Below are 288,358 nucleotides of genomic sequence, written 5' to 3'. Positions count from 1 at the left end.
CGGTGGCTCCATCTCTTGGATTGCCTTGATCTTTTGAGGATCTACCTCGATCCCTCTTTTGCTGACCATGAATCCCAACAACTTCCCTGAAGTGACCCCGAATACACACTTGCTCGGGTTCAAGCGAAGCTTATACTTCCGGATCCTTTCAAAAAACTTCCCCACGACTATGGCGTGCTCTGGTCGAGTCTTGGATTTAACGATCATGTCATCGACGTAAACTTCGACCTCTTTATGAATCATGTCATGCAATAAGGTGGTAGCCGCCCTTTGATAGGTTGCCCCTGCATTCTTCAGCCCAAACGGCATCACTTTGTAGCAATATGTTCTCCATGGAGTGGTGAACGTAGTTTTTATCATGTCTTCAGGGGCCATCTTGATCTGATTATATCCGGAAAACCCATCCATAAAGGATAGCAAAGCATGACCAGCTGTATTATCCACCAGGAGATCGATGCTCGACAAAGGAAAGTCATCTTTGGGACTCGCCTTGTTCAAATCTCTGAAATCCACGCACATTCTGACTTTTCCGTCCTTCTTGGGCACCGGTACTATGTTAGCCAGCCATTCCGGATATTCGACCACTTGAATGAAGCCCGCGTCTAACAGCTTCTTGAATTCATCATGGACTTTCAATTCCCATTCTGGTTTTAATTTTCGAAGCTTTTGCTTTTTCGGCTTGGCACCTGGGATTAGGGGAAGACGATGCTGGACAATGTCTTCGCTTAATCCCGGCATGTCATCATAGGACCAAGCAAAAACTTCTTTATATTCCTTAAGCAAAGTGATTAATTCTTCACGCTCCTCCGGGGATAACGTTTTGCCAATCCGTATTTCCCGGATTAAGGTTTCATCACCAATGTTGACGGTTTCAATTTCTTCTTCAAGTGGTTTAGTCCGACGCTCCTCCTCCTGAGTGATCATGTGTTTGATCTCAGGGGGAGTTTCGTCGGCGTCCTCATAAGAGGGGGAGTCTTGATCATTGTTATTAGTTTTATCAATTTGAGAAGCAGAAACAGAGACAGGAAGATACTGAAACGAGTCTTTCATTTCATTCATAGAATCAAAATTTACATCATTGATCAATTGGCCCACAACAGGCTTTACAGTATGCTCAAAAGAAAAGTTTGAATCGTCAACTGAAATGTTGACACCTGACTCAACTGGACTATGTATGAACTTTGTGGTATATTCTATAACAGACTCATCTTCATAGACAGCATCTATACCGGAGGACTCGCCACCCACACTAGGAATGTCTAAGCTTCCTAAGGTACCTGCATCCAAAGAATTGTTAGAAATAACAGACTTTATATTTGACTCGGAAACAGACACATACTTAGAAACTTTAGACTCTTTTGGAGGAACGTGACTATGCTGAAGGACTAATTGAGGAATGACCTGAGAGGTCCAGTTATCAAGGGGTACCTCAGCTGGGGTAATTCGGCCCTTAGGGTTCAGGATGTGCGCATCTTCTCCGATCATGGCAATGACCGGTGCCTCAACCTCGAAGAGGGAGTCTAGAAGGCGCGGTTCTAAGTTCTCCGCCCAATCAAATTCCTGTTTTTCGACAGCTGTAATCTGCCCATGGAAGTACTCATCTGGCAATTCATCAGCGAAAAAGATTTCAAAACCTGGCAGCTCTTTCCCAGACTCATCCAACCACAGCTCGGGGAAACCACAGAACGGGCGATCAGCTCCTTCTTTCCTGTAGCTACCATTCATCAACAGACTGAACGGTCCCATAGGCAGCTCTAGGCCCCGACGACGCAGCTCTGCCCACTTCAGCATGTACTGCTTTCTTTCCCTGATCTCTTTCTTGGTGGGTTCATACCCTAACCCAAACAAATTGTTCGCGACCTTCAGCTCCGGCCACTCAGTTAAACCCTGCAGATTTCTCCCTAGACCAGTTCCAGGAATATACCCATATTTGCGCATTATTCGGGCTACCTGCGCATTTGCACTGGACATAAACAGAATTTCTTCGCTCATAGCTTCTTCCATAGTAATGGTCGAAACTTCGAAGGAAAACCCAGTCAGACTGACATCTATGGTGCTTGAACCAATCTGCTCTTCGGATATCTGTCCAACCTCTGGTTCTGGGTCCCCTCTAACTGTGATAATTCTGCTATTCTTGATGAACTTGAGCTTCTGATGGACAGTGGAAGGAACCACTCCGACTTTGTGAAGCCAAGGTCGGCCGAGAAGGAGAAAGAAGGAGGTCTTGATATCCAGAACTTGGAATTCTATGTCAAACATTTCACCTCCAATCTCGATTTCGGTGACCAAAGTTCCAATGACATCCCTTCTGGTCCCATCGTAAGCCAATATCCCCTGCTCTGACGGAATGTAGTCATTCGGCCCAAACCCCAAGGCAGTAGCGGTGCTCAAAGGACACACATTCAGAGCTGATCCGTTGTCAACCAAAACCTCTGGCACTTTCTTCTTATTGCAAATGACGGTAATTCTGAGAGATTTTGTATGATTCTTACCCTCCGGAGTCAAATCTTCATCCGAAAAGGACACGGTCATAGCTGCTCTGGCCATAGATACGAGCCCAACCAGCTCGTCAGGGGTTATATTCACAGACACCTGTGCTGTATTTAACTCACGAAGTATAACCTGACGGTGCTTAGGCGATGACATCAGCAAACCCCAGATAGAAACATTAGCTTGAGTCTTCCTAAGCTGCTTCAACAAAACGTCTTCATCTTCTTCAGGACGCAACCTCTGATTCTGATTCTCAACAGCTCTGGCAATCTCAGCGGGATTCTCTGCTCTCAGCTCGGGAGGCTTAAAGACGCGTCCACCACGAGTAACATGGCGAACCTCATCACAGGGATCGTTCAACAGAAGCAAATCATCATCCTCAAGCTTAAGGACATACGGGACTTCGCCTTTCTCTTCCTCCCCCTCGAATCTGAGGACATAAGGGCATCCAGAGGATTCCCCAACTTCTTGCGCAGAGGACAAGACATAAGGATCTTCACGTTTAACTTCCTCATCATCGGATTCCCATCTCAGGATATACGGCTCATCAGAAATAACGGCACATATACGGGAATGATCCAGGACAACCTCTTCAGTGAGAATAGCATAGACATTTGGAGGAGGCATAGTATGCGTTGGCAATGGATTCCTGGTGACATTAGGGAGAGCTTCCACCGCAATTTCTTTTGCCTCGATCTTATCCTGGATCCTATGCCTTAGTGCCATACATCTGTCAGTCAAATGCCCAACACCCTGGTGATATTCACAGTACTGATCTCTTCTCCAATATTTCGGGAGAGGATTTGGGGCTTCCCGGGGTTCTAGTAGAGTGATCTTCTTGTCCCTCAACAGCTTTTTGAGAGCCACAGATAGAGAATAGGGTAAAGGGGTGAATTGTCTGGGCTCGGTTCTTTCCTGACGAACTCCTCCGGGACCTTCTCTCCTAACTGGACGAGCAGTATTCACATTGTTAACTTCCTTCGGAGGCGCCATAGGCCTTTTCCCCTCTCTGACATCTGATGAGGAGGCCCTAGTTCTCAGGCCGCCCTTAGCCAATATGTCTTCGATTCTAGTCCCGGTCTTGATCAGGTGATGAAGTACTGGATTGACATATGAGGAAAGTAAAAGGGGGAAAGATTCTTGACGGCAATCTTGATAAGATCGTCATCCGGTAACTTGTGGGTCATTTGGGCTGCCTTTCTCCTCCATCGCCGAATGAAGGAAGTAAAGGTCTCATTGGGTCCCTGCTTCAGCGATTTCAGGTCCCTTTTTGTCACGTCAATCCCCTCTTCCATGGAGAATTGCTGGACAAATTTGTTAGCCACACCTTCAAGGGTCCTGCTTTCTTCTGGTTTCAGATGCAAAAACCACTTCTTGGCTGTCCCAGTCAAAGTCCTAGGGAACACTAAAGCAATCTGCTCTGGGGATAAACCGTGCTGCTGCAACAGAAGAATGACTGACTTGAGATGGCTACGAGGGCACCCCATTCCGTCGTATTTGTCAAAGTCTGGCATTTTGAACTTGGGCGGAAGTACGACCCCTGGAGCTATCATGAATTCAGACATATCCAAATTTTTGGGACCTTAGCACTTCATGGTTTCCATATCCCGGGTCAGCTTCTCAATTTGGTCAGCCAATTCCTGTGCTTTATCAGGATTTCCCAGGTTAGGAAGACAGTTCTCTGCTGCGTATTGGCACTCATCAAAGTCTTCGATTTCAGGCAATACAGCTGGCCTGGGAGACACAAGAGGAACAGAAGGTATAACTGGGGACTGCTGATTGGCCGGGTCTTTGGAGGTAGAAAGACGATCATTCTTCAGGAGGGCTATATCATCCTTCATGGCACTCAACTGAAGGAGAATGGCCTTCATCATTTCATTCGTATCAGGACTGTTGTTTCCGGTCCCTTCCATTGATTCAGATGCAAGTGGAGAGGATGAAAGAATTTCTGGACGACCAAGGAGAAGCGGCGCAGGAGAGGTGAAGGATTCTGGGGAAAAAGAAAGTCTATTCAGCCTGGAATCTGAAGACTGACGGGACCAGGCCGATTTCGAATTGACTTTCTTGGGAGCGATGATGTCCCCGCTAAGACTCCTGAATGGAAGTTAATAAGTTAGATTGCACATTTGATAATTGAGATGGAACACTTCACACAAATTCAAGACGAGAGAAATAGAAGAGAACACATTTTCATTGATCACAAATCAAACTGCAGTTACGACTGATAAAACATGTCACTTTTAATTACAAGTAAATGGAACCAAGTGAGCATAATGAAACTTGAAATTAAAATGACAATTGCATGAAAAGGGGCTTCAATGCTCCATGATCCGAGCTCTCTTTCCCGCAGGCTCTTCTGGTAACTCCTTCCGATGAACTTTAGATGATAGAGCAAACCTCTTAGCGGTAACCTTGTTTCCCCAAGCAGCTACAATAGACTTTATGAGACCAGGAGTAAGCTTTTCGCAAGGAGGAGGGGTTACAAATCCGGGAGGACATGGATTTCCCGTGATCTGGTAAAGCAGACGAGTGGGAGCATAAAAGGTTGACTTTTCCAAACCCATAAGATACACAAATGGATGCGGGCAGGTGCTAGTGATGACATGTAAGCATGAATGACTCACCCAGTGAAATTGATCCTTCTCCACGTGTTGCAACCAATTATGCCACTCATCAATGGATTGGGGTTTATTGGCCATTGGTTGCCACGAAAGATGATCCTTGAGGGTGTATTGAAGGGAACTCTGTGGCCGAAGGATGGTGAGTTTTTCACCGAGCCATAAATAAAGTAGCTTGACGCACCCATGGAAATTATCCTTCACCTCTTGCCGAGCAATTAGATCCAGCCCAGAGAAGGTTTCTGCTAGCATGATTGGGACAGGATTCCTTCCTTCGCTAATTTGATCAACTACACTCAGTAAGGTCACAGGGGCAATACTGGAGTCTTCACGGACAACGTGACGTGCAAGGACACCAAAGATTAAGGCACTGCGTCGACAATTTTGAAAACGGGAATCGATAGGGTCAACGTTTTTAGAAAAACGCCCAATGAGGTCATCGAATTGCACATACGTGTCCTTGAAATAAGGCATAGCATCAACAGTTTTGTTCTCGAAAAGCTTACAGAAAAGGGAACGAGGAGACGCTATACTCGATGGTTGGATCCAGAGCCCCTCGGGTGGGAGTTCTAATAGGGCTCACCAATCCTCGAATATAGGACAGATTTCAAAGGGACCAAATTGGAAAACATGCAGAATAGGATCCCAGAGTCTTGCAGCTGCTTGAAGAAATTGCCAATTCACACCGGATGCGCTCAAATTATTAAACGTGCTGATGAACCTGTCGGCCATACTCCACGCTGCACGCTCGCGCGGGAGAGCTCGAATTGACTCACTTATCCAAACCCTCATCACTTTGTTCGACATGATTTAACCTAATCACAGATAGGATAAGATCAGAAGAGAGTGAAGATAACCTCGAATATCGAAATAATAAGGATAAATTTGACCGATCATATGGGAAGGATACAACTGGTGACACTAATTTTGTTCATCAATAATCATAGACTTTCGAATAGATCAGAAAGGTAGACCATGGCCACAAAATGACAGAAGTAGGTCATAGACTGGATCTCAAATCTGATGATGGACATTGACAACTGTATGATCAAGAGGATCGATAATGATAGATCATGGTCATAGAGACAGCGGACAAGCCATCAACCACATCTAAGACAGAGCATGCAAGTAGCGAAAATCTAACCCAATGAGTAATATCCACACACAACACGGACTTATGACACATGAATAGACCATGGCCATGAGAGTGACGAGTATAGACCACTAACCAGGTGACTCTGAAAGAATGTACATATGATTGATTGAACCAGGAATCCCTCACTGGAAAAGAGGGTTCTGATCTAATCAACCGACAAAACAGAACATTCCAAAGAGATTTGTACAATCTGAGGACAAAATGACAGATATAGTCTCAACAAAGGTAAAAGAAATACTATCGACTGCATCGAAGTAGTGCAAATAGGATGGATCAGACTTGGAACACCTACTGCAAAAGGGAGCCTGATCCGAACGACCGACTCGACAAATAGGGTATGTACAAGAAGATGGCGAAACTGTACATCGACTCAGCGAGTAATACATGTACAAAAGAACAACACCACCGTACACTCAGGAGACAAAACATAGACCATGATCAGGATAAAGACCAGGGAAAATGATTAACCATTTCGAAGACTGGGGAATGAAACTATGTAGCTGATAGGTAGACCAGAAAATTCTATTGATAGGCAGACCCTGGTCTAACAAGTTAGCACAAAGACCGATCAGGAAAATAAGGAATCAAGGAATGGACCATGACCATGAAAGGTGGTGAACAAAACCGTCGGCCAGACCCAAACTGAAAGAAGGAATAGACTCTACCTGATGATAATGGATCAGAACAACTCAAACACATGAACCCAACACACCGGGGTGACCATATGATAAGAGATCACAGGGTAAATCATGATCTAGCTGATAACCAAGCAAGAGTGAGGGTCATCGATCAGATTTGAAGGAATGCACGACTGCGACAGACGCAAAAACCTAATCTAGGAGACAGGTCCTAATATGAGAATAAATACAACACATACACGTACATATATACATACATATCCTAACCAGGGGCACCGGCCCTAACCTGATCTAGCGGAGCCAAGAAAATCTTGACTCAAAAGTGCTTGTGAGTGTACTAGATAACGCGACGGGTAACCACGGTGTGGCTTACCCTTCTACACTACATGGGTAGGCTGACTTCTATCCTAGGCTCACATATGCTGGTCGCACATGTTCGTCCTATATGAGTACATATATATATATATATATATATATATATATATATATATATATATATATATATATATATATATATATATATATAGTGTCCTAGCAAGGGTTCCCTAATTTTGGTTCTAAAGGGAGTAACTAATATATACATACATAATATAATGAAGTAAAAGTAGGGCCCAGGCATCTCTGCAGGGTACTATGCTTATGACCATACCCTTGATGTATAATGCCAGCACACCCAGCATTATACAAAGTATGTTCATTGCTCATCGGTTGCTGTAGAACACCAGCACACCCAGTGTCTACGGCTGCAGCTCCGGCGCATAGCTCGGAAATAGATACAACGGTTCCCTCAAGGTCATAATTACGCATCTGGTACGCGTCATATCTATTCCCTGAGGCCAATAATGAAAATAATGAAAGAAATAAAGAATATGATAATGCATGATGTGCAGTGTGTGAATCCCTTGTTTTATTTACGCACCTACTTGGTGCCCCTGGATTTCTAACGATAAAGTTCCCATTTAACTTGGTTTTGACCCAAATTTCCTCAAAATTAATTAAAAATGGCATTTTTACAGAGTTAGGCAATGTTTCAAAAAAAATCCCCAGCAGAGTCGCCAATCTGTGGACCTCGATCCGGGAGAGGCGGGGGGACGTGCCCCCACGCGAGTCTCGGGATCATCCACGTGAAGGAGAGCTCCGCCAAGGAACTCTCGAAAGAGTGCCCCTCACAGCATGAGCGGCGATGTGAAGTGAGATACCTCTCGATTCGGGGACTAGCCCGGATTCCAGACGCACCTTAAACAAAGAAAGAGTCGCCATCCAAGGAAGTGGGCCCTGGATCCCATGCTATGCTCTGTCGCAACAGATAACCAGAGATACAAAGGGTCCGTGCCTGATGACGAATGGGGAAGGGGTTAGGCGCCCCCAATTCGCCCAAGTGCAAGCACCTGGTCTCTTATGCCATTTATTATTAACTTTGAAGAGTTTTGGGCAAAAATCATGTGAAATGGGAACCATCATCCCCGAGATAACGTCTATCTAAGCATGCATGACCCGGGGATGGGCAAAGAAAGTGAACGTCCAAATCCTAACTCATCGCATCTAATCCTAACTCATCACATCTAAGAAAGCAATAAACAATCGCATGCATAGCTACAGCTAAACAGATAATGACAGATATAATGAGATAAGGAAAGCAAATATCTAAGTTTAGACAGATAATCAAGCTAAGACGAATGGATAAACGCTATAGCTAAGCAATCAAAGCAGTAAGGTAAACACACTAGCATGCGAGCCTATGCAAGAGATAAGACTAAGAAAATGGCAATCGATCGCACGCTAGAAGAACAAACAAACTAGAATGCATAAGAAATATAAGATAAGCGCACAGCAAGCTAAAAGGTGTAAGCAAAGAAAGAAATCGGAAAATCAACGGCACGTGAGAACCAAAATGCCAGGGGAAAGAAGATTGAACACACGATAGGCTCAGAGGGCGATTCAAAAGGAATCAAGCCCAGCGATCCTAATCTGATGAAGATCGGACAAGTCTCGCGATCGTCATAACCTATCGTTGGGCTCAGCGAGGGCAATCCCTGTAAAGGGGCCACGCTACGTCATCGCCCGTCCCAAAACCCGATAAAACATCAGAAAACCGATGGAAACCGAAAATCACGATGAAAACCGAAAATGGAATGAAAAGAGGGCTCCGAGTGACCGGGCAGTCACCATCCTTGCCCATTTTTGCTTTTGTTTTGAAATGTTTGAAAATATTTATTAAAAAGGTTTGACTGAACTCGGGTGGACGAAAAGGTGAGAAATGTTTGTAAAATGGTGATTTAAAAAAATGGTGTGTAAAACTTGTGTAAAAAAGGTGTAAAAAGAAAGGGTGACTGGACTCAGGATGCCAGCAGCACGCCTGAGCTGCCTACGTACCCCTCAGCTAGGGATCAAGCCATCCGTAGTTCGGACTTGACTACTCCTAATGACTAGAGATTTTGAGATCTTTGATTTTTTTAGATGTTTTTTTTGAATTTTCAAGTGTTTTTGAAATGTTTTAGTGTTTTTTGGAATTTTTGACATAAGAGGAACAAAATCCTATCATCATAAAGGGAGGACAGACTCCCGAATATCCCGCAAAGGTCGGACAACATCCTATGCTTTGCGGGGGAAAAAAAAGAAACACGACTCTGCAAGGGTTGGACAGCATCCTATACCTTGCAGGAGCGGACAAAATCACATGACTTGATGAGGGGATGGACAGAATCCTAACCCCAACGATGATAGGACAGACTCCTGAAAGACTGAAGGACTGACTCCTATGCTGAAGACTGACTCTGAAAGATGGAAGGACGGAATCCTAAATTTTATGAAGGGGTAGGACAGAATCCTAAACTCTACAGGGGTAGGACAGATACCTAAACCCTAGGGTGGTAAGACTGACTCCTAAACTCTCTAGGACTGACTCTAAAGAGGAAGAAATCCCTTAACCTGCGAAAACTCTAAGGCAGGAAGGGAAGGGGGGTGGCTCAAGAAGCATTCCGTCATAGCCCTAGCCCGAGAAGGAGTTTCTGAAAAGGCGACGGAAATCCTGAAGAACCGAAGAAGACCCTGAACACAGATAATAACTTCCAATACTACTAGACATAGAACCGAAGGACATGCATATGATGGCAAAAGTTAGCAAATTAGGGTAGGCATGAGAACACACATCCCAAAAGAGACAGGTACATGGTAGTATAGATGATTTTCTCATCCTAACAATTTAAAGGCAAAATATTATGACTTCAAATAATAGAGCCTCAAATCACAATCGGCACATCTAAGATGGCCCAAGAAAACTCAAATAAATGTTCGACACTTAGAGGCTTTTAATCAAACAGATTATGGAAATACATAATGCACACACCAATCATTTGTTGTTTTTCAAGACCAAAACAAAATAACGCGGAATTAAGACCATCAGAAATGAAAGAAACAGAAAGAGAAATAGAGAGTACCAAGAATGAAATGAAGGAAGAGATTGGGAGAATTACTTGAAATTGGAGCCTTGTAGGTTCAAGCTTTTGCTCCTCCTTTCTTCTTCTTCTTCTTCTGAATTGGGCAGAGACGGCGGATCGGGGCGAAATTGCCAGAGATGATGACGGATCGAATTTGGGGCGTAGATCAACGGAGAGTAGGATCGTGGCTGCAAATGGAGGAAGACCCAAGTGGGTTTGATGGGTAAAAGAACATGGTGGTAGGGTCGGTGGCCGGAGCAAATGGTTGGCAAGACCGGGGCCGAAGAAGACAACCCCCAATCTCTCTCTCTGTATATATATATATATATATATATATATATATATATATATATATCTCCCTCTCTCTCTCTCTCTCTTTTCTTTTTTCTTTTTTTTTTGGTTTGGAAAATGGCAGATGGAGGTTTTTTTAAAGGGAGGTAATGGTGAAGATAATGGGTTTTGGGGGGGAGGAGTTGCAGAGGTATGAGGGGTGGGAGAAAATGGATTTGAGTGGAGGCGGTGGTCGATCGGAGATGGCCGAGGATGGGTTTTGCCGGCGACCGACGAGGAGGGTCGGAGAAATGGTGGCCGGAGATGAGGTTTCTTGGAATCAATGGAGGAAATGAAGTGGGTTTCGAGGGGAGTAAGAGTAGAGAGGATGAAGTGGGAGATGAACAGACGAGGTGGCGTTGGGTGGATTTCGGTTTTTTTTTTAATTTTTCGAAGTGGGTTTGGAGATGGGTTTTGGGTAGAGATGGGGGTGGAGAGGGGTTTGAAGGTGGAAAATGGAGGGGATAGAATGAGGGAGATGGTGGCTTGGATTTCGGTGGGTTGGTGGCCGGAGATGGGTTTGGGTGGCGTGCGGTTGCGGTTTGGAGGTGGGCGGCGGCGAAGTGGGTTTGGGATGGGGTGCGGTTGTGGCTGGCGGTGGGTGGCTGTGAAGTGGGTTCTAATGGGGTGCGGTTGTGGCTGGGTGGCTGTGGAGGAGGTGGTGGAAAAATGGGTTTCGGTTTTGTATTTGGGGTGGAGATGGTGGCTGTCGGTGGGGGTTGCAGAAAGAGGGAAAGATGGAGGAGGAGGTGCGGTGGTGGGTGGCTGATGGTGGTGGAGATGAAGGTAGAGGACGGTGGTGGTGGCGCCGAATATTTGAAATGTAGAAATGGGTTTCGGTTTTGGGTTTGGGGTGGAGATGGTGGCTGTCGGTGGGGGTTACAGAAAGAGTGAAAGATGGAGGAGGAGGTGGCGGCTGTGGGTGGCGGTTTGGGAAGTAGCGGCCGTGGGTTTGGGTGATCGGATTCCGGGGGTGCTGGCCGGAGAAGATAAGGAGTTGGGATGAAGGAATGGATTTTTTTTTAATGGGGTTTTGAAGGTTGGAAACGATGGTGATATGGACGGGAGAGCTTGCCGGCGGTGGAGGTTGCAGAGAAAGGGGAAGATGGAGGAGGAAGGTGGTGGGTTTTGGTTCTCTTCGAAATGGGTTTTGATGGTTTGATGGTGGTGGTAGAAAGGAATGGAGGAGGAAGATGGGGAGGTTGCTTGGCGGAGAAGATGGTGTTTTTTTTTTTTTTTCTTTTTTTCTTCTTTTTTTTGAAATGGGCTTTGTGTTGGCTGATAGTGGTGGTAGGCTTGGTGGAGGTGGAGAGAGTGGTGGTTGGCTTGGGCTTTGCCGGATTTCGGCCGGAGGGGGAGGAAGGTGGTGGTGGCAGCAGCTCCTCCTCTCTTTTTTTTTCTTTGTTTTTCCTTTGAAAATGGATGAGTTCTCCTCCTCTCATGCAAGAACTCCCCCTTGTTTTATACTTAGGGTTAAAACCCTAAGTCTAATCCTAGCCATCTATGTGGCATCCTTTTTTTCTTGGTTGCTCTCCACCCTTGATCTACTTCCTCCACAAAAATTCCATTTTAGAAACCCTAAAACCCTAAAGTGTTCTAACTAATCTAAACCCTACACCTCATCTCTTTAATCCAATGGCCCATGCATGTTGCTTGCAAAGAAAGTAATGCCCATTTTACTAAATACCCCAAGGAGAAGGCAATTTTACCCTCTTGCCACTATACCCTATTTGGCTTTTCTTCTCTTAAAGGTATATTGTTCCCTCTCTCTTCTCCAAGCAACCCCAAGCTGGCTAATTCACTCCCCCCTGCTTAACATGGGAAAGCGATTTAACACACGTACGCTTTGATAAATGCACTCCTAGGGATATTAGCAGCCTCTTAGGAATTTCGCACTGCAGTGGGTGGGTACCATTTCTTCAGGAATTTCGGGATCGGGATTTATTCGATTTTGGGGATTTTAGGGCCTTGTCAAAATGGGGTGTCTACAGATGCCCCTCTTTGGCCGAGTGTGCTTGTCGCACGGAAGCCAAAGCCGAGCAGACAACACATTTTGACTGGCCCAAGATTTCGAACGGAAGGGATGCAAGGGGGTGACGAGATGGATCGACGAGACAGATTCTCATCGAGAGGGAATGATAAGATGAATTGACGAGACAGATTCTCGAAAAGACTACTGAGATGGACTCTCAAGGGGTAGTGAGACAGACTCTCACAAATTGCAGAATGGAATAATTAGACAGTCTCTAATTAAGTCACTCAGGGATTTGGAGATTATAAATCAGAATGATTAGACATCATCATGACCAAACCTGAATTAGGATCTGAGAAGACAGCATCTTGATAGATCAACAAAGCGGAATGATTAGACAGCATCATGATCAAACCTAAATTTAGAATCTGAGAAGACAGCATCTTGACAGATGAACAGAGCGGAATGATTAGACAGCATCATGATCACTCCTAAATTGGGATCTGAGAAGACAGCATCTTGACAGATGAACACGGCGGAATGATTAGACAGCATCATGATCAAACCTGAATGGGATCTGAGAAGACAGCATCTTGACAGATGAACACAGCGGAATGATTAGACAGCATCATGATCAAACCTGAATGGGATCTGAGAAGACAGCATCTTGACAGATGAACACAGCGGAATGATTAGACAGCATCATGATCAAACCTGAATGGGATCTGAGAAGACAGCATCTTGACAGATGAACAGAGCGGAATGATTAGACAGCATCATGATCACTCCTAAATTGGGATCTGAGAAGACAGCATCTTGACAGATGAACACGGCGGAATGATTAGACAGCATCATGATCAAACCTGAATGGGATCTGAGAAGACAGCATCTTGACAGATGAACACAGCGGAATGATTAGACAGCATCATGATCAAACCTGAATGGGATCTGAGAAGACAGCATCTTGACAGATGAACACAGCGGAATGATTAGACAGCATCATGATCAAACCTGAATTGGGATCTGAGAAGACAGCATCTTGACAGATTAACACAGCGGAATGATTAGACAGCATCATGATCAAACCTGAATGGGGATCTGAGAAGACAGCATCTTGACAGATGAACACAGCGGAATGATTAGACAGCATCATGATCAAACCTGAATTTAGGATCCGAGAAGACAGCATCTTGACAGATCAACAGGGCGGAATGGTCAGGATCATTCCCAATTTGAAAATTTGATTTGAAAGACGTGTTCAAGTTTCTCAAATCTTGATTTGTTAAAGCTGATATCTCAAACATCAATGCATGCTAGGTATCTTTTATGGTCTGACTGTCGTCAGGACATAAAAGATGCCCTTAGTATAATTTCACTTCCAGTTCAGGAGTCTTAACAAAACTCAAACAGATTCAAGCTTTCTTTTATGAAACTTGGGTTACAAAGATTTTGAAGGTACAAGAGACTGACTCTTGCTGAAAGGTCTACCACATTTATGCCAATTGCAGGGGCTCCGGGCCTCAAAGGCTTTCAAAATGCACAAGAGACTGATTCAGCCTGAAACACTTTCAATTTTCTACCAGCTGTCAGAATTTCTGGTTGCACTGGTTTTCAACCTCCAAGCAGACTGATTCTGCTTGACATATCTTCAACCTCCTGCCTGCTGCGGGAATTTCGAATGGGCCCGAGAGCTTGCCGCGCTTCTAGACCATGTATAAGTCATTTCGCCTTCTGGATATGCGACTTCATTTTCTGGTACCTGTTACCCCAGCTTTTGAAAGGATACTGGACCCAAACAGGTCATTCTGGGACACACCTGACTCGACTGAGTACATGACTTTAACTTGACAAAGAATGACCTTGACAACTGCTTGACAAAGGACTTTTGGTGAGTAGACAACCGATTTACAAGACTGACTTTCAGGAAAGACTGAATCTGCTTCTTAATTTAATAATTGTTTTAAGATGGTACAGCTTACCACTCTTGGAATTCTTTGAATACCGCATTTTAAGGTGATTTCGCCTCTTTCTGGTATTTAGTCATGGTTATTATACCCTTTAGATTGCTCGGTTTTAACCCTTAGCTTAGAAGAATATCAAAGGAAGCCTTGCTGGCACTATTCAGACCTTGGAAGAGATGCCGATACAGGTATGGAGGTCTTGCTAGCTTTTGACATTTAGTCCTTTACGAGAAGTCACTGCCATGACCAGATTGCCCTTTAGGGTTTTCAATCTGGCGGACCGCTTGCCTTAATTTTTGCCTGGACTGCCTGCCCTTGCAGGTTTTCCGTCCAGCAGGCTCCGCACCCTGATTTTTGCCTAAGCCGCCCTTTCGGGTTTTCAACTTAGCGGGCGAATGACCCTAACTTTTGCCTAGACCGCCCTTTCGGGTTTTCAGTCTAACAGGTCTAAGACTCCATTATTATTTTTTCTTTTTCTGTTTCTCCACAAAACTTTGCCTTATCACACCAGGAGGACTTCTAGGTGGGTTAGGGTTTGAAAGAACTGGATCAGGGTGTTTGCATTGACTGGACCGAATCTGGACCCTTCCAGATAGCCTACGTACCTCCAAAGAGTGAGGATCAGGTCCGCGTAGTTCGCCCATTGGGGACTTTGGGTTGAGATTGTTTTGATTTGACTTCTTTTTTTTTTTTTTCTTTTTGAAAGTTCTCTCCTTTTTTTTTTCTTTTCAACCGTTTTGAAAGATTTGCTTTCTTCTTTTCTTTTCTTTCCTTTCAGCAATTTTGAAAGATTTGACCGAACCCGACGTTGTCAAGTTGCCTACGTACCCTGTGGAAAGGGATCAGGTCATGGCGTAGTTCAGGCTTTGCGTCTTTTATGGCGTAAGTCATAAAAGATGCCCCTGGTTTGAGGGTGACAAAGAAATTTTGATTTTGCTTATTGGCTCAAAGGGTTTGCAAGCGGTCTTTGACTTTTCTCTTTTGTTTTTCAATTGGATTTTTGGATTTGAAGCTCAAATCGACCAAGGACGGCCTCCTGGTGTCTTAGGCATAATACTTTTTAAGTTGATCAAGGTTTGTGGGTTCTGTTAGTTTTTCACCATTTTGATCAAGGAGTCTGACAGCTTTTCCAGGCAGGACTTCATCGACAATGTAAGGACCCGACCAGTTTGGTCTGAACTTCCCTCGGGGATCATGAACCGGTGCCCTGTAGGATTTCAAAACGAGGTCACCTTTCTGGAGATCTCTGATCTTCACCTTTTTGTTAAAGGCCTTTTCAATTCGACGCTGATACCCCTGGACATGATACAGAGCTCTGAGCCTCTTCTCATCAATCATCTGCAACTCCTGATACCGGGCCCTTGCCCATTCTGATTCTGGCAAACCAGCTTCCATCACTACCCTTAACGAAGGAATTCTCAGCTCAACTGGTAGGACCGCCTCCATCCCATACACTAGTGAATATGGAGTAGCTCCCGTAGAGGCCCTGATCGACGTTCTGTAAGCCCACAAAGCATATGGTAGCTTATTTGACCAGTCCCTGTACGTCTCTGTCATCTTGCTGATGATGGTTTTGATGTTCTTGTTTGCAGCTTCGACGGCTCCATTTGTCTGGGGTCTGTATGGTGAGGACTTGTGATGCTTAATCTTGAACTCCTCACATAGGCGTACCACTTCTTTCTTGAAGTGCGATCCATTGTCTGAGATCAGCTCATGCGGTACCCCATATCTGCAGATGATGTTTGTTCGGATGAATTTGGCAACTGAGGCTGAAGTCAGTGATGCGAACGATGCGGCTTCGATCCACTTAGTGAAGTAATCGATGGCTACCAGGATGTACTCATGCCCACTTGAAGATTTCGGAAACACCTTTCCGATAATATCGATTCCCCAGACTGAAAACGACCACGGCGAAGTCAGAGAATGTAACTCAGAAGGCGGCACATGAATGAGGTTGGCGTAAACCTGACATTTATGACACTTCTTCACGAATGCGAAGCAGTCAGCTTCCATGGTTGGCCAGTAGTACCCAAGTCTCAGGATCTTTCTCGACAGCATCTTCCCGTTCATGTGAGGCCCACAGACTCCTTCATGCGTCTGTTCTACGAGATTAGCTGCTCGATCTTCATCTACGCAAAGAAGCTGGATTCCATCAAATGACCTCCTGAAGAGCTCATTGCCGCAGATAATGAAGTTAGCCGCCAACTTCTGGAGAGACCTCCGCTCTTTTCCTGATGCTTCAGGGGGGTGCCCTTGGCCTAGAATGAGATTCTTTATATCAGTGTACCATGGCTTTCCATCTGGACATCGAGCTGCTATCTTTATAGCGTTCACATGCGCTGGAGCCCATTGTAACCGCACTGCTAGAGGCTGAACTTCCATTGATGCAGAGATATCTAACATTGAGGCCAGTGTAGCCAAAGCGTCCGCGAAATGATTTCTTGTCCTCGACAGATGAGTGAATGTAACATTCTTGAATCTCTTGACCAGAGAGTCCAGATGTGTGTGATACGGGATCAATCTATCCTCCTTTGTTTTCCATTGACCATTGATCTGACAAATGATCAAGATTGAGTCTCCGAAAACATCTATCTCTTGAATATGCAAAGCCAAAGCTGCTTCGAGACCAGCAATGCACGCTTCATATTCGGCCTCATTGTTGGTACACTTGAACTGCAATTTGATGGATACAGGGATGTACTCTTTCTTCGGAGATATCAACACTGCCCCAACCCCTTGACCTCGGTTGTTCACAGCACCATCGAAATACATCAACCACCTGGTGCTTGGGGCCTCATCTTCTATAGTCATGATCTCTTCATCAGGGAAATCTGCCGTCAGAACTGCATTCTCATCCACAGGCGCATCAGCCAACTGCTCAGCTATCACACGCCCTTTAACTGATTTCTGGGTTACATAGGCAATATCAAATTCAGACAATAGCAGCAACCATCTGGATGTTCTCCCGGTGAGGGCGGGCTTCTCGAACAAGTACTTCAACGGATCCATCCGTGAGAGTAAGAGAACCTTGTTTGATAGCAGGTAGTGCCTGAGCCTCTGAGTTGCCCAAACCAGTGCCAGACAAGTCTTTTCCAAGATAGAATATTTGATTTCGTACTCCAGCATCTTCTTGCTGATGTAGTAGATAGGCTTTTCTTTCTTCGACTCAGGGTCTTGCTGGGCTAACATGCAACCCATAGCTGTGTCGGTGACAGATAGGTACAGCAACAGTGGCTGATCTGGAATAACTGGTGACAGGACAGGAGGCAAAGTTAGACACCGCTTGACTTTCTCGAATGTTTCCTGACACTCATCATTCCACTTCTTTGGAGAATTTTTCTTCAATAGTTTGAAGATGGGTTCGCACGTCATTGTCAACTGATTTATGAACCTTCTGAGGTACTGAACCTTTCCCAGGAAACCACGGATCTGCCTCTCGGTCCTCGGTGGCTCCATCTCTTGGATTGCCTTGATCTTTTGAGGATCTACCTCGATCCCTCTTTTGCTGACCATGAATCCCAACAACTTCCCTGAAGTGACCCCGAATACACACTTGCTCAAGTTCAAGCGAAGCTTATACTTCCGGATCCTTTCAAAAAACTTCCCCAGGACTATGGCGTGCTCTGGTCGAGTCTTGGATTTAACGATCATGTCATCGACGTAAACTTCGACCTCTTTATGAATCATGTCATGCAATAAGGTGGTAGCCACCCTTTGATAGGTTGCCCCTGCATTCTTCAGCCCAAACGGCATCACTTTGTAGCAATATGTTCCCCATGGAGTGGTGAACGCAGTTTTTATCATGTCCTCAGGGGCCATCTTGATCTGATTATATCCGGAAAACCCATCCATAAAGGATAGCAAAGCATGACCAGCTGTATTATCCACCAGGAGATCGATGCTCGACAAAGGAAAGTCATCTTTGGGACTCGCCTTGTTCAAATCTCTGAAATCCACGCACATTCTGACTTTTCCATCCTTCTTGGGCACCGGTACTATGTTAGCCAGCCATTCCGGATATTCGACCACTTGAATGAAGCCCGCGTCTAACAGCTTCTTGACTTCATCATGGACTTTCAATTCCCATTCTGGTTTTAATTTTCGAAGCTTTTGCTTTTTCGGCTTGGCACCTGGGATTAGGGGAAGACGATGCTGGACAATGTCTTCGCTTAATCCCGGCATGTCATCATAGGACCAAGCAAAAACTTCTTTATATTCCTTAAGCAAAGTGATTAATTCTTCACGCTCCTCCGGGGATAACGTTTTGCCAATCCGTATTTCCCGGATTAAGGTTTCATCACCAATGTTGACGGTTTCAATTTCTTCTTCAAGTGGTTTAGTCCGACGCTGCTCCTCCTGAGTGATCATGTGTTTGATCTCAGGGGGAGTTTCGTCGGCATCCTCATAAGAGGGGGAGTCTTGATCATTGTTATTAGTTTTATCAATTTGAGAAGCAGAAACAGAGACAGGAAGATACTGAAACGAGTCTTTCATTTCATTCATAGAATCAAAATTTACATCATTGATCAATTGGCCCACAGCAGGCTTTACAGTATGCTCAAAAGAAAAGTTTGTATCGTCAACTGAAATGTTGACACCTGACTCAACTGGACTATGTATGAACTTTGTGGTATATTCTATAACAGACTCATCTTCATAGACAGCATCTATACCGGAGGACTCGCCACCCACACCAGGAATGTCTAAGCTTCCTAAGGTACCTGCATCCAAAGAATTGTTAGAAATAACAGACTTTATATTTGACTCGGAAACAGACACATACTTAGAAACTTTAGACTCTTTTGGAGGAACGTGACTATGCTGAAGGACTAATTGAGGAATGACCTGAGAGGTCCAGTTATCAAGGGGTACCTCAGTTGGGGTAATTCGGCCCTTAGGGTTCAGGATGTGCGCATCTTCTCCGATCATGGCAATGACCGGTGCCTCAACCTCGAAGAGGGAGTCTAGAAGGCGCGGTTCTAAGTTCTCCGCCCAATCAAATTCCTGTTTTTCGACAGCTGTAATCTGCCCATGGAAGTACTCATCTGGCAATTCATCAGTGAAAAAGATCTCAAAACCTGGCAGCTCTTTCCCAGACTCATCCAACCACGGCTCGGGGAAACCACAGAACGGGCGATCAGCTCCTTCTTTCCTGTACCTACCATTCATCAACAGACTGAACGGTCCCATAGGCAGCTCTAGGCCCCGACGACGCAGCTCTGCCCACTTCAGCATGTACTGCTTTCTTTCCCTGATCTCTTTCTTGGTGGGTTCATACCCTAACCCAAACAAATTGTTCGCGACCTTCAGCTCCGGCCACTCAGTTAAACCCTGCAGATTTCTCCCTAGACCAGTTCCAGGAATATACCCATATTTGCGCATTATTCGGGCTACCTGCGCATTTGCACTGGACATAAACAGAATTTCTTCGCTCATAGCTTCTTCCATAGTAATGGTCGAAACTTCGAAGGAAAACCCAGTCAGACTGACATCTATGGTGCTTGAACCAATCTGCTCTTCGGATATCTGTCCAACCTCTGGTTCTGGGTCCCCTCTAACTGTGATAATTCTGCTATTCTTGATGAACTTGAGCTTCTGATGGACAGTGGAAGGAACCACTCCGACTTTGTGAAGCCAAGGTCGGCCGAGAAGGAGAAAGAAGGAGGTCTTGATATCCAGAACTTGGAATTCTATGTCAAACATTTCACCTCCAATCTCGATTTCGGTGACCAAAGTTCCAATGACATCCCTTCTGGTCCCATCGTAAGCCAATATCCCCTGCTCTGACGGAATGTAGTCATTCGGCCCAAACCCCAAGGCAGTAGCGGTGCTCAAAGGACACACATTCAGAGCTGATCCGTTGTCAACCAAAACCTCTGGCACTTTCTTCTTATTGCAAATGACGGTAATTCTGAGAGATTTTGTATGATTCTTACCCTCCGGAGTCAAATCTTCATCCGAAAAGGACACGGTCATAGCTGCTCTGGCCATAGATACGAGCCCAACCAGCTCGTCAGGGGTTATATTCACAGACACCTGTGCTGTATTTAACTCACGAAGTATAACCTGACGGTGCTTAGGCGATGACATCAGCAAACCCCAGATAGAAACATTAGCTTGAGTCTTCCTAAGCTGCTTCAACAAAACGTCTTCATCTTCTTCAGGACGCAACCTCTGATTCTGATTCTCAACAACTCTGGCAATCTCAGCGGGATTCTCTGCTCTCAGCTCGGGAGGCTTAAAGACGCGTCCACCACGAGTAACATGGCGAACCTCATCACAGGGATCGTTCAACAGAAGCAAATCATCATCCTCAAGCTTAAGGACATACGGGACTTCGCCTTTCTCTTCCTCCCCCTCGAATCTGAGGACATAAGGGCATCCAGAGGATTCCCCAACTTCTTGCGCAGAGGACAAGACATAAGGCTCTTCACATTTAACTTCCTCATCATCGGATTCCCATCTCAGGATATACGGCTCATCAGAAATAACGGCACATATACGGGAATGATCCAGGACAACCTCTTCAGTGAGAATAGCATAGACATTTGGAAGAGGCATAGTATGCGTTGGCAATTGATTCCTGGTGACATTAGGGAGAGCTTCCACCGCAATTTCTTTTGCCTCGATCTTATCCTGGATCCTATGCCTTAGTGCCATACATCTGTCAGTCAAATGCCCAACACCCTGGTGATATTCACAGTACTGATCTCTTCTCCAATATTTCGGGAGAGGATTTGGGGCTTCCCGGGGTTCTAGTAGAGTGATCTTCTTGTCCCTCAACAGCTTTTTGAGAGCCACAGATAGAGAATAGGGTAAAGGGGTGAATTGTCTGGGCTCGGTTCTTTCCTGACGAACTCCTCCGGGACCTTCTCTCCTAACTGGACGAGCAGTATTCACATTGTTAACTTCCTTCGGAGGCGCCATAGGCCTTTTCCCCTCTCTGACATCTGATGAGGAGGCCCTAGTTCTCAGGCCGCCCTTAGCCAATATGTCTTCGATTCTAGTCCCGGTCTTGATCAGGTGATCAAAGTCATTGAAGTACTGGATTGACATATGAGGAAAGTAAAAGGGGGAAAGATTCTTGACGGCAATCTTGATAAGATCGTCATCCGGTAACTTGTGGGTCATTTGGGCTGCCTTTCTCCTCCATCGCCGAATGAAGGAAGTAAAGGTCTCATTGGGTCCCTGCTTCAGCGATTTCAGGTCCCTTTTTGTCACATCAATCCCCTCTTCCATGGAGAATTGCTGGACAAATTTGTTAGCCACACCTTCAAGGGTCCTGCTTTCTTCTGGTTTCAGATGCAAAAACCACTTCTTGGCTGTCCCAGTCAAAGTCCTAGGGAACACTAAAGCAATCTGCTCGATCTGGGGATAAACCGTGCTGCTGCAACAGAAGAATGACTGACTTGAGATGGCTACGAGGGCACCCCATTCCGTCGTATTTGTCAAAGTCTGGCATTTTGAACTTGGGCGGAAGTACGACCCCTGGAGCTATCATGAATTCAGACATATCCAAATTTTTGGGACCTTGGCACTTCATGGTTTCCATATCCCGGGTCAGCTTCTCAATTTGGTCAGCCAATTCCTGTGCTTTATCAGGATTTCCCAGGTTAGGAAGACAGTTCTCTGCTGCGTATTGGCACTCATCAAAGTCTTCGATTTCAGGCAATACAGCTGGCCTGGGAGACACAAGAGGAACAAAAGGTATAACTGGGGACTGCTGATTGGCCGGGTCTTTGGAGGTAGAAAGACGATCATTCTTCAGGAGGGCTATATCATCCTTCATGGCACTCAACTGAAGGAGAATGGCCTTCATCATTTCATTCGTATCAGGACTGTTGTTTCCGGTCCCTTCCATTGATTCAGATGCAAGTGGAGAGGATGAAAGAATTTCTGGACGACCAAGGAGAAGCGGCGCAGGAGAGGTGAAGGATTCTGGGGAAAAAGAAAGTCTATTCAGCCTGGAATCTGAAGACTGACGGGACCAGGCCGATTTCGAATTGACTTTCTTGGGAGCGATGATGTCCCGCTAAGACTCCTGAATGGAAGTTAATAAGTTAGATTGCACATTTGATAATTGAGATGGAACACTTCACACAAATTCAAGACGAGAGAAATAGAAGAGAACACATTTTCATTGATCACAAATCAAACTGCAGTTACGACTGATAAAACATGTCACTTTTAATTACAAGTAAATGGAACCAAGTGAGCATAATGAAACTTGAAATTAAAATGACAATTGCATGAAAAGGGGCTTCAATGCTCCATGATCCGAGCTCTCTTTCCCGCAGGCTCTTCTGGTAACTCCTTCCGATGAACTTTAGATGATAGAGCAAACCTCTTAGCGGTAACCTTGTTTCCCCAAGCAGCTACAATAGACTTTATGAGACCAGGAGTAAGCTTTTCGCAAGGAGGAGGGGTTACAAATCCGGGAGGACATGGATTTCCCGTGATCTGGTAAAGCAGACGAGTGGGAGCATAAAAGGTTGACTTTTCCAAACCCATAAGATACACAAATGGATGCGGGCAGGTGCTAGTGATGACATGTAAGCATGAATGACTCACCCAGTTAAATTGATCCTTCTCCACGTGTTGCAACCAATTATGCCACTCATCAATGGATTGGGGTTTATTGGCCATTGGTTGCCACGAAAGATGATCCTTGAGGGTGTATTGAAGGGAACTCTGTGGCCGAAGGATGGTGAGTTTTTCACCGAGCCATAAATAAAGTAGCTTGACGCACCCATGGAAATTATCCTTCACTTCTTGCCGAGCAATTAGATCCAGCCCAGAGAAGGTTTCTGCTAGCATGATTGGGACAGGATTCCTTCCTTCGCTAATTTGATCGACTACACTCAGTAAGGTCACAGGGGCAATACTGGAGTCTTCACGGACAACGTGACGTGCAAGGCAACCAAAGATTAAGGCACTGCGTCGACAATTTTGAAAACGGGAATCGATAGGGTCAACGTTTTTAGAAAAACGCCCAATGAGGTCATCGAATTGCACATACGTGTCCTTGAAATAAGGCATAGCATCAACAGTTTTGTTCTCGAAAAGCTTACAGAAAAGGGAACGAGGAGACGCTATACTCGATGGTTGGATCCAGAGCCCCTCGGGTGGGAGTTCTAATAGGGCGCACCAATCCTCGAATATAGGACAGATTTCAAAGGGACCAAATTGGAAAACATGCAGAATAGGATCCCAGAGTCCTGCAGCTGCTTGAAGAAATTGCCAATTCACACCGGATGCGCTCAAATTATTAAACGTGCTGATGAACCTGTCGGCCATACTCCATGCTGCACGCTCGCGTGGGAGAGCTCGAATTGACTCACTTATCCAAACCCTCATCACTTTGTTCGACATGATTTAACCTAATCACAGATAGGATAAGATCAGAAGAGAGTGAAGATAACCTCGAATATCGAAATAATAAGGATAAATTTGACCGATCATATGGGAAGGATACAACTGGTGACACTAATTTTGTTCATCAATAATCATAGACTTTCGAATAGATCAGAAAGGTAGACCATGGCCACAAAATGACAGAAGTAGGTCATAGACTGGATCTCAAATCTGATGATGGACATTGACAACTGTATGACCAAGAGGATCGATAATGATAGATCATGGTCATAGAGACAGCGGACAAGCCATCAACCACATCTAAGACAGAGCATGCAAGTAGCGAAAATCTAACCCAATGAGTAATATCCACACACAACACGGACTTATGACACATGAATAGACCATGGCCATGAGAGTGACGAGTATAGACCACTAACCAGGTGACTCTGAAAGAATGTACATATGATTGATTGAACCAGGAATCCCTCACTGGAAAAGAGGGTTCTGATCTAATCAACCGACAAAACAGAACATTCCAAAGAGATTTGTACAATCTGAGGACAAAATGACAGATATAGTCTCAACAAAGGTAAAAGAAATACTATCGACTGCATCGAAGTAGTGCAAATAGGATGGATCAGACTTGGAACACCTACTGCAAAAGGGAGCCTGATCCGAATGACCGACTCGACAAATAGGGTATGTACAAGAAGATGGCGAAACTGTACATCGACTCAGCGAGTAATACATGTACAAAAGAACAACACCACCGTACACTCAGGAGACAAAACATAGACCATGATCAGGATAAAGACCAGGGAAAATGATTAACCATTTCGAAGACTGGGGAATGAAACTATGTAGCTGATAGGTAGACCAGAAAATTCTATTGATAGGCAGACCCTGGTCTAACAAGTTAGCACAAAGACCGATCAGGAAAATAAGGAATCAAGGACTGGACCATGACCATGAAAGGTGGTGAACAAAACCGTCGGCCAGACCCAAACTGAAAGAAGGAATAGACTCTACCTGATGATAATGGATCAGAACAACTCAAACACATGAACCCAACACACCGGGGTGACCATATGATAAGAGATCACAGGGTAAATCATGATCTAGCTGATAACCAAGCAAGAGTGAGGGTCATCGATCAGATTTGAAGGAATGCACGACTGCGACAGACGCAAAAACCTAATCTAGGAGACAGGTCCTAATCTGAGAATAAATACAACACATACACGTACATATATACATACATATCCTAACCAGGGGCACCGGCCCTAACCTGATCTAGCGGAGCCAAGAAAATCTTGACTCAAAAGTGCTTGTGAGTGTACTAGATAACGCGACGGGTAACCACGGTGTGGCTTACCCTTCTACACTACATGGGTAGGCTGACTTCTATCCTAGGCTCACATATGCTGGTCGCACATGTTCGTCCTATATGAGTACATTTATATATATATATATATATATATATATATATATATATAGTGTCCTAGCAAGGGTTCCCTAATTTTGGTTCTAAAGGGAGTAACTAATATATACATACATAATATAATGAAGTAAAAGTAGGGCCCAGGCATCTCTGCAGGGTACTATGCTTATGACCATACCCTTGATGTATAATGCCAGCACACCCAGCATTATACAAAGTATGTTCATTGCTCATCGGCTGCTGTAGAACACCAGCACACCCAGTGTCTACGGCTGCAGCTCCGGCGCATAGCTCGGAAATAGATACAACGGTTCCCTCAAGGTCATAATTACCCATCTGGTACGCGTCATATCTATTCCCTGAGGCCAATAATGAAAATAATGAAAGAAATAAAGAATATGATAATGCATGATGTGCAGTGTGTGAATCCCTTGTTTTATTTACGCACCTACTTGGTGCCCCTGGATTTCTAACGATAAAGTTCCCATTTAACTTGGTTTTGACCCAAATTTCCTCAAAATTAATTAAAAATGGCATTTTTACAGAGTTAGGCAATGTTTCAAAAAAAATCCTCAGCAGAGTCGCCAATCTGTGGACCCCGATCCGGGAGAGGCGGGGGGATGTGCCCCCACGCGAGTCTCGGGATCATCCACGTGAAGGAGAGCTCCGCCAAGGAACTCTCGAAAGAGTGCCCCTCACAGCATGAGCGGCGATGTGAAGTGAGATACCTCTCGATTCGGGGACTAGCCCGGATTCGAGACGCACCTTAAACAAAGAAAGAGTCGCCATCCAAGGAAGTGGGCCCTGGATCCCATGCTGTGCTCTGTCGCAACAGATAACCAGAGATACAAAGGGTCCGTGCCTGATGACGAATGGGGAAGGGGTTAGGCGCCCCCAATTCGCCCAAGTGCAAGCACCTGGTCTCTTATGCCATTTATTATTAACTTTGAAGAGTTTTGGGCAAAAATCATGTGAAATGGGAACCATCATCCCCGAGATAACGTCTATCTAAGCATGCATGACCCGGGGATGGGCAAAGAAAGTGAACGTCCAAATCCTAACTCATCGCATCTAATCCTAACTCATCACATCTAAGAAAGCAATAAACAATCGCATGCATAGCTACAGCTAAACAGATAATGACAGATATAATGAGATAAGGAAAGCAAATATCTAAGTTTAGACAGATAATCAAGCTAAGACGAATGGATAAACGCTATAGCTAAGCAATCAAAGCAGTAAGGTAAACACACTAGCATGCGAGCCTATGCAAGAGATAAGACTAAGAAAATGGCAATCGATCGCACGCTAGAAGAACAAACAAACTAGAATGCATAAGAAATATAAGATAAGCGCACAGCAAGCTAAAAGGTGTAAGAAAAGAAAGAAATCGGAAAATCAACGGCACGTGAGAACCAAAATGCCAGGGGAAAGAAGATGGAACACACGATAGGCTCAGAGGGCGATTCAAAAGGAATCAAGCCCAGCGATCCTAATCTGATGAAGATCGGACAAGTCTCGCGATCGTCATAACCTATCGTTGGGCTCAGCGAGGGCAATCCCTGTAAAGGGGCCACGCTACGTCATCGCCCGTCCCAAAACCCGATAAAACATCAGAAAACCGATGGAAACCGAAAATCACGATGAAAACCGAAAATGGAATGAAAAGAGGGCTCCGAGTGACCGGGCAGTCACCATCCTTGCCCATTTTTGCTTTTGTTTTGAAATGTTTGAAAATATTTATTAAAAAGGTTTGACTGAACTCGGGTGGACGAAAAGGTGAGAAATGTTTGTAAAATGGTGATTTAAAAAAATGGTGTGTAAAACTTGTGTAAAAAAGGTGTAAAAAGAAAGGGTGACTGGACTCAGGATGCCAGCAGCACGCCTGAGCTGCCTACGTACCCCTCAGCTAGGGATCAAGCCATCCGTAGTTCGGACTTGACTACTCCTAATGACTCGAGATTTTGAGATCTTTGATTTTTTTAGATGTTTTTTTGAATTTTCAAGTGTTTTTGAAATGTTTTAGTGTTTTTTGGAATTTTTGACATAAGAGGAACAAAATCCTATCATCATAAAGGGAGGACAGACTCCCGAATATCCCGCAAAGGTCGGACAGCGTCCTATGCTTTGCGGGGGAAAAAGACAGAAACACGACTCTGCAAGGGTTGGACAGCATCCTATACCTTGCAGGAGCGGACAAAATCACATGACTTGATGAGGGGATGGACAGAATCCTAACCCCAACGATGATAGGACAGAATCCTGAAAGACTGAAGGACTGACTCCTATGCTGAAGACTGACTCTGAAAGATGGAAGGACGGAATCCTAAATTTTATGAAGGGGTAGGACAGAATCCTAAACTCTACAGGGGTAGGACAGATACCTAAACCCTAGGGTGGTAAGACTGACTCCTAAACTCTCTAGGACTGACTCTAAAGAGGAAGAAATCCCTTAACCTGTGAAAACTCTAAGGCAGGAAGGGAAGGGGGGTGGCTCAAGAAGCATTCCGTCATAGCCTTAGCCCGAGAAGGAGTTTCTGAAAAGGCGACGGAAATCCTGAAGAACCGAAGAAGACCCTGAACACAGATAATAACTTCCAATACTACTAGACATAGAACCGAAGGACATGCATATGATGGCAAAAGTTAGCAAATTAGGGTAGGCATGAGAACACACATCCCAAAAGAGACAGGTACATGGTAGTATAGATGGTTTTCTCATCCTAACAATTTAAAGGCAAAATATTATGACTTCAAATAATAGAGCCTCAAATCACAATCGGCACATCTAAGATGGCCCAAGAAAACTCAAATAAATGTTCGACACTTAGAGGCTTTTAATCAAACAGATTATGGACATACATAAAGCACACACCAATCATTTGTTGTTTTTCAAGACGAAAACAAAATAACGCGGAATTAAGACCATCAGAAATGAAAGAAACAGAAAGAGAAATAGAGAGTACCAAGAATGAAATGAAGGAAGAGATTGGGAGAATTACTTGAAATTGGAGCCTTGTAGGTTCAAGCTTTTGCTCCTCCTTTCTTCTTCTTCTTCTTCTGAATTGGGCAGAGACGGCGGATCGGGGCGAAATTGCCAGAGATGATGACGGATCGAATTTGGGGCGTAGATCAACGGAGAGTAGGATCGTGGCTGCAAATGGAGGAAGACCCAAGTGGGTTTGATGGGTAAAAGAACATGGTGGTAGGGTCGGTGGCCGGAGCAAATGGTTGGCAAGACCGGGGCCGAAGAAGACAACCCCCAATCTCTCTCTCTGTATATATATATATATATATATATATATATATATATGTATATATATATATATATATATATATATATCTCCCTCTCTCTCTCTCTCACTCTCTCTCTCTCTCTTTTCTTTTTCTTTTTTTTTTGGTTTGGAAAATGGCAGATGGAGGTTTTTTTAAAGGGAGGTAATGGTGAAGATAATGGGTTTTGGGGGGGAGGAGTTGCAGAGGTATGAGGGGTGGGAGAAAATGGATTTGAGTGGAGGCGGTGGTCGATCGGAGATGGCCGAGGATGGGTTTTGCCGGCGACCGACGAGGAGGGTCGGAGAAATGGTGGCCGGAGATGAGGTTTCTTGGAATCAATGGAGGAAATGAAGTGGGTTTCGAGGGGAGTAAGAGTAGAGAGGATGAAGTGGGAGATGAACAGATGAGGTGGCGTTGGGTGGATTTCGGTTTTTTTTTTAATTTTTCGAAGTGGGTTTGGAGATGGGTTTTGGGTAGAGATGGGGGTGGAGAGGGGTTTGAAGGTGGAAAATGGAGGGGATAGAATGAGGGAGATGGTGGCTTGGATTTCGGTGGGTTGGTGGCCGGAGATGGGTTTGGGTGGCGTGCGGTTGCGGTTTGGAGGTGGGCGGCGGCGAAGTGGGTTTGGGATGGGGTGCGGTTGTGGCTGGCGGTGGGTGGCTGTGAAGTGGGTTCTAATGGGGTGCGGTTGTGGCTGGGTGGCTGTGGAGGAGGTGGTGGAAAAATGGGTTTCGGTTTTGTATTTGGGGTGGAGATGGTGGCTGTCGGTGGGGGTTGCAGAAAGAGGGAAAGATGGAGGAGGAGGTGCGGTGGTGGGTGGCTGATGGTGGTGGAGATGAAGGTAGAGGACGGTGGTGGTGGCGCCGAATTTTTGAAATGTAGAAATGGGTTTCGGTTTTGGGTTTGGGGTGGAGATGGTGGCTGTCGGTGGGGGTTACAGAAAGAGTGAAAGATGGAGGAGGAGGTGGCGGCTGTGGGTGGCGGTTTGGGAAGTAGCGGCCGTGGGTTTGGGTGATCGGATTCCGGGGTACTGGCCGGAGAAGATAAGGAGTTGGGATGAAGGAATGGATTTTTTTTTTAATGGGGATTTGATGGTTGGAAACGATGGTGATATGGACGGGAGAGCTTGCCGGCGGTGGAGGTTGCAGAGAAAGGGGAAGATGGAGGAGGAAGGTGGTGGGTTTTGGTTCTCTTCGAAATGGGTTTTGATGGTTTGATGGTGGTGGTAGAAAGGAATGGAGGAGGAAGATGGGGAGGTTGCTTGCCGGAGAAGATGGTGTTTTTTTTTTTTTTTTCTTTTTTTCTTTTTTTTTTTGAAATGGGCTTTGTGCTGGCTGATAGTGGTGGTAGGCTTGGTGGAGGTGGAGAGAGTGGTGGTTGGCTTGGGCTTTGCCGGATTTCGGCCGGAGGGGGAGGAAGGTGGTGGTGGCAGCAGCTCCTCCTCTCTTTTTTTTTCTTTGTTTTTCCTTTGAAAATGGATGAGTTCTCCTCCTCTCATGCAAGAACTCCCCCTTGTTTTATACTTAGGGTTAAAACCCTAAGTCTAATCCTAGCCATCTATGTGGCATCCTTTTTTTCTTGGTTGCTCTCCACCCTTGATCTACTTCCTCCACAAAAATTCCATTTTAGAAACCCTAAAACCCTAAAGTGTTCTAACTAATCTAAACCCTACACCTCATCTCTTTAATCCAATGGCCCATGCATGTTGCTTGCAAAGAAAGTAATGCCCATTTTACTAAATACCCCAAGGAGAAGGCAACTTTACCCTCTTGCCACTATACCCTATTTGGGTTTTCTTCTCTTAAAGGTATATTGTTCCCTCTCTCTTCTCCAAGCAACCCCAAGCTGGCTAATTCACTCCCCCCCTGCTTAACATGGGAAAGCGATTTAACACACGTACGCTTTGATAAATGCACTCCTAGGGATATTAGCAGCCTCTTAGGAATTTCGCACTGCAGTGGGTGGGTACCATTTCTTCAGGAATTTCGGGATCGGGATTTTATTCGATTTTGGGGATTTTAGGGCCTTGTCAAAATGGGGTGTCTACAGGTTGTTAGTATTCTCGAGAATCCCTCTGCAAAATTTTAGGGCAATCGGGCGAAAAATGAAGAATAAGACAGGCGAAGTATGTGCGATAATCAAAGCTGGGTTGTGGTAGGGTGAATTATCAAAGCATGGTTGTGTGGATATCCCCCCCTTTTTTCAAAAAATACAAGATATTTTGTTTGGCAAAATGGTGATTTGCCATCCTTGGAGGGGCAATTTTGGAATTCCAACAATACTTAGGGTATAAGCAATCCTTAGGGACCCTTGGATCAAATCAAAGGGTGGGGATCATTTGAGGAGAAAAGAAGTTTGTTTGCCTTTTTTTTTTACCTGGACCACCCCTTTATGCATTATAAGAGTAGTCGTAAATCACTGTGGGGGGGGGTGTCCAGGAAGTAAAGGGGGCGGAAAATTTCATCACTCCCTCTATATATTGATCTAGGGTTTTCTCAAGAAGGGAGAGATTCTTTGCAAAGAAAAAAAAAATCAAGAGCAGAAGAGAGCAAGGAGAAGCAGAGGGAGCCCAGCCGCCGGCCACCACCCTCCCCTTCTTCCTCTTTTTCTTCATCCACCCCATCCATTTCTTCTCCACCAAACCAGCCGCCATCGCCGGCCTAAACCCATTCCAGAAACCCTCCACCACCGTCGGCACCACCACCAGTTTTTATTTTTATTTTTTATTATTAGAACCTCAAACCCATCACCACCTTCTTTTCCGGCAAGCTAGCCGGAATCCGGCAAGCCTATTCCACCCCCATCTACCATCCTCTCCTTCCTTCGCCACCATTTTTCGCCACCCAATCAAACCCAGCTTCATCTTCTCTGCCCAAAACCTATTCTACCCAAACCCACCATCAACCAGCAACACCCATTTAAAAAAAAACAACAAAAAAACAAAAAAAGACAACCAACACCATCTCCATCCTCCGCCTTCTTCTTCTTCCCCTCCTCCATTGCTAGCCGCCTCCTCTTTCCCCTTCATCTCGGCAACTTCCGACCACCACATCCATCAAACCCACATCCTCTGTTTCTGCCGTTTTTTTTTTCTATTTAAAAAAAAAAACCCATTTCAAAACCCAAGCCATTTTCTCGGCCATCCACCTCCAAATCCACCGATTCTCCCCCATCTAGCTCCTTCATTTTTATTTATTTTTATTTTTGTACTTTCTCTAACATACAGAGAGAGAGAGAGAGAGAGGAGCAGAGAGAAGAAAATCCTTCTTCTCCGGTGAGTTGTGCCGGAATCTGGCACCCATTCCATCCTCTCCGATCCAACCTCCGGCCGGCCTCTACCCGCCATCACCGCCACCTCTACCTTGGCTCCACGAGCCACCACCCTCTTCAAACCCCAAACCAGCCGCCTCTTCATCCTCTTCCCCGACCAGCTGTGCCGGAATCCGGCCTCATCTCCGGCCAGCCATCATCTTGCCCAAGCCCATTTCATTTTCCCATTGCCCATTGCCCACTATTACACCCATTTGATTTCCTATAAACTCCACCTCCCCCATCAAACCCACATCATTTTTCCCTGAGCTTGTTCCTAAAAGAACCCATCCCCAATAACCCATTTCATTCCCAACAGTGCAATAATCAAACCCATCATCTGCAATTTTGAAGCTCCTCACATCATCCTCGCATCATCACGATCTCTGGTCATCACTAGCATCCGAAAAAAGAAGAAGAAGAGAAGGATCTCTCGGAGCTGATTTCGTGCAAAGGATCCTATCTCTGAAAATTCAGGTAATTCATTCCCTTAGCTCCTTTACTGTTGTTCATTTCTGTGTGGAGTTGCATCTAAAATGCTGATTCGATAAGAAATTGGTTATTCGACCCAATTCTTCGTCTGGCCCTGATGTATTTTGTTGGAATGGTTCGGTCATATAGGTCTGGGATTGCTTGAATAAAAAAATAATAATAATAATAAATCACTAGATCTATCAGGTGAATTGTATCAGAGCACTTGCTGTTTTTATCTGGGCATGCTACCTCAACCCTTTTTATTTGTTTATTTATATATATCTCTTGTGGGAAGGATAGCAGCCCAACCAAATTTGGATGGTTGCTGACCCCAACACCCTGTTCCCAATTCCTGATTTCAACATTTGATTCTTGAGGTGTCTTTGTATGGTATTGTGATAGGGTTTGATCTTTTTTTTTTAATTCTGATCTTGATCCTCCGATTGCTAATGATGAGTATTGAGTATGATTTTGTTGTAGTTCAGTTTCTGTCATGATCTTTAGCCTCGATAATTTTTATTCTTCTTTGATTGTGATCCTGGTATTTGGAGTTGTTGACGGAAGATGTAGACATAGGTCTCATTTCAGTGCATAATGTATTCTTGTCTTTATGAGTATGTTTGGAGCAAGAGGCAGCAGGGCCTAATTGATTGATTTCCTCCATTGAAGATAAATCTTGCGCTTTCAACGACATTCCTCTTATTCCTTCTTTAGACCATTTTATGAGTGAAAACTTGAACCATCAATGAGCATAAGTCCTTTGGGATTGTCAACACCATTTGATCTTGCCATCGATCTCAGGAACTTTCCTCCGCGCCAGGCTATGACGGAATGTAACTTGAGCCAACCCCTTCCCTTCCTGCCTTAGAGTCTTCGCAGGTTAAGGGATTTCTTCTTCTTTAGAGTCTGTCATAGAGGGTTTAGGAGTCTGTTCTTTCATATATGAGTCAGTCTTCAGCATAGGAGTCAGTCATTCAGTCTGTCAGGAGTCTGTCCTATCATCATAGGGGTTAGGATTCTGTCCATCATCTCATCAAGTCATGTGATTTTTTATCCGCTCTTGCAGGGTATAGGATGCTGTCCAACCCTCGCAGAGTCGTGATTCTGTCCAATCCACCCGCAAAGCATAGGATGCTGTTGTAGACACCCCATTTTGACCGTACCCTAAACCCTTCCAATTTTATGCAAAACCCCATCAAACCGATGCTTTAGGACCTCAAATTACACCCCAAGGTAGGTTAGGGTCCCAGCTAGGTCCCCGCAAAATTTCGTCGAAATCCGAGTACGTTTGCCTAGCGAACGGGTCGAGCAAAGTCGTAGTGCAAGTTCGCAGAAGGGGGGTGAATTATCCTGGAACGGTGCCAAACCTGGGCCGAATAGGACACGATTGAAATGTGCGCCTATCATGTTTTCGCGCGCCTTATCAAAAATCCGTGCGCCCATCAATTAGTGTTGCCGATATCAATTTTATCATTTTTGTATAAATACCGAATTCAAGTGTCATTTAAAAAAAATCCCTTCGTTTTCCCCTTTTAGAGAGAGAGAAGAAAGAGAGAGAAAGTAAATCTGCCGTCATCTCCGGCCATTCTCCGGCCAATTTGCGGTCAGATTCCGATCATTCTCCGGTCAGAATAATTCTCTAGTTCAGCTAGTGTTTCCTCAACATCAAATGTTCATTTGAAGCTTCGAAAACCTTAATTTCATCCTTTAAAACCCTAATTCCCCTCTGTACTCCTTCTCCAGTCAAAGCTCGTCTTCTCCGCTCCGATCTTGACATTTCTTCGTCACATCAGGCAAATCACTATATTTTCTGGCGAGATTTGTCAGATTCTAGTCTCCTTCTCTTCAAATCCTCAGATCTGTAAAAAAAATAAAAATATATAGATCTCTGTGTTTTCCGATCATCTTCTCCGGTAGATCCGGCAAGGTTCCAGTCATTTTTCGATCGGAATTCCATTTTCTCCGGCCTAGCTCCGATCTGCTCATCCAGAAGCTCAGATTTATAAAGGAGGAAGACAAATCTCACTTCAGATCCAGGCTTTTAGTCTCAACGAAGATCAAAGCATTTGTAGATCAGGTGTTGATGCTTTTCAGCAGATAAGAAAAACTTCGTTCTACTTTTATAGGTATTTTATTTTTATTTTTTTTATATAATTAATTTGCTCTAATTCAATCTGATCTGTTGAGTTCAAATGCAAATATCGGTGTATAAATCTATAAGTCTGTAGTTTTCTCTTATAGAAATTTTTTTAAAGTTAATTATACAGGTATTATATGTAATTATTTTCGAGAGAATTTTATTTAGTTATAATGAGTTGGCGTTGAGTAAAGAATTTGTTGATTGGATCATGTTTCTGTTTTTTTTTTTTTAATTTATGCTATTTTTTTATAACCAATATCTTGTGAAAAATCTGTTAATGGCTTTGGACATTTGTTCGTAGTGTTTGTTGATGAATATGAGATTCATATGTCTTCCTTGTACTCTGTAACCTGATTTGTAATTTTTCTTGTTCTACTCGTTAATGTTCTTCTAAAAAAAATCAATCATGAGATTCGCTCAGTTGTGAGATAAGATGTGGTTCAGTATAATATTTTGTTATGATTTTCATCCTGTTACTCCCACCTTTTCTCATTTTGCATTAATATCTAGGATATAGTTATGGACAAATAGATTTTTTTTAGGCAATAACTCATCTATCTTTTGGCCTCTTTCATTAAGAATGTTTCACCTTCATAATTAAGGACCTTGATTTGTCAAAAGTATTTTCCAAGGTCTTTAACCTTCCGAAGTGGCGTAAAATCATTTTGTTTATAACATTGCTATTGGGCTTCTTGTACCATTAAAGATTGTCGTCTGGAATCGATAGCCTGACATGGATGCATTCATTAGAAAAAGTAAACGTGTTTCACATCATTTTAAAGAATAATGAGATTTATGTTAATGTTCCTTAATGCCTAGTTGAATATCTTTGTACTATTTCAAATGGGAGTTCGAGCTACCATGCTTCTTGACTTGCACTTACATATTCCTGTTTCCAATAAAAAAAAAAAAACTCTCATTAATCTTCAACAATTCTGTAGAATATAATCACTGATTATTTGGATTCTCTCACATTTTTGGATTTTCTGATCAATTTATGGTAGTTTAAGGAATAGGTTACGCTCCAATTCATGTTCCTGATGGTTCCTTATGTACTCTGTTTTGATTTTTTATTTTTATTTTTATTTATTTATTTTGGAAATTAATAATAGTACGAGTTTACTTTGGGTTATTGCATTGATAGAGTAATAAGAGAAAGCTAGAAGTTAAAAAATGTGATTTCCATGTTTTATCATGATCATGTTTGGATAGGGAATTACTTCAGCATAAAAAAAATTTATTTTTCAAGAGGCTACGTAGCTATGTTTGGGATAATAACACAGAATTGGTTTGGTATCATTATGGAAAATAACATTAGTTCAATCACGTTTTGAGAATTTAACAATTCACTTTTGTCTTTTCTTTTCAACTAGTTCTGAAATCTGTTGATAATAAAAAATATAATAAGATGTCTTAGTGTATGAATCAAAAACTGATGATGCTCATTTATATATATATATATATATATATATATATATATATATATATATATATATATATATATATATATGTCCATGTATTAATCAGGTAATATATCCTTTGTAAATAGATATTTCCCTTCTCTGAAATGGTTTTGTCAAAAGATGATCACACACAGTTGCTGTCTCATAGTTTCATCGCTTTGAAATTGTGATTTTGGATCAATTAAAGAAGCACAATATTACTGTCTCATTTTGCACAGTTGCTGTCTCATAGTTTCATCGCTTTGAAATTGTGATTTTGGATCAATTAAAGAAGCACAATGTTATTGTCTCACTTTGCATAGCTGCTGTCATATAGGTTTGTACACTTGTACTTGTATAAAAATTCAGTCATAAGCACATAACTGTTTGCTGCCCATTATTTTCTATAAATTGCTGCCCATTGTTTATATCCACAAACACATATCCGCTGCCCCTGTTCAATAATCCATTGTAATGATTGGTCAATTTTTTTAAGCATGTATAGCTTTGGTTTTATTAATTTGATACTAAGAGATAATAATCCCCACCTTGGTGTAACGAACCAACCTTGTTTTGCGCACAGTTCAATCCGTTTCAGCCTAGTTTTTGACACAAAATCTATACAGCAGCCCCCACACATCCTGTAATGATAGCAGCCTCCATACCCTTAATGATAACAGCCCCATGCCTTTGACAAATTTTTTTTTAAGTGGATTATTGGAGTATGTTGTGAAATATATTTATAAAAAAACACACAAGTCATGTATAGGAGTCAGTCATTAACTTCTAAATCTGTCCCTTACTTGTTTTAAAATAGATATGCCTAATCTTGTGATCACTGATGATAGTTCATTAATCTATTATTTTGTTCCCTAGTTAGCCATGTGTATTTTAGGACATTAATGGTGTTATCGTGTTTTCATATTTGTTGGGTCTTCTTTCATGAATCTACAAATGTCTCACGTTCCACAAGAAGGTTTCTCAAATATCATGTCTGTGAATAGATGCACGGACTTATTTTGCCCTCATACTAACCTTGTATAAAAATAGTTGTTTTTTATCAGTGTTTTTTTTTTTTTTTTTTGTGTTGATAAATTACACTTGTGAGTTGGTACTCTATGTACAGATTCAACCCCTATTTTATTCTCTGTGGAAAATGGAACTAGCATACCCATGTTAAAAGCTTTTATATCCTTATAGTTTCTTTTTTTTTTAGTTAATTAGTTTATGAAGATTTTTTATGGAAAGGTAATGATGTTTTGATGATCTGTTAGTTAGGAAAAATATAATCAATTGGTGAAAAAGATGTTATAGCTTCATTTTTGTCATAATTCTAATTTTAGATGTTTGCATGAAAAGAGGAAGAAGTGAACAGGTTCATAGCCTTTTGATCATCTTATACATTACATTGTCAGCTGTCCTTTGAATACTTTTTTTTTTTTTTAAATCGAAAAAGAAGGTTTGGTGATTTTATTCCGTTATGACCTGAGTTTGGAAGATTTGTAAGACAAAATTTTAATTATTTATACATGCATTTGATTACTTCTAAGACAAATTATCGTTAATAGAGGGAGAGGGATATTTTTAAGATTTAATTCTTGTGTGTATAATAAATACTGTGGCAGAGCAGGGTATTTGTTCTTTTAATTTTTATTTTTAGGCGTTATGCATGTCTAAGTAGTAGCTAGGAATTTAGTTCAATCACATTTTTTTTGAATAAACTAGTGATATGGATTTCTTTTACTCGGTTAGTGTAAGAAATGATGTTAGTAATAATAGTGGTGTAGTTTGAGTTGTCTTCTTGAACTTCGTTTTGAACATAGAAACAGTAGGATATGGTTCAATACATGCGACTAATTCATTATGCTTTAGTTCCCATATGATGATAGGTGTTGAAAGAGGAATAAGGAGTTTCTGTTTCCTTTAAAATTTCAAGCTTGCAATGTATATGTATCGTACAAAAGATTGGGTCTATAATGGGTTTCATAAACTCTGACTGACCGAAGCTAAAAGGCCATGTCTCCATGACTGTAATCGATAGTTAATGTGCCAAATGAAGTGGTCCTAGTAAAGATAGGCCATGATATAAGCATAATTATGTTTATCTTTATTATATGATTTTCCCTCATATTAACTTGTATTATTTGTTCAACATGTTGAATGGTGTCAATCTAACCATGTTGCAGAAGTTGTATATTTTTGGATTGATCTATGCAAACCTCTCATGAATCAGGACATATGTGTAGTTTATAAAAATACTGAAATGAGAATGCTTGAGTTATTTCCTTATGATTCTTATGAGAATTATTAGATTCACTTGACAATATTTTTAACCGACTTTGTGGTATGGATTATCACTTCCCATCATATATAACAGATATTTTGGTGTTCATAAGATTCAATTACCATTTTAGTGTAGGAGTCTTCTGTCCTTTAGTTTAAGATTTTGTCTATAAGCCTAAGATTTTGCTCTTTAGTTTAGGGTTTGGTTTATTAGTTTAGAAAGTCATCTTGTCCCTTTGATTAGGCGTTCATTCATATCTCATAATTGCAGGGGCGATGAAGGCTCCCAAGCCCATCCTTAGGGGCCTCGCTTAGTCCAATTAGCACTCCCCTTGTTTGTTTTTAAGACTTGCCTAGTCTTTTTGAAACCCTTAAACATTGTCACCTAAAGTCCCAATTTAGGGAGACAAGTTATGTCTCACGTAAGCAAAGTCACATTCTCTTTAAGAGACAGGCTTTGTCTCATTATTGAGTCGCACGTAGAAGGCTTGCTTAGCCTCATTATTAGAAATTCCCTTTTTAGTTGAAGACCAACTTGGTCTGATAATTGTCCTAATCCTTTCATCATTACAGAGGCAATGATAAGGATCTTTGGAGTCCCGCTTATCTTTTAGGAGACTTACCCAGTCTCACTAACACCCTCTTTTATCTCCTTTTCTTTTAGGAGACTAGCCTAGTCTCATTTGCATTCCCTTATTAGGGTTGTGCACTAGGAGTCAATCTTTCAGGAGTCTGTCTTATCATCATAAGGGTTAGATTTCTTTCCGACCTCTCATCATATTATGTTTTTTCTATCCGCTCCTGCAAGGTATAGGATGCTGTCCAACCCTTGCAGAGTTGTGTTTCTATCATTTTTCCCCCGCAAAGCATAGGATGCTGTCCAACCTTTGCGAGATATTTAGGAGTCTATCCTCCCCTTATGATGATAGGATTCTGTCCTCTTGTGTCAAAAACAACAAAAAGCATTTCAAAAATACTTAAAAACATCAAAAACATTTGAAAAGCCAAAAATCTCAAAATTTTTGAGTCATTTAGGAGTAGTTAGGAAATCTTTTCCGAACTACGTTGGCTTGATCCCTTTCCATAGGGTACGTAGTGCAGCTTGGGATCTTTATCCCAAGTCCAGCCAAACTTTTAAAAACAAACATTTCAAATATTCAAAAAATATAAAATTCTTCAAACCCTTTTCAAAAAGATCTTCCCCTAGAGTTAGGAGTCTGCCCTAGCTATTTAGGTTGTTTTAGAGTTAGGAGTCTGTCCTGATTTGTTGATATGATGTGTCCCGTCGCGTGAGTGTCCCTAGAGTTAGGAGGCCTCGATTTGATCGGTTAGACACTTAGTTGAACCGATGGCTAGACTAGGAAGCATATAGTCAGCCCATGGTTTTTATTAGGTTGCACAGCCTAGATACACATAGGATGTAGGGCCCACCTGCATTAGTTTAAGGCTAACAAACTTGCATTAGTTAGGGCATATAGAAAGTCCTAAAAATTACAATTCACATGAACTTAAGTGATCGTACAAAAAAGCTTTAAAAATCAGTCGAGTCTAGTGGATCGAGTCTAGGATAGTGGTTCTAGAGGGTTAGGCATAGTAGTTTAGAATAGGACATCGAACTGCGTTGACTCCGATTCTTCCCGAGGCCGGGATACGTAGAGCAGCTGGGATGGACGGCCATCTTGGCCCGAGTCAATGCATTAGAGTTTTAGGATTCATTTTATCCAGTTATGTTTAGAATTGATTTATGTTGTATGTTTTTGCTGTGTTTTCTTACTTTCATATACAGATCCTATACATGCATGTGTTTGCACACTAGAACTTAGACACCCATTAGGCATGTCACTTATAACCTAGTTTTGCTTAGGTGACACATCTTTCATTTATTTTGTGTATGTGTTTAATTTTCATCTCTGAGACATGCATGATTAGGTAGACGTCTTCTCAGAGATATATGTTCCCATTTCATATGACTTTCACTCAAAACTCTTCAAAATCAATAACAAATGGCATAAGAGACCAGGTGCTTGCACTTGGGCGGATGAGGTGCTCTTCAGACCTTCCGAATTCGTAACCAGGCACGAACCCTCTTTTATATCTCTGGTTATCCGTTGCAACAGAGCATAGTATGGGATCCTTGGCCCACTTCCTTGGATGGCGACTCTTCTTTGTTTAAGGTACGCCTCGAATCTGGGCTAGTCCCCGAATCGAGAGGTATCTCCCTTTGTATCGCCACTCATGCTGTGAGGGGCACTTCTTTCGAGAGTTCCTTGGTAGAGCTCTCCATTCACGTGGATGATCCTGAGACTGTTAGCGCGTGGGGGCACGTCCCCCGCCGCCTCTCTCGGATCGGGGTCCACAGGCTGGCGACTCTGCTGGGGAGTTCTTGGAACATTGCCTAACTCTGTTAAAATGCCATTTGTTACTAACTTTGAAGAATTTTGGGCTAAAATCATTATAAATGGGAATTTAATCGATTAGAATCCAGGGGCACCAAATATGTGTTTAAAACAAGGGATTCACACACTGCACAGCATACATCATTTTGTTTTTTTTAATTTTCTATTATTGATTTTATTATTATTGGCTCCACGGGATAGATATAATGCGTGCCTCATGGGATATCACTATCCAGATGGTGCTGTTGTATCTATTACCAAGCTATGCGCCAGTGCTGCAGTCGTAAATACTCGGTGTACTTGTGTTTACAGCAGCCAGTGAGCAATGAAGCATACTGTATATAACACTCGGTGTACTTGTGTTATATACTTAAAGTATGGATCATATGCATAGTACCCGATATATTGAGTCCGGAGCTCTACTTTCATTTTACATATATTATGTACTTGGATATATTTGTTGATTTAGTAAAACCCAATTAGGATCTGCATGTGCTTATATATATATTGTATTCATATAAGGACGAACATGTGTTGCTTACACATGTTGGAGCCTAGATTTAGGAGCTATGTCTTATCCTTAGATTATTGTAGCTCACCTTATGTGACTACATCGCAGTCCTAGTACACTCACATGTCTATCTTGAGTCAAGTGTCTTGACTCTACGGGATTATATTTAGGGCTGGTGCCCCTGGTTAGGATATATATGTATATATCTATATTTTGATTATTAGATTAGAGCCTACTCATTAGTGAGGCTTCCTTATCTAATCAAATTAGTCATATCAGTCCGTTCTTCGGATCTAGACCCGACCAGTGGCTTTTACTTGCCCTCTCATGGTCGTGGCCTATCTTTTGCTCTATTCATTGAGATTTTTGTCCATATATCTTTTGATTATAAGATCAGGACCTACTTTCTAGTAGAGATTCTTGGCTTGAATCAATCAGTCGTGTATATTCATCTCTCAGATCTAAACCTAACTAGTGGCTTCTACTTGTCACACTCATAGCTATGGTTTATTCCTTGACCCAATGATGATAAATATTACCTGTTTTCATCATTCAAATTCAAACCTCATTTATCCATTCTTTTGTTGTATTACTCAAATTATTGTTCGTCCTGTCTTAGATATGGTCGATAGCTTGTCTGCTGTCTCTATGACCATAGTCTATCATTATTGATCTTCTTGATCGTACATTTTTTGTCGTCCACCTTTCATTTTTAGATCCGGTCTATGATCTACTTTTGTCATTTTATAACTGTGGTCTCTTCCCTGAGTTTCTGATCATCTTTGATCATCAATGGAACATTTGATGTCGCCAATTATATCCTTCTTGTGATTAATGGTTAAGTTCATCCTTATTCTTTGTTTATTCCAAGTTATTCTCCATTCCCTAATTATCCCATTCTATTCTTTGTGTTTAGGTTAAAATTATGGCGAATAATGTGTTGAAAGGCTGGATAAGCGAGACTATTAGGGCTCTTCCGCTAGAATCTTCGGACAGGAGAATGGCTGATCGGTTCATCTGTACCTTCAATTATTTGAGTGTATCCGATATAAATTGGAAGTTTCTCCAAGCAGCCGCTGGATTATGGGATCCTAATCTTCATGTTTTTCGATTTGGATCCTTCGAGCTTTGTCCTATATTCGAAGATTGGTGTGCTTTATTAGAGCTCCCAACAGACGGACTTTGGATACAATCTTCGAACATAGATTCCTCTCATTCCATTTTTTGCAAGCTATTCAAAAATCAAACCGTTGATGCACTTTCATGCTTAACAGATACGTGTGTGCAAGTTCAAAACCTCATCACCCTTTTTTCTGAAAACGTTGATCCTACTAACTCTCGTTTTCAAAGTTGTCGACGCAATGCTTTGATTTTTAGTGTCTTTGCGCGATATGTCATTCGGAAAAACCCTCGTGTTGCTCCGTTAACCTTGTTAACTGTGGTAGACCAAATTAACAAAGGGAGGAATCCCATTCCTACCATGTTAGCAGAGACCTTTTTGGGACTAGATCTTATTGCTTCCCAAAATATTAAAGACAATTTCTGTGGGTGTGTGAAGTTGTTGTATGTCTGGCTTGGTGAAAAATTTCAAATTCTTCAGCGACAGTCAAAATCCGTATATCCTGAAGAATTTCCGTACATGGAAACCAATAGCCAATCAACCTCAGTCTATCGATGAATGGCACAATTGGTTACAACATGTAGAGGAGAGCCAGTTTCGCTGGGTAAGTCATTCATGTTTCCACGTTTTTACTAGCACTTACCCGCATTCATTTGTTTACCTCATGGGTATCGAGAAATCTTCTTTTTATGCACCCATGCGAATTCTCCATCAGATTAAGGGAATTCCATGTCCTCCCGGAATCATAGTCCCTCCTCTTTGTGAAGATCTCACTCCTGATCTCGTCCGATCCATTGTGGCTGCTTGGGGAAACAAAAATATAGAAAGGAGGTTAGGTTTATCTCGCAAATTCCGACGTGGAGAAATATCGGAAGAGCCCGCAAGCAAAAGAGCTCGAATTGAGGAGCCTTGAAGATCCATATCATGTTTTGTTATTCCAATTTCTGCATTTCCCATTATTGTCAGTCTGTTTATCCAGTTGTGATTAGAGATTAATATTTTTCATCCGTTGTAATCACAATTTGAATATTATTAATGAAAGTGTGTTTTTGTTTCTTTTGTCATTGTTTGATCAAAATAGATTATCTCGATTATCAAAATTTTAATCTAGTGTTTATATTTCCATAACAGGATTCTTGATTGAGCAACCATTGCTCCTAAGAAAATCCTCGTTTCAAAATCAACCTGGTCCCGTCAGTCCGCTGATTCCAGGCTGAGTCATTTTTCTTCCTCACCAATTTCTTTTACCTCCCCTGCATTACCTTTTTCTAATCTCCAAGAAATCCCTTTGCCCGTCCAATTTACTCCTGAACAGATGGCTGAATCTGGAGTTGCTTTGGCAGAGATGAGTGAGATGATGAAGACTATGCTACAGCAAATGAATAATATGAGTGAGGAGATAGCCCGTCTGAAAAATGACAGAGAGTCTACCTCCAAAGAGCATGTGGCTCAGCACCCTTCTGTTTTACCTCCTCCCCCTCCTGCAATGGCCCGGCCTGCTGTTTTAAATGTCGAAGACGATATTGATGATGAGCAGTATGCAAAAGAGAATTGTCATCCTAATCTGGATAGAGCCAATGAGGGCAGAGCGATGGCGGACAGAATGGATATGTTGGCCCGAGAGATGGAAAACATAAAATTTCAAGGCCCGAAAAAGTTGAACATGGCCGATTTTATGTTGTATCCAGGAGTCACATTGCCTCCTAGATTCAAAGTTCCGGACATGGATAAATACGATGGGACCGGGTGTCCTAGAAGCCATCTAATGTCGGTTCTTCCGCTTTTACAGCAGCATGGTCTATCTCCGGAGCAGGTTGCTCTCTTATTTCCCCGATCTTTGGTCAGAGTGGCTAAAAAATGGTTCCTGAGCCTAAAGTCTGAAGAGATCAGAACTCTAGAAAATATTGCAAATAGGTTTGTCGAGCAATTCTCCATGGAGGAGGGGATAGATGTAACCAAAAGAGATCTGAAGGCTTTGAAGCAGGGCCATAATGAAACCTTTACTTCCTTCATCCGCAGATGGAGAAGGAAAGCCGCACAAATGACTCATCGTCTGTCAGATGAGGAGCAAATCAAAATTGTGGTGAAAAATCTGTCGCCGCAATATTATCATCATATGGCTTATTCAGTATTTCCTCGATTTCAATCATCTTATTAAGACTGGGACCCAGATAGAAGATGCATTGGCTAAAGGCCTGAGATCAAGAATTCCATCTGATGTTCGAGAGGGGAAGCGACCTGTGATGGCGCCGAAAGAAGTACATAATGTCAATTATGTCAGACCTCCACCCAGGGCGATCACTGAAGTAAGAAGGCCGTCGATGGAGCAGAAGCCTCCCCGCCACTTTGATCCCCTTCCCTATTCTTTGTCTGTGGCTTTGAAGAAGTTGTTAAAAGACAGAAAGATTAAGCTACCTGATATTAAGCCTCCTCCCAACCCGTTGCCGAGATCCTGGAGAGAGGATCAGTTCTGTGATTATCATCGTAACACAGGCCATATTACTGATAGGTGTTTAGCTTTGAAACACCAAATTCAAAATATGATTGATAGGAAGGAGCTGTCAATCGAGTTACCAAATGTAACCAGAAACCCCCTTCCAACACATGCAATGCCGCCTCCACCTTCAGTCAATGTCATTTGCGCTGAAGAGTCTGTTATTGATCCTGCTTCCTTTATATGCGCAATTGAATCTGAGGGAAATTATGTTTGGAAATTTGAAGAGGAGGATCAGTGGGCAGAAACAGAAGAGCCATATGTCTTTTCCTGGAATGACCCTGATGTGGCTGGACCATCAAACCAGTCATACATTCTCCAGTGTGAGGATGAAAAGAAAGAAAGCGAAGCTCTATATGTCTTGAGGATGAGTGATGATGAAGAAGAAGAGATGCAAACCCCATACATCCTTAAGATAGATGATGAAGATCTGTTGCTCTTGAATGATCAATGTGATGAGCTCCGCCACGTCACGCGTGGTGGACGAGTCTTCAAACCAGCTGAACTCAGAGTTGATAATCCAGTTGAGGTTGCAAGAGGGGTTGACAATCAGAAGCAGAAGCAGAAACTTGAGGAAGAAGAAGATAACCTGTTGAATCAGCTTAAGAAAACCCAAGCTAATGTTTCTATTTGGGGTTTACTGATGGCGTCACCGAAGCACAGACAGGTTGTACTTCGTGAGCTGAACTCGTCCCAGGTATCAGTTGAAATCACTCCAGACGAGTTGGTCGGTCTAGTAGCCATGACCAAGGCTTCAAAAGCCTTATCTTTCTCAAATGAAGACTTGCCTTCAGAAGGAAAAGATCATACTCGTCCTTTAAAAATTACCCTTCTGTGCAACAGGAAGAAAGTTTCTGAAGTATTGGTAGACAATGGATCAGCTTTGAACGTATGTCCTTTGAGCACTGCCACTACTTTGGGGTTTGGGCCTGAAGATTTCATACCATCTGAGCAAGGCATACTGGCATATGATGGTACTCAAAGGGATGTTATTGGAACATTGGCTACTGAGATTGTCATCGGAGGAGAAACCTTTGACATTGAATTTCAGGTATTGGATATCAAGACTTCTTTTTGTCTGTTGCTTGGTCGACCTTGGCTGCACAAGGTTGGAGTTATCCCTTCTACGCTTCATCAAAAACTGAAATTCATTAGAAACAACCGGGTGATCACAGTCAAGGGAGATCCCGAGCCAGAAGTCGGACAAATATCTCAAGAGCTTGTTACTGAAAACACAAGAGATATCAGTCTGACAGGATTTTCAGTGGAAGTTTCGGCTATCACCATGAAAGAGGCTATGAGTGAAGAAATTATGTTTCTCTCTAGCACCAATACTCGGGTAGTCAAGATGATGTGCCGATTTGGATATCTCCCAGGGGCAGGTTTGGGAAAGAATATGCAGGGTCCGACTGAGCGGCCAGAGTTGAAAGCATCAGATGGATTGTTTGGGTTGGGATACAAGCCAACTCGCAAGGAGATGCAAGAAATGAGAGCTTACATGCTGAAGTGGGCTGAATGCCGCCGCAAGGGTTTAGAGTTTCCAATGGGACCGTTCAGTATGATCATGAATGGCAGATTCCGGAAAGAGGGAGTTGATTGCCCTTATTACGGTTTTTCAGAGCCATGGTATGATGAGAATGGGGTAAAGCTGCCAGGTCTTGAGATCTTCTTCGCAGATGAACTACCAGCAGACTTTTTCAGTAAGCAGATTGCAGAGGCAGTTATGACAGAGGAATCAGACTCAGACTGGGTTGAGAATTTTGAACCAGAATTCCTAGATTCTTTGTTTCCGGTCGAGGCACCAGTCATAGCTATGATTGGAAGAGATGCACCTTTTCTGAACCCAGAGGACTATATCACCCCAGCCGAGGGACCTCTGGATAACTGGACCTCACAGGTTATACCCCAAGTAATCCCTCAGTACATTCCAGTCCCTTCAAAAGAGTCAGTTGTTTCAAAGTATGTGTCAGTTTCTGAGTCCGTCCCAGAGTCTGTCATTTCTAACTTTTCTTTTGATGCAGGTACTGTAGAGGTCAGTTCTACCTCTGGAGTGGGTGACGAGTCTGTCCTTGGTGGCGTCGAGTCAGAGTTTGAGGACGTATTCATTGATTCTTCGTCTGTGCATATTTCTGGTTGTGTCGATACTGATGTCGACTTATTTTTTCATTCTGTTTCAAAGTCTGTAACGCCTGATGTGGGCAAATCATCTAATGTAATCATTGATTCCGATGAAATAAAAGACTCTTTTGCTTATATTCCTGTACTTGTCTCTTCTGCTGATTCTGCTTCTAAACCTGATCAAGTAACTAATAATAACAATCAAGACTCCCCCTCTAATGAGGAAGCCGACGAAACTCCCTTTGAAATCAAACATATGATTCAACAAGAGGAGAGTCGCCGAGCTAAACCACTTGAAGAGGAAATTGAAACCGTAAATATAGGTGATGAAACCTTAATTCGGGAAATACGAATTGGCAAAATTTTATCTCCTGAGGAGCGCGAAGAATTAATCACCTTGCTAAAAGAGTTTAAGGAGGTTTTTGCTTGGTCTTACGATGACATGCCGGGATTGAGTGAGGACATTGTCCAACACAAATTACCTCTAATCCCGGGCATCAAGCCGAAGAAGCAAAAACTCCGGAAACTTAAAACAGAATGGGAGTTGAAAGTTCATGATGAGGTTAAGAAACTACTCGAAGTGAAATTCATCGAAGTAGTTGAGTACCCTGAATGGCTTGCAAATATTGTACCGGTGCCCAAGAAAGACGGAAAAGTCAAGATGTGTGTCGATTTCAGAGATTTGAACAAGGCAAGTCCGAAAGATGATTTTCCGCTTCCGAACATTGATCTCCTGGTTGATAATACGGCTGGTCATGCACTCTTATCCTTTATGGATGGATTCTCAGGGTACAACCAAATTAAAATGGCGCCCGAGGATATGATGAAGACGGCGTTTATTACTCAGTGGGGGACGTATTGCTACAGAGTGATGCCGTTTGGTCTCAAGAATGCTGGTGCCACCTATCAGAGAGCTGCAACTACTCTTCTTCATGACATGATTCATAAGGAGGTTGAAGTCTATGTAGATGACATGATTGTCAAAGGCAGGACTCGGCCAGAGCATACAGTCGCTTTGAGAAAGTTCTTTGAGCGAATCCGAAAGTTTCAGCTTCGCTTGAACCCTAATAAATGTGTATTTGGGGTCACATCAGGAAAGTTGCTCGGATTTATGGTCAGTGAGAGAGGAATCGAAGTGGACCCTCAGAAGATCAAGGCTATCCAAGAAATGCAACCACCAAAGACAGAAAAGCAGATTCGTGGATTCCTTGGCAAAGTGCAATACTTGAGAAGATTCATATCTCATTTAACTATGACATGTGAACCCATCTTCAAGTTATTGAAAAAGAATTCTCCCAAGAAATGGAATGAAGAATGTCAGGAAGCATTTGAAAAAGTCAAGCAGTGCTTGTCCTTGCCTCCTGTCCTATCCCCAGTCATTTCTGGTCAACCATTGTTGATGTATTTGTCCATCACAAATACAGCAATGGGTTGTATGTTTGCTCAGCAAGATGCAGGGTCTAAGAAAGAAAAACCCATATACTACATCAGCAAGAAAATGTTGGAGTATGAAATCAAGTACACTGTTTTAGAAAAGACTTGTTTAGCATTGGTTTGGGCAACTCAAAGGCTTAGACATTACCTGTTGTCGAATAAAATATTTCTGCTCTCACGAATGGATCCGCTGAAATATTTATTCGAGAAACCCGCTCTTACTGGGAGAACAGCCAGATGGCTGTTATTGTTGTCTGAATTTGACATCACTTATGTCACTCAGAAATCAATTAAGGGGCGGGTTATCGCTGAGCAGCTGGCTGATGCTCCTGTTGAAGAGAATGCTTTTCTGAAAGCTGATTTTCCTGATGAAGAGATCATAGACATTGAAGAGGAGACTCCGAGTTCCAAGTGGCATATGTACTTTGACGGAGCTGTCAATAATCATGGTCAAGGAATAGGGGCAGTTTTGGTATCTCCAAAGATGGAGTACATTCCGATATCCATCAAGTTACAGTTTGAATGCACCAATAATATGGCAGAATATGAAGCATGCATCGCAGGACTTGAGGCAGCTTTAGCTTTGCGAATTCAAGACATCGATGTGTTCGGAGATTCAATTCTGATCATTTGTCAAATAAATGGGGATTGGAAAACAAAAGAGGCGAGATTGATCTCGTATCACACTTATCTTGCATCTCTGGTCGGGAAGTTTAGGAATGTCACCTTTACTCATCTGTCGAAAACAAGGAATCATTTTACTGATGCTTTAGCCACTTTGGCGTCAATGTTAGATATTTCCGCGACAATGGAGGTTCAGCCTTTAGCTGTAAGGTTGCAATGGGCTCCCGCTCATGTGAATGTGATAGAGATATCAGCAAGATGTCCGGACGGAAAGCCGTGGTATACAGACATTAGAAATTTCATTTCAGGCAAGGGGCATCCACCTGAGGCCTCCAGCAAAGAGAGGAAAACTCTTCAGAAGTTCGCTGCCAACTTCATCATTTGTGGTGAAGAGTTGTACAGAAGGTCATTTGACGGTATTCAGCTTCTGTGTGTTGATGAAGATCAGGCTGCAGAGCTCATAGAGCAAACACATGAAGGTGTTTGTGGTCCTCACATGAATGGTAAGATGCTGTCAAGGAAAATCCTAAGACTTGGATTCTATTGGCCCACAATGGAAACGGATTGTTTCGCATTCGTGAAGAAATGTCATAAATGCCAAGTCTATGCGAATCTTATCCATGTGCCTCCGTCACAGCTACACTCTATGACCTCGCCATGGCCATTCTCAGTATGGGGAATTGATATCATCGGAAAAGTCTATCCTAAATCGTCAAGTGGACACGAATACATCTTGGTGGCCATTGACTATTTCACAAAATGGATAGAAGCTGCTTCATATGCTTCCATAACTTCCAATACAGTTGCGAAGTTCATTCGTGCGAATATCATTTGCAAATTTGGAGTACCTAATGAGCTGATTTCTGATAATGGATCTCACTTCAAGAAAGAGGTAGTCCACCTGTGCGAAGAGATCAAAATCAAGCATCACAAGTCATCTCCTTACAGACCGCAGACCAACGGGGCTGTAGAGGCAGCGAATAAGAATATCAAGGTCATAATCAGTAAGATGACCGAGACTTATAAGGACTGGTCGAACAAGCTTCCTTTTGCTTTATGGGCTTACAGGACATCGATCAGATCCTCTACAGGTGTAACTCCATACTCTCTAGGGTATGGAATGGAAGCAGTCCTCCCTATTGAAGTGAGAATCCCGTCCCTAAGAGTTATGATGGAAGCGAATCTGCCAGAGTCTGAGTGGGCCAAAGCCAGACATCAGGAATTGCAGATGATTGATGAAAAGAGGTTGAGAGCCTTGTATCACATCCAAGGGTATCAGAGAAGAATCGAAAGAGCCTTCAACAAGAAAGTCAAGGTCCGAGAGTTGAAGCCAGGAAATCTCGTCTTGAAGTCTTACCGGGCACCGGTGTTTGATCCCAGAGGGAAGTTCAGGCCAAATTGGTCTGGTCCTTACATTGTTGATGAAGTCCTGCCTGGAAAAGCCGTAAGACTCCTCAATGAAAATGGAGAAAAATTAACAGAACCTACAAACCTGGACCAACTAAAGAAGTATTATGCTTAGATACACCAGGAGACCGTCTTTGATCGATCAGAGCTTAAAAGCCAACTACCTCAAAGTCAAAAATCCTTTGCAAACACTTTTGAGCCTATAAACGAAAACAGTCTTTCTTTGATAAACTCAAACCAGGGGCATCTTTTATGACTTGCGTCATAAAAGATATTGAGCCTGAACTACGTCATGACCTGATCCCCAGCTCTTCGAGGGTACGTAGGTAGCCTGATCAATTCAGGTTCGGTCAAATCCTTCAAACCTTTCAAATCCTTAAAAAAAAAGAGGAAAGAAAGAAAACAAACAATTTTTGAAACCCAAATGGGCGAACTACACAGACCTGATTCCCATTTCTTTGGGGATACGTAGGCAGTCTGGAGGGCCAGATTCGGTCAAATACGAAAATTAACCAAAGTCAAAACCTATTTGAACCCAAACCTACCTAAAGTCCTTCTGGTATACTTAAGCCCAGGTTTGTAGAGAAACAGAAAGAAAAAAAAAATGAATGATGGAGTCTTAGACCCACTAGACTGAAAACCCGCAAGGGCGGTTTAGGCAAAAGTTAGGGTCATTTCACCCGCTAAGCTGAATTAGGGTGCTGAGCCTGCTGGATGGAAAATCTGCAAGGGCAGACAGTCCAGGCAAAAATTAAGGCATGCGGTCCGCTAAATCGAAAATCTGAAAAGGCGATTTGGTCATGGCAGTAACTTCATAAAGGACAAACCCTCTAAAAGCCAACAAGACTTTTGTTTCTTCTGAGGCATTACTCCAAAGTCTGAGTAAGCACCAGTAGAGATTCTTCTGACACTCTCTAAGCTAGAAGGTTAAGACTAAGCAATCCAAAGGGATAATAATCATGACGAAAATACCGGAAAGAGGGATGAAACGCCTTTAAGTATGGTTTTCAAAAGAATCTAAGAGTGGTAGACTATACCATTTTAAAACACTTATCAGACTAAGAAGTAGATTCAATCTCTCTTAGAGTTCAAGTCATGTCATCATCGAAGTTCTTGATATTACTGTCAAAGTCATTTCTTTGTCGAGTCAAGGTCAAGCTTCAAAAGCCACTGTGAGTAATCCTGTGTAATTCGTATCCCTCCCAAAGCTGGGGTGATAAGAGAAAAATTATGCAGTTATACTTCCTCGAAGGTGATCCAAACTCAAGCAAGAGTTCAGAAGAGCGGTAAATTCTCAGACTCATTCGAAGCGCCAGCAGTTGGCAAAAGAGAAAGAAAGATGTTAATCAGATTCAGTCTGTTGTATACGAGAAAAATTTTGTAACATCAAATATTCAATGAAATGAAAACTTTGACCATTTCCCTGTGTGTTGCTCTCTTATGAATATGTCATGGAAGTAAAAACATACTAGTGGCATCTTTTATAACCTGAGCAATCAGGTCATAAAAGATATCAATTTAACATTGGCTTTTGAGATGGCTATTCTTGACAAATGAAGACGAGAAGAGCTTGAACATTCTCCAGTCAATTGCTTTTCAGCAAAGTCAATACTTGTGAAAATTAGTTTTCTTCAAAACAGTTTTCAAAATAATCTTTAATTTGAAGTTCTATTTTGAAAACGGAAAAGGGCTTAACCAAAATTCTTTTAAGTCTTTCAAGTTTTGTTCTCAACAGAGAACGCGAACTCTTTATTTTCTCTCGGCAAGAGATGGTCAATCATTTCCCCGTTTAAATCAGTCAAAATCATTTCTGATCCAATTCGGTTTCTTTCATCATTCAACTTTTGCTTTCTACAGCATCCGCCCTCACTTCGCCTTTCAAGGTATTCAAGTCCATTTTCACATGGCATTCTAAGTCCGTTTTCACACGGCATTCAAAGGTATTCAAGTCCATTTTCACATGGCATTCAAGCCCATTTTCACATGGCATTCAAGTCCATTTTCACATGGCATTCTAAGTCCGTTTTCACACGGCATTCAAAACTCCCACCCGAGGGACTCTGGATCCAACCATCGAGTATAGCGTCTCCTCGTTCCCTTTTCTGTAAGCTTTTCGAGAACAAAACTGTTGATGCTATGCCTTATTTCAAGGACACGTACGTGCAATTCGATGACCTCATTGGGCGTTTTTCTAAAAATGTTGACCCTATCGATTCCCGTTTTCAAAATTTTCGACGCAGTGCCTTAATCTTTGGTGTCCTTGCACGTCACGTTGTCCGTGAAGACTCCAGTATTGCCCCTGTGACCTTACTGAGTGTAGTCGATCAAATTAGCGAAGGAAGGAATCCTGTCCCAATCATGCTAGCAGAAACCTTCTCTGGGCTGGATCTAATTGCTCGGCAAGAGGTGAAGGATAATTTCCATGGGTGCGTCAAGCTACTTTATTTATGGCTCAGTGAAAAACTCACCATCCTTCGGCCATAGAGCTCCCTTCAATACACCCTCAAGGATCATCTTTCGTGGCAACCAATGGCCAATAAACCCCAATCCATTGATGAGTGGCATAATTGGTTGCAACACGTGGAGAAGGATCAATTTCACTGGGTGAGTCATTCATGCTTACATGTCATCACTAGCACCTGCCCGCATCCATTTGTGTATCTTATGGGTTTGGAAAGGTCAACCTTTTATGCACCCACTCGTTTGCTTTATCAGATCACGAGAAATCCATGTCCTCCCGGATTTGTAACCCCTCCTCCTTGCGAAAAGCTTACTCCCGGTCTCATAAAGTCTATTGTAGCTGCTTGGGGAAACAAGGTTACAGTTAAGAGATTCGCTCTATCATCTAAAGTCAAGCGGAAGGAGTTACCAGAAGAGCCTGCGGGAAAGAGAGCTCGTATCAAGGAGCATTGAAGACCCTTTTCATACAATTGTCATTCTAATTTCAAGTTTCATTATGCTCACTTGGTTCCATTTACTTGTAATTAAAAGTGACATGTTTTATCAATCGTAACTGCAGTTTGATTTGTGATCAATGAAAATGTGTTCTCTTCTATTTCTCTCGTCTTGAATTTATGTGAAGTGTTCCATCTCAATTATCAAATGTGCAATCTAACTTATTAACTTCCATTCAGGAGTCTTAGCGGGACATCATCGCTCCCAAGAAAGTCAATTCGAAATCGGCCTGGTCCCGTCAGTCTTCAGATCCCAGGCTGAATAGACTTTCTTTTTCCCCAGAATCCTTCACCTCTCCTGCGCCGCTTCTCCTTGGTCGTCCAGAAATTCTTTCATCCTCTCCACTTGCATCTGAATCAATGGAAGGGACCGGAAACAACAGTCCTGATACGAATGAAATGATGAAGGCTATTCTCCTTCAGTTGAGTGCCATGAAGGATGATATAGCCCTTCTGAAGAATGATCGTCTTTCTACCTCTAAAGACCCGGCCAATTAGCAGTCCCCAGTTATACCTTCCGTTCCTCTTGTTTCTCCTAGGCCAGCTGTATTGCCTGAAATTGAAGACTTTGATGAGTGCCAATACGCAGCAAAGAACTGTCTTCCTAACCTGGGAAATCCTGATAAAGCACAGGAATTGGCTGACCAAATTGAGAAGCTGACCCGGGATATGAAAACCATGAAGTGCCAAGGTCCCAAAAATTTGGATATGTCTGAATTCATGATAGCTCCAGGGGTCGTACTTCCGCCCAAGTTCAAAATGCCAGACTTTGACAAATATGACGGAATGGGGTGCCCTCGTAGCCATCTCAAGTCAGTCATTCATCTGTTGCAGCAGCACGGTTTATCCCCAGAGCAGATTGCTTTAGTGTTCCCTAGGACTTTGACTGGGACAGCCAAGAAGTGGTTTTTGCATCTGAAGCCAGAAGAAAGCAGGACCCTTGAAGGTGTGGCTAACAAATTTGTCCAGCAATTCCCCATGGAAGAGGGGATTGACGTGACAAAAAGGGACCTGAAATCGCTGAAGCAGAGACCCAATGAGACCTTTACTTCCTTCATTCGGCGATGGAGGAGAAAGGCAGCCCAAATGACCCACAAGTTAGCGGATGACGATCTTATCAGGATTGCCGTCAAGAATCTTTCCCCCTTTTACTTTCCTCACATGTCAATCCAGTACTTCAATGACTTTGATCACCTGATCAAGACCGGGACTAGAATCGAAGACATATTGGCTAAGGGCGGCCTGAGAACTAGGGCCTCCACATCAGATGTCAGAGAGGGGAAAAGGCCTATGGCGCCTCCGAAGGAAGTTAACAATGTGAATACTGCTCGTCCAGTTAGGAGAGAAGGTCCCGGAGGCGTTCGGCCGGAAAGAAATGAGCCCAGACAATTCACTCCTCTACCCTATTCCTTATCTGTGGCTCTCAAAAAGCTGTTGAGGGACAAGAAGATCACTCTACTAGAACCCCGGGAAGCCCCAAATCCCCTCACGAAATATTGGAGAAAAGATCAGTACTGCGAATATCACCAGAGTGTTGGGCATTTGACCGACAGATGAATGGCACTAAGGCATAGGATCCAGGATAAGATCGAGGCAAAAGAAATTGCGGTGGAGGCTCTTCCTAATGTCACCAGGAATCCATTGCCAACGCATACTATGCCTCCTCCAAATGTCTATGCTATTCACACTGAAGAGGTTGTCCTGGACTATTCTCGTATATGTGCCATTATTTCTGATGAGCCGTATATCCTGAGATGGGAATCCGATGATGAGGAAGTTAAACGCGAAGAGCCTTATGTCTTGCCCTCTGCGCAAGAAGTTGGGGAATCCTCTGGATGCCCTTATGTCCTCAGATTCGAGGGGGAGGAAGAGAAAGGCGAAGTCCCGTATGTCCTTAAGCTTGAGGATGAGGATTTGCTTCTGTTGAACGATCCGTGTGATGAGGTTCGCCATGTTACCCGAGGTGGACGTGTCTTTAAACCTCCTGAGCTGAGAGCAGATAATCCTGCTGAGATTGCCAGAGCAGTTGAAAACCAGAATCAGAGGTTGAGTCCTGGAGAAGATGAAGACATTCTGTTGAAGCAGCTTAGGAAGACCCAAGCTAATGTTTCCATCTGGGGTCTGTTGATGTCATCTCCTAAGCACCGTCAGGTTATACTTCGTGAATTGAATACAGTGCAGGTGTCCGTTGATATAACCCCTGATGAACTGGTTGGACTCGTATCTATGTCCATAGCAGCTATGACCGTGTCTTTTTCTAATGAAGATCTGACTCCAGAGGGTAAGAATCATACGAAATCTCTCAGAATTACCGTCGTGTGCAATAAAAAGAAAGTGTCGAAGGTTTTGGTTGACAACGGGTCAGCTTTGAATGTGTGTCCTTTGAGCACCGCTACAGCCTTGGGGTTTGGGCCAAATGACTATATTCCGTCAGAGCAGGGGATACTGGCTTACGATGGGACCAGAAGGGACGTCATTGGAACTTTGGTCACCGAAATTGAGATTGGAGGTGAAATGTTTGACGTAGAATTCCAAGTTCTAGATATCAAGACCTCCTTCTTTCTCCTTCTCGGCCGACCTTGGCTTCACAAAGTCGGAGTGGTTCCTTCCACTGTCCATTAGAAGCTCAAGTTCATCAAGAATAACAGAATTATCACTGTTAGAGGGGATCCGGAACCAGAGGTTGGGCAGATATCCCAGGAGCAGATCGGTTCAAGTACCATAGATGTCAGTCTAACTGGATTTTCACTCGAAGTTTCGACCATTACTATGGAAGAAGCTATGAGTGAAGAAATTCTATTTATGTCCAGTGCAAATGCGCAGGTAGCCCGAATAATGCGCCGATATGGGTATATTCCTAGAACTGGTCTGGGGAGAAGTCTGCAAGGTTTAACTAAGTGGCCGGAGCTTAAGGTCGCAAACAACCTGTTTGGGTTAGGATATGAACCCACCAAGAAAGAGATCAGGGAAAGAAAGCAGTACATGCTGAAGTGGGCAGAGCTGCGTCGTCGGGGCCTAGAGCTGCCTATGGGACCGTTCAGTCTGTTGATGAATGGTAGGTACAGGAAAGAAGGAGCTGATCGCCCGTTCTGTGGTTTCCCCGAGCCGTGGTTGGATGAGTCTGGGAAAGAGCTGCCAGGTTTTGAAATCTTTTTTGCTGATGAATTGCCGGATGAGTACTTCCATGGGCGGATTACAGCTGTCGAAAAACAGGAATTTGATTGGGCGGAGAACTTAGAACCGCGCCTTCTAGACTCCCTCTTCGAGGTTGAGGCACCGGTCATTGCCATGATCGGAGAAGATGCGCACATCCTGAACCCTAAGGCCGAATTACCCCAGCTGAGGTACCCCTTGATAACTGGACCTCTCAAGTCATTCCTTATTTAGTTCTTCAGTATGGTCATAGTCCTCCAAAAGAGTCTAAAGTTTCTGAATATGTGTCTGTTTCCGGGTCGAATATAAAGTTTGTTATTTCTAACAATTCTTTGGATGCGGGTACCTTAGGAAGCTTAGACATTCCTGATGTAGATGGCGAGTCCCCGAGTATAGATGCTGTCTACAAAGATGAGTCCGTTATAGAATATACCACATATACCACAAAGTCTATACACAGTCCAGTTGAGTCAGGTGTCAACATTTCAGTTGACGATACAAACTTTTCTTTTGAGCATACTGTAAAGCCTGCTGTGGGCCAATTGATCAATGATGTAAATTTTGATTCTATGAATGAAATGAAAGACTCGTTTCAGTATCTTCCTGTCTCTATTTCTGCTTCTCAAATTGATAAAACTAATAACAATGATCAAAACTCCCCCTCTTATGAGGATGCCGACGAAACTCCCCCTGAGATCAAACACATGATTACTCAGGAGGAGCAGTGTCGAGCTAAACCACTTGAAGAAGAAATTGAAACCGTCAACATAGGTGATGAAACCTTAATCCGGGAAATACGGATTGGCAAAACGTTATCCCCGGAGGAGCGTGAAGAATAAATCACTTTGCTTAAGGAATACAAAGAAGTTTTTGCTTGGTCCTATGATGACATGCCGGGATTAAGCGAAGACATTGTCCAGCATCGTCTTCCCCTAATCCCAGGTGCCAAGCTGAAAAAGCAAAAACTTCGAAAATTAAAACCAGAATGGGAATTGAAAGTCCATGATGAAGTCAAGAAGCTGTTAGATGCGGGCTTCATTCAAGTGGTTGAATATCCGGAATGGTTGGCTAACATAGTACCGGTGCCCAAGAAGGACGGAAAAGTCAGAATGTGCGTGGATTTCAGAGATTTGAACAAGGCGAGTCCCAAGGATGACTTTCCTTTGCCGAGCATCGATCTCCTGGTGGATAATACAGCTGGTCATGCTTTACTATCCTTTATGGATGGGTTTTCCGGATATAATCAGATCAAGATGGCCCCTGAGGACATGATAAAAACTGCGTTCACCACTCCATGGGGAACATATTGCTACAAAGTGATGCCGTTTGGGCTGAAGAATGCAGGGGCAACCTATCAGAGGGCGGCTACCACCTTATTGCATGACATGATTCACAAAGAGGTCGAAGTTTACGTCGATGACATGATTGTTAAATCCAAGACTCGACCAGAGCACGCCATAGTCCTGGGGAAGTTTTTTGAAAGGATCCGGAAGTATAAGCTTCGCTTGAACCCGAGCAAGTGTGTATTCGGGGTCACCTCAGGGAAGTTGTTGGGATTCATGGTCAGCGAAAGAGGGATCGAGGTAGATCCTCAAAAGATCAAAGCAATCCAAGAGATGGAGCTGCCGAGGACCGAAAAGCAGATCCGTGGTTTCCTGGGAAAGGTTCAGTACCTAAGAAGGTTCATAAATCAGTTGACAATGACGTGCGAACCCATCTTCAAGCTGCTGAAGAAAAATTCTCCAAAGAAGTGGAATAATGAGTGTCAGGAAGCATTTGAGAAAGTCAAGCAGTGTCTAACTTTGCCTCCTGTCCTGTCACCAGTTATTCCAGATCAGCCACTGTTGCTGTACCTATCTGTCACCGACACAGCTATGGGTTGCATGTTAGCCCAGCAAGACCCTGAGTCGAAGAAAGAAAAGCCTATCTACTACATCAGCAAGAAGATGCTGGAGTACGAAATCAAATATTCTATCTTGGAAAAGACTTGTCTGGCACTGGTTTGGGCAACTCAGAGGCTTAGGCATTACCTGCTATCAAACAAGGTTCTCTTACTCTCACGGATGGATCCGTTGAAGTACTTGTTCGAGAAGCCCGCCCTCACCGGGAGAACATCCAGATGGTTGCTACTACTGTCTGAATTTGATATTGCCTATGTAACCCAGAAATCAGTTAAAGGGCGTGTGATAGCTGAGCAGTTGGCTGATGCGCCTGTGGATGAGAATGCAGTTCTGACGGCAGATTTCCCTGATGAAGAGATCATGACTATAGAAGATGAGGTCCTAAGCACCAGGTGGTTGATGTATTTCGATGGTGCTGTGAACAACCGAGGTCAAGGGGTTGGGGCAGTGTTGATATCTCCGAAGAAAGAGTACATCCCCGTATCCATCAAATTGCAGTTCAAGTGTACCAACAATGAGGCCGAATATGAGGCGTGCATTGCTGGTCTCGAAGCAGCTTTGGCTTTGCATATTCAAGAGATAGATGTTTTCGGGGACTCAATCTTGATCATTTGTCAGATCAATGGTCAATGGAAAACAAAGGGGGATAGATTGATCCTGTATCACACGCATCTGGATTCCCTGGTCAAGAGATTCAGGAATGTTACATTCACCCATCTGTCGAGGACAAGAAATCATTTCGCGGATGCTTTGGCTACACTAGCCTCAATGTTAGATATCTCTGCATCAATGGAAGTTCAGCCTCTAGTGGTGCGGTTACAATGGGCTCCAGCGCATGTGAACGCTGTAGAGATAGCAGCCCGATGTCCAGATGGAAAGCCATGGTACACTGATATAAAGAATCTCATTCTAGGCCAAGGGCACCCCCCTGAAGCATCAGGAAAAGAGCGGAGGTCTCTCCAGAAGTTGGCGGCTAACTTCATTATCTGCGGCAATGAGCTCTTCAGGAGGTCATTTGATGGAATCCAGCTTCTTTGCGTGGATGAAGATCGAGCAGCTAATCTCGTAGAACAGAAGCATGAAGGAGTCTGTGGGCCTCACATGAACGGGAAGATGCTGTCGAGAAAGATCCTGAGACTTGGGTACTACTGGCCAACCATGGAAGCTGACTGCTTCGCATTCGTGAAGAAGTGTCATAAATGTCAGGTTTATGCGAACCACATTCATGTGCCGCCTTCTGAGTTACATTCTCTGACTTCGCCGTGGCCGTTTTCAGTCTGGGTAATCGATATTATCGGAAAGGTGTTTCCGAAATCTTCAAGTGGGCATGAGTACATCCTGGTAGCCATCGATTACTTCACTAAGTGGATCGAAGCCGCATCGTTCGCATCGCTGACTTCAGCCTCAGTTGCCAAATTCATTCGAACGAACATCATCTGCAGATATGGGGTACCGCATGAGCTGATCTCAGACAATGGATCGCACTTCAAGAAAGAAGTGATACGCCTATGTGAGGAGTTCAAGATTAAGCATCACAAGTCCTCACCATACAGGCCCCAGACAAACGGAGCCGTCGAGGCTGCAAACAAGAACATCAAAACCATCATCAGCAAGATGACAGAGACGTACAGGGACTGGTCAAATAAGCTACCATATGCTTTGTGGGCTTACAGAACGTCGATCAGGGCCTCTATGGGAGCTACGCCATATTCACTAGTGTATGGGATGGAAGCGGTCCTACCAGTTGAGCTGAGAATTCCTTCGTTAAGGGTAATGATCGAAGCTGGTCTGCCAGAATCAGAGTGGGCAAGGGCCCGATATCAGGAGTTACAGATGATTGATGAGAAGAGGCTCAGAGCTCTGTATCATGTCCAGGGATATCAACGTCGAATTGAAAAAGCCTTTAACAAGAAGGTGAAGATCAGAGATCTCCAGAAAGGTGACCTCGTTTTGAAATCCTACAGGGCACCGGTCCATGATCCCCGAGGGAAGTTCAGACCAAACTGGTCGGGTCCTTACATTGTTGATGAAGTCCTGCCTGGAAAAGCCGTCAGACTCCTTGATCAAAATGGTGAAAAACTAACAGAACCCACAAACCTTGATCAACTTAAAAAGTATTATGCCTAAGACACCAGAGGCCGTCCTTGGTCGATCTGAGCTTCAAATCCAAAAATCCAATTGAAAAACAAAAGAGAAAAGTCAAAGACCGTTTGCAAACCCCTTGAGCCAATAAGCAAAATCAAAATTTCTTTGTCACTTTCAAACAAGGGGCATCTTTTATGACTTGCGTCATAAAAGATGCAAAGCCTGAACTACGCCATGACCTGATCCCTTTCCACAGGGTACGTAGGCAACCTGACAAAGTCGGGTTCGGTCAAATCTTTCAAATCTTTCAAATCTTTCAAATCATTCAAAAAAAAGGAAAAAAAAAGAAAGAAAAGCAAACCCTTCAAATCTATGGAGGAGAGAAAGAAGTCAAATCAAAACAATCTCAACCCAAAGTCCCCAATGAGCGAACTACGCGGACCTGATCCGCACTCTTTGGAGGTACGTAGGCTATCTGGAAGGGTCCAGATTCGGTCCAGTCAATGCAAACACCCTGATCCAGTTCTTTCAAACCCTAACCCACCTAGAAGTCCTCCTGGTGTGATAAGGCAAAGGTTTGTGGAGAAACAGAAAAAGAAAAAAATAATAATGGAGTCTTAGACCCGCTAGACTGAAAACCCGAAAGGGCGGTCTAGGCAAAAGTTAGGGTCATTCGCCCGCTAAGCTGAAAACCCGAAAGGGCGGCTTAGGCAAAAATCAGGGTGCGGAGCCTGCTGGATGGAAAACCTGCAAGGGCAGGCAGTCCAGGCAAAAATTAAGACAAGCGGTCCTCTAGATTGAAAACCCAAAAGGGCAGTCTGGTCATGGCAGTGACTTCTCGTAAAGGACTAAATTTCAGAAGCTAACAAGACTTTCATACTTGTATCGGCATCACTTCAAGGTTTGAATAGTGCCGGCAAGGCTTCCTTTGATATTCCTCTAAGCTAGGGGTTAAAACCAAGCAATCCAAAGGGTATAATAACCATGACTAAATACCAGAAAGAGGCGAAATCACCTTAAAATGCGGTATTCAAAGAGTTCCAAGAGTGGTAAGCTGTACCCTCTTAAAACAATTATCAAATTAAGAAGTAGATTCGGTCTTTCCTGAAAGTCAGTCTTGTAACTCGGTTGTGTACTCACCAAAAGTCCTTCGTCAAGCAGTTGTCAAGGTCATTCTTTGTCAAGTCAAAGTCATGTACTCAGTCGAGTCAGGTGTGTCCCAAAACGACCTGTTTGGTCCAAATGCTGGGGTAACAGGTACCAGAAAACGAAGTCGCATCTCCAGAAGGCGAAATGACTTATACATGGTCTAGAAGCGCGGCAAGCTCGCAGGCCCATTTGAAATTCCTGCAGCAGGCAGGAGGTTGAAGATGTGTCAAGCAGAATCAGTCTGCTTGGAAGTTGAAAACCATTGTAACCTGAAATTCTGACAGCTGGTAGAAAATTGAAAGTGTTTCAGGCAGAATCAGTCTCTTGTGCATTTTGAAAGCCTTTGAGGCCCGGAGCCCATATACTACATCAGCAAGAAAATGTTGGAGTATGAAATCAAGTACACTGTTTTAGAAAAGACTTGTTTAGCATTGGTTTGGGCAACTCAAAGGCTTAGACATTACCTGTTGTCGAATAAAATATTTCTGCTCTCACGAATGGATCCGCTGAAATATTTATTCGAGAAACCCGCTCTTACTGGGAGAACAGCCAGATGGCTGTTATTGTTGTCTGAATTTGACATCACTTATGTCACTCAGAAATCAATTAAGGGGCGGGTTATCGCTGAGCAGCTGGCTGATGCTCCTGTTGAAGAGAATGCTTTTCTGAAAGCTGATTTTCCTGATGAAGAGATCATAGACATTGAAGAGGAGACTCCGAGTTCCAAGTGGCATATGTACTTTGACGGAGCTGTCAATAATCATGGTCAAGGAATAGGGGCAGTTTTGGTATCTCCAAAGAAGGAGTACATTCCGATATCCATCAAGTTACAGTTTGAATGCACCAATAATATGGCAGAATATGAAGCATGCATCGCAGGACTTGAGGCAGCTTTAGCTTTGCGAATTCAAGACATCGATGTGCTCGGAGATTCAATTCTGATCATTTGTCAAATAAATGGGGATTGGAAAACAAAAGAGGCGAGATTGATCTCGTATCACACTTATCTTGCATCTCTGGTCGGGAAGTTTAGGAATGTCACCTTTACTCATCTGTCGAAAATAATGAATCATTTTGCTGATGCTTTAGCCACTTTGGCGTCAATGTTAGATATTTCCGCGACAATGGAGGTTCAGCCTTTAGCTGTAAGGTTGCAATGGGCTCCCGCTCATGTGAATGTGATAGAGATATCAGTGTGGACCCCGATCCGAGATAGGCGGCGAGGGAACGGGTCCCTAACACCATCCGGATCATCCACGTGTGAAGGAGAGCTCTACCAAGGAACTCTCAAAACGGATGCCACCCTCATAGCATAGCACGAGTGGCGATATAAAAGAAAGAGATATGTCTCGATCCGGAACCGAGGTTCGAAACCGAGACATACTTGAAATAAACTCAGAGTCGCCATCCATGGATATGCCATGGAACCCTAAAATCAAATCCTCTGTACAATGGATAACCAGAAATATATATGGGTTCGTGCCTGGTTACGAATGGGGAAGGTCTGAGAGCACCCCCGATTCGTCCGAGTGCAAGCACTTGGTCTCTTATGCCATTTATTATTAACTCCAAAGAAGTTTGGGTAAAAATCATCTGAAATGGGAACAATCCTCAGGAATCGTCTACCTAAGCATGCATTTCCTGAGGATAAAGATAATAAACACATATAAAATAAAATGAAAGATGTACCACCTAAGCATAGCTAGGTTATGAGTGACAAACCTAATGGGTGTCTAAGTTCTGATGTGCAAACACATGCAAGCTACAGCAAAAGGTATAGGATCAGTACGAGAAAGTAAGAAAACACATCAAAACATATAATAACAATATAATAAATCCTAAGACTCTAAATTATTAGCCCGAGTCCTCGGATGGTCTGATATTCATCCAAAGAAGCCTACGTATCCCCGCCTCCACGAGAATCAAGGCAACGTAGTTCTTCGCGCCTATTCTAAACTATGATGCCTAATACACCTAGACATCTATCTTAGACTCGATCTAAAAGACCGGACTAATTATTAAAGCTTCTTGAACGATTATTTAAATTCCAGTGAATTGTAGATTTTAGGACACCCTATATGCCCTAACTAAATGCAAGTTAGCCCTAAGCTAATGCAGGTGGTTCCTACAACCTATGTGTAACTAGGCTGTATTTCCTAAGGAAAACAAAGGGTTGACTAACGCATCCTATTCTAGTCATCAGTCGGCGATGTGAATCGCCCACTGACCGGACGGAGGCGCTCCTATAACTCTAGGACAAACTCCTAACTCTAACACAAACACACAACAAGCACACAACAAAAGACAAACTCCTAACTCTAAAACTCTCTATCTAGGACAAAGTCCTAACTCTAGAGGAAGATCTTTTCGAAAAACAATATTTTGGAAGATTTTTATATTTTTTAAAAGGGTTAAAAGATTTATTTACAAAGTTTGGCTGGACTTGGGATATGTATCCCAAGCTGCACTACGTACCTCGTGAGAGATGATCAAGCCAACGTAGTTCGAAACGAACTCTCAAACTACGCTTCTAAAAGAAACACTCACACTTCAGATTTTTTAAGGTTTTTTTATATTTTCAAATGTTTTTGATATTTTTTAAAGTTTTCAAATGTTTTTGAGTTTTAAATTTCTAATGTTTTTTTGGATTTTTAAAGCTTTTCCAATGCTCTGGACCTTTAAATGTTTTCAATCTTAAAGGGAACACGCAAGTAGTACCACAAACTAGGGCAAAGCTCTAAATCTAAAGGGGAAACCCCTAACAAGCAAATAACGTCTCAAAGAGACGAACCACAACACGTAAAGAAGTGCCCCAAGAACAGAGAAAACGATCCAAGATCCCAAGCAAGCAAAGCTCTAACAAGACTGAGTTAGTCTCTAATCAAAGTGAAGAAAAAAAGTTATCAAGTAAACTCAGATTTCCATTCAATTATTATAAAAATAAATCAAGTGTTAAGCAAAGAAGAATTTTCAATTAAAAAATACACAACCTAATAGCAATCATAAAATGATAAACAACATAAATTAGTCCAGACCAGCCGCTGGATAGCCTAATAAAGCAAAAACAATATCAAACACTTCTATGCCCAACCACAAACACCACCCCAATATGGGGATGAAATCAGATGATGTTAAAGTAATCATCTGATATCATAATACACAAGATAATATTTCTAATCCCGCCTTGAAATCAGACAGTACTCATGTCGATAATATCGACTAGAGTAGTCATCTGATCTCCTTCTTTCCTAAAACAATTTATTTAAATAAAATTAAACAAATATGATAAGCTTCAAGATAATCTCACCTGAACAGTCCATTCATTATTGTCTTCACAACCTAACTCAATGCTTAAGATAAGAAGAGTATTAGAAATATCAAAAGATTATGATAATCCTAATTAGTAAAAATTTCAGTGCATGCAGGGGACATCAACTTGTGCAGATCCAAGTGCAAAAACGGTGAGCCACAAAACATAAAGACGGGCTCCAAGTAACCTTATCATTGCCCAGAGAAGGGTTCTTTTTTTAAAAAAAAAAATGGTTAAAAGAAATCCAAAAGGTTGGGTAGGCCTACTAAACAAAAGAGGGGAGTGCTACTTGGATTGAGCGAGTCCCCTAAAGATGGGCTTGAGCTATCGCCTTCATTGCCCTCGCAATTTCTCCGTCGACCATGGCGAAGATATCGCCACTGCACTGCTAGTCCTGAATGTTAAAACCATTTTCTAAAAGCCTTCGAATACCTTTCTTAAGCAGCACTGGAAACCTCAACAGTCATATGAACTTCACTTGGATATTCAGAACACTATGGAGTTAAAATTGAACTTGCCGAAGGATAGCTCTCATTAAACCCATTCTAGAAATCATGCCCACTATCCCTTTCAAATCTCACTGATTCTTTCCCATCAAACACTGCCTCCCAATGCAATAGCTTAGTATTCTACTTTAACCATATCAGCTCAATGGAAATTGACACTAAAATCATTTCTAATAACTGGGCTTGGCTCCAATGATGCTATAAACTCCAAATTTCACAATCTGAGATGCCCCGGAGTATAGAATACTCAAAGAAAATGAAATTCACTCAAATTATGGTGGAGATGAATATGCAACAATCATTCCCTTCTATCAGAAATTCTTTGAGATTACACTTCATAGGCCAACATGGGGCCTACCATTTACAATTAATCAACATGCAATCTGACGAAACAACTCATGTAGCTATCATGTACAAATAAGAATCAATTTACAGAGTTCATGTTGATACTATCACCATGCAAATCACAGGTAAAAGGGAGGGAGTAAGAAAATTACTTGAGTTGCCGGATTTTGGTGGAAACTATCGAAGAAGATGAAGAAAAATCCTCTCTTCTCTTCCTGTTAGAATTTGTTACCAAAATTACAGACGAAAAGGTTTGTTGGAGGTGATCGCAGGAGGAGAAATACACGGGAGATCTGCTTAATCAGATTCAAGATCACCAGATCTGGTGAAATCTGTTGCATGTGCTAATGATAAGGTTTGATCACATTCAATGGCAAATGATCGGAAAATTGCAGAGAAGGGTGAAAACGATGGTATGAGTAGAAATCTAAAATTCCTGAGGTTAAACACAAGGTTTCTAGGGTTTATAACTATAGAAATAACAAAAAATGAGCTAAATCAACAATAGCAAGCTTTAGAGGTTGGATCTCTGGCAAGATGACCAGATTCCGACCGGATTCCATCAGAATCTTGCCGGAGAAGATAACAAGGATTTGGGGATTTTCGACTCTGCTCTCTCTCTCTCTCTCTCTCTCTCTCTCTCTCTCTCTCTCTCTCTCTCTCTCTCCCTCTCTCAGATCTTGTTCAAAGCTTCTCTGCAAATCCCCTTTCTCCTCTCACTTCTCTGATCTGAGATCTCAGATTTCTCCTTCACGGACCGATTTGCAGAGGGAAATCGGATCCAAAGTAGCGATGATGGCGGAAGTGCTCAGATTCCCGGTCGGATCTCACCGGAGATGATGATCGGGAAAAAAGAAAAAAAATACAGAGGATTAGGATTTTACGATTAAACAAAAAAGATTTTGAAACAAAATTTTGAGATTAAAAATAAAAATAGAGAAAAGGAACAACAGAGAAATCGATCGAAGAAAAGACCTTTATGCCGGATTCCGGCATAAATTGCCGGAGAAAGTGAAGTCCGACGAGCTCTCTCTCTTTCTCTTTTCTTAGATTTTGGAACGAAAATGATTCTCCCCCTCTCTTTCGTTTTCTCCTTTCTGCTGATTTATACTAAAAAAAAAGTTGCCGATATTGGCACTACTACAATCAATGGGCGCACGAATTTAGCTGGGCGCACGAATCAGCCGCGGCCCAGACGGGATTATGCACCCCCTTGCTTCGGACACCCCCTATTGCAGATAATTCACCCCTCTTCCGGATTCGCGCTACGCTCACTGCCCTGGCTCGTTCACTAAGCGAACAGGCTCAGATTTTGAAAAAATTTTATGAGGATCTGGACGAGACCCTAATCTATGCTGGGGTTAAATTTGGGGTACCCACTCACTCATTGGACGGGTTTGCAGAAAATCAACACGAACTTGGGTCCGGTCAAAATGGGGTGTCTACAATCAGCAAGATGTCCGGACGGAAAGCCGTGGTATACAGACATTAGAAATTTCATTTCAGGCAAGGGGCATCCACCTAAGGCCTCCAGCAAAGAGAGGAAAACTCTTCAGAAGTTCGCTGCCAACTTCATCATTTGTGGTGAAGAGTTGTACAGAAGGTCATTTGACGGTATTCAGCTTCTGTGTGTTGATGAAGATCAGGCTGCAGAGCTCATAGAGCAAACACATGAAGGTGTTTGTGGTCCTCACATGAATGGTAAGATGCTGTCAAGGAAAATCCTAAGACTTGGATTCTATTGGCCCACAATGGAAACGGATTGTTTCACATTCGTGAAGAAATGTCATAAATGCCAAGTCTATGCAAATCTTATCCATGTGCCTCCGTCACAGCTACACTCTATGACCTCGCCATGGCCATTCTTAGTATGGGGAATTGATATCATCGGAAAAGTCTATCCTAAATCGTCAAGTGGACACGAATACATCTTGGTGGCCATTGACTATTTCACAAAATGGATAGAAGCTGCTTCATATGCTTCCATAACTTCCAATACAGTTGCGAAGTTCATTCGTGCGAATATCATTTGCAAATTTAGAGTACCTAATGAGCTGATTTCTGATAATGGATCTCACTTCAAGAAAGAGGTAGTCCACCTGTGCGAAGAGATCAAAATCAAGCATCACAAGTCATCTCCTTACAGACCGCAGACCAACGGGGCTGTAGAGGCAGCGAATAAGAATATCAAGGTCATAATCAGTAAGATGACCGAGACTTATAAGGACTGGTCGAACAAGCTTCCTTTTGCTTTATGGGCTTACAGGACATCGATCAGATCCTCTACAGGTGTAACTCCATACTCTCTAGGGTATGGAATGGAAGCAGTCCTCCCTATTGAAGTGAGAATCCCGTCTCTAAGAGTTATGATGGAAGCGAATCTGCCAGAGTCTGAGTGGGCCAAAGCCAGACATCAGGAATTGCAGATGATTGATGAAAAGAGGTTGAGAGCCTTGTATCACATCCAAGGGTATCAGAGAAGAATCGAAAGAGCCTTCAACAAGAAAGTCAAGGTCCGAGAGTTGAAGCCAGGAAATCTCGTCTTGAAGTCTTACCGGGCACCGGTGTTTGATCCCAGAGGGAAGTTCAGGCCAAATTGGTCTGGTCCTTACATTGTTGATGAAGTCCAGCCTGGAAAAGCCGTAAGACTCCTCAATGAAAATGGAGAAAAATTAACAGAACCTACAAACCTGGACCAACTAAAGAAGTATTATGCTTAGATACACCAGGAGACGTCTTTGATCGATCAGAGCTTAAAAGCCAACTACCTCAAAGTCAAAAATCCTTTGCAAACACTTTTGAGCCTATAAACGAAAACAGTCTTTCTTTGATAAACTCAAACCAGGGGCATCTTTTATGACTTGCGTCATAAAAGATATTGAGCCTGAACTACGTCATGACCTGATCCCCAGCTCTTCGAGGGTACGTAGGTAGCCTGATCAATTCAGGTTCGGTCAAATCCTTCAAACCTTTCAAATCCTTAAAAAAAAGAGGAAAGAAAGAAAACAAACAATTTTTGAAACCCAAATGGGCGAACTACGCAGACCTGATTCCCATTTCTTTGGGGATACGTAGGCAGTCTGGAGGGCCAGATTCGGTCAAATACGAAAATTAACCAAAGTCAAAACCTATTTGAACCCAAACCTACCTAAAGTCCTTCTGGTATACTAAAGCCCAGGTTTGTAGAGAAACAGAAAGAAAAAAAAATGAATGATGGAGTCTTAGACCCACTAGACTGAAAACCCGCAAGGGCGGTCTAGGCAAAAGTTAGGGTCATTTCACCCGCTAAGCTGAATTAGGGTGCTGAGCCTGCTGGATGGAAAATCTGCAAGGGTAGACAGTCCAGGCAAAAATTAAGGCATGCGGTCCGCTAAATCAAAAATCTGAAAAGGCGATTTGGTCATGGCAGTAACTTCATAAAGGACAAACCCTCTAAAAGCCAACAAGACTTTTGTTTCTTCTGAGGCATTACTCCAAAGTCTGAGTAAGCACCAGTAGAGATTCTTCTGACACTCTCTAAGCTAGAAGGTTAAGACTAAGCAATCCAAAGGGATAATAATCATGACGAAAATACCGGAAAGAGGGATGAAACGCCTTTAAGTATGGTTTTCAAAAGAATCTAAGAGTGGTAGACTATACCATTTTAAAACACTTATCAGACTAAGAAGTAGATTCAATCTTTCTTAGAGTTCAAGTCATGTCATCATCGAAGTTCTTGATATTACTGTCAAAGTCATTTCTTTGTCGAGTCAAGGTCAAGCTTCAAAAGCCACTGTGAGTAATCCTGTGTAATTCGTATCCCTCCCAAAGCTGGGGTGATAAGAGAAAAATTATGCAGTTATACTTCCTCGAAGGTGATCCAAACTCAAGCAAGAGTTCAGAAGAGCGGTAAATTCTCAGACTCATTCGAAGCGCCAGCAGTTGGCAAAAGAGAAAGAAAGATGTTAATCAGATTCAGTCTGTTGTATATGAGAAAAATTTTGTAACATCAAATATTCAATGAAATGAAAACTTTTGACCATTTCCCTGTGTGTTGCTCTCTTATGAATCTGTCATGGAAGTAAAAACATACTAGTGGCATCTTTTATAACCTGAGCAATCAGGTCATAAAAGATATCAATTTAACATTGGCTTTTGAGATGGCTATTCTTGACAAATGAAGACGAGAAGAGCTTGAACATTCTCCAGTCAATTGCTTTTCAGCAAAGTCAATACTTGTGAAAATTAGTTTTCTTCAAAACAGTTTTCAAAATAATCTTTAATTTGAAGTTCTATTTTGAAAACGGAAAAGGGCTTACCCAAAATTCTTTTAAGTCTTTCAAGTTTTGTTCTCAACAGAGAACGCGAACTCTTTATTTTCTCTCGGCAAGAGATGGTCAATCATTTCCCCGTTTAAATCAGTCAAAATCATTTCTGATCCAATTCGGTTTCTTTCATCATTCAACTTTTGCTTTCTACAGCATCCGTCCTCACTTCGCCTTTCAAGGTATTCAAGTCCATTTTCACATGGCATTCTAAGTCCGTTTTCACACGGCATTCAAAGGTATTCAAGTCCATTTTCACATGGCATTCAAGCCCATTTTCACATGGCATTCAAGTCCATTTTCACATGGCATTCTAAGTCCGTTTTCACACGGCATTCAAAGGTATTCAAGTCCATTTTCACAAGGCATTCAAGTCCATTTTCACATGGCATTCTAAGTCCGTTTTCACACGGCATTCAAAGGTATTCAAGTCCATTTTCACATGGCATTCTAAGTCCGTTTTCACACGGCATTCAAAGGTATTCAAGTCCATTTTCACATGGCATTCTAAGTCCGTTTTCACATGGCATTCAAAGGTATTCAAGTCCATTTTCACATGGCATTCAAGTCCATTTTCACATGGCATTCAAGTCCATTTTCACATGGCATTCTAAGTCCGTTTTCACACGGCATTCAAAGGTATTCAAGTCCATTTTTATATGGCATTCAAGTCCATTTTCATATGGCATTCAAGTCCATTTTCACATGGCATTTTAAGTCCGTTTTCACACGGCATTCAAGTCCATTTTCACATGGCATTCTAAGTCCATTTTTACATGGCATTCTAAGTCCGTTTTCACACGGCATTCAAGTCATTCAAGTCCGTTTCCACGTGGCATTCAAGTCCGTTTCTACACGGCATTCAAATCCATTGTTTCTCCAAATTTCAAGATCATTTACAATCAAATCTATCATTTAATGTTTTGCAAGAGAGGCTATCTCGCCCATATATCAATTGTTGAGTTACGAGTTGGAGAGAGGCTATCTCACCAGCGTTTGCAGAGTCAAAGTCCGGTGAAAGGCTATTTCACCGTGTTATCTTTGTGAATATCATTTTCAAAAACCAAAAATCAAAATTTAATTTGCTTCTTTTTCGGGTCGGCCAAAATGGTTTGTCTGTTCAGCTTTGACATTCGCGCGACAAGCACGCTCTGCCAAAGAGGGGCATCTGTAGACACCCCATTTTGACCGTACCCTAAACCCTTCCAATTTTATGCAAAACCCCATCAAACCGATGCTTTAGGACCCCAAATTACACCCCAAGGTAGGTTAGGGTCCCAGCTAGGTCCCCGCAAAATTTCGTCGAAATCCGAGTACGTTTGCCTAGCGAACGGGTCGAGCAAAGTCGTAGTGCAAGTTCGCAGAGGGGGGTGAATTATCCTGGAACGGTGCCAAACCTGGGCCGAATAGGACACGATTGAAATGTGCGCCTATCATGTTTTCGCACGCCTTATCAAAAATCCGTGCGCCCATCAATTAGTGTTGCCGATATCAATTTTATCATTTTTGTATAAATACCGAATTCAAGTGTCATTTAAAAAAAAATCCCTTCGTTTTCCCCTTTTAGAGAGAGAGAAGAAAGAGAGAGAAAGTAAATCTGCCGTCATCTCCGGCCATTCTCCGGCCAATCTGCGGTCAAATTCCGATCATTCTCCGGTCAGAATAATTCTCTAGTTCAGCTAGTGTTTCCTCAACATCAAATGTTCATTTGAAGCTTCGAAAACCTTAATTTCATCCTTTAAAACCCTAATTCCCCTCTGTACTCCTTCTCCGGTCAAAGCTCGTCTTCTCCGCTCCGATCTTGACATTTCTTCGTCACATCCGGCAAATCACTATATTTTCTGGCGAGATTTGTTAGATTCTAGTCTCCTTCTCTTCAAATCCTCAGATCTGTAAAAAAAATATATATATATATATATATATATATAGATCTCTGTGTTTTCCGATCATCTTCTCCGGTAGATCCGGCAAGGTTCCGGTCATTTTCTGATTGGAATTCCATTTTCTCCGGCCTAGCTCCGATCTGCTCATCCAGAAGCTCAGATTTATAAAGGAGGAAGACAAATCTCACTTCAGATCCAGGCTTTTAGTCTCAACGAAGATCAAAGCATTTGTAGATCAGGTGTTGATGCTTTTCAGCAGATAAGAAAAAATTCGTTCTACTTTTACAGGTTTTTTATTTTTATTTTTTTTATATAATTAATTTGCTCTAATTCAATCTGATCTATTGAGTTCAAATGCAAATATCGGTGTATAAATCTATAAGTCTGTAGTTTTCTCTTATAGAAATTTTTTTAAAGTTAATTATACAGGTATTATATGTAATTATTTTCGAGAGAATTTTATTTAGTTATAATGAGTTGGGGTTGAGTAAAGAATTTGTTGATTGGATCATGTTTCTGTTTTTTTTTTTTTTAATTTATGCTATTTTTTATAACCAATATCTTGTGAAAAATCTGTTAACATTTGTTCGTAGTGTTTGTTGATGAATATGAGATTCATATGTCTTCCTTGTACTCTGTAACCTGATTTGTAATTTTTCTTGTTCTACTCGTTAATGTTCTTCTAAAAAAAAATCAATCATGAGATTCGCTCAGTTGTGAGATAAGATGTGGTTCAGTATAATATTTTGTTATGATTTTCATCCTGTTACTCCCACCTTTTCTCATTTTGCATTAATATCTAGGATATAGTTATGGACAAATAGATTTTTTTTAGGCAATAACTCATCTGTCTTTTGGCCTCTTTCATTAAGAATGTTTCACCTTCATAATTAAGGACCTTGATTTGTCAAAAGTATTTTCCAAGGTCTTTAACCTTCCGAAGTGGCGTAAAATCATTTTGTTTATAACATTGCTATTGGGCTTCTTGTACCATTAAAGATTGTCGTCTGGAATCGATAGCCTAACATGGATGCATTCATTAGAAAAAGTAAACGTGTTTCACATCATTTTAAAGAATAATGAGATTTATGTTAATGTTCCTTAATGCCTAGTTGAATATCTTTGTACTATTTCAAATGGGAGTTCGAGCTACCATGCTTCTTGACTTGCACTTACATATTCCTGTTTCCAATATAAAAAAAAAAAACTCTCATTAATCTTCAACAATTCTGTAGAATATAATCACTGATTATTTGGATTCTCTCACATTTTTGGATTTTCTGATCAATTTATGGTAGTTTAAGGAATAGGTTACGCTCCAATTCATGTTCCTGATGGTTCCTTATGTACTCTGTTTTGATTTTTTTTATTTTATTTTTATTTATTTATTTTGGAAATTAATAATAGTACGAGTTTACTTTGGGTTATTGCATTGATAGAGTAATAAGAGAAAGCTAGAAGTTAAAAAATGTGATTTCCATGTTTTATCATGATCGTGTTTGGATAGGGAATTACTTCAGCATAAAAAAAAATTATTTTTCAAGAGGCTACGTAGCTATGTTTGGGATAATAACACATAATTGGTTTGGTATCATTATGGAAAATAACATTAGTTCAATCACGTTTTGAGAATTTAACAATTCACTTTTGCCTTTTCTTTTCAACTAGTTCTGAAATCTGTTGATAATAAAAAATATAATAAGATGTCTTAGTGTATGAATCAAAAACTGATGATGCTCATTTTTTTTTTTTATATATATGTCCATGTATTAATCAGGTAATATATCCTTTGTAAATAGATATTTCCCTTCTCTGAAATGGTTTTGTCAAAAGATGATCACACACAGTTGCTGTCTCATAGTTTCATCGCTTTGAAATTGTGATTTTGGATCAATTAAAGAAGCACAATATTACTGTCTCATTTTGCACAGTTGCTGTCTCATAGTTTCATCGCTTTGAAATTGTGATTTTGGATCAATTAAAGAAGCACAATGTTATTGTCTCACTTTGCATAGCTGCTGTCATATAGGTTTGTACACTTGTACTTGTATAAAAATTCAGTCATAAGCACATAACTGTTTGCTGCCCATTATTTTCTATAAATTGCTGCCCATTGTTTATATCCACAAACACATATCCGCTGCCCCTGTTCAATAATCCATTGTAATGATTGATCAATTTTTTTAAGCATGTATAGCTTTGGTTTTATTAATTTGATACTAAGAGATAATAATCCCCACCTTGGTGTAACGAACCAACCTTGTTTTGCGCACAGTTCAATCCGTTTCAGCCTAGTTTTTGACACAAAATCTATACAGCAGCCCCCACACATCCTGTAATGATAGCAGCCTCCATACCCTTGATGATAACAGCCCCATGCCTTTGACAAAAAAAAATTTAAGTGGATTATTGGAGTATGTTGTGAAATATATTTAGAAAAAAACACACAAGTCATGTATAGGAGTCAGTCATTAACTTCTAAATATGTCCCTTACTTGTTTTAAAATAGATATGCCTAATCTTGTGATCACTGATGATAGTTCATTAATCTATTATTTTGTTCCCTAGTTAGCCATGTGTATTTTAGGACATTAATGGTGTTATCGTGTTTTCATATTTGTTGGGTCTTCTTTCATGAATCTACAAATGTCTCACGTTCCACAAGAAGGTTTCTCAAATATCATGTCTGTGAATAGATGCACGGACTTATTTTGCCCTCATACTAACCTTGTATAAAAATAGTTGTTTTTTTTTTGTTTTTTTTTTGTTGTGTTGATAAATTACACTTGTGAGTTGGTACTCTATGTACAGATTCAACCCCTATTTTATTCTCTGTGGAAAATGGAACTAGCATACCCATGTTAAAAGCTTTTATATCCTTATAGTTTTTTTTTTTTTTTTTTAGTTAATTAGTTTATGAAGATTTTTTATGGAAAGGTAATGATGTTTTGATGATCTGTTAGTTAGGAAAAATATAATCAATTGGTGAAAAAGATGTTATAGCTTCATTTTTGTCATAATTCTAATTTTAGATGTTTGCATGAAAAGAGGAAGAAGTGAACAGGTTCATAGCCTTTTGATCATCTTATACATTACATTGTCAGCTGTCCTTTGAATACTTTTTTTTTTTTTTAAATCGAAAAAGAAGGTTTGGTGATTTTATTCCGTTATGACCTGAGTTTGGAAGATTTGTAAGACAAAATTTTAATTATTTATACATGCATTTGATTACTTCTAAGACAAATTATCGTTAATAGAGGGAGAGGGATATTTTTAAGATTTAATTCTTGTGTGTATAATACTGTGGCAGAGCAGGGTATTTGTTCTTTTAATTTTTATTTTTTGGCGTTATGCATGTCTAAGTAGTAGCTAGGAATTTAGTTCAATCACATTTTTTTTGAATAAACTAGTGATATGGATTTCTTTTACTCGGTTAGTGTAAGAAATGATGTTAGTAATAATAGTGGTGTAGTTTGAGTTGTCTTCTTGAACTTCGTTTTGAACATAGAAACAGTAGGATATGGTTCAATACATGCGACTAATTCATTATGCTTTAGTTCCCATATGATGATAGGTGTTGAAAGAGGAATAAGGAGTTTCTGTTTCCTTTAAAATTTCAAGCTTGCAATGTATATGTATCGTACAAAAGATTGGGTCTATAATGGGTTTCATAAACTCTGACTGACCGAAGCTAAAAGGCCATGTCTCCATGACTGTAATCGATAGTTAATGTGCCAAATGAAGTGGTCCTAGTAAAGATAGGCCATGATATAAGCATAATTATGTTTATCTTTATTATATGATTTTTCCTCATATTAACTTGTATTATTTGTTTAACATGTTGAATGGTGTCAATCTAACCATGTTGCAGAAGTTGTATATTTTTGGATTGATCTATGCAAACCTCTCATGAATCAGGACATATGTGTAGTTTATAAAAATACTGAAATGAGAATGCTTGAGTTATTTCCTTATGATTCTTATGAGAATTATTAGATTCACTTGACAATATTTTTAACCGACTTTGTGGTATGGATTATCACTTCCCATCATATATAACAGATATTTTGGTGTTTATAAGATTCAATTACCATTTTAGTGTAGGAGTCTTCTGTCCTTTAGTTTAAGATTTTGTCTATAAGCCTAAGATTTTGCTCTTTAGTTTAGGGTTTGGTTTATTAGTTTAGAAAGTCATCTTGTCCCTTTGATTAGGTTTTCATTCATATCTCATCATTGCAGGGGCGATGAAGGCGATAGCCCAAGCCCATCCTTAGGGGACTCGCTTAGTCCAATTAGCACTCCCCTTGTTTGTTTTTAAGACTTGCCCAGTCTTTTTGAAACCCTTAAACATTGTCACCTAAAGTCCCAATTTAGGGAGACAAGTTATGTCTCACGTAAGCAAAGTCACATTCTCTTTAAGAGACAGGCTTTGTCTCATTATTGAGTTGCACGTAGAAGGCTTGCTTAGCCTCATTATTAGAAATTCCCTTTTTAGTTGAAGACCAACTTGGTCTGATAATTGTCCTAATCCTTTCATCATTGCAGAGGCAATGATAAGGATCTTTGGAGTCCCGCTTATCTTTTAGGAGACTTACCCAGTCTCACTAACACCCTCTTTTATCTCCTTTTCTTTTAGGAGACTAGCCTAGTCTCATTTGCATTCCCTTATTAGGGTTGTGCACTAGGAGTCAATCTTTCAGGAGTCTGTCTTATCATCATAAGGGTTAGATTTCTTTCCAACCTCTCATCATATTATGTTTTTTCTATCCGCTCCTGCAAGGTATAGGATGCTGTCCAACCCTTGCAGAGTTGTGTTTCTGTCATTTTTCCCCCGCAAAGCATAGGATGCTGTCCAACCTTTGCGAGATATTCAGGAGTCTATCCTCCCCTTATGATGATAGGATTCTGTCCTCTTGTGTCAAAAACAACAAAAAGCATTTCAAAAACACTTAAAAACATCAAAAACATTTGAAAAGCCAAAAATCTCATTTGAGTCATTTAGGAGTAGTTAGGAAATCTTTTCTGAACTACGTTGGCTTGATCCCTTTCCATAGGGTACGTAGTGCAGCTTGTGATCTTTATCCCAAGTCCAGCCAAACTTTTAAAAATAAACATTTCAAATATTCAAAAAATATAAAATTCTTCAAACCCTTTTCAAAAAGATCTTCCCCTAGAGTTAGGAGTCTGCCCTAGCTATTTAGGTTGTTTTAGAGTTAGGAGTCTGTCCTGATTTGTTGATATGATGTGTCCCGTCGCGTGAGTGTCCCTAGAGTTAGGAGGCCTCGAGTTGATCGGTTAGACACTTAGTTGAACCGATGGCTAGACTAGGAAGCATATAGTCAGCCCATGGTTTTTATTAGGTTGCACAGCCTAGATACACATAGGATGTAGGGCCCACCTGCATTAGTTTAAGGCTAACCAACTTGCATTAGTTAGGGCATATAGAAAGTCCTAAAAATTACAATTCACATGAACTTAAGTGATCGTACAAAAAAGCTTTAAAAATCAGTCGAGTCTAGTGGATCGAGTCTAGGATAGTGGTTCTAGATGGTTAGGCATAGTAGTTTAGAATGGGACATCGAACTACGTTGACTCCGATTCTTCTCGAGGCCAGGATACGTAGAGCAGCTGGGATGGACGGCCATCTTGGTCCGAGTCAATGCATTAGAGTTTTAGGATTCATTTTATCCAGTTATGTTTAGAATTGATTTATGTTGTATGTTTTTGCTGTGTTTTCTTACTTTCATGTACAGATCCTATACATTTAGCTGTAACATGCATGTGTTTGCACACCAGAACTTAGACACCCATTAGGCATGTCACTTATAACCTAGTTTTGCTTAGGTGACACACCTTTCATTTATTTTGTGTATGTGTTTAATTTTCATCTCTGAGACATGCATGATTAGGTAGACGTCTTCTCAGAGATATATGATCCCATTTCATATGACTTTCGCTCAAAACTCTTCAAAATCAATAACAAATGGCATAAGAGACCAGGTGCTTGCACTTGGGCGGATGAGGTGCTCTTCAGACCTTCCGAATTCGTAACCAGGCACGAACCCTCTTTTATATCTCTGGTTATCCGTTGCAACAGAGCATAGTATGGGATCCTTGGCCCACTTCCTTGGATGGCGACTCTTCTTTGTTTAAGGTACGCCTCGAATCTGGGCTAGTCCCCGAATCGAGAGGTATCTCCCTTTGTATCGCCACTCATGCTGTGAGGGGCACTTCTTTCGAGAGTTCCTTGGTAGAGCTCTCCATTCACGTGGATGATCCTAAACTGTTAGCGCGTGGGGGCACGTCCCCCGCCGCCTCTCTCGGATCGGGGTCCACAGCTGTCCAACCTTTGCAGAATATCAGGAGTCTGTCCTATCCTTATGATGATAGTATTCTGTCATCTTGTGTTAAAAATATCAAAAACATATGAAAAACCAAAAATCTCAAAAATCTTGAGTCATTAAGAGTGTAGTTAGGAAAATCTGGTCCGAACTACGGATGGCTTGATCCCTAGCTGAGGGGTACGTAGGCAGCTCAGGCGTGCAGCTGGCATCCTGAGTTCAGTCACAATTTCCACAATTTCCACAATTTCCACAATTTCTACAATTTCTTAACTTTCACAAATTTCAAAAACTTCCATAAGCTTCAAGACCTTTCAAGTCTTCTCAAAGTACAAAAATCCTTCAAAATAACCTTGCAAACAATTTTCAAAAGATCTTCCCATAGAGTTAGGAGGCTGTCCTAGGCGTTTGGGGTGTCATAGAGTGAGGAGTCTGTCCTGACTGTGTTGCTTTGTGTGTCCGGTCGTGTGAGTGTCCCTAGAGTTAGGAGGCCTCGAGTCGTGGTCGGTTAGACACTTAGTCGAGCCGATGACTAGACTAGAATGCGCTTAGATAGCCCATGGTTTTCCTTAGGACACGCAGCCTAGTCACACTTAGGGTGTAGGTCCACCTGCATTAGTTAGGGCATATAGGGAGTCCTAAACATTACCATTCACTTGAACTTAAGCAATGGCGCAAGAAGCTTTAAAAACTAGTCAGGTCTAGTTGATCGAGTCTAGGATAGCGGTCCTAGAGGGTTAGGCATTGTAGTTTAGCATAGGTCGCCGAACTACGTTGGCTCTGATTCTTCCCGAGGCCGGGATACGTAGTGCAGCTAAGATGGATGGCCATCTTGGTCCGAGTCAATTATCGCATTAGAGTTTAGGGTTTGTCGTGTGGAGTCGTGTTGTGTTGTGTGTTTTGCTGTGTTTTCTTACTTTCATGTACAGATCCTATACTCTTAGCTGTAGCATGCATGTGTTTGTCCACCAAAACTTAGACACCAATCAGGCATGACACTCATAACCTAGCTATTCTTAGGTGGCATGTCATTCATCTTTTTTGTGTGTGCTTCTTATTCATCTCCGAGACATGCATGATTAGCTAGACGTTATCTCGGGGATCTTCGTTCCCATTTCACATGATTTTCGCCCAAAATTCTTCAAAGTTAATAATAAATGGCATAAGAGACCAGGTGCTCGCACTTGGGCGAATTGGGAGCGCCTAACCCCTTCCCCATTCGTCATCAGGCACGGACCTTTTATATCTCTGGTTATCTATTGCGACAGAGCACAGCATGGGATCCAAGGCCTACTTCCTTGGATGGCGACTCTTTCTTTGTTTAAGGTGCGTCTCGAATCCGGGCTGGTCCCCGAATCGAGAGGTATCTCACTTCACATCGCCGCTCATGCTGTGAGGGGCACTCTTTCGAGAGTTCCTTGGCGGAGCTCTCCTTCACGTGGATGATCCCGATACTCGCGTGGGGGCACGTCCCCCCGCCTCTCTCAGATCAGGGTCCACAGGACATAATCGAAACCGTTAATCTTGCTAGGCACTCCAGTTCTCTCCCATTACCATCGATTTAAACTTGATCAGATGATTCTAGTGCATTGATCCACCAAGCCTCCTATTAGAGTGATCAAGAAATGATAAAACTATTGATTTTTGTAGTCATGCAATTAACTTGGCTGTTTTTACTGATTTGGCTGATGGTACAAGTTATGGCATGATTCTAGAATTGCTACAGAATGGTATGGCCAAAGGCATTGGGTGAGTTGAGAGCATTTACATGGGAGATACTTGCATTTCACGTCCATTAGTATCAAAACATCCAAACTACAAGTGACGTAGTAGTGATGTTGCAACCACTGGTGGTTCATTTTGTCGCATCCCTTTTCTTTCCCACTTCAAACATTCACAACGACAACAACCTCCATGTAGGTCTCTGTTCTTTTGTTTCTCCCAAGCAAGATCACCCCAAAAATGGACATCTTAGTGTGGAATATATATAGCACAACATGTAAAATGAGTAGCAATCCTTAAGTAATTAGACAAAGAGAAAAAGGGAAGAAAGCGGAATCATATTATTATACCCAACAGTTTAATATATGTTAAAGATCTTTTGTTTTAGTAAGTAAGTTAGGGTGAAAACTATAACTTGGGATTGAGTCACAAAACTTTAACCAATTGAGCTATCGGCCCGATCATCTAAAAGTAAGGGGTGCAATACGAAGAAGACTTCTCATGAAGTCGCCCGTCCTGTTACTACTCTTCTCTAAGCATGATTAACTACGGAGTTCTAATGGGGTTCAATGCATTTATGCTATTTTAAATTGCCTTTTCCCAATTTCTCAGTGCTTTTTGTGCTCCCTTGGTTACTAAATATACCCTATATGTTGTTAAATCTGTGGAGAGAAAAAGAGAGTAGAATGCTTGAAGCATTTCGTACAAGGCATCGAAGTGGAATGCCAAGATCGCTGATCCCAGCTCCTATTTATGTTTGTAAATATTGAAGGGTTTGAGTCGGTGATTTAGTCGGTTAAGTTAATGGGCTTAAGCCCATAAGGCCCACTACACTTAGGTCCATTATCTATGGGCTTATATGAGAACATATATCCAACAATCTCCTCCTTATGTTCTACGTATAACATGATCCATAGATAGATAGTGTGATGTTCAAACAAAATATTGAACTATCCACATCACATTGCCATAAAAAATCGGTAATCCAACTGAAAAAACACTAATACTTTTATGAACAACCAAGAGTTTCATATACAATAAACTCAACCCAAAAAGTAGTTTCATATATATATGAACCCCACTGCTCTAAGAAGAATTCATTCATGGGGTATGATTCTCATCAAGATCTAAAATAAAGTTTCACATATAAGTGAACTCTATACACATACTGAAAGAAGGCACTCAGTCTTTACAACTTTAGAAGATTTACTCATCAAGTAAGTCATCTTCATCAAAGTCAAAATCAAGATGCGCTCCTCCTTTTTCGCCAATTCCTGTGAATTACCAAAATGGATTTCATGAAAATGAATCCAAACAACAGTGTAAAGATGAAAGTATCTAGTTCTTCCTGAAAAAGAACTCAGTACAAATCCATAATTCACGAAAGTATCTAGTTCTACCTGAAGAAGAACTTAGTACATTCCAAAAATGGTTGAAAAATGTATTAGTCTCACTCTCACCATAAGCATCATTATCAAGTTTCAATAAAGAACTAGACCAAAATAGATTGTTTTGCAAAGAACCATTACACCATAATTGTCAAGTTTCAATAAAGAACAAGATCAAAAAACTAGTTTTTTTTGCAAACAACCATTTCATGTTTTCATAAAATGTTAAGTCATCTTATCCATATTTGAGTCAAGTTGAATCATCAAGTGTGGAATGTTCAACCCTTCCCAAACAGGCTAACCAAGTTTGAGTTAAATTGTATCATCAAATGGGGAATGTACAACCTATCTCAAAAGAGGGTATATCATCAAGTGTGGAATAATATACAACAACTTTAAACATAAAGAAAACATATCAAGTGCTTATCTAGGGCCATACAAGGAATATCCAAAAATTCAAATTAACATGGAGAATGTAGATTAAGTCCATAACCTGGATAATATAAGTTAAGTCTTTTGTATAAAGGCTTTAACTTAATTTTCCTCTATCTTTACAGATTTTAATCCCATTTCCTTTACAATTTTGAATGTTCGAGCTTTATTCAATCCTTTTGTGAGAGCATCGGCCATATTATCCTTCGATCTCACATCAATCAAAGTGATAATCCCGTGTTCAATGAGATAATTCAGCATGGCATGTTTCAGCCTAAGATGTCTCCTCTTACCATTAAAGAGTGAGTTCTTCACAATCGTAATTGTAGCTTGATTATTACAGAAGACACTTAAGGAATGAATCCTTAATCTAGTAAGTGGAATGTCCATAATCAGATTTTTTATCCACTCTGCTTCATCTGCAGCTGAAGCTAGAGCATATAGTTCTGATTCCATAGACGACAAGGCAATGCAAGTCTGTCTCTTTGACTTCCACGCAACAGCAGCTCCACCCAGGGTAAATACATAACCACTGGTAGACTTACTGTCTCTTAATTCTGAGCCTCATGATGCATCAGAATATCCTTTCAAAACAGGAGGATGGCCACCATAACAAAGAACATAATTTTGAGTACCCTTAAGGTATCTCATCGGCCTCATAAGGGCATCCCAATGCTCATGGCCAGGATTACTAGTATAACGACTCAGCATGCCAACTGTAAAGGCTATGTCTGGCCTAGTGCAACTCATAGCATACATGAGACTACCAATCAGTCTAGAATAATCTAACTGATTCACACTGTCTCCTTCATTAGAGATCAGCTTCTTGGTATAATCAAATGGTGTCTCAATCGGTTTGCACTCACTGCATCCCCATATAGAAAGTAGTTTTTCAATATAATGGGCTTGGCTAAGGGAAATTCCTTGCCTCTCAAAACTTACTTTCATACCAAGAATGGTGTCAACAACACCTAGGTCTTTCATGTCGAATTCTTTACCCAAGGTTAGTTTCACGTCACTCACTACAGAGAGATCGGAACCAAGAATCAACATGTCATCTACATACAAGTAAATAATTACGACCTTATTCGACACAGAACGATAATAAAGGCATTTATATGAGTAACTTAACAGAAACCCAAGGCTCTTTACTACTTTGTCAAATTTCTGATGCCACAATTTAGGTGCTTGTTTAAGACCATATAAAGATTTGTTTAATTTACAAACTTTATTCTCAAAACCTTTCATGACAAACCCTTCAGGTTGATTCATGTAGATTTCCTCTGACAGTTCTTCATTGAGAAAAGCTGTCTTTACATCCATTTGATGCACAACAAAATGCTCAATAGATGCCAAAGCAAGAAGAATTCTTATCGTAGCCAAATGACAAACCGGTGAGTAGACATCAAAGTAGGCTATCCCACTCACTTGAGTATAGCCCTTAGCTACTAAACGTGCTTTATATCGAGCTATAGATCCATCAGGATTAAGTTTCTTCTTCAATATCCATCTACAGCCCACAGTCTTGGCCCCTTTTGGCAAATCGACTAGCTGCCAAGTTAGATTTTGTAACAGAGAGCTCATTTCATCATCAAAGGCTTCTGCCCACAACAAAGAGTCCCTAGATCTCATCGCTTCCTTATAAGATGATGGATCATTCTCTAAATGGTAGGTCACAAAGTCCTCTCCAAAATTTTTGGGTACTCTATCTCTTGTAGAAACTCTTACAGGAACTGACTCAGATATCAATTTGGGACTAGTGTCAGAAGTAACTGGTTCAGGCTCAACCGGCAATTCTGTAACCACCTCTATATCGCCTGGTATGGTCAAACCCTGATCTCTGAGAAATTTATTCTCAAAGAAAACTGCATCTCGAGATTCTATAACCATACTGGTTGATAGATCCAAAAACCGATCAGCAGCACTATCTTCTGCACCTCCTAGATAAACACAAGTGTTTGTTTTAGGTCCCACTTTAGGTCTCCTAGGATCTGGTATCCTTACATAAGCAATACAGCCCCAAGTCTTAAGAGTATCATATCTACAAGGATGACCATGCCATAACTCATAAGGAGTGGAGGAACATTTTGAGTGTGGCAATCTATTCAGGATGTGATTTGCAGTCAAAGCTGCTTCTCCCCAATAGCAATTAGGCATGCCGGCTGTCAATAACATGGAGTTTAACATTTCTGTTAACGTCCTGTTCTTACGCTCAGCAACACCATTAGATTGAGGCGAGTAAGGAGCAGTAGTTTCAAGTATTATGCCCTGAGAGGCACAGAATTTCTTGAACTCTGTCGAAGTGTATTTTCCTCCTCTATCACTCCTAACTCTCTTAATTTTCAGGTTCAGTTGCAATTCAACTCGATTCTTGAAAACTTTAAACTTAACAAAAGCTTCATTCTTTGATTTTAACAAATAAATATGACAATATCTTGACATATCGTCTATAAATGTGATCAAATACTTCCGACCACCTCTAGTAGTAAAACTTTTAAAGTCACAGAGGTCAGAATGTATCAACTCAAGAAGTTGTGTGCTCCTAGAAACTTGACGAAAAGGTTTTCTAGTGATCTTAGTTTGAGCACAAACCTCACACTTGTCAAAATCATTTGACATATCTAGAGGTATACCATAAGTTTTAGCAAGTTGGACCATTTTCTTATAGTTTACATGTCCCAGTCTGTTATGTAACAACTTAGGATCAATTAAAGGTGAACGAACCTGACTAAGAGTCTCATTTGCTAAACTCAATCTATACATACCATCTATCAAGAAAGCACATCCAAAATAATAAGAGTTAACTGTTAAAGTTACTCTACCACCCAAGAAGGATGTACACATGCCAGCATTGTCAAGCAAACCAATAGAAATCAAATTCTTTTGACTAGTAGGAACTACTTTAACAACTTTTAAAGTTAATATTTTACCTGAAGAAAGGGCCAGGTTTGCAGTACCAGTGTGAGTGACCTCTACATCTGCTCCACTAGCCACTGTAACAGTCTCCTTTACTTGGGTAATATCAGTGAGAAGTTTCTTTGAGTTGCAAACATGACAAGTGGCACCTGTATCTAACCACCACTCAGAAGAAGTATTGGCCTTCCCTTTGTCCAACATGACAACAAAACTTTTAGGCTCAGACTTATCTACCATCATAGTAGCTTGCTTCTGTGGTGTGTCAGATTTAACCTTTTTAGGTTGCCTACAATCTGCAGCAAAGTGACCCAACTTCCCACAATTGTGGCACTTGCCCTTCTTCTTCTTAAAGATAGGCTTTTTGGCCTCCAACTTAAGGGTATCACTTCTGGTTGACTTGGATGACTTAGGAAATTTCATGGGATATATCACAGTGTTAGCAGCTGACTGCTGCTGTCTAACCATCTCCAAGTTATTCCTAGCTTTGTTCTCATCTTCAATTCGAATGAATCGTTTGAGATCATCCAGTCCCACTTGCACTTTCTTTCTGTACATTTCTGTTTTGGAAGAGTGCCATGCAGATGGTAACTTGTATATAATTGCACCCACCAGAAAAGCATCAGGTAAATGAATGTTCTCATTGGCCAATTTAGATCTCAAATTTTCTAAATCAGATACTTGAGGAGTGATTTCCGGGTTCTTTTGGAACTTGAAATCCATGAATTTGTCCACAAGGTGAGTCTTGGACAATTCCTCCTCTTTCTTGAATTGAGCATCTAAATGATCCCAGATTTCTTTAGCAGTGCCAAATTTGCTGTAGGTTTCTGCAAGACGATCTGATAAACAATTCAATAAGAAGTCTTTGCAGAAATCCTCATCCCTTTTCCATTGAGATTCATCAACATCTTCCGTATCAGCAAAGGTACTCAGAACCGTATAGAAGACATTCACATATTTCAAACCGAACTGAGTCTTTCGCTTCCAGGAACTGAACTCAGATCCTCCAAAGGATTGAAGTTTGACCATCTCAAAGGGAATAACAGTCTTTTCCATTTTATAATCACAAAATAAAAAATAAATTGGAAAGAATGCACCTGATTGGTGAATCGCGAGAACCCAATCCAAGCGCGGAATCTGCGCAAGAAACAAATTCTAGGCCGAGTTCCAAGAACCGACTTTCTTTTTCAAAAGGGTTTCAACAAGAAGTTCAACCCAAAGCCACGGATGAAATTTAACAAAACCCCCAACGTTCCGCCTAGCTTCACCTAATTTGGGTAGAATAGAACACGCCAAAACGAGTTTGAAGTGAAACAAACCCACGGCCAAAAAACAAATTCTAGTGGAGTAAAACCACAAGAATCAGCCACAAGAATTTCTACTCAATACAAGTTCCAATCAAGGCTTTGAAAAACAAAACCCACTTCAACAGATAAAAGAACAGGATCTCGCAAATTAAGAGGCAGACGTTCCTCTTTCTCTTGTATTCCAACGAGGGTTCCCAACAAGGGTTTCAACGAGAGTTCCTAACGATCCTCTCAACAGAGAAGAGGCACACCAACAAGTCATAACTAACTCTGTGGGAGAGGAAACCCACTTCCAACTACGAATTTTGAGGCTTTTCAAAGCCAAGAGAGATTTCAGAAATTATATGTCTGAAATTGCAGAGAAGAAAGTCTGTAGTTGGAAGAAAACTCAACGCTCTTTTTCAATAAAAAAAAAACTCAGGCTTACAATGCTTCAAGAATGTTAAATCTGTGGAGAGAAAAAGAGAGTAGAATGCTTGAAGCATTTCGTACAAGGCATCGAAGTGGAATGCCAAGATCGTTGCTCCCAGCCCCTATTTACGTTTGTAAATATTGAAGGGTTTGAGTCGGTGATTTAGTCGGTTAAGTTAATGGGCTTAAGCCCATAAGGCCCACTACAATTAGGTCCATTATCTATGGGCTTATATGAGAACATATATCCAACATATGTTTAGTCCAATTAGGGCACTAACTCTAACAGTTTGCACTCCGCATGTATTGGCAATGTTGTTAGCGTTTTGCGCGCATCAACATTTTGATCAATCACTAGTTGCTCATGTTCTGTGCGTGTCGACATCCCAACATTTGGCGTCGCATTTGTACTCTAAAAAGTCCTTTTCCATATGTGTAAATGTAGAGCAGTCCAAGGAAGAAGTGTCGGTCCCCTCCTATTCTCAAGGGCTTGAAATCCAATCCCAGGTGGTGGAAAAGTTTCGGTCGTCGACCCGTTGGCTTGAGTTTCAATTTCTTGCCTCCCAGGAGGCTAGCACGCCCACGCATCTCTCTCTCTCTCTCTCTCTCTCTCTCTCTCTCTCTCTCTCTCTCTCTCTCTCTCACACACACACACACACACACACACACACACACGCACGCAAACAAACACACGCACATACACAGACACACTCCACCATCAGTGCAATGACCGACCGCGCCAAAGCATTTTAGACCGGACAATAGTATAATAGTAAGGGCGTGTAGGTCAAGCATTTTTTACGGGATTTTCCTCCTTTTTAGGTGAGGAGAATGAGTAAAGCATAAACTCAAAATTTTAGTTCGGCTATCTTATCCGCTATAGCCCTCTTGCAGAATTTTCTCCTTCTTTTTAGACTAAAAATTAGGATTCTTCAGAGTAACTAGTAGTCACTTGAAGGTTCTCATTCATCCGTTCTGCCTGTTTAATTGGGCGAGAATGAGAAGCCTTGTCGAACACGTCCTAAAGTTCTTAAACTTCTCTACCTAGAATAAAAACGTCCTCAAACGTTTGTACAAATTATAAAACGTTATGATTTATTGAGATCCCACATTGGAAAGGAGAAAAAGTTGTTGGGCTATATATGTGGATTTCCCTCTCCCTATGTAGACGCGTTTTCAGCATCTCCAAGGGGCAGGCCCCGCGGAGTGGGTCGGGCACGGCTAGTGCTACTGGAAAAAAAAAACTGGGGAGGGTGGGGAAACCCATAACCAGACAGTATTTGCACAGTGGGGTCGTGGTGTGACATAATGGTATCAGAGCAAGACCTCCTTCCAGTACCGTGTGCTAGCGAGGACGTTGGGCCATAATGGGTAGATTGTGAGATCCCACATCGGAAAGGTAGGAAAAGTTGTTGGGCTATGTATTTGGATTTCCCTCTCCCTGTGTAGACACATTTTGCAGCATCTCTATGGGGCGGGCCCCACGGAGTGAGTCGGGCATAGTTAGTGCTGTTGGAAAACAAAACCAGAGAGGGTGGAAAAACCCAGAACTGGGATTTTCAACATCTCCACGGGGCGGGCCCCGCGGAGTGGATTGGACACGGTTAGTGCTGCTGGAAAACAAAATCGGGGAGTGTGAAAAAACTCAGAACCAGACAATATTTGCACAGTGGGGTGGGGGTGTGACATAGAATTTCATACAAAGTGTGGCCATATAAACCCATATTTTTCAAAAGGTATGGTATGACCCACTCCATAAGATGATCCAAGCTATCCATTTGTTGGGCCACAGCGTAAATATGTTGTGCCCCAAAAATCATTTCCATAGGATGATCCCGACCTTCCGATCTATAGTGGAACTGCACATTATGGGAACTTCTATAGATCAGAGGGTGAAGATCATCCCGTGGAAATGATTTTTGGTCCACAAAATAATTACGTCGTGGCCCAACAAATGGACGGTTTGGATCATCCTATGGTGTGGGCCGTAGCGTATATTTTAAAAAATACGGGTTTACATGGCCGCAGGTCATATAAAATCTCATGATTTAATAAGCTTCCATAATTGGAGGAAGGAGTGTTGGCCCCTTTCTCCTCTCGTTCAAATTCAAATCGACAAATTTTGAAAAAAGTTCATACAACAGTTAATAAAAACATTAGAAAAACGGACATTAGGTTCAACACGTGGGCCCACACTATGAAAAAGGATTAAAAGCCTTTTCCCGTTAAGCTTCACAAACCCATGAAAGTCTCTGTTTTCTGCACTTCTTAGCTTTCTTTCTGGTCTACCACACAGCCAAAAGGCCCAAAGCATGGACCCAAATAATGCTTGTGTTTCAAATTTCAAATGATTCTTCTACAGAGTTTTGAAAGGAGAGAAAGAGTGGAGGAGTGAGTCCGAGAAGAATATCCTATAGAGGCTTTTAGGGGTTTCAATGGGAGAATCAGCTTGTCTTATGCAAAGCTTCTCTCATGCTTCTGACACTGCCCATGAGCACCTAGAGGTAAAAATGAGGAACAACAATAACCCATTTTCCCTTCTTGCACATATCAGTTTCCTGTTAATAGGTTTTGGATTCATGGATTTTCTGTGTTTATTTGCTTGTTCTTTTTGTTTTTAAGCATGTCTTCAATGGGTTTTTCAAGTCAGTTTGTTCTGTATTTGGTTTGCATGTTTTTTTTTCTCATTGCTACATTTTTCTTCATTGATGGATCTATTCCAGTGTTTACAAATCATGGGTGTCTGTGTTTGCTCATTTATTCATCTGTATTTGTGAAGCTTTTGATGGGTTTATCTTATCATGGTTGTCATTTTTTCCTTTTTCTATTTCCTGTCTATTGCTGTAGTCTAGGGTTTTCTTTTTAGTTTTTTTACTTGCTGACGTTGTTGATTGTATTCAATGTCATGGGCTTTCTGCTTCATCCTCTTCTTTGTGAAAAAACCAATCACTCCAAAAGCTTAAGCTGTTAGAGTTGGTGTTATTTATCCATTTATACTTCATCAACCGCCCCCTCTCCCACCTCACGTGTGTCCCCTCTTTTTTGGGTTGGCCGTACACCTCAAGGATTTAAATTTTGGTTTGGCCACCAGCAAAATCGAAATATTTCGATTTCGGTGGAAATTTTGGCCGAAATTATGTAAAATTAGGTAAAAATTTCTGTATTTTTTACAATTTCTTCGGTGAAATTTCAAAATTTCGCCAAAATCGCTTTTCAAAATCTTGTAAAAAACCGATTCAATGCACTATTGGTTTCGGTCCAAACCGACACTGAAATATTTCAGCCGAAATTTAAAACTATGGTACACGTGGCACATGTAACCCTTCTGTTTGGGGCTGGCCCCTCACGTGCAGCCCATTTTTTGGCCGCAGTACATGTGGATTTTTAATATCAATGAGTTGTTGGGTTTTGAACCCAGGACCTGCCGCGAGGTAATAGCTCTGATACAATGTGAAACGACCAATCACTCCAAAAGCCTAAGCTGTTAGAGTTGGTGTTAGTTAATCATTTAGAAAAACATATATAAATATTTAAGCTTTTAAAAAAAAAAACCATTTATACTTCAGCATTCTTTCCGTTCCTTCTTTTTTTATTGGTGTTAGGGTAAAAAAAAATGTATTTTATTGATGACGTATTGCTGACTTGAGCACTATGAACAGTAAATTTCGGGATTCTCCCCCCACCTTGGGATTCTCGTTGGCTATTTATAGTAGAGGCATGGGTGCCAGTTTACCGTTTTATCCCTAATAAACAGGTCTTGGCCTCTGATAGGCTTAGACTTAGGGCTGCAAATGAACCGAGCCGGCTCGCGAAGATGTTTGGGTTCGGCTCGTTAAAAGCTGGGCTCGGGCTCATTCGTTTACTAAACGAGCCGAACTCGAGCCCAAAAATTAGGCTTGCCAAATAAACGAGCCGAACTTGAGCTTTGTATAGTTCGGCTCGGAAAAGCTCGCGAGCTTTTTAGGCTTGGTTCATAAACGAGCCGAGCCGAGCCGAGCTTTAAAGCTTGGATTATGTTTGCTTTTTATATATAAAATAAAAGAATGTGGGTTGTTTATCACAAATGAAAGTTTGGCCGAGTGGTTAAGGCGCTGGATTTAGAGGGGGCTTGGGTTCAAATCCCACAGATGTATGTTTTTATCATTCTTGAGACGAGCCGAGCCGAGCCGAGCCCGAGCCGAGCTTTCTCAAATATTTCATGAGCCGAGCCGAGCCGAGCTTTTTCGAAAACTAAACAAGCCGAGCCGAACACGAGCCTTCATAAAAACTAAACGAGCCGAGACCGAACACCCCAAAGCTTGGCTCCGCTCGGCTCATTTGCAGCCCTACTTAGACTTTTATCTCTCCCCTGTCTCCTTGGACAGGTGTTGGCTTGCGATTGGGTAGGGCTCATACTTGGGCCCTTCCCCTTTTGGGCTGAGATTACCTTATTGCCCCTTAGATGATAACCCTCTTGATGCCACGTGTTGGCTTGTGGTTGGGAGGCCCTTTTTTGGTCCCCATCAGTTGGCATTATTCTTGGTTGCTGTGTCATTTTATAGTGGTTTTGATGTCATTGCATGCCTCTTCCTTCCCTTTATTCCTATCAAAACACTGCTTTTAGGTTTTTGTTTCTACAAATTGTGTGATATAGATTGCATTAAGAATTGAGCTTCAATCGTATTGCTCTGAAAACTAGAGAAAATTGTTTTTATAGGGACATCCTGTTCCTGTATTGGAAGGATCAATATCTTTCGGAAGGTTCATGTCGGAGTCTTTAGCTTGGGAGAAATGGTCATCCTTCTCTCATAATAGGTACTTAGAGGAAGTCGAGAAGTACTCAAAACCAGGCTCCGTGGCTCAGAAGAAAGCTTACTTTGAAGCTCATTATAAGAAAATCGCTGCTGAGAAGGCAGAAGCATTGCTTGAGCAAGAAAATTCTTCAGCTCACAATGTTTCCAAGCCAGAAACCATCGAAAAGGCTGTACTCGACATAGAGAATGGGGAGCACTTCAATAATCAGTTCAATAGTTTTGATACGAATAACAAGTTGGCTGAAGTACACAGCTATGCACCTGTTGATAAACAAGATGGAGTTGGTAAAACCACTATCAAAACGGGTTTATTTGTTGAAGCAGATGGGTCTAGTTATGTGAAAATTGATGATTTTGAAACCACAAAGGTGAAATTAGCAGTTCCTTCAATGGAAGATAAGGAACTCATTGAGACCCCAGTACAGACTGAGTCTCTGTTGCAACATGGAGATTTTGAGAGCCGCAAAATGGTTACTGACATAGAGCTTAGTAAAAATAACCATCTGGAGAAGCTGCCATTACAGGTAAAGGTTTTTTCCAGCAATTGAAGGGATACTTTTTGAGTTGAAATTGTAGTGTTATTACTCTTATTGGTATTGACAATTTCATTAATGTTCTTCCATGAATTAGGAGAATTCGGCGATGCTGAAAAGGATTTCAGCTGTTTCTGTTTCAAATTCAGCCGTTCCACGTAGGATCACCAAGCCCATTCCTTCCCCTGCAAAGCAGACAACTCCTATTCATCCTAGAAAAGAAAATAATGCCACCCCAAATAGTAAGAACTCTACAAGGGACTTGGTGGAGAAAAAGAGATCGACGCCAAAATCAATGCATATGTCTATCAATTTTGCGCCATATCATGCTGGTGAAACCACTTCTTCAGTAAATATGAAAAGAGCTTCTCCCATTCTCGACAAGATACAGGGCTCAAAAACTGCTCCCAATTCCTCGAAAACATTTCAAGAAAGTTCCAATACTCAGCAGAAAACACCAACTAGGGTACTTCTCTGACTCCAAATGCTTTTATGTTTTTTTTTTACAATGCACAAAATGGTTATTTTTTAAGCTAACTGTTGCATGCTTCATTTAAAAATTGCAGACATCTGTGAATCGTGCACTAAAGATTCCCTCAAAGACCCCTCAGTCTGAAAATAGAAGGTATTAAATTCGTAAAATTCTATGGAAAGTAGGAAAGTTAGAAAGCCTGTACAAATTCAGCAATCTGAAACTTTTCTTATTTGTGTGTTGTGACTTCTCAGGAATGCATTCTGAAGCAGTAATTCCATTTGTAATTTGTTCTTGTTGTTTCATATTATTTAAATACTTGTTACTTGTTTGTAGGACTAAAATGTCATGGGAAAGCACGACTCCTGTAAGCAGAATAGAGGATAGGAAATGGCAGTCGCTCTCTGTAGAGTAAGTAGCTTTTTATTTATATGAAATTTCATACTTACACTTTTTTTCTTTTTCTTTTTGAAACAATAACTGAAACTTTATTGAAAATAAAAAAGGAAATTTACAGCAAGGGAATAGATTGTGCAATATATACAACATCCCTATGGACACCTTTTTTGGCTAGTGTCTGCTATCATAATTTGCACTACCTGAATATAAGAAAAAGAAACATCCCTCTACACAAGTCTGAAAACCTATTAATGATATGAGCCATCTGCCATGATCCCAAGCTTACCCACTTTATAGATTGCTCTTGAAGAGAGTAGCCCCACATATCTAACTTTTAAACAAAACAATTCAAGATTGAGGTCGTAACAACCAAATAACTTTTGCAACAGATAATTCTTTACCTTTAAACTTCCTTATCTCCCCGTCAAAACAATCCATTCCACCTCCAACGGGGCCATATTCTAAAGGAGGTTCCCTTCATTACCTAGTGGCGGCAACACCGCTCCTCCAAGAGGCGGGAGGAGTATGGGTAAACACACATCATACCAAAGTACCAAACCCAAACTTTCCTAACAACCGGGTAACATATGAAGAAGTGTGTGCAAGATTCCTATGTGGAACCTATGTGGAAGATCTCTATACCAAGTTACGAGAGAAGACAATCTCTCTTCCATAACCAGGCTGTGGTGGAAAGATTGCATGCAAAATGTCCCGTTAGAATCCAACATCCAATTCCTACACTCAATTTTGGAAGAATTATACTCCTTGACAATCGAACATTTCTCAAATTCAGTGTCTTTAAGATTTCAAAATAAAACCAATCTCCACACCACCCTGTCCCCCACTCGCACAAAAATCAAATTTATCCACTCCTCACTATACTAAATCTTGGAGACTCGGATAGGTTTTGGGTTATAGGACAAAACTCAACCACCAATCTTCCCAAAACTTCATCTCACTCCGCTCCACGCCTTATGCATCACCAAGGAGAAGCTCTTATCTAGCACTTCTAGTAGACTGCCATGGCCTTGAACTCGTACTTTTACCTCTCTCCCTTCCCACATTTCCAATCCTTCCCATATAATGTGTTTCCCCTAATGATATTCCTTTTCCCCACACTTCCATAACCACCTCCCAAGAAGTTACAAAGAGACCTCTCAAACTCCCTCATCTTACACAGTCTCCCACTTGACAATATGCTTCACCCACTTACGTTCTTTACCTTACCACAAAAAATCCACTGATCTCCTTAAGCACTGACACTTGAATTCTTAATGAAGGACGCATGGTATGTGGGTAGGTTAGAACGGACAGACTTTAAAGAGCTCTGCTGATTTTTTTGTGTGGCAGCCGTTCAAAATCTCCAAGCAGGTTTGGAAACAATTCACGTTCCCCTATTGTATCATGTTCTTTTATCTTCAGGAGTGATGAAAGAGCAGCGAAACGGAAGGAGGTAATGCACTAATGCCTGATGCAATAATTCATTTCATTTATTATTTTAGCCCATGTAGATAACTTCCATTTCTTGTATCAATGCGAGTGCCAATTTTTTCTCAGTACTTAATGAAGTTGGAAGAGAAATTCAACGCTAAGGAGGCACATAGAGAACAGATTCAAGCAAGATCAAAGGTTGCTCGTCTTATGGTAGGGATTGCCTCCTTTTTTGCTGGTAGAAGCAAAGGGGTCGAGCTTTATTGCTGCTACTTTCGTATTATAATAAACTACAATACAAGATTTGTACCTCTAGAATTATCTGGCCACATTCATTTGATGCAGGAAAAAGCTGAAATTGAACTTAAAAAGCTACGCCAAAACCTTGGGTTCAAAGCCAAGCCCATGCCAGACTTTTATCGCGAAAAAGAACCACCAAAGAATCAGATCAAGAAGGTATATCATGTTACTCCTCCAATGTAGCCTTTTTGTGTTTGTTGATGATGCTGTAACCATAATAGGTGACTTAAAACTTAAAATGGTTTTGAATGTCATGATATATACTAGACTTTGGATTTTTGCTCAACGTCTATTCGAATTGTCTACATTGTATGTCAATCATGTGCTGCAGATTCCATTAACAAGGCCTAGATCACCCAAGCTTGGAAGGAAGGCCAATCTTAGCGCGTTCCAGCATACAAGCCCGTTACCACCTCCGAGACCTCCGGTCAAGGGTGATGCCTCCAAGCATGTCAAGGGAAAGAATATCAGAACACCAACGTGTTCTCTAACTCCATTGCCAAACAAGAATACCCATGAGAATACTTCCCCAAACATCCGGTGTTGAGTAGACAAGCATTTTCATTTAAAAGTTTATCCTGGTCAAAGTTTAGTGATGCACTTTAAACCGCATTATGTAGTCTCTCCTTCCAGTAACTTGCCATGGAGTTTTCAGAGGATTTGCTTTCTATATTCCAAGTACCAGTGAAGTTTTGTAATCTTGTCTTCATCAGTGCTGTCTAGAATATTTCTCCTGTTCCTTAATGATGGTACCATGTTATGTATTATTGAGGCGTTTCAGAGTAGATAACAAACTACTGTCACTGCAATCACTTGTATGTTCCCCTGTTTGTTTGTTTTTTTTTTTTTTTTTTTTTTTTTTGAAAATTGACATATTTCATTAATATTAAGGTAGCATTAGGGACCAGGAGTCCCATCCTGCAATACAAAATATTAAAGAGCACTGGCACGGCATTCCCGAAACCAATATGATAGTACAACGCATCCTGTCATAATACAGTCACCCATCACCTCCTCTTTTCTTCCTTACATCAACAAGCTTTCTATACAAAATTGTTAGGATTCCTTGCATACCCTTACGTGGGCCTTTCTAACCGAGACCAATCTAAAATTCTGAAAAACTAAAAAGACTAGAACCTCCAAGAGAGAATATAGGAAGGCAAGAGTATCCATAAAGGTAGTCTAAGCGAAAGACAAAGTCTCTCAAGCCAAGACTATTGGGAATTGTGTACTTCTGGATATAGACAAGTATTCCCCTTCGCTATTGAAACATAAAAAGTATCTTGGATAATCATCAAGAGAATCACCAGCTTAAATAATGATCCTCTTAGGAATTCCCCCAACCATCAAACCATAGCATTGTTCCCCCTGTTTATAGACAAGTATGTTCTGGATATAGACAAGTATGTTCCCTCTGTTTAATTTACTAATAATTATTGTTTGTGAGGGTCATTAAGTAGCTCTTGGGATGGTTATGATATACCGCCTGCTGACGATTGCTGGAATAGGAAAAGAAGATTTAACATCATTTTTCCCTAGCAGAAAATCAGTTCTTTTGAGGATTATTTAAATCGTATGCCATGTTTAAGATGGTTACGGTATACTGCTTCAAGACAATTTCTGGAAAAAAAAGGGCAGTGATAAATCGACCCCCAAATATCTTAAATTGACCCCTATGTGTCTTTCTTTCTCCTTTGGGTTAGAGAGAGAAAGAAGAGAGAAAGACACAGAGGGGGTCGAATTAAGATATATGGGGTCGATTTATCACTCCGCCCCAAAAAAAAAAAAAAAAAAACCCAAACAAGACATGCGGTCAGAAAACATTGGTCGTCCCAAGGTTGCAAGCCCCTAACATTTTCCTATCTTAAAACAGGTAAATTATCTCAACACTCCTTTGTTTAGTGATCACGTGTCTTCCAAGCCCCACCAAGTGCACAAATCCAACTCATGTATTTTCTTTTATCTTGCTTGGTTTGAGTTTGTATTCAAGGGTATGATGACCCTAGGGTCAATAAAAAAAACCAGCAGGATGGCTGTTTGTGACAATATAAAACAACTGGGTCTTCTTGAGATACTGTTACACAAGTACTTCAGAAAAATGAAGTGAGGTCCATATTGTTGGACCATCCAAGCCATTCATTTGTTGGGCCCGGCTTAAATAGACCAAAGGATGGTCATAACCCTCCGATTTTTAGAGGTTCCCATAATGTATCTTCCATTTTAAACCTCTACAGATCCGAGGGATGGGATCATCGTATGTGTAAGATTTTTTGGGCATGACGCATTTAAGTCTGAGCAAAATAAATGAATGGTTCATATTAGGGTTGCAACTCGAGCTGGATTTTACCCGACCCGCATCGACCCGACCCGACCCGACCCGAAAATAGCCTGGGTTGGGTTCAGGTTTCATGGGTTTCGGGTCGAGCCGGGTTGAGAATTCAAAAGCCCGCATGAATCTCGGGTCGAGCCGGGTTTGAAGGGGCCCGACCCGACCCGACCTGAGTTGCATAAGTTATAGTATGTACATTTTTTTCTATTGTTAGTTAAAAGTTAAAAGTGAAAACCCACGCACCCACTGTTATTGTATGTAAGTGTAATTTCTGCTTTTATGAGTTGAGTTGATTCAAGTGTTTGATTCAGCATTGTTTGATTGTAATTACAACATTGTTTGATTACAGCAATGTTTGATTCAAGTGTCATGTGAGTGTAATTACATCATTGTTTGATTCAAGTGTAATGTGAGTGTAATTTCTGCTTCTATGAGTTGAGTTGCCTTGCCAAACAAGAATTTTCCTTAAAAAATTGCGTCAACGTGAAAAAACCCGACCCGAGATTTATCATGGGTAGGGCTGGGTTTGGGAATCGTGGGTTTTCCAAAAAAAAACCTGACCCGACCCGACCCGAGATATTTCTCGGGTAGGTTTGGGTTCTCCAAAACCCGACCCGCCCGACCCGAGTTGCAGCCCTAGTTCATATCAAGTAACAAGTAATGTGGGCCGTATTATATATTTTTACTAGACAGGGTTTCATAGCAATCATGATGAAGTGGCTAAAAATCAGCCTTTCACTTTTACGTCAATGGCCAAGATCAATTCCATAGAAAAAATGATTTTTAATCTCAACCCATCATGTAAAAGCGAAAGGCTGATTTTTAGGTGTCGCGAGCTAGGAGATCATTTTCTATGTAATAGGATGTTTTGGTCATTTTCTATCGAATACCCCCAACTTGTATGATTTGCTAGGGACCATCGTAGAAGGCATTTCTCGGAAAGGCTTTTGCATGAGAGAGCACCCACACAGGCTCACTTTTCGTCTTATTCATTTAATTCATCTGAGATGGCTGCTCTCTCATGCAACAGCCCTTCCGAGAAATGCCTTCTGCGATGGTCCCTAGCAAATCCCATATAGAAATACCAAATTAAAACCTTATAAAATTAAAAAGACGAAAAAAGATGAGGTGGAAATATCATTTTACACTATAAATTTAAGTAAACATAAAATCATCCCGAATTTCAGTGCTTCCATATATGGGTGGTTTTGGTATTTTTAACTAGATAGGAGTACTTACGTAATTTTCTATGCAATATGAGTGATGGAGGTATTTTGGTAATTTTCTATAAGATAAACGTGTTCTGGTTATTTTCTATAAGTTGGAGAGATTAAGGGTGTGTTGGATCGCCGGAATTTTCTATGCATTCGGCATTCCTGTCTTGTGGAAATTACCAAAGTATCCCTGCCTAATGAAAAGGACCAAAATACCCATATATCATATTATAGGAGCGTCTTTACCATTTTCTAGGAGATAGGGACGTTGTGGTGATGTTTTGTTCATTTTTTAGGAGGTAGGGACATTTGGATTATTTTTCATGAGATAAAGGAATACTTATTATTTTTCAACAAGATTGGAATATTCTGATTGTTTTTTATGAAATAGGGGTGTTTTGGTCATTTCCGATCAGGGAGTTCTTATCATTTTCAATAAGTATGGTCATTTTACTGATTTTTTTAGGGATAATTACATTTACACCCTCTCTAGTTTCTGACACATCCACTTCAACCCCTATAGTTTAAAAAGTGACAAAGACATCCCCTCTAGTTTCGTTTTGTTTAAGGTTTGCCCCATCAGCTGAAGGTTCGTCCATAGATTGAAGGGTTAGGATCATCCGATGGAGCTGATTTTTTGGGCACACCCTATCTATGTCAGGACCCATCAAATGAACGCTTTGGATCATCCAAATAATGTGGGCCCATACCCGAATCCAAAGTGTTTGGTAGTGTTTGGATTCGGGTATGGGCCCACATTATTTGGATGATCCAAAGCGTTCATTTGATGGGTCCTGACATAGATAGGGTGTGCCCAAAAAATCAGATCCATCGGATCATCCTAACCCTTCAATCTATTGACGAACCTTCAGCTGAGGGGGCAAACCTTAAAAAAACGAAACTAGAGGGGATGTCTTTTTCACTTTTTAAACTATAGGGGTTGAAGTGGAAGTGTCAGAAACTAGAGGGGGTGTAAATGTAATTATCCCCTTTTTTATGTAAGGGCTTTCTAGCAGTTTTATGAGATATGAATATTTTTTGGGCAGTGATAAATCGACTCCCCAAATGGATAAATTGACTCCCCATGTGTCCATCTCTCTCCTCTTTCTCTCTCTAACCTAGAGGAGAGAGAAAGACACATGGGGAGTCTATTTATCAATTTGAGGAGTCGATTTATCACTCCCCTATTTTTTTCATCTTTATATTAGTTCATTTTTTTATAAAAAGGTGAAAAAGAAAGGAAAGAGTAAGGAGGAGGTAGATGTTTTTTTTTTTTTTATTTTATTTTTTTTTTTTTTTTATAAGGAGCGAGATATAAGCATGTACAATCACTATTATTTTTTATTTCTTGTTGTAGCAGAAATATCAAGCTAAGTAAAATAAATCTTTGAACAAGTGCTAAGAATGATTGAAGAAGTTGAGTTTTTGTTTTTTCAATGTTTGTATAAGAAAAAAAAGAATCACGGCTAAAATGGTTAAAGAATGCAAAGAGATTCCAACAAAATAAGAAAATTATGGGCTGTGAAAGCGATATCCAGCACTGGACGAGCCAAACGCAAAATCTCTTATCTCATAGTTTGGAGGAAGATCTTAGCCGTTCGTTTAGCCATTCGTTAGATCAACTTTTGCTTGAGCTGCTAGGAAGACACTGTTAGGGGCAGCCATCCATGTTGTGCAATGTGTTCAAGCGATTAGATTACTTCTTCAAACCCACATCAAACTTGATCCGAGCTGTTACTTCCCTTTTATGTGATTAGATTCCGTTGACGTACCATCTATAAATTCTGAATCTTCCTTACTAATGGAATCAAAATGATCCCTGGATTGATTAGAAAATCATTTTAATTCACTAGTGAAATACCCAAAACGAATTTTTGTTTTTGTAATCCTACTCGAATTTTTATTAATAGGAAAATTTCTCCTGATTAAAAACCTAGTTAAATAAGTTTCCTAGTTAAGTTAAAGTAGGGCTCTTCAATACCTACTAAATAAGGACTCTTGATTAGAGTCTATAAATACTCATTAGACCCAAACTTCTCAAGAAAATCAACCCTAGAGGAAAAACGTTTTGGAGAAAATAAGAAGCAAGGGAGAATTTTAGAGGAGAAAATTATCTTATAAAGGTATGTGATAGATTGAGTTCTAATTTTCATTGTTTTAATCTTTAAATTTCCCATAAAGAATCATCTTGTCCGTGGGAATAAGGTTTTACAAGATTCGAACTAGGGTTTGTGATTGAGAGATCTCCATCCAATGAGTTTTATTAAAAATTGGGTGGGAGATTTATGATTAAAATCACAGAAAGGGATCAAATCTTGAGTTTCCCATTATAAATATTGATTCTTGGGAGAAAAACTGTCAATCTTGAACTGATCAAAGATTAGGGTTCTTTGGAAGGGTTTTTCCAAAGATTCCTGATAGGAATTCTTGAATTCCTAAGTTCTTTTGATGGAAGAACTCTAAACCCCAAATCTCTTTTTAATTGGAAAGAGAAGAAAAACCCCAAATGTTGCTGAAAAATTTATATCCCCTATTCTCATTCCAATTGCCCTTTTAATAGAGCTGATTACAACAGAAATGCATAACAACCAAAAACAGAGAATTACAACAACTAACTGAAAGCCAGCTAATGCTAACCTATACTTAAGTGACACTTGTCACCACTGCTGACCGTACAATACAATTGATAGTTTCCCTCCTTCTCTCATCTCCTAACATTCCCATCCCCTTATCGAACCCTTGTCCTCAAGGGTGGAAGTCCGAAAACTTCTCGTTCAGAGCAGCCCATTCTTCCCAAGTAGCATCTTCAGGTACTGCATTAGCCCATTGAACTAACACTTGTGTGACTGCTACATTGCCCTTACGTACTATTCGACGATCTAGTATTGCCACAGGTTCAATCAAAAGTTGGCCTTCAGAACCAACCTCTGGTAAGTTCACAATTGGTACCACCGAATCTCCAATTTTCCGCTTGAGCAATGAAACATGAAAAACGGAATGAATCTTCGAATGAGAAGGTAGTTGGAGTTTGTAAGCTACTACTCCAATCCGCTGTAAAATTTGAAAAGGACCATAGAAACGTGGAGCCAACTTAAAGTCCCTCCTCAGAGCAAGGGAGGTCTGTTTGTAAGGTTGCAAGCGCAAGTAAACCCAATCTCCTACTTGAAACTCCCTTTCTGTCCTTTTCTTGTCTGCGAAATGCTTCATTCTCTCCCTAGCAGTAGCCAAATTATCCTTCAACAATTGTAAAATCACAGCCTGGTGGTGTAAATGATCTTCTACAGCAGCGATAGAAGTTGTAGGAATAGACCCCATGGCTAATTGTTGAGGTTTCTCCCCATACAAGGCTTCGTAGGGAGTCATCTGTATTGCAGAGTGAAATGTTGTATTATACCACCATTCAGCCAAGGTTAACCATTGTTTCCATCTTCTAGGACGATCACCACTCATGCATCTCAAATAATTCTCCAAACAGCGATTCAAAACTTCAGTTTGGCCATCACTTTGGGGATGATAAGCTGAGCTAAGACACAATTGTACTCCTTGAAGCTTGAACAAACTCTCCCAAAATTGACTTGTGAATACCTTATCCCTGTCACTCACAATAGAAGAAGGTAGCCCGTGTAATTTGAAGATGTTATCAAAGAAAAGTCGAGCTACAGTGGAAGCCGTATAAGGATGAGTTAAAGCTACAAAGTGTGCATACTTAGTTAAGCGATCTACAACCACCATTATGACATCCTTTCCTTCTGACATAGGTAGGCCAGTAATAAAATCCATAGATATATCTGCCCATCTTCTTTGTGGAATTGGAAGAGGTTGCAGCAACCCCGGATAAGCTACTGTTTCACCCTTATTCCGTTGACAAATGTCACATTCCTTGACCCACTCACGAATATTTGTGCTCAAAGTTGGCCAATAAAAGAACTGAGCCACCTTTTTTATAGTTCCTCTAATCCCTGAGTGTCCTGCTATGCCGGAGCTATGCAATGACAGGAAAATTTTACTCCGCAATCCCATATTAGACCCAACTACCAACCGTCCTTCATACCTCAACACACCCTCACTCCACTGGTAATGTGGCACAGCTTGTGGATCGACAAGGAGCTGTGAAATAATTTCCTATAGATGAACATCAGTCAGATAGCTTTCTTGGACCTCCTTAACCCAAGCTGGAGTGACTGTAGTAATAGCATGGCAGGAAACTTGAGGCAACCTGGAAAGGGCATCTGCAACCTTGTTTTCAGTACCTGTCTTGTACCCAATTGTGTAATCAAAACCCAAAAGTTTTGTAATCCACTTCTGCTGTAACAATGTAGTAACCCTTTGTTCCAAAAAATATTTGAGACTCTGGTGATCAGTTTTGATAATGAAATGGTGTCCCATCAAATAAGCTCTCCATTTCTTAACTGCCAATAATATTGCTAACATCTCCTTCTCATAGGTTGACAATCCCAGATTTTTTCCTGTCAAAGCTTTACTTAAGAAAGCTATTGGTCTCCCCTCCTGCATTAAGACAGCACCTATTCCAGCCCCACTTGCATCACACTCTAGTACAAAGGGTTTAGAGAAATCAGGTAGTGCTAAAACTGGGGTAGTGGTCATTGCTTCCTTGAGAGCGACAAAAGATTGTTCAGCACTCTCAGACCATTTGAACTGATTCTTTTGCAACATGGATGTTAAAGGTTTGCTAATTTTACCGTAATCTTTGACAAATTTCCTATAGTACCCAGTGAGGCCAAGAAACCCTCTTAATTGCTTGATTGTAGCTGGTTTAGGCCAAGATATCATGGCAGCAACCTTACCTGGATCAGCTGCCACTCCTCTTCCGGACACAATATGCCCCAAGTACCCCATCTCTAATTTTCCAAATTCACATTTAGACAACTTAGCAAACAAGGTGTTGTCTTGTAAAATTTGTAATGTTATTCGCAAATGTTCCACATGCTCTTCCACTGATCTGCTATACACCAATATATCATCAAAAAATACGAGGATGAATTTCCTTAAGTGTTCCTGAAAAATGGAATTCATTAAGGATTGGAAGGTTGATGGGGCATTGGTGAGCCCAAAGGGCATAACCAAAAATTCATAATGTCCCTGATGTGTACGAAAGGCAGTTTTATGAACATCTTCCGCAACCACTCTAATTTGATGGTACCCTGCTCTTAAGTCTAGTTTTGAAAAAATGGTAGCCCCATATAACTCATCCAGAAGCTCATCAATCAAAGGAATAGGGAACTTGTCCTTGACTGTAACTTGATTTAATGCCCTGTAATCTACACAAAAGCGCCAACTTCCATCTTTCTTTTTAACCAACAATACAGGAGATGAAAAAGGACTTACACTTGGTCTTAATACTCCAGTTTCTAGCATTTCTCTCACCAATTTCTCGATTTCATTCTTTTGAACATAGGGATAACGATAAGGCCTTACACTAACCGCATTAGTTCCATCTTTCAATGGAATTTTGTGATCATGGGATCTAAGTGGAGGTAATTCCTTAGGAGTATCAAAAACTTCACGGAATTCCGAAAGCAAAGTTTGTATTTCAGGAAGTACCTGGCTTGTCGAAGGACTTTCTTCAATGGAATACAGTTGAGCCATCAATCCTCTGGTAGATTTTTTAATCATTTTTTCCCATGCGCCACCCATCATTTGCTGTAAACTAACCTCTTCCTTATCTGGCTGTAAGATGACCTTCTTGCCCAATAAAGAGAACTCCATTTGGAGCTTCTTGAAATCCCATAAAATTGGCCCTAAATTAGATAGCCATTGAATACCCAACACTGCATCACAACCTCCCAAGGGAAGCAGTCTCATCTCAGAATAGAATTTTGTACCTTGCATCTCCCAACTGAACTTGGAACAAACTGCATTGCTAGCCACTCTTCCTCCATCCGCGACTGCAACCCACAATTTTCCAGTAGACTGAATCTTGCAGCCCATTTTCTTTGCAAAATTCTCATCCAAGAAGTTATGCGTGCTTCCTGAATCAATTAAAATAACAATAGGCTCCTTCTTGACCAAGCCTTTAATCTTCATAGTGTTGTAGTTAGTAGCACCTGCAAGAGCATAGACTGATATGTGCATATCAACCTCTTCTACTTCATCTACTTCCTCTGATATCTCCATCTTCCCACTATTTTTTCTTTGTTCTGAGTTGTCATCCGAATCACTTCCTTCATCAGCTCCTAACATCAAATAAACTTGTTTTTTCCTGCATCTATGTCCAGGGATATATTTCTCATCACAATTATAGCAAAGGCCCTTGGACCTTCTTCGACTCCATCTCAGCTTGTGAGAGTCTCTTAATTGGTATTCCAGAGCCACTAGCGATCTTGCTAGACTCTGCTGAATGCTGCCCAATATTTTTGGGCTGAATCTTGGACTTCCTGAACAAGGCCTCCACGTTCGTCTCCTGCAATTTAGCCATGGCTATAGCATCTATTATTGTGGACGGTTTACACATTTGTACCCCACTCTTTATTTCATCCTTTAATCCACTGATAAAACAGCTGATAAAGAATTGTTCATTCAATCCTCTAGTCCTGTTAGCCAACTCCTCGAACTTCTTTTGATAAACCCTTACTGTAGTACTTTGCTGCAACTTCGTTAATTCCCCAAGCGCATCCGTGCTGGGATCATCTCCGAATCTTGCACACAAATCATTAACAAATTCCTCCCAACTAGGATCTGGTCTCATGGATTGATACCACTGAAACCACTGAATCACTTCCTCTTCTAAATGAATTCCTGCTATCTGAACCTTCTTATCTTCCTCAATTTCATGAAATTGGAAATAATGTTGGCATCTATAGATCCAACCTTTAGCCTCCCCCCCTTTGAATTTTGGGAAATCGATCCGATTATACTTCGGCAAGAACGTATTCTTTGCAGCATTCTCGTTACTCCTGGACGATTCTCCTGTCTTGTTCTTGGATCTTTCTTGTAGTAGTTGTTGAATCATGCTAGCTATGTTCTGAATCTCATGCTTCATTTCACCAATCTGCGTCTGGTTATTCTTGATATGTTCCTCCAATTTCTTCAACTCTTGTGAACGAGTATTTTCCGCCATTGATGTCTGTTACAAGCTTCTCCAGGGAAAAAATTGCTCTGATACCAGATGATAGGAATTCTTGAATTCCTAAGTTCTTTTGATGGAAGAACTCTAAACCCCAAATCTCTTTTTAATTGGAAAGAGAAGAAAAACCCCAAATGTTGCTGAAAAATTTATATCCCCTATTCTCATTCCAATTGCCCTTTTAATAGAGCTGATTACAACAGAAATGCATAACAACCAAAAACAGAGAATTACAACAACTAACTGAAAGCCAGCTAATGCTAACCTATACTTAAGTGACACTTGTCACCACTGCTGACCGTACAATGCAATTGATAGTTTCCCTCCTTCTCTCATCTCCTAACAATTCCAAAGATCTTTTCATGTTCAAATAATCCTAATCAAGTAAGAAAATTAAAGCGAGATTAAGCAAGTGATTTCATGTATTTTTGGGGGTAGAAACATAGTTTTCCGGGTGAAAATCACACAAAATAGAGGTTTTCGCACTGTTCTAGAAAAATCCAGAATAACGGGTTCGGACGCCCGAACATTTGGGGTCGGACGCTTGAACCCCTTGAACCAGACAGAGTGGAAGTTCATAAAAAGAGGGGGGGGGGGGGGGGGGGGGCTGTCTTCGAACGCCTGAACATCAGGGGTCGGACATCCGCACTAACTGTATTTGGTCATTTTCGGAAATATTTTCCCATCGGCAACTCAATCTTCGGAAAATCATAACTTGTTTCTCATCCGATTTCGATGCTCTTGTACTCTACGGATATGCCTGAAATGTCTACTTGCTATTAAAAATGGTTTAAAAAAATGTTTGAGGACTGTTTAACGACATAAATTTCAAAATACTAAGAAGACCTTAGAACGGCCTAACGTCTTCTTCCTTATTAGGCTTAGGAAGGCTGTTTGAGGCTTCTAACCACCCAATAATGCTTGATAGAACCCTAAGATGGAATATTGTAAATCTTTAGGTAACTTTCTTTAGAAGTTGGGAAACTTTGGTGGAGGCTTTGTACGTGACGAAACTTCAGGAACTTCAGGATTACTGTACTGTGAGTAGACTTGTTCTTTTATCAATTATTTCATCTGACATGTGATATCTATGCAAGTTGTGTATGTGTTAAGGTCACCTTAATGATTAGTAATGCGTTGGATTACACTTATCAGTTATTTTTAACTCTGATTGATGATGTTATGCAAGGATGTGCATGAGATAAAGAGTAATTGATGGAACGATAACGTGTTAGGCTTACATACATAGATTTATTATATACAAATAGTTAACCATGACACGTAGCTTAGTCTACTAGTTGTGGACCCCGATCCGAGAGAGGCGGGGGACGAGCCCCCAGAAAGTCTCAGGATCATCCACGTGAATGGAGAGCTCTACCAAGGAACTCTCGAAAGAAGTGCCTCTCACAGCATGAGTGGCGATAAAAGATGAGATACCTCTCGATTCAGGGACTAGCTCGGATTCGAGACGTACCTTAAACAAAGAAGAGTCACCATCAAAGGAAGTAGGTCCTAGATCCCATACTATGCTCTGTTGCAATGGATAACCAGAGATATAAAAGAAGGTTCGTGCCTGGTTACGAATTTGGAAGGTCCGAAGAGCACCTCATCCGCCCAAGTGCAAGCACCTGGTCTCTTATGCCATTTATTTATTGATTTTGAAGAGTTTTGAGCGAAAATCATGTGAAATGAGAACATATATCTCCGAGAAGACGTCTATCTAATCATGCATGTCTCGAAGATGAATAATAAGCACACACAAAAGAAATGAAAGAAATGTCACCTAAGAATAGCTAGGTTATGAGTGTCATGCCTAATTGGTGTCTAAGTTCTGATAGAAAAACACATGCATGCTACAGCTAAAGGTATAAGGTCTGTACATGAAAGTAAGAAAATACAACAAAACACACAGCACAACTCGACTCCACACACGACTCGACATGACAAATCCTAGACTCTAATGTGATACTTGACTCAGACCAGGATGACCATTCATCCCGGCTGCTCTACGTATCCCACCCTCGGGAAGAATCAGAGTCGACGTAGTTCGGTAATCTATTCTAAACTACAATGCCTAACCATCTAAAACCGCTATCCTAGACTCGATCAACTAGACCTGACTAGTTTTTAAAGCTTCTTGTACGATTGCTTAAGTTGAAGAGAATTGTATTTTTTTTAGGACAACCTATATACCCTAACTAATGCAAGTTGGTTAGCCTTAAGCTAACGTAGGTGGTTCCTATATCCTATGTATAACTAGGCTGTGTGTCCTAAGGAAAATCATGAGCAAAATAAGTGTTTCCTAGTCTAGCCATCGGCTCGACTAAGTGTCTAATCGACCACGACTCGAGGCCTCCTAACTCTAGGGACACTCACGCGACATGACACACAAATCATCAACCTAACAGGACGGACTCTTAACTCTAAGACACTCAACACAACTAGGACAAAATCCTAACCCTAGAGGAAGATCTTTTTAAAAAGATTTTAAACAATTTTTGAATTTTTGGAACGTTGGAAATGTTTATTTTTTAAGGTTTGGCTGGACTTGGGATATAGATCCCAAGCTGCACTACGTACCTCGTGGAAGAGGATCAAGCCAACGTAGTTCGGAAATAGAAATTCCTAACTATTCTCCTAATGACTCGAGATTTTTGAGATGATTTGGATTTTTCAGATATTTTGATATTTTTGAAATTTCTGAATGTTTTTGAATTTTTGACACAAGAGGACAGAATCCTATCATCATAAGGGTAGGATAGACTCTTGATATCCCGTAAAGGTTGGACAGTATCCTATGCTTTGCGGGGAGGACTGGATAGAATCACATCTCTGCAAGGGTTGGACAGCATCCTATACCTTGTAGGAATAGATAAAAATCACATGACTTGATGAGAGGTTGGATGGAATCCTAACCCCTATGATGATAGGACAGACTCTTGAAAGACTGATTCTCTAACTAGAGACAGACTCATCTACGAAAGGACTGACTCCTAGTGCACAACCCTAAGAGGGGGTGTTAATGAGACTAAGCTAGTCTCCTAAAATAAGAAGAGATAAAGAAGGGTGTTAGTGAGACTGGGCAAGTTTCCTAAACACCGAGATTGGCTCCAAATAACCTTATCATTGCAAGGGATTAGGAGTGTCTAAAAGACTAAGAAACTTCTATCTAAAGAAGGAGAAAGAAGACAGAAGGTACTACCATAACAAGGTAAGTCCCTCTAAAGATGGGCTTGGGCTAACGCCGTCATCGCCCTTGCCATAAAGAAGAAGCTAGGGTTCAAAGGATGTCTAAACATGTTTAAAAGACCTGACAAGTCTTCTAAATGAGAGGGGGATTACTACTAAGACTGGGTAAGTCCCCTATAGGATGGGCTTGGGCTAACACCTTCATCGCCCTCGCAATGAATAGCGAAACCTATGTTCGAGGATACCTAAAAGGCTAAGAAATCCCTACTAAGACTGGGTAAGTCCTCTATAGGATGGGCTTGGGCTAACACCTTCATCGCCCTCGCAATGAATAGGGAAACCTATGTTCGAGGATACCTAAAAGGCTAAGAAATCCCTACTTAAGGAAGGGGAAGGAAGAGAGAGGGTACCACCATGATCAAGTAAGTCCCTCTAAAGATGGGCTTGGGCTAACGCCTTCATCGCCCTTGCAATGATTGAGAAATTCTAGTATAAAAGAAACACATGTACTTATCAAGACATAATAATAAATGAAAGAAGCAAGCATAAGTTCTTTCTTCAAAATACTCTCATAAAAAAAAAAACTTTAGAAAAGATATGTTATTTCACTATATTCTAGAAACCCTGAAATATGAGCATATACACTACAACATAAAACCAAAATATTTTATTCATTACCACATGTGCCAAAAATAAATGAACAACACAATCAAGATGGGAAAAATAATCAAATGTTCTAAGTAAAGCACTTTTCAATAGAAGAAAGATAAACAATGGCATGTGTTTATACTTGAACCATATGCAGTCATTCCTAGCATAAGTCTGAGTTAAACATGAATTAGGAGTAGAATAAATGTTAAGAAAAACATATCCGCATCTTTGTATTTGTAATAGACTTAGCTTGCCTTTAGTTCTTATAAGATTACTCCAGAAATATTAATGTAGTACTGAACAAGACAGGGACCAAAGATGAGATTATACCAATCCTTGCAAATCACAAAGACATGAAGGGAAATAACTATATTCATAAAAGGAATCAAGAAACCAAAATATCCACGTGCCGAGAGGAAGACTCTCAGGTCTACAAGTTAGCCTCCATGCCGATATACTCATTCAAATGAAGGAACAAACTCAGGTCTTGTAGTTCACAAGACATGGTAGTATCAGTTTTCAATGACCGAAAAGAAATTAGCATAATAATCTGATTCGCTCAACTTTACATTATTCCATGCTTTAAACGCTGCCCAAGTTGATAAAATCTCATAAAAGCTTGAAAGGAAAATTGAGTTAAATGAAGACAAATGACCTAAATTTATATTAACACAGGGACTAGGTAGTAACACAGTTCCTTTTAAATATAAAAAAACTCGACATAAGTGTCACAGTTTCTGTCTAGCTCATCTCTTTTGCGCAAAGTTAATGATTTTGAAATCGACATTGTAACTTTGGTATTAACAATGATATAAAATCAAGTATGAAAGAAGAGACAGAATAAATCGGAACCGACCCTGTGGCACTCAGATTTGATTCCTCAAACAAAGAACTACAATGTTGATTTCTTAGTTTCATTCAGGAAGCAAAATTACTTTCAGATGGATAAGATCATAATCTTTACGAAAGGTAATTAAATTTCACAAGGCATATTTTGGGCAACAAAAGACATTCTCAAGGTGTATCCTACAAACATGTCATTGTGCATGGTGAGAATAATGTTAGAGAAATAATTCTGTATCTGTTGGAAAGAAAAAGCAGTAACCAGTTTGCTTCAAGGCGCGAAATCGCTTTCCTTAAGACAGATTTCGCCCCCACTAGAAGTGTGCAAAGGGGATCCGCGAACTGCCTCCAAGATACAATGAAGCCAGTAGGAATGTCCTACTAATTTGACGACGCTATGCACAAGCGGAGTCAAATCCGAAATGCCCTTAGAATCTTACAAGCCTGAGAGAATCAGTCTAATTTCTGTTACTGCAGTATAACAGTAATTAGATAAACAATAAGAAAATAGTTTAGTAAAACGAATTTTGGTGGGAGCAAGAAAGAGAGTATAATGCACTAGAAGTCTTAAGAATTTATCCAGAAATGGGTAAATTCGATTGTACTTTGAAATGGTTGGGTTCTGCAACTTTTATAGAGCCTCTGGTGTCTTTTCAGTGTGAAAAGCACCCCTGTATAGAGTCTTTCCAGATCGGTTTGAATTCTGGCCGTTAGATCGCGCTCATACGCGATTCAACGAACCAGATCAATCCTAGAGAGTCTGTTGGGATATTTAAATTCCCGTCCTCCCATCTAACCGTTAGATGATCCATCTATGGTACAGATCGCACCCCTTAGATCCTTGACCGTTGGGAAGGGACACAACCCAATGGATCGCACCCACTGATCGTTGGAGCACTGGGCCCGCTGGGCCGACCGTTGTGCTCGAATCAAAGCCCAACCCAATCGAACTATTCGACACTGGGCTTGGGCTTGATGGGCCTTTGAACTATTCGGCCCACCCACTAGACCGATCCACAATCGTCTAGATCCAACGGTCCAGATCAGATCTGGAAAAATTAAAGGCTCCAATCGCTCCTCGCTACGATGCGCCCTATAGCCCATTGCCACGCCGCGCGTGCGTGTGTGCGTGCGCGAACGGTGCGTTGCACCGTCCCGCGGGTCCAACCATGGGTTCAACCCAATGTGCAATCAAACAAGTAATAAAAAAGTGTAGTGCTTTATAAGCCCTTCTCTTTCTTTTCTCTCATCCGATTTGGGACTATCTTTTCAACTACATTACACTATTCTCTTTCTCTTGCAAAAAGCAACTATTTCCAAAGAAAAGTTTTTCTTTTTCCAAAACACACTTAAAGAAAATATTTTCGAAAAATTGTTTTGACCAAAAACACTTGATTTTGAAAAATCTTTAACAAATAATAGCATTAGCACCTTTGCTCTTGTAAGTAAACTGAAGAATATATTATTTCAAACGCATGTCAACTTTTATTCTAATTGATTGGAAACGAGACCATAAAAAACTAAGATCACCTTTCTTTTCTTTTATTTTTCAATTTAAATTGTCAACAAGTGTTCTCAAAGGATAGAAGCATCGAGAAGAATAAAAAACTACAAGGAGATAACCAACATATGTGAAATCAAGATCAAAGCAAAATCCAGTGAGATCCAAATGATGGAAAACAAAGATAAAAAAAACAAGAGTCCTACTAGCAATCCAAACATGTGAAGGAATTGAGACAAAATTGCAGAAAAGGGAGGATAATCTCTTAGCGCGTTCGTTTAAGATTAATTTTACCGGAATTCCTCGCGATGTCGCGCAAGGTGACTGATCCAGAAATGAACTTTGTCTTCGTATTGGCGAGCCGGATCTTTTCCTCTCTCTGATTTTTTCTTTGCATCTCAAGATTGGATGTCCGATTGGGAGCCGGATCAAGTGGTTGGAATAGTCAGATTCCGGCGAAATTTGCCGGAATCAATGGAGCGGAATTTGCAGAAATTGCCGAAATTCGCGATTCTTGCCTCAGATCTAAGATTTGGAAAGGAACTAAGAGAGATAAAAAAATGCAAAGAGATGAGAATGATAGAATTAATGATGAAGATAGGGGATGGATCTCCGGCGAAACCGTCGGAGAAGATGACCGGAGTTAGGGTTCCAAAAGTAGATCTATAATGAAGCAGGGTTTCAGACAAGGTAAATGAAGAGGAGTTCAATGATGCTGGTATAGGGGAGAGGACTAATGAAAAATTAGGAGAATGCGGAAGCGCCGGCCGGAATCCGGCGAGAGATTGTCGGAGAAGATGCTTTGGGCTGAGATCCCTTTTTTCCTCTCTCTCTCTCTCTCTCTCTCTCTCTCTCTCTCTGTGTGTGTGTAAATGAAAAAAATGAGATCCCCCATTTACGAGCGCTTGCTGGGCTTTTATTTATAAAGGGTATACTCTTCTTACTTGCCTTCCATAATGGACAGCCCCCTCTTGGATAATTAGCTCCCCTGTTAGTGTATTGTATTACACTTTATGTTACAAAGAACCCCACCTATAAATGATATATTCACACACTTTCTTCTCAGAACAGACCCTTCAATATATCCAAATTACCTTTTTATCCTCAAAGGGGTGAATTTATCATTTCTTTAACTTCAGCCCACTTGGTTAAAAAAAATCAACCGTTCATTTGTTTGAACCTGCCCAGAAAATCTTCTCCATCGGGTGAAAGGCACTATGTGTAACCCCTTAGAAATGTTTCATACCTCACATGGTTGTCCACACCCTTCATCCATCTTAACCGTCCATCTAATAGGTAGTAGGAAAAAACTATTTATATTGCATGATAATGTTATCCACTCTCTTTATCACTCTTTTCTAACAAAGATAAAAGAAGACCCCATAAAAGATACAACCGATGGGTTTTTATATAAAAAAAAATTCATGTTGATATCAACACCTCTTCAATTTGGTCATCACACACATAACACACCCACCAACTGTCTCTCTTCCTTTAGTTAGCGTAAAGGCACTCCTACTTTGCTAATTCACACCCCTTAAAATCATTTGACATTAACATGACTATGATTTTGATAATCACACTCTTGGTAATTGTACACCCATAACTTACAAATTATATACCCCCCCCCCCCCCGCGGGGCCTTTTTATGCTTTTGATTCAATGATATATATATATGATATTTTTTACCCTTCCATCTCAACTAGACAGCCCCTTGAAGATATTCAGCCTTCTTTTCATCTATTAGAAGTGTAACTCGAGTAAAAAATTGGCCTCTAGAGAAAATGCCCTCCATTCCTCCCATAGACAGCCCTTATAGCATGCTCATTATGAATTTTCTATTCATAAAGGGTGGCTTGGATAAAACTTGTTAGCAAGGAAAAACATAACATTCAACCCCCTTCTATTTCCTTAACGGCCCCTACTTTGGCAATTACACCCCATTTTTCCATATTTGCACTACGACATTGCTTCGCTCGTTCGCTAGGCAAACGTTCTCGGAATTCGACGAAATTTTGCAGGGACTTTGATGGGACCCTAACTTAGCTTAGGGTGAAATTTGGGAGGGTTTTGATTAAACAAGATATAAAAGTGGTTCAGTCGAAATGGGGTGTCTACACTAGTACTTTGTGAACTGATTCCAATAGTGGAAGCAATAGATATAAATGGGTATGTTAGTATTGACTGGGTTATTCACAGATACACAATGGGACGGGGAGTGTAAAGACCCGGATTTTCATATGTAACTCTATACCTGGATCGTTAACAAAAGGAAGCAAAAATTCAATTAAAAGTTTACTTTTATTAAAGAGTCTAATAAGAGGATTTGACATAATAACCAAAAATAGAAACAAAATAAGAATAAGACGAATAGCCGCCAAGGCCACATGGCCACACCAATTACTCTATCCTTGCTCTTGCACACCCTTTTTTTATTCTCGATTTCCTCATTAGCATTTGTCTCAATGTCATCATTTGTAGCAAAACCTGTGGGGCATTTTGGTGTTAGTACAAAGAACTATATAGACTCATTCGGTACTAAACAAATACAACTAAACAACTCTTGAATTTAAAAACATACAAATTAATTCAATAGTGAACATGTGATAACAATTATTTCAAATTGAAACATGAAATATTAATAAAAGAACACGCCATAATATCCATTAAATGTGAATCTACTGATCTCATAAAACATACAACATTTTACCTTTAAGAGGATTATATTTATTATTAATTTAATGCATGAGACAACTCCCCAAGGCAATCCAGCTCCTCATAGCTTGTTACCTTTCCTCCAATACGTTCCACTACCCTCGTCTACAGGTAGTGGGCATGAAGGACCTTTTACGACGTGCTTAATAGCCACTCCGCCTCTTGACATCATGGTCTAAGATGATGCATTTACCGCCAAGGGGGTGCGCTAAAATCCAAGGCTGGCTTGGAATTTCATTATTCCTAGACGACTCATACCTCTGCCCAATCCACCAAATTAATTTCCTAATGCCTTTGTTTTTATCAGTTTTATTGGCATATCATCCATATCCTTTTTTTTCTAAAGATATTTTTAGCAATTTTCTTGCTTCCCACATTTTTTGTTTTTCCTTTAATAAGGAATCATAACAGTCATCTTTGTAAGCTACTGGCACATCATCATTTTTCAATATTTGCATGCTATTAATGTAACCAAACACGAAAGCGAGATGCATATTAATAAGAAACAATCATCTTAACTACATCATTAGCATGACCAATTCTATGTCTACTAAGAATTTTCATTGCATGCATATAAATCAATCATTGCTTAAGAGTACAAGTTTAGGGTACCGTCACCTACCTTAGTTATTTGTGATGTGAAAGAGTAAGAAATCCTCTATGTCTGAGTAGAGATTGCTACCGAATCTAAAACACAATGATATACCAAATTCTAAGTTTCCTCAATCCATATTTCAAGTGACACACACACACACACACACACCTAAGGCTTATGTGAGACCATACATTTTATTATTCTTAATTATCTATTGTTTACCTTTTGGTGATATCAATAGTTTAGGGGTTGTTTTCTAAAAAAAAAAATCCAACAATTACTCTTTAATTATTTTCTTTGAGGGCTGATTTTTGAAGGACATGGTTTTTTTACATCAAATAAATCACACTGTTTGGAAGAAAAATAGTTGCTATTTCATATTCAAATCACACATGCTTTGGTATCTAGGAAACAATTCTTTAGTATATATATATATGCATAGCATGCACATGATGGAATTTGTGGAAAACCAAAGCTTCTATTATATTTATATCATATATATAAATTTGATTTTAAAAGAACATCTTTTCTACATGATACTAATTATAAGCATGCTGATTTTATGGAAAAACAGCCATAGGGCTTAATATAGGACTCAGTTGATCTGATCTTTATAAAAAAAAATCATATATATATATATATATATACTACAGATCATGCACATGAATTGTCTTCCAAGAAAATCATCTTTTACATATAAAGATCAAAAGAAAATCTTGATTCGAAGGAAAAACAACTTTGAACCCTAATTTAAAAGAGATTTAAGGAAATAAAAATTCAAACACCATGAATCACAAGCAAAAACACATATAAAAAGATTTTAGGCACTTACTCGAAACAAGAATAGAGTTCGAAGATATTCCCTCTTCTCCTTTTCCTTTTCTTCTTTTACCTCTCTTCTCTTCCCTCTCTCTCTCTCTCTCTCTCTCTCTCTCTCTCTCTCTCTTTCTCTCTCTCTGCTTTTGGACGTGCATAAGTAGGGTTACAAAAGCCTATGTTTTGGGTTTTTAATAGCTAATGAGTTTTGTGCTTAATGTGGGTTTTCCAATTAGATTTAATATTAAAGGTTAGTTTTTTAATCCAAGTTTTCCACAATTAGCAAGAGTCCATCTTTATTAAACTCTCTATGGGTGTACTTATCAAATTTAACAACTAAACTAAAGTTTTTAAATAAAAATAAAAATCCAAAAGTTGCCTAATAAGACAAAACTGGTGACTATGCCTAACCTTAACAGAAAAAGGGTCATAACTTGCTCAAATCACATCTGAATCGCTAAATCTTGGATCCATTAGATAGGTATTCGAAATACACATCTATCGGGACCAAAATCATGTCGAACAGACAAGATCTGATGCCCCAAAAATTGGTTATACTAAAAAAATAAAAATACACTGTGATTTTTAGTCTAGGGATCTATGGTCCAGATCTAATTAAGGCTATTAACTTTCTAGGCCCGTGTGGGCCGGGTCTTTACATTCTACCTCCTTAAAGGACTTTCGTCCCCGAAATTTGACTCCCTAAATTCCCTTAGTCCACATAAGCCTATCTTACTTCCTCACACAATTAACTCACTACAAGATTATCCCAGTCTATGTGAGAGAACAACATAATAATTTTTTTTTCTAGACAACCAAGCACTGTCATCACGATTGAGTCCACTATACCGTCTCATACCAGCATAGTCAACCCTCACGCAACCAAGCTCTCAATATGTTTGAGTTCACTATATTGTCCCATACGAGCATAGCTAACCATCACTTACTAAGTGTTTCTGGTTCGCCTAAATTTCCCATGGAGCTCTCACCTAAGCTTTTTATCTTCCACCACACAACTCGCTCACACGTCAACCAGGCATCCCCAATGCACGTGAGTCCGTTAAGTGGTTTCTTACAACCATGGTTTTAAATTCGACTGAAATCCGAAATTTCGGTGGAGACCGACATCGAAATGCATCAAAATCGAAACGGTCATTTATTTCGGCCGAAATTTCAGAATTTCGGTCGAAATTTCGGTTTTTCCTAAATTTGACCCAAAAAATATGTTTTTTTAATATTAATTTAATATTTCACCGAAATTTCGACCGAAATTTAATATTGAATAAAATATTAGTTTCGGGTCAAGTACCAGATTTCAGATTTCGGTCGAAATTTTGAAATTTCACGGTTCGAAACTGAAATTTTAAACCTTGCTTACAACACAATTAACTCATGTGCTAGGTACACACAAATATGTTGTGTCATTTCCTAATTGCTCCTTGTTTGCATTTACCCTTCCTCTGATGTGCCCAAACTCACAGGCGCACCTAAGATCACTAAACCTATGCTTTGATACTAACTGTAACGACCGGATTTTCAAATGTAACTCTATACCCGAACCGTTAACAAAAGGCAACAAAAATTCATTTAAAAGTTTACTTTTATTAAAGAGTCTAATAAGAGGATTTGACATAATAACCAAAAACAGAAACAAAATAAGAATAAGACGAATAGCCACCAAGGCCACATGGCCACACCAATTACTCTATCCTTGCTCTTGCACACCCCTTTTTTATTTTCGATTTTCTCATTAGCATTTGTCTCAATGTCATCATTTGTAGCAAAACCTGTGGGGCATCTTTGGTGTTAGTTCATAGAACTATGTAGACTCATTCGGTACTAAACAACTCTTGAATTTAAAAACATACAAATTAATTCAATAGTGAACATGTGATAACAATTATTTCAAATTGAAACATGAAATATTAATAAAAGAACACGCCATAATATCAATTAAATGTGAATCTACTGATCTCATAAAACATACAACATTTTACCTTTAAGAGGTTTATATTTATTATTAATTTAATGCATGAGACGACTCCCCAAGGCAATCCAGCTCCTCATAGCTTGTTACCTTGCCTCCAATACGTTCCACTACCTTCGTCTACAGGTAGTGGGCATGAAGGACTTTTTACGACGTGCTTAATAGCCACTCCGCCTCTTGACATCATGGTCTAAGATGATGCATTTACCGCCAAGGGGGTGCGCTAAAACCCAAGACCGGCTTAGAATTTCATTATTCCTAGACGACTCATCCTCCGTCCAATCCACCAAACAATTCTATGTCTACTAAGAATTTTCATTGCATGCATATAAATCAATCATTGCTTAAGAGTACAAGTTTAGGGCACCGCCACCTACCTTAGTTATTTGTGATGTAAAAGAGTAAGAAATCCTCTATGTCTGAGTAGGGATTGCTACCGAATCTGAAACACAATGATATACCAAATTCTAAGTTTCCTCAATCCATATTTCCAAGTGACACACACACACACGCATACACACACACACACCTAAGGCGTATGTGAGACGATATCCTTATATTATTCTTAATTATTGTGGACCCCGATCCGAGAGAGGCGGGGGGGGCGTGCCCCCCAGACGAGTCTCTAGATCGTCCACGTGAAGGAGAGCCCCACCAAGGAACTCTCGAAAGAGTGCCCCTCACAGCATGAGCGGCGATGTAAAGTGAGATACCTCTCGATTCGGGGACTAGCCCGGATTCGAGACGCACCTCGAACAAAGAAAGAGTCGCCATCCAAGGAAGTGGGCACTGGATCCCATGCTGTGCTCTGTCGCAACAGATAACCAGAGATATATAAAAGGTCCGTGCCTGATGACGAATGGGGAAGGGGTTAGGCGCCCCCAATTCGCCCAAGTGCGAGCACCTGGTCTCTTATGCCATTCATTATTAATTTTGAAGAATTTTGGGCGAAAATCACGCGAAATGGGAACGAAGATCTCCGAGATAACGTCTATCTAATCATGCATGTCTCGGAGATGAATAAGAAGCACAAAAAGGAAATGAAAGATGTCACCTAAGAATAGCTAGATTATGAGTGCCATGCCTAATTGGTGTCTAAGTTCTGGTGGGCACACACATGCATGCTACATCTAAAGGTATAGGATCTGTACATGAAAGTAAGAAAACACAGCAAAACATACAATATGACAAACCCTAGACTCTAATGCGATAATTGACTCGGACCAGGATGGCCATCCATCCTAGCTGCACTACGTATCCCGGCCTCGGGAAGAATCAGAGCCAACGTAGTTCGGCGACCTATGCTAAACTACAATGCCTAACCCTCTAGGACCGCTATCCTAGACTCGATCAACTAGACCTGACTAGTTTTTAAAGCTTCTTGCGCCATTGCTTAAGTTCAAGTGAATGGTAATTTTTAGGACTCTCTATATGCCCTAAGTAATGCAGGTGGACCTACACCCTAAGTGTGACTATGCTGTGTGTCCTAAGGAAAACCATGGGCTATCTAAGCGCGTTCTAGTCTAGCCATCGGCTCGACTAAGTGTCTAACCGACCACGATCTGAGGCCTCCTAACTCTAGGGACACTTACACGACCAGACATGACAAATCCACAAGATCAGGACAGACTCCTAACTCTAAGACACCCCAAAAGCCTAGGACTGACTCCTAACTCTATGGGAAGGTCTTTTGAAACCGATTTGCAAGGTCATTTTGAAGAATTTTTGTAGTTTTGGAAGGTTTTGAAGTTGTGAAAGATATTTGCCAAAAAAATTGTGTGTGAAAATAGTGTAAAAAGAAAGGGTGACTGGACTCAGGGTGCCAGCAGCACGCCTGAGCTGCCTACGTACCCCTCAGCTAGGGATCAAGCCATCCGTAGTTCGGACTTGACTACTCCTAATGACTCGAGTTTTTTTTGAGATTTTTTGATTTTTAGATGTTTTTGAATTTTTAAGTATTTTTGAAATGTTTTTGTTGTTTTTGACACCAGAGAATAGAATCCTATCATCATAAAGGTAGGGTAGACTTCTGGAATCCCGCAAAGGTCGGACAGCATCCTATGCTTTGCGGGGGAAAAAGACAGAAACACGACTCTGCAAGGGTTAGACAGCATCCTATACCTTGCAAGAGCGGATAGAAGAACATGATCTGATGAAAGGTTGGATGGAATCCTAACCCCTATGATGATAGAATTTGATTCCTGAACAAGAAGACTGACTCTCTAGACTAAGGATGGATTCCTATGCTAGTGGACTATCAAATCAAGATGAAGCTCAAAAGTACTAAGGAAAAGAAAGACTCTGCGCATATTTGGCAAAGGTAAAACACCCAGCCGGGCCGGACAGCTACCTAGCCCTAGGGTGCAACAAATGTGCAACCCAATACCCATAAGGGTAGGGGTATGCTATCAAGCCGAGTAGGGTGTTCTCCCAAAACCAAACGATGCACAAAAAGAAAGTTTAGCAAGAGAATGAGATTGGGTAAGTCTCTTAGGCACAGAGGTAGGATAGAGAAAATGCTAGCAAGAGTAATGTGTAAACCTTGAACGGATGAGCAACTAAGCTCCTAGGGAGGAATAAAGAGGCAATCAATGGACATTACCGCTCAATACATCCAAACTGATAGATAATCAAGGTGGGTTCATAGCCAATGAATCATGATAACACGGGTACTTAGGGTACTGTACGAAAGATAGAGAAGAAATGGGCACCAGGTTCAACACATCTGAAAATGAATATATGATGGAATGAGATGGGCCCCAAGGGTACTGTACGAAAATATCCAGAATCCAATAAATTTAAACATTGAGCTTCGCATAGTTTGTAAAATCCAACATACAGACATTGTTAGTACCTTGAAGATAAGATCATTTTCCCAAATTTACTCATCCTACTACAGTGAAATGGTACACACCTCTTGCAGAAATGATATTTGATATAAGAAGGCAGCCACTTCGAGAGCTCACAGAAATTGATTGCAATAGAAAACAAAACGAGTTTTGTGCATTCGTGATGAACTCTCAATGCAAATGGTTGATAATTCTAAAAAAAGTTCAGAGAAGTAACGGCTAGCTGAATTTATGCGATCAAAAGAAATGAAGAGAATACTTCATTACTTGGGATTAGGACCTAAGAGATTAGAGCAATAGCATTATCTTACTTCCCAAATCTGCAAGACCATATGATGGTAAAAATAAATGCAGGAGAAACGAATATCGCATTGATCCAAAGGAAGAACAAAGATGTTACCTGACAGTGCTCTGAGTCTCTCGTCTTCTTTTTTTCTTTTTATCCAAATCAGCTCCACAGCCCTGGGACCTGAGGCTCCCGAGATGAAATCTCTTACCACAAAGACAACTCTGTGAAGAAGGCGGCAGTGGAAGTGAATGTCCACCGAATTTTGCGGGTTTGCCGAGGTGGACCCGGATGATGGGGACGATGGGTCACAAAAATTGGAATAAGAAGAGGCTTTTTTTTAGAAACGAAATGGGTTTTGACCCAACGAGAAGGTGGCTGGAAGTTGAGGGGTGGGAGAGATGTGATCGAAGGAAGCAGAAGAAGGAGAAGACACTGGTGATGAGAGTTTGAAGGGGTTTTGGGTAGAAAATGGGTTTAGGTGGTGTGGTAGAAGAAAAGAAAAAAGAAAAAAATAAAAAAATGGGGGTGGTCGGAGGTTGCAGAGAGGATGGGCGGCGGTTCCTTCTCTTCCCCCTCTCTGTTCTCTCTCTCTCTCTGGGTATGTGTATTTATGAAACAAAAATGGGGTTTTCAAACAGATGTGGGTTGGATCGGAGATGGGGTGGGAGTGAAGAAGAGGGTGGTTGGGGTGCGGTTGCGGCTGAGGGTGGAGGATGGTGGAGGTGGGTGGTTTGGGTGGCAGAGGAGGTGGAAGAAGGTGGGTGGATGGGCGGCGGTGTTGGGTTTGAAGAGGGTAATGGTCCGGTGGTGGCTTTTTGGGTTTTTTTTTTATTTGAAATGGGTTTCGGTTTTTTTTGGGGTGTAGAGGAAGGGGATTTCGGTTTTGGGTTTGGAGGGAGGTGAGGATGGAGATGGAGATGGAGGGGGTTTTCGAAGGGTTTGGAGGTGGTGGTGCTGGAGGTGGAGGATGGTGGAGGTGGGTGGAGGATGGTGGAGGTGGGTTCGGTTTTTTTGTTTTGAAATGGGTTTCGATTTTTTTGGGGTGTAGAGGAAGGGGTTTTGGTTTTGGGTTTAGAGGGAGGTGAGGGTGGAGATGGGGGGGATTTTCGAAGGGTTGGGTGGTGGTGGCTGGAGGTGGACGATGGTGGAGGTGGGTGGAGGATGGGGGAGCTTGCTGGTGGTGGAGGTTGCAGAGAATGGAGAGGATGGAGGAGGAGGTGGCGGCTGTGGGTGGATGGTGGTGGTGGCTGGCAATGGAAGAAGGGAAGAAGAAGAAGGTGGGGGGTAGGCTTGCCGGATTCCGGCAAGCTCGCCGGAGAAGAAGGTGCTCGTTTTTTTTTTTGTTTTTTTTTTAGAATGGGTTTTGCTGGCCGATGAGGGTGGGTTTAGTTGATGATGGGTTTTGGTAGCGGTGGTGGCTCGGTGGAGGAGACGGTTTGAGAAGATGGGTAGCTTGCTGGATATGGGTTTGGTGGTGGTGGTGGAGGAAATGGTGATGGGTTTGGGTGGGTTGTGGCGGAGTTCACGGCCGATGGAGGTGGTGGCTCGGTGGAGTGGGTTGTGGTGGAGGATGGCCGGAGTTGGGAGAGGTGGTGGTGGAGATTGGGTTTTGGCAGTGGTGGTGGCTCGGTGGAGTAGGAAGATGGAGAGTGGCTGTAGGCTTGCCGGATTCCGGCAAGCTTGCCGGAGAAGAAAGTGGTGGCTGTGGGGATGTGGAGATGGAGGTGATGCTCTCTCTTTCTTTCCCTCTCTGTTTTTTTCAAACGACCCTCCTCCTTTTCTTCTCTCTCTCTAGTTGCTTCTTATAACCTAGATATTTTCATGGGATGATCCTAGCCATTCATTGCAAAACCCATGTGCCTTGCAATTTCAACCCTTAATTTCCTCCATTGCCTTTACAAACCCTAAAAAAAAAAAATCTCTTTCTCACCTCACCCTAGAATACCCTTAAAGATGGGTTGATTTCCTCTTTGCCCAAACCCCTATTTTGAAGAATGATATGGTTGACCCCCCCCCTTCTTGCTCTAGACAGCCCCATCTAGTGTATTTTAACTACTCTTATCTTTACAGGGGGGGCCCGGGTAGAAAAAAAGGGGGCGGAATAAAATAATAATAAAATTTTATTTTATTTTTTATATTTCTTTAAACTACGCCCGGCCTGAGCTCGAGACACGGGTTGGGATGCGACTCGGGCTGATTAATGAAATTCGGGTTGAGATTTTCAACTGCCAAACGGGTTAGGCTCGGATTAATTCCATTTATTTTCCGCCTGACCCCGGGATTTCATTCAGATACGCGGGTTTAGGGCCCTGTCAAAATGGGGTGTCTACAGATGCCCCTCTTTGGCCGAGTGTGCTTGTCGCACGAAAGCCAAAGCCGAACAGACAACACATTTTGACTGGCCCAAGATTTCAAACAGAAAGGATGCAAGGGGGTGACGAGATGGATCGACTAGACAGATTCTAATCGAGAGGGAATGATAAGATGGATTGACGAGACAGAATCTCGAAAGGAAAACTGAGATGGACTCTTAAGGGGGAGTGAGACAGATTCGCATAAATTGCAGAATGGAATGATTAGACAGCATCTAATTAAGCCACTCAGGGATTTGGAGATTGTAAAGCGGAATGATTAGACAGCATCATGATCATTCCTGAATTGGGATCTGGGACAAGCGAAATGATTAGACAGCATCTTGATCATTCCTGAATTGGGATCTGAGAAGACAGCATCTTAACAGATGAACACAGCGGAATGATTAGACAGCATCATGATCAAACCTGAATTGGGATCTGAGAAGACAGCATCTTGACAGATGAACAAGGCGGAATGATTAGACAGCATCATGATCAAACCTGAATTGGGATCTGAGAAGACAGCATCTTGACAGATGAACACAGCGGAATGATTAGACAGCATCATGATCAAACCTGAATTGGGATCTGAGAAGACAGCATCTTGACAGATGAACGAAGCGGGATGATTAGACAGCATCATGATCAAACCTGAATTTGGATCTGAGAAGACAGCATCTTGACAGATGAACACAGCGGAATGATTAGACAGCATCATGATCAAACCTGAATTTGGATCTGAGAAGACAGCATCTTGACAGATGAACACAGCGGAATGATTAGACAGCATCATGATCAAACCTGAATTGGGATCTGAGAAGACAGCATCTTGACAGATGAACACAACGGAGTGATTAGACAGCATCATGATCATTCCTGAATTAGGATCTGAGAAGACAGCATCTTGACAGATGAACACAGCGGAATGATTAGACAGCATCATGATCAAACCTGAATTTGGATCTGAGAGGACAGCATCTTGACAGATCAACAGGGCGGAATGATCAGGATCATTCCCAATTTGAAAATTTGATTTGAAAGACGTTTTCAAGTTTCTCAAATCTTGATTTGTTAAAGCTGATATCTCAAACCTCAATGCATGCTGGGTATCTTTTATGGTCTGACTTTCATCAGGACATAAAAGATGCCCCTAGTATAATTTCGCTTCCAGTTCAGGAGTCTTAACAAAACTCAAACAGATTCAAGCTTTCTTTTATGAAACCTGGATTACAAAGATTTTGAAGGTACAAGAGACTGATTTTGCCTGAAACACTTTCAATTTTCCACCAACTGTCAGAACTTCAGGTTGCAATGGTTTTCAACTTCCAAGCAGAGTGATTCTGCCTGACACATCTTCAACCTCCTGCCTGCTGCAGAAATTTCAAATGGGCCTAAGAGCTTGCCGCGCTTCTAGACCATGTATATGTCATTTCGCCTTCTGGAGATGCGACCACCTGTTACCCCAGCTTTTGAAAGGATACTGGACCCAAACAGGTCATTATGGGACACACCTGACCCGACTGAGTACATGACTTTGACTTGACAAGAATGACCTTGACAACTGCTTGACGAAGGACTTTTGGTGAGTACACAACCGAATTATAAGACTGACTTTCAGGAAAGACTGAATCTGCTCCTTAATTTGATTATTGTTTTGAAATGGTACAGCTTACCACTTTGGGAATTCTTTGAATACCGTATTTTCAGGTGATTCCGCCTCTTTCTGGTATTTAGTCATGGTTTTTATACCCTTTGGATTGCTCAGTTTTAACCCCTAGCTTAGAGGAATATCAAAGGAAGCCTTGCCGGCACTATTCAGACCTTGGAGTGATGCCGGTACAGGTATGAAAGTCTTGCTAGCCTCCGAAACTTAGTCCTTTATGAGAAGTCACTGCCATGACCAGACTGCCCCTTTTGGGTTTTCAATCTGGCGGACCGCCTGCCTTAATTTTTGCCTGGACTGCCTGCCCTTGCAGGTTTTCCATCCAGCAGGCTCTGCACCCTGATTTTTGCCTAAGCCGCCCTTTCGGGTTTTCAGCTTAGCGGGCGAATGACCCTAACTTTTGCCTAGACCGCCCTTTCGGGTTTTCAGTCCAGCGGGCCTAAGACTCCATTATTATATTTTTTCTTTTCCTGTTTCTCCACAACCTTTGCCTTATCACACCAGGAGGACTTCTAGGTGGGTTAGGGTTTGAAAGAACTGGATCAGGGTGTTTGCATTGACTGGACCGAATCTGGACCCTTCCAGATAGCCTACGTACCTCCAAAGAGTGAGGATCAGGTCCGCGTAGTTCGCCCATTGGGGACTTTGGGTTGAGATTGTTTTGATTTGACTTCTATTTTTTTTCTTTTTGAAAGTTCTCTCTTTTGTTTTTTTTTTTTTTTTCAACCGTTTTGAAAGATTTGACCGAACCCGACGTTGTCAAGTTGCCTACGTACCCTGTGGAAAGGGATCAGGTCATGGCGTAGTTCAGGCTTTGCATCTTTTATGGCGTAAGTCATAAAAGATGCCCCTGGTTTGAGGGTGACAAAGAAATTTTAATTTTGCTTATTGGCTCAAAGGGTTTGCAAGCGGTCTTTGACTTTTCTCTTTTGTTTTTCAATTGGATTTTTGGATTTGAAGCTCAGATCGACCAAGGACGGCCTCCTGGTGTCTTAGGCATAATACTTTTTAAGTTGATCAAGGTTTGTGGGTTCTGTTAGTTTTTCACCATTTTGATCAAGGAGTCTGACGGCTTTTCCAGGCAGGACTTCATCGACAATGTAAGGACCCGACCAGTTTGGTCTGAACTTCCCTCGGGGATCATGGACCGGTGCCCTGTAGGATTTCAAAACGAGGTCACCTTTCTGGAGATCTCTGATCTTCACCTTCTTGTTAAAGGCTTTCTCAACTCGACGCTGATATCCCTGGACATGATACAGAGCTCTGAGCCTCTTCTCATCAATCATCTGCAACTCCTGATACCGGGCCCTTGCCCATTCTGATTCTGGCAAACCAGCTTCCATCATTACCCTTAACGAAGGAATTCTCAGCTCAACTGGTAGGACCGCTTCCATCCCATACACTAGTGAATATGGCGTAGCTCCCGTAGAGGCCCTGATCGACGTTCTGTAAGCCCACAAAGCATATGGTAGCTTATTTGACCAGTCCCTGTACGTCTCTGTCATCTTGCTGATGATGGTTTTGATGTTCTTGTTTGCAGCTTCGACGGCTCCATTTGTCTGGGGTCTGTATGGTGAGGACTTGTGATGCTTAATCTTGAACTCCTCACATAGGCGTACCACTTCTTTCTTGAAGTGCGATCCATTGTCTGAGATCAGCTCATGCGGTACCCCATATCTGCAGATGATGTTCGTTCGAATGAATTTGGCAACTGAGGCTGAAGTCAGCGATGCGAAGGATGCGGCTTCGATCCACTTTGTGAAGTAATCGATGGCTACCAGGATGTACTCATGCCCACTTGAAGATTTCGGAAACACCTTTCCGATAATATCGATTCCCCAGACTGAAAACGGCCACGGCGAAGTCAGAGAATGTAACTCAGAAGGAGGCACATGAATGAGGTTGGCGTAAACCTGACATTTATGACACTTCTTCACGAATGCGAAGCAGTCAGCTTCCATGGTTGGCCAGTAGTACCCAAGTCTCAGGATCTTTCTCGACAGCATCTTCCCGTTCATGTGAGGCCCACAGACTCCTTCATGCGTCTGTTCTACGAGATTAGCTGCTCGATCTTCATCTACGCAAAGAAGCTGGATTCCATCAAATGACCTCCTGAAGAGCTCATTGGCGCAGATAATGAAGTTAGCCGCCAACTTCTGGAGAGACCTCCGCTCTTTTCCTGATGCTTCAGGGGGGTGCCCTTGGCCTAGAATGAGATTCTTTATATCAGTGTACCATGGCTTTCCATCTGGACATCGAGCTGCTATCTCTATAGCGTTCACATGCGCTGGAGCCCATTGTAACCGCACTGCTAGAGGCTGAACTTCCATTGATGCAGAGATATCTAACATTGAGGCCAGTGTAGCCAAAGCGTCCGCGAAATGATTTCTTGTCCTCGACAGATGAGTGAATGTAACATTCTTGAATCTCTTGACCAGGGAATCCAGATGCGTGTGATACGGGATCAATCTATCCTCCTTTGTTTTCCACTGACCATTGATCTGACAAATGATCAAGATTGATTCTCCGAATACATCTATCTCTTGAATATGCAAAGCTAAGGCTGCTTCGAGACCAGCAATGCACGCCTCGTATTCGGCCTCATTGTTGGTACACTTGAACTGCAATTTGATGGATACGGGGATGTATTCTTTCTTCGGAGATATCAACACTGCCCCAACCCCTTGACCTCGGTTGTTCACAGCACCATCAAAATACATCAACCACCTGGTGCTTGGGACCTCATCTTCTATAGCCATGATCTCTTCATCAGGAAAATCTGCCGTCAGAACTGCATTCTCATCCACAGGCGCATCAGCCAACTGCTCAGCTATCACACGCCCTTTAACTGATTTCTGGGTTACATAGGTAATATCAAATTCAGACAATAGCAGCAACCATCTGGATGTTCTCCCGGTGAGGGCGGGCTTCTCGAACAAGTACTTCAACGGATCCATCCGTGAGAGTAAGAGAACCTTGTTCGATAATAGGTAATGCCTAAGCCTCTGAGTTGCCCAAACCAGTGCCAGACAAGTCTTTTCCAAGATAGAATATTTGATTTCGTACTCCAGCATCTTCTTGCTGATGTAGTAGATAGGCTTTTCTTTCTTCGACTCAGGGTCTTGCTCATGCAACCCATAGCTGTGTCGGTGACAGATAGGTACAGCAACAGTGGCTGGTCCGGAATAACTGGTGACAGGACAGGAGGCAAAGTTAGACACTGCTTGACTTTCTCAAATGCTTCCTGACACTCATCATTCCACTTCTTTGGAGAATTTTTCTTCAGCAGCTTGAAGATGGGTTCGCACGTCATTGTCAACTGATTTATGAACCTTCTGAGGTACTGAACCTTTCCCAGGAAACCACGGATCTGCCTCTCGGTCCTCGGTGGCTCCATCTCTTGGATTGCTTTGATCTTTTGAGGATCTACCTCGATCCCTCTTTCGGTGACCATGAATCCCAACAACTTTCCTGAAGTAACCCCGAAAACACACTTGCTCGGGTTCAAGCGAAGCTTATACTTCCGGATCCTTTCAAAGAACTTCCTCAGGACTACGGCATGCTCTGGTCGAGTCTTAGATTTAACAATCATGTCATCGACGTAAACTTCGACCTCTTTATGAATCATGTCATGCAATAAGGTGGTAGCCGCCCTTTGATAGGTTGCCCCTGCATTCTTCAACCCAAACGGCATCACTTTGTAGCAATATGTTCCCCATGGAGTGGTGAACGCAGTTTTTATCATGTCCTCAGGGGCCATCTTGATCTGATTATATCCGGAAAACCCATCCATAAAGGATAGCAAAGCATGACCAGCTGTATTATCCACCAGGAGATCGATGCTCGGCAAAGGAAAGTCATCCTTGGGACTCGCCTTGTTCAAATCTCTGAAATCCACGCACATTCTGACTTTTCCGTCCTTCTTGGGCACCGGTACTATGTTAGCCAGCCATTCCGGATACTCAACCACTTGAATGAAGCCCGCATCTAACAGCTTCTTGACTTCATCATGGACTTTCAATTCCCATTCTGGTTTTAATTTTCGAAGTTTTTGCTTTTTCGGCTTGGCACCTGGGATTAGGGGAAGACGATGCTGGACAATGTCTTCGCTTAATCCCGGCATGTCATCATAGGACCAAGCAAAAACTTCTTTGTATTCCTTAAGCAAAGTGATTAATTCTTCACGCTCCTCCGGGGATAACGTTTTGCCAATCCGTATTTCCCGGATTAAGGTTTCATCACCAATGTTGACGGTTTCAATTTCTTCTTCAAGTGGTTTAGCCCGACGCTGCTCCTCCTGAGTGATCATGTGTTTGATCTCAGGGGGAGTTTCGTCGGCGTCCTCATAAGAGGGGGAGTCTTGATCATTGTTATTAGTTTTATCAATTTGAGAAGCAGAAACAGAGACAGGAAGATACTGAAACGAGTCTTTCATTTCATTCATAGAATCAAAATTTACATCATTGATCAATTGGCCCACAGCAGGCTTTACAGTATGCTCAAAAAGAAAGTTTGTATCGTCAACTGAAATGTTGACACCTGACTCAACTGGACTATGTATGGACTTTGCAGTATATTCTATGACGGACTCATCTTCATAGACAGCATCTATACCGGAGGACTCGCCACCCACACCAGGAATGTCTAAGCTTCCTAAGGTACCTGCATCCAAAGAATTGTTAGAAATAACAGACTTTATATTTGACTCGGGAACAGACACATACTCAGAAACTTTAGACTCTTTTGGAGAAACATGACCACACTGAAGAACTAATTGAGGAATGACCTGAGAAGTCCAGTTATCAAGGGGTACCTCAGCTGGGGTAATTCGGCCCTTAGGGTTCAGGAAGCGCGCCTCTTCTCCGATCATAGCAATGACCGACGCCTCAACCTCGAAGAGGGAGTCTAGAAGCTGCGGCTCTAAGTTCTCAGCCCAATCGGATTCCTGCTTTTCAACTGCTGTAATCTGCCCATAGAAGTACTCATCTGGCAATTCATCGGCGAAGAAAATTTCAAAGCCTGGTAGCTCTTCCCCAGACTCATCAAACCACGGCTCAGGGAAACCACAGAATGGGCGATCAGCTCCTTCTTTCCTGAACCTACCATTCATCAACAGGCTGAATGGTCCCATAGGCAGCTCTAGGCCCCGACGACGCAGCTCTGCCCACTTCAGCATGTACTGCTTCCTTTCTCTGATCTCTTTCTTGGTGGGTTCATATCCTAACCCAAACAGATTGTTTGCGACCTTCAGCTCAGGCCACTCAGTTAAACCCTGCAGACTTCTCCCCAGACCAGTTCCAGGAATATACCCATATTTGCGCATTATTCGGGCTACCTGCGCATTTGCACTGGACATAAACAAAATTTCCTCGTTCATAGCTTCTTCCATAGTAATGGTTGAAACTTCAAGTGAAAACCCAGTCAGACTGACATCTATGGTGCTTGAACCGATCTGCTCTTGGAAAATCTGCCCAACCTCTGGTTCTGGGTCCCCTCTAACTGTGATAATTCTGTTATTTTTGACGAACTTGAGCTTCTGATGGACAGTGGAAGGAACCACTCCGACTTTGTGAAGCCAAGGTCGGCCGAGAAGGAGAAAGAAAGAGGTCTTGATATCTAGAACTTGGAATTCCACGTCAAACATTTCACCTCCGATCTCAATTTCGGTGACCAAGGTTCCAATGACATCCCTTCTAGTCCCATCATAAGCCAGTATCCCCTGCTCCGACGGAACATAATCATTCGGCCCAAACCCCAAGGCGGTAGCGGTGCTCAAAGGACACACATTCAGAGCTGACCCGTTGTCAACCAAAACCTCTGGCACCTTCTTCTTGTTGCACACGACGGTGATTCTGAGGGATTTCGTATGATTCTTACCTTCTGGAGTCAGATCTTCGTCAGAAAAGGACACGGTCATAGCTGATCTGGCCATAGATACGAGCCCAACCAGCTCATCAAGGGTTATATTCACAGACACCTGTGCTGTATTCAATTCACGAAGTATAACCTGACGATGCTTAGGCGATGACATCAACAGACCCCAGATAGAAACATTAGCTTGGGTCTTCCTAAGCTGCTTCAACAGAATGTCCTCATCTTCCTCAGGACTCAGCCTCTGATTCTGGTTTACAACTGCTCTGGCGATCTCAGCAGGATTCTCTGCTCTCAACTCAGGGGGCTTAAAGAAACGTCCACCACGGGTAACATGGCGAACCTCATCACAGGGATCATTCAACAGAAGCAAATCCTCATCCTCAAGCTTGAGGACGTATGGGACTTCGCTCTTCTCTTCCTCCCCCTCGAATCTGAGGACATAAGGGCATCCAGAGAATTCCCCAACTTCTTGCGTAGAGGACAAGACATAAGGCTCTTCGCGTTTAACTTCTTCATCATCGGATTCCCATCCCAAGATATACGGCTCATCAGAAATAACGGCACATATACGGGAATAGTCCAGGACAACCTCTTCAGTAAGAATGGCAAAGACGTTCGGAGGAGGCATAGCATGCGTCGGCAATGGATTCCTGGTGACATTAGGAAGAGCTTCCACCGCAATTTCTTTTGCCTCGATCTTATCCTGGATCCTATGCCTTAGTGCCATACATCTGTCAGTCAAATGCCCAACACTCTGGTGAAATTCGCAATACTGATCCCTTCTCCAATATTTCGGGAGAGGATTTGGGGCTTCTCGGGGTTCCAGTAGAGTGATCTTCTTGTCCCTCAACAGCTTTTTGAGAGCCACAGATAGGGAATAGGGTAGAGGGGTGAATTGTCTGGGCTCAGTTCTTTCCGGACGAACTCCTCCGGGACCTTCTCTCCTAACTGGACGAGCAGTATTCACGTTGTTGACTTCCTTCGGAGGCGCCATAGGCCTTTTTCCCTCTCTGACATCTGAGGTGGAGGTCCTAGTTCTCAGGCCGCCCTTAGCTAATATATCTTCGATTCTTGTCCCGGTCTTGATCAGGTGATCGAAGTCATTGAAGTACTGGATTGACATGTGAGGAAAGTAAAAGGGGGAAAGATTCTTGACGGCAATCTTGATAAGATCGTCATCTGGCAACTTGTGGGTCATTTGTGCTGCCTTTCTCCTCCATCGCCGAATGAAGGAAGTAAAGGTCTCATTGGGCCCCTGCTTCAGCGATTTCAGATCCCTTTTTGTCACGTCAATCCCCTCTTCCATGGAGAATTGCTGGACAAATTTGTTGGCTACACCTTCAAGGGTCCTGCTTTCTTCTGGTTTCAGATGCAAAAACCACTTCTTCGCTGTCCCAGTCAAAGTTCTAGGGAACACCAAAGCAATCTGCTCTGGGGATAAACCGTGCTGCTGCAACAGAGGAATGACTGACTTAAGATGGCTACGAGGGCACCCCATTCCGTCGTATTTGTCAAAGTCTGGCATTTTGAACTTGGGCGGAAGTACGACCCCTGGAGCTATCATGAATTCAGACATATCCAAATTTTTGGGACCTTGGCACTTCATGGTTTCCATATCCCGAGTCAGCTTCTCAATTTGGTCGGCCAAATCCTGTGCTTTATCAGGATTTCCCAAGTCAGGGAGACAGTTCTCTGCTGCATATTGGCCCTCATCAAAGTCTTCGATTCCAGGCAATACAGCTGGCCTGGGAGAAACAAGAGGAACGGAAGGTATAACTGAAGGCTGCTGATTGGCCGGGTCTTTAGAGGTAGAAAGACGATCATTTTTCAGGAGGGCTATATCATCCTTCATGGCACTCAGCTGAAGAAGAATAGCCTTCATCATCTCATTCGTATCAGGACTGTTGTTACCGGTCCCTTCCATTGATTCAGATGCAAGTGAAATGGGTGAAAGAATTTCTGGACGACCAAGGAGAAGCGGCGCAGGAGAAGTAAAGGATTCTGGGGAAAGAGAAAGTCTATTCAGCCTGGAATCTGAAGACTGACGGGACCAGGCCGATTTTGAATTGGCTTTCTTAGGAGCGATGATGTCCCGCTAAGACTCCTGAATGGAAGTTAATAAGTTAGATTGCACATTTGATAATTGAGATGGAACACTTCACGTAAATTCAAGACGAGAAAAATAGAAAAGAACACATTTTCATTGATCACAAATCAAACTGTAGTTACGATTGATAAAACATGTCACTTTTAATTACAAGTAGATGGAACAAAATGAGTATAATGAAACTTGAAATTAAAATGACAATTGTATGAAAATGGTCTTCAATGCTCCATGATCCGAGCTCTCTTTCCCGCAGGCTCTTCTGGTAACTCCTTTCGATGGACTTTAGATGATAGAGCAAATCTCCTAGCGGTAACCTTGTTTCCCCAAGCAGCTACAATAGACTTTATGAGACCGGGAGTAAGCTTTTCGCAAGGAGGAGGGGTTACAAATCCGGGAGGACATGGACTTCCCGTGATCTGGTAAAGCAGACGAGTGGGAGCATAAAAGGTTGACTTTTCCAAACCCATAAGATACACAAATGGGTGTGGGCAGGTGCTAGTGATAACATGTAAGCATGAATGACTCACCCAGTGAAATTGATCCTTCTCCACGTGTTGCAACCAATTACGCCACTCATCAATGGATTGGGGTTTATTGGCCATTGGTTGCCACGAAAGATGATCCTTGAGGGTGTACTGAAGGGAACTCTGTGGCCGAAGGATGGTGAGTTTTTCACAGAGCCATAAATAAAGTAACTTGACGCACCCATGGAAATTATCTTTCACCTCTTGCCGAGCAATAAGATCCAGCCCAGAGAAGGTTTCTGCTAGCATGAGGGGGACAGGATTCCTTCCTTCGCTAATTTGATCGACTACACTCAGTAAGGTCACAGGGGCAATACTGGAGTCTTCAAGGACAACGTGGCGTGCAAGGACACCAAAGATTAAGGCACTGCGTCGACAATTTTGAAAACGGGAATCGATAGGGTCAACGTTTTTAGAAAAACGCTCAATGAGGTCATCGAATTGCACGTACGTGTCTTTGAAATAGGGCATAGCATCAACAGTTTGGTTCTCAAAAAGCTTACAGAAAAGGGAACGAGGAGACGCTATACTCGAAGGTTGGATCCAGAGTCCCTCAGGTGGGAGTTCTAATAGGGCGCACCAATCCTCGAATATAGGACAGATTTCAAAGGGACCAAATTGAAAAACATGAAGAATAGGATCCCAGAGTCTTGCAGCTGCTTGAAGAAATTGCCAATTCACACCGGATGCGCTCAAATTATTAAACGTGCTGATGAACCTGTCGGCCGTACTCCACTGTGCATGCTCGCGCGGGAGAGCTCGAATTGACTCACTTATCCAAACTCTCATCACTTTGTTCGACATGATTTAACCTAATCACAGATAGGATAAGATCAGAAGAGAGTGAAGATAACCCTGAATAACGAAATAATAGGGATAAATTTGACCGATCATATGGGAAGGATACAACTGGCGACACTGATTTTGTTCATCAATAATCATAGACTTTCGAATAGATCAGAAAGGTAGACCACGGCCACAAAATGACAGAAGTAGGTCATAGACTGGATCTCAAATCTGATGATGGACATTGACAACTGTATGATCAAGAGGATCGATAATGATAGATCATGGTCATAGAGACAGCGGATAAGCCGTCAACCACATCTAAGACAGAGCATGCAAATAGCAAAAATCTAACCCAATGAGTAATATCCACACACAACATGGGTCTATGACACATGAATAGACCATGGCCATGAGAGTGACGAGTATAGACCACTAATCAGGTGACTCCGAAAGAATGTACACCTGATTGGTTAAACCAGGAATCCCCCACTGGAAAAGAGGGTTCTAATCTAACCAACCAACAAAGCTGAATATACAGAAGAGATTCGTACAATCTGAAGACAAAACAACAGGTATAGTCCCAACAATGGTAAAAGAAATACTATCGACTGCATCGAAGGAGCGCAAATAGGATGAATCAGACCTAGAATACCTACTGCAAAAGAGGTCCTGGTCTGAACGATCGACTTGACAAATAGGGTATATGCAAGAGGATGGCGAAACCGTACATCGGCTCAGCGAGTAATATATGTACGAAGGGACAACACCACTGTACACTCGGGGGACAAAACATAGACCATGATCAGGATAAAGACCAGGGAAAACGATTAACCATTTTGAAGACTGGAGAATGAAACTATGTAGCTGATAGTTAGACCAGAAAATTCTATTGGCAGACAGACCCTGGTCTAACAGGTTAGCACAAAGACCGATCAGGAAAATAAGGAATCAAGGACTGGACCATGACCATGAAAGGTGGTGAACAAAACCGTCGGCCAGACCCAAACTGAAAGAAGGAATAGACTCTACCCGATGATAATAGATCAGAACAACTCAAACACATGAACCCAAGACACCGGGGTGACCGTATGATAAGAGATCACAGGGTAAATCACGATCTAGCTGACAACCGAGCAAGAGTAAGGGTCATCGATCAGGTCTGAAGGAATGCACGACTGCGACAGATACAGAAACCTAATCTAGGAGACAGGTCCTAATCTGAGAATAAATATAACACATACACGTACATATATACATACATATCCTAACCAGGGGCACCAGCCCTAACCTGATCTAGCGGAGCCAAGATAATCTTGACTCAAAAGTGCTTGTGAGTGTACTAGAAAACGCGGCGGGTAACCACGGTGTGACTTACCCTTCTACACTACATGGGTAGGCTGACTTCTATCCTAGGCTCACATATGCTGGTCGCACATGTTCGTCCTATATGAGTACATATATATAGTGTCCTAGCAAGGGTTCCCTAATTTTGGTTCTAAAGGGAGCAACTAATATATACATACATAATATAATGAAATAAAAGTAAGGCCCAGGCATCTCTGCAGGGTACTATGCTTATGACCATACCCTTGATGTATAACGCCAGCACACCCAGCATTATACAAAGTATGTTCATTGCTCATCGGCTGCTGTAGAACACCAACACACCCAGTGTCTACGGCTGCAGCTCCGGCGCATAGCTCGGAAATAGATACAACGGTTCCCAACTGGTACGCGTCATATCTATTCCCTGAGGCCAATAATGAAAATAATGAAAGAAATAAAGAATATGACAATGTATGATGTGCAGTGTGTGAATCCCTTGTTTTAGTTACGCACCTACTTGGTGCCCCTGGATTTCTAACGATAAAGTTCTCATTTAACTTGATTTTGACCCAAATTTCTTCAAAATTAATTAAAATGGCATTTTTACAGAGTTAGGCAATGTTTCAAAAACTCCCCAGCAGAGTCGCCAATCTGTGGACCCCGATCCGAGAGAGGCGGGGGGGGCGTGCCCCCCAGACGAGTCTCTAGATCGTCCACGTGAAGGAGAGCCCCACCAAGGAACTCTCGAAAGAGTGCCCCTCACAGCATGAGCGGCGATGTAAAGTGAGATACCTCTCGATTCGGGGACTAGCCCGGATTCGAGACGCACCTCGAACAAAGAAAGAGTCGCCATCCAAGGAAGTGGGCCCTGGATCCCATGCTGTGCTCTGTCGCAACAGATAACCAGAGATATATAAAAGGTCCGTGCCTGATGACGAATGGGGAAGGGGTTAGGCGCCCCCAATTCGCCCAAGTGCGAGCACCTGGTCTCTTATGCCATTCATTATTAATTTTGAAGAATTTTGGGCGAAAATCACGCGAAATGGGAACGAAGATCTCCGAGATAACGTCTATCTAATCATGCATGTCTCGGAGATGAATAAGAAGCACAAAAAGGAAATGAAAGATGTCACCTAAGAATAGCTAGATTATGAGTGCCATGCCTAATTGGTGTCTAAGTTCTGGTGGGCACACACATGCATGCTACATCTAAAGGTATAGGATCTGTACATGAAAGTAAGAAAACACAGCAAAACATACAATATGACAAACCCTAGACTCTAATGCGATAATTGACTCGGACCAGGATGGCCATCCATCCTAGCTGCACTACGTATCCCGGCCTCGGGAAGAATCAGAGCCAACGTAGTTCGGCGACCTATGCTAAACTACAATGCCTAACCCTCTAGGACCGCTATCCTAGACTCGATCAACTAGACCTGACTAGTTTTTAAAGCTTCTTGCGCCATTGCTTAAGTTCAAGTGAATGGTAATTTTTAGGACTCCCTATATGCCCTAAGTAATGCAGGTGGACCTACACCCTAAGTGTGACTAGGCTGTGTGTCCTAAGGAAAACCATGGGCTATCTAAGCGCGTTCTAGTCTAGCCATCGGCTCGACTAAGTGTCTAACCGACCACGATCTGAGGCCTCCTAACTCTAGGGACACTTACACGACCAGACATGACAAATCCACAAGATCAGGACAGACTCCTAACTCTAAGACACCCCAAAAGCCTAGGACTGACTCCTAACTCTATGGGAAGGTCTTTTGAAACCGATTTGCAAGGTCATTTTGAAGAATTTTTGTAGTTTTGGAAGGTTTTGAAGTTGTGAAAGATATTTGCCAAAAAAATTGTGTGTGAAAATAGTGTAAAAAGAAAGGGTGACTGGACTCAGGGTGCCAGCAGCACGCCTGAGCTGCCTACGTACCCCTCAGCTAGGGATCAAGCCATCCGTAGTTCGGACTTGACTACTCCTAATGACTCGAGTTTTTTTTGAGATTTTTTGATTTTTAGATGTTTTTGAATTTTTAAGTATTTTTGAAATGTTTTTGTTGTTTTTGACACCAGAGAATAGAATCCTATCATCATAAAGGTAGGGTAGACTTCTGGAATCCCGCAAAGGTCGGACAGCATCCTATGCTTTGCGGGGGAAAAAGACAGAAACACGACTCTGCAAGGGTTAGACAGCATCCTATACCTTGCAAGAGCGGATAGAAGAACATGATCTGATGAAAGGTTGGATGGAATCCTAACCCCTATGATGATAGAATTTGATTCCTGAACAAGAAGACTGACTCTCTAGACTAAGGATGGATTCCTATGCTAGTGGACTATCAAATCAAGATGAAGCTCAAAAGTACTAAGGAAAAGAAAGACTCTGCGCATATTTGGCAAAGGTAAAACACCCAGCCGGGCCGGACAGCTACCTAGCCCTAGGGTGCAACAAATGTGCAACCCAATACCCATAAGGGTAGGGGTATGCTATCAAGCCGAGTAGGGTGTTCTCCCAAAACCAAACGATGCACAAAAAGAAAGTTTAGCAAGAGAATGAGATTGGGTAAGTCTCTTAGGCACAGAGGTAGGATAGAGAAAATGCTAGCAAGAGTAATGTGTAAACCTTGAACGGATGAGCAACTAAGCTCCTAGGGAGGAATAAAGAGGCAATCAATGGACATTACCGCTCAATACATCCAAACTGATAGATAATCAAGGTGGGTTCATAGCCAATGAATCATGATAACACGGGTACTTAGGGTACTGTACGAAAGATAGAGAAGAAATGGGCACCAGGTTCAACACATCTGAAAATGAATATATGATGGAATGAGATGGGCCCCAAGGGTACTGTACGAAAATATCCAGAATCCAATAAATTTAAACATTGAGCTTCGCATAGTTTGTAAAATCCAACATACAGACATTGTTAGTACCTTGAAGATAAGATCATTTTCCCAAATTTACTCATCCTACTACAGTGAAATGGTACACACCTCTTGCAGAAATGATATTTGATATAAGAAGGCAGCCACTTCGAGAGCTCACAGAAATTGATTGCAATAGAAAACAAAACGAGTTTTGTGCATTCGTGATGAACTCTCAATGCAAATGGTTGATAATTCTAAAAAAAGTTCAGAGAAGTAACGGCTAGCTGAATTTATGCGATCAAAAGAAATGAAGAGAATACTTCATTACTTGGGATTAGGACCTAAGAGATTAGAGCAATAGCATTATCTTACTTCCCAAATCTGCAAGACCATATGATGGTAAAAATAAATGCAGGAGAAACGAATATCGCATTGATCCAAAGGAAGAACAAAGATGTTACCTGACAGTGCTCTGAGTCTCTCGTCTTCTTTTTTTCTTTTTATCCAAATCAGCTCCACAGCCCTGGGACCTGAGGCTCCCGAGATGAAATCTCTTACCACAAAGACAACTCTGTGAAGAAGGCGGCAGTGGAAGTGAATGTCCACCGAATTTTGCGGGTTTGCCGAGGTGGACCCGGATGATGGGGACGATGGGTCACAAAAATTGGAATAAGAAGAGGCTTTTTTTTAGAAACGAAATGGGTTTTGACCCAACGAGAAGGTGGCTGGAAGTTGAGGGGTGGGAGAGATGTGATCGAAGGAAGCAGAAGAAGGAGAAGACACTGGTGATGAGAGTTTGAAGGGGTTTTGGGTAGAAAATGGGTTTAGGTGGTGTGGTAGAAGAAAAGAAAAAAGAAAAAAATAAAAAAATGGGGGTGGTCGGAGGTTGCAGAGAGGATGGGCGGCGGTTCCTTCTCTTCCCCCTCTCTGTTCTCTCTCTCTCTGGGTATGTGTATTTATGAAACAAAAATGGGGTTTTCAAACAGATGTGGGTTGGATCGGAGATGGGGTGGGAGTGAAGAAGAGGGTGGTTGGGGTGCGGTTGCGGCTGAGGGTGGAGGATGGTGGAGGTGGGTGGTTTGGGTGGCAGAGGAGGTGGAAGAAGGTGGGTGGATGGGCGGCGGTGTTGGGTTTGAAGAGGGTAATGGTCCGGTGGTGGCTTTTTGGGTTTTTTTTTTTATTTGAAATGGGTTTCGGTTTTTTTTGGGGTGTAGAGGAAGGGGATTTCGGTTTTGGGTTTGGAGGGAGGTGAGGATGGAGATGGAGGGGGTTTTCGAAGGGTTTGGAGGTGGTGGTGCTGGAGGTGGAGGATGGTGGAGGTGGGTGGAGGATGGTGGAGGTGGGTTCGGTTTTTTTGTTTTGAAATGGGTTTCGATTTTTTTGGGGTGTAGAGGAAGGGGTTTTGGTTTTGGGTTTAGAGGGAGGTGAGGGTGGAGATGGGGGGGATTTTCGAAGGGTTGGGTGGTGGTGGCTGGAGGTGGACGATGGTGGAGGTGGGTGGAGGATGGGGGAGCTTGCTGGTGGTGGAGGTTGCAGAGAATGGAGAGGATGGAGGAGGAGGTGGCGGCTGTGGGTGGATGGTGGTGGTGGCTGGCAATGGAAGAAGGGAAGAAGAAGAAGGTGGGGGGTAGGCTTGCCGGATTCCGGCAAGCTCGCCGGAGAAGAAGGTGCTCGTTTTTTTTTTTGTTTTTTTTTTAGAATGGGTTTTGCTGGCCGATGAGGGTGGGTTTAGTTGATGATGGGTTTTGGTAGCGGTGGTGGCTCGGTGGAGGAGACGGTTTGAGAAGATGGGTAGCTTGCTGGATATGGGTTTGGTGGTGGTGGTGGAGGAAATGGTGATGGGTTTGGGTGGGTTGTGGCGGAGTTCACGGCCGATGGAGGTGGTGGCTCGGTGGAGTGGGTTGTGGTGGAGGATGGCCGGAGTTGGGAGAGGTGGTGGTGGAGATTGGGTTTTGGCAGTGGTGGTGGCTCGGTGGAGTAGGAAGATGGAGAGTGGTTGTAGGCTTGCCGGATTCCGGCAAGCTTGCCGGAGAAGAAAGTGGTGGCTGTAGGGATGTGGAGATGGAGGTGATGCTCTCTCTTTCTTTCCCTCTCTGTTTTTTTCAAACGACCCTCCTCCTTTTCTTCTCTCTCTCTAGTTGCTTCTTATAACCTAGATATTTTCATGGGATGATCCTAGCCATTCATTGCAAAACCCATGTGCCTTGCAATTTCAACCCTTAATTTCCTCCATTGCCTTTACAAACCCTAAAAAAAAAAAATCTCTTTCTCACCTCACCCTAGAATACCCTTAAAGATGGGTTGATTTCCTCTTTGCCCAAACCCCTATTTTGAAGAATGATATGGTTGACCCCCCCCTTCTTGCTCTAGACAGCCCCATCTAGTGTATTTTAACTACTCTTATCTTTACAGGGGGGGGCCCGGGTAGAAAAAAAGGGGGCGGAATAAAATAATAATAAAATTTTATTTTATTTTTTATATTTCTTTAAACTACGCCCGGCCCGAGCTCGAGACACGGGTTGGGATGCGACTCGGGCTGATTAATGAAATTCGGGTTGAGATTTTCAACTGCCAAACGGGTTAGGCTCGGATTAATTCCATTTATTTTCCGCCTGACCCCGGGATTTCATTCAGATACGCGGGTTTAGGGCCCTGTCAAAATGGGGTGTCTACAATTATCTATTGTTTACCTTTGGGTGATATCAATAGTTTAGGGGCTGTTTTCTATAAAAAAAAAAATCCATCAATAACTCTTTAATTATTTTCTTTGAGGGCTGATTTTTGAAGGACATGATTTTTTTACATCAAATAAATCACACTGTTTGGAAGAAAAAAAGTTGCTATTTCATATTCAAATCACACATGCTTTGGTATCTAAGAAACAATTCTTTAGTATATATATATATATATATACATAGCATGCACATGATGAAATTTGTGAAAAACCAAAGCTTCTATTATATATATATATATATATATAATAATAATAGAAGAACATCTTTTCTACATGATACTAATTATAAGCATGCTGATTTTATGGAAAAACAGCCATAGGGCTTAATATAGGACTCAGTTGATCTTATCTTTATAAAAAAAATCATATATATATATATATATATATATATATATATATATATATATATATACTACCGATCATGCACATGAATTGTCTTCCAAGAAAATCATCTTTTACATATAAAGGTCAAAAGAAAATCTTGATTCGAAGGAAAAACAACTTTGAACCCTAATTCGAAAGAGATTTAAGGAAAAGATATGTAAAAGATGATTTTCTTTTACATATATATATATACATATATATATATATATATACATATATATATATAAGATGATTTTCTTGGAAGACAATTCATGTGCATGATCGGTAGTATATATATATCTTTTACATATATAGGTCAAAAGAAAATCTTGATTCGAAGGAAAAACAGCTTTGAACCCTAATTCGAAAGAGATTTAAGGAAATAAAAAATCAAACACCATGAATCACAAGCAAAAACACATATAAAAAGATTTTCGGCACTTACTTGAAACAAGAATAAGATTCGAAGATCAATCACACTTCTCCTTTTCCTTTTCTTCTTCTTCTTCTTCTTCTCTCTCTCTCTCTCTCTCTCTCTCTCTCTCTGTTTTTGGACATGCACAAGTAGGGCTGCAAAAGCCCATGTTTTGGGTTTTTAATAGCTAATGAGTTTTGTGCATAAAGTGGGTTTCCCAATTAGATTTAATATTAAAGGTTAGTTTTTTAATCCAAGTTTTTCACAATTAGCAAGAGTCCATCTTTATTAAACTCCCTATGGGTGTACTTATTAAATTTAACAACTAAACTAAAGTTTTTAAATAAAAATCAAAATCAAAAAGTTGCCTAATAAGACAAAACTCATAACTATGCCTAACCCTAACAGAAAAATGGTTATAACTTGCTCAAATCACGTCCGAATCGCTAAATCTTTGGTTTGTTGGATATGTATTCGAAATACACATCTATCGGGATCAAAATCATGTCGAACGGAGAAGATCTGATGCCCCAAAAATTGGTTATACTAAAAAAACGAAAATACACTGTGATTTTTTGTCTAGGGATCTACGGTCCAGATCTAATTAAGGTTATTAAATTTCTAGGCCCGTGTGGGGCCAGGTCTTTATAGGGAGATTTTCCAAAGTTATACTAGTTGCGCTTGTAATATGACTATCTTGATTTAACCAGTAACGTGTTGGTTACACAAGTTTTTACCATGATCAAACCAGCGTTCGTGAACCGTAGTGTTATATACCAGTACTAGATAAATAATTCTAAAGGCAGAATTATCTGATTTGCAAGTTTGTGCCAGTATTGACTTGGATTAGCCAATTATATATTGTGGGACATGGCTATATCCAAGTTAATAGAAAACAGTACGACCTTGTGCCAACTTTGGATCCGGTTGGATCATCACAGTTGCATCGGGATTTTCCTTGGTTTACGTGGTGTCTTGGCACGAGCCACAACTTGAGGTCTCTCCCAGGAATTGCGAGGACGAGATTTATCACAGGATTGTGAGCAAACAGTTATCATAGGATAGTTGGGATCGGGTCAGTCACAGGTTTAGTGGGGACTTGGCTTACCACAGGTTTGGCGGACCTTGACTAAATAGACCATTGGGCCAATTTCATGATGCCTGTTGTTTGTGCCAGCTATGCACTAATTGTTGTCCCAGTTATATACCAAATATATTATTACAGTACACCAGTTACAGTACACTACTTACAGTATGACTTGGTTTAGTCACAGATGTGCATTGAGACAGTTTTGTCCGAGTACGAAGCAATAATTGTAGTCTCTTTTGGGACAAGTTTGGATCCAGGTGAATTGTTATAGCATAAGTGAGACTTTCACTTGCCTACGAAGGGTCTCGGTTCGAGCCCTAGTTATTGTTTGCGCAGTACCTTTGAGAACATGATCCCTCACAATTCCTTACAATACCCTCGAGGGTGAGATCTTCCAGGAGTATAGCAAGGAACCGGCTCCCCATAGGATTGTGGGCAGGTTCCTTGACTATGTAGGCTAGCAGGCTAGTCTCACTAAGCCAGCTACAGTTACCAGCATGTTATGCCAGTTAAAGTTACAGTTATAGTCACAGTTGACCAGTATGTGATTCCAGTTTATTATACCAGTGCTGCATTAACCAGTTTTATAAGCCGGTTGTGCAGTAGTTGCAAAAGATGCCACTAGAATTGATTGCTTTCTGCATATGCTATTCTCAAGTTCACGATATGATACACTTGTTATGATTTACATGTTATATTGAACCTATCGATTTCGTTAGCTCATTCCTTATTACCACATTACTAGAACCTGTCCAATTCACTGGGCGTTGGCTCATTCCTTTTACCACATTATAGATGATGAACAATAGGAGGTCTAGTTCTCAAGGATAGGTGATACAACAGACCTTATGCCACAGTTATATAGAGACATTGTCAGATCTTCGCCAGTTGAACTGCTATACCATTCAATGTAGTTCTTGTGAGACATTTAAATTAGCTATCGCATTTCTACGTTTATTTATGATAGTTATCCCGTTATAGTTATGAGATGTTTTTTTCATTGGATATGCTCTGTATATTGTAGGATTTGTTGAGATGCCTTTCATGACTATGGGTTGTAGACTTGTAGTCTCTCTTTTCGTTTGTACCTCTCTGTTCTCTCCCTAGTCAGTCTCTTTCTTCTTCCATCTCTTTCCCTACCCACACCATGCCCCTGTCTCTCTTTCTTCCTTTTCTTTATGGGCAAGCTTGCGTTTGGTGGGCCCCTACCACATGTGCTAAACAAAAAAAAAAGTCACATTCTTACATACTCTCTCCCCTCACTATCTTGATGTACAATGAATAAAAGCATGGGAGAGAAGATGAAAACTGGGATGTTCAATCCTTTACATAGGCACTCTACTTTAGAAAGAAAATCAACAGATACATTTGCTTCTCTCCACACGTGAAAATTTTCAACTCTCAAAAGAAATGATACGATTTTGGTTAATTTAGAGGGATATCATAAATTGAAGGTCCTCTAAATGAAACTCGAATAGGGTTGCTTCGGGTTACCATTTTATTTGTGTAAAAAAATTTTTTAATAACTTTTAGAAATATTTTTCCTTCCCAAACTTTTCTGGAATTTCCTGCAATCCAAATAGGGCCTAAGAGGATAAATGCATGATCCTATGTTGGTAAATGCTTCTTACTAGGGCTGCAACTCGAGCCGGGTTTTACCCGACCCGCATCGACCCGACCCGAAAATAGCCTGGGTCAGGTTCAGGTTTCATGGGTTTCAGGTCAAGCCGGGTTTAGCATTCAAAAACCCGCATGAATCTCGGGTCGAGCCGGGTTTGAAGGGGCCCGACCCGAGTTACATAAGTTATAGTATGTACATTTTTTTCTATTGTTAGTTAAAAGTTAAAGGGATAATTACATTTACACCCCCTCTAGTTTCTGACACATCCACTTCCACCCCTATAGTTTAAAACGTGACAAATACACCCTTGTAGTTTCAATTTGTTTAAGGTAGGCCCCCTCAGCTGAAGGTTCGTCCATAGATTGAAGGGTTAGGATGATCCGATGGAGCTGATTTTTTGGGCACACCCTATCTATGTCAGGACCCATCAAATGAACGCTTTGGATCATCCAAACAATGTGGGCCCACATTATTTGGATGATTTTTTGGTAGTGTTTGGATTCGGGTAGGGGCCCACATTATTTGGATGATCCAAAGCGTTCATTTGATGGGTCCTGACATAGATATGGTGTGCCCAAAAAATCAGCTCCATCGGATCATCCTAACCCTTCAATCTATGGACGAACCTTCAGCTGAGGGGGCAAACCTTAAACAAATTGAAACTACAGGGGTGTATTTGTCACGTTTTAAACTATAGGGGTGGAAGTGGATGTGTCAGAAACTAGAGGGGGTGTAAATGTAATTATCCCAAAGTTAAAAGTGAAAACCCACGCACCCACTGGTACTGTATGTGAGTGTAATTTCTGCTTCTATGAGTTGAGTTGATTCAAGTGTTTGATTCAGCATTGTTTGATTGTAATTACAACATTGTTTGATTACAGCATTGTTTGATTCAAGTGTGATGTGAGTGTAATTACATCATTGTTTGATTCAAGTGTAATGTGAGTGTCATTTCTGCTTCTATGAGTTGAGTTGCCTTGCCAAACAAGAATTTTCCTTAAAAATTTGCGTCAACGTGAAAAAACCCGACCCGACCCGAGATATTTCTCGGGTAGGGTTGGGTTCTCCAAAACCCGACCCGCCCGACCCGAGTTGCAGCCCTACTTCTTACCTAAGTAGGTAAATACTTCTTTTTAAGAAGTGAAATACTTTTTATTTGACTGGGTAAATATATGTTTCTAAGTAGGTAAATGCACATTTCCAAGTAGATAACTTGCTTATTATTTAAGTGGATAAATGCTTATTTTCTAAGTGGGTGAATGTTTGTTATACAACAGTATAAGATAAATACAGTCCATATGTAGGTAAATGCTTAGTGTCTAAGAGCATGTTCCTAAGTGGCTAAATGCTTCGTAACTAAGTGGCTAAATGCTTCTTATCTAAGTGGGTAAATGCTTCTTGTCTCATTAGATAAATCTATGTTCCTAGGTGGATAAATGGACATTTCTAACTTCTAAGTGGATAAATGCATATTTCTAAGTGGGTTAATTCATATTTTATAAGTAAATGCTTCTTATCCAAGTGAGTAAATAACTATTTAACTAGTTAAGGACATGTGTCTATCTAACTGGGTAAATACATCTTCCCAATTTGGTAAATGTTTATTTTCAAAGTTGAATGCTGCTTCCTGATAGGGTAAATGCAATTCTTAACATCCATTTATCCAGTTAGAAAGAAGCATCTACCCATTTAGGAAACAAATTCTATACTCGTTTTTAAGTGAAAAAATGGGTATAAGATTTGTTTCACGCTAAAAGAACAGAGCCTTCTGGTAAAATTTTCTTACTCTTCCAGCATGTTGTTTAAGGTTGTTATAATTTCCGAAATACCATCAACTGCCAATCAAAAATTTTTAAACAAAGTGAGGAATTTCTCTAGAAAAGAAAATAACAACAACAACAACAATAACACCACATATTTGGAAATCAATTACCCATATATAACACTGGTAACACATAATATCAAGCCGGAAATTGACAACCAATGTAATTCTTGCATTTTGTCGTCCATTAACAATGAGAAAAATAAGATGAAAGGCTAGACATATATAAGCAGTACTAACACCAAGCAATATTCATATCATACAAAAATAGAAGGCTAGACTCCTATGAGTAAAAGGCTTCATGGCGCTTACCCTGTCGTTCTGCTTGTGATTGCTTCGGCTTCTCTTAGCTTTTCTGATATATCAAATGTCTCTTCTAGACAGATAATAGAACACTATCTTCACATGGCTTCTTTTTGTAATTGCTTATCTCTATCAAGAACTGTATCATAAGGTGACTAGGACTTTGATCTGAGAAACCACCGCCTCGCAGAAATGCATACCCATTCCATATTGATCAGGGATTTTCTTCACTCGATTGAGGCCTGCAAACAAACAATGGTTAAACTTCAATTGGGAAAACTCCAAAAAGACATTTTTCTTCCAGTTGATTAAGCTACGATGATTCAATCACAGTTGGGCAGGAAGTAATGGATGGGATTCAAAGTGCCCCACCACATCTAAAGGCCCAATCAGCGTTGACGTTCTGCACATGCATAATGGACATCCCTTTCCTCATTTCTCACTTAAATATAGACCTTATTGTTGCTTCAAAAGGCTTGGAAATCTATAAAAAAAGAAGAAATCTACAAAATGACCTTGCAAGGGCAAGGCAGACTTGAAAGTTTTAAATACCCTTTACAACTTAAAGGGAATACTTAACTCCCCAACATGAGGTCCTGCGATGGAACTAAAAGACAACCCAAGTCTTGAAAATTGATTTCCAGAGAGCAGACAATCTTCATTCAAATTCCTTTCCCTCCACTAATGATCATAGTTCGAGTGGTGACCGTTCCATGATAGAAAAACCCGCCTCCACCTTTATTCAACATGTATTCTACAATGACCATAATGTCATTCCAGGATGCAAACAAGGAAGGCCTGTTTTAGAATCATCGCAGTAGCAGAAATGTTATAGTTTATAACTAAGAGCAATGATCCAGTCTAGTACCTCGTCGTTATAATATAACCAACGAAAAAAACCTCTGCAGCACTGGTCGGGCCCACCATTGTTCAACCTGACCGATTACATTGTAACAAGGATATGCCCCACTGAATCATTCCTCTGTATTAAAATAGGGCAATGATTTTTACACTCCCGAGTCATATAATGACACTCCAGACTTCATTAAACACTTGCTCTGATTGGGTTTTGAAAGCTTTAACATCCTATGGAAGCTTCTTAGAAAAGCGAAAGACAAAGCAAGGAGTGTCATTATCAAAACAATAGATTAATATCATTTCCCTACTATCAGCTGATTGAGCATATGCGCCGCCAACACAAGTATTTCCATATTTTGGCACAAATGCAATACCGACTATGTTAACGTACATCAAGCACAGTGCATGCACACACACACACACACACACACACACACACACACAATGATGTGTGCACCATGCACATGTACATCACCACGAATGCAAATAGCATTGCCCTAGATGGAGAAAGGAAGGTCATAATTTTCATGGTTCTCCGCGTTCCTCTTACCCTTTAGTGATGCGTACTTGAAGAAACATATCGTCAGGTCCGCTTTCGACTTCAAAGACACAAACATCTCCAAGCTGAATGTTGTTCGCCTTAACAAAAGTTGACCACCCAAAGGCTAAGCAATTGTACCTGCTAGTCCCATGATATAGAATTGGCCACATTCTCATGGCTGGGTCACGGAGAAAAACCACCATCCGATCTTGTCGCTGCCTTTTCTTAGTCAATGATGGTGGCAATCTTATCGGCAATACCTGCATGAGCCTCACAAAGAAATGGTGAGATACGAGAAACAAAACATGCCCAAGTTATGAATAGGTAATTGTTTCTGATAAATAGGCAACCAATTTATTGCAGGGGAATATATAGAAAGGAGAATGGCCTATGGTTCTTGGCCACTTTTATGATCAAGTAATAGGAAAAAGGACTTACAACTATTTGTGAAATGCTGAAAATGGCAGCAATTCTTTACAATAATAATTTTTCCTAGTAAACACCTTCATACAAGAAACAAAAGCTCCGATGACCGGAAATGATGCTTATCTCTGTGTTGAACATGAATAATAAACTCTTACCTTCATAGAGGAATAAGTGTTAATTATCAGGAGTGTACATCTAGAGGGCTATTCTGTATTTCCCATCAACAGTTATGCATATGGAAAAGATATTAGAGATCATTTGTATTTTTATCAAAAGTCAACCAAAACATTTCAGTTTCATCGTTATAGAAAAATAAAAAATGCAAGTATTCTAGAATTCAAAATCTGTTCTGATCATTTAAGCCGTTCTCTACCAGAATCAAAATACTTGAGCTTCTCATATAGTAAGACCCACATGGAAAAATTTGAAAGTTCAATATTTCTTTGAGTTACATGTTGGTTCAAGATTTGACGTTTCAGCCTTTCCTTTTTACATAGATGAGGAAGCAAGTAATTATAGGCGTTGAGACTGAAGCTCAATTGGTCAAGGCTTTATGCCTCAACCTTGAGGTCGCAGGTTCAATCCTACCTTACCTACCCCAAAAAATAAAGTAATTATAGCCAAGGTTTTAAATTTCGGTTTTGGTTTTGGTTTCGATCGCGGCGGAAACTGAAACATTACGGTTTTGGTTCGAAATTTCGGTGGAAATCACGTAAAAACAAGTAAACAAATGCAAATGATATAATTTAAAGATGAAACTTTAGGAAATGCTTGAGTACAAATACACACTGACCATTAAAAAAGTGTACAAATACAATACACTTAGAAACCATCACATAAGCAAGACCATCATCTATAATGGTTTACAAACATTGAACACCTAGTGACATGCACGGTCGCTCATGCCGGGTAATTTAGTGCATACCAAATTTTACATGTAATTCATATAAATATTTATACATAATACATGACATTTTGCATGCAATTCATATAAATATATTTTTTGAATAATAGCAGATTTTATTAAAAGAAGACCAAGGTGGTCAAGGTACAAAGAAAGGAGAAAGAAGACAATCATAGAAAAAACTCTAGCAAAGCAAACATCAAGGAGGAAGAGAATGGAATGGCATTTGGTCTTCCATAAATGCACCATCTTTAGCAAGAGCATTAGCGACCGAGTTGGCCGATCTTCGCACATGACGAAACCAATGATGAAGATCTCGACCAATCAACAATCTCATAAAAAAAAAGGTCAAACCTCCAGGAATGATTAGAAGAACCGCTAAGCCAACGGATGACATTTAAAGAGTCCCCTTCTACCACCACATTAACTAGACGATCTCTAGCTAGCAACTTAATGCCTTGCTGGACTGCTCTCACCTCTGCCTCTGAGGAATCTGCCACTCCTATAGGCCCCACAAAAGCCAATAAAACTTCTCCATTCTCATCCCTCAAGACACCCCTAATACTGGCCGGACCGGGATTCTTCAAACTTGATCCATCAAAGTTAAGCTTCAATAGTCCATGCTCAAGAGGAGCCCACTCTTGTACCACAATTCTTCTAGCCTCTCCACTAGAATACACAACACTCCAACCTTCTCATAATTCATAGGCAGAAATGAATCTGAATGCTGGAGTAGCCTCAACCCAAGAGATTGTAAAAGCAATCACTTTAATGAACACGAATGCATAGTTTTTGCTACACCATCATAGACTAGCATTTCTTTCTTTCCATCTTATCCAAATGGTAGTGAGGGCCAAATTCCACAAAATCATGTAATACATACTAAATATAGTATATTGCTATTTAACTTACGATTTTGGTTTATGCATTTCGATCATTACCGTTCCAGTTTCGGTGCGGATGGAAAAGGAAACATTTTCCGTCGTTTCGTGTCAGTTTCGGTGGAAGTTTAAAACCATGATTATAGCATATCACCTTATTTTGATAAAAAAGCACCAATAACTAGGAAAGAAAAATGTAATCACCTAATGCTAATGGTGTGAAAAGCATGCATGAGTGCACTGTAGACTTACGTGAAAAGCCGACTCTGTTCAAAATATGTTCATTTACATACATACATTATATATAGGGAAATGAAGGGTTTTCCGGCCGTGCAACTTCGTTTTCCGGCGGACGGCAAATCTAGCCGGGCCTCTAACTCTCTACCGCTGAACTCTATCCAGCCCATCTCTCATGCCCACTTATTTTCTAGATTTGAAAGGAGGATCGAAGTGGGTTTCAATGGCAAGTGGAGTTTACGAAGATGGTGGTGATTTTGCCGGAAATCATGGAGGTGGAAAATGGTGAAAATCATATGGGAGGTGACTGTGGAAGAGCAGATAGTAAAAGGGATGGCGAAAATAGGGTCTGGTGAAGGATCTGTTGGAGACGGGGTCTAGAGTTTTGGCTGAAATCGATGGTAGGGATGGCTAAGATGGTGAAGAAGAAGGTGGATGATGGTTGTAGATCTCGGATCTAATGGAGGAGGGTTTGATGGTGGGGGTGGATGGAATAGAAGAGATGGGTTGGGTGTGGCTGGTGGTGGCGATGGTGGAGAGAAAGCTGTAAATCTCGGATTTAATGGAGGATTTCATGGTGGGGTGGTGCTAATGACAGAAATGGAAGAGGGTTTGAGGCCTTTTGGGGTTTTGAGAAATGGGTTTTAATGGAGGTGGGTGATCAGATCTATGGTGGTGGAATGGCGGATGGAGAGGCCGAGGAAGAAAACCCAAATCTCTCTCTCTCTCTCTCTCTCTCTCTCTCTCTCTCTCTCTCTCTCTCTCTCTCTCTCTCGGATTTAATGGAGGATTTCATTGTGGGGTGGTGCTAATGACAGAAATGGAAGAGGGTTTGAGGACTTTTGGGGTTTTGAGAAATGGGTTTTAATCATGGTTTTAAATTTCGACACCGAAACCACCAAAAACCAAAAAATCTGTTTTTTTTTAAATTAATTTAATATTTCAGCGAAATTTCGGCCGAAATTTAATATTGAATAAAATATTGGTTTCGTTTTTTGTACTAGATTTCGACCGAAATTTCAAAATTTCAGGGTCCGAAACCGGCACCAAAACTGAAATTTTAAACCTTGGTTTTAATGGAGGTGGGTGATTGGATCTATGGTGGTGGAAAAGGCAGCGACGATGGGGAGGCTGAGGAAGAAAACCCAAATCTCTCTCTATCTCTCTCTCATCTCCTTTTTTATCTCTTCCTCTCTCTTTCTGATCTCTCCCTCTCTCTTTGGTCCCTCTCTCTCACTCTCTGATCTCTCTATCTCTCTTAATGGTGGCCGGATGTTGTCGAAGATGGGCCGATCTCGCAGGAATTGCAGAGATGGTGGCTGGAAGGGCGAAATGGCCGGAGCTGGGCTCGAGAAGGCCGGATTTAATCGTGAAAGGGCCGGATCTGGTTAGGGTTGATAGATAAAGTGGGTGCGGGAGTTGTTGGAGGCTGTGGAAGGGGCCGATGTAAGGAAAAGGGTTCCGGATTCAGGGGAGAAGGAGGAGGTTGGATGTGGAGGTGAGTCAGGTTGTGGATAGCGGCAATGAACTGTTAGGGTTAAGGTTTGAAGGAGGAGGAGGGGAGTATTAGGGTTGTTAAGGTTAGGGTTGAATGGGGAAGGACGAGGGGAATATTATAGTTTTGGATGGGATAATTTTTGGGTTAGGGGAAGTAGTTTCTGGAGAGGATGGTGGAAGGATTTGATATATTTTAATGGGGAGCCGCCGGTGTTTGGTGGTGGTTTGAGGTGGAGGCCGCTGAAGATTAGATGATTATGTTGGGTGTTTGGCTATCATGCACGGTTAGGGGCGCACAATAGCTCTGGGCCTTCGAGCGGGATTTTTGAAAATCGAATTTGCCAGTTGGATTGTAGTGGAGAAATCGGTGTGACGTGGCAGGTTACGACCTTGACATGAGGGGTCCCACAAATATGGCACTTTTTGGCTGAATTCGATTCAATTGATGCTACTTGGGTAATGTAAGGGGTAATGGGTTTTTCTTTTGGGCCAAGGAGAATACTCCTGGGCAATTCATACTATGTAAATCTAGTGGGACTACAGGTCCCCATTGTCATTTTACTGGTATGAATATATTTGTCAATTTTCAAAAAAAAATATTTAGGGAAATGATATTTCCACCACAAATTATCCATTACCCATCAGGTTTATTTTATTTGTTTAATACTGATTGGGCAGTGTGGATTTCAATAGTCGGTTCCCCATTCTTTATAGTTTTCTAGAAAAAGATAATGTTGGCTTTGAAGCTGGTTTTGAAAATGTTAGTGGTTTGCAAGGTAAAGTAGTTTTCATCTCCGCTGGAGATTATGCATCTTGAATCTGATGGAGTGCAACAAGGGGTTCACACTCCTCTCCCACATTTCCAAAGCGGTGGATGCTTTTCCGATTTTCAGATAGAACATATATGTCGTATAGGAAAACCCATCATATCCATGGATTCAAAGCAAAGAATGAGCATGCTGAGAGTTCTGTGAACACGATACGATACAACGTGGACAACAACTCCCTATCATTATGTTGATCTACACTTGCTTTGTTTTCTTTTATTTGTTTTTTTTCCCTTTCCTCTTGTTGCTATAGAATTGAAAGAATCCTAACATCTTTGTTTCTAGCTAAAATCAAATTAAAAGAACAACAAAATATAGACGAAGGCCACAATAGATCTACCCTCTGACTTACAGTTTGATTTTCCTTCTCTCCTTTTGAACCAATTAACATATTTGGGAGTCTGGGGATTTTTAGTTTTGGATTCTTTCTTCTCTTTTTTTCTTTGGTGTGAGATAAAAGAGGGTTTTAGAGAGGTGGGATACTAAAAGATAACAATAAACATGAATTAAAAGAACAACAAAATATAGACGAAGGCCACAATAGACCTACCCTCTGACTTACAGTTTGATTTTCCTTCTCTCCTTTTGAACCAATTAACATATTTGGGAGTCAGGGGATTTTGAGTTTTCGATTCTTCTCTTTTTTTCTTTGGTGTGAGATAAAAGAGGGTTGAAGAGAGGTGGGATACTAAAAGATAACAATAAACATGAATGGGAGTTTCAGGTTTCGGTTTTGGTATGTGTTCCGGTTTTGGTATGTGTTCCGGTCGTAACAATAATGGAAACATATCGGTTTCCTGTGGAAATTTTTTAAAATCACAGAAATGCATGTAAACACAGGAAGATGAGGGGGGGGTATTTAAGATGAAGCTTCATGAAGTGTTAGAATAAACACAAATACACACAAAAAATCCATCATATAAGCAGAAAAAGAAAAAAACACCCAAAATTGGTTACCAACATCGAACACCTAGTGACATGCGCGACACGAACACCTAGTGACATGCGCGACAATTTTTTTGATTCATTTCATCCAATAAGTGACTTTCGACCTCTCAACTACTTTTTATATCTTTATTTTCTTTTCATCCAATAATTTGAATCTCTCATAACCCGAACTCCTTGGGGGAGAAGGGTATAGTTTTAGATAAATACATGACATTCACATGCAATGCATACATGACATTCACATGCAATGCATACATCACATTCACATGCAATGCATACATCACATTCACATGCAATGCATATAAATATGTTAGATGTATGTGAATGTTGTAGATGCCTAAGGAGATAGTGGTCATTCTTATGTTCTCACTTTAATATAAATTCATGAGTGAGGAGCATACTCCAACTCACTTTTTCTCCTCCTTTCATCTCTTCAACATGGTATCAAAGCCCTAGGGTTGTGGTGCCCTAGGGACCACCATAGAAGACCAACATCTTCTTCTTCTTCTTCCCAACCTCCCGCCCGCCCTCCCTCCCTCGGCTTCCCAATCTCCACTTGCGACCCCCTCTCTTGGCTCCCTCTCTCGGGTCCTGCCCCGTCCTCCCTTCTCGACCCGCCGTCCCCCCACCCCCTCGCCTCCACTCCCTTTCTTTTCCGGCACTCCTAGACCACCCCCACCTCCATTTTATCTCTCTCTTCCTCTACGCTTCTTTCTCTATCCCTCTCCTTCGGTTAAAACCCTAATCTATGTCACTTCCTTTCTCATGGTCTAGATCCTCTTTTGGTGTTATTTCCTTTATCCGCAGCTCCGATTTTATTTGTGCCTTCGAGGCCTTCCCATTTGTCATTATTATCTTGCTCTTCACCGGAGCCGTGCTCTCTTTCTTGGGCTCATCTAGTGGCTCTTCCCCCCTCCTTGATGTAGTTGTTGTTGAGGTTTTTCTCTTTTTCTCTCCATGGATTCTCCCATCATTGAGGATTCATTGAGGATCCCTCTCTCAGGCAGGCTTCAGAGGCCCCTATCCCTCCACCTAGCCATTCTTCATCGGTGGATGGCTCATTCCCACCGATGACTACAAAAAAAAAATAGACGGGTCCAATTACCTGAATTGGAAGGTAGCTGTGGAGACCTACCTCATTGCTAGGGGCAGAGTCTATCTCATCCGTCGTGATCCTCCCTCTGCCACTGATCCTGCTTATGGGTAGCGGGAACAAGATGATGCTCTTATTCACACTCCTGTGGCAGAGCATGACCACTTAGATTGCAGGCACCATGACGCACCTTCCGACCTCCAAACGGATTACCATACAATTCTAGAGTTGGAAACCTCGTTCGCATTTGTGCCACATATTCACAGTGGATGCATCTCCAGCATGGTGACACTCCTCTTTCTACATACTACAGTCAGTGTGTCTCGCACTATCAGTAGTTGGATGTCTTCATGCTCCTCACGACTGATTTGACTATTCACGCACAACAGCAGGATCAGCTTCGCGTTGTTCACGTCCTCGAGACATTGGGCCCTGAGTTCCTGCATCTCCTACGGTAGAACTTTAGTTCCGGTTCTATGCCTTCCCCCCAGGAGGTACATTTACGGGCCCAACAGTGCCTTGTTGGTGATTCTCTGCCAACTTTCCATGTTGATGGCTCTGCTACAGTGGCCTATAGTGTTGGTGATCGTGCTACCCTTGGTGGTGGTACCATTGGACGTGGTTGTGGGAGTGATTTTGGCCGTGGAGCTGGCCGAGATTTTGCTGGAAGCCGTGGTACAGGTGGCTGTCCCCGCCCCTATTGTTCTCATTGTCGGTGGGAGGGACATCATCTTGACACCTGTTATGCTCTGCATCCCGAGCTCCGTCCGCCTCCCGAGCCTCGTTTTGGCCGATTAGTGTATCTTTTTGCTCCTGACATTTCCGACTCCTCGGCGTCTTCTTCCCAGCACAGCTCAGCCGCCCCTGCTGATGGTTTCTTTCTCTCTCGCACCGACTATGTTGAGTTCCACCGCCTCAGGTTGACTAGTCGCCCCCCCCCCCCCCCCCCCCCCCCCCGGAGTACCGGTGTTGCCCAGTCAGGTAGCTCTACTACCTCTCTACTCACTAGCTCCCGCTCCTGGATCCTTGATTCCAGAGCTTCGAACTATATGACAGGTACCTCTTCATCCCTTAGTTCATTTCGCCCCCTTTCCTCTCAGTCTAATACTCTTGCTGATGGGAGTACTACTCCCATCTCTGGTATTGGGAGCATCTCTCCCCATCCTGGCCTTACCTTATCCTCTGTCCTATGTGTTCCCAAGTACCCATTTAGCTTACTTTCTGTTAGTCAGCTTACTAAATATCTTCACTGCTCTGTCTCATTTTATCCATCTTATTGTTTGTTCCAAGATCTCTCGACTGGGAGGACGATTGGCTCAGGCCGTGAGGTAGATGGGCTTTATCGTCTGGATCCTGTGCCGTTTTGCACAGCTCCATCGATGCCTATCAGTGGCACTGACGCCTTGGTCATCCTTGTCTCGGCGGACATCTATAGTTTCTATCCATCTTCAGCCTTTTAAGTGTGACGCCTGTGAACTTGGAAAACACCATTGTGTCTCGTTTCCTCCTAGGCTTGTTAGTAGGGCCTTGCTCCCTTTTGATTTAGTGCACTCGGATGTATGGGGTCCCGCGCGGACTACCTCTCTTTTTCGATATAGATATTTCATTGTCTTCATTGATGATTTTTCTCGCATGACTTGGCTTTATTTACTTAAAGATCGCTATGAGGTTTTCTTTGCTTCTCGCACCTTTCATGCCGAAGTTACAAATCAATTTACTAGCACGATCAAATGTTTGGGTATTGATTACGCCCGAGAGTACTTTTCAAAATCTAATGGCTTTCACGACTTTCTCTCTACTAGTGGCATCCTCCACCAATCTTCTTGTGCTCACATCTCCAAACAAAATGGTGTAGCTGAGCGAAAGTTGAGATTTACTCGATGGGGCCCGCACTCTTCTTATTCAAATGCGGGTCCCTAAGATCTATTGGGGTGTCCTCACCGCATGCCTTCTCACCAATCGGCTCCCTTCCTCAGTCCTTGGTGGTACATCCCCATTCACTGTGTTACATCCTCAGCATAACCCTGCATAACCCTTTTCCTCTCACCCCTCGGGTCTTTGGTTGTGTGTGCGTTGTCCACAACCTTGGTCCTGGCTTAGATAAATTGGACCCTAGAGCTGAACGATGTATCTTTCTCGGCTATTCTAGGACACAGAAAGGTTATCGGTGTTACAGTCCTTGCTTGCATAGGTCCTTTGCCTCTGCCGATGGAAGACAATATGAATTCAACAACATGACGGGCAACAGAGACAATTAATAATAATAATCTAAAGAAACATCAATCCAAGATAATAGAAAACATTAGCAAAAGAAACATGCACAGACGGTTCAATTCTATAATAGAACACTTAGGATCGGGCCGGGTCACGGTACCTGAGACATTAACCCAGAAACCGACCCGACCTGAGTCAGGGTCTAAAAAAATGAACCCTGACCCGCGCTCAGGTTTGGAAAATCCAGCCCTGACCCTGTTCGGGCTCAGGGCGGGTCAGGGCCAAACTTGCACCCCTAACACCCATAGGGAGTTTAATAAAGATAGACTCTTGCTAATTGTGTAAAACTTGGATTAAGAAACTAACCTTTAATATTAAATCTAATTGGGAAACTCATTTTAAGCACAAAACTCATTAGCTATTAAAAACCCAAAACATGGGCTTTTGCAACCCTACTTGTGCACGTCCAAAAATCGAGAGAGGGAGAAGAGAGATAAAAGAAGAAAAGGAAAAGGAGAAGAGGGATTGATCTTCAAACCCTATTCTTGTTTCGAGTAACTGCCTAAAATCTTTCTATGTGTTTTTGCTTGTGATTCATGGTGTTTGATTTTTATTTCCTTAAATCTCTTTTATATTAAGGTTCAAAGCTGTTTTTGCTTCGAATCAAGATTTTCTTTTAATCTTTATATGTAAAAGATGATTTTCTTGGAAGACAATTCATGTGCATGATCCGTAGTGTGTGTGTGGGTATATATATATATATATATATATATATATATATATATGATTTTTTTTATAAAGATCAGATCAAGTGAGTCCTATATTAAGCCCTGTGGTTGTTTTTCCATAAAATCAGCATGCATATAATTAGTATCATGTAGAAAAGATGTTCTTTTAAAATCAAATTTATATACATATATATATATATATATATATATATGATATAAATATAATAGAAGCTTTGGTTTTCCACAAATTTCATCATGTGCATGCTATGTGTGTGTATGTGTGTGTGTGTGTGTGTGTATATATATATATATATATATATACTAAAGAATTGTTTCCTAGATATATCAAAGCAAGTGTGTGATTTGAATATGAAATAGCAACGGTTTTTCTTCCAAACAGTGTGATTTATTTGATGTAAAAAAACCATGTCCTTCAAAAATCAGCCCATAGGTGATATGCTTGATAAATCATATAATTATATTTCTTTCGGAGAAAGACCTAGTGTTTGTATAAATTGTTCGTACTTGTCTTTTTGTTAAAAACAGCCCCTAACATGATTTTTACCCAAGTACATACATACATATGAGAAAACAATTCCTACACATATGTGTAGAGAGTTCTCTACACACTAGCTTAAAATACAGTGGGGGCCCATATTGTTTGGGTGATCCAAGCCATCCATTTTAAAGACCCTCACATAGATAGGGTGTCTACAAAAAATCAGATCCATAGGATCATCCCAACCCTACGAATTGTGGAGTTAAAATGGATGTCTTTAAACCTTCACAAATTAGTCCATTTTTTGCCTCCACAGTTCGAATGGTTAGGATGATCCTATGGATCTGATTTTTTGTGGATACCCTATCTATGTGAGGGCCTTAAAAATGAATGGTTTTGATCACCCAAATAATGTGGCCCCCACTGTATTTTAAGCTAGTGTGTAGATAACTTATCTACACATGTGTGTAGGAACCGTTCTCTCTACATATATTATATATGAGAAAACGGTTCCTACACACATGTGTAGATAAGTTATCTACACACTAGCTTAAAATACAGTGGGGGCCACATTATTTGGGTGATCCAAACCATTCATTTTTAAGGCCCTCACATAGATAGGGTGTCCACAAAAAATCAGATCCATAGGATCATCCTAACCATTCGAACTGTGGAGGCAAAAATTGGACTAATTTGTGAAGGTTTAAAGACATCCATTTTACCTCCACAAATCGTAGGGTTGGGATGATCTTATGGATCTGATTTTTTGTAGACACCCTATCTATGTGAGGGCCTTTAAAATGGATGGCTTGGATCACCCAAACAATATGGGCCCCACTGTATTTTAAGCTAGTGTGTAGAGAACTCTCTACACATATGTGTAGGAACCGTTCTCTCATTATATATATATATATATATATATATATATATATATATATATATATATATATGATGCAAATAATTAAGAATCTGATCAGTATATGAATTACGCATAGGTATTAATACCCACGAGTGTATCTTTTGGTTGTATGACACTGAAATCTTTGGGAATAGAATTTAAAGAACAAAATGTAAAAAGTTATGACACTCCAACTATCCTACGGTCAGAGTTAAAGTAAAATTTAATGGAAAACTTAGTGCATGTGGTCTCTTACTTTCAGGTTAATCATCATCCTCCACTCATTTAGAAATCTGCAGTCTCTCACAAAGTCAGCTTTGAGTTCAAGGTAGGTGACGGTGCCCTAAACTTGTACTCTTAAGCAATGATTGATTTATATGCATGCAATGAAAATTCCTAGTAGACATAGAATTGTTCATGCTAATGATGTAGTTAAGATGATTGTTTCTTATTAATATGCATCTCGCTCTTGTGTTTGGTTATATTAGTAGCCTGCAGCAAATATTGAAAAATGATGCTATGCTAGTAGCTTAAAAAAAGATGAATGTTATGATTCCTTATTAATGGAAAAAGAAAAAAAATGTGGGAAGCAAAAAAATTGTTAAAAATATCTTAAGATATTGGAAAGAAGAAAAAAAAGAGGATATGGATGATATGCCAGTAAAACTGATAAGAGACAGAGACATTGGGAAAATAATTTGGTGAATTGGGCTGAGGTATGAGTCGTCCAGGAATAATGAAATCCGAGCCGGCCTTTGGTTTTAGCGCACCCCCTTGGCGGTAAATGCATCCTGTTAAACCATGATGTTAGGAGGCGGAGTGGCTATTAAGCACGTCGCAAAAAGTCCCTCATGCCCACTACCTGTAGACGAGGGTAGTGGAACGTATTGGAGCGGGACAACAAGCTAAGGGAGCTTGATTGTCTTGGGTAAGTCGTCGCATTAATAATGATAATAATAAAAATATAAATTTCTCACTTGTAAAACGTTGTTGTGTTGCTATAATAGTAGTTTTACATTAATTTATGCCATAGCATGTCCCCTATTACCATTCATGATTTCTTTAGAAATAAATTATGTTACAAGTTCACCTATAGAATTAAGTTGTATACCTTTAAATTCAAGAGTTGTTTAATTGTATTTGTTTAGGTACCGAATGAATCTACATAGTTCTTTGAACTAACACCAAAAATCCCCAAAGGTTTTGCTACAATTGATGACATTGAGACAAATGCTAATGAAGAAATCGAGAATAAAAAGGGGTGTGCAAGAGCGAGGCCAGAGTAATTGGTGTGGCCGGTTGGCCTTGGCGGCTATTCGTCTTATTCTTAGTTTGTTTCTGTCATTGGTAATTATGCCAAATACTCTTTAGTAAGCTTTTAAATGAGTTTTCAAATTTGTAAAACAAAAAAATTGCTGGCTTTTGTTAACGGTCCGGGTTTAGAGTTACATCTGAAAATTCGAGTCGTTACAAATATAGACGTTTAGTTGGGAAGTTGATTTACCTCACTGTCACACGTCCAGATATCTCTTATGCAATCGGCATGGTTAGTCAGCATATGAGTGCACCAAGGACACCTCATTGGTCAGCAGTTACCTAGATAGTAAAATATCTAAAGAAAGCTCCTGGTAAAGGACTCCTCTTCAGAAAACATAGTCACATAAGGATTGGAGCATATTCATATGCAGATTGGGCAGGTTCTCCTGCAGATAGAAAGTCTACAAATTGCTATTGTACTTTTGTTGGAGGCAACTTGGTGTCTTAGAAGAGCACAAAACAAGAGGTTGTATCAAGGTTAAGTGCAGAAGCAGAGTATAGAGCCATGGCATATACATGCTGCTAGTTGATCTGGTTGAGGTTGTTTATGTCAGAGATTGGGTTTCCCTACTCGTCACCCGCTTCACTCCACTGTTGCAACAAGTCTAACATGAATCCAGTGTTTCATGAGAAAACCAAGCACATCAAGGTGGCTTGTCACTTTGTTCATCATGGGATTCAAAAATGGGAGATTTGCATTGTGCTCACAAGGTAAAACGACCAGATAGCTGATATGTTTACAAAACCCCTTCATAGGGCTAGATTGAGTGATTTATGTAACAAGCTAGGAATGTATGATATACATACTCCATCTTGAGGGGGGAGTGTTGAGAATGGTCATGTTATACCTCTCTCGTATACAGGGGTATTTTTGTCTATGTAACATGCATATAACTATATATATATATATATATAGTGTGTGTGTGTGTGTGAGAGATTTTCAACTCTCTCACTCGTGTATTCTCCTCTCCATCTTTTCTCTCCTGTGTTCTCCTCTCTCAATACTTCAATGTAGATTCTAACCGAAACCATAAACCAGAGACACAGAAAGAGAGAGTTTGGTCTTGGGACATAGATTTTCTATAAGAAAAAAAAGAAGATGAATATTAGCTATCTATTCCCAATTGAAGAGGAAGATGGTAACATTAGGCATTAATATCATAGCCTAGTGCTATGGATTAAGACAAAAACATTAGCTTTTCTAAATTTTTTAGTGAAATTAAAAACATTAACACAGAAATTGCAACATATAACACGGAAAAATATTTCCAAAAAAAGTTAAAGATCAAAATCAGCTCACTGTATACACATGAACATCCCTTTCTATTGAAATCAGTTGAGAGAGAGAGAGAGATCTAAATCAGCTAACGCCTCCATACACAAAAACTCCTCTTTCTTTATATTAGTCAAAGCTGAGGGGGTCATGTCTGGATAGTGTAGGTCTAAAGTCTCTAATTTTGGTATAGGAACACATAACTTGTTTTCATGTAAGGATTTCTTACAATCAGAGAGAGAGAGAGAGAGAGAGAGAGTAGAACATAATCTAGGGTTTTGAATTTCCCCCATTTGGATCTTCTCCATGTAAAGATGGTTGGATATTTTGGCCTGTCCAGAAGATAAGGGTTGGAGATTGTAGGATCATCTATCGTTCCCCTCTCTAGACTCGTCTTGATAAAGGTGTCTAAGTCGTCTCCACAACTACAAAGGAGAAAGATGAGAAGAACTAGGGGTTGATAAATGAAAGATATATTATATACCATGTATAGTACCCCTTATATGAAAATATATAGTCAGTTTCTATTTGAGCCTCGTTATAACTATAGAGTAGATTTCTACTTTCCAAAATAATAATAAGTCCTTGAACAAGAGATGAATCCAAATCCAATTAAGTAATTAGATCCTATCTAGTCCAAACCAGTGGTTTAAAAACTCGTTGACACGACAAGGAGCTCGCCCGACTCGACAAGGCTTTTTCTTGGCCGCGTTCCGCGTTGCACCACATCCGCATTCCGTGTTTTGCCCTACAGAGTCAATAAAAACTCCTTTGTCTCTCGCGAGTTATGATCGCGTCAACTGCATTCTTGGCTGCGTCTGCGCTGAGTCGACAAGGATTTTTCTTGGCCGCGTTCTGCGTCACATCCGCATTTTTAAACACTCACTCCAAACTATTCTTCAAGCCCTTGTATAAATGGGCTGACCCTGTGTCTCTGTTGGGCTGGCCCAGTAGATTGATACTCCTACTGCGCATGTTGTGCGGTCAAATTCCAAAGAGCATATGAATGGGTAAAACAAAAATCTCAATCCCGCAAATTATAAAAAACGAATATGATGACAAAAAGAATGAAAAGTAAAACCTTTATCATGTATCTAACCACTATTAGTTTTTCAAACAAACCAAAAATGAAATAAAACTATTTTTAAAGCCCACTTGAACAGACTCGTTATCATTCTACCAGCGATAAATACATCGAGAGGTTAAGTTTCATTTTCTCCTTTTTTTAATGGTATTTTTTGACATTTCCTCATCATTGACTACATTGATTAGAAGTAGCTTTATCATCATCGACTTCATTTTTTTCTGCCTTTATTCATCAGTTAGTGAGAATCCAACCAATCACCCGATAGCCTTGCATAATCATTAACCTCTTGCTAATTGATTATGAGTGGCGTTTTAAAGATGATAACCTATGATCCATGGACACGGATTCTTGTGTTGATTGCCGACATGGATATAAGGTGTCCCACACCGCAACCCCTAAAAATCTAGAAATGGAGACACGCTCATGCATGTATTTACATATAAAATTACAGATTACTAATCATAATTTGCAAACAAAATTAAAATGTTATTACTTATTCCTTTAACAAACTAATAAATCTTAGGATTAGCAACCATAAGTCTAAAATAGAATTAGATAATCAAATCACAGTACATTCATCAATCTACTGTAGTTATGTTTAGTATCCAATATGCATCGGGAAAGAGAGACCAATAGGATACAATGAATATAATATTGGAAGAAGTGTTCGGGTGTTTTTTTTTTTTTCGTTGGGGTGAGGTGGGGGCGGCAACAAGTACTAGTTAAAGAATATTTAAAAATAAAATAAGAGTTAACGGTAAAAGAAGCAATGAACAATATATTCGATAATAAATAGTATTTCACTTACGCGGTACAATAATGTCTCAAAGTAAGTCTAACAGCCCTAGTAGTACGATTACAAGTGTCGAAAGGAGTGTAAACACGTGTTTCGTCGACAAGCACGTGTCTGCTGAAAATTCAAGGTAAAAGAAGCAATGAACAATATATTCGATAATAAATAGTATTTCACTTACGCGGTACAATAATGTCTCAAAGTAAAGTCTAACAGCCCTAGTAGTACGATTACAAGTGTCGAAAGGAGTGTAAACACGTGTCTCGTCGACACGCACCTGTCTGCTGAAAATTCAAAGTGTCGACTAAAACATAGATAAGTGAATTCAGCCAGTTAAATGCATTTACAAGTTCCTATTATGCAAACTCAATTCTTTTCAATAATTATCAATTAATGTGTTTTCCTAAATTACCAAAAAATAGAGAACCCTAAAAATGTCCTTGAATTCTCTGCACCAATTTTATCTTCAACTCTACCCATAGCAAAAGGGCAAATTCCCTAATATATCCCCATCATATACATGTTCACTCAAAAATTTTAGAAGCACATAAAAATGCATATAACACCAATACATATACATTCTTCTCGGAAAAAAAAAAAAAAAAAAACAATAATCAGTACATATACTAAGCTGCTAAATTAACTAAAATTTTAAAGTCGAAAAAAAAAATCAAAACTAGAAGACCAAGTTCTGAGCCCAAAACGTCATAAAAATAATTCTTTGTTTCTACTCATCAGTATTGCAGAAATTCCAGGATATACTGGCTTCAAAATTACTAATATACAGCAGTGTAATAACTAAAAAATGACCAATTGCCCCTTCACAGACATAAAAACAATAGTGAATGAAAAGTAAAAGTGGCTACAACTATTATACCCAGAACAAGGTTGATATAGCAGCTTTATGAATTCAACAGATTTCAACAATAATAAAACTTATTCATTTTCATTTTTGGTAGGTAAGGTGACAATAAAACTTATTTCTACAGATAGTTAATAGAAATTCCTAGTGAAATTTTTGGGCTGAAAATGCTAGTGTAAACAAGTTTGTTAATGAGTAACATACAAGGTGAGATTGAGTGCTCATGGATACTGAACAGCTGAAAGCGAGTAAATTAGCTGATGGGAGATCAAAAGAATCTATGCTTTCATCATTCTCGACTTTGACAGGGACATCTTTTGAACTGCAATTTTTGTGTCTCTCATTCTTTTCTAGGACCAAATCCAGCTCCTTTTCTGTTAAATAAAAACTAGATAGGTCAAACAATTTCTATTGTAATTAGGAGCCCCATGAAAATCCCTCAAAACAATCCTTTGCTTTGATTAGATACACAGAGATATAACAAACCTGAGTAACAATATTTATCTTCTGTGGTAAGAGGATATTCATGGGCTTCACAGACGTTCTTAACATTCTGTGAGGCACTTCTGCCAGCACCGGAAGCATATTCCATTTTGACCATACGGTTTCCTGCCACATAATTTATCAAAATTAACACACATCTGATAGGAAACAAAGCAAGAGAATACTATCATACATGGCTTAGAAGCTATGTCACAAATATCTCTGATATTTTCAAAATATAGCATTTTTATCGCGACATTTTGATAAAACGACAAAATCCTGAAATAATCTCACAATTTTAAAAATATAGCGATATTTTCACTTTTATCATAAAATATCACCATAATATCCCGATATTTTTACGATGTTTTTATTTTATATTTTTCTTAAATTTATATATTCATATGTTTTTTAAATAATTTTATTTTTATCGTTTTTTCTCAATATAAACCCGAAAAGAATAAAAATATTTAATATATCCCGAGATTTTCCCTTGCCGAGAAATTCCTGAGAATGATATTTTTGACATATATTAGAAGTTCTGGAAGATTTTAGAAAAAAAATACGAGACACTAACCTATGGATGCACATTTTCCCTTCTCGTGAGGAGGATCATTATAGATATTCCAGTGAGAAATGTTCGGATTTCTCTTATCATTTCCAGTAAAGTCCAACGATGCAGTGTTGGGTACTCCAAAGTTATTATCATAATCGGAAGACTTCTCTGTTGTTCCAGGTAATTTACCATCACATTTTCTCTCAATCATCAAGTTAGAAGGATCAGTTCTACTCCTTGAAGGATCCTCTTTAATCACTGAATCTTTTTCAATCATGGAGCATGGTACTTCTGAGGCATCTGAACTGCTTATCAATCTATCAGAGGAATTAGAATTTTTTATTGTTACTATTGGTACTTCGACCACAGCTTCCAAGTGGGATGAGTTAGGATTGGTTCTGATTTTTGCAGTTCCTTCTTCATCCATTGTATCTTCAATCACGTGGTATTTTTCTTCTGAGGGATCAGAAATCCTTTCAGAGCTGTTGTCAAAATGGGAATATTTCCCTTTTGACGCTACTATTTTGTCCCCATTTTCAGCATTGCATTTACTCTCAATTATTTCAACGTCATACAAGTTAAAAGGAATGGTTCTGCTTTCCACAGCTTCTTCGTTCAAATCTTTTCCACTCAAGTTGCATGGAACTTGCAAGGCATCGAACTTTCTTTTAGAGCTATACTTTTGATGAAAAGATTTTTCTCTTTTCGGCACTTCACAATTATTATCAATCAAATTGAAGTCTCCCTCTTCATTCATTGAATCATCATCACTAATGTAACATGGTACTTCTAGGGAATTCAAAGTCCTTTTAGAGCAGCTGCCATGGTGAGAGGCTTTTTCTGTTGATGTTGGTAGTTTGACCATTGTTTCGGCATCAGATTTTCCTTCAAAGTCAGACAAGTTAGGAGAAATTCCATTTCTGCCATCTCCCTCTTCACCCATTGATTCTCCATCAATAATGTGGCATTGTACATCTGGGTCATCACCATTCTTATTAGCGCCACTACCATGATGGACATTACTTTCTTTGGATGAGTGTAGTTTTTCGATATCTTCGGAATCACGTTTACCACCGCTGTGGTTATTACCAATCATTTCAAAATGAGACAAATTACAAGGAGGCGTAGTTGCATTTACTTTATCAATATCTTCGTCACTGCATTTACTTTCAACCATTTCAATGTCAGATGAGTTAGACGGAGTAGCTCTACATTTCGTAGCCCCTTCATTTACTGTATCTCCATCAACTGAGTAACATTTGGTTTCTATGGCATCAGAGGTCCTTTTCAAGCTACAACCACATTGGGAAGATTTCTCTGTGGCTGTCTCAATCAATTCAGACTCAGACAATTTAAAATTGGCGGCTTTTCTTCTCAAGCCTTCCTTTTGCTTTATCAAACCTTTATCAACCATGTTAGATGGTACCATTCCATTAGAAAATGGGCCATTTTTAAGTGATGGAGAACAGTCAGGAGAAGGTTCAGCCATTGGTCGTTTTCCTTTCCTTTTCCTATTTGTCACTGTTCCTTTTCCTTTGCTGTGATCATCATTGTTGCTTATCGAGTGGCCTAGTCTTTCACAGCCACTTGTACCGTAAATTTTCACTACAAAGTGTGAACCAACAATGTAATTGAATACAAGAATCTCTCCAAATTTTATTGAGTGGTCTGATACAAATTTACCCCATCCATTTTGAAGAGCCAAGGAGCCATCTAGAATAGATAAATTTACCCTCCAGCGGCCGCCACTAGTGTCTTCCAGAAAAATGCTCGGATCAACCAAGGCTTCGGCTTCACGGACAAATTTAGGAGGTAGGAACTGCAAAATTTATTTGTGCGGTGGCATGAGCCACATGTACAGGATTAGATAAAACTAAAAGAGAGAGAGTTGTGAATTTTAAAAGCTAAATGCAAAATTATGTTCGTACAGTGGCAATAATTAGAAAACATATAGGATTAGATAGTAGAAAGAATGGTATATATGTCAAAATTCAAACTATATGGCACCACTGGGCAAAACGGGGACCCAATGTTACATGTACAAAAAATCAAGGTCTCAATCATGGTAGCAATGAATAAGGAAAAGTAATACAATTAACAAGTAAGAACTGTTGCCTGAATATCCTATTATGATATATTTCAAATCTACTTATATTTTGCACTACCATGTTTTTAATCGTTGCACAAACTCAGCTTGTCTTTTCTTTTTAAATTGGCTTCCAAGAGCATTTTGGGAACTGCAATAACTTTTGACAGCAGTGTAAATAAGAAAAGACAAGAAGAGTTAGTGCAAATATCAGTAGTAGCCTACTTAAACACCAAAATACAGATAAACTATTTGCTACCATGTGATGATTCCCATAACCTTTTGAACTCTAGGGAACAGATATAACCATGTTAAACTAATTCAAATGAATTAGATGATGCAATCACTAGTTAGCTCAGGATCATCCTTCTTTTATATGCTTGTTTTCATTAGGACTAATCAAAGAGGATGGCATTTAATCCTCCTTCGACACCTACGTTTCCTGTAGGGTAGGTGGTTAGAACAAAGTAAAGAAAAGGCTCAAATAGTAAAAATAACCAAACAACATGATATTTACCACATTAATTATTACAACAATGAAGTAATTGAAATTCACAATATTTAAAGCAACAATTAAGAATATTTAATAACTTGAATAATATGCAGCGTAGAGTAACATACATAATGCAACTCTCTCCCCAATGATCATGTGGCATTCCCAACATTCTTTTCTCATGTACAACGGTGGCTTTGTAGCCTAGCCGGCGATCATTGACCATCAAGGGCCCCCTTTCCTAATGGAATGTGATCCACTTTACGATTTCTATCGGGTCACCTTAAAGGTTCCACCCAAATGCATCGCCAACCAGATGTCGTACGCTCTCGGTCTGGTTAGCTTCTGGCTTTTCTCCCAAGGTTGGATCGAAAGGTTCTCCTTAGTCCTCCCTCCCTCTTCTCCTTAGTCCTCCCTCCCTCTTTTCCCAATCCTAAATATGACACAATTTTCCGATAACAATACTTCTCTCTTTTATTACAAATCTTAAATTTTTTTTGTGAAATCACATGTCATACAACTACTCACATTTAATTACATCTCATTGAATAAAAACAATCAATAGAAAGACAGATATTTAAAGTAAATCTCTCATAAGCAGTGTAACAAACTCATAAATAAAGAACATCATGGTAGTAACTGGGGTAATAAATTCAAGTAATTTAAGTCAATCTTACTAATCAAGTGTAACCAATACTTGTCTTATTAACTGGAGATGTAGAAATTTGAAGCAGCCTCTTAACAAGAGTGGGGAACAATAGTCTTGGAAATCAAGAAGTCATATGCACACTAAGTTTTCAATTAATTTTGCAACTAAACCCTCATCCTAAGGTAGGGAATACAACCCAATTATCATAGTCCTCTTATCCTATTTATCCCAAGACTCCCAAATTATATGTATGAGCATATACTTATTTATAGGGTATTAGATAGCAATTATTTTTAAGGTTACTTACTAAATATATATACAGACAACAAAGAAATTACTAAATGCTTATAAGGTACTGTTGAGACGGAGAATACCTATTAATTGATTAAATTCACTTTGTATCTCATATATGTATGATTGTACTGATATAAAAGAAAATTTAGGTTTTGTTTGCAAAGTTCGAAATCGATAAACATATACCAACTTTAAACTCCTATCCTATTGTTATATGCATACAATTAAAATTCTTTTTACCAAACCTACATATCTACAAAATCTGACGGTTAGATTATCAAAATTTTCAAATAAGACGAAACAGTTTTGTGCAATTATCAAAACTGTTTCTCGTTGAAAATCAACAAAAATCTTTAAAATCTCGGAAATGAGAGATCTATTCATTTAAAATATTTTGTGTTAAAATCAGCCTCAAATCATAAAAATTTTCGAATAAGACAAACTAATTTTGTGTCTTTAATGAAAATGAACGGAAACTGAAAATCAGCACAAATAAAGCCAGAAAAATCTAAAAGTGCTGAATTAGGAAGTATAGTAAATTAGAAAGTTTACTGCTGAAAATCAATATCTAATTCCTTAAGATTTCAAATAGGATGATAGAATTTGGTGAAGATATCAAAAACAGAATTTTTCTGTTTGTAAATGATTCTGGTTGGGATCTTAATATTCAAAAAAAGAAAAAGAAATACAGGTCGACCTGCAGGTCGACTTGGATACCTTCTGGTCCAACACAAAGTGAAGTGAATAGTAGAAGTCGACCTGCAAGTCGACTTGCCATTTAAAAAAAAAAATTTGAAAATAGGTAGATCTTGAGGTTGATTTGTATGCCTTCTGTCCCAACAGGGCGTAACTGGACAGAATAGGTCGACCTGCTCTATTAATTTTTTTTTTGAAAAAAAATTGCTTGCCTCCTACGAACCTCCCCCCTATAACTAAGACCTCGACATGCCTCCCTCCCCATTACATCCTTAGTTTCCTCCCCAAAACCCTAAAACCCACCACTCCCCTCGCTCCACCATAACCCTAACATCCATTACATCCCCAGTTTCCTCCCAAAACCCTAAAACCCTCCACTCACATCCCTCCACCATAACCCTAAGATCCATTACATCCAAGTATTCCCTACCTCCCACAAAACCCTAACATCCAACATCCTGATCCTTCGCCATGGCTCCAAGAGTCTCACAGGGTAGGGGCAAAAGCACATGGGGGCGTCAAAGGGAAGAGTGAGAAGCAGTGAGGGCTCCTCAAACCCAACCGCAGAGGCCCAACCCTCTCAGATCGAATCATGTTGCTTTGTGACCGATGAAGCACGTACACTCTTCCATGAGTTAGGCTTTCATGACATCCTATCCGGTAGGTAAATAAACTTTCTCATACTCCATCTTTTTGACATTGCTCCTTATTTTTGACCTAATCCGTTTATCTATGCCCATCTATGGCTTTCTGATGACGAACTGACCCTTCAATCGAATGTGAAATCCATTCCAATTGTACTCACTAGGAAGCTATTCTGTAAAATCCTAAAAATTACTGACAATGGTGAGGCTATCTTTTTTTGGGAAATGGGTCTGCTTGACAAATATGGTGTTGACAAGGATTATATCTACTCAACGATTTGTCGAGCTTATAACCCCGAATTGAAGGTCCATTCTCAACACCTCGATCGCCCAGCTCGTATTCTTCACAAGATCGTTGCCCACAACATCACTCCCCGAGGTGGAAGCTTAGACTCCGTGCGTCCGTTTGAAGCCTTTATCGTCTACCTCATCGTCCGACGGAAACTTAACCTTGCTCACATCATCTTCCGTTCTATGAATGAAGCCCATACTCGTGCCAATGCGTCATTGCCCTTTGGCATGATCCTAACCCGAATCTTTTAACACTTTAAAGTACCCCTTGACGGGGAATTAACTAAGGATCCATCCCCTCCGTTTGATGGCTCGCCATTGAAGAAGATGCGGATCGATGTAGATGAGGCCGTTCGACAAGCTCCCGAAGCTCCTCCTCAGGATGGACAAGGTTTGACTCAGGAGTTCATCGCCCCGCAATTCTTGGCGGTCCATAACGTTATGGCCACTCAGCACAATGTTGTGCTCACGCGCTTGACACAGCAGGATCAGCAGATATTCGAACTTGATGAAAAGGTCGTCAGCCTTCAGAATGAAGTCACTGAATTTAGGGACGAGTATAATGAGGCTGACGAAGAGGGCGAGGAGTAGATGGAGACATCTTGGGTTCGTTTTGTTTCATTTCTCATCTTGGGCTTGTTTTATTTCATACACTACTCTTCCTTTTATTGTTGGCATGTATTTTTCTCATTAATGTACTGTTTTAAACTCTTGGGCATGTCTTCCTTTGGAAATGGAATCACAATTCCAATTCGAATGTTTGGGTGAGCTATTTTGTAATTATCAAGGGAATCAATTATGATTCTAGCATTTCGTAAGGCCACTCAATGGAATAAAATTTTCCAAAAAATTTCCATATTATCCCAATCAATGCCAGGGAAACATAGACAAAAAGTAGGATCAAAGTAAATTGAGTAGCTTTTTGTTCCAAAATTAACTAAAAATTTTCATATAATGTGACACATGGCTACAAAAAAAATTTATACAACAAAATACCTAATATATACAACTGAGTGGCAGCCATACCCGGCAAAATAATCAATGGTCGCCCAGAATGCAAGGGCAACAATGCATTATAGAAAAAAACAATAAATCCATATTCATCCCTAACATAACAATGGAGGTGGGAGGGCACGCCAGACCTAGAACAAAAGTTGCACCGATCAATTAAATAATGGATGTATTATGGAAAGTCGTTATTGAGTAATAATCCAACACAAATATATGACATACCTGTCATGTGTAGGTTCAGCAGGACCGATGGGAGTCATATTTAATTGACGATTTACGATGGGCGTATTTTTGCACGTTCTTTTATTATGTCCATGTTCCCCACATGTTTTGCAGTTGTGATGTTCTCCAGTTTGGAACCCGCTTTGTATTCGTACTTTTTTTGGTCGGCTAGGCTGTCATCTTACTCATGGTGGTAGTATTTTTGGCAGATCGTGGGAAGGCGCCACCCATTGTGTTCGATCTAAAGTAGGATGAACGACCTCCTCATATGCACTCCAATACTTTGAAGCCAAACACCATTCATGGCAGTAATCATATCGGTCCAAATTGTTCATTCCCATGGCTATTATAGCATGCCCACATTAGTAATCCAATCGTTTGGAAAAGACCACAAGTACATGTTCTCTTTTCTAAGTCCTGCCGATCAAAATTAGTTAACGAATTCACTTCATATTCAGTGAAACTACACGCGTACGGTGTATACTTACTGGCATACTTACATGAATTTGCTAACCACATTTCTGCCTTGCGAGTCAAACGTGTTTGCCATTTAGCCCCCTTTTCTGACGGACCTGAAAAAGTCCTGTACTTTCCATCTAGTGTGATCAGCGAGAGAAGCAATCGGTAACTCCCTTGCGCCCTTTAATACGTTGTTGAAGCACTCTGTTGCATTCGTTGTCCACACATTCCACCTAGCCCTTTTAAAATGTACGTTGGCCCAGTTTTCTTTAGGAACCTCAAATATCCATTTCTCTGCTTTTTCATTCTTTGTTTTAATACGTTTCATCGTTTCCTTGAAGTCACTCTCCCTTAGGAAATATGTGTCTTTGGAAAAAAGTTTACGAAGCAGTACATTCTTAAAGGTTGCATAAAAATAGGAGGTCAGGTGACGAATACAGTAGCTGTAGTATGCACCGGGTAATACTTCAGATATCGCTCTAGGTATACCCTTCATCCGATCAGAGCAAATTGTAAAGTCCTCGTTCTTTTTTTCTGCTGACATAACCTTGTGGCGGAATAAAAGCAGAAACCATAGCCAACTTTCATAAGACTCACTCTCAACCACTGCAAATGCTAACGGAAATAATCCACCATCACCATTTAGTGCATTTGCGGGTAGTAAAATTCCTTTTATACTTGCCTCGCAAATGTGTCCCATCAATTAGGATTTAGGACCAAGGGTCTAATTGTTTGATTGAACGCACGTATGCTAGGCCCAAATGACCAAAATAAACGGCCAAATGTCTCATCTCCATTCCTCCATAGCTCATAATGCTGTCAGGATGACATCTTTCCATCTCGTGAGCATATGTAGGAAGGATGCGGTAAGAACGCCTAGTCATTTGCACACTTAATTTCATGTACAAGGACCATCGCATTGAAAGCTTTCCGATAGCTTATGGTTATACCCCACTGATGGTTGATGTATTCTCTTATTAGACTAGGCTTCACGTCTTCTGGACGGGGAAATAACCCTAGGCAGGTTTCAGCTGCCCAAGCTACAGTGACAAGGGGATGGTCATTACCGCTCAAAGTACTTGAGCATGTATGCTCTGCGACAAACCTTTTTACCTTAAAATAATCCAAGTATTTTGTCCCAGCGATTCTAAAAGGGCAACTTGGATCCTTGCATTTAACAGCATACTTTGTAGGTTTTGACTCTATTGGGACAAATGCAAACCTCCGTAGAATTGCATACTCTCTAACTTTTTTCTTAAAAGACTTTCAAATTTGGGAAGATTTCCCCGACCTTCAACTCCTCAAGTCGTATATTCCCCTTATTTAATTCATCGACATCCATTTCAAACACTTCCATCAGCTCCCTTGCATAGGTATTACCGAACGGATCGCCCACAATGTTATGTACATCATCTTCTTCCTCACCTTGGTCCTCATCGTCCTCACCAAAGTCCTCATCATCCTCAATAAAGTCAATTGCATCATTAACACGAATATCACCATGGAAATCCCTACTGAACTCTGCATCGTACCTGCATGGTTGGGACAACTAGGTTAGAATGAATATTTTATGAGACAAACATAGAAGTTTCCAATAAAAGAAATTAATACATTACATGGCAGTGGTCGTATGTTGAGTTGTGTCGTACTATGTATCATTACGGTGTTCATTCAAGTCCACTGAAAATCTGCGCAACCGATCATCATTAGACTTAGAATAATGGAATGACTTTGCTGAGGATCTCCACAATCTGAGTTGTTTTTGTTGTTTATTTTCTTGTAATTTTGGTTGAGGTCCACCTCGGCCCTCTTCCTTTTTTTAATGAATTCATCCTGCCATTTCAAAAAACAAGAATAATGGAATGACATTTACATCAATGGATGGTAAAAATTCCCCCATGAATCCCTCACTAGTTTACCTATGGTTAGTATGTCCTTCGCCGTGTCTTCTTCTTTTTTCAGGAGCAACTTCAGATGGAATAGGTGTAGCAGAGACTGCAGGGATGAAATTATTTTTGGGGCTCAAAGACGATGTGATTGGAGTAGAAGGTACACCAATATTTCCATAAAAATAGGATCTTCATAATGTTCATTCATATCCAATTCATTTCTGAGCAACAATGAGTTATAATATAGGTGATCGAACGGAGTCCTGACATATTAATATAAAGATGAAGATCTTAAAGACGGAAAACCAATCGTAACTTTTCTTCTTTCTTTCTCCTTCTCCCCTCTTTCTTTCCTTTTCCTTAAATTTTTAGGTGATTAAAAATAACTCTAGATGGGTTTATTTATAAACTTAACCCAGAGTTTTATTTCAAGAAGGATTCTAATTATTAGATTCCTAATTATAATCCAATACTAATTTAAGAATAGTGGAAATATCAATATTGGGTTTCCTAGCTTATTCTAATATATTATTAGTATTTAGGTTATAATAGGTTATTTTTGCATTTTATTTTTTAAATAAAACAACCTTAAAGTTGCCTAATAAGACAAAACTGGTAACTATGCTTAACCCTAATAGAAAAAGGGACATAACTTGCTCAAATTATATCCGAATCGCTAAAACTTTGGTCCGTTGGATAGGTATTCGAATACCCATCTACCGGGACCAAAATCATGCCCAACGGACAAGATTTGGTGCCCCAAAAATAAGTTATATTAAAAGTGACGAAAATACAATATGACCGTTGATTTTTAAGATCGTTGAATCTAATACGGGATAGGAAATATACAAGAATCTTACAGATTGGGGATCGATCCAATATCTAATATACATATCCTACAGTCAAAAAACTCAAAATTGAAGATCTAGCCGTTAATCTTTGATTGAAAGATCTATGGTCTAGATTTAATTAGGATTTGAATCTTTATAGGCCCTTGTTGGGAGTGGGTCTTTACGTTCTACCCCGCTTGAAGGAATTTCGTCCCCGAAATTCGACTCCCTAAATTCCCTTAAGTTAAAAGGTTTCATGTATTAAAGTTACAAGACTAAGGTGATATGCCTCCTCCCCCATTTAGGGCCTAACGTCTTTGTTGGCACATAGAACGTTATGACACTCTGAATTTATGTGAGACGACTAATATTGCCCTTGGAGCTCACAACTAGCTTTCTTGGCTTCTGCTGACATAACTCGCTCACATGTCGAACTAGGCGTCCCCGGTGCACATGAGTTCGTTACGTGGTTCTTACCATGGTTTTAAATTTCGACCGAAATCCGAAATTTTGAATTTTGGTGGGGACCGAAACCGAAATTTTCCGAAATTTCATTTTTCGCCATTTACCAAATTTCGGATTTCGGTTCGAAATTTCTGTAATTTGGGTCTGAAATTTCGTTTAAATGCCATTATTTATTTATTTTTAAAAAACGTGTTACAAAATTTTGTCCGAAATTTCAGAAATTCGGTCTGGAATTTCGAACCAAATTACCAAATTTCGGATTTCGCCGAAATTTCTGTTTTCGGTGGGGTCCGAAATGGTTACCGAAACCAAAATTTTAAACCATGGTTCTTACAACAGAATTGACTCATGTGCCTGCAGTACACACGAATTTATTGCGTCGTTTCCTATATGCTCCTTGCCTAGTTTTACATATCTCACAACTTTGCTAAATACTAGCCCTAGGGACCTACAACCTAAGCTTTGATACCAACTGCAACGACCCGGATTTGGGGCAAATTTTTTTTTCAAAATCCCAAAATCCGAATTGCTACCCCAAAAGGGGAAACAACAACAAAAAATTATATTCCATTAACAGAATGTCTATTACATGATTTATCCCAACCCCAAAAGAAATCCTATGAGTTCTCTCTCTCCTCCTAAGTGTCATCTAGACCTGTTCATCTGTAAAGGCTCCTGAATGTTCCTCACCCATAAAGTCTGAAAAATAATCTAAGTCAAGCAGCAAGCTCATGTGACTGGCTTGGATAATAAAAGTGACAAGAATGAAAATCTACATTATAAAGATATTTCTCATGGCATTCACATGTCATAAGGAAAAGCAATAAGAATTATAAGATTTATTGCTAAGGATAAAGAATATCAATGAGCAGGTAAGAATGTCAAGGGAATATACTAAATGCGTCAACTCATGGAATTATATAAGAGAGCCTCAATCATACAGAGTACAAATAAAGACAAGTAAACTACGAGAAGTATCATATCATCTCGACAAGGCATATGGGTCATATCTATCTCCTCATAAGTATATACACGGTGGAAATCATCACAAACCCGTCGGTAAGTGGCTACACGTAGCTCTATGGCCTTCCCGTACTTTAGTACGAGGCGTAATATTAATAATAAACAAAACACCGTGTACATAGATTATGGACTAAAATAAAAAGTCATACCACAGGAAATTCTACGGGGATAATCAGTTAATTCAATGACTTAAGTGCAAAAAGAATGTGAATAATCATAGGAAACTGAAATATAATCACATAAATCATAATTGTAACTAATATTATAAAAGTCGGTCATCACTTGCCTTGATAATGAAGTCTAGGTGATCACACGGAGTCCTGACATATGAAGATGAAGATCTCCAAGACGGAAAACCAATCGTAGCTTTTCTTCTTTCTTTCTCCTTCTCCCCTCTTTCTTTCCTTTTCCTTAAACTTTTAAGTGATTAAAAATAACCCTAGATGGGTTTATTTATAAACTTAACCTAGAGTTTTATTTCAAGAAGGATTCTAATTATTAGATTCCTAATTATAATCCAATAATAATTTAAGAATAGTGGAAATATCAATATTGGGTTTCCTAGCTTATTCTAATATATTATTAGTATTTAGGTTCTATTAAGTTAATTTTGCATTTTATTTTTTAAAATAAAACAACCTTAAAGTTGTCTAATAAGACAAAACTCGTAACTATGCCTAACCCTAACAGAAAAAGGGCCATAACTTGCTCAAATCATGTCCGAATCGCTAAAACTTGGGTCCGTTGGATAAGTATTCGAAATACCCATCTACCGAGACCAAAATCATGCCGAACGGACAAGATTTGGTGCCCCAAAAATAAGTTATACTAAAAGTGACGAAAATACAATATGAACGTTTATTTTTAAGATCGTTTAATCTAATGCGGGATAAGGAAATACACAACAACCTTACAGATTGGGGATCAATCCAATATCTAATATATGTATCCTAAGGTCCGAAAACTCAAAATCGAGGATCTAGCTGTTAATCTTTGATCGAAAGATCTATGGTCTAGATTTAATTACGATTTGAATCTTTATAGGCCCTTGTTGGGAGCGGGTCTTTACACAAGTAGAGATGAGTAACCACCAAATCGAGTTATCGTGTGTATATAAAGAGAGGAAATAGTTCCTGCGCTCGAGCGCGGATAAGCTTATCTACACTTAAGTGTAGGAAACATGGCAGGCCCACAGTTTTTGGGTGATCCTAAGCATTCATTTGAAAGGTCCCATCATGGATGGGTGTGTACAAAAAATCAGCTCCATTTGATCAACCTAACCGTTCCATTTGTGGGGTGAAAAAATGGGCAGATTTGTGGACAAACAGTATCTGTCAATTTTCTTACCCAAAAATGGACATCCTAAGATGATCCAATGGAGCTGAGTTTTGGTACACACCCCATCCATGATGGAGCCTTTCAAATGAATGCTTCGGATCACCCAAAAAATGTGGGTCCATCCATGATGGAGCCTTTCAAATGAATGCTTAGGATCACCCAAAAAATGTGGGTCCATCCTTGTTTCCTGCACTCGGGCGCAGATAAGCTATCTGAGCTCGAGCTCAAGATCTGTTTACTTATATATATATATATATATATATATATATATATATATGAGGAATGATAGATACAAGGGAGCCCTTGCACAAAGAGCCAAAAAAGGGCTATTGATTGGATCCACGACATCAAATGTAACTAATTTTACTTTTTTCAACCGATTTTAAAATGTAACTGAAAATGACATGGATCCAATGAAGAGCCCTTTTGCGGCTCTTTATGCAAGGGCTCCCTTGTATCTATCATTGCTCATATATATATATATATATATATATATATATATATATAACTTGGGTCAGGTAAAACCCGACCCGCATGAACCCGACCTGAAAAACCAATGGGTCGGGTTCCAAGTGGATGGGTCTTGGGCTGGGTCGGGTTTGAGAATCGGAAACCCGTAATATTCTCGGTTCGTGTCGGGTTTAATGGCCAAAAACCCGGAAACCAGAGTTAGTCCGTTTTACATTTTACAAAATACGTTTAACAAAAAGTTTAAAAGATGAGAGATAAGTTCAAAAACCGGTAATTCACCTATTTACTCGTACACCCCCCTCATCTCGGCTATCCCACTTACCCACTCTCCCTCCCTCCCTCTTTCTCCTCTCTCTCTTCAGAAATCTTGTTTCATTGCCGGTCATGGCCTCTCCCTCTAGTCTTTTGCAATCTTTAGGATCTTAAGTTTTCGTCTATAATCTTATGGGTTGAATAGAACCAAGGAAGCAGGATTCTTCCCTGGGAGCCTTCGATTCCCGCTTTCGATTGCCGCTCTGGCAACCTTGGGGAGGATTCTTCCCTCGGAGAATTCTATTCCCGCTTTCGATTCCCTCTCTGGCAACCTTGAATAGAACACCATGACCCTTGCCTTATCCACCTCCATCTAGACAAAGGCATCACTTCTACAGGGCATTTTATCTCCATCATTTCATCGATCTGAGAAAACAAACTTTCCAATTGGTGTAAATGTCTCCAAATTAAAGATTTACAACGAGAAAAGATGAGAAAACAAACTTTCTAATGGGTGTAAACTTTCCTAATCTAGACATTCCCATCTCGACAGAGAAGAAGGAAAGATTGGGAAAGTAAAGTCTTTGAGAAAAATATTTCACTCCCATTTTTTATACTTAACACTCAATCACAAAGTCAAAACAGATCAAAGTGACGTTGCACATGGCTTGCTAAAATGGTAATTTAATGTCTTTGAAACATCCTTTGCTAGTTTTGATAATGGCACTCTTATAAAGCAAAAAGGGGTTTTAAGCCCTTGTTTTGTATTTTTTTTTGGTTGAAACGGATGTTTTGTATTTGTATTCCAAAGACTGTTTTGATAACAGCAGAGGTTAAAACTGATTATATCAATATTCTTAACACCCACCACAGAACTAACACGTATTTTGTATGCTGGAAAAATGGAGTTTCCGTTTTGGTTTAAAGAAAATCTCACTTAAAGATCTCAATTGAAATGTTTTCTTGGTGTCAATACATTTTTCAGGGTGGATTTATGGTGCTTGCATCGAGAATTTTATAAAACCCGACCGGAGAAACTATCTTGGGTAGGGCCGGGTTTAAGAATGCTGGGTTTTGCAGAAAAAAACCTGACCCGACTCGAGGAAGTTTCTCGGGTAGCATAGGGTATGGGAAAACCCGACCCACCCGACCCGAGTTGCAACCCTAGGTCTAATCCATATCATCATATACACACGGCCATAAATATCCATCACATACAAAAGTTGTAGCTCAAAATCATCGAATATAATATTATACATATACATATGGCATCAATATCCATCGCATACCGAAGTAATGAGGCTCAAAATCATCGTGTATATACATACGGCCAAAAAATAGAATCATAAAACATGTATTTCAACAGTTATTTTGGCAGTTCAAAAATATAGGAACGAAAAACATGAACATGATAATAGGAAACATAACTATAATATCAAAGACATTAATGAAACCATTATTATATGAGTCAACTATCACATGCCTTTGTGTTTAAGTGTGGAAGGAGATGGAAGGCTTTATGTATGAATCGAGAATTAACCCTGTATAATTTGCATATGAAGTGTGTTACCATTTATTCAAGTGTTACAATTCTTTTCTAACTAAACTGGTTCGTCTTATTTTTATTAGTTTTCACCGATTAAATATCTTTCCAAGCTTTCCCACGTATAAACTTTTTACCTTAAGAGACACCTTTCGTAACTATATCGTATTTATAACTTTTTCCGTATAAAACTCATCTATACTGGAATATAAATACGGACCCCTTTTAGGTGCTGATATTTTTTATGAAAATCAGCCTTTTAAGGCTTATATAATATGTATTTATACTATATAGTCCATGAAAAATAATATGCATGTATTATACAAGGCTTATATAATATGTATTTACACTATATCGCCTATGACAAATAATATACATGCATTATACAATACGTATATAAAAGGTTTTACACAAAACAGCCGATAAAAACACTTTTACGTGTTGATTTTCTCAAAAATACCCCTTTAAAGCATAAATACATAATAGTTATATCATAAACTTCATAAAAGACAACACCCACATGTTATATAATGTAATTGTCATAAAATATTCATAAAACAGCCCATAAACCCACTGTTCTGTACTGATTTTTACAAATATAAACCCTCTTAGGGCATACACAATATACTTACATATTGTACCTTACATGAAAACCAACATATAAAAAATTTAGAGTTCAAAAACTCATTGAAATCTATGCAAAACAGCCACTTTTTAGTGCTGATTTTGTAGAAAAACAACCATAAAACCAAGGAAGCAGGATTCTTCCCTGGGAGCCTTCGATTCCCGCTTTCGATTCCCGCTCTGGCAACCTTGAGCAGGATTCTTCCCTGAGAGCCTTCGATTCCCGTTTCGATTCCCGCTCTGGCAACCTTGCATAAAACTACTTACAACATGCCTAGGTATCATAGTTCTTCACGAAAACATCTTACATAATTTTTATGATGAGTACTTGATAAAATCCTGGGAAAACAGCCACCGTTGTGTGCTGATTTTGTGAGAAAACAGTGAAAAAATCCTCTTTAAATCACATGCATGGATTAAAACATCCATAAACAAACCCTTCAACACTTTAAAGTATATCTAGTAAAAGTTTGCATAAGAAAAATAGAATTTCGACATTCAAAAGGACTCAAGATAAATCAAGAAAAATATCTAAAGCACTACTTTGAAAAATCAAAAGAAAAACACTAATTTCAAGCAAGAACTACGGAAAGAAAACATGTTTCGGGCACTTACATCAAAGAAAAATTCTTGATCTTTCCCTTCTTTTCTTTTCTTTTTCCCCTCTTTTCTTTTCTTTTTCTTTTTCTTTACTCTTTTCTTTTCTTTCTCTTGCTCTCTTCCTCTCTCTGCCTCAATTTGCACGCGTGCGCAAGTGGGGAGAAAACCCACGTTCTGGGTTTTTAATACCCACTTTGATTTGTGTTGAGTTGTTTTCTATTCAATTTCTTTCACTAATAGCAAGAGTCCAAGTTGTTCTATCTTTAGTAAATAAAGTAAAGAAACTAAAATTTAAAATTTTTAAACAATATGTGGCCTAATAGGACAAATCCCATCATAAGGCCCCAACTTAACGGAAAAAGGCTCATAACTTTGCCAAATCATGTCCAAATCGCGAAATCTTGGGCCCGTGGGATACAAAATTGAAAAACCCATCTAACAGAGCCTAAATTACGTCGAACGGACAAGATTTGATGTCCCAAAAGTGGGTTACAAATAAAATTGTGGGATGACACTATGAGATGTTGATTTCCCGCAATATCTCAATCTCTTGAAGATCAAGGGGGGCCAATACTCAAGTGACGTGATATGTCATCCATTGACCTTGATCGACGGGCCGAGAGATCCGATAATCGATCAAACGGTCCGAAAGGCTCCAATTCACAAATCTAGACCGTTGATCTTTGATCGAAGGATCGATGGCCAGGATTTAATGAAAGTTATTAATTCTCCCGACCCTTGGTGGGCCGGGTCTTTACAAGAGAGGATAAAGGAAGATGCATAAACTAACTCACTATACTCACCGCATAGGCAATATCTAGACGAATATCCACACTAGCTTCTAATATCATCTAATGTCCACAATATCACCCTCACTGTCTTTCCCAACCATATGATTAGGATCTATGGGGGTGTCTACAAGTTTACATTCAAGCATTCTCGTCTCCTCAAGAAGGTGTACAACATACTTTCTTTGCGACATAAGAGTGCGCCACCCCCCCCCCCCCCCCCCCCCCCCTTCCCCGGCGCCGGATCTAGCCACATCAATTCCAAGAAAGTACTTCAGGTTCCCAAGTTTCTTTATCTAAAACTCCTTGGCCAAATGAGTATTCATGTTTGCATCTCTCTCAGTCACCACAATATAATCTAAGTAAACGATAAGAGTAAGTAGTTGTTTTACCCTAAGAGTGCATTATGAACAAGGTATGGTAATCTTGACTTTGCTAATATTCGTAATGTAGCATAGCTCTGTGAAATCTCTTGGAGATTGCTATAACCGTATAGGGCATTCTTCAACCTGTAAACCTTGCCTTTAGCGGATGGAGATGAGGATCTTGGAGGGACGTTCTATAAACTTCCTCATCCAAGTCCCCTGAAGGAAAGCATTCTTTACATTGAATTGATGTAGTGGACATCCCAAATTTGATGCTAAGAACTCGAATGGAATTCAGCAAACAACCACGATGAAGGTCTCCTAATAATCAATACCATAGGCCTGAGTGACGCATCTATCTATCAGTCTTGCCTTAAACCTCTCCACTAAGATGCCAACCTTGTCTTTTACTGTGAATACCTATTTGCATCCAACTGTCTACTTTCCTTTTGGAAGTCATAAATTCCCAAGTGTTGTTTCTTCCTCAGAGCACTCATATGCTCTACCATGGTTGCCTTCTACTTAGAGCATCCTTCCAACCTTGGCAAATAGACAATAAAAGACAGAGGATACAAAAGCACGATGGAAAGGACAGAGATTACGATAGGACACAAAGGTGGAGATGAGATGCAAGACGCAAGAGCAAACTCCTTAATGGACTGCAATAGGGAGTTCAGAATTAAGAAAATCATGAGTGGAAGGGGTAGATACATGGTTTGACACTTTGACTTGTTATCTGCGAGACAACTTGGATCTGATGAGTTCAACTATTAGGGATTGTGAGAAGAGGTAGTAGCCTTGTCCTTCTGCCTTCGAGAGTAGACTCATAATTCCTTCTTACCTGCTTGATAGGGGGCAACTCGGGTCGACCCGACCCGACCCAATTTCCAACCCGAACCTGACCCGACTTCAACCCGACCCAACCAGAGTTTTTAAGCTTAGAAAAATAAACAATCATAAAAAATGTCGGGTTGCCAAACCCTCAACCCGAACCCTAACCCGAACTCGACCCGACCTTTTTTCGGGTTGAACCCGACCCGAGTTGCACCCCTAATATGCTTGACCATCCCCCCTGTCCGTCAGTCCTCAGCACAAAATCAAACCGATATATTGGCTGAGGTAGAGAAGATAGCTCTTAACCCTTCAACTCTTCCTCTTGAAGAGTAGTCTTTGGGCTTGAGAAATAGGTTATGGCTCAAAAAAAGGTTGTATCCATTCTAGCAAAAACAAAATCCTTCATCAAAGACAGTAAGAAGGTAGAGTTGAACCCCAAAAAGGATGCTCCTCGGCCATTGAAGGTTGTGACAACAACTCAAGTGACAACGAATGAGGGTACTAAGTCCAAGGGAAAGGAGTTGGAGTTGTTCATGAGTTGATCTATGTTTAAGGATGCTTGCAACGAGTCTAAAATTATATTAGTCCTTGTAGGAATGAAAAGATCGAGAGTTTCCTCATTCCTCCTAGGATTCAACCCATTTTGGGGAGATTAGAGACCTTGTCCCAAACAATGTTACATGGAACGCAATTCGTTCTGGCATGCGGTACGGGAAAGGGTGTCGTGGTAGCCTCGTACGTGGTACGACGAGGGTAGGCTAAGTTTGTACGCTTGGGGTCGCAGGTCAGTTTGGAGCGCTAATTCGGGCTTTGGTACTCTCTCCCTTTTTCTCTCCCTCCCACTCTCTCTCTCTCTATCTCTCTCTCTCTCTCTCTCTCTCTCTATATATATATATATATATATATATATATATATATAGAGAGAGAGAGAGAGAGAGAGAGAGGAAAATGATTGTGAGCTTGAAGCTCATATAGCTTATATGAGCTTGAGGGCCCAAACACATGGGTCCCACATTTTTTGTGGTGATCCAAACCATTCATTTGCAAGGCCCCATCATATATGGGTGTGTACCAAAAATCAGCTCCATTGGATCATCCTAACCCCTCCAAAAGCGGAGGGCAAAAATGGGCAGATTTGTGGCAAACGGTGTCTGTCCATTTTGCCCTCGACTTTTGGATGTGTTAGGATGATCCTATGAAGCTGATTTTTAGTACACACCCTATCTGTGTAAGGGCCTTTCAAATGAATGCTTTGGATCATCCTAACAATGTGGGCCCACATGTGTTTGGGCACTCAAGCTCATATAAGCTATATGAGCTTCAAGCTCACAATCATTTTCCTCATATATATATATATATATATATATATATATATATATATATATATATATATATATATATATATAGGGATTTGCTAGCGTCCATCGCAGAAGGCATTTCGCGGATGGCCTGTTGCATGTGAGAGCAGCCACACAGGCTAACTTTTCAGCAGAGCAGCCACATACACTCACTTTTGTCTTCATTCACGAGGTGGATGCTCTCACATGCAACAGGCCATCCGCGAAATGCCTTCTGCGATGGACGATAGCAAATCCCATATATATATATATATGAGAAAACGGTTCCTACACATATGTGTAGAGAGTTCTCTACACACTAGCTTAAAATACAGTGGGGGCCCACATTGTTTGGGTGATCCAAGCCATCCATTTTAAAGGCCCTCACATAGATAGGGTGTCTACAAAAAATCAGATCCATAGGATCATCTCAACCCTACGATTTGTGGAGGTAAAATGGATGTCTTTAAACCTTCACAAATTAATCCAATTTTTGCCTCCACAGTTCGAATGGTTAGGATGATCCTATGGATCTGATTTTTTGTGGAGACCCTATCTATGTGAGGGCCTTAAAAATGAATGGTTTTGATCACCCAAATAATGTGGCCCCCACTGTATTTTAAGCTAGTGTGTAGATAACTTATCTACACATATGTGTAGGAACCGTTTTCTCATATATATATATATATATATATATATATATAAGAGAGAGAGAGAGAGGAGCCTGCCCATTTCCCCCCTCCACCTTTGATTGGGTTAGGAAGATCCGATGAGGCTGATTTTTGGGCCACACCCTATCCATGGAAGGGCCATCCAAATGAATGGTTTTGATCCCCCCAAAAATGTGGGCCCCCACCCTGTTTCTGCACTCGTGTGAAGGTAACTTACTGTATGCAGGTAACTTACTCGCACACTTGTGCAGGAACAGCTCTCTCTCTCTCTCTCTCTCTCTCTCTCTCTCTCTCTCTCTCTCTCTCTCTCTATATATATATATATATATATATATATATATATATATATATATAGAGAGAGAGAGAGAGAGAGAGAGGAAAGTGTTGGTGAGCTTAAGCACCCAATCACATTGGGGCCTACTTTGTTAGGATGATCCAAAGCATTCATTTGAAAGGCCCTTACATAGATGGGGTGTGTACCAAAAATCAGCTCCATAGGATCATCCTAACCCATCCATTTGTGGAGGTCAAAATGGACAGACATTATTTGTCCACAAATCTGCCCATTTTTGTCCTCCACAAATGGAGGGGTTAGGATGATCCTATGGAGCTGATTTTTGGTACACACCCTATTTATGATAGAGCCTTGCAAATGAATGGTTTGGATCACCACAGAAAATGTGGGACCCATGTGATTGGGGCGCTTAAGCTCACCATAAGTTTGGTGAGCTTAAGCTCACCATATATATATATGAGAAAAGAGTTTCTACACACTAGTGTAGATAAGTTATCTACACACCAGCTTAAAATACAGTGGGGGCCACATTGTTTGGGTGATCCAAAGCATTCATTTCATGGGCCCACATAGATAGGGTGTTCCCAAAAAATCAGCTCAATAGAATCAATCTAACCATTTGAACCGTGGAGGCAAAAAATGGGCAGATTTGTGAAGGTTTATACCTGTCCATTTTACCTCCATGAATCGTAGGGTTGGGATGATCCTATGGAGCTAATTTTATGGGCACGACCTATCTATGTCAGGGCCCATAAAATGATTGGTTTGCATCACCCAAACAATGTGGGCCCCCCACTATATTTCTGGCCGACGGAGTAGATAACGTTATCTACTCGATCAAGTAGAAACATATATGTGTGTGTGTGTGTGTGTACATTAATCATTCCATGGTATATACTACATACTTTTAATAAACAAATAAAAAACCTCATGCATGCCATTTGTTGAGTACTGTTATAAATGTGCGCACCCCTCTTTGGGGGTAATAATGTCTTTCTCTATATCACACGCATATATATATATATATATATATATATATATATATATATAGTAGAAGAGAAAATGAGAGAATTATTTGAATTTCTCCCAAACTTCTATGAGAATTACACATCACTTTTTTTTACTTTTTTTAACAAAGGCACCCATTCAACCCACAAATTTTTAATCCTACCCCCTCCTTTATGCTTTTTAACAAAGGCACCCATTAAAGACACATAATTTCAATCCTACCCCCCTCCTTTATGCTTTTGTAATTATGGAAACCTCTATAGATTGTAGGGCTAGGATCAGCCTATGGAAATGATTTTACGGGCACAACCTATTGATGTTGTGTTCCATCACATGGACAGTTTGGATCAACCTATGATGTGGTCCGTACAGTTCTTTGTCGACCCGTGCATCGCACGGGGTTTTTTACTAGTATATATATATATATATATATATATATATATATATATATATATATATATATATGAGGAAAGTGTTGGTGAGCTTAAGCTCACCAAACTTATGGTGTGCAAGGCCTTATCATAGATAGGAGGTGTACCAAAAATCAGCTCCATAGGATCATCCTAACCCCTCCATTTGTGGAGGACAAAAATGGGGCAGATTTGTGTCTGTCCATTTTTGTCCTCCACAAATGGAGGGGTTAGGATGATCCTATGGAGCTGATTTTTGGTACACCCCCCATCTATGTAAGGGACTTTCAAATGAATGGTTTGGATCATCCTAACAAAGTGGGCCCCCATGTGATTGGGCAAGCTAGCTCACCATAAGTTTGGTGAGCTTAAGCTCACCAAGAGTTTCCTCATATATATATATATATATATATATATATATATATATATATATAAGAGAATACTCAACTCTCTCATTCACACATTCTCTCCACCGTCTCTTTTCTCCTCTCTTCTCCATTCTCCAATGTAGATTTAACATGGTATCAGAGCAAGAAGATTAAAGATTGAGATTGGAGATCCCTAACCCTAACCCAAAACCATTCCTTTAGTGGATTTTTACACTCCCAAGCCACTCACACCCCACCATTTCTACCTAAACGGTGTCGTAGACCCCAAAGCACCTTTCTTTGTGGATTTTTAACACCCCCAAACCACTCGCACCCCTTCCTTTCTACCCTAAGTGTGCCATCCACCCATTAAACCTACTTTAAACCCCTTAAATACTCTAATCCATTTCTTTGTGCAAATCAGCCCCTAAACTTACTTTTATTTACTTCCATCTCTTTGTATTCATGTTCTTAACTATTCTTTGATATTTATCATCTCGTGGTTGGTTCCGGGCAATTGTTTGGTGATTTTCTCATGTTGGTGGTGTATATTTGCGGTTTTGTTGCCCCTTTCTGATGCAGTGTCAACATGGCAGCCACATCATGCCTAGGTGGATTTGGTGGAGTTCCAAGGTTCATTCCCGCATTAAAGCTTCTGACCGTTTTTAACCTGATTTTTGGACCTCTAAATGGCAGAATTATGAAAAGTGGTAAACTACAAAGTTGTAGGTCTCTTTGAGATCTTTCCAACAAGTATTTCTGCTCGAAAATTGGCCTCGTGGTTAGAAAGTTATTGCAGTTTTAGTGGACTGTGTCTATAGGTTCCCAAACCAGTCAAAGTTGGTGAGTTCCAATGCAATTAATGTTATATTAGTCCCTAAGTTAGCTAGTGGAGGAGGTTGAATGAATTTTCTCTTGTTTTCTTTTATTTAAAGGGTTAGGAACCATCTTGAAAGGGGATTTTAGATGTTGATAAACTTATGTAATTGATGGAATATCAATTGGGCTGAGCATTGCTCCCATTTTGGTTCTTCTTCTCTTGTTGTGTTCTTGATTTCTAATTTCTATTCTTCTTCCCTCTTAAGCACCTGCATTATCTGGTATCAGAGCCAACGCTACTCTCTTGGGCTCGCTTTGATTTGATTTTCATGGCGGCACGAAGAGGTAGAGGAAGGCATGGTAACCAAATGATGGAAGATTTGAGAGATGAAAGAGATGATGAACTTCAAGCACTTCGAAGACAAGTTGAGCAACTTACCATGCGTCTTAAACGCCAAGAGGCTCGTAGTGAGCGTGGTGGATTAAAGCTGTGGAGATTCTAGTGATGAATCCGATGTGAAACCCTTTGCCAATACTCGTGAGGAGGCTAGGTTGGGAAGGTTCTATCGTGATTTCGACACCGTCAAGATTGACTTGCCAGAGTTTCATGGTCGTCTACAACCCGAAGAGTTTCTTGAATGGCTTACTGCCATTGAGGAGTTCTTTTATTACAAGGAGACTCCCGAAAGCAAAAGTGTGAAGCTTGTGGCTACAAGGCTTCGTGGCTACGCTTCAACATGGTGGGATAAAGTTCAAGAAATGAGAATCCGCAAAGGAAAGCGTAAGATATCTTCTTAGGAGAAAATGAAGTCAAGGCTTAAGGAGAAATTTCTTCCGTTGGATTTTTCCCAAATTATCTTTTCTCAATTCAGTAACCTACGCCAAGAATCCAAGAGTGTGTTGGAATACACCGAAAAAAGTCTACAAACTCATTGCTCGTAATGGTATTCAAAAGGGTGAAGATCAACTTGTGGCAAGGTATGTTGATGGTTTGAAGTTTTCCATTCGTGATGAAGTGGAAATGCACCAATCATTGAGTGTCAATGATGTATATCAACTAGCCTTGACGGTGGAGGCTAGAATGAGGTATAAATAGCCCAAGTAGTGATATGACCGTTTGGGGGCAAAATGGTAAAAAATTGGATAAAGATCAATTAGCCGTTCGAGCCCTAACAGATACTTTTTCGAGCAGGCACGGCCGACCGAGGTGTCGCTGTCACCCGCCCTTTGGGCGCACAATATTTTTTATTTTGAGTTTCAGACTTGTTGATGTCCGTAGTCTCTATCCTTCTTCCGAAGATGAATCTTCACATGGTAGAGGTGCAAATTCGAAACCCGAACATTACAACGAGACTTCTACAAAATCATCACCTACACATCAAGTTGGAAATCAGCCCAATCGTCCCAACAATTCAAATAATTGTTTCAAGTGTGGTTAAGTTGGCCATCGTTATAAAGATTGTCCAAAGAGGCAAGTGGTAGCCTTCGGTGATGAAGAAAATGATGACGATCTTGTTGATTATTCAAATTAGCCCATATATGATGAAGAAGATGACATACAACATGAAGAAATCGGATCCGAAGAAGGAGAATATTTGGTGATCCAAAGAGCACTTGCTATACCAAAGGTTGAATCCGATGATGATTGGCTTTGTTCCGATATTTTCAAGACTCGAACCGGTGAATATTGAAGAGATGGGTGAATGGAAAAGAATTACATCGATTTTTTCATCCAATTATATTGATCCATTTTTATTCAATGCCACATTAAAGCCCGAAGTGGATATTTACGTATTCGAACATGTTCAAAATCTACACAAATTATTACTTCGTAATGGAGATTATGAAGCGGGGTTTGATCTTCAAAGGTTTCAATTGATGAACATTCTTCGATATTTCAAAACTCGAGGGCGGGTTTTCTTGAACCAAGGAAGTTTGATAAATTTCAAGATCGTGTGGGTGGGCCTTTTCGAGTGCTTAAGAAAATTGGGGATAATGCATTCAAGGTTGAGCTCCCTCCAAATATCAATACTCACGCAACTTTCAATGCCAAAGACTCGATAACTTATCATGGAGAGTTTGATGAGAACTCGTGGGCGAGTTCTTTCTCACCCGGAGATAATGATGCAGTGCCAACATGGCAGCCACGTCATGCCTAGGTGGATTTGGTGGAGTTCCAAGGTTCATTCCCGCATTAAAGCTTCTGACCGTTTTTAACCTGATTTTTGGACCTCTAAATGGCAGAATTATGGAAAGTGGTAAACTACAAAGTTGTAGGTCTCTTTGAGATCTTTCCAACAAGTATTTGTGCTCGAAAATTGGCCTCGTGGTTAGAAAGTTATGGCAGTTTTAGTGGACTGTGTCTATAGGTTCCCAAACCAGTCAAAGTTGGTGAGTTCCAATGCAATTAATGTTATGTTAGTCCCTAAGTTAGCTAGTGGAGGAGGTTGAATGAATTTTCTCTTGTTTTCTTTTATTTAAAGGGTTAGAAACCATCTTGAAAGGGGATTTTGGATGTTGATAAACTTATGTAATAGATGGAATATCAATTGGGTTGAGCATTGCTCCCATTTTGATTCTTCTCTTGTTGTGTTCTTGATTTCTAATTTCTCTTCTTCTTCCCTCTTAAGCACCCGCATTACTTTCTATCCCGGAACCGTGTGTTAAAGTGTCAGATAGCATCATCTTCTGTAGATGCATTTGTCGGTGGCCTGTTCGTGATTTGATGGTGTTCAGTTGTTGGTGGTGCTTGTCATTGGTTCGGTGTTATTTGTTGGTGGCTTTATTGGTGGTTTTGTGAGTGGTGGTGATTGTTGGTGATATAAGTGCACGCCAACTGTTTGATGAAATGTCTGAGAGAATTTTTTTATTGGCTTTGGTTGTGCTCGGTTGTGCTCCATTACTTTTCTTATTGATGGTGTATGTTGGGTCTGGTGATATTGGTGGTAAGTTATTGGTGGCTTAATTTTCGGTGTTGTTCGTAGTTGATATTCGTTGGTGGTGGATGTTAGTAAGATTGATGGATCTGCCTGTGACTGTTCATGTGGCATCTTTGATAAGGTAAATAGCAACCGATTCATTCCTTTGTGGTTGGTGTTGTGGTGTCGTGATTTTGTGGTGTCACCGTTCATTTGTGTTGTGATTTCGTGTAGCTATTCATCATGGCCACGTCCTCTACTGTTTCCGACTCTTTTCTTGTGACCTCAATCAAACTTGACGAATCCACCTACCCTGCATGGAGTCAAGCCATTAAGCTTTATCTTCGTGGCCAGGGCAAATTGAGTTATATCACTTCAGACCCACCATCACCTAAGGACTCCACCTATGACAAGTGGAGCCAGGAGGATGCTAGTCTACAATCCCTGCTATGTCAGAGTATGGAGCCCAAGATTGCTAGTTATATGTAGTTCCCGAAGTCCTCGAGAGCTGTCTGGTTACGTGAAGAGACATTGTACTCAGAAGCCAACAATCTTACGAAGATTTGTGATGTTCATTCGGACCTTCTCAGATCGAAGCGGGGCGAGTGAATCTGGTTCGGAGTATTAATCTGAGTCTCGCGGCTTGGGTGAGCAGCTAGACTCTTACTTGTCGCCCTCAATAGATCCTGTTGTGCTAGCTAAACAGAGAGAGGAGCTACGTGTTCTTCAGTTTTTGGATGGACTAGGAAGAGAGTTTCTTCCTATTCAACAACTAATAGTAGGTGAGGGCAGTTTACGATCTCTTGAAGTGATTTTCTCTCGTGTTCAGTGAGCTCTTTGAGTTGATGTTCGTGATTGTGGACATCAAAAAATTTGCCCGTGCAAAATTACAAAATTGCCTCATTTTTTTAAGTGGGTCCTTGTAGACACCCCATTTTGACCGTGCCCTGCACCTCCTTGTTTTGTGCATAACTTTTTCAAATCGGTGTGTATGGACCCCAAATTACACTCTAGGCTAGCTCAGAGTCCCACCGAGGTCCCTGTAAAATTTTGTCGAAATCTGAACTGATTCACCTAGTGAGCAAGCCTCGATAGTGTAATTCGGGGTCCATACACACCGATCTGAGTACATATAATATATGCGTTAGTTGCTTGTTCGGGGTTTCCCCTTTGGATTTAGGGCTTTGCCCTAGTTTGTGGTTGTTCTTGCGTGTTCCCTTTAAGATTGAAAACATTTAAAGGTTTAAAGCATTGGAAAAGCTTTAAAATCCAAAAAAATCAGAAATTCGAAACTAAAAAAAAACATTTGAAAACTTTAAAAATATCAAAAATATTTGAAAAACATAAAAAACCTTTAAAAAAATCTAAAGTGTTGAGTGTTTCTTTTAGAAGCGTAGTTTGAGAGTTCGTTTCGAACTACGTTGGCTTGATCCTCTTCCACGAGGTACGTAGTGCAGCTCGGGATCTTCATCCCAAGTCCAGCCAAACCTTTGTAAATAAATCATTCAAACTCTTTTAAAAAGTACAAAAATATTTCATAAACCTGTTTTCGAAAAATCTTCCTCTAGAGTTAGGACTTTGTCCTAGAATGAGGGTTTTAGAGTTAGGAGTTTGTGTTTGGTTTTAGTCTTTGAGTTGTTATGTGCTTGTTTACGTTTGTTTTAGGATTAAGAGTTCCGTCCTTGGTGTGTTGTTTGATTGTTGTGTGTTTTGTTTGTGTTTGTGTTTGTGTTAGAGTTAGGAGTCTGTAACGCCTCCGTCCGGTCAGTTGGCGATTCACATCGCCGACTAATGACTAGGTCTAGGATGCGTTAGTGATCCCATTGTTTTCCTTAGGATGCACAGCCTAGTTAGACATAGGTTGTAGGAACCACCTGCATTAGCTTAGGGCTAACTAGCATTTAGTTAGGGCATATAGGGTGTCCTAAAATCTACAATTCACTGGAATTTAAATAATCGTTTAAGAAGCTTTAATAACTAGTCCGGTCTTTTAGATCGAGTCTAAGATAGAGGTCTAGGTGTCTTAGGCATCCTAGCTTTGAATAGGCGCGAAGAACTACGTTGCCTTGATTCTCGTGGAGGCGGGGATACGTAGGCTTCTTTGGATGAACATCAGACCATCCGAGGACTCGGGCTAAATCGTTTAGAGTCTTAGGATTTGTTGTGTTGTGTTATATTGTATATTTTGTTGTGTTTTCTTACTTTCTTGTGCAGACCTATACCTTTAGCTGTAGCATGCATGTGTTCGTCCACCAGAACTTAGACACCCTTTAGGCATGTCACTCATAACCTAGCTATGCTTAGGCAACACATCTTTCATTTTATTTTATGGGTGTTTATTATCTTTATCCTCAGGAAATGCATGCTTAGGTAGACGACTCCTGAGGATTGTTCCCATTTCACATGATTTTTGCCCAAAACTCTTCGAGGCTAATAATAAATGGCATAAGAGACCAAGTGTTCGCACTCGGGCGAATTGGGGGCGCTCTTCGGACCTTCTCCATTCGTCATCAGGCACGGACCTTTTGTATCTCTGGTTATCCATTGCAAACAGAGCATTTGTTTTGGTTCCATGGCGCATCCATGGATGGCGACTCTGAGTTATTTTTAGATATATCTTGGTTTCGAGCCCTGGCTCCGGATCAGATGTATCTCTTTCTTTTTATATCGCCTGAACAGTCCATTCATCTTCAGAACCTAACTCAAAACTTAACATAAAAGAAGAATCTTAAATTTTCAACAAATTATACAAATGCCTGCAATGATATTTCTGATTTTTATAAATTTTGGTGCATAACAGGGGGCATCAACTCGTGCAGATTCAAGTGCAAAAACGGTGAGCCACAAAACACAAAGACGGGCTCCAAGTAACCTTATCATTGCCCGTTTACTGAAAGTCTCAAAAAATCGATGAGGAGATCAAGCTTTGGTGATAACCCTAAATTCCAATGACAAGCTTGCAAAAAATGAAGTAACTCTAAGAAGATTTAATCTGGGTGTCAACATACAACCTAACGAAAGTGAAAGGAAAGGAAGGATGGTAGAGTTCTAGTAGCACAATTATCACTTAGTCTTACAATTTAGCTTTCAGAAAAGAGACAAGATATTTTTAGAGGCTAACATGATTCTCGAAAATTCCCAAGAAATTTGTTTACTCAATGATGATTAGTTTATTTAGCACAAATCTGATGTTATCAGGCCCATCTGTACTGCCACATATTGATAACAACATTACAACATATGAGATGCATTTGTTCATCTGAGTGTTCATCTTATTGATAGTGAAATGTTCATGGGAAACAACCAATATACTTAACAAATGCAACATCAAATGGTAGAGACGACTTCAAGATATGATGATGTTCACTAGCTCAATTTGTAATTTATCATGCAAATAATCTTCAACTGGTTTCTATGATTCCATAAAGCATTACAACCAGGAAGTCAGGAAGATAATGTTAATTCTCACATGCTCTAGCACTCACACTTAAGCACCTCATCTTTTAGCATTTATAAGCCTAACGAAAATCTATGACCATTTCCAAGACATTCACAACCCAAATGAATAGAAAAGGGTCAAGGTGGGGTTGTACAATTATCAAGCATGATAGTGTCAATATCCAAATGTGAAGACAGGAAAAGAAAATGACATCAGCACAATCATAGTTAGGTATTTCTACAACTCATCTTGCCGTTCATTTTGTCTGGAAGAATTGCTGGAATCTTAGCAATTCCTCGAATAAAATGTCACAGACGCATTGAAGAGAACAAACCAAGTTGGTGCGATTAGCAGAACCTCGTGGTGCCCATATCAAAGAAAATGGTATAGAGGAATAGCGTGGACTCCACTCTGCTCTGGTGATTACATTAAGCCTTCCTTGCCTTTTGTTACAAAAGCAAGATTTAAATGGCCATCAAAGACCATTACAACATCCAAACATCCTGAACACTTGTCTTCATAGGTCAAATAAAACAAGTTATGGGTACTTTATCCACAAATGGAAGGATTAACCATATCTGTAAAAAAAAAAAAAACACTCTAGCTCAATGACTATTTTGACGCAATGTTAAACAAGGTAACTCTTTCGACATAAGAGAACTGAGAACTTCTATTGCAAACTCCCTTACATGACAAGAAGAAATGAGTCAACCATTTAGTAATTTAATTCCTCACAAACTAGACATCAGGTTTATGCTCTGCTCATGTATTAGCATCCATGAATCACAATCAGCACATATAAACTGACCCAAGAAAAGCCAATGTGACTTAAACATTGCATTTCACCCAGCAGCTCATGCACATGTATAAAGCACATATCGGTCACTGATTTTCCAAAACCAAAACCAAATCATATGAAGTTCAAATCATGCAAAATGCAATGCAAGGAACAGGCAAAAGAAATAAAGAGTAAGGAAAAAGAATGACAATTACCTATGATTGGAGACCTATGTGCTGGGGCTTCTCTCTTCTCTTGGATTGAGAACAATGTCAGCAAGGCGATGGTGACGTTTGCAGGTCCCAGAAGTGATCGGATGAATAAAAGACTGAAGATCGAAATGATAACGGTGGAATCCGCGGATCTGACTGGAGGAAGAAGGAATTCGCCGGGATGGCGAAAATCACCGGAGCAATGTGTTGGGCCGGAGCTATGAAAATGGGTTCTAGGATTTGGCGGGAGGTTCCAATTGCAGTGACGAAGAGGATTTGTCACGGAGAAGGTAATGGTTGGATGGTTGCGGTTGTCGGAGTAATGTTGCCGGATTCTGGGTCCGCTGGAGAAGATGGAAATGGGTTTAATGGTAGGAAATTTCAGAGGGGGTTTGGAGTAAAACAGGGGTATGTTGGCTGATAGAAACGACCGAATTTTAGAAGTTACAGAGATGGGGTTTTGAGAGAGGGTTTGGTATATGTTATGAAATGGGTTTGGGGTATAGATGATGGTTGAGATGGGTGGAGATAGGGATGGGAAGAAGATGGGTGGTGAAGAGGGTTTGGGTGAAAATCCAATCGGAACTTGGAGGTAGGAGAGATGGAGCCGGAGGAGATGGCCGGTAAATGGAGATGGCGGTCGGAGTTACAGAGGTGGAAGAGATGGCTGGTGATGGTGGTTATGGAAGTGAGGTGCGGCTGAGAGGAGGCGGCTGCAAATCTGGTTGGAGGTGGCGGTGGGATTTGGTTGGAGCTCCGGCAGGAGTGAGGTAGGAGATGGGGAAAAAGAAGAAGAAGAAGAAAAACAAGATGGAGGTGGAAGAAGGAAGGGTGGTGATGGTGGCTTAGATGGGCGGATGGTCGGATTCCGGTGAGAATCCGACCGGAGAAGAAAGGGGTGGTGCGGCTGGAGTGGGGACCGGAGATGGGGTTCGTGGAGGTGGTGGCTGTGATGGATGTTGGTGGTTGGGTGTGGCTTCGATGGAGGCGGCCGGAGATGGGGATGGGGTTAGATTGGGCGAAGAAGAGTGGCTGGCGTGGAGAAGCTCCGGTGGAAAAGTTCCGGTGGAGAAGAAGATGGAGGAGGTGGGTGTGGGTTTGGATTTTTAGGGGTTTTGAGAATAAGAGAAGAAGAAGAAGGAGAATGGGTTTGAGGTGGTTCGTGGTGGTGGGAATGGGATTCCGGCAATCCTGCCGGAGAAGGAGGTGGCTCAGGTTCCGGTGATGGTGGTGGTGGTGCAGATAAGACAAAGAAGAAGAAGTAGAAGAAGAAGAAGAAGAAGAAGAAGAGAAGATGGTGGTTGGCCTCAAAACCCCTCTCGTTCTCTGCAATCTTCCCCCTTCTCTCTCTGCGAAAAGAAAATTCCTTGCGGCTGCAAAAATGAGGTTTCTCTCTTGGGGAGAAGAAAAAAAATGAAGACCCCCTCTTTCAAACCCTAGCCGATCCCTTCTTATGTAAGGGACATGCTATATTCGGCTCCCCCTCTTTTCTAATGGACAGCCCACTCTAGCGTATTTGACTATTCTTTTTATACCAACAGGGGGTTGTCCAAGCAGAAAATAGGAGTAAAGATTCCCCTCTCTCTACACGATCCTAACCCTCTAATCTGATCTAATGACCCTTACTCATTGCTTGCAGGGGAAGCAATAGAAATTTCCAAGAATGCCCTCTTATACATGGGAAATGACATATTTCACCCCTCCCCCTTCTGAACTTGCACCACGACACTATCGAGGCTTGCTCACTAGGCGAATCAGTTCAGATTTCGACAAAATTTTACAGGGACCTCGGTGGGACTCTGAGCTAGCCTAGAGTGTAATTTGGGGTCCATACACACCGATTTGAAAAAGTTATGCACAAAACAAGGAGGTGCAGGGCACGATCAAAATGGGGTGTCTACAGATGCCCCTCTTTGGCAGAGTGTGCTTGTCACACGAATGGCAAAGCTGACAAGACAACACATTTTGGCCGGCCCGAAAATAAGGAAAAGCAAATTTTTGGGTTTTAATTTTAAAATGGTATTCACAAAGGTAAAATAACAGAATAACACTACGAGACTCAAAGACTGAAAACAAAAGGGAGATAACCTCTCACCGACTCTTAACTCGGCGCTTGCATTGAAGAATGAAGATTTTGATCAACAATTTAAACCAAGAATCACTTGGCTAATTATCGGGTGCTAAAACGGGTAAAAAAAACTTGAGAAGACTCAAAACCGGGTTATGAAATTATCAAAACGGGTAAAGAAGTATTTGAGAAAACTCAAACTTTCAATACCGGACTACAAGACGGGCAGAGAACGTTTGAGAAAACTCAAACTATCAATACCGGAATACAAGACGAGTGGAAAATATTTGAAAAGACTCAAATTATCAATATGGAATACAAGACGGGTAGAGAACGTTTGAGGAGACTCAAACTATCAATACCGGAACACAAGACGGGTAGAGAACGTTTGAGGAGACTCAAACTATCAATACCGGAATACAAGACGGGTAGGGAAGGTTTGAGAAGACTCAAATTATCAATACCAGATACATCGAGTTTTTATCCTGGAATCGAGAGTCAGATCATTCAAAACGGGTAAAGAATATTTGAGAAGACTCAAACTATCAATACCGGAATACAAGACGAGTGGAAAATATTTGAAAAGACTCAAATTATCAATACGGAATACAAGACGGGTAGAGAACGTTTGAGGAGACTCAAACTATCAATACCGGAACACAAGATGGGTAGAGAACGTTTGAGGAGACTCAAACTATCAATACCGGAATACAAGACGGGTAGGGAATATTTGAGAAGACCCAAATTTTCAATACCGGATTACAAGACGGGTAGAGAAGGTTTGAGAAGACTCAAATTATCAATACCGGATACATCGAGTTTTTATCCTAGAATCGAGAGCCAGATCATTCAAAACGGGTAAAGAATGTTTGAGAAGACTCAAACTTTCGATACCGGATTAATAAATTGTTTAATATGTTCAAACAGACCTTCTCCATTCGTCATCAGGCACGGACCTCAAAACCCCTCTTGTTCTCTGCAATCTTCCCCCTTCTCTCTCTGCGAAAAAAAATTCCTTGCGGTTGCAGAAATGAGGTTTCTCTCTTGGGGAGAAGAAAAAAAATGAAGACCCCCCTCTTTCAAACCCTAGCCGATCCCTTCTTATGTAAGGGACATGCTATATTCGGCTCCCCCTCTTGTCTAATGGACAGCCCACTCTAGTGTATTTGACTATTCTTTTTATACCAACAGGGGGTTGTCCAAGCAGAAAATAGGGGTAAAGATTCCCCTCTCTCTACACGATCCTAACCCTCTAATCTGATCTAATGACCCTTACTCATTGCTTGCAGGGGAAGCAATAGAAATTTCCAAGAATGCCCTCTTATACATGGGAAATGACATATTTCACCCCTCCCCCTTCTGAACTTGCACCACGACACTATCGAGGCTTGCTCACTAGGCGAATCAGTTCAGATTTCGACAAAATTTTACAGGGACCTCGGTGGGGCTCTGAGCTAGCCTAGAGTGTAATTTGGGGTCCATACACACCGATTTGAAAAAGTTATGCACAAAACAAGGAGGTGCAGGGCACGGTCAAAATGGGGTGTCTACAGTCCTACACCCCTAAACAGGGTCAAAATGTAAATGGTCCTACTTAAGCCCAAATGGGAGGCCAACTAAGTGGCAAAACCAAATTTGTGTACGGTTGATAGGTGTTTTTACGTATCAAAACTAGACAGATTTAAGATCAGTTATATGCATTTTTATTATATATTAAAATTGGACAGATTTAAAGACCGTTATATGTGTGTTTCTTTGTATCAAAACTGGAAAGATTTAGAGTAAGATATATGCATGTTTTCGTGTGTTAAAACTGAACAGGTTCTACGTCATTCATATGCGTATTTTATATTCTAAAAACGGGACAGCAGTGTTCTATGTTTGTGTGCAAGTTTTATGCCCTCAAAACAGGGCAGCAGTCATGTGTTTTTGTGTGCGTGTTTTATGCCCTCAAACAGGGCAGCAATGATGTTTTTCTGTGTGTGAGTTTTATGCCCTCAAAACAGGGCAGCAGTCATGTGTTTTTGTGTGCGTGTTTTATGCCCTCAAACAGGGCAGCAATGATGTTTTTCTGTGTGTGAGTTTTATGCCCTCAAACAGGGCAGCAGTCGTGTTTCTGTGTGTGAGTTCATGCCTTCAAACAGGGCAGTAGTAGGCTTTTCTGTGCATAAGTTTTACGCCCCAGAACAGGGCAGCAATAGTGTCCTTCATGTGTCTTCTTGCTGGCCGCCCATAAAAAAGAAACAGGATAGCAAGAGTCTTCTCCGGGTATATATCCTTCCTGTCCAAAGATAAGACAGCAATGGTATGTCTATATGCATGGGTTTCACCTAAGATAGGGCCTCAACGTAGTACCTGTACGTATTTTTGAAAACTTAAACATAAGGAAAAAAAAATTGACACTGTTATGTTCTATCACTCGACTCCAGGACTATCACACTCCACTACCTATCAGAAACCGTCTATTCTTCCCCATTCGTAAGTTAAGGCAAGTGACAGCTAGACCTTGTGTTGTAATGGTTTCAATATAACTTGTTTCATGCAAAGTAATCTTACGTATACTATTTTCTTTGTGATAACTGTATAGCTCATTATACTTGTTTACTTGAAATGAAATAAATAATAAACTGTTTCAGGAAAAGAAGGCAAAGGTAACGTACCTTAAAGTCCCTAATTGCATATCCTACATGGGGGAGAGTGAAGGGGAAATTAAGGGTGTGGTGGTATCATCCTGGGACCTAAGGTCCAAAGGCCAACGCGAGAAGCGTGTACAGCCTTTGGTTGGCAAACCATCCAAAGGGATAGTATCTCCGAAACGGCTCGGCATTAAATGTGAGACCGAAATCCGAGTTCATAACGCCACTACCTTTGGATAGGGGTAGTGGGTAGTTGTGCGGCAAGGACACCGGCAAAAAAGAGAAAGTCAGAAAAGAATTGACAGAAAAGTAAACTGGGGAAAAGCCGGATGTACCTGGAGAAAGTGCTGTCTCATTTTACATATTCGATGCACACATAACATATCATTCATTATTGTCATTCATTCCTGTTTATACTGATATAGATGGCGTAATTTTATTCTCCAGTTATTTATTATTGCTTCTAAATGATTGCTAAGGATCTGAATTATTACTGCATGCCCTTTTATATTGTTCCCTTTACTCCGCTCGGTCTCCGGAGGACCCTGCTCTAACGTTGTTTCCTCCACCACAGGGGTTGAGGCGATAGATGGCGGAGCGTTTGCAAACGAAGAAACCATGGGATAAGGGATAAGGGATCGTATGATCGGAGAGTTCGCTTCATGGATTATTGCACTATGACGTCTTCGTCATTTTCTATTTTTATTTTGTCGGGACTTTCTTTAGTTTGAACTTTAGTGATTAAAACTTTACTTTTCATTTGGAGTGTGAGTATTGAAAGAACCTCTTGTTATGGTAGACTTATTTAATTTGGAATAAGATTTTTGTCGTGATTGTTGATTATTTAAAAAAAAAAAAAAAATTCCATGACTTTTGCGTTGTTTTTTTGCTCGTAGCGATTTGACGGAATCAGGTCGTTACACTAAACCTATCTTGCATTTTTTTTACCTACCTTCTACCCAAAATCCTAGAATACCCATTAAAAAAATCCTCAAACCTTAAAAACACCATCCAAACCTATCGTAAACCTTGTAGGAATTTTTCCCTAGCCTAATTAACTATTTTATAACCCAAGCCCTAAATTTTCACTCATCTTTTTTCACCCATATTCCCTAACCCCATATAGTCTACACCATCTCAGCATCCTTTGACAATACCCGGTTTGTGTCTGCACAACTCGAATCCTACCCAAAGGCCCTTTTGAGGACCAAAACCATCCACATAGGCATATTCCTATTGTGAGAGACCTTGTGAAATTTCGGACGTGGGATTGGAATACATTTTGTGAGGTTAACGAAATTTCTTGTTAGTGAGAATTGTGACTTCTTGGAATTCTTGCTATTTGCATGCATATGTGTAGATTGATTACATAATTAGATTTACCCGTGGATAATCTTAAAATCCTAATCGTTTAATCATATTTCCATGGTTGAATCATAGAAGTTGTTCACGTCCTACGTCACTTCCACCCCAAGGAATTCCCCCTTTCTCGATCCTCCAACCACCAGTCTGACATCCCTTATACTTTTAGTTTTAGGTCTCAATTCCGATGCCTCCCCTAGGCACAAATCTCCTTTCTAGCACGTCGAGTCGTTACCTCCCTCCTTCACCCTGACCCCCTTTGCCTTCTTGGTTATTCCCTTCTACATCTTCCTCAGCCGCTCCTCTCCCTCTTTGGACTCTTGCGTCCTTGCCTCCTGCCACTCACAGCCATATGCCTCGATCGGCACCTTTACCCTTCTTTCTTTACTGCCAGCCTTCCTCTTCTCTCTTGTTGGCTTTGGTACCTTCGTCGTTGAGGCCTAGTCCCAACAAACATTCTTACTACGGCATGGGCTGACATTTCACAATAGCATGCCCACAGTATTGAGCGACTTTGCTCCAATACTTTTCATATTGCAAAATGCTCCGTCGATGGGAATCGATGGGCTAGGCCACCACACTTTGCCTGGGCAAACACTCCAACCTCCGAAACTTATCCTTGCTGAGCTAGAGGAGACAGAACAAACACTCAAACCTTCTACCAAATTGTCATGTCACCCGATGAGTGTGATTCCTAATTAAGTATGATGCAACATCCCAATGGCACACACCCTTCAAATGCCCGGTGCCAACCCGTGAATTCAATGAGTGCAGCTCTCCTCACCAAAGCTACCACCCCTGCCATAGCATTCTACAGCATTCTCCACATGTCATGCCCAGTTCACCAGTGCTTTCCACTATTAAACGAAAGCGTATGTGATTTGCTGCACCTGCTAACTTCCTCAACGCATTCGAGTATGTCGTGGTCATTTTCACACCTGATCAATGCATAAACCATTATAATGAATGATCGTACACATGGTCTTTTGTCATTTTTTTCAAGTGCAAGGCCGACCACCACATCCACAACCAGAATTGGATGAAAACGAGCAACACCAACATGCTGTAGGTTCGTCCTTCACAACCTTCCCTCACCAACTCCACAAAGCCTCCCAAATGCTCCAAAATATTTGTACTGCCGCCAAGGAGACTTCCAAAGCAGTATGTAGCAAATGCAAACTATGTAAGATTTCACTGACTGTGAAACAAGTAACTACAGGAGTGAGTGAAGTCTCAATTGCCCCTATACACTGAGCCCGTATATATATATATATATATATATATATATATATATATATATATATATATATATATATATATATATATATTAAGGAATGCTAGCATCAAGCAGATGTTTATCCACTTGATACATAGTCGAATCCCTATTAGTTATAAAACTGCCATGTTGGCATTCGTTTGGCAGTAACATGATTGATTCTGTTGAAATATGGTAAAAAGGAATCCCTAAACAGTCGGGATTTCCTCTTAACGAGTTAGCATTAATGCTGTTTTAAGGCGCTCCTATTGAATATGCGACAGCTTAGGATTGTTTTAATGGCCAGTTTCCAATCCTGCAAAATCAATAGGGTGGGCTGCCGTCGTTGATTAATGATACCAAAAACTAAAGCCGAAAACACAAAATCGAGGAATAAGACGACAGAGAGGAACAGAAGTTAAGCACATCAATGATTAGGCCCAACTGATGATGGGTGATTAAAATTAATGCCGTTTTAAGGCGCTCCTATAAAATATGCGCCAGCTTAGGATTGTTTTAATGGTCAGTTTCCAATCCTGCAAAATCAATAGGGTGGGCTGCCGTCGTTGATTAATGATACCAAAAACTAAAGCCGAAAAACACAAAATCGAGGAATAAGACGACGGAGAGGAACAGAAGTTAAGCACATCAATGATTAGGCCCAACTGATGATGGGCGATTAAACCAAATGGATTGAATTAGGGAGAAGTCAGAGTTGAATTAGGGACTTACTTTAGGGTAAAGGGAAGATCACAAATTCTGTTTTTCCGTCCCAGAGAGGGGTGTTGGGATTAGAGGGTTGAACTAGCTTAATAAGATCTAGAATAAAATTTCCTCACATAAGGACATGAATATGCAATAAACTTGTAGTCCAACAAGAGACGACCCACATGGTCTTGGTCCTATGTCGAAAGGACATCCCGTTCGTAAGATATGGCTTACAAAAATTCAATGGTTTAACTTTTCTAATAATAAAGATAATTAAGGATTGATGGAACTAGGGGCCAGGATCATCTCGTCAAGGTGGGTTCAACGAAAATTGCCCATACTTGTGATTGGGTCCCATCAAGGTGGATTGATGTATAAAATTCAATCCGACATTAAAGATAACTTCACCAAGAGGAAAAGCAGAGTAATGGAAAAACAAAAATGCAATGAAAAAAAGCCATAAAATGGCATTAATGCTAACTCGTTAAGAGGAAAAAGCGGGTATTTTGGGATTCTTTTTTATCGTATTTCATCAAAGGTATGCACATCTTAACCTAAAAGAACTACATAGCAAGCAGTTAATCGATTAATTTTAAACTCACCTAAAACATAAAACATTTGGGCCTCAATGCCCTATGAGCATTTGTGTACAATTTATTGCAAAATCTAGATAAATAAATAGAAATTCCTAGATGGGTCCCTTTTCAAACCCACTTAAAAATAAAACATTTGGGCCACAGTGATCTATGAGCAATTGTGTATTGAAAAATCTAAATAAATAAATAGAAATTCCTAGATGGGTCCCTTCTCATCAGATGTCTATGTTCTTCACTCACTTTAGCCAAAGAAAAAGAACAAATAGAAGAAGGATTAGAACGTGATCAAACATGCAAAAAGAAATTTTTCAAGAAACAAACATGCAAAAAGAAATTTTTCAAGAAACAAGCATGCAAAAGATAATGTAAAAAAAAGGAGATGAAAACAAAAGGCAAACAGATTTTTCATACCAAAGCTTTTGAGAAAGAACCAATCATGATTTTGAAGAAGGAATGGATGGTGGGAAAAGACCCACTTTTCTGATGAGTCAATAAGCATCTCTGAGTACAGTCTTTACATGCTTCTCTCTTCAAACCCATCTTTTACAAAAACCCAGTTCCTTTTTGCTCTGGTTTTTGGCCCTCTGCTTTGCATACCATTAATAGAAACCCAAGTTTTTTTCTTCGGTTGAGTTTTTCCTTTTTTACTGACCTCTTTACTCAATGTGGGACACGTTTCTTACAGTTAAAAGGCGTGTTGCCTTTGATGAGCTTGTTTTATTTATTAATTTACGGATCTTATTTATTAATTTACGAATCTTAATTGATTATTTAGCAATTACATGTAAAATGTCGGGGACAAAATTTGGAAATCATATATTTTCTTCCTTGGGCCACCCTCTTTAGTGTAAAGGCGTAGTGATAAATAAACTAAAGGGGGCTGTCCCAAGGAAGAAAGGAGGGGAGAATATAACACTTTCCATAAATAATGCTGATGAAGTACTGTGGGGAAACATAGTATGGTGCCTCGCGACCTCATTGAAATAAAGTGCAGCGAGACTCCTGCCGGGTAATGGGTCTCACCTCTGATTGATCTGACCGTCCATCATGTCGCCCCTTTTTCTTCATTGGGCCACCCCTTTTGTGTCAAAGGGTAGACGGGTAGTCATAAACATTGGCAGCAAAACATGATTAGCAGAAAAACGGGACGGGAAAAATTCAACTTTAATACGATGTTGGTTAAAAAACCGTGGTAAAAAAACAGAAACACAATGAAATATGTTTAAAATTTTGTCTTTCACAGTAGATAGCGGGCGTGGGGGTAAACTTTGAGGGGCCGTTTAGATACACCGATTTTAGAATTCAGGTTTTAGTTTGATAACGGTGTAAAAGAGGGTTCATAATCAAGCTGTTGTATGCTGTATGCTTTCCTGACAGTGTTTCTTGGATTTTAAGTAAGAAAACCAGGTTATAGAAATCCCTCTCGCATTATGAGATTTCTAAAACCTGGAAACTCAGGGCGATCTGCTGCTCTTTTGCTATTGGAAAGAAGGGTGAGAAATCAGAAAATGACTTCTGGTCCCTTTCTTCTCGCATCTCTCGTCTCTCGTCTCTCATCTACAACTTTTAAAAAATCAAGGATTCTAAAATCCGCGTATCCAAAAAGTTGGCAAAAAAACACATTTAATGTATAAAATGTGTTTAAAATATGGTCATAAATAGAGTTTTGTTAATTATGGTCATAAATACACTAGTGGGGCTGTCCCAGGGAAGAAAGGGGGAGAATATCGGTTCCCAGAAATAATGATGCAAAAGTACTGTGGGGCCACTTAGTATGGTGCGACGCGACCTCGTTGAAATAAAATGAAGCTGGGCTCCTAAGGTGAAATGGGTCCTACTTCTGATTGATCTGAACCGTCCATATGGTAGGCTTGTTTTTCTACTGGGAAATGACACATTCGCCCCTTTTTCTTCACCAGGCCACCTCATTGAAGTGTTAAAGAATGGCTATAATTACACTAGAGGAAGTGGCCCAACAAATGAAAGGGGATGAATAAATCACCTCTTTTTTTCTTTGCTCCTTTCCTTAGTTGGGTCCATTTGTGTGCCACTGAAATAATGTTTGTGTGGGAAAGAAAGGAAAATGACATCATTTTCCCTTTTTGAGAGATGTTTGGTTGTCATGCAGTGTTCATTCTAGCTTTTAAATAAATGTAGGGGAAATTGTACTTTTACTAAATTAGTAATTTTACTTTGTTTTACTTGGAAAATGCCATCATCTTACTTTCCTTTTACTTCTACAATGTGCATTCAAACTGAGCCTTGAGTAAAATGGGCAGAAAGAATTACACTATGCATTGACATATTTTTCCAAGGCTCTATTTCTTTTTGGGAATTGCTAGCATCCATTGCAAAAGGCATTTCGCGGCTGGTCTGTCGCATCTCAGACCACCCGGGCAAAATGCCTTTTGCGATGGACCCTAGAAAATCTCTTTCTTTTTATATAGAATGGTCATAGAACAAGGGGGTTTTGTTTTAATAGGGTGCACAATCGTGTCCCACATGTGTAGACATAAAGTGCAGTAGGGCCACATCCCCTAGAAGCTAAAAGAGGGTATCTTGAGCAATTACAATAATTAGGTTCATTGGTATTCCTGGTATTTTAGATGCTATCACACATACAATCATACTCAAATTGATGGAATTGTTTGATCTTAAAGGAGATATTCTATAATTTCGCATTTCAATTGGAATTTGGTTATTCGCAGTGTACGGTTAAGCATCCATGGGTGAATGGATAAAGCGCCCAACTCATAATTGGGAAATTCGTAGGTTCAATTCCTGCTGGATGCACACCAATGGGAACGTTCAATAAGTTTAGGAATGTCTCTGCAGTGGACTTGATTTTACCAAGGATGATGAGAATGTGAACTCCAAACTATTTATGTGTCGGTTCGCAAATGGCATCATAGCCTATACAATCTATGGCATCATAGCCTATACAATCTAAAAAATAATTCTTTCTTTCTAGCCAGAAGTAGACCACCCACACGGTAAGACCCGTAAGCCGATCTACTCTCTTTTTTTTAAGTGCTGCTCGCCCTACTGAAGTACCAAAGGCTTTCGGGCCAAACGATTCTCTTAATTCTATTTGAAATCCTTTTGGCTAAGATTGTTTTATTTCAAAAAGAAATTCGTGGAATTGCCCTTCTTCACCGATATTGCTAGATCAGTGGCTAAACCCGTTGATAGCTACTTGCCGGATTATTCGTACTTGGAGATCAGTTGGACCTTTGATCGAGTAACATCTCTTTTTTTATTGACCTTCTTAATTCCTGTAGGAGACCACCGAGATGATCCTAAACTATTTGATTTGTAGAGTTTGCATTATCGTGACATCCAACAAAAGGGGCCAGAAGGGCTAAGATTATCCAATGGGCCCAATCTACGGCAAGAACAAAAAAAAGAAGAAGAATGGTTTGGATCATTCATTCGTGTGGGTCCCACTGGAACGTGTGCAATGCATGGCCGTCCACCATATAAAAACTCCCTTGCAAGACTTGTTACTTTACCACAACGTATGTCTCAATATCTACTTTTTTTTTTTTACTCGAATGCAAATTAGAAACACAAAAAAAGCAACTTCTCACATTCAATAAAATGTTTAGAATTGTCCAACAAAACTTTGTTTTTTGTATATTAAACTGAAGACAAAAAGAAGAGAAAAGGATGGTGCGATTTTTCATCATTTGTCTCTAGGAATTACCAACGAGCTCTACGTGTTTCTTGAAGAGGATTAAATATAAGCTACTGATACCATGTTTTGATGACAAAAGGAAATGGCCTTGTTGTTTTTTTATAAAAAAGTTTCAATGTGGAAACCGTGAATAAGGGATAAGGAGTGGGAGAAAGAGAGAGTTGAGAGGGCACGAGTGAGTGGAAGGTGAGAAAAGGCTAAAAAACAGGGGAAAACTAAATCATATTTTGAGGGTGAGAATGGGCTCTCTCACCATTTATTAAACTAATATTCCATGGAAAATAAATTCATGGTTGCCCAACATGGCAACATGGCCTTAAATAATAGAAAAATGAGATGTAATCAAGATTAAACCAATGATAGAGTGCTAGAGATCATTTTGGTATCGTGTAGCCCAAAAAAGTATAGTGGGGCCCATTCCGTTCGTTTTTTTTGTTCCAGCCGTTGATATGTCGGCCCCTCAAAAAGGGGGTTCATCGGAGGATCTTAAACCCCAAAGATTTTTTGTGGAGGTTTCTTCACCCACTTTTGAAGGGAATGGTAATGCTATTGTTCAATGCTATTTTTGCCTATAAAAAATCATTGTCGAGGCCTACAGTTTAGACTGTCCCAATCTACACGACAAGTTTCATATAGTTAGGCCATGTTTGGCAAACATGGTTTTTTTTTTTTGGGGGAGTTAGAAATCGACCCCCATATATCTTAAATCGACCCCTATGTGTCTTTCTCTCCCCTCTCTCTCTCTAACCCAGAAGAGAGACACATAAGGGGCCTATTTAAGATATTTGGGGGTCGATTTATCACTGCCCATTTTTTTTTTCATGAAATATTAGCTTACCACGTGTTGAGAGATATAGGGAGAGAATTGTGAGGAGATGCTGCAAAGTCGATTAAATTTAAGGAAAAGAAAAACTAATTTCAAATTCTCAGTCATGACCTCTCAATTCTCTCCATCTCCCATCCTCATTCCACCTCTCCCACCACTTGATAACCTAATATTCCATGGAAAAAAAATTCATGGCTGTGAAACATGGCCTCAGTATTAAACTTGGTACTCTTCAGGAGTATGTTAAAATTCTCCTCTAAAAAACCTGTTATTCCTAAATCCTAATCACTTCAAACACATTGTTCCCATCATCCCACAGTATCAATGGAAAATGACATTTATAGTCTTTCAGAAACTCAACCCATTGTAGGAATTTACCCATGCTATACAGAAAAATAAAACTAGTAACAAAAATACGCAAATTAAACATTAAAGTTGTTTGCTACATTTACTCAAGTGATTTCTGATTCTTTTTTATTTTTGAACAAGAATAAGATGTCAGTTGAGATATGAAGAACTCCCAGATTGTTTACCACATATACAAATCCAGAAGTGCCCTTAAACATTTGTCGATTGGGAGGAATCCGCCGACTCCAGAAGTGGTGATGTATGCTCTTTATCGATTGTGGAACCAAGTTTTTCCTTTTTGGGGCGATACAGAACATAGTGCTGGAACATAAAAAGGAGGTCAAAGAACACCACTTCCTGCAAAACAATTCCAATTTCAGACCCAAAGAGCACAAAGAGTGATAATTCAATATCTGTTACTGAAGCATTCATCCTCTGTCCACGTGCGAGAACTGTCACAAATATCTCCAATATTTTCAAAATATAGCGATTTTATCATGACACCTTGATTAAACGATAAAATCCCAAAAAAAAATCCTGAGAATTTAAAAATATAGCGATATTTGACGTGATAATATCACCATTTTTTACGATATTTTTTATTTTATTTTATTTTCTTAATTTATACATTTTAAAGTAATTTTCAGGTTTTCCCCAATATAAACCTGAAATTTTTTTAAAAAAAATAATATCTCGAGGAAATTCCCAAGAATGATATTTGTGACTCACGCTACAAGAAGCATTTCAGCTAGCACAAGATTGACGGCATGCCAACCGTCAAAATTTTAGAAGCTATTTCTTCAAGATTTATTTCATCCAAGTCAATTGAGACATAGAAATCATGCTCACTGGAAAAGAAAATTGACTATTTACCCAACATATCGGCAACAACAGCAGGACCCACCTTGTTATCAATACTCACAAATTGTTCAGTATTTCAATAATTTGTTCTAAGTTTCCAGACAGAGTTGGAGAAACAATTGAAGAAACAGATGTGGGGAAACATCTCACTTTGCAACATTTACTCTAGTAATAACTAGATTTGCGAAATGGAAGTCGGGACCAGGAACTGGTAAACTTAAGTACTTGCGATGGTAAACAGTGTTTTTGGTCAATATGGTTTGACTAAAAAAAAAATAACACATCAACTTAAATGAATCACAACCTAAGTGCCGATAAGATGCATATTTGCCCGTTAGGACTTTTAGAAATTTATTTCCATGTTATTTAGTTTCTAGGATTTTTAGTTACATGGTATTTAGTTTTAGGGTTTTTATTTTCCATGTTATTTAGAATTAGGGAATTTATTTATTTTCCATGAAATTTTATTTCAATTGGCTATATAAGCCCTCATGTATTAGGGATTATTAGTTTTGATGATTAATTGAAGTGAATACAGATTCTCCCATCCACACTCTTCTTTTCTCCCCTAATATCTATTCTTCTTCCTCCTCCTCCTTGCCCTTTTTCTCCTCTATTCTTCTTCTCCTTTTCTTCTTCTTCTCTTCTTCTTCTATTTCTCTTCCCTGGCCTACATCACTATGATACATGGATACTTGAATAGTCCCAACGTACCTTGTCCGAGACATTACGATACCAATCCTTGTACTCGGATGCTTCATTGATCTTTTGGTTGATAAAAATAACTATAATGTTTGAAGCATATGTCACTCTCTTGGAATTAACTACAATGTTTTTTATTTGCTAGTGTCACATAATTGCAATTATAATTTTGAAAATGAGTCTTATAGATACAATCTAAAATTTACTATTAGTTCTACGGGATTTGCTAGGGATCATCGCAGAAGGCATTTCGCGGGCTGGCTGTTGCATGAGAGAGCAGCCAACTCAGCTGAATTAAATGAATAAGACAAAATCTGAGCTGAGGTGGTTGCTCTCTCACGCAACAGCCGGCCAGTGAAAGGCCTGTTGCGATGGTCCCTAGCAAATCCAGAGTTCTATATTCAAAGCTAAATCTAGTTATGTTTTCTGATATGTTATTTATACATGTCGTGTATCTTATCTCATTGTATGGGATACACGTATCTCTCTCCGTGTCCTAAAATTTGAAAAATGTCGATCAGTATTTCTGTTCCCTTGTCCGTATCTGTATCCGGGTATCAAAGGCCGCAACACAAAAATGTTTTTGCTTTAAAATAAATTCTTACCCAAATAGTGACAAGGATACGGACACGAGAAATGAACAAAATGTTTTTTGGTTCCAACCCAACTGAAATGCACACTGAAACTGAAACACATGCTAAAACAAAAATACTAGTATGTGTTACATAATTATATTTATATGAACTACATATGAAATGTGATGTATCTATTATGTATGAAAATCTGTATAAATTACATATGAAAATAGTCTACATTGAATTATCAAGCACATGTGAAAAAGCATGTAACTAGGTGTTCGATGTTGCTTGACCATTATGAGTGGTTTTTTTTTTTCCGTTTATGTGATGGTTTTTAGTGTGTATTTTTGCTTTTGCTAGCACTTACTAAAGTTTAATCTTAAATGTCCATCATTCACATATGTTTCCATATGTTTCTATGACTTTACAAGATTCCACCAAAAATTTCACCCAAAACTGACATGTTTCTGCCTCCATGATGACCGAAACACATACCGAAACTGCAACATGAAACCTTGGTTTGGGAAGCTTCTAAGTTGAGAAAGTGATATTTTTGGCGTGGAATTAGTAAACCTGTAATAGGAGCACTTAATTGAAATTTAGCAAGTAGTACTTTTAGAAGTTGATTTTTTCCGTTTTTTTGGTTAGCAATATTAAAGTACGTTGTCGATTTCATTTTGAGCATATTTAAGTAGAAACTAGGATTTGTATTGGTTAATCTAAGGCCAATATATATGAAGTCTTGAAGTACTTTTAATGAGAATAGTTACAAATATTACCTATTGAGTTTTGGATGTTTTTTTTTTGAATGGTGTGGATTTTGGATGTTACCCAACTTGGATTATGTTAATATAAAAAATCTGCCCTCTTATCCCATCCTAGTTTTTTTTATCCACTAAAGTATTTTTGTGATTGTTCAGGTCTCATGCAATACTTCCTACTTTTGGTGAAATCCTAGCCTTTGGGGATGGGAGGCGTTGTTATTATTAGAGATTGTGAATGAATACTAGAGTAGCAATTTTTGGGCAAACATGATCAATGATTCAACTGAAGTGGAATTAGACAAGGCTTTAAATTTCGGTAGCAGTAGAAATCGAAATATTTTGGTCGAAACGAAATGTTTTGGCCAAAATTTGAAACCATGGTTACAGATAAAAAGGCCTGGTCTTTCTAATCCTTTCACAAGATATCTGCTTCGGCATTTGCCCCACAATGAACATGATGAAAAGAAAATTCAATGGAAGGTGACTCCTATAGGTTTTAAAAATCTAAGCAAAGAAAAATAATGTGTATTTTTTGATGGATCCATGCATATATTCACTCTTTGTCTAGTCCTCCTATAGTGGAATTGTGACCATCTCAAATGTGTAAGCCATGAGGGTAAGTTCTTGTGGGATAGGGGAATGTTAGAGGAGATTCAAGATTTGTGTGCTTCTTTGGTAGCATGCTTCAATCATAGCCATCAAGAAGCTGATTTGAAATATGATTGTACTTACACACTTGTAAAAGATGTATCTTTTCATTTGGTGAATATAAAATAAGAAAAAAATTGATTTTGGTTGCTTATCAAAAAAGTAGAAAAGCATAATAAATATGAAATAGAAAGAATAGAATGCTTGCATTCCTTTCTTTCCTTTGCCTTCAGTGTAATTATCAATGGCAATATTGGATATGTTCTCACTAAAGGATTACAAACAAATGGTATGAAAAATTAGTCACGCATCATTGACGAGGATTTTGACTACACTCCCATCCCTACGATGGAGAACAGTGCAAAAATTACTGGTTAATTTTCCCTTTCCTCATTTCCCTTAGCGGTAGATGTTCCTTTCTCAAGCACTTCCCCATTGTTTATTCTTTGTATTTAAGATGTACGATCAATAGGGAAATGAATCAAGTTCTTGTATAATAATATCCAATACTAGTTATTGTAGCTCTGATACAAAAAAAAATGCAGAATTAGGAGAGATATCCTCTTAAATTTCAGCTACGTAAAAATCACTCTAATATAGGAGACTTTACTCTAACAGATTTCTATGCCTATTTCTTACATTTACGTTGTTGTATAACTTTTGAGTTTAGAATGAACCTTATTTTTCCAGACATGTGCAACAACGCATGTCTCTAGGTGTTTGATGTTGTTAAACCATTATGGATGGTTCTCTTGCTTATATGATAGTTTCAAAGTGTGTAAGTGTGCTCATTCTAGCATTTCCTGATGTTCATCTTAAATTTTTTATCCTTTGCATAAGTTTTCGTGATTTTGCAGGATTTTCATCGAAATTTTCAACCAAAACCGACATGTTTTCATTTCCGTGGTGAATGAAACACCTACCGAAACTGAAACCTGAACCCTTGTGTGTAACCAATAGGGAAGGGAACCTAGTTCTTGTAGAATAATCTAATACTAGTTCTTGAAGCTCTCATACTAAAAAATAAAGGATAATTAGGAGAAAGGTATCCTCTTAACAATTGGCTACGTAAAATTTACTCTAATCTAGTTGATTTAGAAATTGAACAAACTTTCTAAAATTCGAACCAAATCTAACAGTTAAAGATTACATCTAGGTTAGCCACAATGATCCAAAATAAAATCGCAATGATGACCACTAAAATTACTCAAATATGACTATTGGATCTTGAGATCAAATCAATCACTAAAGCTGATGGTTGAGATTAAATCAATCTAATTATTAGATTTAAGATCCAAGTTCAAAATACTACTCACAATGATGACAGTAAAACCTAGGTATCCACATAAATTTTACAATTCAAATTCAACAAAAATAGAAAAGTTCACAGCATCCAATGGTTGAGATTAATCAATCTGACCATGGGATCCAAGATTAGATTTGATCACTTGAATATAAAAACATAGTTACATACGGTATTTCAAGTTGCTGGCAATAAGTAGAGAAAAATGTAGACATTATCTCAAGAGATGAGGAAGAGGAAGAAAGATAGAACCCCAAGGCCTCTCACCACATGTATTGAAGGTGTCACACCCACAACGATCGAGAAATCAATCCAAGATCTAAGTAAAGAAGAATTATTCAAGCGACCTGATGCCCACATATGTAGGACTTAAAAGAAACTCTAGAAACTTCTTAAAACTCACTTAAGAAAACCCTAGACATAAAACCCTAATTTCTAGAGGCTTCCGACTAAAACTTATAAAAATAAGAAAACCCAAGTCTCCCCTACGACTTAACTTTCTCCCTTCTTTTAAAGTGTCCCAAGGTTTTTTGAATGGGCTCCATCCTTTACACGATTTCACTAACTTGAGTAAATATAAACAAAAGACACAATTACACAAATACCCTTGCTAATGACTTAAAGATGCTCCCACTTAAAACAAATAATAAGAATTAGATGGCCCCTATCTTTAGTTCGTAAATCACTTTAAGGACTTAAGTGGCCAAGTGGAAAAACTACCCTTCTAGACCCAAAATAACACAAATGATTCAATTTAATCACTACGACTAAAATAAAAACGACATTTTAACATTGATGGTGATCCCATCATCCTATTTGACTCCTATTCTTGTGAAGGATAGTCATCATCAAATTCTTAATCCCCGGAGAGCGTTACTGATAAAAAAAGGTTTAAGAGATATTTAAAAGAACAACCTTACAAGTAAAATTTGGGTCTGGCATGAGCCCACTGACACCTAAATTTATGCTTCATTATCCTATACATGAATTACTGCACTTTTGGTAAATGATGACATATTACTAGTAACTTCAACTTTAACTAACCACCCCCCCCCCCGGGAAAAAAATGCAGAACTTGTGACACATTTTTTTGGATCTTCCCATAACACGACCGATCCTGTCTTTCTTTACTTTTGGCAAAGTTATGTTTCGGTAAAGGTAAATCAAATACATAGTTACAAATAATAATAAATAGTCATCAATATGTACTTACTAATGATGGTCCAAACATCCTATTTAACTCCTCAATTCTTGTGAAGATGGTCCCGATCAATTACTTAATCCCCATAGTGTTACCATTCAGAAAAACAACTAAGAGATATTTAAAAGAACAATCCGGATAGATTACAAGTAAAATTTCGGTCTATTAACCTACGACATGGGCTCATTGACATCTAAAAAGACACCATTCAAAAGAAGAAGAAGAAGATATGCATCTGATAGAAAAGGAAAAAAGACTAGGACATGAAAATTAATGACATGATCAACACTCGATGACACGAGCCACTGAAATGAGTAATTTTGTTTTTGCAGATTAATTGTAAAATAAAGTGGCATTACGTACCAAGGAAAGCAGAGTCTTCCCAATATTGCCATAAAAATTTACAAATGAACCTGCATAAAACAAGGGCAACATGAGGCCTTTAAAAACAAAAGAATCAGATCAAAAGTGGACAAGTCGGTATGAACAGAAAGGTTACACACCCTGGTCTACGGACTGTACACCCAACTGTGCAAAGTTTGTCAAGCCTCCAAGTAAATCAAGTAAAATGTTGCCAATGCTCCATCCTTCAGTGCTTTTCCTCTGAAAGTTCATGCAGACCTAGAAGAAGTTGGTAATGTTCATAAATGTTAGTAGTACGCAAGAGTAGTCTTGGAGTTAAGTAGAGTAGAAGACTTATTAAAAAGAAAACTTATAGAACAGCTAATATATTGGGTTTCAATCAAGTATCATATATTACATTGAAGAAGAGAAAATGAGTTTAGGTAAATGGGTCGATTTCATTTATATGAAATGCTTAATAAAGCATTTGTGAACTGCTTAGAAACCCTGGTAACTAATGATCCTGAAAGTCATAATATGGATCTTAGCCTTTAAGGACATGAAAAATATTACTGTACAGCAGTGCCTTCATTTTGCATGAGTTAGAATCTCATTACTACTGGTTTGTTGAGTAACCAAATTACCATTCCGAAAACTTGTCTGGTTTAATGAATTTTGGGAAAGGTAATATCATTATCAAATGGAAACCTGAGGTTCTGTATATATTTCACGAATACAAGTGTGTCGCCTAGCAGGATAGGCGGCACACTTGTACAAAATTCTCACCAAGTACATAATCCCATACCACTAGTGCAAAATCTTGTCTTGGTAACTGATTGATACCAGCAGCCCCAATTTGACTATCACCGTCCATCAACTAATCACGTATAGTTAACCTCCATTCTTCATGACGTGTCGTAAAGTGTTGGAGTTTAGGGTTAGATTATAGAAAATCGGTTTCATCATAGAAAAGCTAAAGAGAAAAGAAATGGGAATTGTGAGGAGAAGAGAAATTATTCAACTCTCTCATGTGAACCTATATATATATACTAGTAAAAAAACCCGTGCGATGCACGGGCCGACAAAGAACTGTACGGGACCACGTCATAGGTTGATCCAAACTGTCCATTTGATGGAACACAACATAAATAGGTTGTGCCCCAAAAATCATTTCCATAGGCTGATCCTAGCCCTCCAATCTATAGAGGTTTCCATAATGCCTCTTAAATCGGATGGTTAAGATCACCCTATAGATTTTTTATTAAAAAACCTTAAAGGAGGCGGGTAAGATTAAAATTATGTGGCTTTAATGGGTGCCTTTGTTAAAAAGCATAAAGGAAGGGGTAGGATTGAAAATATGTGAGTTGAATGGGTGCATTTGTTAAAAAAAAATAAAAAAAAGTGATGCGTAATTCTCATAGAATTTTCAAAAAATTCTCTTCTTTTCTCTTCTGCTATATATATATAGGAAAACTGTTTCTGCTCTGCAGCGCAGATAACTTACTTGCGCTGCCCTTAAGTATTCGAGTCAGGGACATGTTGACATGCCCTTAAGTATTCCAAGCTGGGATTATAAGATATATTTTCTCCACCTTTAAAGGGAGTGCTAGAATATGTTATATTGTGTTGGAGTATTTTGGTCAAATCACTTATAATTGTAAAGGTATATGTGTGTGTGTGTGTGTGTGTGTGTATGTGTGTGTGTGTGTGTGTGTGTGTGTGTGTGTGTGAGAGAGAGAGAGAGAGGTGTATCTACTTGATCGAGTAGATAACTTATCTTCTAAGTCGCCAACAAACACAGTGGGCCCACACTGTTTGGATGATCCAAAGCATTCATTTGATAGGCCCTGACATAGATAGGGTGTGCCAAAAAAATCAGCTCCTTAGGATCATCCTAACCCTTCGAACTGTGGAGGTAAAAAATGGACGGCATCCTAACCCTTCGAACTGTGATAATCGCATCATTCATCACTTCTTGGAAGTTGGCATTCCAGGGTCGTTTCCTGGCATCGAACAATCTCTTATCTCTAGATTCAAAAAGCACTTCACCCACCTTTTTTAGTAAGGGGAAAGGCGGGGGAGAAAGAAGCAGATTGGTGGCATCGGATCGAGGAGCGGATGGCGGGGATGAAAACTCCTTGCTCAGCAGGAGATGTCTTTCACTGGCTATTGATCGCCTACCCATCCGGAGGGAAGGATCTTGCTTAGTCTTAGTCCGTTTCTGTCGCCGGTTCAGGTGGGGCGGGGAAGCGTTCAATCAGCAGTAGGAGATGACATCCACTCATCAAGTACTAATCTCTCGCCAACTCCGATTTCGGAATAAGATGAGGCTATTTCCGGATAGCAGTCTCAACAACCGGTGTCGGGGAGGTGGATGGATAGCTACACATACTTCATTTCCTGATATATATATATATATATATATATATATATATATATATATGAGTTTTTATATGATGGCCGACCGGGTAATTTACAAGGGCTAGGTGGTTTGCCACCTAGCCCTTGCTATTTTGACGGTCGGGCATCATATAAATTCTCTCTCTCTCTCTCTCTCTCTCTCTTTATATATATCAGGAAAACTGTTTCTGCGATGCAGCAAAAGATAACTCACACATAGTTGGAAGTGCTCAGCGAATTCTGTCATCATAATATTTGTTTATATTTTCAAGCCTTTCATACATAAGAAATCATTTGGAATCTCTTAGGATCTTGGATCCTCAAGGATATATCATTTCGCCCGGATTCTTGTGATTTCCTTTTGATGAAACTCCTGATTTCAAAGTTTGTGGTTTGTATCATTTCCTTATAAATTGTATTTCCATCAGCCACAATCAGTAGGGTCCCTCACTACCAGAGTTGTCATTATGGCCAAATACTTTTAGCAGAATTCATTGCACTTTGCAGGAAAGTTGTCATAAACTATAGAATAAAATTTCCAGCCTACCTATAAATGAGCACCCTGTTCAGACATAATTGCAATTCCATAAAACCCTGCCAAGGGGAGGAGTCCCTGTTCAGACATAATAACATAATCTCAGTTCCATACATCCCTGCCAAGTGTCACAGGCCTTCACCTTTTCCACTTTCCCATATAAACCACTGTAAAATATCTTGAAAGAAGATTATCCCTTTGAACGGAAAGCACGAGTAAATTATGAGAGTATTGTGCACTTTATAAAGATCAAATGCACATGGTGATAAACTATGTACCAATGTGAGAAATATTTAATAAATTGAAAACTTCCATGAGCTGCGCGACGTTTGGAAATTGATCTGTAGGAAATGTCAGTAACCCTAACCTGGGGAATGTATTTGATGGCTGTCATGAAGACCTGTATTGAGCTGCAACAAGCATGCCATTGTTAAAAGTTAATTCAATCTCATAAAATATTCAGTTATAAAATGAATCACACTGTGTAATCTGAAAAAAAAAATCAATAACTTGCAAAAAGAAGAGAAAGGACCATAAAAAAGATCCTAACAATTGATGTACGCCATATAAGAGTATAAAAGATATCAGAGAAACATGAAGAAAACAGAGAAGATTTGATTAAAAGAACTGCACAAGATTGTTCTCTAGACTCTAGAGACTAATCCACACAAATAAACTTCCGAATTCTGAATTTTCACAAAGTGAGATAAAATAGATAATGCTTTCATGCCGAATTTTACACATACAAGAAATACTAAACAAATTCCTATTCTAGTGTGAGTATTAAATTTTAATTAGTTTTTCAGCCTAAACAACTTGCCGAAAATTATAGACTAAACAAAGCTAACTTAAATAGAGTAACTTACTAAAGATAGAAACTAATTCTCTATATCAGAAACAATCCAGAACCTATATAGAAAACTCTAAAAAACTAAAAAAATAAATTCATCATAATTCCTGAAAAATTCAAAATGACTAGAACCCTGAAACTTTGAACTAATTAGATCATTATTGGGTCCTCTACCAAAATCACCATTTAAAATTTATCAGTATTACATTTAAAATTTATCATTATTTTCGTCATTTAACTTTTACTCACATTTGAGGACTACAACAGCTAAATCTTGCAAAATGTCCATAGTAGCCATAGATCTTGAAGAGATTCTCAAAAGAAAGTTATATAATGCAAAAATGGATATTCGGGTGAAACTTATGCCTCCTAAAAGCTCTTGCATCAATTTGAAGGAACCAGGTTTCCACCATAGACTGCTCTGGATAAATGTTTTTGGTGCCAATGGTTGAAAAATGAAAAACCATTTGCAATGGAAACCATTATAAAATGGTATGAAATCCGAATTTTAGCTTTTCTTCCATATGGCTTCGTTGAAGTATTTATGAATGACTCCTGGTATATGTTCGATGGAGATCTACCACTGGATCACTCTTATGACCAACAAAAAGACGCTGAAGGCATAAAAAACAATCTCATAGCACATGTCATGTTCAATCCTTGAATGATAATAGAGGGGAAAATACTTCTAAGATCTATTCAATTCCTTCCAACAGTTATAAACACCAAATGACTGACTTATGGTCTTCACTGATGTGTTTATGTCTCCACTTATAGGCAAAAAAAGATATAAGAAAAAGATTTATAATAATTTTCATCTACAAATAAACAAAAGAAAAAATACCATTTAAATATAGTTTTTTTTTGCAACTTCCTATTAGACCCAGTTTGAGACTTTACTTCCTGACACATATTGTACAAGAAGACCCTACTAACCTTCTGTAGACTTTGGATATAACACTTGTACTGCCTCTGCAAACAACAATTTGTAGCTTGACATTTTATATCAATATTTTTTTATTATTTAAGGTATTGCCTTTTTTTTTTGAAAAGCGACAAGTTCATATATATATTAATATATGAAGTCGAAAAATACAAAAGATAGGGACCAGCGGTCCCCTGCATATTTACAGACATGAAGGATGCCAACAGACCAAAAAACAAAACCATCTTTGTTCCATCAGAGCCAACTACTCCAGAACTCAGAGTTTCTGTAAAATCACTATGCATCAAACTCCGAAGTAGTCAAAATTAGAACTTTTGGAAAAGACTCCCCTGAAGATGAGCACTTCTTTAATTATAGAAGGAGACCCACAACCTCATAGGCGAAAACTTCCTCGTCAAGACTCAAGGTCGAGAGCTCCTCATTAGATGGATCTTTCTCTCTTATTGCACTTTTCCTGGTAATCATTGCCTCTCACTTCTGGATCCCCACCTTCTTATCTTCCTCCCACCGAAGGCGTCTTGAGGTCTTTTCATCCTCCATCACCTTGATAAAGAAAGGATGCTTGTGCATGGGAGAGTGAGATTCTTTCACATTATGCAATCCGGTCAGACTGAAAAACACTTCCAGCCTCCTGTTAGCAGCCTCTTTAAATAACTTTCATTGTCATTTTAAGAAGTCCCTAATAACTTCTCTATGTGTAGGCGAGTGTTTAGAGGCTAATTCCTCCATATATACCATCTCTTTCAACTGTTTTAAGGAGACCTCCATCTCTGATAGTTCCACCGTCCGTTTTCTCTTTTGGCCTAGAATCAATGAGCGTGAAGAAGCAGGGCAAGAGGAGGACGAAGCACTTGTCTTCACAAATCTACCCTTGTCTTCACAAATCTACTCTGCGATATCTTTTGGCACAGGGATCTGACAAACCTAGGAGGAAATTTATGACGATGCCTCTTCCTATAGGGCTCTCTCTTAGTAGGCTCTGATAGCGTGGCAAGGGGAGAAACTAAACCAGGGAGGTTTGAGACTTCCGAGACCCTGACTTCATTTAGAGGGAGGGACAGAAAGGACGTAGACACCGTACCCTGCATATGACCTGGCGCCTTGGCAAGATTCAAATTTGAATTCGAGGGCCCCATTGGGTCTCCTTAGCCTGAATTTCCGCTGAGAGACAAAGCGGCGACCCCTGCTCCGCCTGCAGCTGCTCCGATCTCTGATTGTTCCGAATTGCAACTCGTATCTTTGACCCAATACTCGAATCTGAATGAGGGGTGGAGGTGGCCTCCACCACGGAGCAAGGATTTTAGCAGAAACGAATGCCATACAACTATTATGGTCCCCTTCCATTTTCACTTCCAAAACTCGACCTAGTCAATTACCTAATGCTTCGACTGTCGATAGCACCAAAACATGAAGGGGGATGCCATAAAAGTTAACCCAAAGCGCCTCCACACTTTGGGCATACTCTGTGCTCCAGGTGGAGAGAGAAGTCAAATGACTATCCCACGCCTCCGATCCTTTGGCCAGGATCATGTCAGCTTCCTCATCCGATTCGAACATAAACAAAACTTCATTCCTTGATAACTCACAAGGACAAGGAAGAGAGGGGATGTTCCAGGATCTCTTCGCCCACGGCCATAGGTCATCAAGGGATCCAGACGCATTCTGGTTCCTCCCGACGAGACAACTTTTAAGAGTATCTAGTCTCGTTTCAACCTCCTTACCCAAGATGGTTATGGATGAGACACCCCTTTCAACTAGCGAGGAGATCTGCCCCGAATCAGGCCATTGGTCAGCTTCTTTACTAGCATTATCCAACAAGCCACCCGGGTTTTTCTTTTGCTTACCATAGCTGTTTCCCTCCAACCTAACCAAGTGGCACCTCCTGCATTTGTTCCTCCATCTGAAATTGAGATAATGTCAGGATGAACAACTCCAATCTCCGGGTCTCCAGATTAGCTCCTCCTTGCTTCGATTCCTTGACCCCCTTTGATGGTATGGGGCTGAAACTCCTGCAGGAGATCACGATGGTTTTGCATACACCATCGACAGCAACGTCGCCATTTGAAATTCTAGTAGGTACAGGCCAAGCAGAACCAATCTGCCTCCGACATCCTGGTGAAATCCACACTAGGATTATAATCTAGTCAATCTGGCCTAGGTATTGCCTTTTCTATCTCCCTCTTTGTCTCTTCGCTCTATCTCTTCCCCTTTTCTCTCTATCCTCTCTCTCATCTATCTCTCTTTACAACTCTTTATTATTCACGTCATGTTTTTCATATTCTAGGTGATTTCTCATCTCCTCATTGAGTGTTTTTGTTTTCTATTTGAAATTGGTTTCAAAAGGCCAAAAAAATCCACAAAAACGTCAAAATTGTTAGGGACCTTTTAAGAATCTTTATATTCCATTTCTATGACAAGAAGACCAATTTTTGACATTATTCAAATTATGTGATAATTTTCATCTTATAACTATGGTCAGGTTGAGTTTCTCATCTCATAGTTGAGATTCTGTTTTCTATTTGAAAAATGTTTGAAAATATCAAGAAATTTCTCAAAAATATCAAAAAATGTTGGGGGACCCGTTAAGACTTTTTATATTCCATTTCCCATGACGAGAACACAGTTTTTTGTTATTAGTTTTTCAATTACGTAAAGATTTTCATCTTTTTTTTGGTAACCTGAGAACGAACCTACGACCTCGAGGTTGAGATACAAAACCTCAACCATTGAGCTCCAGGCCCAACCCCAGATTTTCATCTTATAACTAAGTTGAGTTGAGTTTCTCAACTCGGAGTTGAGTTTCTCAACTCGGAGTTGAGCCTCATCTTCTATTTGGAAAAGTATTGGATCTCACAAAAATTATGCTGAGCTTGTATGTAAAGAAGGGAAAAAGGAGATTCAACAAATGTTTGGGAATGTCAAAAAAATCCCTGAATATCGCAAAAATTTTCGGGACACTTTAAGAGTCTTTATACTCCATTTTGTTTTTGACAAAAACACAAATTTATGTCACTGGTTCAAAATTATTTGGGACACTTGAAGACACTTAATATTCTATTTTCTAATAAAAAACCAATTTTTGTCATTCTTTTTCCAATTATGTGATGAGTTTCATCTTATAGCTAAGGTGAGGTTGTTGAGTTTATGTTTTCTATCTAAAAAATGTTTGAAAATGTCATAAAAATCCCCAAAATTCCAAAAAATGTTGGGAACCCTTTAAGAATTTTTATATTCCATTGCTATGACAAAAAAAGATATCTTTGCCATTAATTTTTCAATTATGTAAAGATTTTCATCTTATAAATAATGTGAGGTCGAGTTTCACATCTCGGTGTTGTGTTTTTGTTTTCTATTTGAAAAATGTTTGAAAATTTAAAAAAAAATCCCCCAGATCCTAAACATTATTGGGAACACTTTATGGCTAAATTTTGTCATTTGTTTAAAATTATTGGGGGCACTTCAAGACTTTATATTCCATTTTTTGAAAAAAAAATACCAATTTCTGTGATTAGTTTTCCAATTATGTGATGATTTTAAGCTTATAACTAAGGCGAGTTTGAATTTCTCATCTTGAAGTTGATTTTCTGTTTTATATTTGAAATATGTTAAAAAATGTCACCCAAAATCCCAAATACTATTGGGAACACTCTAAGACTTCATATTCCATTTCTTTTACAATAATACTAATTTTTGTCATTACTTTTCCAATTATGTGATAATTTTCATCTTATAACTAAGGTGAGTTTGAGTTCCCCATCTCGAAGTTGAGTTAATGTTTTCTATTTGAAAAAAATGTTTGTCTAATAACTAAGGTGACGTCAAGTTTCTCATCTCGAAGTTGAGTTTTTGTTTTCTATTAGAAAAATATTTGAAAATGTCAAAAATGACCCAAAATCCCAAAAACTGTTGGGGCCCTCTTTAAGACCTATTATATACCATTTTTTTATTTTTTATTTTGGACAAAACACCAAGTTTTGTCATTAGTTTTCCAACTATGTATGATTTTCATCTTATAACTTACGTCCCGTTAAATTTCTCATCTCCAAGTCGAGTTTCTATTTTCTATTTGAAAAATGTTTGAAAATGTCAAAAAAAAACCCACAAAAATTGTTTGGAAATGGGACCCTTTAAGACTCTTTAGATTACATTTCTATGACAAAAACTCTAATTTTGGTTATTATTTTTCTAATTATGTGATGATTTTCACCTTGGATATTTAGCCTCACCTTAGTTATAACTTATAGGATGAAAATTATAGCATAGTTGGAAAACTAAGTTATGAATATGTTATGATTCTCATCTTATAACTAAGGTGAGGCTGAGTATCCAAGGTGAAAATCATCACATAATTAGAAAAGTAATAACCAAAGTTGGTTTTTTGTCATACAAACGGAATATAAAGACTCAAGGGTCCCTAACAATTTTTGGGATTTTTTGGAGATTTGTTTACATTTTCAAACAATTTAAAATAGACAACACAACCTCAACCATGAGATGAGAAACTCAACGACACCTTAGTTATAAGATGAAAATCATCACATAATTGGAAAATTAACGACACAAATTTGTGTTTTTGTCATAGAAATTGAATATAAAGAGTCGTAAAGGGTCCCCAACAGATTTTGGGATTTTTTGACATTTTCAAACATTTTTTCAAATAGACATCACAACCTCAGCTACGTATGAGAAACTCAATGTGGCCTTGTTATAAGATGAGAATCAACACGTAATTAGAAAATTAATTACAAAAATTGGTGCTTTTTTCATAAAAAAGGAATATAAAGCGTTAATGGGTCGACAATTCTTTGTGATATTGGGGATTGTTTTATGCATTTTCAAATACAAAACAAAAAACTCAACAAGGATATGAAAAACTCAAAGTGGATAATAAAAGAGGTATAAAGGGAGATCGATGAGAAGGGGAGAGGAGAGGGATAGAGAGAAAAAGGAGAGAGAGGGAGGGAGAGAAGAGAGATGGGGAGAGAGAAACGGCAACACCTTAAATAATAAAATATTGTTGATGAGAGAAAATATAGTTGAGTTGTTGAGTTGAGTTGAGTTGAGAGAATGTCATGCTACAAATTGCAGTTCGCAGAGGTAGTATGAGTGTTATTTCCAATGTACACATAAGGGTAGCAGGGTCTGTTTTCTTGTACAACATGTGTCAAGAAGTAACGTTTCAAACTAGTTCTGACAGGAAGTTGCAAAAATAAACTATATTTAAATGGTATCTTTTTCTAAACAAAAAATAAGTTACACATAGCCGTATACTTATCAAAATATGTATTCATGAAAATCATAAAATAATGAAGACATTTTCTTGGCTAGAAATCATATGAACAAATCTAGGATCGTTTTCAACCTTTGAACGAACCTCATGGCAGTAAACCACCGCCACTAACTGTTTTCTCATAAAGAGCTAAGAATTAGTGCTTTAAGCAGGAGAAGTAACTTACTTGAACACAGATATGAGCCAAAGCCAAGAGTGTTTTGGCCAAGCTATAATCAGACAAACTGCGGCAGAAATCCATACAACGGAAGTAATTGCCATACACGTTTTTGAAACCCTCTGGCTTCCACGCTGTATAGAACACAAAGATAAAGTAGGTAAGATTCCACACATTCTCGTCTAAGAAAAACCATATTGTCAACATTTGAAGGAAAACCAATGGCACTTCACAAGGGATAGAATTACTTACATCATAGATGAGAACCTGGAGCAAGGTTATTGCTGTCAATAGAACAGCATGTATCGAGAAGGCAACATCATTTGCAGCTACAGGAATCATCTGTTGTAGAAGAAGAAATCAACATATATAACAACAGATTCGAAAGTCCACAACATTTGGTCCAACTCATGATTATGGTTTTAAATTTTGACCGAAACCCTTTTTTTTTTTGGTCATTTCGGGCGAAATTTTTAAATTCGGGCGAAGTGACCAAATTTCGGCTGAAATCAAACCCGAAATCCTAAATTAACAGATTTCAGTCCCAACCGAAATTTCGGATTTCGGCCGAAATTTAAAACCATGCTCATCATCATAAATGTAAAGGAAGTTTACTTGAATGTAAGCATAACTACCTCATGGATTGAAATAACACAAAGATATATCTCAAAGGCTAGCTTAATTCTAGTTACTTAGGACATAAATTTAGTACTTGGAATAGAATAAATATGAGCCATTTTGTAAGTCCCTGTAATCTTGACTTCAAAAAACATATATGACCAATTTCTACTATCCAACTTCAAAGTTTCATTCACTATCATCATCACCATCACAGCCAAATTTACAAATAAAAAATCTTTAGCTAATTCTAATTATTTTGGACTTTCAATTACGGTTGGGACATTCAATTACGTCTCCATATCGATTAATAACTAGCAATTATTTATGTTAAGTGTAACCCATGCGAGCTCTTCGCGTTATAAGTCATGTGAAGTGCATATAAATATCTTATTATTAGGACTTTAGCATGTTAACATTCATACTCTTCGTATAGTCTTGCACAACTGAGCTACCGTCGGTGTGCGTCCAAACTAACATGGCATTGTCTAGGGTTCAAACCCTCTAGGGTTTTTTATGCTCAAGAGAAGACAACTCGGAAAAGGAGTCCAGCCATAGGCAAAGGTGAGATTGTGGCTCGATATTTCAATTTCTCATCTCCACATTAGTCGTTTTCTTCTTCTTAATTGTTGCAAAGTAGTCCATGTCCCACATCCAAGTCAATCTAATTTATTCTTTCATGACAACGATGCTGCTTTCTTCAAATTTGAAAAGTTCATTATCACAATTTCCACCCTTCCATTACCTCAAATCATCTCTTATGATTTCCTAGTCATGTTTCCCCTAGATTTTTGAACTCATAAATGCAGTTTCAGTATGCCTGTTCCTCAAATCTGCTTTCCTTTTGCATAGGAAGAGAAGTTCATCCATTGTAAACAAAAGAAAATTACAATGAACTAACTCCATCCTGCAGTGAAACTACTCAAACCACAGTGGAAACAAACCTACTTGCTTGGCCAAAAACCTATGGTGGAATATAAACCAATTTAACTGTCTTCAAGTTATCAGCAGAAAAAAACTTGCACTAGCAATTATCCACCATAGGTGAAGTATCACAACAAATTTATGCATGAAAACACAAATAAAATAGTATCAAGATCAAATTTACCTCGCAAAAGAGAATTTTCGTTAATTCATGGAAACTGTACTTCTGGATTTGAAGCCAGTCATTACATAATTTACAAGAAATGAATCAGCTCGGGGTTGCCCTCTTTGGGATCTCGAAGGGTATAGCCTTCACGTTGAATCAGGAGGCCGTACTCTTCTCGATAGTGAGTGGCCACCTAGAGATTATGAGCTCTAGGACCCAAAAATGACTCTGCTTATGAATCTGGATCTGAATCACCTTCTGTGGGGTAAGGGATTCGATTAAAATGCATATGTTTAGGCACCACCCTAGCCTGATCGTGTGATTGATCTCTACTTTGGGGGAAGGGGCACGTTTCTACTCATTATTCATCCATTTCTGCCCTGCGACTCGCAATCTTCCCTTGATTTTAGAAGAATAGCAAAGCAAATGGAATCAGGGGAATTGAGTGCACCTAATATTTTAATTGGACGTAGCAGATTCTGTTAGGACAACCAGCATCGTCTAATAGGATTCTACTCATAGCCAGTCGTTGATTTGTTGAGTCCATTCGACAAGCTTCCTGAGTAGATCGTCCGATCGGACCCAACTTCTCTGGTCCAGTATTGAACTTTTCAGCTTGCAAGAATTGTGAGGGTTCTCAGATCCCAAAGGGAGTCCTCCTAGGTTGTCCTAGGGGGTCAGTGCCAACTCATTCTTATAATTCTCTTCTGAAAAGAAAGGCTAAACAGATTGTGGAGAAAAAATTACGAAATATTTTACCAGCAAATCTGCTCCATTATACTAGTGTTCTCCTTAGATCCTTTGCGAGAACAGTGATTGGATTTGGTGCTCGAGACTTATTGGAGTCTCAAGGTCGGACATCCAAATCTTCAACTAAATGTGAGAATTCCAGTAATAAGCAAGGTTAGCTTACGAATTCATGTAAGGTTAGTAGTCCAATACACTCATTTGGCTCGTGCCTCGAGGGAGTAGACTCCAAGAATGTAAAGTAACATTACACTGTTCAAAAGAAGACGAGTGTTTTACCTGCAGGACAGGTGTCGGTGGTTGGCTGTTGAGTTTCCCACTTCTCAGTAGACCACCGGTGCCTTTAACTCCCTTGGCTTCCACTCCTTGAGTAGAATTCACCAAAAAGTTAGACATTCATGGGCTTTTCTTGAGTTTTTCCATCCTATATATTGTCTGTTTGTTATATACCGTCTTTGTCATATATCTCATGTGTGTATCTTGTCTCTATATTGTGTATTTATCATGTGTCCCTTAATGGGGGACTTAGTCCCTATTTATAGTGGCCGTTGGAAAAAGAACGTATTTTTGCACAAAGTACTGATCGGACAACATCTCTGTCCGGTTGGACACCCACTTTTTATGGAGGTCATTAGAGGCTGGTGGCAGCTGTTAGTGAGAAATCATGCCGCCAGTGCCAGCGTCAGAACAATTCCTTGCCGGCGTCAACCATGGTCGGTGGTTTTTGATCGGACATTTTGATCAAACGGTGTTCGATAAGACACTTATCCGGTTTGATCTTCGTTCATTCGAAAATGACTTTGAGAACTTGAAAAAGTATTGAAAAAGTGAAATTATGATTGTGAGTTGATTCTATGAGATTCTTTACAGGTGCCAGCCATGGACGGTGGTGTGTGAGATAGGACACCATCATACACCTTTTTGGAATTTTTGAAGATCTGATGAGTTCAAAAAAGTGTTTTTGTACAAATTTCTTTCTTTTATTGGAAAATCATTAGGTCTTATATGTCATTAACTCCTTTTTCTAGTACGAAAACACAGCTCATCTTTAATGTGTAATTTGACAGTGACCATCATTGGATGGCCCTACGGGGATTTTGTTATGTTTTTTAACTAGAACACACACATATATGTATATTGAAGTCATGGGGTAGGAAGACATACGCTACAAATTCTCTCTCCTCTATTCTCCTCTTCTTTTCTTTTGAGTACAATTTTATCTTCATACTATCTTTTCTACATTTATGAGGTAGATTAACAATCTAGACAGGGAATCACAGTAGGATCCATGATATTGGATAACTCTCATCTTCTCTTTCAGATTCATCTATTCGATATGATATTGTGTTTTCTCCCTGGAGACTGCTTATCCCTTTTTGGATTACCTATCTTTTCTTTTGGATTATTCCATTAGATCTGATCTTCTGTTCTCTCCTTGGAGACCGCTTATTCTTTTCTTATTTTTTCTTCCTTGGCTTTCAAGATGAAGACAAAGATCTGAAAAACCTAAATCTAGCCTTCCACTTCTTAGATCTTTATGTTTTTTTTAGAAAAAACCACCCTTGGGTGCTCATTGTAAATTGAAGTTTTTAACTTAAGTTGGTCTACCCGAATAGGACCACAAGTATGAAGATTGGTTTCGAGAGAATAAGTTAATTAATACACAGTTGTGGCACTCTATGGAACCAAAAGTTAGTGCTCATGTCATGCTCTTAATACTGCCAATGACATTTGGGAGTCTATTCGAGAGAATATTCTTTTGAATCTAATATCTCCAGAATCTTGGCCTACTTGAATTCCTCGTCTCAGCAAGGAGACAAGAGTCTCAGTGAATACTGCAACACCTTGCATGGTGTGTAGGAAGAACTCCATGTATAACAACGTTGACCGATGACCTACCAACCTTAAAGCATCAACTTGAGAAGTTCATGGCCACAAAATTCATCTCCGGTCTCGGGGTTGAGCCTCTGGGTCAATTTGTAAAAGATTATGTTCTTCAACCGTGAGCTTGGATGTTCAATCCCATCTTACCTACCAAAAAAAAAATTCATCTCTGGTCTTGGCCCAGACTATATTTATATACGTGGACAAATTTTGGTAGTTTAAGAACTACCCTCTCTGAGTTATCAATAACCTCAACTCCAACATATAGGACTCTCGTCCAAATCATCTTCCCCTCAGATTATTGGCATGGAGTTCACGTTGGCTACAATGGTTGGTCACAGTGATGGTGGTTGTGGCAGTGGTGGTTTTGGCTGTACCCGCAAGTGTGTATATTGTGGTCAATCAAATCACAACTCTGAAACGTGAATAGAAAATTTGTTAGAATTACTTGGGAAATACAGGTATTGCTTCTTTTCTCACATTTCAGACACTCATTCACTGGATCATCGACTCAGGTGCATCTAATCATATGATGGTGTCTTATGTATTTAGCTCTTTTGACATCCTCCGGTAACTTTGGTTGATAGCTCCCTTACTAGTGTGACTCATCATGGTATTGTGCCCTACCAAGTCTCTTTCATTATCCTCAAGTCTGCATGCTTTGAAATTTCCTATTAATTTATTATCTGATACTAAACTTACTACATATCTCCATTGTTCATTCCAGGTTCTAACGGCCAGGAGGGTGATTGGTGAAAGGGTTGGTTGAGTCACTTGGAGACTACTCCCAGCAGCAAGCTTTTGGCTGTGTCTGTTATCCTGGTATATATAAGTTTATAAGTGTGGATGATCTCAATTGCACAAGTCTGGACAGAATTTGATGAGTGTGATTTGTTGGCAATAGTTAAAGAAAAAAAGGACAAATGCTTGAATAAAAATTTCAAGAGAAAATAAAATATCATCGCTCAAGTCTAATTTGTGAATTCGTGTAACTTCTATATTTGGAGATCCCTTCCCTTGATAATGTCATCTCTAACGAGTCAACAAAAATTAGTGGAAGCACATTTCAACTCCCAATCTTCTCCATTGCATCTATATTAAAGATGACATCTGTTAAAGTATAAAAGATAAATAACGCCTTTCTCCCACAGCTTAAGCTTTTGGAGAAGTTGGTAAGTTAACATGGTATCAGAGCCAAAGGTCTCGAGTTCAAACCTCCCGAATAGCAAAAATCCACATGCAATGGTCGGCCCAAAGTGGGACCACATGTGCCACGTGTTTGCCAAGTGGGCCACACGTGCGGGGGAGTGTTAAAGTATAAAAGATAAATAGGGGGAGTGTTAAACTATAAAAGATAAATAACGCCTTTCTCCAACAGCTTAAGCTTTTGGAGAAGTTGGTAAGTTAACAACATCAAAATAGGTAACTTTAACTTTGAATGGCACGTGGGCCACTAGATAATCAATATGCAAGTAGTGCCATTTGACATGGCACATAATGATTAGTCCACAGCTGAGTTACCTGATAAGTTCTGTTGAGAAGAGAAGAGAATGGAGAAAGAGTGAGTTAGGGAATGGCCCCCCCTCACTTGAGTAATTATATAAAGAGAGAAAGCGTACAAAGACCATAGTGCCCTTAGGCACATATACACCTTTGACCTTCCAACACTCCCCTCCTCAAGCTGGAATGTATATATCATACATTACTAGCTTGTTACAAATGTCGATCAACTTAACTGCATGAACTTAACTGCATGAGGATAGGAAGTCTACTCCCAAAATTTACACTTTCTTCATCTATTATCCCTCTTTGATAAAATTTTAACTGCTTTGTCCAGTCACTCCTCGCCATGAGATGGTTGTTTGTTACCAAATTTGAAGAAAATATGAATCGTCACTACATCTAAGATTTTGTAGCTTGTTTCTTCACTTCCACTCATATTTAGTGGAGTTTTTGTTGCCTTCCAAGAAGCCTCTTGAATCTGATTGGATCAAAGATCACCATCTGAACAGATTTTATCAAATTTACCTTTATATTTGGAGAAATCGAATTCAGTTGGTATTGATTCCATCCGATATTATGTGTGTGCCATTGTGATTTGAATTTGGCCTTAAGTTTCACCTCAACCTCTATCTGCCAATTGAAAAGATATATTTGATACTTCTGTAAATTCAAAAAAAAAAAAAAAGAATTTCATGACTATCGATTAGAATTTGAATATTGTGTATGCCATTTCAGTCTGGATCTGACACAGAGTTTCGCGCCAACCTCTAGTGTAAGGGTATATCGGTCATCAAAGAGAAAAAATTTGTACATCTGTAAAGTTTAGTGCTATCAGTATTCTTGAATTTGGACTCTAGATTAAAGCCATTTCATCCTGATCTTTGTCTCACTATTTAATTGACCACCTCATTTTACCGATGAGTAGAAATTTTGCAGATTTGTAACTCAAAAGGAACCACCAGATATTTGAAATTATTAGTGAGACTTGAACCCTTATAAATCCTTCAGAATATGAATGTGACTGTTTTGATTAATCGACCTGTGTTAAGAACTAAACCCTTTTTGAATCCGACCAGAATGCAGCCATATGGACTTCGACAATCGACATGTAATACGTGTGATGTAGGACCGCGAAGAGAAATTGAGGAAAGATGAGAGAAATAGACGAAATGAGATAGAATTAGAAGAATAGGGGAAGAAGAGACGAAAATAACTTGAAGAAGAGACAAATTTAGGGAGAAGAAGAAGAAGAAGAGAAGAATAGACGAATTTAGGGAGAGAAGAGAAGAAATCAGAAGAGGGAAGAAGAAAACTAGAATTAGAAGGAGAAGAATCTTTATTCAATATCAATCAAAGTTGCAAAATAAGCTCTAAAGAGGCCTATACATAGGCAAATAAAAAACCGAAAAGATAGAAATATACTAAAATAAGAACTCCTAAAAATAACATGGAAAAGAAAATCCAAAAACTAATAACATGGAAATAAAAATACTAGAAACTAAATAACGCGGAAATAAATCCTAATATCTGCATCATTCTCCCCCGCTTGAGAATAACTCGCCCTCGAGTTCCACCTGGATCAAATACATAGATGACCCACTCAAGCAGCATGAGTCGCAATCTTTCGGCGACACTCCTGATGTGTAATGCTCGTAACAACAGGGAGAAGTGTCTAAAATGCCAACGGAGTGAGAGGGGAGAAATTGCCCATGTAGAACCATAAATGCGCAAACCTCTCCTGACAAGTAATGTAGCAGGGAAAATGGCAACGAACTCCTCCTGGATCGGTGGGATTGGCATAACATCAATGGGCAGTACTAATCCATAACTAGCCTTAAGAAGGTCATCATCTACTGGCATCACGTCGAGCGCAATGGAATCAACAACACAATATTCAGCCACAATATCTGCCTCGACTGTTGAAGTGGTAAGTTGTCTCTCCAGATGCTCGGCAACTGGTGCTGGGGAAAGATCTGAATCATCATGGTCGGCAAGTGGTGCTGGGGAAATATCTGAATCGTCATGCTCGTCGATGTCGGCCTCAGCAATCACTGGACTCTCTGGCTCTATATCTGACATCTCTGACTCAGTATCTGACATAATCATAGGCTCAACAACTAAAATGGTCTCATTCACAAGATCATCTGTCGGACCAATAGCATCATCTATGTCTGGCTTGCCAATAGTGTTAGCAAATTTTGGCCTCTCGTGTATGATGGGCTGCGATGTTTCGTTCAGAGCAAGCGAAGACTTCAGCATCTTGTTCGCGCAACAATTTACTCTCATGCAAGTTACGCGCTATCCTTTCCAAGGTTGCCTAAAATTCAGCTTCTTCTCGTCGAGCAGCTACTTTACGCATCAATCTTTGGTCATACGCTGCTCGCTCATGTTTCAATCTCTGTTGATTATGATAGTGGTATGTAAACTCATAACGAACATCCTCCCATCGACGAAACAGAGGCTTACAAAACTCACTACGCTCGTTAACGAAGAAATTCCATTTCGACTTGGCTTCGCGGCACGCTGTATCCGTGACTTTGCGAATTGTTATTTGATGATCATAACCACAGTACCTACGGTATGCATTAAGTGCATGGATACAGTCTAAACACGCATCCTCGACATCTCCATAGGGATAGGTGCAGTCGTCATAACCATAGAAATATGGAACCTGTGGTGCAGAAGAATATCGAGGATCATATCTATCACAATATGGAGCAGCTGGCGGAGCCATAGGGATATGTGGTGAAAACTGAAATCAGTTGTCTGATCTGTCTGGCATGTCGAAAGAAGCACGACGTCTATCGCGAATCTGAAATCGGATAAGTGAAAGCTGATGATCAGAAGAAGGGGCGCAATCAACGGCTGAGATGACTCCTAAAACTGTGTTGGAGACTGCGGTCAACTGCTGAAAATAGGCTGGATGCGCTCTAAAAGTTGTCACGAACAACTTTCGTGTTGATGGCGAAACCGAATTTGGAGCGGAAGTACTCGAATGAAGAGAGAGAAAACTAAGATGGAAAGTGTAGAGAGAAAGTGTCGGAGAGAGAAAAGTACTGAAATTTTTTCTTCTCTAGTCTGGTACTTTGTTTGCAACTGTCACATAGCAGATTCAATTGAATCTGTTATGAAATTGAATGAGGGGGGTGCTCAAAAGAAAATTAGGGATGGTGAAATCAGTTCACAAATATTGGAAGTGGGGGTGCCCAAGGGAGAGAATGGGGGTTGGAAAAGAAACTGTTTTTTTTTTATCAGATTTACTCACGTGACAGAGATGCCACGTGAATAACTTAATTAGAAAAACAAGAGGGGGGCGTCCAAGGTAGGAAAGTGGGCTACTTTTTTTTTTTTTAATAGTAAGTTACTGTGCACGTAACTTGCTTGTTGATACAAGCTTTCTTTCCCTTTTTTTAATTTATTATTCTCCTTGTAACCTGTAACTACAAGTTACAAGTTGTAACATATAACAAGAAGTTACAATTACTGAGTGATTAACCTGCCACTGCAGGTTACAAGTAAAAAGAACAGAAATATCTATCACCGGATAGCCTTGTTTGCTTTAGTAGGAAACTTGCTATGCAAGCAACCTTCTATTATTTTGTATTGCTTGTGGTCACGTGACCTCTTAACACCCAGAAAGTAAAGTTACCTCTCTTAGATAACTTCAAGAAAGTAACCCTAAATATTTCCTTCTTCCTCACGCAGCAGTATAGGAGTTTCTTCTCGAAAGGAAACTTGGCGGTGGTGATTCCGGAAAAAATGCCGAAAAACCTGCAAACCAATTCTATCAGCCCAGAGAAGATAGACGGGACAGAGCAGCAGGGAAGGGCCGACGGAAATATGGGTTTAAAAGCTACAGGAAAGAGCTTTGTGGTGGTGGCTGTTGGGATTGGGCTGAGATTGGGCTGAGATTAGGGTATGATTTGAATAGGGTATTTAATGGACTGATTTTAGGTCTGGCTTTCGAATCCTAGGGCTGAAAGTTGTTGGGTGAAATTGTTGGGCTTGCAATCAGTAGGATAATTTGAATGGAGGGTTAGGGAAGAGTTTTGGGGAAGGAAACTCAGCTAGGGCTAAGTTGTTGTTAGAGATGTAGGGTTTTTTTTTTCCTGCAACTCTCAGATGCAACTGGGCTGTTTGGTTCACAAAAGAACCGGGAAAGAATGCGGGCGTGGATGGCCGGTGGTGTTTTTCTTTAGCTGAACTGGTGGATTATTGGTGGAGTAGGGGACTGCTAACAAGAAGGATCTAGGTCAGGGTTTGGGTCAGGGAAGAACAACAGTTAGGGTTTCAGGTTTGTGGCTATTCAAAAGTTGGTTTTGGTGAGTTTCATGTGCAAGCTTGCAGATTGGGGCTGGTTTGGGTTAGACGCCGGACAACAGTGTTAATTGGAAGAAACCACCGAAAACTAAAAACTCGTCTTGGATCTTTAGCTCTGATACCAAATTGATGTAGGACCGCGAAGAGAAATTGAGGAAAGAGGAGAGAAATAGACGAAATGAGATAGAATTAGAAGAATAGGGGAAGAAGTGACGAAAATAACCTGAAGAAGAGACAAATTTAGGGAGAAGTAGAAGAAGAAGAGAAGAATAGACGAATTAGGGAGAGAAGAGAAGAAATCAGAAGAGGGAAGAAGAAAGCTAGAATTAGAGGGAGAAGAATCTTTATTCAATATCAATCAAAGTTACAAATTAAGCTCTAAAAAGGCCTATATATAGGCAAATAAACAACCTAAAAGATAGAAATCTACTAAAATAAGAATTCCTAAAAATAACATGAAAAAGAAAATCCTAAAACTAATAACATGGAAATAAAAATACTATAAACTAAATAACACAGAAATAAATCCTAATATCTGCATCAACGTGTTCGAATCCTTTGAATCTCATCAGATTATGACCGTGTGGACTATAATATTTGACAAGTGTCTCGTGTTTGATTCCTCTGAATCCTATTGGATTGTGACCATGTGATTTTGACCCTTCATTATGTGCTCAAAAACTTATCTTGTATGTACTATATCCAGCACAAACTTCCCTTCAATAGACCAAAAGAGACTACTATTACTGTTAAGGATCACCGATCATTCACATTTTGTATCCCACCTTGAGAAATATAATGAACATATGAATACGAACTTAATTTTGTTTGAATACCATAAGTGCAGAGTTAAGCTGTACAGTTGGAAATAAGAACTGGCTGCATTAGTATAAGTGTTAAAGGAAAATTATTTGGAACGAGCTCTGTAAATATTGTGCGAACTTCTAGCATAGAACTACGTTATGTCCTACTAAGATACATTGTGCCCGTCTATGGATAAAGTAATTCCTCTAGAAATTTGTCTCATTGAAACCATCATCGATGCTTAATTACCCTTCTGTTACGCCACTCGGTGAGACCAGTATATTAGAACTTTGAATATCTCTACACCACTTCTGTTATGCACTATCTGTTCGTTAAATCTTTGGGATTGATAACAAATTATATATGTTAAGAATCATGGAGGAATGAAAGCAAAGGTTCAACTAATCAGAGTGCGCAACGAAAGTTGGTGGTGTTGGTCGCTTACACTTAATATTGAATCCATCTTGAGAGTCAGCCTATGTGCATGGTGAATAGGGAAGATCAACTAAGTAAGAGTATTGCTTTGTGAGACACAACTCAGCTTAGTAATTAATCAGAAAGAAAGCTATTTGGTATGTGAATTTCGAGGACGGAATTCTTTTAAGGAGGGTATAATGTAAACACCCGAAAATACCCCTCCATGCAAATTTGTCGCCCCTCTCTTTAGTGAGGGACGTTTTTGTCTTTGAGGAAGAGTAGTAGATTAGGGTTTTTTAAGAAAGCCTACAAATACCCTTTTATGAGATTTGTGGAGGCTAAAAACCCCTAAAATGTTTTCTCCAACCCTTGGACGTGGGGTGCCTGTGAAAGAGAGAGGAGAAGCGGATCTCAAGCCACAGATCGTGAACCAAGGTTTGAATTATGTTCTAGTGAGTGCTTGTGAAAGAGAGAGGAGAAGCGGATCTCAAGCCATAGATTGTGAACCAAGGTATGAATTATGTCCTAGTGAGTTAGATCTTTGAAAACTTTAAAAATCTAATTTTATCGGATGAAGAGATGCGATTTTGGATCTTTAAATCATGTTAGAGAGAATCCCTTTGATAGATCTAGAGTTCCTTGGGTTTGAACGTGTCTTTGGATCCCCTTCGAACCCTAGATCATCATGTTTTGATCATTAGAAGTGAATAGTTGTGATTTTGACCTAGACTTTGTTTTTATCTTCCAATCTCTGTCCGCTGGGATTCCAGCGACATTTTCAGCCTCTTTGGATGCTCCTCATTCAAAGCTTTCCAACGATCCTGACCGCCCCCAATTCCGATGTAAAATGATCAAGTTAGAGCCTTAACTGTGAAAAATCGTGTTTCGGGAAAACTGGGTCCGCGCAGGGGCGAACGTCCGGCAAAAACGGTGGACGACCGGCCCCGGGGCGGGTCTGATTTTCAGACGACGTCCGTTTTCTGGCGCAACAGTTTTTCCCCCGGCAGCAAAAACTTCGAAAAATCATTACTTCTTCGTTTCTCGTCCGTTTTCGACGCTCTTATACTCTACGGACATGCCGAGAACGCGTACTTTCGGTTAAAAATGGTTTCAAAAATGTTTGAAAACTTTATAATGATGTTAACTTCATAATACTAAGAGGAACACTTGTTCGACCTACCGTTCTTTTCCCGGTTGTACACCAAAGAGTGTCATGTGCCTCTTTGATGTTACGTATACCGATATTAGATACTTATATGATTGTTGGATGACTATTTGGCAATAGGTTATCGGAGATTTAGAGTTCGAAAAGTATTGGTTTTTGTCCCAGATAAGTAATATTGCATTACTTGGTTCCTCTCAATTTGAGCTCGACTCGTACTGTCATTGAACTATAGAAATAGTCTTTTGGAACTTCGACCCATTGCTTATTTAAACTTGTGAAACTCATCGAAGGTACTGTCTTTTGAGTATAGCTTTCCTTTGAGCCTACGCTTGAAATATGTAATTTCGTATGATTATACATTCTTTGGATTTATACTTACAAATGTTGTTATAGAGATTCTCAGAATTTGAACGTAACGTTATGTTTAATCTTCCTTTCTGTATTATTGAATATCCTATGCAAGTATTGTGATTCATGTCTATTCTGCTATCGAACTCTAAAATTCGTTTGGCCTGTGACATGACTATTATTGTTCCGTATATTAAGGGCATATCCCTTCCTGCTTTGAACAATCAGTTTTGTATCGAATTTTGTACACTTATAGAATAGTGGCCTGCCTTGTAATTGATATCTTTTGGGAGACTTTCTAGACCCCGACAGTGGGGAATGCATAATTCATCCCTCAAAACCTCCTGGTGATCATCAGAGGTCTCCACCGGACCTGTCACGACACAGACTATGTGCCAAAGACATGAAGACAATTCAAAGCAAAAAGAATGCAGTACTAAAAATGAAAACAATTTAAAGTACTCACAGCGCTAGCTGAATCTAGTCAATGGCTCGGCGGACCTGGTCCGCTGTATAAATGGGGCGTGGCCCCGTGAGTTCTATTCCCCAGCGAATTTGCACCGGGAAATAAACTCTATTTGGCTCCCTGGGCTCAGGGGCAAGAAGGCCAAAGCACTCGAAGGCCCATGCATGTACAAGAGTCATCAGACAAAAGAACAGTTCATATCATAAGCAATGAACTAAAAAGCAAATGAATTCAAAATTCAAAAAGACAAGGGTAAAAGACGTACTACCCAGATGTACCAAAGCCCGCACATGGACTTCGTCGCTCCTCGCGACATCAAGTCCATCTCTCTGATCAGGAAGGCGTAAGCAGCCCCTCCCCAATCATAGTCCGCCAGTCTGTCAATATGGTGAACCACGCTCAGAAAGTCGCTACGGACTGTGTTGCTATCCCGCTGAACAAGCTCTGTCCCAGAAGGGACATCACAAAACTCATCGCCCGCTGGCGATAATACCTCTCGTCTAGCTCAGCTGGTCTCTCTGGCTAGTGCTTCAATCTGATCATCCGCAGCATCGGCCTAGAGACATGAGAAGGCTCCCCTGGGAGATCCCGCCTATCATGCTTTGGCACCCCCAAAGTCTCTCTGAAATCCTCCACTGAAACCGGAGTCAGGATGATGAGTATTCCCCCAATCGGAAGCCCTGTCAGCGCAGAAAAAGCCAACGGAGTCATCCCAACTTCCCCGATCGGGAAATGGAAGGTGTGGGTTGTATCCCACCAGCGCTCTGCTAAGGCCATCACGAAGCCTGGCCCAACTCCCTCTGACTCCAGAAAGATAACTCTGTTGAGCCCCGACCTATCAACATAAACCCGAGCTCTGGCAGGCAAAGTCCTCCACCTCGCCCGAAGATCTCTCAGTGACCCTCTGTGGTCATAGCAGAAAGACCCTGTGCAAAAAGATCTAAGAAAACAATCAAAACATTTCCCGAATGGGAGAAAATTTCAAAACTGAATGCAATCCTAAAATCTAGGAATCAGAAACGAAGTCCAAAGGACATACCTCTCCGTCGCAGAAGTGCCGCGAAATATGTACCGCGGTACGCGTGAGAAGCGTCCCTCGATACCAAGGGGCGCGATCCTGCCCCTCATCTCCGGAGGACTCCCGCCCAGCATCCTTCCTCCCTCATAGGTGGGGTCGCACCATAATGACTAAGAGTAGAAGAAAACTCGAAAAAGCGGAAAAGGCGCGAATAAGAACACAAAATCTCAGAGCAAAAACGGACGAAAACGGGTGAGAAATGAATAAAAAGAACATCGTACAGATATATATATATCTGTTTGAAAATTTCGCGGAAAGTGAAAAATTTTCTTGGTCTGCGAAAATTTTTCAAGGACTGCGAAATTATTTTTCGCAGACCGCGAAATTTTGGGCTTTCAGCTCCGTTTCTGTCATTTTCTCGCCATTTTTGGCTCGTTTCACCGTCATTCCTTCCGCGGATTCTCGAAATCTTCTAACATTGGATCAAGTAGCTCTTTGTGCACTCCTCAAAGCTTCCCAGCGCAACTCTTTGGTCCCCTCTCTGCAGAGTCAAAACTCTTCAAAATCATGGATTGTCAAGGATTGTTTATCCTTACCAACATAATCCCCATCCAAGACAGTCAATGCCTTTCAAAGAAGCTTTTCCAACAGGATCTTTGGGGCAATACAAGGCCTTGTCAGTCATCCCCTGTAAAGCTTAATTACTCCAACGGAGTCTCCTATCGTGGCAAAGCTAATCCAAGGCACATGATTGCCCCGTTTTTTTTCCCAGCTGAGAGTATAAGCATTCACTCACCAATGGGTCTACTCCAAGGCACCTTAGTGCCATCCCAAGCCTCTCCAACAGAGCCTGAATAAACTCTCCATCATAATAAGGTCACTCTGAGACTCTTAAAAGAGTCATCGCTGTCATGACATGTACCCAAAAGATTGGTAAACCATGGTTTATCTTTCACAAAATCGAATGATTGATTCCTTCTCCCCAGTAGAATCAAGGCGTACAAATGCCTTTCAGGCATTCCTTGAATGAGGACCCTTGCTTGTACAATCCTGCTATCAACAGATTTGTCAAAACTCAGTCAAACCCGACCAATTTTGACGCCGTTGGCAGATGTTCACCATCCCCTTCAGAGTCAATTCTTCACACCATCGATAGAACGTCGACTTCCAGGCATCGTCAGAGCTCCTCCAACAATGCCAACCTCGGTTGGATTTATCCAAATCAAGGCAACCTAGGAATCCGGCCGCCTATGTCAACCTCTACGGTTACCCTCATTGAGGCAACATATTGTCTCTAAACAAAAAAAAAGAGAGAGAAGAGTTGCCAAACAACCGAGCATCTCTCAAAGGGAAGTCAAAGGGGGCCCGCCCCCACTTCCCGAAGCCTTTGGTGATTATCTAGTCATCAAAACCAGGTCTCCAACGAAGATACCTCGTTAATCAAATCAAGAAATCCTTCGGGTCCCGTTTCAAGGATCCATCCTCTTGTCCCCAGAGAGTCATCTGCGTTCAGTTCTCGACAGAAAACGCGCATTCCCAGATTCCCCATCACAAGAACAATCAATCCCCAACGGAGTCATTCAAAATTACCTCCACCCAGTTTAATTGGTATAAGTCCACTACGGCATCCAATTGGTGTAAGTCCCCTGAGGCATCCAAATCAGAGCAAACCCGTTACCACACTATAGCTCTTCAGGGTAAGTCCGTTACTATGCGGTAGCCCTCCAAATCAGAGCAAACCCGTTACCACACGGTAGCTCTTCAGGGTAAGTCTGTTTCTACGCGATAGCCATCCAAATCAGAGTAAACCCGTTACCACACGGTAGCTCTTCAGTTAAGTCCGCTTCTACGCGGTAGCCTCCAAATCAGACCAAACCCGTTATCACATGGTAGCTCTTCAAGGTAAGTCCGTTTCTACGCGATAGCCCTCCAAATCAGAGCAAACCCGTTATCACACGGTAGCTCTTTAGGGTAAGTCCGTTTCTACGCGGTAGCCCTCCAAATCAGAGCAAACCCGTTACCACACGGTACCTCTTCAGGGTAAGTCCGTTTCTACGTGGTAGCTCTCCAAATCATAGCAAAACCGTTACCACATGGTAGCTCTTCAGGGTAAATCTGTTTCTACGCGGTAGCCCTCCAAATCGGAGCAAACATGTTACCACAAAGTAGCTCTTCAGGGTAAGTCCGTTTCTACGCGGTAGCCCTCCAAATCAGAGCAAACCCGTTACCACACGGTAGCACTTCTAAGGTAAGTTCGTTTCTACGCGGTGACCCTCCAATCCAGAATAAACCCGTTACCAAATGGTAACCTTCCCCCAAATCAGAGTAAGTCCGTTCCTACGCGGTAACTCATCAAGATCAATAACCCTTAAAAAAATCATAAGTGAGATGTTACAAGAAAGTCTCACCTTTGAAAGTGTTTGTATCCGTACAAACACTAGTCTTTTGGGGAACCCTTAAGACAAATCAACTCTAGATGTCAAAGAAACATCTTTTCAAAATCAAGACTGTTAAATAACAGTAATACATCACATCAAATCACTTAGCCAAACCAAAGAACAAATGAAAGTCATGCATCTGCTCTTCTCAAATCAAATCTTGCGTACAATCAGTCGTACCAATCACCAGATGCCACTTCGGCATCTCCTTTATTAGTGTCAGCATTGGATTGTCAGAACGATGTCCCTCGAAGTCCCTCCCCAAGTCAGGTGTCAGATCTGACTTCAGATGACCCTCCCGGCTGTTGGAAACGATGTTCACCCAAGACTTATTCTAACAGTCGTATTTTCAAAATTCAAAAAACCGTCAGGGAGAGGTGATTGGTACGACCTTGGTGATGTACACCTAAGGACCCGATGTGAATCTTACAAATCTATCATTAGTCCTAGTGACAAAATTTGGTTGCCTCCTTTGGCATTCAAGCGCCTTGCACCCTCTACCAAAGAGGGGCATCTGTAGACACCCAATTTTTTCAAAGTGGAACTAATGATAGGTTGTCACAAGGAAGAGTCCCATGACGAGTCCCAGAGCACCTGTTCTCTTTCTCTCAATCAATCTCTAGGTTATGAAACTATGAAAATTTCTCAAAAGTGAACTTTACCCTAGAGGTGTGACAAAAGCCCATCTTTACAGCGCCTCCCATCTTTTACGGCACAGCCAAAATGCCCGTTTTCACACGGCATTTTAACCAAGAAATTAACTTTGAGTAAAAAACATCCATTTTTACCCAAAAACACTTCACGTTCCGAAAATCAGCGATATTAGACTCGTTGGAATCTCCTCGCAACGAGGAATCCAATGGATCTGACCTCGTGCGATTCGGAGTCCAAACGGAGGAGTTACAGTCCGCCGAAACTCCCTGAAAACCTGTCAATAAAGACGAAAAATCACATTTTTTGAGACCAAAAAAGAGAAAAAATAACATTTTTCGAAATGTTGCCGACCTGACATTGACATGTTAGTGTTAGGTCCAATTTCACAGAGTGCGAAAATTTTCGAACTCTGCGAAAATTTGGTCTAAACCCCCTATAAATAGGGGTAAGAGTAAAATCAGATTTTAACTTTCTGGTGTTTAACTTTTAACTTCCAGAGTTATTTTCAGAGGATTTTCTTCTGGTTTTCCCTTCTGAATTTCAGAAAACCCTAGTTTCTTTACTTTAGAAGAGAGAAGGTAGAGAAATTCTTATGTAGCTCAAACTGGGCATCGACATTATGCCAAATTTCCGAAGACTCAGAGTAACATCCTCTAAATAGCGTCGTTGTTCTGCTGAATTTCGGAAAACTATTGGGCTATTTTTTCAATAATAGCGCTGTTGTTCTGCCGAAATCTCGGCAAACCCGAAGCCCCTTCGTCCAAATAGCGTCGTTGTTCTGCTAAATTTCGGAGAACGCGAGGCCCTATTGTCTAAATTGCACCGTTGTTCTGCCAAATTTTCCGGGAATCAAAGGCTTTACTGTTCAAATAGCGTCGTTACGCCGCCGGTTTCTCAGCAAGTGTACTCGCTCCTCTGGTAAATTTACATTTATTTCCCAGCTTTCTGCATTTCTATTACAAAAATCGGTGCAAGGTAGTTATGGGATTTATGGCTCCTTTTGCCCCTGATCCTGTAACGTAAATCCCTCTCCTCTATGTAAATAAGGTTACGTTCTCTCTCCTTATCCCACCACTCTCTCTCTATCTCTGGTCTTACCACAAAGACAGAAACGGGAGCCCTGGTGCTCACGGTGTTGGACAAACGGAGAGCATCATAAACCCAGAGTTTCTTTTCCCTTATGTATTGTCTTTTCCGTTTGATTTAGTTAACCTGATTGTGCTCAGCTGCGAGATCTTTCGGGACTCATATTACATCATACGACTTCAATCAGGATAACAATCACTTGTTTTCTTTTTTTGTAAATTCATTTAATTTACATTCTGGAATTAAGCTTAATCCAAATAAAGGATAAAAACATGAGTTATTCTGATTAAATTCTTCAAAAATGCCAAATCAAGTCAAGAGACCGGGTTTACCCGGGCAAGAGGGGTGCCTAACACCTTCCCCGATTGTAACCATAACCCTTACCCAGATATCTGTAAGGACCATGCCTTAATAAACCGAGCAAAATTGCAGGTTCTAGGCCTAGAGGAAAAGAACCCCTTTGGTTATTGTTCCCCCAATGAAACTCAGGTATCTATCCTCATTTCATCGAAAGAACAGGCACAGATCCTAGGCCCTAACCTAGATGGCGACTTTGAGTTTCTCTTTCTTGTGAAATCCGGACCCCGATCCCGAGTTCACAAGAAACGCAGATCAACAAACACTCCCAGAAAACCCGACGTGATGATCCCCCGCCGCCTCGCGCGCTCGGGAAAAAACCGGCTCCCACATATCTGATTTCAGAATGGCGAACGATATTGAACTTTGATATATCCGTTTGTTGCCACTTGCATACTTACCTCCCTTGGCCTACTTAACCGTAGTTGTACTTTATTGCTTACATGAGCATTAGCTCACCCGTGGTTTCAAATTTCAGATATTGAATGCTATGCCAGCTTGGGACATGGGAGAACGTCCCTTAGACTAATTTTGGAGACGATCCTGTTTATTCAGATTACTAGCCATGAGTATCATTCATTGTGTATATTTTGAATTATTGTAATAGATAAACAGATTGTCAGAATAGAAAATGGTGCATAGTTATGTTAGTTATTGTTTTAATACAAACTGCTCTTATATTGTCTGCAATTATTGATATCGAATGCCTTGCATGCTTGTAGGGTTCGCCTTGCAAGTGTGCGGCGCTGTTGCGTTCCGGCCTGGATCCCGGGTCTGGGTCGTGACAAAAATCTCATGAAATGTCCCAACCAAGGGCTTAGCTTTTGTCATCATTCAACCACTTTGAATTGTGACAACAAGAAAGCCCACTAGATTGACTCCAATCCACCAATTCATGTCCATACTAGGAATATTATTGAGATTGATTATCATTTCATCTAGAGAGAGAGAGAGAGAGAGAGAGAGAGAGAGAGAGAGAGAGAGAGAGATTCGCAGAAGTTTTTGATGGGTATTGGGTGGGGAACATTTGATACAGATTGTAATTAGCTTGAGAGGAAGTGTGAAAGTAAATGCAAAAATGTTCAGTGGGGGCCTGCCTAGGTGTGAAAAAACCTGGCTTAGATACCAAATGTTAGGTACCTAACCAATATGCTAAAAGCTCCAGAGCTGATGGAACGCCTTAGGCTAGGCCCTTTAAACCTGTCTCATACAAGGCTGGGTCCCACCCAGTCCCATACCTAGGCGGGCCCACACTCAGGGCCATAACAAAAAATTAGGTATCTTCACAACCATTTTATTCTTCATGGCTTATACATGAGAAATATATTTAGAAAAGAACAAAATGATCTCAAAATCCAAATACACAATCAGTTTCATCAACATCATCACCATTACATAAAAAACCTAATAAAAAAAAGAGATAAAGAAAGAACAGAAAGAGAAATTACGACCTCATCATAGCCATACTGCTCACGATATTGCCTCTGAATAAAAGGGCTGAAGAACATGGCCGCGTTGTAGATCAAATAAGACGAGTGCTTGGTCAAATTAAGCACCAAGAAATCGAAATTCAATCCCACAACACTTCAAACAAAACACAAGAATTAAAAATCAAAGAAAAACTAGAAAAAAAAAAAAAAAGAGACGCGTAGAAGCTAACAAAGAAAACAAAATCACAAATACCTTTTCCTTCTGTAGTTAAGAATAACTTGAGGGTAAAAACTGAAAGACCATGAAGTGAAAGCGATCCAACCCAAAACTTGGTAAGAGATTTCCAGGGGAATAGAATTCCATCCCGCCATTTTAGATCAATTTTTTGCTCTAGGGGAAGAGGAAAGGAGAAAAAGGGAAGAGCCAAAAAAGAGGGAGTGAAAAATGAGAAAAATATTACCCCAAGAAGAGGAAGTGGGGATTGCGATTTGCGACATGAGGACAAAAATCCTTATGTTTAAAGTCGTCCGGATTTATTTTTTCCCAATGAAACTCGCATTTATTTAAGAAAGTAAAAGGATACGATTGGGTTTTGGGGAGCAAGTCTTTTTCAAAGCACCGTGTGGGATTCATTATCTATATGACATTTTCGTTTGATATATTTTACTCTTCTTCTGGATGGAATTCGGGCCAAGTTCATTTCTCATTTGGGTTTTACCTTTAGTTTTTGGGGTTTTTCATTAGGCCCGGTTTGGATTGCAAGAAAAACATTTTTGATGGAAAGTATTTTCCCGGGATGTTTTTTTCTTTCCACGGATTTAAAGGTAAATGATATGTTGATGGTTAATTTACAAGGATATTATCATAAAGTGAAGGTTTCTCTAAAAGCAAAAAATGAATAGGGTTGGTTCAACTTATCTTTTTTCTGCATAGAAAAAAGGAAGAATTTTTTTAAATATTTTTACTTTCCAGACTTTTCCCATTATTCACACTCTTCCTTCCCCCTTTTTTCCGCTCCAGGGCTGCTTGGATTCCCGTAATGTAGAAATGGAATGAAAGGAATATTGAATCCCATTTCTTTACATTCCTTTTTCTCCTAAATTGTGAAAAAAGTTGTTAAGACAGATGTGATTCAGCAAAAAAACAGGACGGCAAAAATTCGAGTTTAATACAACACTGGTTCAAAAAAACGTAGTCAAAAAACGGAAACCCAAGAAAATGAGTTTAGAATTTAGTCATTTGCAAAATATGGTAGGGGTAAAATTGCAAAGTTGGCCAAAAAAACGCGTTTAAAACGTTTCCCTTCAAAAAATGGAGTTTTATTCATTGTAAAAGTTTTAAACGGAGTTTTATTCGTTGTAAAAGTTTTAAATGGCACACCAATAAAACGAGTTTTTTGAAAAAAAAGAAAAAAAAAGAAAAAAAAAAGTGCTGTTTAAAATGGAGTTTTGCTAACTATGATCAAGACTTGTTGGACCGATATGGCCTTGCACTAGAAAAGACTAACCTTAGCATATGCGTATGCTGGGGAGCTACACAGATTTCTTTGCAGAAAAAAGGCCCAGTAAAGAGTAACCGTATAGGAATGGGTTAGCATTTTCCAACAACCTTAATTTTTGCTAAAATTTAGCCCGAAATGTCAAGGAAATATTAAATAATGAATAAAATCCCATTTTTAACATGATTTTCCTAAAACTTCAGACCAAAATTTCAACCGAAATTTTGGTCGAAATAAAGTAACATTTCGGGTTTACTAAATTTTGATTTCGGTCTCGAACGAAACCCGAAATTTCAAGTTTCGGTCAAAATTTAAAACCTTGGTTATGGCTCATGTGTTTAAGATAGTGGGAGTTAGTTATTTGTAATTTGTCTTGTTAATGGGTAAATGGGCTTCTGATGTGGGGCACTCCCTCTTGCATGTATTTATGTAGTAGTAATTCAATGAAAGAGGAAGAAGAGAAGTTTATAAGGAAACTTTGTTCTTGGAGAGTCATGGTTCCTCTCAATTTGATCCATTAGGAGTTCTAGCTGCCTCGAATCAACCTCTCCCCCCTCTTTTGTGTATTTTCCATTTGTTTATTTGTGTTACGGTGAATTACGCACATAACACACCCTTGATATTTGATCAAATGATGACCCATTTTATAAGTCGCTATTATTGGATCAAATATCGAGGCGGCAACTATGTCGTACCCCCCCCCCCCCCCCCATGCGCTGAAACACACGAACACCATATAATTCCACCAAGCAACAACACTAGAAAAAAAAATTTGGGTCCCAAATAGGGATATGTATCTACAATTGAGAGAATTGATCTTGTAGAACACCATGACGTGACTCACATGGTCCTCTCTTTGAATGAGATTATCAAAGATCGGTTCTAATTCTATGAGATTTGGACTTTTCTCTCCAGAAAGTTGTATCCATATATAGGGTTCTTGTACTGATTCGAAGGGATAGTTCAACGATCAAGTCGATCTTTGCGTAGATTTTGAAGTGACCCTTGCACCCTTAAAAACCTTACCCTTTATTAGAAAGTTGATGTTTGATGACATACATTATCATGTTTACTTATGGCCATGTTTTGATACAGTGCGATGAATGGTATAAATGATTGGAAATGCACTCAGTTTGTTTTGGGGGGAAGTAAGCTGGGATTTGGAAATGCGCTCATTCTAACCTTCGTAGATCTAATTGTTGGTTATGACATGAACCCCCAAGGTGATCCTATTTTCTAAATGTAATTATAGTGTTGTGTATATTAATCTTGGAAAATATAGTTTATAAAAATGAGAATACTGTTCCTGAGCTAGAGCTCAGATAGTTTATCTGAGCTCTAGTGTCAAAAACTCATGTGGGCCCATTTTTCTTGGGGATCCAAAGCATTCATTTAAAAGGCCCTATCATGGATAAGGTGTGTACCAAAAATCAGGCCCATAAGATCATCCTAACCCTTCCATTTGTGGAGGGTTAGGATGATCCTATGGAACTGGTTTTTTGTGGACACCCTATCCATGATAGGGGCTTCCAAATGAATGCTTTGGATCCCCAACAATGTGGGCCGACACCTGTTTTTGACGCTAGAGCTCAAATAAGCTTATCTGAGCTCTAGCTCAGGAACACTATTCTCATATAGAATATATGTTTACTCGATAAGTTTACAATTGCTTACTAAACTGAATGGATGCTGTGAGTTAAGGTGTGGTAGTGTTGGTTAGATGGAGATTTCGTACCATAGTCTCAGTGTCGAAAAGAGAATTTAGTCGAGAACTTTCAGAAGATGCAAGCACACAACCCCTTCAGTATGTTCATCATCTACATGTGAATTATCTTTTGCTTTGAGGAATGATTTACCAGACTTTTGCTCATTCCAAGAATAACATATCTCGGGTGCTAGCCTCTTCGAACTCCTTAGACCTTGTGACGAGTTTCCTTAAGATGAGTACAAACTTTTTACCTTAGGCCTTGTTTGGATTGCAAGAAAAACATCTTGGGATTTGCTAGGGTCCAATCGCAAAATGCATTTCGCATATGCTCTATCACATGTCAGAGCAGCCACCTCCTGAATGAAGACAAAATCTACCGAAAAGTGAGCCTCTGAGCTTCTCTGACATGCAACAGAGCATCTGCAAAATGCCTTCTGCGATGGATACTAGCAAATCCCAAACATCTTTGATGAAAGTTTTTTTCGTATAATTTTTTTTTAAAATTCCCCATTTAGAGATAAATGATATGATTATAGTTAATTTGCTTGAAGGTCCCTCCCAAATTTATTTTTTGAATAGAAGTCATCTTTTTCGTGTGTTAAAAAAGTTAGTAGGAACTTTTAGAAATATATTTCCTTTCCAAATTTTTCAAAAAAATTCATGCAATCTATGCTCCTACACCACATCACCAAATGTAAAGAGACAAAATTTCCCCTGGATGAATTATAGTATCTCCATCCTTGGCGTCATGTCCCACAAAGATATATTGTAGGACCCTCTTTACTTTTCAAATTTTAACATGAGTGAAGCGATATTTGCATCCGTAAGCGAGATGATCTAAAAAATCAACGGTTTATCTTTTCTTGCCAGCATTGGAATTGTAAATGAGGCTTCATGGATTAAGCACTTAAGACCATGTGATGATGGTGTTCTAAACGGCATTTTCTAGACATGTGATCCCCACTTTAATCAACGGATCCAATCACGTACACATGGCACAAGAGAAGCACAATAAGTGGCTGTTAGGAAGGAGCCTAAAGGCCAGTCTTTTTTAGCATTTCCAAAGTTAACGGAAATACCGAGTTAAGCCTACTCAACATGGGACCCGTCTTGCCTGTAATATTTGGTAGCCCACCATAGTAATGAAGCAATGTTTGGTAAGGCCCTGCTTTGATTGCAGGAAATTTATGGAAAAGTTTGGAAAGGAAAACCTTTTCCAAAATTTAATCCTTTCCCACTGTTCGACTACACATTAAAAAAAGTAACCTGAAACACTGCAGTTAAAGTTTTTTTTACAAGGACCTTTAATTTGAAGTATCCTTGAAATATGTCATGGGAAATGTCATCAACACTACTGTATTTTGATGATCGCACTCCTCTTCTTATTAAAAGTACGGTATGGCCGGCACCATAGGATGATCCAAACTGTCCATTAGATGGGCCACAGCCTAAATAGGTTGTGCCCCAAAAATCATTTCCATAGGTTGTTCTTAGTTAGGAGTGCAATCATCAAAATACAGTAGTGCTGATAACATTTCCCACATATCATTTGACAATAAATTGTGAAAACAATTTATTTATTTTTCACAATTTTTTTTTCAATAAAAGTTTTTCCTGCCGTCCAAACAGGGCCTCAGTGGACCCCAATGACAATATTTTTGTCCCATCAAGTGGACTGCCCAATTCAGTAGGCATGTTCACTACTAGATGGTAGAGATGATATATACACTGATCTCTGGTGTATAATCTACACAGTACCATTCCTCAGGATAATAATAATAATAATCACTACAGACATCGGGATTTCTTCTTCAAGAATGACACATGAAACCAAACTAACACAGTAGACCATGTTCAGTAGCCATGTGGGTAGGGATGATACACGCGCTGGTGTATAATCTACACAGAGGACCACTCCTCAGGAAAGTAATCATAATAATCACTACAAAAGAAAGGATTTTTTCAAGAATGAAACATGAAACCAACCTAGCAAGGTAGACCATGTTGGAAGACAGTCATCGGCCTGGCACGCTTTGGGTGCGCATTGGGTTTCCTATTTTAGGGCAAGGAGGGGTTAAAACCTGAAGCAACATTCAGAAAACAAGACATTTACCTAAATTTAGATCTGATAAGAACTGGAAGAAACATATGTAATCAAAATTAATTGAGACCAAATTGTGACCAGACTAGTACGATAAGGAAACCAAATGTGTGCCTGAGCTTAATAAGAGACAACAATACTAAAATGTTGGTAATATACATCTAAAAGGCGACGTCATGGTGAATATTTTCTCATGAAATTGTAGCACACTAGTTACTGAAGGTCAAGTTAAAATCATTCTGTAGGGAATACTAGTTAGCCATACCAGTTTGTGCTCGAGAATCAACAGAGAGCCTCACAGTATTATAGATCACAGAAGGTTCGGCCATTGCACCATTTCCATAGTCGCCACATGCCAATCTCTTTGTAACAGGTGGGATCAGAGAGATGCCAAGTTCGCAGATCGTATCAAGATGGCGTTGCGTGAAAGGACTATTCCACATGAAAGTGTTCATGGCGGGAGCAAGAAAGAGTGGCTTGTTGAAGTCCCATGCTCTTACAATGCAAGTTAGTAGGTTGTCACACAATCCCCCGGCTATCTGAGAAAGGGCATGATTCAAAGAAAAGAAAAAAAAGTAGAACTCACATAAACAGAGGCATTCCAGCAAAGAAAGAGATGGGAAATGGTGAAGCTCATAAACATCCAATCTTTAGAGACAAAGGCAATAATGATATATATAGTACAGACTGTGCGCGAAAATAGAACTAATTATGGCAGCAAAATTCATTAGTTTGAGTTAACAACTTAACAACTTCATCAATGAAAGCATGTGGAACATAGTCTAGAGTCACAGAATAGAACATTTATGCCCGGTTTGTATTGGATTTTGAGATCGATTGGGAGTCCAAAACTGATTATTGGACTCAAAAGACTCACATTTGTGTTTAATTTTGAGTCCAATAATAGGTTTTGGACTCACATTTGTGTTTAATTTTGAGTCCAATAATCAGTTTTGGACTCACATTTATGTTTAATTTGAGTCCAATAATCAGTTTTGGACTCACAATTGATTCTCAAAATCCAATAGAAAAAGGGTCTTTAAGAAATTACAAAAAGAAATTAAAAAAAAAAGAACCATTCAAAAAAAAAAAAAAAAATTACAAAAAGATTTTACCTTGCCAAGAGTATTTGCTGACAACGGGGCAATTACCAAGATATCTGCCCATTTGCGGAGCTCAATATGAAGTACACCATCTCCTATTTTCTTCCAACTGGACCATTCATCCTCGTCAGTGTAAAGAATTACATCCTTTGGGATTGATGCTTTATCAATGAAATGCAACGAAGATTTGGTGGCAACAGCTCTAACTTCCGCCCACTCTGAAAAGCTTCGGCAAAGACCTCCAAATTTAATAGCAGCTACACTACCACTAGCAGCTAAGAGAATCCGTGGTTTATGAGGCTCCATATCATCCTGCATAGTTTTCCTTTATCAAGAAGCCGTCACCAACTCAGCAGTACTGAAAATGGCACTGTAAGTTCAACAACAAGCAAAGAATGAGACTAATAAAATCATATTAAGTATGATGTTGATCGCGTATAAAGCCTTCTTGCAAAAACACATTCTATATTAAATTGTATTACCTATTGCTGATGCAACTGTTCTCTTTGGGATACAAAAGTTTCAAGCAGCCCCAGTTACAGCAACACCAGCGTCATATAAAGATTAAAAAACTTTGGAAAAAATAATTGGCCAAAATAAGGATAGAGACTGTCTGGGGAAACAATTTGTCCTCCATGGAACAAGAAACTCACACCCATGTATTAGTGGGACTCATCGGACCTAAGACAATATAGGTTCCATCAATCTCACCAATATAAGGATGAGAGTTTCTCTTCCTGAGAAGGAGTGAACAGGTGCTAAAATGATAGAAGTACATAAGAAATAGAGATTAAAGAATTGTCAAAAAGTATGGCAGCAAGCTCATCCAAAATTGTAACAAAAAATGCAGAGGAATTGTCAAATCTATTTATTTCATGAGCAATCTAAAATACACTAGAGAAGAAAGAGAATATAAAGCAATAATTCCACTATTCATGACTGGAAATTCATAAGAAAAGAATGAGATTGAAAGTGTACCACAGACAGGATTGGAAGTGGAGACGTATGTTTCACCATTTCTACTATTCTTGGTCTATCCTATCCAAAATTGGAAGCGAACCTCAAATGTATGTTTCACCAGGCCTAAGTAAAGGAACTTCAAATGCAAAATCAGCCAGAGGAATTAAGAATGGAGGCATCTAGAAGGATGAACTGGGAGATGGTTTTTTTCTTTTTTGGAGGATGAACCGGGAGATGGTTAATAAGGGAGCATCGGCTAGTAAGCCTAGAGTCAAAAGTAGAGGTAGAAATGTAGGGAACTTCTCACAAAGGGGGCATTATGTCACATTGTGTCATCATGAAGAACCTTGCTTGGAATGTGAGAGAGTTGATATCCCTCACGAAAAAAATCCAAGGTTAAAAAATGGATCTCAAAGCACAGACCGGATTCTGGAAACTAAAAATGTATAATATGAACCGTGGGGTGATCAAAGAGTTTGGGGGCCAGCTAGGATTTCGTAACCCTCGACGCGGTGGGCTCTGCTGGTGGGATTCTCATGACATGGGATAGTGTGACGTATAAATTGGTGGAGGAGTTTATTGGAAGATTCACCGTCTTGATAGTGGTTAAGAGGGTTTCTGACCAAACTCAGTGGACATTCACAGGAGTCTATGGGCCAATCTGGGTTGTGGATCGTAGGCTACTTTGGGCAGAACTTGATGATATAAAGAGTAAGTGGTTGAACCCACGGTGTATCAAGAGAGATTTCGATATAATAAGATCAGTGGAGGAAAGGGCCGGATGCAGTAGATGTAGCCAGTTTTTGGTGCCTTTTGTGGACTTCGTTAACATAAATGAACTTATCGACCTTCATTTAAGCGGGGCCCAGTTCACGTGGTCAAGAAATTCTAGCCAAAGTAGGATCGATCCGTTCCTCATTTGCCCCCTATGGATGTCCCTTCTGCTGAATATCTGCCAGTTGGCATTGCCCCAGACCATTTTGTTAGTCCCTGTACTAAAGTATTCGGGTCATTTGGCTTTCCGCTTTGAGTTAGCATGGCTTAAAATTCCTAAGATGGAAAAAAGATTGGGACGGTGGAATGAAGTGTTTGCCTCGGGCCCTGCTAATGCGGTAATTGGTTTCTGTTAGGGGTATCCTATCTTCCATGGTACAGAAGAGATGATAAGAGGAGAAGATGTTAAGTGAAAGAGAAGAGATGATCTCCTCCCACACAATTAATAATATTTATATAAGAGAGAATAGGGCTACATATGAAATGACCTGAATGACCCCACACTAGGTGGAGTCCAATACGCCCACTCTCAACACTCCCCCTCAAGCTGAAGTGTATATATCATACATCCCCAGCTTGTTACATAAGTCACTCAATCTCGTTCTGCTTAAGGGTCTTGTAAACATATCTGCTACCTGATCATTGGATCTAGTGAACACCGAGCAGATCTCCCTTTTTGAATTCTATGACAGATAAAGCGACAGTCCACCTCTGTGTGTTTAGTCCTCTCATGGAAGACTGGATTCTATGCTATGTGAATCGCGGACTTGTTATCACAGTGGAGTGAAGTGGGAGATGAGTAGGGAAGCCCAATCTCTGACATAAACGACCTCAACCAGATCAACACACCCTGTATAGGCTATGGCCCTATACTTTGCCTCTGCACTTGATCTGGATACAACATCCTATTTCTTGCTCTTCCAAGACACTGAATTGCCTCCAACAAAGGTACAATAGCAGCAACTCGATCTCCTATCTGCAGGAGATCCTGCCCTGTCTGCATCTGAATATCCCTCGATCCTCATATGCCTGTTTTTCTAGAAGATCAATCCTTTACCAGGAGCTTTCTTTAGGTATCTCACGATCTAAGTGACTACTGACCAGTGTGATGCCTGTGGTGTACTCATGAACTGTCTGGTTACACCAACGGCATAGGATATGTCCTGGCACGTGACGGTGAGATAGATAAACTTCCCAACTAAACATCTGTATCTACTCGGTTCCTCCAGAAGTTCCCATTGATCATCAGAAAGCTTAACGTTGGGATCCATAGGCATCCCAGCCGGCTTTGCACCCAGTAGACCTGTCTCCTCTAGTATATCCAGCGCAAATTTTCTTTGTGACAGAGATAGCCCTTCACGTGAGTAGGCTATCTCTATCCCTAAGAAGTATCTGAGGCGACCAAGGTCCTTCGTGCTGAACTCTTTCACGTGAGTAGGCTATGACTCATGTTGAGAGTGGGCATATTGGATTCCACCAAGTGTGGGTCATTCTGGTCATTTCATTTTTTTAATGGTTATTCCGATCACATTTCATATGTAAACATATTCTCTCTTATATAAATATTATTAATCGTGTGGGAGAAGAACATCTCTTCTCTCTTACTTCACATCTTCTCCTCTTATCTTCTCTTCTCTACCATGGAAGATAGGATACCAATAACATAGTATCAGAGCAAGTAGTTAGAGGATTCCTCATCAAGAACAAAGGTAGAGTGGAATCCTAACCCTTTTTCATCTTTTTTTTCTTCTTCTTTGTTCCATCTCACAAACCCTAACCCTAGAAGCCCTACCATCCTCAATTCCTTTTGGCTCTGTTCACTTGCCTTCCCGAGAAAGGGAAGGAAAGGAAAACCCCTAATATATTCTCGAGAAACATGGAATTAGCGTGTTCACTTGCCTTCACAGGAAAGTGGAATATATGACGTGGACCATAATTAAAATTACGTGGAAATAAGATTTTCTCGCGATGGGCACGACTTATTTTCTCGCCAATTTCGTCGGATTTACACTTTCTCGAGAAAGTTTATCGGGCGCGACTTATTTTCTCACGAAGAAGGGCGCTTTTATTTTCTCCCCAACATCCGAACCAGTAAAAAAGCACGGCTCTCTCCTTCCTCGCTCTCCCTCCTCTGGCGGCCATTCCCTCTCCGTTGTCGTCCTCCCTTCTCCGGCGATCCATCAAGGTCAGTGATAACTCCTCAATCATGGTTCTCGGATCCTCCTCCTCTGCAATTCTTTTTTCTTTTTTTGGGCTAAAATCTCTTCTTTTGCTAAGATGGGTCTCCATTGACCTTGATCTATAGGGTCTCCAAGAAAGAAAACAAGATCTATTAGCTGTTGATCAAGAAGATGTGCAAGATCTATGGTTCTATGGTTGTCCATGTTCGGATTTTTTTCTTTCAGAAAAGGGTTTTTCTTCGGATTTTTTTCAAAAATGGGTTTGTAAATGGGTTTGGCTTTTTCTCATTTTCTTTCGGAAATGGGTTTTGCAGAAATGGATTTTTTTCAGAAATGGGTTTTGTAGAAATGTATTTTTTTTTTCAGAAATGGGTTTAGGCATGGTTTTCTTGGAGAAGGATTTCTGATATTTTTTTCTACGATTCTTTTTCCAGAAATGGGTTTGTAAATGGGCTTTTGTTCGGATTTCTTCTTCCATTTGTAAGATGTTTATGGTAATATTCATGGATCTCGGTATAAATCAAGATATATAGCTCATGATTTTCCATCTTGGTATAAATGAAGGTAATATTCATGGATCTTGTATTCTTGGTTGGATTTCGATCTAGGGTTTGTGGGTGCTTTGGGGGTTCACGGTTGTTTGGAGGTTGTGGGGGTTGCGGGGGTTTATGGTTGTTTGGAGGTTGTGGGGGTAGCGTGGGTTTATGGTTGTTTGGAGGTTGTTTGGTTTGGTGCTTTCTGATTGTGGTTGTTTTGTTTTAATTGTTGCGACTGTAGTTATGGTGTTTTTAGTAGTTGGGTTCTTATCTTCAGTTATGTTTTTTTTTAGTATTTGGTGGGCTACCATCATGTCTCGACAACCAGCAGATAGGCGCATGTTGATCTTTCGAGCTGCAGCTATAGTAATCTCTGCGGCGGCTGCAGTTACGCTTAGGGTCGACTATACCTAGAGCAGAATATTATAAGAGCACCTTACGAAAGCGGGTACCTAACCTGTAGGACCTTTGTTAGACGTATCACGAACGCAAAGAACCATTGTGTTGCTCTTCTTCGTATGGATGTTCGGTGCTTCCGCACCTTCGTGGGCCTTTTCAGAAACACTACATTGCTGGAAGACACAATTCATTGCACTGTTGAGGAACAAGTTATGATTTTCTCATGTGTGATTGCACACAACGAAAGGAATCGTACTGTTAGGGCAACCACAAGAAGGTCTGGGGCAACTATTTCAAAGTATTTTAATAAGGTTCTCGATGCTGTTCTCATTCTGCAATACATGTTCATAGTACGTCCATCAAGGGAGACACCACAGGCAATCCTTGATAATCCTAATTTCATGCCTTAATTTAAGGTACGTTTACGATAGCTACGTATTTTGACTGTAGGTTGTTAGTAATTGAGGCATGTTCACAGTGATGGTTGACATCTGAATGCCCATATTATAGGATTGTATCGGTGCAATTGACGAGACGCACATTCCTACAAAAGTATCTCAGGATATTCAGAAAAGATATATTTGTCGTAAGCACTTCCCATCCCAAAGTGTGTTAGCATGTTGCGACTTTGACCTAAAGTTTACGTACGTCCTTTGTGAGTGGGAGGGGTCGGCATCGGACTCACGGGTGTTAGCATCTGCCATATCAAAGCAGAACGGGATTCTTATTTTGCCAGGTAATAGTTACCTTATTATTCCGTTTGTACCGATGCAGTTCCCGTAGTACATAGCTAATTTAAGTATAATCCTTTCTTTGATTGTAGGAAAGTTTTACCTTGGTGATGCCGGGTATCCGTGCCTGTCCCATTTTATAACTCCAATCCGAGGTATTGGTTACCATCTCAATCAGATTAGAGGGCGCAGACCTACAAAACCCGAGGAGTTGTATAACCAAAGGCATTCTTCGGCGAGGAATGTAATCGAGCGAACTTTTGGTGTCCTGAAGAAGCGATTTGGCATATTAAATTCAGCACCCATGTACTCATATGACAAGCAGATCGACATAGTGTTGGCATGTTGCTGCGTCCACAACCACATTAGGAGGGAGATGCCTGACGATGCCTACATTCAGGATGTTGACGATGAGCTGGCATTGCTTCCACCTGAAGAGGAAGAGGAGGAAGGACCTGTTCCTCCTCCTATGACCAGAGCCGAGGATTTAAGGGAAGGTCGTAACATTCGAACCACAATCATGAATCAGATGTGGAATGATTTCCAAGCACGTCGTCGTCGTTAGCAAACGACACGGTCGCAGCAGTTGCGCACCTGTGTTTACATTTTCGATGTGTACTTTGTTGGAACTGTAGCTTATATTCCTTTCTTTGTGGTGTACTATTTTTATAGATACTCATTTAGTGTGCTGGGTTGAGATATGTTTATGTAATTTCTATGTTTGCTACAGTATTGGTTAATGTAACTTCTATGATTGCTTATGTCTATTGGTTATCTATAATTCTATGATTGAATTTTTTTTATATGAAGTGTTTTGAAAAGTTGCAGGCGAGATGACAGCAATTGCAGGTACAACGGATAAGAAGGTGAATGTCTCATGGAATGTGATTATGGATGGGGCTCTCTTGGCAGCCCTTAAGAATCAGATAGCCGAGGGGCAGAAAACTGGTGCTGGGTTCAAAGAGTGTGCTTATTTTGCTGTTGCGCAGGAACTGGTTACTGTCCTGAACATGACCCTAACGAAAGAGCATGTGAAAAATCGGTTGAAGACACTGAAGACAACTTATAGGACTCTGAACTCCATCATATATCTCAGTGGCTTTGGCTGGGATGAAACCATATGCAAGTTATCGGTTGATGAAGAAGTGAAGAATGAATACTTGAGGGTAATATTTATTTTTCATATATCGCTTCCTCCATTTATAAGTGTTACATGTTTAAATAATATTCCGTGACAATTCCTTTCCTTTTTTACAATTGCATCCAGAACACCAACGCCTCTTTAGCAAACGGTATCCCCTCTACGAAGATATGAAAGCTGTCTGTGATGATGATTACGCACGTGGGGAGGATGTCAGGGATATGAGAAGGGATCCTACTCAGCCGACGCAGGACACACATGGTGCTTCTTCATCGACCCTTCCAGTTGGGCTCGATGATATGGACGACAGCTTCCTCCGTACTCCGCCTCATGGTACAGCTTCTTCATCTACACCTGCCTTAGATGCTAGCATGGGCTATAGTGACTCTTCTCCTATCAAGGGCCCATCTGCTAGTGGTGGGAAGAAGTCAAAGAAGCGTCCTAATGCTGCACTTCTATCGGAGTTGCAGGTTGTGTCTTCCAGCATTAATAGGGTTGCTGATGCCATAATTAGTACTGGTGAGGTGCACAGCCTCCCTGACCTGAAAGATGCCGTGCTTAAAATTGGGGGCTTCCCCAAAGGTGAGGTCGTTGATGCTTATGTGTACCTGCACGGGCATCACAAGGAAGCTGAGGCATTCCTTTCTCTGGAGGAGATGGACCGGAGATGGTGGGGCGCATTCTGCGCCGTTTGGCTGGGTCTATGTCTTGAACCGTTTTGGTTGATGGTTTTTTTGGTTCTTGGGTCTTTTTATGGATGGAACTATGGGTTACTTATGAACCTTTTACTTATGAACTATCTATGTGTTATGTTTAGATATATTTTGGGTGTATTTGTTGATGGAACTATGTGTTGTTGGTTTTATGGATGGAACTATGGGTGTAATGTGTAGATATATTAGATTTATTTGTTGATGGATCTTTGGTTAAATTTTTTTTTACATGTTATTGCTTGGGCTTCTGTTGGAACATATTGAATTCTTTACGCTCAGCTAATTGTCGAACCGATTACATAGATGATATTTGCCTCTCCTCTAAGTAAACGTTGTTTATCTAACATTTCTTGTTGCAACTATGTATGTGTTGTTTATGTGGTACCAGATAATGGCAAATGATAAGTTTTATGTGGTTTTCAAGGGACGACAAGTGGGCATATTCAAGAGTTGGGCAGACTGTCACCTTCAAGTGAACAAGTATAGTGGAGCATCTTATCGCTCATATGCCACAAGGAAGGAGGCAGAAGCAGCCTTAAATGCATATAATGAGTGCCATGAGGATTTGAAAGACAAGCGTGAAGAGGACATCCATAGTGTTCCTTGGTTTTTGGGATTAGCCATTGGTGTGGGGTTAGTACCTATGACAGTAGCATTTTAGACTTTTTTTTCACTTGTTTATGAGGTATGTTGACTCACATTATGGTTTTATATGCAGACTGGGCATTAAATGGTTGCTGATGCTAAAATTACTACTGGTGAGGTACACAGCCTCCCTGACCTCAAAGATGCCGTGCTGAACATTGATGGTTTCACCAGAGGTGAGCTCATTGATGCTTACGTGTACCTGCACGGGCATCACAAGGAAGCTGAGGCCTTTCTTTCTCTGGACGAGATGGACCGAGTGGAAATGTTGGGGCCCATTCTACGTCGAATGCGCCCTTTGGCTATGTGATGTTTATCTATTTTTTGTTGAACTGATTATATATGAACTATGTGTGTATATCTATATTTTGGGTGTACCAAGACATTGATAGAAATGTTATAACTTATGTTTAATTTCTGTTGGTAGATCAACTATGTACGTGTTGTTTATGTGGTAGCATTTAATGCCGAAAAAAAATCTTGTGCAAAAAATGTTTAATTGGGTTTCTGCATATTTTCCCTTGCTTTCTGGGCAAGTGAACAGCGATAAAACAACTTTCCTGCATATTTTCCCTTGCTTTCTGGGCAAGTGAACAGCGAGAAAGCAAGGAAAAATCACAGTTTCTTTTCCTTTCCTTTCCATTTTGCCACGTCAGATTCCTTTCCTTTCCTGGGGAAACAAGTGAACAGAGCCTTTCGGTTTTTCTCCACAAATCCTAGCCACACCCTCCCTTCTCAACACTTTTTTTAGGGTTTTTCTACACCACCCCTAACCTCACCCTACCAACCTAGTTTTTGGGTTTTCCCTACCCCAAACCCTAGCCGCAACCCACTCTCTCACCTCTTTTTTGGGTTTTCTACAAGAAACCCTAGCTGCACCCTCCAAATCTCATTTTTTTGGGGTTTTTCACGCAAAATCCTAGTTGTACCCTGCCCTAACCCTAGCCGCACTTTACACCACCCTATTTCCATTGTTGTTTCCTCCATACATACCTTCTTTCCTTACTTTTTATTCGTCTCCAATCTCATCAGCCCCTAATATTCCATAGTTATGTGCTAAATATACATCTTTTCATTTTATTCTGGGCTCCGTGTTGATGTTTGGCACTTCTCACCTGGTTCCTTTCTATGAAGTTTTTGGTCTCGGAATCATCTGCTAATGTGCCGGACAGCAGTTGTCAGTGTATGTACTACTTTGATTTGGTGGTTGTTGACTTACGTTGGTAGTGGATGTGGTGTTGGCCGATAGTTTGCCAGCCCTTGTGGATTTCGTGGTGTTGTTGATGGTTTTCATGTGATTTGATAGTTATTTGGTTGGTGTGGTGATTCGGTTTTTCGTGGTGTTTGTTTGTTGGTTTTATGTTGGTGGTGCTGGAGGGGGCTACTAATCCGTAGTTGTTTGTTGTTTGCCTTTTGCTGAGGATCGTTAGTGCCTCCCTCGTTACTGATTGTGTGGTTTGTGGTGACTGGTGGTTCTATCTTCCTCGTGGTATTCATAGTATTTGTGGAGATTCGGTGTGACGACCCCTACCTCTTCTACTGTGACTTATGTGTCTTCTACGACCTTGCCTGTAGTTCCGATGACTTCTGTCATGCTGGATGGCAAGAGCTATCCTGTGTGGTCTTGATCTGTTCATACCTTAGAGCACAAGGGAAGACTGCTTACCTTACGTCAGCTCCTCTGTCATCAGAAAGTAAATATCATGTTCAGTGGCACCAGGAGGATGCTCACCTTCAAACTCTCCTCTTCCATAGCATGGAGCCACAGATTGCCAAACACATGATGTTCCTCGACACGACTGAAGAAATCTTGGATCATGCTAAGACTCTATATTCGGGTGAAAATAATCTGACGTGGATTTGTGACACTTACTCGTTCTAGAACGTCTGGAGCGTCGTGATCGTGTTGTATTTGATCACTATTCCCACTTTATTCACCTTTGTGGGTAACCTTGACACATTCCAGCCCTTCTCTACAGACCCTGCCATCTTGGCCAAGTAGAAAAGTGACTTGAGGGTTGTTTGGTTCCTCGGTGGTTTGGGCCGTGATTTTTTAGTGATTCGCCAGCAGATTAGAGGGCAAGAATCTTTACCGTCCCTCACAAAGACATTCCCTCGTGTTCAGCGTGCCATGAAGATAAAGGTTCCTAATGATTCCTCCATCGAGCATTCCGCTCTTGCAATGCATACTGGTTCAGGTCGTGGTACACGTGGCGGCCATGGCTGTGGCTGTCGTGGACGTGGTGGTAGAGATTCAGGGGGAGGCCGTGGATTTGGCAGTCGTGGATCACATTATCGTACACATTGTGGCTATGAGGGTCATACTGTGGACTTTTGCTACGATTTACATCCAGAGCTGCGACCCTCACATGTTGCTCATCATGTTTCTAGAGCGACTAATTCTATCTCTACTAAGGCCCCTTCACAGCTTACTCCTTCAGAAATGCTCGTTATTTCACGCACTTCATATGAGGCCCTTTTGCGCTCACAGGATTAGGGACAAACAGCTACTGCCACTGCCACTGTTACTAAGAAAGGAAGCACCCCATCCTGCTCTCCCAGTCGTTCCGACTCTTGGGTTATTGATTCTGGCGCCACTCATCATCTGACAGGTAAACGTAGCGTGATTAGTTCATTTGCACCTAATTCTGCTAGTACTTCTGTCACCTTGGCAAATGGAACGATGTTTCCTCTTTCTGGTACAGGGGACACATCGCTTGGACCTGGTTTCTCTCTTTCTTCTATACTAAGTGTTCCCAGTTTTCCTTATAGTTTACTTTCTGTTAGTCAAATTACTTGCTATCTACGATGTTCTGAAACATTTTTCTATTTCATTGTGTCTTTCAAGATCTTCAACTGAGAGGAGGATTGGTTCAGGCCATGAGGCAGGAGGCCTCTAGTACTTTGATAGTGCACTTCCATTCTCGGCCTCGTGCGCTTCTGTTGATTCATTCATGTGGCATTGTCGCCTTGGTCATCCTCCAGCGGATCGTCTTCGGCATTTCTCCGTCGTGTCTAGCCCTCTATTAGTTCTTTTCAGTGTCAGTCTTATCAGTATGGAAAACACTGTTGTGTTTCCTTTCCGTCTAGGTCAGTCAGCCGTGTCTCTAGTCCGTTTGAGCTTGTTCATTCAGATATTTGGGGTCCTTGTAGAAGTCCTTCATTATTTGGACATCGTTACTTTATTGTATTTGTGGACGATTATTCACGAATGACTTGGTTATATGTAATAAAAGATTGTTCAGAATTTGTTTACGTGTTTTGTTCCTTTTGTGCTGAGATTTCTACACAATATTCTTGTTCCATAAAATGTTTGCGCATAGATAATGCACGTGAATATTTTCTGCTTCTAGTGGATTTTAGCAGTTTTTCTCTAGTCATGGGATTTTACATCAGTCAACCGTGTGCTCATACTTCTCAGCAAAATAGTGTTGCTGAGAGGAAGCTTAGATATTTGGTTGATATGACACGCACTCTTATTCCAGCTGCATGTTCCAAAGGCATACTAAGCTGACGCTATTCTTACTTCGTGTTTTCTAGCGAACCGTCTACACTCCACTGGTCTCCAAAATAGGTCGCCATTTTCCATTTTACATCCGACAGGGAATCCCTTTCCTTTGCTTCCTAGAGTGCCTGGTTGTACATGTTTGGTTCGTAACCTAGCACCTGGCCTCAATAAGCTTGATCCACATGCCATTAAGTGTGTCTTCATTGACTATTCTAGCACTTAGAAAGGCTACAGGTGCTATAGTCCACGGCTTCGTCATGTATATGTCGCTGCCGATGTCACTTTTTTCATGGACACACCCTACTTTACGACATCTTCTACACCATCCTTACATGTACTTCCACTTCCGCTACCTGCTATTGTTCCTCCTGTATCCTCTTTATTGCCTGAGGTGAAAACTTATTCCTGTCGTCCTCGAAAGCTAGTATTACCCACACGTGTAGACGGCCAATTATGTGAACCACCTCCTCCACAGCTTGCTGATCCACCCACTGCTCCTGAGGTAATTGTTCCATTGACTGTGCATGATGATGCTCCCGTGTCATCTCGTACACATTCTTATTTACACAGCACTTTATTTCTGACGTGGTTTCTTATACTCGCATGTCATCTACTTTTAGTTGCTTTTTGTCAACTGTTTCCTCTGTCTCTATACCTTGTTCAGTAGCAGAGGCTTTAGCACATCCTAGTTGGAGAGCAGTGACAGATGCTGAGATGGGGGGCTTTGCAGACTAATCATACATGGCAGTTGGTTTCCCTTCTTCATGGGGCTTGGTCAGTGGGCTGTAAGTGGGTATTCACAATGAAATATTCACCAGATCGTATAGTGGAGAGACTGAAGGCAAAAATGGTAGCAAAAGGATACACACAAACCTATGGAATTGATTATACAAACACGTTCTCCTCTGTTGCAAAAATCCCGTCAGTTAGGGTTCTTATCTCCCTTGCTGTTAATATGTCGTAGCCACTCTATCAGTTAGATGTCAAAAATGCATTCTTGCAAGGTGATATGCAGGAGGAGGTTTACCTGGAGCAACCTCCTGGGTATGTTGCTTAGGGAGAGATGAAGAATGATATCTGTAAGTTGAAAAAGGCGTTGTATCGCCTTAAGCAATCTCCTCGTGCCTGGTTTGGGAGATTCAGTGAAGCAATTGTAAAGTTTGGCATGACTCAGTGCGTTGTAGACCCTTTCGTATACAGCTCTCAGCCTAAGGATGGTCGGATCTTTCTGGTTGTCTACGTTGATGACATCATTATTACTGGGAGTGATAGTGCAGGTATACAAAGGCTGAAGGTATCAAACTGCGATATGTTCAAAAAAAAAGATAAAGGCATGGAATCAAGAGAATCGGTGGGTTGGGAAAGTGACGCAAGGTAGGTACAACAGAAGGGTAAGACAGAATGTTTACCCAAGTAGATAAATGAAAGTGGTGTCCAAAAATGTGAAGTTTTAGAATAAACTTCCTGATCTTGTAGATTCATTAGTGGGTAATTGTTTCCTTCTCAGATGGAATGAGACTACCTTTCAATTTTCAAGTTCAAGCAAAATTAGTCAATGCTTCGCATTGATCAATTCCAACAGATCTAACAGAAGAGAATGAGCTTTCAAACAGCCAATAGATGGGCGGAAACAATGCCAAGTGTCAAAGGGATGCTTCGATACCACTTTGACGAAGTGATATTTGCACGGTAAGGCCATAGTAACAAAGAGGCACACAAGACTTTGACAATAGGGTCCATATGGACTAGATCTCAATAACCAACAATGATTGCCAACGCTCCAATATCCTATACTACTAACGGACTCCTTGAAGTCAATGGCCAAGGATTATTACTATGAAGCTTTCAATCAGTACCTTCATCGATTGATCCAAGTAAATTAAGTAATAAAATTCAATTGAATCATAGTAGTGTGGCAGTGAGCTTGTACCTTCTTGCAATAAAGAGAAGATATAAAAGAAAATAGTTCTTCCATGTAGCACAAGTTTCTTGTCTCCATGTGTAAAAGAACTCCACGCAGTTTAAAAATAAATCCCAAACATCAAAATCATATAAGCTGGTACCAAGCTTTAATAGGCTATAATCTCAAATCTCAATGCCCTTTTCCACTTGAACCATAAGCCAAAGGACCTAGAGCCATTACCAATAAAAAAAGTGAGTAAATCTCTTACTGGTGAATATCCAAACAATGTTCAATGATGTGGTAATTTATAAAGTATTCCATGCTACTTTTCATATAAGCTGGTAGCAAGCAGTTTCTTGTCTCCATGTGTAAAAGAACTTCAAGCAGTTTAAAAATAAATCCCAAACATCAAAATCATATAAGCTGGTACCAAGCTTTAATAGGCTATAATCTCAAATCTCAATGCCCTTTTCCACTTGAACCATAAGCCAAAGGAACTAAAGCCATTACCAATAAAAAAATGAGTAAATCTCTTACTGGTGAATATCCAAACAATGTTCAATGATGTGGTAATTTAGAAAGTATTCCATGGTACTTTTCAATCAAATTTCAATGCTTAAAGCGAGGGTCTTATCTTCCATTAAAAATTTAAAATTAATTAGTCCAAGCTCAAATGCAGGAAAGACCTTTACTACCCAAACTAGGCATGTGTATGACAGAATAAACCGATGTTTGTTTAAGCACAAATGGAGCTGTTCAACTCAATAAAATGGCCAGCTTAGTGTGTTAATTTCACAAACACATGGCGGCCCCTAATTCACATTCATCAAAACACCATGGACGAACTGTCAAATGCCATTAATCTACTTATAATTTGGTCCATGAGCATCCGATTAAATGACAGAGGGTTTTATTTAGAAAAATTGTGGTTAAAGCAACAAGTAACAAAGAATATACTAAGAATTAATACTCAGGTAGGAGGCTATGCTCGGCTGAGAGCAATCTTTACCCAAAAATATCACTTAAGGAGCAATAAAGATAATACAAATTCCAGCCACATTAAGGCATCATAACTGAAATCACATTAAGTGGCAGATCCACTCCTTTGATTGCCCAAGTAGTCCAGAATTCCAAGAGATATTTTTGAGATCTGAAGTAAATGAAAGTGCACACACTTGCAGCACCGTTGTGAAGAAATTTCCAACACAGTAATGCTTCACAAGTTTGTCATTGACATTACCAAGTGAAAGGTCTAGATCTAATTCGGGGCCAGAAACAGAACCAAGACTGTAGAGATATCAGTTTGATTAAAATAAGAGGAATTTGAGGAATTACCTTCTGATCACAGGGAGAACCACCTCTTTCGAACAAACTCAAACCATTTCAGCAATAGAGCGCAGTCACGACCACTTTGGGAGGAAAATCTGCTAGTTATCAATAGAAATTTCAATCAATGGTAGGGGATAAGCGAGGGTACACAAAACCTTTCTTGCATGCATAAATTCCTTACTAAAACAAGGGGGAAATAAGATTTGGGAGTGGAAGAACTGCATACAACAGACCCTAAACCCTCGTCCCAACAATAATGGCAAGAGAAATTCTTCTTGCACAAAACCCCAAAATTCCTAAACCCTAATTCATTTCCTTGAAAAACTTTCCCAAAACGAAGAGACAATATGGGCTTTATATGTGTTAGCCCTAATACATTTTCACTCCCTAAACTACCCTTAGTTGCACCTCCTCTACTTCCTCAGATTTGGCATTACACCTACCACCCTAGAGATCTCCTGAATCCGAGATAGGAGCCAAGCCTTTCTTTCTTTCTGATGCAGGAGCATCCCCTTGGAGTATTTACATCAGTCTAGATTTGCTGAGTAGTTAGGATTTTCATTTGTTGCATTAGCTTTGTGCTAGTTTTAGCTATTATTGAGTTTTGTCTTGTCCATTTTGCCTTTTCTTAAGGGTAGTTTAGGGAGTGAAAATGTATTAGGGCTAACACATATAAAGCCCATATTGTCTCTTCGTTTTGGGAAGGTTTTTCAAGGAAATGAATTAGGGTTTAGGAATTTTGGGGTTTTGTGCAAGAAGAATTTCTCTTGCCATTATTGTTGGGACGAGGGTTTAGGGTCTGTTGTATGCAGTTCTTCCACTCCCAAATCTTATTTCCCCCTTGTTTTAGTAAGGAATTTATGCATGAAAGAAGGGTTTTGTGTACCCTCGCTTATCCCCGACCATTGATTGAAATTTCTATTCATAACTAGCAGATTTTCCTCCCAAAGTGGTCGTGACTGCGCTCTATTGCTGAAATGGTTTGAGTTTGTTTGAAAGAGGTGGTTCTCCCCCCTCAAACTCCTCTTATTTTAATCAAACTGATATCTCTACAGTCTTGGTTCTGTTTCTGGCCCCGAATTAGATCTAGACCTTTCACTTGGTAATGTCAATGACAAACTTGTGAAGCATTACTGTGTTGGAAATTTCTTCACAACGGTGCTGCAAGTGTGTGCACTTTCATTTACTTCAGATCTCAAAAATATCTCTTGGAATTCTGGACTACTTGGGCAATCAAAGGAGTGGATCTGCCACTTAATGTGATTTCAGTTATGATGCCTTAATGTTGCTGGAATTTGTATTATCTTTATTGCTCCTTAAGTGATATTTTTGGGTAAAGATTGCTCTCAGCCGAGCATAGCCTCCTACCTGAGTATTAATTCTTAGTATATTCTTTGTTACTTGTTGCTTTAACCACAATTTTTCTAAATAAAACCCTCTGTCATTGAATCGGATGCTCATGGACCAAATTATAAGTAGATTAATGGCATTTGACAGTTCGTCCATGGTGTTTTGATGAATGTGAATTAGGGGCCGCCATGTGTTTGTGAAATTAACACACTAAGCTGGCCATTTTATTGAGTTGAACAGCTCCATTTGTGCTTAAACAAACATCGGTTTATTCTGTCATACACATGCCTAGTTTGGGTAGTAAAGGTCTTTCCTGCATTTGAGCTTGGACTAATTGATTTTAAATTTTTAATGGAAGATAAGACCCTCCCTTTAAGCATTGAAACTTGATTGAAAAGTAACATGGTATACTTTCTAAATTACCACATCATTGAACATTGTTTGGATATTCACCAGTAAGAGATCTACTCATTTTTTTATTGGTAATGGCTTTAGTTCCTTTGGCTTATGGTTCAAGTGGAAAAGGGCATTGAGATTTGAGATTATAGCCTAATAAAGCTTGGTACCAGCCTATTATAGCCTATTAATGGCATTGAGATTTGAGATTATAGCCTATTAAAGCTTGGTCTTTCCATCCATCCATAAACCCTCCCTCCATAAACAACCCATCCATCCACAACCCATCCATCCATAACACAATCACAAACAAAACAAACACAAACAATCCATCCATCCATAATCATCCTCCAAACACATACAAGCACATCTACGTAAATACATTTATAATAGAAATGAAAGGGAAGAAATTAAGTGTGAGTGTTGATTACCTTGCAAAAAATGGAAAAGTTTTTGAAAAGGAAGCTCAGCTGAGGACACGAACAACCTGCAAGACAAAGAAGAGCAAAAATGAATGAAAGGATTAACAGGAAGCCATCCCTCCACAATCCTACATTAACATCCATTCACAAACCATCCCTCCACCACATCCATCATTACAATACCAAGATCAAAATCATATGCAAAACCCTAGTTTTAAATTCCATACCAATACACTATAAATCTGATTTTGAATCGGATCCAACAAAACATGTCTTCTAATATCCAAAAACAGAAAACATGTCTTCTAAACCCCAGCACAAAATGATGTGGTAGTATCCAAGCCCCAGCAAAAAACAGAAAAACAGACGTGATGGTATCCAAGCCCCAAAAATAATTAGGAAAAACTTAAATCTACAAATATCCGAAAACCACAAGGATAACCCTAGCTTTAGGGTAAAAAAATAAGCAAAGGATAACCCAAAATTACGCCCAAAAAAAAAAGATTCAAGCCCACGAAGGATCCAAGCCCCAAAAAAAATCCCTCAAAAAATCGATAGATTGAAGCAAAAAACCAAAAAGAAAAAAATAAACAAAGAATGAAGAACCAAAAAACATAGACCAAGGCATAAGAACAGAGTATATAGCCCAAAAAATAAAATAAAAAAGAGGGGTAGAGGAGAAAGAGATGAGGCACACCTGTTTCTTGCCGAGGAAGAGCGCGAGGAGTGGAGTTTCCGCCGACGAGAGGTAGAAGATGAAGTTGTATGGGTCTGTTCAGTTGCGCATGGGATTCAGCCAATTGAGACACCAAAAATCCAAATGTCCGAAGAAAAAGGAAGAAAATAAACAGGTTCTGCTGAAAAAATAAAACAGAAAATAAAGGAAACGCAGAAAAATGGAGAAGAAATGGAAAAGGGGTTAGATCGAAAGATTCCAAATAAAAAAAATCTATCCATACCTTAAAATCACAGATCTTAGCATATCCAACAAGAAGTCAAAAAAAAAAAAAAAAACCGAAGGAAAGAGGAGAAGGAGACGACGCCTACCTGTGCTACCCGAAGGGAGGAGGTGATAGGAGAAGGGAGGAGGTGGTAGCCGACGCGAGGAGTGGAGATCGCACCTCGATCTTGAAGTTGCAGACGAAGGAGAAGGAGAAGACGGGTTTTAGGGCTTCGTTCGTGGTGTCTTCGAACAAAAGTTAATTTGGGCGCTTTTTTGACGGAAGTCGTGGAAAATAAAATGGAATCCGACTGTATTTCACGGATTCGAAACGGCGGAAATTGCTTGCCACGCGAGATTAATCGGATTCCATGTGAGACTCAAGGTGAGACGCCACGCGAGATTAATCGGATTCCAGGTGAGACTCAAGGTGAGACGCGTGAAATCCGAGCGCTTTCCGACTTTTGCCAACAAAACGATCATTTAAGCTCGTTTCCACGGAAAATGGGGCCTTTTCCGTTTCTTTTCCGTTTCAATGGCGCAACTGAACAGGCCCTAAAAGAATAGTATAACCGCTTTGTATTGTAAGAAGAAATCTTTTAGGGCCTGTTCAGTTGCCCAGTTTTTGCAGAAAGGAAACGGATTTCAACCCCAAATCCGCAGAAAATAGCTTAAAATCACCGTTTTGTTGCACAGAGACAGAAAACGCGAATGTGACGTGGTTTCCGACTTATCCGACGTGGGTTATCCGTTTCCGTCATTTGAAATCCGAGTGTGTTAGTCGGATTTGAGCCTCGGAAAAACAGAGGAAAAAGAGGAGGCGCGCTGTTTTAAGAAAATCCACGGAGAAAACCTCCCAACTTCGTCTTCCTCCACGGAGAAAACCTCCCAACTTCATCTTTTTCCTACTGTACTCCTCGCAACTCCTCAAAAATCAGCAGGTAAGTCTCCTCCCTCTATCCTCTTTCCCTCTCTTTCTATTTTTTTTTAAAATTTTTTGGTCGTATAAATGTGTCTTTTCTTCTTCTATCTTGGAAACCTTCATTTTTTTTCATTTTTTTGTTGGAAACCTTAGTTTTATGGTTTGATCTATGTTGTAAACCATATATTTGACATTTTTTTTTATTCGACAGCCTCTTTTTTGCTGGAAACCCTCTTTCTTGCCATTTGTTTTTCATATTTGTGTTGGAAACCCTCGTTTTTGAGTTCGATCTATGATCTAAACCCTTTTTTGACATTTTCTTTGTTGGAAACCCTCTTTATTGCCATTTCTTTTACTGATGTTGGATCTATGTTTGAAACCCTCTTTTTGAAGCCCTTATTCTGTGTTCCAATAGTGTAGGAAACCCTCTTTTTTTATTTTCTCCATTTCAGTTCATTGGCTTGGATTTAAGGGTTCGGATTTAGGCATTTGAGTTTATTGGATTTGATTTATTGTCTGTGAGCAAAATGTTTGTGATCCAATAAACCGAGATTCTCATACTTGTTCATTGTTTGTCTGTGATGCCCAATACTGCTGTTTAATCTCTGATTTACTTTCCTTCGTTTTGCAGGTGGTTACCCTCTCATTTCATTTTCATTTTCAAGAACTATTCCATCATTTTCAAGGTAATCGACACTCCCAGTTATTTTATTTTTCCTATTTAGGTAGATGTGCTTATATTGTTTGGATGTGCTTGGATGGATGGATGGTTTATGGATGGATGGTTTATGGAGGGGTTGTTTATGGATGAATGGGTTATTGATGGATGGTTTATGGAGTTGTTGTTTAAGGATGGATGGTTTATGGAGGGATAGTATATGCATGGTTGAATGGTTTATGGAGGGAGTGTGTATGGGTGGATTGATGGTTTATGGATGGAAGTGTTTATTCTGATTGTGTTGTTTGTGATTATGTTGATTGTTTTTTTTTTTTGTTTAAGATGCTTTATTTGTGATTGTGTTGTATTTTTCATTGAGTTATTGAGTTCTTCTTTAGAGTAAGATGCCCCGTCGTCCTACAAGGAGGATGAAGAAAGAGTTGACGCGAAGAGATGAGTTGAAGCGTAGGAATGAGCTAGTTGGGCAAGCAGTCGCACTACTAATGGCTCGTGCTGCTGCTATGTTAGTACTTTGGAAATAGTACTACGAAAAGTATCTTCTCAGAGCTCCCTATGAAAGCAATTACTTAACGCGTCGTACGTTCATTTCTTTTGTCATCGATTCAGATGAACATTGTCATAACTTGCTACGGATGAACGTCAGCTGCTTTCGTCAATTTGTTGAAATATTTAAACGGGCGGGAACCCTACAAGATACAATCAATTGTAAGGTGGAGGAGCAAGTTACCATCTTCTTAAATATTGTGGCACATAATCAGAGGGTTAGGACTATTAGAGCATGTGCTAGACGTTCAGGGGCAACTGTTTCTACGTATTTCAACAAAGTACTAAAGGCAATTTTGGGTATGCAAGATTTCTTCATCAAACCACCGAGAGGTGAGACACCATCGCAGAATGAGGGGAATTCAAGGTGGATGAAATATTTCAAGGATTGCATCGGTGCAATAGACGGGACATACATACGTGCTAAAGTACGTATTGAAAACAAACCTGCCTACTTTTGTCGTAAGCATTTTATAGCTCAAAATATTTTGGCAGCCTGTGACTTTGACTTAAAATTCACGTATATCCTAGCTGGATGGGAGAGTTCGGCTTCCGACTCGAAAGTGTAGCGGATGCATTAACAAGGGCTGACAAGATTCCACTTATTCCAGGTACATTGTATATGACATAGTTACATTCTAGTAAACAAGTTCCAACTTATTACTAGTTGCTGATATAGAATCTTTTTTTATTTGTAGGAAAGTTTTACCTCGCCGATGGCAGGTACCCTCTCTTACGACATTTCATTACCCTGCATCGTAAGACCGCATACCACCTAAGTGAGTGGAGTGGGTGGCGTCCACGGACTAGGAATGAGTTGTTCGATCATAGACACTCGTCCTGTCGAAATGTCATTGAGCGCACATTTGGCGTCTTGAAGAAGCGTTTCAATATTCTTAATGAAGAACCAATGTACAATATCGAGAAGCAAATTGACATCTTCTTAGCATGTTGTTGCATCCATAATCATATTCGGCGTTTCATGCCTAATGAATCAATACTAGAAGATGTGGACAACTTTCTAGCTAGACAACTCTTGCTACAAACTGTGAAAGATGAGGACATACCACGAGATCCTCCTCAATCAAGGAATGATGACAAAAGAGCATGAGAGGAAATTAGAAACACGCTTACCACACAGATGTGGAATGATTTCAGTAGACGTCATTGACGTTAGGGGATTATAGTTTCACTCCATATATGGTTGGAGTAAATTTGTTATGTTTTCATGGTTATGTGACTCTTTTACTGTTTCGAGTAACTTTATTATGTTCTGATGGTTGTATGTGTGTTTATTTAAGTAACAGGGATCTAGAGTTATATGGCTCAAAGAGGGGGACAAAAATACTGCTTACCCATGCTCGAAGGAGAAGAAATAGCATTATCATATTGCAGGTGGATGAAATGATCCAGGAAAAGGATATAATAGAAAAGGACATTGTATAGAAAAGGACATTATGGAATTCTATAAGGTCTCTACTCATCCGAGGAGGTAAATCAACGAAGAGACCGGATGGCTTGAATTTTAGTTCACTGAAGGATCGCGATCAAGCCTTCCTAGAGAAGCCCTTTGATGAAAAAGAGATAAGGGCTGGCCTTTTTTGCTTTGAGAAGAGACCGGAACTCGAGGCCAGATGGCTTTTGTTTGGCCTTCTTCCAAAGTTGTAAGGATGTTGTTAAGCATGCTATCTCTAAGTTCTTCAAAGCATTTTACAATGGTTTAGAGTTCGATAAAGGAACATGAGGCACCTTTATTGCTATCATTTCTAATGTCAAAGGGGCACGAAACATTGCGGACTTCAGGCCGGTTAGCTTGGTTGGTTGCCTATATAAAGCTTTGGTTAAAGTGTTGGCAAAGCATTTGAAGTTGTTCCCTAAGATTGTTTGAAGTTGTTACCTAAGATTATATCCAGCAACCAATCCGCATTTATCCTCTCCTATCCAAGGGCATGTTCTCTGTTATGTTCCTAGCCATCAAGTCATTCCTCACTGTTTCTACATAAGTTGTTTTCGGTCTGCCCCTACCTCTTTTTACTCCATCAACTTGGCATGAATCACTTCTTCTCACTGGAGCATCCAAAGGCCTACGTTGGATATACGCAAACCATCTTAAGCGGTGCTCTCTCATCTTCTCCTCAATTGATGCCACCCCCCACCTTTTTACAAATGTCTTCATTTTTTAATTTTATCTAACCTTGTGTTGCCGCACATCCATCTAAGCATTAACATCTCCGCTACACTCATCTTATGCACATGCTGCTTCTTGGTGGCCCAACATTCTAAGCCGTAGAGCATGGCTGGCTTGATAGCCATCTTATAAAACTTTCCCTTCAACTTGGTAGGTATTTTACGGTCACACAAAATTTCTGAAGCATGCTTCCACTTCAACCAATCTGCTCTTATTTTGTGGTTAACATCATCTTCAATCTCTCCTTCCTTACATAGGGTTGAACCAAGATAGCGAAAGATATCCCTCTTAGGTATCTCTTGTCCAGTCATATTTACTACATCCTCGCCCCGCCTCCTTACATTACTAAAGTTGCACTCCATACACGATGTCTTAGTCCTACTGAGTCTAAAACCTTTAGATTCCAAAGCAGTTTTTTTAACTCTAACTTAGCATTAACTCCTGCTTTGGTTTCGTTAATTAATACTATGTAATATGCAAATAACATACACCACGTCACCTCATTCCGGATAACAATTAACAGTTGTGTTTATAAAAAAAATCTTAAATGTCATTTCTTAAATAGAAATCATAGACTTTGTTGAGCTTCATCAGTAATCTTATGTTAAACTATATAAAGTTTAATTTTTAACGATAAAAATGATTTTTGTGTATAATCTCTTATCTTAACAGTTCTTATTCCTTAGGTAAATCAAATGATTTTTCGTATGTATTCTCTATTCCAACCGTTCTAATTCCTCAGGAAAATCAAATGATTTTTCGTATGTATTCTCTATTCCAACAGTTCTTATTTCTTGGGAAAATCAAATGATTTTTCGTATGTATTCTCTATTCCAACGGTTCTTATTTACTAAGGAAAAATCAAATGATTTTCGTATGGATTCTCGTATTCCAACAGTTCTTATTTACTTAGGAAAATCAAATGATTTCCGTATGTATTCTCGTATTCCAACAGTGCTTATTTACTTAGGAAAATCAAATGATTTCCGTATGTATTCTCGTATTCCAACAGTTCTTATTTCTTAGGAAAATCAGATGATCTTTGTAGATATTCTCTTATTCCAACATTCCTTCTACTTAGGAAAATCAAGTAATTTTCACATGTATTCTTTTATTCCAACAACTCCTACTACTTAGAAAAATCAAATGATTTTCGTATGCATTCTATTCTTATTACTTAGCTAAAATCAAACGATTTTCGTATGTATTCCCTTATTTCATTCAACCTATGGAAATCAAATGATTTTCATGCATATTTCGTATGTCATCAGTACTATACAACTTTGGAAAACGAAATGATTTCCACATGTATTTCATATGTCACTAGTACTATATAACTAGGAAAACGAAATGATTTCCACATATATTTTCGTTCTTCAAAGTTCTCTAAACTTCGGAAAAATGAAATGATTGTCGTATAGATCTCTTATTCCATTACTTCTATAACTTAGGAAAATAAAATGATTCCGTATATGCTTCCTTATTTCGTCACTTCTAATTATCTAGTTAAATCAATGATTTCTGCATATCTTGTTAGTTATTTCGTCAACTTCGAATTAAACGTAGGGGCTGTGTGTGACTCTACTTTCAAGTTGATTTGCTCCACACCATCAGTGTGATAGTCTCACTTTTCCACATAAACGGTTTGTTAAAGCAAGTGACAGTTTGACTAATCCTGTATCTCTTTCAATATAGGCTGGATAATGGTAGTTTAATCTTTCAATTTAATGATAATTGATGCTTTGTTGAATAATACTTGTTTAGTTCCATTTACTAATTCATAGATATGATTCTCTGTATTCCCAAGATATGTATCACAGGTTTATAAAGAAAAGGAGAGAAAGTTATGCTACGTTACTTTTAGTTGCATGGGCATATATAGATGGGGCTTTAGGGGGCCGTGTATGTCATCCTTGGACTTTTAAGTCTGAAGCCAACACAAGCAGAGTGTGCAGCCTTCTATTGGTAAACTTTTCAAAGGGACATGATACCCGAGGCGGACTTGGCAAAATGGGCGGACTAGGCAAAATGCAAGACCGTAATCTGAGACCACAACACCACTACCTTTGGGCGGGGGTAGGGAATAGTCATGCGGCAAGGACACCAGCAGAAAGAAAAAAGAAAAATGAAAAGAAAAGAAATTTGTGGTGAAGCTGGATGTACCTGGGGTTAGCCGTCTAAAGACACTTGCATGTCACACACTGATCAAGTAGATTCTTGTTGTTCTATTATCTCTTGTCTTGTCACCATTTTTTTTAAAATAGTAATATATTGATTTAAAGGGAACCGAGATGGTCCACAAGCATTACATAAGGGAAAAGCAAAAGAAAAACAAAATTACAATTTACGGCGGGAGGAAATCAAACCACTCCAAACCCAGCCTTCTAACCCCTGACTTGGCTAGAGAATCGGCTTCACCATTAGCCGATCTTCTTACATGTCTAAAGATAATAGAGGATCCGGACACCCGATCTGAAATCTCCTCATAAAGCTTAGGAATCTCCAAGGCGGAGGCACCGACCTCGATAGCCATCTGACAACATTAGAAGAGCCTCCTTCCACAATCACCTTGTCCAAATGATCTTTATCTAAATGTAATATACCATTATACGCTGCTCTGACTTCCGTCTCACTTGAATCGCTTCTCCCACTTGGGCCAGAGAAAGCCCACACAACCTCACCAAATTCATCTCTAAATAGGCCTTCAATACCCGACGACCCGAATTTTCAAAACAAGCTCCATCGAAGTTTAACATGAAAGAACTAGGAGGAGGTGGAACCCACTTCTGAATCACTCGCGGTCTTCTTTCCACCTCATTGCATACTATTTGCCAACCCTCCCATAGGTCGAAAGCCGAAACAGATCTAAACACAAGAAGACTTCTTGCCCACAGAATAGCTAAAGCAATAATTTTAAGAAACACCCAGTAGGTAGATTTGGCTTTCCCCTCAAAAACCCTTGCATTTCTTTCTTTCCATAAGGTCCACCACATAGCCAAGAGACAAATTCTCCATAACACCTTCCCCTTCTTCTTCCAAGGCACAAAATTCCAACATTCAAGACGTTGCAATATTGATCTTGGAAACACCCACTGAATCCCAAACCTTACTAAAATCAGTCCCCATATTTCTCTCGCTACCTTGAAATGAATAAATATGTGATCTATAGATTCCCCATCCTCCAAGCAAAGAGGGCAATGATCCACTAGCCACATAACCTTTTTTCTCAAAAAGTCAATAGTTTGGATACACCCAAAGAAGCAATCTCTAGGAGGACTATGAAATTTCCATACCTTGGCCGAAAGAGAATCCTCATTAGATGGAACGAGCAGAGAATAGAAAGACTTGACCGAGAAAATACCCGATGTATGCCAGATCCAAAATCTTCTATCCGCCCCACACCTCTTAATATAACACCCTTCAATAATCTCCAATAATTACGAAATAGAATTCAGCTCTCTATCAAAAAAATTCCTCCTAAATCTCGGTCTCCAAATCACCCTATGATCAACTCAATCAAAGCATTCACACACTAGAGCTTCCTTTTTTGCAGCTCCCAACAATAATTCCAGAAATAAATTTCCCAAAGCCTCCTTTGTACACCACGCATCTAACCAAAATCTTATAAGATCCCCTGAATATACTTTAAAACGGATTCCCTTTCTAAACTGATCCCTCAAGCTTAAAATATCTCGCCAAGTTGTTAATGTCTTGTCCTTGTCACCATTATTCTCACTGTTGCCTACGTTTCACATTATATTGCCATGTCTTTTATTTATTTGAAAGTTATGGATCATTCTACATTATCTCACTAGTATTGTTTGATATACTGGATTTTGTCACTAAAGGATCTCGCTTTACTGTAGTTCACACTGCTGGGTTTGTAGATGTGGAAGGTGCGGCTTTTGCTAAGGAGGAGGCCTAGAGAAAAGCCTAAATTAAAGGGGTGTGCAAGAGTGAGAACAGAGTCAGTTGTAGTCAGTAGAGTGCCCTTGTAGTCTTGGCGGGAAGCCTGCCTTACTTTTATTAGATTTTAATTGTTGGTCAAATTACTCTTGCTAAACTTTCAAATGCCCTAATGTTGATGTTTCGATTTTAAAAAGGATGAAGTTATCTTTAATCAATATTACTTGAGTCCTTTAGTATATCTAATTTAAAGGAATAAAATTAGTATTTTATAATTGTGAATTAACTTTTCTCCTTTTGTGGTAGCGATTCAGACTTTTGGAAATAAAAAAAAATAGAGTACAAAAATCCAGTCGTTACAGTGTTGAAGACATAGGAAAAAGGCATGGGATCCGATAGTCGAAAGGGTGGAGAGAAGATCTATCATCTATTTGCATTCAAATGTCCTATGAGTGTTATTAAACGTATTGAAGAGATCCAGAGAAGGTTCCTTTGGGTGGTTCGGACGAAGAAAAGCAGTTTCATCCAGTACGATGGGAGGATGTTTGTATACCAATTAAAGCAGGTGGGCTTGGCATTAGGAAACCGAAAGGTGTAAATAAAGCTACTTATTGGGAAGTGGCTTTGGAGGTATAGGGAAGAGATAAATCAGCATTGGACCACAGTCATTGTGTATCTTCCTCGGGTCATAAGATATCCGACGACAAATAAGGATTTAGTGGATTGGCAGTCTAGAGGGACATTTTGAGGCAAAAATATAAGTATTGCAAGGGGATTTGAGTGGCTTTGGAGGAATGCGGAAGAGAAAAATAAGCTTCGGACCAAAGTCATTGAAAACAAATATGGATCATCATTGGGCCTTTGGATATCCGACGACAAATACAGATATAGTAGATTGATAGTCTGGAGAGCATATTCACACCACTCCCGAGAAGTGTTGACCCAGATTCTTAGGAGATTCGGCTTAGCTTGGCCTTTTCCGGCTCAATTAGTTGATCTCTTCAAGTGTTGCTTCTTTGCCCCTTGGTGGATGAAAGGAAAGATGCTTTGAAGTGTGGTTTTGTTGGCCACTATATAGGTTTTATGGAAGGAAAGAAACACTCGGGTCATTAAAGGATAGTTAAGGGTTCACAATTCATCGTTTCAAAAGTGATCGCATATACCATTTCATGGGTAAATATCCTTCCTGGTTTCAGGTTCGTCTCGGCATTCGATCCATGACACAGATGGAGAGAGATCTATGTAAGTAGCAATCTTGCTGACACTCCATCCTCTGGGTGGCTCCCTCCTCATCCAGATCTCTTAAAGCTCAAGTTGATGGGTCTAGAATGAGCAACCTAGAGCCAACAGGAGTTGGAGGCGTTCTAAGAGATGAGAATAGTTTGACCAGGTGGCCTTATCGAGCCCAATTGGAATCACAAACTCAAATGAAGCGGAGGTGCGAGAGGTTCTTCAGGGTATAAGAATAACATACATGATAGATTTGAGTATGTCAATCATGGAAGTAGACTCCCTCAATGTCATCCACTGGCTCCAGTGCCGTTAGGAGGAAGTTGCAACAGCTTCCTTATGAGCACCCCCGCTCTATACGAGGGCTCCTTCTTCTCCGGCTGTGGCCGACCCACGAAGGAGCCCCATGACCTCAAAACCCCCTGATTCCGGCACTCCCAATATCTTAGACTTTTGTTCCCCCATTGCCCTCCAAAGCAGCTTAATGAAAGCTCCTCATAGGATTCCACTTCAAACCTGTAGAGAAGACAGGTTGGGAAGTATTCACTCTCCCTCAGGAGTACTCGATAGTGGGAAACAAGGAAACCCTCATCCCTCCCCCTCAGAAAAATCTCCTGGTCTCCTCAGCCTAGACAAGTTGGATAAACTTTTGGAGGATGATAGTAACTCAAAATCCAATCGAAACCCAAAGAAAAAAAAGAAGAAACAAAGCCAGACGGTGAGCTTTATTCTTTGTCCTGAGAGTTCAGGTTCCCCATCCCTCCAACCCTGCCCTGATCTGAGGAAGAAGAAAGGGGTAATTTCAGAATTAGAAAATCCACCTACTCCTTCCCAGCCTCGGGCAGCAAACCTGATTAGTCACGAAAAGAGCCCTGTTATCCTTTCTGCTGATAACCACGAATTCCCCCTGTTACATGAAAAGGAAAAAAGCCTGGCTGGCACAAGTCTACCTTCCAATACTACTCCTGATACCCAAAATCAAATTTCAAAAGATGATGCTGAGAGGGAAACTGAGTTTCCTCCCCTCTCCTCTCACACCCCGTCTACATCCTTACCTGGAAAGAGCTCTCCCCCAGTTGCTTCTGCGCTCAAATCTCCACATCAATCATGGTCAACCCTTTTTTCTGATCCTACCTCAATATCCTCTGAAATCTCCCCATTACCCTACTCTACACCTGATGTTGCTGAGGATGGCTCTCCGTCCTTTGAGTTTGAAGACCTCGAGTTCTCTGAAGCCTCTAATCGTTGGTCAAACTACCTAATAGGTTATTACCTAGGAAAAAGACCTTATTTCCCAACTTTGAAAAACCATCTCCAAAGAACCTGGAAGCTAAAGGGGGACTTTGAATTGTATGCCCTATCTGGTGGATTCTTCCTCTTCAAATTCCGCAACACGGAGGACTATTCTTCTATCCTTCAAACTCACCATTCGTATGGTGGGCACTCTCATCTTGAGAAAATGGAACCACGAGTTACCTTTTGAAAAACTGAGCTTATCATCTATTCCGGTCTGGATTAGACTCCCTGGGCTACATCTAAAATTCTGGACTACCCCAAACTTGTGTAAAGTGGCTAGTGGAGTAGGAAAACCCCTATACATGGACCCTTATACTATGAATGCCACCAGACTTACTTATGCCAGAATTTGTGTTGAGGTTGAAGCCTCCTCTAATTTTCCATCCTATATCACACTTAAAACCCCATCTGGTGTCATTAAGCAAATGGTGGAATATGATTGGAAACCTTCCCCATGTCCAAAATGCAACACTTTCAGTCATTCCCCCAACTCTTGCCCACATTCCCCGCAAGCCAAAACCATAGAACTTGAAAGGAAGAAATAATGGCGTCCTGTATCTAAATCTGCTCAGAGTGACCCCTTTATAGAACCAGCCATCCCTCATTCTTCCATGGAATCTTTAAACCATCTGGTTTACCCCACCTCCCATCCAATTTGCGACACCATGGTCGAAGATACTGTACCCTTGCAACCCCCTCAGAATGGAAATCCTTCTGCAGATTCTGTAGTAAGAAATTCTTCTCATACTCCAATATTATCTCCAACTCCCTCCTTTCCACGCAAAATTTTTAATTCCTATGCTGTCTTGGAAAATATGGAGGAAAACTCCGAACCCCTCCTGTGTTCCTCCGAAGATCGAATGTTCACAACTGACCAAATTCAGATGATGAGATCACTGATTCAGAGGAGACAAAGCATTTTGCCAACCTAAAAACTAATTGGTCTCCTAGTTTGCATCTTGCTCAGAAGCCAGTTTTTGCATCTTTGAATGCTCACACCCTCTCTACCCACTCAAATGATGAAAATCGAAACATGGAATGTTAGAGGGATTGGTTCGAAGCGTAGGAGAGATGATGTTAAAAGACTCATCCAGGGAGAAAATCTCTCCCTTATTTGTCTTGTAGAAACTAAGGCTACCTCTGATCTTGTGACAGATTATATTTCTGAAATATGTGATAACTGGACTTACTATGCAAACTATGACCACACCATTTTGGGCCGCATCTGGGTTGTTTGGGATCCTAGAGTGCTAAACTTTTTGATTCACAGTGACTCTTGTCAGCATGTCCATGGAGAAGTTCACTACATTCATTCCCCCATCCATTATGCTCTTACAACCATTTATGCAAAAAATTCTGGTCTCGAAAGAAGAAATTTGTGGAACTCAATCCGTAGTCTTTCTAGCATTATTAATTCCCCCTGGATTGTGTTTGGAGATTTCAATGCTGTTAGATTTGCAGACGAAAGATATGGAGGAGCTGGTCTTATTCAAGGAGATGTCGATGACTTCAACTCCTTCATCCATGACTGCTCTCTTGCAGAACTTAGAGCCATGGGGCATTTCTTTACTTGGTCAAACAGTTCCAGAAGAGGGATTCGCAAGCTTAGAAGACTGGACAGATGCTTGGTTAATGAGGATTGGCTTTGCACTTACCCCCTATCCACTGCCACTTTTAAAAATTCTGGCCTCTCAAATCACTCCCCCATCGTTATCCATATTGAAGGCCAAGAGATCTCTAAACCCAAACCCTTTAGGTTTCACAACATGTGGTTAGAAGATGTCTCCCTCTTTGAAGTAGTGGAAAGGGCCTGGGCTGTTGAAATTAAGGGAAATCCGATGTTCCAATTTGTAAAAAAACTGAAGGAGGTCAAAAGCAGAATAAAATCTTGGAATTATAATGTCTTTGGAAGAATTGATGTCCTCCTTCCTATAGCCAGCCAAGAGTTAAACTCCATACAATCTGAGATTGCTGCTAACCCAATTGATCCCAACCTAAGAAATGCGGACGCTGTAATCAAAGAAAAGGTCATCCGAACTGCAAACTTGGAGGAAGCTCTGTATAGACAAAAAGCCAGAATAAACTGGCTTAACTCTGGAGACTGTAACTCAGCCTTCTTCCACTCTGCTATGAAAGCCCGAAGAAATCTTAACTGCATAATGGGCCGCACTCTCCCTGATGGAAATTTAACATCAAACCCTGGCCGGATCTCTGAAACTCTTGTGTCCTATTATCAGCATTTGCTCAACTCTCAGAATACTAATTCTCATCCCATAAACATCCCTGATCCTATCCGCAAGGTGAGCCCTGAACAAGCATCCCTCCTTTCCAGAAAAATCTCTAAAGATGAAATTGAATATGTTGTGAAATCTAGTGATGGGGACAAAGCCCCTGGTCCTGATGGTTTCAACGGGAAGTTTTTCCAGAGCTTTTGGTATCTTATTGGTGAAGACTTAATTAGAGCTATCCAGTACTTCTTTAACACCAGTAACCTCCTCCCTGAAGTTAATGCTACATTCATATCCCTTATTCCTAAAACCATCAATGCTTCCTCTCCTGAAAGCTTCAGACCCATATCCTTGTGTAATTTTCTTTATAAAACCATGACAAAGGTCCTTGCTAACCGCATTCGAAATGTTATGAATTACCTCATCAGCCCCAACCAATCTTCATTCATAAAGGGTAGGCTTATCCAAGATAACATCCTTCTAGCCCAAGATCTTGTCCACAAGTTTCATCTTAAGAAGAAAAAGCCTGCAATGTGCATTAACATGGACTTAAAAAAAGCTTTTGATAATGTTAATCACGAGTCCCTCGTCCTCTTCATGGAAAAGCTTGGTTTCAATGAGATTTGGTGTAGATGGATAAGGCAATGCATCCAAACTGCTTATTTCTCTGTTTTGATAAATGGCTCTCCCCATGGATTCTTCCCTTACTCTAAAGGACTAAGGCAAGGAGACCCTCTTTCTCCCTTGCTGTTTTGCATTTTATTTGCAGATGATGTTCTGGTGTTTGCGGATGCTAATCCTGAGAACTCTAGAGGCATAAAAGAGTGCATCAATATGTTTAACTCCTGCTCTGGTCTGAGTGTTAATGTCAACAAAAGTGAAATTTACTTCACAGCTGGAGATTTACGCTTCAAAAATCAAATAGTCTCAACCCTGGGTTACTCGGAAGGAAAACTTCCTATCAAATACCTTGGGCTCCCCTTAATCACTACAAGGCTCTTCACTGCTGACTGCCAGCCTCTCCTTGGAAAAATTCAAAAGAAAATTGCTATGTGGTCTAACAAGCTCCTATCAAGATCTGGTAGAATCGAGCTCACAAATTCTGTCCTTAATGCTTTCCAACTCTACTGGTATGCCTCCTTCCACATCCCCTCTAAAGTGCTTAATCGAATCGAAAGGATTCTTAGAAATTACATTTGGGCTGGGAATAGTCAACAGAGATCCTACCACAATGTGGGATGGGATGTAATGTGCATGTTTAAAGCTGAAGGAGGAATGGGCCTCCGAAAACTGCAAGATATCAACCTGGCTTGCAAGTTCAAGCAACTGTGGAACCTTATCAAAGGCAACAACACTCTCTGGTCCCGCTGGTTCATTGAAAAATATGTTAGAAATCGAAATTTCTGGACCATCAAAGCCCCTTCGATCATGTCTTGGGGAGCAAGAACTGCTTTCAAGCACAGAGACATGGCCAAAAACAGTATCTACTACATTGTTGATGATGGTAAGGGAATTGACTTCTGGACTCAGCCTTGGCACCCAGATGGACCAATACTTCAACAATACCCTGAAGGCCATACCTTGAGAGCTACCCCTACCAATATTAGTGTTGATCAGATATTCTCCAATGGCTCATGGGATCAAACTCTCATCCAAAGTCTCCCAGGTATTCACAGTATTCTTAAAAAATCCATTCTTATTCTAGGTTCAGGCAATAAAGCGGTTTGGAAACCCACCTCGAATGGCAAATTTACTTTGAAAAGCGCCTGGAATCTCCTTCGCTCCAAATCCCAGAGGGTCCAATGGTTCTCATCCATCTGGTTCAAAGGGTTCATCTCCAAACACAGTTTCATAGGCTGGCTTGCTATCCAAAATAAGCTTACTTCTCGAGACAGATTGGTTTTTCTTGGCCCAAACAGAGAGACAAAATGTGTTCTCTGCAATTCCATGAGCGAAAGCACTGATCACCTATTCTTCCGATGCTCATTCTCAGCCTGGATATGGAGATCCGTGCTTTGAAGATTCTCTATCCATCGAAAACCCTTTAAATCCCTGAAAGATGAAGAAGACCGGATAAGGAATAACTTCAAAGGTAAGCTGTAAGCTACCACTGCTCTCATAATTGCTTTCAATGCAGCCATTTACCATATATGGCTCGAAAGGAATTCTCGAATCCACGAATTGAAATCCACTCACAAGTAGAGTATACTCTCTGATATTCTCTTCTCCATTAGAACCAGATGTATCCACCTCCATCTAGATGAAGCGCCATCTTTCAGAGGGAAATGCCTAGCCAGTAATCTTCACCTCTCCTGTTTCAAGGCCACAAAACCAGCTAAGTTCTGTTCTTGGGTCCCTCCAGCCACCCACCTTGCTAAGCTTAACACAGACGCATCTCTTTCTGATGTTGGGGAAGGTTTAGGAGGATTAATTAGAGAAGGCTCCGGCAAGATTACAACTGCTTTCTCCATTAATTATGATCCTAGTCCCATCCAGGAACTGAGTTAGAAGCCATACATTATGGTTTAAAGCTTGTCATAACTCACAACCTGCATTGTGTGTGGATTGAATCTGATTCCCTGTTAGCGGTCGATGTCATTAATGGCAAATCAGAGTGCCCCTGGAAAAAGTTGCAGACTCTCTACAACATTCAATCCCTGCTATCCACTATGGAGAACTGAGAAGTTTCACATGTTTGGAGAGAAGCCAACCGTGGTGCTGACTTCCTTTCCAAGATAGATTGCCCGGTCAAGGGGGAAAACATTCATGTGCATCTTCTTCCTAAACCCCTCCTTGACATTGCTATGGAAGATTCCCTGGGAGTCCTTTACCCTCGAAATTAATGTTGTGGCTCTCCTGTTTCATTGTGTGCTTGCTGCCTAGCTTGTTCTCCTCTTCTGAGGTAGTTAGACTCATAGACCACAGTGTTAGCTATTATTTTGCTGCTCTTTTGATTTATTGGCTTTTGTATTGCTGGGAGCTTGATCCCTTCTTGCTGGCCTTTGAGCCTCCTTAACTCTTGTACTTTTACTTTTTTTTAATGCATCTGGTTGGGGTCTTGCCTAACCCCAATTACTTACCAAAAAAAAGAGAGAGTAGGGAATAGGGTCAGGTTTGCAGAAGATTGGTGTGGAGTGAGGAATATTGGAATGTCTACCAGAGCATGTGATTGTTATGAGAAAAAGAGGGGAAATTTTAGTTGAAGAGGTACAAAGAGGTGGTAATAGGTTCCTGGAGTTGGGTCATAGTTTAGAGTTAGTATATATTTCTAGGTAGGGTATGATAGAATTTTGGTTTCATGTTCCAATATCTTCACTGAAGTTAGTAAGTGGCAACAGGGGTTTCAAGAAAGTGGCAAATTTCGAGGGAAAAGTTGAATGCCTCCTAATCCACCCGATCTCATTTCTAGTTACCATTAATGTAATACATAGCCCAAGGCTCCTTGACAAGGAATCTAATTTTGTTCCATAAATCCAAGACCTCCATCTCCATCTCATCAATGACGCACGTAGATTCATTGTAGACAAAAGTCATGGTTTGATCTTCATTTGAATACATACTGTTAGAAGGTGTATTGCATAGCCTAAGGGCATAATGGTCTTTGTATGTTCTCTTTATATATAAATACTAAAGTAAGGGGGAGTAAACCCTAACTTCTTCCTTTTCTCTCTAATCTCTTCTCCTCTCAACATGGTATCAGAGCCCTAGGGGTTTTTGTGCCCTAGGGACCATTGGAGAAGCTCCCCTTCTCCTTCTTCTCTCCTCCCTCCCTCCATCACGCTCCTCCTTTTTTTTTTCTCCTTCTTCTCGCCCACCCTTCCCACTCGCCTCAGCCAATTTTTTTTCCGCCCCTGCTCCTCCTCCTCCTCCTCCCTCGCTCTCTCTCTCTTTCACCCCAATCTCTTCCTCTTTCTTCCCATTTTCACCCCTCCCTTCCTTTCCCTCATTAAAACCCTCATTTTTCGCTACTAATCCCATTTCCCATCCCTCATGAAACCTTAAATCCCTAACCCTCCCACCCTAAGTTCTAACCCTCTTTCTCTTTATGGTCTAAATTTCTTCCGCCCCTCTTTTCTTCTTCGCTCCGCTACTCTGACCTTTCATCTTCTCCATTTATGCCCTAGAGGCCCTATTATGTCTTTTTTTCTCCTCTCATTCGTCGGAGTCGCACCATATTCTCTCACCACACATAGTGGTCTCTTTATGCCCTAGAGGCCTTTTCATTTCTCTTGTCCCTTACTTTGACGTCGTGTGTTGTCTATTTTGCCTTCGTTCCTTCTATGGATCCTCCTATTGTAGACAATCCCTCTCTCGGGCAAACCTCTTCTTCTTCTACCCCTATTTCCCATTCATCGGGTGATGCCTCCTTCCTCCCGATGACCACGGTCAAGCTTGATGGTTCCAATTACATGAATTGGAAAGTGGCGGTGGAAGTTTATCTCATTGCCAAAAGGAAGGTCTACACCATACGTCGTGACCCTCCTGCGGCTTTGGATCCCACTTATGAGCAGTGGGAAACGGATGATGCACATATCCGTAGTTTACTCTGGCAGAGTATGATCCCACAGATTTCAGAGACTATGATGCAGCTTCCGACTGCAAAGAGGATTTGTGATCATATCTGCATCATATTGCGGTTATGTTTTCATGCGTTGGTAACCTCTCCCGTATTAGTGCCACATATTCTGCGTGGATGCATCTTCGGCGTGGTGGCACCCCTCTTTCTACATACTATGGTCAGTTCGTCTCTCAGTGTCAGTAGCTTGACATTTTTCTGCCCTTGACGATAGACTTAGCCGTCGCCGCTCGGCAGCGGGATCAGCTTCGAGTTGTTCAGTTTCTCGAGACCTTCGGCCCCGAGTTTATGTTTTTTCGCTAGCAGATTTATGGTTTTGGCACTATGCCTTCCCTCGAGGAGGTCTATCAGCGGGCACAACAGTGTCTAGGTGGAGCCTCTCTTACTCCTGCTGTTTTTGATGGTCATGCTACCGCGGCATATGAAGTAGGGGATCGTCCTGCCCGTGGTGGTGGGATGTTTGGCCGAGGCCGTGGCCGTGACTCTAGCCGTGGTGGACGTACCATGGGTACGGATTTCTCTAGTGGCAGGGGATATGGTGGCCGACCTCGTCCATATTGTACACATTGCCGGTGCGAGGGCCACCGTGATGAGACCTGTTATGTGCTACATCCTG

The 288,358-nt window shown here is 40.4% G+C and overlaps 4 protein-coding genes across 13 annotated transcripts; 1 reads left to right on the top strand and 3 right to left on the bottom strand.

Annotated features, from left to right (window-relative positions):
• Positions 1–88,795: 88,795 nt before the first annotated feature.
• On the top strand, positions 88,796–95,269 carry LOC143890025 (protein WVD2-like 7). The gene is made up of 9 exons (XM_077394531.1): positions 88,796–89,036; positions 91,229–91,849; positions 91,956–92,324; positions 92,425–92,483; positions 92,667–92,741; positions 94,080–94,182; positions 94,287–94,373; positions 94,506–94,616; positions 94,792–95,269. Exons 1-9 carry the CDS (start codon positions 88,968–88,970, stop codon positions 95,005–95,007), a joined length of 1,710 nt encoding a protein of 569 aa, XP_077250646.1. The 5' UTR covers positions 88,796–88,967; the 3' UTR covers positions 95,008–95,269.
• A 50,885-nt stretch (positions 95,270–146,154) lies between these two features.
• On the bottom strand, positions 146,155–204,678 carry LOC143890023 (uncharacterized). Of its 3 annotated transcripts, XM_077394529.1 has the most exons (9): positions 204,455–204,563; positions 174,061–174,136; positions 173,758–173,974; positions 173,567–173,673; positions 165,318–167,115; positions 164,744–164,866; positions 164,462–164,631; positions 147,783–148,033; positions 146,155–146,616 (listed from the first exon to the last, which is right to left on the bottom strand). In XM_077394529.1, the coding sequence occupies exons 3-9, from the start codon at positions 173,810–173,812 to the stop codon at positions 146,589–146,591; spliced, it is 2,532 nt and encodes an 843-aa protein (XP_077250644.1). In that variant the 5' UTR covers positions 173,813–173,974; positions 174,061–174,136; positions 204,455–204,563; the 3' UTR covers positions 146,155–146,588. The 3 variants fall into 3 exon arrangements, with proteins under 3 accessions (XP_077250644.1, XP_077250643.1, XP_077250645.1); XM_077394528.1 differs by lacking the exons at positions 173,758–173,974; positions 174,061–174,136 and having other exon boundaries at positions 204,455–204,673; XM_077394530.1 differs by lacking the exons at positions 173,567–173,673; positions 173,758–173,974; positions 174,061–174,136 and having other exon boundaries at positions 204,455–204,678.
• Positions 204,679–208,887: 4,209 nt separating this feature from the next.
• Positions 208,888–246,362, bottom strand: LOC143890022 (PQ-loop repeat family protein / transmembrane family protein). The gene is made up of 8 exons (XM_077394527.1): positions 246,090–246,362; positions 245,858–245,990; positions 225,744–225,833; positions 225,501–225,625; positions 218,616–218,658; positions 215,475–215,592; positions 215,335–215,384; positions 208,888–209,271 (listed from the first exon to the last, which is right to left on the bottom strand). The coding sequence occupies exons 1-8, from the start codon at positions 246,206–246,208 to the stop codon at positions 209,125–209,127; spliced, it is 825 nt and encodes a 274-aa protein (XP_077250642.1). The 5' UTR covers positions 246,209–246,362; the 3' UTR covers positions 208,888–209,124.
• Positions 246,363–250,779: 4,417 nt separating this feature from the next.
• On the bottom strand, positions 250,780–270,597 carry LOC143890021 (phosphopantothenoylcysteine decarboxylase HAL3a-like). Of its 8 annotated transcripts, none has more exons than XR_013255101.1 (7): positions 270,282–270,594; positions 269,932–270,091; positions 269,244–269,299; positions 252,260–252,617; positions 251,410–251,683; positions 251,030–251,124; positions 250,780–250,942 (listed from the first exon to the last, which is right to left on the bottom strand). XR_013255101.1 is itself a non-coding variant. In XM_077394523.1 (7 exons), exons 5-7 carry the CDS (start codon positions 252,563–252,565, stop codon positions 251,102–251,104), a joined length of 603 nt encoding a protein of 200 aa, XP_077250638.1. In that variant the 5' UTR covers positions 252,566–252,617; positions 252,730–252,751; positions 269,244–269,299; positions 269,932–270,091; positions 270,282–270,596; the 3' UTR covers positions 250,780–251,101. The 8 variants fall into 8 exon arrangements, 7 of the variants coding, with proteins under 7 accessions (XP_077250638.1, XP_077250637.1, XP_077250640.1 ...); XM_077394523.1 differs by adding an exon at positions 252,730–252,751 and having other exon boundaries at positions 250,780–251,124; positions 270,282–270,596; XM_077394522.1 differs by adding an exon at positions 267,073–267,161 and having other exon boundaries at positions 250,780–251,124; positions 270,282–270,595.
• Between the last annotated feature and the right edge of the window lie 17,761 nt (positions 270,598–288,358).

The sequence above is a fragment of the Tasmannia lanceolata genome, unplaced genomic scaffold (assembly GCF_043159265.1).
Source record: "Tasmannia lanceolata isolate RefF3 unplaced genomic scaffold, GAP_Taslan_0.1 ptg000013l, whole genome shotgun sequence".
NCBI lineage: Eukaryota > Viridiplantae > Streptophyta > Magnoliopsida > Canellales > Winteraceae > Tasmannia > Tasmannia lanceolata.
This window is presented reverse-complemented; position numbering and strand designations above follow the sequence as displayed.

Bases quoted from the DNA above. Each gene is read 5' to 3' on its own strand.
- LOC143890025 (XM_077394531.1), top strand. From the start codon at position 88,968: ATGGGAGAATCAGCTTGTCTTATGCAAAGCTTCTCTCATGCTTCTGAC. The intron at 91,850-91,955 runs GTAAAGGTTTTT...TCCATGAATTAG, and splicing joins TGGAGAAGCTGCCATTACAG to GAGAATTCGGCGATGCTGAA. The intron at 92,484-92,666 runs GTATTAAATTCG...ACTTGTTTGTAG, and splicing joins CCTCAGTCTGAAAATAGAAG to GACTAAAATGTCATGGGAAA.
- LOC143890023 (XM_077394528.1), bottom strand. From the start codon at position 204,542: ATGCTTATTGACTCATCAGAAAAGTGGGTCTTTTCCCACCATCCATTC. The intron at 164,867-165,317 runs GTTAGTGTCTCG...ATTATGTGGCAG, and splicing joins GGGAAAATGTGCATCCATAG to GAAACCGTATGGTCAAAATG. The intron at 148,034-164,461 runs GTATGTTACTCA...AGGCTCATGCAG, and splicing joins TGAGCACTCAATCTCACCTT to GTATTGCCGATAAGATTGCC.
- LOC143890022 (XM_077394527.1), bottom strand. From the start codon at position 246,208: ATGGCGGGATGGAATTCTATTCCCCTGGAAATCTCTTACCAAGTTTTG. The intron at 225,834-245,857 runs GTCGTAATTTCT...CTTCTACAACAG, and splicing joins AGCAGTATGGCTATGATGAG to ATGATTCCTGTAGCTGCAAA. The intron at 225,626-225,743 runs GTAAGTAATTCT...TGTTCTATACAG, and splicing joins TCCAGGTTCTCATCTATGAT to CGTGGAAGCCAGAGGGTTTC.
- LOC143890021 (XM_077394523.1), bottom strand. From the start codon at position 252,565: ATGCAGGATGATATGGAGCCTCATAAACCACGGATTCTCTTAGCTGCT. The intron at 251,684-252,259 runs GTAAAATCTTTT...GCCCTTTCTCAG, and splicing joins CAGCAAATACTCTTGGCAAG to ATAGCCGGGGGATTGTGTGA. The intron at 251,125-251,409 runs GTATGGCTAACT...ATGTTGCTTCAG, and splicing joins TGATTCTCGAGCACAAACTG to GTTTTAACCCCTCCTTGCCC.